Below are 258169 nucleotides of genomic sequence, written 5' to 3' on the forward strand. Positions count from 1 at the left end.
TATATGACATTAAAATGATGCCAGGCGCTTTGTGTGAAGTCCATCAGTTCTGGTAAGCTTTCTATTCCACTGAAGATGAAGGGGTGAAGGAGTGAGAGTTAGATGCTTACCTACAGGACCAGAGCTGTTCCTTTTCAGGTGGATACTCAACTAAAACTACCAAAGTTGAAGGTGTCATTCAGAAGTACAATAAAAAGAATCCACACATATTATTTTAAGTTTTTTATTTGCTTATAAAAAAGAATAAAAACAAGTCTTCAAAAACATATCTGCATTTACAAAGCAATCCCTGTAGTCAAGGGGAGGCAAGCCCCGAAACACACTGCTGGACAAATTATTCATTTAATAAAAAGAGTCTCTTTTGCATTGGAGTTGGTAGGAAGTCATTATTTTACATGGATCAAAAACTATTGGAAAACAATCTATTTTTTTAATTATCAAATCCAAAAAGGCTATATTCTAGCTTTTATTTCTGAATACCCGTGAAACCAGTTACTGAGTGATCTAAGAATTGAACAGATTATTTTAAACAAAAAAAGAGGTAGTTTCCTCAATGATGGTGGTATTTTAATTATCAGCCAGGTCATTGCCCTGGGTATGGGGTAAGTGACATTAACCATGAATCTCCATAGTCACACTTCCACTACTGGGGCCCCAATTCCCTCCAATGTAACCACACATCTCTTATATATTTTGTAAATTGAAATGATCTAACAGAGAAGAGATTCTGGGGTTCAACTTATCCTTTTCAATTTTTCTTTCAGCACTCTTCTTTGGGAAAAGACCAAATTATCTGGCATGCAATTAAAACAGCAAAGGGACAAAATTTCAACAGTGTCACAAAAAGGGAATGGTTTAAAAATACAGTTTTTTAAAACAATAATTAACGATATCCATAGAGGAAATACCGGCTGATGACATGAGCCTTGCCTCCCCCTGCAAAGTAGCATACAAACCACACGACAACATTTTGTAAGTAAAGCTCCAGAAGAGGGCCTGCCACTGCTCTTCAAGTGTCTCCTGAGGCCATCAGATGCTCGAGCTCCACAGATCCATGGCCTCCTGCTCGTCCTGGACCGGTGTGAACTCAGGCTGATCCGGATGGGACACTAAAGAGGAAAAGTGAGGGTGGGGGCCTGATGGGACCCAGGAACCAGAAATGGATAATCTCTCCTGAGTCCTTAGAGACACAGATTTGGTCCATAAACCACAAAGGTGCCTTGTGTGAGGAGAAAGCACTCACTGCCTAGCCCACTATACTGCTTCCCCGTGAGGCTTCACAGTTAGTAAAAGGAAGAAAGGAAAGACAAACTAGAAAAAAAATAACATTGGAAAACTAGAATCGTGGCCAATTGCTTAAAATGTTGTATGTTTTATTTATAAAAGAAACCCTGAAATGAAGTAGAATCATAAGAGAAAGTATAAAATTAAAAACCCAATTTTGTGTTACAAGTCCATCACCAGGGGAGAGTGGGAAGAGGGTGATCAAGAGAAGGAGAGGCAGAAGGGTCAGGAGGGAAGGTGCCCATCATCTTGTGTGGGATAGGAAAGAAAGACATAGAGTTAAGGAACTGTTAGAGACCCTTGGCATAGAGGAGGTTGGGATCAAGTCTTGGCACACACACAACTCCATTCAGACTGACTCGGGAAGTCAGTTTCTATCACAGTTGACCTATATTTCTTTGCTATGTTTTGATGCTATCACTACAACATGTTTGGTGCAGGGGAGGCAGAGGACTTGATCATGGTAAGGTGGGGAAGCAGTTGAGGCAAGAAAGAGGTGACAGGGTTACAGGCAGGAGCTTAGTAGTGGTGGTGAACTGGTTCTGTATCCATAGCCAGATGCCCAGGTCAATGCAACCAAAGTGCAAGATCGGCATCTCAGTGTTGGTAATCATTGTATGGGATGAGATCTTAGGGGACAGGGGACAAATTTGAGAGGACGGGGACAAGGAGGGAAAAGATGAACAGAGAAAAATACATCAACACAACTTTGACCAATTCCTTGGGCAACTAAGGTTAAATTTCTCTAAAAGCAGAAAAATTTCATTCACTGACTAATCTATGGACCTCTCCCATTGTGGCTCAAAAAGGCCCTAGGGTGAGCAGGAAGATTGTTTCATCTCTCAGATTCTCAGTCTAGCCCTTATTGTTTTTATTCTTAAGATCTCCCTTGTCATCTGGTGGGCAGGATGTCCTCTAAAAGAATCATGGTAGCCTTACTCATTATGGGGAAGGTCTAAAGCGAAAAGTGAAATTTCACAGGATGTCATGGCCACACCATGACAGGAACAGCATGGAGGATACTAAAATGTTCAACTATATGTGACAAATGACCCAGTAGGAGGCCAAGTCTAGGTGGGTCACCATTTGGCAAATATTTTACCACTATGCTATATCCCCAGCCCTAGAGGATTTACATAGACTGGACAGAAAATTGCAGTCTACAGAAGATAACGTAAGGGAGTGAGGAGTCCAGGCTACTACCCTCTCCTAACTGCTGATTTTCAACCCCTCCACAGGTTAGTAGTAACCACCGTATAACTCTGCAAAGCCCACAAGAGGCTGGCACTTACCTCCAACACCATAGGCAGAACATGATGAGGGATCACAATATCCAGGCTGGCCAGAAGGACCCTGTGGTCCAGGTACTCCCAGGTGGCCTGGGGGACCCCTTGGTCCAGGAGAGCCAGGTGGCCCTGGACTGCCAGGACGACTTTCTCCTGAAGGTCCTACGAAGCAAGCAATGATGAAGAGTTTGTCATTTACAACAGCAGAGTGAGTTTTGAGACCACCATGAAGTAAATTAACTTTAAAAGATGTAACAATGAGGGGACCGCCATTCTACTCATTGTGTACTCTTTCCTGAAGTTGAGTCCCTGAACAAAGGATCATATCATAATCACATGTTCTCCTCAAAGACAATGCTTGCAATCGGCTCCAACACTGGGGAGCAAAATGTATTCTTCTCTGTGTCCTCTTGGGCATTCAAGGGAAAGGAGTAGGCCATTCTCAAAAACCTCATTTTCTCAATGGAGCTCTTGTTTTCCAATACAGCCCCTCATGAATCCAATGTGTAGGCACGCACATATGTACACACATGAATACATTCAAATCACAGTCTCATAAAGCTAAAATTGTTGTGTAAATTAGTACTGGCTTACATTTTCAGCTAATTAAATTAGTCTAGGTCTAAAAACATCATCCTGGAAAAGACAAATGGAAAGTAGTTTAAAATTGGACCTAGTACATTAGTCTAAATTTCCTTAGGCCATCTTACATCAATTAAGAACTTTGAATGGAAATAAGGGATGATTAAAAAAAAATTTTTTTTTTTGAGTTCAAGAAATTTGTTGGGTTTGGTCATTTGGTTTTTCATGCCTATTGAATTTTAGGCCTGGCTTTTCTTAGTTTAAAAAGCATTCTCCAACTAGAAATAAAACCATTCAACTACATAGAGAGAGGAAGGGGCTTTAGAAGTCCCACCCCTAGCTGAGGAGCTGTTGGAAATTGAAGGCTGCTGTGAGATCAGTCAGTTTTCTTCCAGGAAGTGATGCCTAAGAGGCTAGCCACACTCTAGTAGGTTGTCTGTACACATGTAGGCAGTACTCAGTGGACTCGGTGAGTTTTTTTTTTAAGAGCACATGAAGTTGGAAGGAAAAATGATGTATAAGGCATATAGGGCAGGAATCTGAGAGGGAATGGAGATGGATTTACTCAAAACAAATTATGTGTATATATGAAATATTAAAGCTATGAAAATTAAGATCCCACTCAACTAACATTGAAATGAGATATAGACACAAGTACAGCTTGCTGTTCGAAGGATGAGAAGGTCTACAAGTACATTCAGTTTCAGTCCACCAGTTCTCATAAACCACCGAAACTGTGGGACACATGACATCAGTTCCTCACACAACCTCTGGTACTAAAAGTACTTACAATTAAGAGGGACCTATTGATTTTGTGCTATCACTTAAAGACATGTTCCAAAACCACTGTTACACTGAAAAGGAAAATCTGTACTCGTTTGACTCAATATGGCTAAGACTAGGGTTGTAAATACAATAGAACACAAGCTCATGTTTCCGGCGACAAGTCAGCTCATCTGGAGATAATTTGGAAAGCATGATATTGTACTCAACTCAAAACTTCCACAAAGCTCATTTGGCAAGACAACCACAGCAGGAACCACCAGTGTTCTCCAAATTCCCTTGTGTTTCTCTAGATTTCATGCCTCCCTTACAGTTCAGCTGAGGCTGTGTGACTAGTTCCAGCCAGAGGTGTGTGAATGTGTAGGAGATTGATGGGCCTTCTTCACCTTTTTCTTGGAGAGTGCATAACTCATGATGGACATCACATGGTTCAACACAGGGGAGTATTTACCTCAAACACACGAAAGTATGCAAATGTGAAGTAAAGTTTCATCATATCACCAAGCTCCTAGGATGTATGTGTTCCTGTAGCCTTATCTAACTCATTCAACCAAAATGAACCCAAATGTGCTGTCACTTTTTAGACTGACATCATGGGTGAACTGTGACCAGTGCATTAGCCTTGCAATAAAATAAATGAGAAACACAGTTATTCCTGTTGACACCAGGGTGAAATATGGCTATTTTCTTCACCTAGGAAGTGACCATAAAGAGTTACATCTTATAATTTCTGTTAGGGAGAAAGATTTACCTGCTGGACCAGGGGGACCTCTTGGGCCTTGAGTTCCAATGCCTGGATTTCCTTTTTCTCCTTTGAGACCAGTTAGACCTGTTTCAGGAAAAAGGGGCGGGGGATGACAGAAGTTCTCTTCAGAATTAAGTCTTGGAAGTTCCATTTTTATGTGTTACAACAGTTCTTTTCTAGGGAGGGCAGTGAAGTTGGGTTAGGGTTACAGGTATCATGGGATTTTTGGTTAGATTCTGACATGGTGAGCTTATGCAAAGCCACGTTATAGAAGATCTGTACTGTAATCTGCTCTATTGCTCTTTCTCCTTCCCACCAAAGTGGCTCAGCCTGCCAGGAACTGCCCTGTCATTGCATATACCAGACCACTCAGTGTACGCACTTGGCAATCCACAAATAGCACAATAGAAATCACAAGTGGACATGTCTAACATTTTCCTTTTGGTCCACCTCATAATATAATCTGCAAAAGGCATGAATTATAATTGAACAACAAACTTCTGAAGAGTGTGACTTTCCAGTAAGAAGTTGGAAGCCTCAGGAAAGCCTGTGTTTGATTTGGCTGGTTCAGTCCCATAAAAAAATCTAAATGCATTTGAGCTTCTTTTCCACTGGGTAGACCTCTTATTCCAAATAATTTACACGCTTTTTCTACCCCCCCCCTTTGAGTTAGGTTCTCACTATGTACCCCTGACTGGCCTGGAACTTACTCTGTAGACCAGGCTGGCCTTGAACTCACAGAGATCTGCTTGTTTCTGCCTCCTGAGTGCTGGTGTTAAAGGTGTACACCACAGCACCTGGTTCAATTTTCAGTATTCTTCACATTTTTACAGGTTAAAAAAAAACACAGAGACATATACTCTGACACATCATTATGCAATCATATTCTACAGCAAGACCACTGGATGGGTGATAGCTCCTTTAGGTGTCCCAGCCTCAAACCAAGACAGGTTAGTATTACGTTAGAATTAGGGCCCACGGCTCACATGACTCTGTGTCTCAGCCTCACAGTGTTCAGGAACAACAATGCTTTGAAAGATTGGAGTGCAGAATAGCATCTCCCATGAACCAAATTTACTGAGAAATAATGTCTAATTGACTGAGAGTGGAAGAAAATGTCAAAAAATTAGAATGGTAAGCTTGATAGGTAGTAGTAATATAAAGAATTTATTAAGTTCAAATTACAATAACTTTCCTGAGCATAAATACAATACATATTCACTGTAGACAAATTTGAAATCATAATAATCAAGAATTCTGACAGCTGAAAATAATGTTTTCACATGTTAGTTTCTAAGTTTTAAAAAGAAAGGTGTCAGTCTAGTATTTGTTCTAGAAATAATGAGGGAGGATGAAGGTAGTTAATGATGAAGTTTTTAAACAATGCATATAGAATGACTAGCTATGCAGTCTGGATAGACTCTGTAATCCTAGTCATTATCTCCTGGGGTCAAAATATCATGGCATCTCTGAAATAAAAATCTCTTCTTTCTGGGCAACAGTCATCCAATGAGCCAACTATGCCAGCACTTCCCAACACCCATTCCTGCTGCCCATGACCTTGGTGGTGCTAAGTGAACCCAATAAAGGTCAGTCCTTCTATCACCAACCCGGGTAGAACCACCATGCGCTATCTGTCTACATCCAGTTGAGATCAGACTAGCCTTTTGGAAGCCTACAGGGAGGTAAAGATTTCTCAAAGGTAAACCTGTCGTCTCTGAGTTTCAGTAGTCTTCATTTCGTACTCAGATGCTAACCAAGTTGGCAGACAGGAAGCCACCCTAGACAAGTGTGTTTAGTTCCTTTTGTGTCACAGTGACCAAAATATCGGACAGAAGCATGTTGAAGGAGAGAAGGATCATTGAGGCTCATGGTTTCGGGAGTGTGGGACTTTCAAGGTGGAAAGGTATGACAGAATTCAAGGTGGCAGCAGTATGGAGCAGGGTCTGCTCACACTGTGATGAACCAGGAAGCAAAGTGGGGTGGCCAGAACCCGGGGTAGACATAACCTCCAAAGCCCTACTTGACTCCTAAAGTCTCTACTGTCTTCAAAACTGCACTCTAAGTGGCGGCCAAGCACAGAAACCATGAGCCTCTCAGGACATTTCAGATCCAACCCACTTGTAGACCATCTACTGCATATTAGTTTAGAAGCTAACTACAGTTAGTTCTTTCTATTGGATGGGGGTCCCCACTTGTCAATGCCTGCGTCCTAAAGTGCATTTTGGGATTTAGTGACAATCCCTCTTCTTCTCTCAGAAGTTACACGACTTTCCCTACAGGGAACCTGAATTGTGAAGGAATTAAAACACAACAAAACACTGATGACTAAATGCTAAGCTGCTCCTCATTATCATCTCGCATGACTCAGAGACCTCTCATGACCTTATGCCACAAGCGCAACTTGACTTGCTCGCAGCAGAAGACAGATTAGCTTGAAGGGACCTCCAGGGAAGTGCCCTCGGGAGCAGCTCCCCAATTCCCTGACTTATTCATTAGAAAGAAAAGGGCAAAGGGGTTAAAAGCAACAAATCTGGTTGTTTTGATTTTGTAAATCTACAGAGAAAAGGAGATATAATTCAGTGCAATCTGTAATGCAAATAACAGCAACTGATAGAAAACCTCACAAAAATATTCAGCCCATTGAAATGTCCCAGAAAAGATGAAGACTGTGGAGATACAAGTCCATATTGTTAGGGAAATTTGGGTTTTATTGTCCTTGAAGTTATTGTATAATCCATACTCAAATTTTCTGTGTACATATGTGATTCCCATAATGGAGATTATTCATGCCCACCATACCTGTGCTTGACTGTAGGTCTCTCATTCATTCATTCATTCATTCTCTCTCTCTCTCTCTCTCTCTCTCTCTCTCTCTCTCTCTCTCTCTCTCTCTCTCCCTCTCTTTCTCTCCCTCCCCTCTCTAGGATTGAGATCAAAGTGCAAGTTTACACAGATCTGCAGTTGGACCTGGAGATGCTTTTGTACACCTTGTTGACCTGGTTAAAAAGCAAGAGAACCAAGTGTCCTAAAACATGTGTCCACAGCTGCTCATAAGTTGGTTAAGTCCCCAGAGCTGGGTGTGAAGAAATTCTTTACAGAAAAAAAAAAAAAACACAGTCACAGTCCATAACAAAGATTTTTGCAAGAACCCAAGGTGAGGTCACTTGATAATGAGATGGGGCCACCCAGTCTAGGTGCCAGTGCCCTTTCTAGGGAGATGCTGGGATTCCTTAGTACAGGAGATATTCCCTCCTCAGTACCCATTCCCCTTATTTGCCTCTATTACCATTTATTCCTCACTCTTTTTCCCTTTGTTGAGACAGGGTCTTGCTGTATAGCATTGGCTGGCCTGAAATTCACTCTGTAGACCAGGCTGGCCTCAAACTCACAGAGATCTACATGTCTCTACTTCCCAAGTGCTGGGATTAAAGGTGTGTATCAGCATGCCTAAATAGTCCTCTTTCTTAAAGTCTCAACTCAACCCTTCTTCATAATTGTAATAAACAGAGCCACCATGAGTCCAAGAGATCAAGGGTTACCTATCTTATTTGTGGTTACATTTTATTGGTGTCTTCCGTACAATATGTAAATTAAGAAAAGTTTGTTGCATGAACTAACAAATGAATGGATGAATGTTCTGCCCTCATGGCTTCCCCACAGCCTTTGCTATCTCTGACCCATCATATTGTTTAATCTCATTTCCACCTTGCCTCCAAATGAGAGCCTTTTGACTGTTGGCATCAGACCTTATTGAGCTCTCTTGAGTCAGACCAAACGAGAGTCTCACTATGAATAGGTGGTCCAGCGTATACAGGATGAAACCTAAGTGAATGCATGTCCAGATCAACACTTAAATGTATGTAACAAGCAAGCATGATCTCTGAAGGATAGATAGTCAAAATTCCTCAGGTTGAGGGTTTAATTTAGCTCTGATCTTCTCACTCTTAAATTTTGTAAAACTGATTTTTAAAAATTTAGTGCCTCATGGGTGATGGTGGCACATGCCTTTAATCCCTGCACTTGGGAGGCAGAGGAAGGCGGATCTCTGTGAGTTCAAGACAACCTGGTCTACAAAGTGAGTTCTAGGACAGCCAGGACTGTTATACAGAGAAGCCCTGTCTTCAAAAAAATATCTAGTGCCCTATGTCCCTGTAATCCTAGCACTCAGTGTTATAGGCAGTGGTCATAATTCAAGGGCAGCCTCAGTGACACAGTCTCAAAAGAAAATTATTCTGGGTAATTAATATCCATCATATTTTTAGATGATTGTTGAACTACTGAGTGAATGGTTGACATGCCAAGTCCCATTATAGGCTTTGTAAAGGAAAAAATGTGGCTGGCAGTTTATCAGGTATTCTTCTAGACTATTTTACTAGGTCATAAATGCCAGGTAGTTTATGTATGTAAGCTCACTTTTAGTCTTCACAAGAACCAATAAGGCTGTTGCTACTACTGTCCCTGAAAAGGGGCTGTAAAACCGAGGCCAAGTTACCTGTCCTTGTAGGTAGGGCAACAGAACACAAAAGCAATGGTTACCGCCTCTCCAATGGATGCTGGTCCTGTAGCCGATGTCTGTTCTTGATAGGTTTGCTTTCTCAAGCCTGCCAGATGGTCTGCATGTTCCCTCTCCCATCAACTCAGCAATCAGCCTTGAGTTTATTAGCATGTTTCCTCTTGCTCACTTGCCCTCTGCTCTGAGTGAGACTCAGGGCCGAATTTAAAAGGATTTCTCTTACTTACGCTGACTACATGTCCTGTGTCTGGCCTTTGTTGTCTGTTTCCTATTTTCTTTGGCCCATTGGCCTTCAGCTTGGAACGTTTTATTCAGTTCTGTGCCCTTGGCCACCCCAAGCACTCCAGGCAGGAATCTCATGCGACTCTAAGGAGCAGAATCACTTCTTCCTGAGCCGAGACATTCGGAGAAACTCCTGGGATTGCTGCCTGGGCAGATATGCAAGGCCTGGGGAATGCTTTCCATGTCATTATACTAAAAGCCAGAGACTGTGAAGCAAGGCTTCAGCTGTGTTATATTTGTCTGTTGCCTGGGAAATGTTGGCAATGAGATCTAAGTATAGTCTGCTTCATGTGATGTGGGTTCCAGTGCCTGAAAGGTACAAGGTACTTAGTACCACTTTCAAGAGGGCAGTGTGACTGATCAGTTCCCTGAGTGTCTGATGCGTTTTCCTAAGCTCTCACACTTCTATGTGTTTGGTTGACAGGACTAGTTAAGATCATACAGAGCTCTATACTTGGTGTGAAAGTGGCCAAGGATAAAAAAAAAAAGAATATGGAGTTGTTTTAGGTGTAAATAAGCCCAGCAAAAGTTCTTCCTGTTGAATTTTGATGTTAGCTGGCTAGTTACAATGCTGTTATAATTCAGAACCCTGCCAGGGACATACAAACCACTCTAGACCTTTTTGGGAAAGCGAATTTTACAGAGACAGAATTTCAAAGATGAGATGATATTAGAAGGTCTTCAAAGCTACATAGAGATGCAGCCTATAAATGAACAAGAGAAGGAAGTCACTATCAACCCTTGAAGTGCAGGGACAATAGGAGAAGCTGATGTGAGGGGAGATGGAGCAAGAGGAGGAGACAAAGAGAAAGGTCAGGTTGACAGTGGTTACCACACACCCGTCTACTACAGCACTGTAGAGTACCTGGTCACAGTTACAGCTACATTGCCGGCTAAAGGGAACACAGGTCATGTCAGGCACCAGGAATCCCAGTTTTTTTGTTCATGACTTTTTGTTACTCACACTGTGACCCCCACAGTACATATGAATGTCAGTACAAAGGTCATTTTGTCACTTTCATCTCCAAAACATCAACATCCTTCCTTAAACGATATTACATCAACTACAGCACAAATCATTAAGAACTCATGTTATTTATAATTAGTGGGAAAAATTGAACCAAATATGAAAGCTTAAAAAAATGAATATTTTAGGCTCAGCATGAATATTGAACCAATCAGTGACATTAAAATGATAGTTTGGTCTCCATGCCTTATAATATTGAACTGAAAAATGATGCAATGGTCTCTAGCCCTGTGATTGAAGGGAACTGGGATAAGATCAAAGTCTGCAGAATTTTGAATAAAAGTGCTTTTAAAATCAACAGAACTCCTTTTTGAATAAGCATACTTTGTGTATAAGGACTCTCATTATGTTTTCCATTTCCAACGAACTTCAGAAACGTCAAGCTCTTTGCTGTATTTACCTAGTAATCCCATGCCAATATGAAATCTAAAACCAAGTAAAATTGCAACAGCGAATGCATGTGCCTTCTCTATGTATGTTTTACCCCATTTTTAAAAAGTACATTTTGTAATGCACTTATTTCATCATTATTGTATTTATTTTTGAGACCCCATATTCAAAAACCCACAAAAATAGTTGATTATAGATAAATAACCTTGGTTATATCATATAAGTTTGGATTTGTTATATTTCTAGTACACTTATTTATTATGTTCAAGCCCTGAAAATCTAGAAGATGGAAAGGTATAGCTTAATAAAAAGGAATTCTGTTTTCCCTGCCTCTGTTCCTCCTTCTTTCCTTCCCTCCCTCCTGTTGTACACGCCACTGCTACCATCCAGTGTAATAAAATCTCCTTTAAAACTATAACAACCAGAGATGTGATGCTCATATCACTCACTTATAATAATGTTCTATTAACATGGTGTCTCAGACATACACACACACACACACACACACACACACACACACACACACACACTGATGTGAGATATTTGTATACTAAAAAAAAATGTGAAGGTGTATTGCTGTGATTGATGTAATAAAAAGTCAAACAGCCAATAGCTAGGCAGGAGGTATAGGCAAGATTTCTGAGTAGAGAAAGGAAGACGAAGAGGAATCTGGGTGCAAAGGAGAAGCCAAGAGACAGAGAAGAAACAGGAGGTACAAGATGGAAGAGAGGTAACACCACGTGATAGAATGTAGATTAATATAAATGGGTTAATTTAAGTTATAAGAGATAGTTAGGAACAAGCCTAAGCTATAGGCTGAGCTTTCATAATTAATTAGAAATCTCCATGTCATTATTTGGGATCTGAGTGGCGGGTCAGAAAAATACTCATTACATATAACAACATGGGCTTCCCCTTTTGTCATGATGCTAGAATGATTGAGAAATGGCCATCACAAAGCTAGCCAACAGGCAGTCAACGCCATACATTATTTATGATTAGTGAAAGAACTATTGTATTTCAGGTAGTATGAGGAACTGAAACAAACATTCTATTTGGTCTATTTGGTGAGACAGAATTAACAAAAGTGAAATCACTAAAATCCAATTCAAGAGAGAGTATCCCACCAGGGTGCTAAACGGTGCGTACCACACATTAATGAGATAAGCATCAGTCTGTTGATTTATTAAATATTTGTTTGGAGCTGCTCTGTAGATGTGAAGGTTTTTAAATTTTTGTTTGAATAAAGAAATAATTATATTGGCTTCCATGGGGAAAAAAAGAGATGCTTTTATATATACTGTTTCATAGCTTTGGTTCTGGTAGTAAAGACGTAAGTTAATCTGGTTTCAGTTCGACAGTGGTTTTGTTTAACCTTCTTGTGTTTGGAGAATGGTTTTGTCTTGATTACAATGTATCTCAGGAACAGGATTATAAAAGATGGCGATATCTATAAAAAATGTTTTTCTATCCTGTCATACATATACTTCCTTGAGGTGCTTAAACCTACATATCCTATCTGCTTCTAAAAAGCTACATCAACTATTACATGATTTGAAAGGCCACAAGAGAGAGAAACACACATGAAGGGTGAAAGTTGGCACCCTGGACAGACCTTTCGCAGCCCATTCATTCCTAAGTGTCCAGAAGTCACACCCGGTGGGGGAGAGGGGACTCGGTCACACTACTGGGTAGAAGCCTTTTGCCTAGGTTTGATCTGGGAGGGTGAGGAACTAAATCATGGCTCATCATTTGGTTACTTGCCTTGCTCCAAAGCAGACTGCATATTCTCCCTGCTCTTGAACATGAACTGTGTTTTCTGACTCCCACCACTGGTATTGACCAATTGAGGATGGTAGAAACAAAAGCTTGGATTTCTGAGGTTAAGTCCAGAAAGACACTGTGAACTTCCTTGTTTTCTACTGTTCACCACTGGCTCTGAGGAAAGGAAGAGTCCATGGAGAGTCCCATGGTGAGGAACTGAGCTCCCGTAGCCATCCTAGGCCCCAGATGCCTGCCTACTGCCCTGTGAGGATGTTGTCTTGAGCGAGTCTCCCAGCTCAGTTGAGCCTCTGGTTGCCTACAAGCCTGGATGACATCATAACTTCCACTTCAAAAGGCACTGTGGGCTCAATTCTGAACCCCAATCCCTTGGAGAAAAAAAAAGTGAAAAAAAAATCCCTTGCCAAAAAAAAGGAAGGAAGGAAGGAGGGGATGGGAGGGAAGAGAGGGAGGGAGGGAGAGAGGGAGAGAGAGAGAGAGAGAGAGAGAGAGAGAGAGAGAGAGAGAGAGAGAGAGAGAAAGAGAGAGAGAGAGAGAGAGGGAGGGAGGGAGGGAGGGGGGGAGGAAGAAGGAAGGAAAGAAAGAAAGAGAGAAAAAGAAAATGGAAAGAACAACCATTGGCAACACTTGGAGATCATAATGAGGAAACTGATCTGTCAGACTTGAAGAGAGAGACCTTGTTCTAAAGGGAGTCCCAGTTAGACTTCCTTTGATCATTGTATGAGAAGAGGATACCTGTATTCACCTCTCAAGAAATATGAAGTGGGAAAAGAAAGAAAAATATATTTCAGTTGATTCTTTTCTTTTTTTGCAGTTTTTATTTCTTTTTATTTTTTAAATTAATAAATGTATTTGTTCTTCTCTCATACATTACATCTTGATGACAGTTTCCCCTCCTTCCTCTCCTTCTAGTCCCTCCCTACCCCACCTCCCTTCTCTCCCAGATCCACTTCTCCTCCATGTCCCTTCACAAAAGAGCAGGCCTCCCAGGGATATCAGCCAAACAAGATATAACAAGTTACAATAAGACTAGGCACATCCTCTCATATCAAGGCTGAACAAGGCAACCCAAAAAGGGTTCTAAAAGCAGGCAAAAGTATCAAAGGCACCTCCACTCCCACTGTTAGGAGTCCCACAATTACACCAAGCCACACAAGCATAACATCTGTGTAGAGGAAACTAGGTCAGACACATACAGGCGCTCTGATTATCACTTCAATCTCTGTGCGCCCCTGTGAGCCTGGATTAATTGATTATGTGGGCCATGTTTTTGTGGTGTCCTTGACCCCTCTGGCTCCACAATCCTTCCTCCCCTCTTCCTCAGGATTCCCTGAGCTCTGCCTAATGTTTGGCTATGGCAGAGGAGACACCATGATCAGTTGATTCTTAATAGCAATGGAAATAAATAACACGTGCCATGCAACTGAATATCAATAGTAACGCAAAAAATAACCACGGTAAGATATAAATATTCAACTGCCAAACAGCAGTTTGGCAAATCATAGTGAAAATTGTTTACTCACTTTCTCTAATCAAGTTGATTTGTCCCATAAAAGTCCTCTTTTTTTCCAGACCCAAACCAGGATACATGGGACATTAAGAATTTTCACAATGATCCTTCCCATTGCTACAGTCTTGGCTGGGAGTTACTGCTATGCTTTCATTCAGACTAATAATCAGACCATCTGTCAAATTTATCTGCAGCTCTCACGGCTATCTGTTAAATTATAGGAATACTGAACACAAGAAACCTCCCTAGCATCAGATCTAGGACTCTATTTTCTAAGTTTATCGAATATGTTATGGATGTAGCTATCTTACTATGGGGCAGCAATCCCTGCTTTCATGCCATTTCTTGATCTCTTGGACAGACTGCCATTTATTTATGGTATCTGAGCAAGGTCAGGTCAAATTTGTGTTTGATTAGGGGCATTCTCTTGGTTGGATCACTGATGTTCACATGCATGGCAATCTCGTATTTGGAGTCTTAGCAGATCTTCACTATGAACAAATGCACAATAATGATATCCTGAAGAGGAACTTTAGAAAGTTTCCATTGTTCCTAGGATGTAGTTCAGATTCCTCCTCCAAACCCAGCGAACAAGTGTTGATCATATAACTCCCGTCCCACCCACCCTTTCTTTCAGCTGGCTTCTGTCTCTTCACTCAGAGTGCCACCTATGCTAATCACCAGAAGCAGTGAGTCTCAGTAGTGCCACCCTTAGGAGATGGCCCTGGTATTTTAGGGAAATTTCTGTTTGATGAGATGATATAAGTACAGGGTATACTTGCATTTAGGAAAAAAATTATTTCAGTGAAATATAGCCCCCAGGTTCTGGTACCCTGTTTTTCTTCCTAGTGACTTTGAACAATTAGTAATTAATATTTGCTGCAGTTTCATCATCTAAGATAGAGCTTGGCTAGGTGTAGTGATGTACACCTATAATTTCAGCACTTAGGAAGATCAAGAGTTCAAAACTAGCCCTAGCTAAATAGCAAGTTAAAGCCAACCAAGGCAACATGAGACCCTGTCTCAAAAAAAAAAAAATGGCCTGGAGAACAGCTCATTCAGTAGAGTGCTTGCTTTGTAAACACAAAGATCTCAGTTGGATTCACAGAAGTCATGGAAGAACAAGGAAGAGGAAGAAGGAGGACAAGAAAGAGGAAGAGAAGGAGGAGGAGGAAGATGAGGAGGAGGAGAGGAGAAGGAGAAGGAGAAAGAGGAGAAAGAGAGGAGGAGGAGGAGGAGGAGGAGGAGAAAGTAGCAGCAGCAGTAGTAGTAAGTGGTGTTGTGTACTTATAGTCCTAGTACTGGAGAGGCAGAAACAGGAAGATCCCTGGAGTTCACTGATCAGCCAGCTTAGATTAATCGGTAAGGCCAGTGAGATGTCTCAAAGGTGATGGAGGTGGCACCTGATTAGCACATGCAAACACATATGCACACACAAAAGGAGGATCTAATCCAGGGCTAGAATGCACACACATGAAGGTACACACACACACACACACACACACACAGAGTAAGGGCTAATCCAGGGCTAAAATGTACTTTGTGGTTAAACATCTTTCTAGTATATGGAAGACCCTGGATTTGACCTTCAGCATCACAAAAATAATGGGGCTAATTCAGATCTCAAAGTTTTTATTTTTAATGAAAATCATGCTAGCAAATAACACATGGTATTTGCTCCATGTACACCAGCCCTCTTTCTTATCAGAGTCCACAGTTACGTCGTCCTCTAAATTCTGCAACTGTTTACTTTCTACAATCTCAAGGCACCTGACATCCGCAGCCTATACACTCAGTAGTAGGCTCACCCTCTCCCCTCTCTGGACCATTTCCCAACCTTTTGAATGAGGTAGTGTGCGTGCTGGTCTATGTCAATAGTTGGTAGAGGTATTCGATGCTGAATAAGTTATAGCCACAAATAATAGTATTATCTCTCACATGGAGAAGCCTCAAAACCTTACACAATCCTTGTCCTGAATAAAATTTTGCTGATTTATTGTGGAAAACATACCAAATATGAAATTCAGCTGTCACTGATGGAAAATAAAAAAATGAAACTATTGAGTTGGACGGTGCCTCTGATCCAACTATTTTTGAAGAGTCATAGGAATTGGAGGAATTATCAAGAAGACAGAAGTTGGGAGATTTTTATTAATTCTTTCTGAGTAAATTAAAAACATCCCATTCCAAGTAAATAACTCATTTCAAGTAAATGAAGAAACTCATTGTTAACTAAGATCCCAGTGTGGATATGAACATTTCAACAACTAGAGAAAGTAAATGAATGATGAATGAAAGTAAATGGTAGATGAATGTATGATCCAGGGGATCTAGTCAAGATCTCCCAAGCCAATGACCAGAGAGGCAGAGGAAGGTCAGAAGAGCCAGCACACGAGTGTGGCAGTTCAGGGAATCAAGGAAGAAGGTGAAGGTTGATCCTGATATAAAGAGCCCTGTACCCCAGGGCAGTGTAGACTGTAATGAAAGGAACTAAGCAAGCAAAGGAAATGTTGGTTCACAGAAAAAGAGTTTTCTTTGTAATAAGGTAAGAAAAGGCAGGTGAGAAAGCAGGCTAGATAACAAAAGCATGATGTTGTGCCGAATGGAGGCCCTGAAGTTCTGAGAGCCAGCAAGTGGGGAACTCAGCAGTGGAGTGGGTGAAGGAAACAGCAGGTGTATGGTCTCTTTGAGTCCTCCCGTTCTGAGGAGTCTCTGTACATTACAATCTAAGACAGAAGGGAGCTGACGGGATACTGTTCCTCGTAAGTTCCGAGTGTGACTTTCCGAAGTGAAATGAGACAAAGAGTCTAGGAGGAGGGAGACAGACAAGCAGAATGAGCAAAAATCACCTGAGGGAATGAGAGCTGCAGAAGAAGGTTTGGCCAGTTCTCAAAGGAAGGAGTTAAGCAAAGATGCCATTTCTAAGACAGTACTTTTCAAACTGAGATAATCAAATCCAAGATCCCCTGCCATGGTTAGTGTGTGAATTGGACACAACCCATAATCACCTGAGAAGAGAATGTCAACAAGACATTGTCTAGATCAGCTCAGCCTATGAGGCATGTCTATGGGGGACTGTCTAGAGCAGTTCCACCTATGGGCATGCCTATGGGGACTGCCTTGATTGTCTTGACTGACATGGGAAGACTCAGCCTGAAAGTGGGCCGTCCCTGTTCCCTGGTTTAGATTCTTGACTATACAACAGTGTAGAAAGCTAGCTGAGCACCAAGCATGGTGTGTGTGTGTGTATGTGTGTGTGTGTGTGTGTGTGTGTGTGTGTGTGTGTGTGTGTGTGCATTCTTTTCTCTTTGCTCTTGGCTGTGGATGTGGAGTGACTAGCTGTTTTAATTTCCCATTTCTTTGACTTCCCCACAAGTGTGAGCTAAAATAAGAAGCCTTTCTTCACTAAATGACTCAGTGATAGAATATTTTATCACACCATCAGAAATGAGACTAAATCACCCCCCAGGGAGGGGATGCTTTTAATGAAAGTGGAAAACAGAGTTAGGGTGCTGCTCCACTTACCCCAGCATCATCTATTTGCAAGGTTACTGGACCAGCATTCCACATTACACCTCTCCCACCCTGGCTGTCCTAGAGCTCAGAGATTCACCTGCCTCTACCTCCAAGTTCTTGGATTAAAAGTGTATGCTACCACACCCCATCCACTCACATATATTTCTGTGTATTTTCCTGTACACTGTGTTTTTCAGAAGCTTGAAAAACTTCAACAGAGAAACCAAATGAAGGACTTCTGCTGAAAAACTGGCCAGATGAAGAAAGCCTAAGTCTTCAGACTCAGCAGAGTGGGCTACATTTGAGTCCTAAATAGCCAGAAACTATTTGTCAGCCACGTTTCCTTTTATCTTGCTTTCATGGTTTATTATATTGCCGACTGACAATATTTATTGTTCCTCATTATGAAATGGTGTTGTCTTAAGCATCATGATAATCACAATTGATGCAACAGTGAAAAAAATGCCTCTTCTGTTTCTTATTACCAGTCCTGATGTTGGCTGACTTTGAACACTGTTTGGCCTTAGTGCCTTCACATGCTTCCTTTTATATAAAACTGGAGGGCCAGAGAACAGATGAATGAGGGCTTCAATTTCAATCCCATCACACACACACACACACACACACACACACACACACACACACACACACACACACACACACAGAGAGAGAGAGGAATGATGATGTGGAAATTCATATACCCAACAGTTGTCTAGCTACCCTTTGAGAACTCCTGGGTAATTTTTCTTTCATCTAATCACTCAGTTATCTTGCCATATAGGAAAGACTCGGTTTGGCAAGAGCAGAGTAAGGATTTCCATACAGAGCAAAGACAACTTGGAGCTTGCTGGGAGTGACTCAGGCACTGGCTCTACACTCTGTGAGTCACTGTTTCTCTATCCCCAACACCACTGAAGGGCACCCTGCTGCCAGAAGTAGACTCCCTCAGGGTGTCCAGATCTTTGGTGCATTGGAAGGGCATTAAGAACTTCGTTCTGATTTTGTGTCCTGCACAATAATCACCATCAGATCATAATCGATGTGACAGCCTTGTAGGAAGTGAGGTTAAAAGCATTGTGCACTGCCAATCACAACATGCAGACTATTACTCCCAGGAGTCTAGCTGTCAACTGATGTCAGAGGAACACAAAACCAGGAGGAAGAGTCAGTAAATGTACCAAGTGTCCATGGGTGGCTCTACTTCTGGTCTGGGGTAATGAGGATGAGGTCATGCACAGGACAGGATTAACCTGAACCTTGCACTAAGAATAAGATGCATAACACAAGGGAAAGTGGATTTTTCTAAAGGTAGACAAATAAGTAATATATGTAAGTCCAAAAGCAGAAATGCATCTATTCAGGTGGCCATGTGCTTTTTGTTTTTAAGCCCTTTTATATGATGCCACAACCCCTACAGGTAAAGCTCAGGGACCATCACAAAAAAGCCTGAGGACTGAGACAACTGTTGCAAGATAGTCTCCTCTGGACACTGTAAGGATGTTGCACCCATGAAATCTCAACAATATGGTTGCCTGCACAAGACCACACCAGCTAACGTACCAATATGGATGAGGGAAAAGTTGACAAGGCCCTACCCCTAAATGAAAGCTACAAGAAGTAAGTGGCTGCCGAGAGAGGGAAAATCAGGATTTTCACTGATGAGCCCCGTGGTAGGTGCTCCAATCCTAGACTGTCAGCCCTAAACATATGTCCACATGGTCAAACCTAACTGGACTCAGTAAGGTGGATGTATCTGTGCATCTGCATGCAGATATAAGAGTAGTCATGAATTTGAGAGGGCATAATGGGGGGACAAGGAAGAAGGCGGTATAGAAAAGACATAAACAGTGTATTCACATATACAATTCTCAAATAATTAAACAAAAGCCTCTTAGCGGTAAGTTGGGGCTCCTGGTCCTACTCTGTCATACAAGTAGATATACTCTGATTAACAGGTATGTTGCTTAATTTTCTCAATTTTTGTCCTGTTGTTTCAGTCTCTGTCACTGTATAAGCACCCCAGTCACATTCTGATTCTCTGTCCTCTTCCCTGGGGATAGCCTTTGAAAGAAGTGGCCCAGCTTACCTCGTTCTCCTGGGGTCCCTGGCACACCTGCATTTCCTGGGAAGCCTGGAGCGCCTGGAGGTCCTTGGTCTCCCGGGGTCCCAGGTGAACCTGGTCTCCCAGGCTCCCCAGGTGGGCCCTGGATGGTCCGGATGGATGTGGAATGGCTCGGAATCTGGTTGAGGATGGCTGTGTACCTGGCCATATGACCTGAGCAACAATAAATCAATGAACTGTCACACATTTAAAGGAGAAACTGGGGGGGGGGGTGTCATTCTTCAAACCTCCAAATAACTCTGTCAGATGTCCACTGAGGAAAAGGCACACCCTTCTGAAATGGGCTCATTTGTAACTTAGGATTTTTTGCATTTTATCCTGGATGATATTAACAGCTGGACTGCATTCAAATCATATCTCATGTGTTTGGAATTCCACAGCTCACATCAGCATTGCCATAAACATCATTGAACAGAAGTCATAAATTTTCTACTCACCCCAACATTTATCTGACCCCTGAACCCTCACCCGGCTGCCTTTCTCCCCAGCAATTTCCCTCCATGTTAGTTACTTGTCTTTGTTCCAACCCACAAAGCCTGCTCCACCCTCCTGCTCTCAAATCCCCAGACAAGTCCCATGTCTGTGCTCAACTCTGGTTGCCAAGATAGTTTTTTCAAGAACTTGTGCTATGTCCTAGCTGCAAGCTGCCCCTGCCCTGGGTTAAAAACAAAAGAGAAAACAAAACAAAAACCTGTTGCTCTCTCTTGTAACCTCTTAACTTAGCTATGTTTGGAAGAACACATTTTAATAATGACATATAAAGCCTTAATACCATAAATACTTCATTTTCCAGCATCTTTAAGGGTGAGATTTCCCCACCTAGGTGATTGTTATTCATCTTCTTTTAAGAAATGAGCAGTTCATTTATTATTATTTCAGTGTATAGGGGCACCCACTCTTTTTCGTGGCTTTTTGGGGCTTCTTTGTTTCTGAGACGTCTCACATCTCTCATGCTGGCCTTCACTAGCTATGTAGTTGAAGATGACCTTGAACTTGTCATCTTCCTGCCTCCACATCCACAGTGCTAGGATTCAGGCATGCATCACTAAGCCTCCTTCATGTAGTTCTGGGGATCAAACCTAGGATCTCACACATGTAAGGCCAGCACTCTACCAACTGGTCTATATCCTCAGACATATTTATTTCCTCTTAAATACTTAAATCTAAATAAAAACAGTAATCGTATTTTAGGAAGCACATATAAATACATCCAATGCATTCTTTCCTTGAACTATGACTGTGATCCAGGATGCTCTTCTGATTCAATCAGCAGGCATGTCCACTGCCGTTTGGGCAGGTGAGGCATCTGTCTTCTCCACTTCCCACTCTGACAGGAGCTGTCATTCATCACTTCCGCAGCTGGTGTCACTCTGCCCTCCCTCCATTTCCCACCTAACTCTTCTTAGCATAATTCTTGCCATCAAGTAGGAACTAAAACCCAGATGGCTGGGCTTGTGTGGAAGTATATGCAACCCCCAAAACAGGGTTCTGGGTGAGCGTTTAAGTAACACAGAGGAAAGGAGAGCTGTGTTTAGGGAGACGGCCAGGGTGTGGCAGATGATACCATTTATTGCAGATTCTTGTCAGCTCTTGTCTCATTTCTGACTCTATTCCTAGAAGTCATTTATCAAAGTCTGGGGACTTCTAAGGGAAGAAACTATATTGGGCCCTCACTTTTAGTTTTAAGTCGTCACATAGCCAAAGTTTTCATGCTATAGCAAAACCAGGCAGCAAACACTGTGAATCCCTCTTCCTGCTGTGTGTAGGAAGCCATATGAAGATTCAGCCCAGTGAATTTTCATACAAGCTTTATCTCCAACTCATTTACATTGTCCATTAGAGATTAAGAAACCCATGAAATAACACAGAGCTTATGTGAACTCTGGTGCATCCTACTCTAAAAGAGACTAAAGACTACTTCCCTTGTAGAATGTACCGTTTCTAAAGACCTTGTTTTGTCACTAATTGGAACTGTTTAGTTTCATTTGTAAATTTTCTCTTCCACACACACTGGCTGTGGGCACTCTAGGACTGAATAGAATTGAATTCCAGTTGAATACAACACACAGTGAAAACAAGTGAGCTTGAAAATAACAGCTTTGTTCTCCTCCTGCTACTGATCATTTTGCCTGAGAGAAAACCTCATTCCTCCATCCACACATCCCCAGAGCAGGACCTGGGTTTATCCCCAAGGAACAGGTGGAATGTTGGATCTTGCCCACAGACCTTGGCACTTACTGGACTCCACTGGCCTGATGCCTACACCTCTCTGGCTTAAAGTAAATATAACCCTGAGACAGATAAGGCAACTATCCTGAAAATGCCATGCCTGGAGGAGGAGGTTGCCATCAGTGTGGGGAGTGTGGGCATGAGTACTCGGCTCGAGTTGGGTGGGTCTGACAAGAATTTTTGTTTTTACTTGGCCTCAAATATTCCGAAATGAAACACATTCATGGCAAAGAGAAGGGCCCACCCTAGTAACCTTGTGGTTAGATTTTTGAGACAAAATATATAAAATAAGTGGGCATGTGTACAAAATGGGTGAGTACAGGAATCAGTTGTTGAAATGAATGCTGTTGAAACATTCAGGTTTGAAAATAAATAAATGGAATAAATATTATAACAAGTATGTTCTGGTGTGATTTTAGGAATGATGCCCAACTGTCATATCAGATGTCGCATCAACCCTATGAATATATGTATATTTTGGCATACAGCCTAAGGAATCAAAGGAGGGGCCTTGGGCTAACCAAAGGTAATGGATATAACCCGGATAAGGAAGGGAAAATGATTAAAATCTGTGAGCCAGTAGAAACCAACACCATGGTCATTTTGATTCTGACCGAGTCAGGTCTTAACGCTTGAGAAAGTACCTATCCACTTCGTGGGAGAAGGAGGAATGGAAGATCCCATCAGAGCAGTTAAATTAAATATTCATTTGCAAATGGCTCTTGGAGGGAGGACATGGGAGTCTGGCTCCTGGGCCACGATTGGAGAGCTCTAGAGCAATCCGTTAGGATGTAGGTGGTTCGGAGGCGGGGCCTGTAAAGCTATATGTATTCAGCAGTACAGAGCTTCAGAGGGGTCTTCCTTGGTCTCCCTGTCCTGGGAATGGAGGCTTTTCCTGTGAACAGGACTGAGACATGGCCTGGGTGACCAGCACGTGCACTTACTCTGGATGAGCTGCTCACATACTTGACGCGCCACCGCCCTCACCATGGCTTGGGACTGCAGGTCTCCCTGGATGGGAAGAAAGTGTATTCCTCAAGCATGGCCATAGCCGACCTGACCCATTGTTCCCAGCAAGACTCTAGGATCCTAGCGGCAAGGAGGGCTAACTACTGTGGTTAATGCAGAAGAGGCATATTGCACCCAAGATTCAGGGTTTCTGAAAGACTTTGCTGATTAGATGCATAGGCTCAAGTAAATATTTTTGGATCCCAGATTCTAAAAAATTATTAACAATATGTAAACATGCTCATAAACAGTTAATGCCTTCTCAAGTGGTGGCTCATTTAATGCTAATAACAACTCATAGGAAAACTATTAAGCCCGTGCTACGGCTAACTAGCATTAAATCCATTGCCAAAGTTTTCACAGAAATAACCTGTTGAACCTGAGATCAGGTTATTTCTACCCCAGCCAAGAATGCAACTACATTAGGAGCCTCACAATTTCCACAAAGAGAGAGTGGGCACTGAAATTGAAGTAATTTGAATTTCAGGGCCTTTTCGTTGAGTCTATCCAACCACTGTCTTGCTTCGTGCCAAAACTATGCCATCAGGAAAATGGGAGTCCTGTGCCACTGGCTGGCATTAGTAAAAAACCATCTACATTCATTAGGACACCCTTCTACATCTATTGTGTTATTTCCATCTCAGCTCCACTTTGTGGGTTAGGTGAGTGTGGTTCTCCCTGTGTTTATCTTTAAGGAGTGGAGCCCAAGTTCAAGGAGCCAGATGACAGCAGCACACAACTGGAAATCTTCTCCTGGACCCCAACCCAGCCAGATGTTTTCCCTGGGAAATGTGCTTCTAAGTGAAAGACTGCTGGGACCGCATTGAACACCACAGTTGGCAATGACAATTGTTCATCCGGCTTAGGCAAGGGCTGCAAGCAACCACCTATAGCCAGAAGCATCCTCGGGACACTTACTCGTTCACCTCGCTCTCCCTTTGGTCCAGGGACACCCTGTAAATGTGAAGAATAAATTTCAAGTTACTTGGGATGCTGTGCTGAACTATGAGTCAACTTTTCATAGTTGACAAAGGCATTTTCCCCCAAAACTTGGGTGAAAACGGGCATCAGGAATAAAACAGGTAGCAACCTGTAGTCCCACCGAGCAAAACAGCTTATTTATGAAGTTTAGTCCTCTGGATCTTTCATATAGAAATGTGGCCGTTTGGAGCCACGGAAGTGGAATGGTACAGCAGTACCGTGGAGTAATCTATGTTTTCATCAATGGTACCATCACAGCTTCCTACACCAAACTCCACGCAGTGTGCTGAACTGTATAGAGTACATCATAATGATTCCACAAACCCCTTCTGAAAAGTTTCTTTCTATAAGAAAGGCAAAGAACTCCTCTTAATCTAGCAGTTAAAGGAATTGATGAGATCTATGAAACCCCACAGCCTCAGCCTGCTTCCTCTCCAATGATAGCAAGAGTCTCTACAACATCAGAGCTCATGTGTGCCTGCTTTCTCAGCTGAATTCTTATTTAAAACCACAGCTTGGCTACTTTTGACAATAAGAAACCTTACTATTACTGTAAAATATTTACTGAAAAAAAATACAATGTTTTCAGTGTTTCTGTAATGAAATTATGCTTATAATGGGAAACAGGTGTCCTCAGAAGGCTGTCATATTTCTGTGTCAACTCACAGGCAATATGGATGCAACATTTCCATAATTACTCCTAGGTGGGTGAACAGAATCCATGAATGGAATATGCCACATTGTCAAATTGTTTCCTCTTGTTTCTTCAATCTCATCAGGTCTCAAAACAAATGCAGTGTAGAGTCCAAACTCTGATTTGTTAGTTACCCAAGCTCAAAATTCTCCGTTTACTTCATAGGGCCCAGGGAAAGAGAACACCATGACGCACAGTGTGTGTAGATGTTGGCAGCAGAAAGACTTCTTCCCGGGTTGATTTCCAGCTACACACATACAGTCATAGTTGGGGTGGGCAGGGGAAGGGAAACAACAGGGACCCCTCCTAAGTAGGTGGCAGCAACCCACTATTTTTTCGTCTCTTTTCCATTTGTGCCATTCCTAATGTATTCAAAACACACACACACACACACACACACACACACACACACACACACACACACACACATCTTAAAATATCTTTTTAAATAAAAAGAGGAAGGTAGGTGGGCACAAAGTCACATCCCTAGCCAAGGAGCTATTGGCAGCGGCTAGCTCCTGAGAGAGAAAGAGTCAATTTTCTTTAAAAGTGTAGCCTCTGGTAAGTTGGCTGCACTCCAGCAGAAGGCCCCATATCTAACCATATATGGGTGATGCAAATTGATGGGTTTATTGTTTTTAAAGACACAAAGTTGGGTGGGTAGGAAAGCGAGAGTGGATCCGGGAAGAGTTGGAGGAGGAGGGAAATATGATCAAAACACATATGAAATTCTCAAAAAAAAAAAAAACCCTAATAAAATTAAATAAATAAAAAGTTTTAAGAAGAACAAATATTTTGGGGAAAATGCAAGTCTTTGGCTCTTTAATCCATTTAAAGTCTCTGCATTTCTTCATAAGGCAGGGCCTTCAATGAAGGGATTCTCGAGAGTAGAAGACCCATAGCTTAGAATCTAAGGGCATGCTGATGATTTGGAAATAAGTGGCCAAAGAGCTTGTAAGAGGATCCCAGATTCCAGAAAGAAAGCAGCTCCTGCTTGGCATGTGAGCTCCACAAGGCTGGGTCTGCATCTAGCTAAGGGATTTCCATATGCCCATCTCCAGAGAGTGCCTGGGACATGGCAGGCACTCACACATATGTGTTAACTAGATGATTGAGTGGTTAGGTTTCATTTCAAGTCTGCATTACTAGCCAATCTACACTTTGCCTCAACAGCCTGAATAGGAAAGAGACAGAAGAAAAATACTTAAGACACACTACAGTGCATTGTTAGAGGCTTAGAGAAAGTGTCAGTTCTGTTTAAAAATACCCAACTTCCACAAGAAAAACTTGTTTGCAAAAATAAAATGTATGCAATTGTCTCTCTCCCTCCCACCCTCCTTTCCTCTGCCTCCTCTCTCTCTCTCTCTCTCTCTCTCTCTCTCTCTCTCTCTCTCTCTCTCTCTCTCTCACACACACACACACACACACACACACACACATTCATTTTTTCTCTTTGTGTCTGTGTAACAGCCTAAATTCATTTTGTAAATAAATTCATAAGCTATTCCTTCTTCCCTTAGCACCTGTCACCCCTGATTTCAAGAGCACAAAACCCCAGAGAAGGCAGTGTCCAGTGACAGCTCCTAATAGAGACAAGAGATACTTATGACACCATTGGGTAAAAAAAAAATGGGGGCATTAGATACAAATAAAAAACCAGCAGTAAAAAAGAAAGGAAGGAAGGAAGGAAGGAAGGAAGAAAGGAAGGAAGGAAGGAAGGAAGAAAGGAAGGAAGGAAGAAAGAAAGAGAAAAACCCTGACATTTTAATATATTCAGAATTATAAATTTTAATAATGAATATTTGGGCTACTTTTACCAGCCACTGTTCTGGGTACTTCTTATATATTCTCTCAGTTAGCCTTTCCAAAGGTTTGTAAGGTAGCTCTTTTTATCCCTATAATAAATATTTCTATAAGATTTAATTCATGCAGTCCTTGTAACAACTGCAAGCTACAGTCCCAGTTTACAGATTAGGAAGATCACACACGGAGAGTTCAACTCCCATTTGCCCAAGATCACACAATAAGGGACATAGAAGAGCTGGAACCTGAGGTCAGCTTGTGGACTTCTGGACCCGGTCCTCTCTGTTGCTTGGCTAGAAGAGGATGCTGCTCACAACAACCATGATCCAGAATCCTCAATTCCAATTAAGAAAACATTTTTCCCAATACAAACAAAAGCAAGCAGGCATACCACTCCCCTCCCGACACACTTCGTTTTAGGAATGCAGAATGAAGTCCTAACTTGAGCCATTTAAAAAATTGATCGTGATCCAGGCGCGGTCACTCACACATTTGTAATCAATAGTGTTACATAGTGTCGAGGCAGAAGTATCGCACTGAGTTCAAGCCCAACCTGGCTCCACAGTGAGGTCTTGCATTTAAAAAAAAATGATTTTGTCTTGAACAGTTTGATTTCGACACCAACATGGCTTTCCCCATGTCCTTTGTTGCCATTTGTTCTATTAGCACATTTGAAAATATTTCATATTTAGGGAAAGGAATTAGAGAGCAAACTTGATTAGTGAGGGAAATAGACAGCATTTAGCTATTGGCACTTTCTGGTCTAAAGAGATGGATGTGTTTAATTAGGTCTGAAACTCCCTAAACTCGGTCTCATGATGCTTGTTATTAAGTAGTTAAAAGGCACAGCTACGCAGTCTCAATGCAGACTCAATGAAAGATCTTTTCAGTGAAATATTAGTACAGCAAGTAATTATTTTGGATTCCAACTTCTCTGACATATTCCCTTTGATTTTTGCAAAGCAAAACAAAAACACAAAATAAAAATTCCTGAGCACATGAAGGCCCATAACTCCACCAAAGTATGCTTTGAGGGAAAACACATAGCCCCTGTAGATGGAGGCAGGAAAAAGTCGTGAATTTTTCCTTTAACTTTAGGAACCCTTGAAATGTAAAGAACCACAGTAGCTACATTCATAGATTCACAGAAGTTTGGGGCTGAAAGGGAGAGAATGATCTCACGGTCCAAGTCCCACATGTTGAAGAAGCCTATTATACAAATCCAACCCTCATCAGGCTTCACAGATCTTCAATGACCTGACCTCGCACCAGTAACAGTAACTTAGTCTCCCTGAACAGCAGTGCCCCCTCCCCAGTACCTGAATACCTGGTTGTCTCTTTTCCTACCTCCATCCCCACCTTATCCTTTTCTCTTTTCCTCTCTTTCTCCTTCCCTTCTTACAAATATGTAGAAAGTACGCTATGTCTCAGATGATAAAGTGGTATATGAGCACAACAATAAAATCTCCAGACATCAGGAGCCAGAAGATACAGCTGACTGTCTGAGATGGTGGGTGGGTGGGTGGGTGGGGGACTTACCTAAGATATAAGCTAAAAGATTTAGTTCAATTTGTGGCTCCTATAGAGAAGCTGGTTTGTGCCAGAGCCCCACCTAGACACGGGGAATTTGGACATTTTATACAGGGCTCTTTAAATAATGGGCTTACCTACTGGCCTCAGCAGCAAGAAGCCCCCTCACGAGCTTCATTATGCATGTGACCCATGGCAGGGAGGTACTACATTTAAGCCACCGCCTAGGGAGGAATTAGAAGCTTGGCAACAGCCATGCTCATCTGCCTGGAAGAGTCGGTGCAGAAGCTAGACTGCAGGAGAGTAAGCATTGCTGGCATCAACTGTAGGAAACACAGAGCCATTTTCTGCGGCACAGTCTGTCCTTCTCGGTTCCCTCATTTTCCTAGACAGTTATCTATGGGAAATCAATCAAGGCCTTAACAGCACCACATGGAGCCTGCTTTAATAATCATACCAGCCCGGCAGCCAGCAGGCATGTGGGAGCTGGCAGCCTGGACACAGGGAAAATATTGGACTCTAGTGCAGAGAACAACTTGCTTTGGATGGGGAAATAGACGAGCTGACTGTTGCATCCCTACCCAGCAGCTACAGACCGATTTCTACTTCTGATAAAAGTGTCCATGGCATGAGGCCTCTCTCGCTGCCACTAAACGCGATCCTCTGCTGATGGATGATAAAACTAACATGAAGTGATCTATTAGTATGTCCCAGATGCACACTAGGCAAGGCGGGTAAGTGAAAAAGTATGGTCCTGACCAATACATTCTAGCCTTACTCTGGCCCTCTCTACCCCATTTAAATTCTCCAGAGACCTTAGTGCCTCCTTCTTCTATCCTTTTTCATCCCACCCCTCTTAGCTCAGGACCAACCATGGCTTATATTTTCATAGCCTGGGCAAAAAAAAATTAATTCTGGGAGATGTCAGCAGGAAAAAGGCCTGCTTCTCCTCCTACACACACATAGATTTGCTTAGTGTATGCAACCACGGTAAAGTAACTTCCTCCTGTTTTCTTACTGTATTTGGGATGCTGCAATGTCTTTGATGCCTGAAGTGCTGCCAGGGTTCTGCTGCATGGAGCATGCACTACCTCTGAGACTTCTTTGACCACAGGCCTTTGCGCCCTAAGTCTCAATGATGAATTCTGGGATTCCAGTCCCTTACACCACATCTTGAGAAACAGACTGAAACTTCGTAGCAGAAGGTTTCTAAGGCTATCTGCTATGGAATGGATGAGTAGATGAGTAGATAAGACTGACAGGAAGAGAGAGGGAGGGAGAGAGAGAGAGGAAAGAGAAACAAACAGTCTGTGTGCTTACTTGTAAGAACTCCTGTGTGTGTGTGTGTGTGTGTGTGTGTGTGTGTGTGTGTGTGTGTGTGTGTGTTTCCACACACAGGATCAAATGTGGCAATGTCTTTTTGATATATGTCTGAAGACAAAGTCATTCAGTTTTCTTCTGTGACCCAATACTAAGTTGATTTGAAAGCAGGAGAGTCAAGAGTGTTTGGCACAATGAGAAGGTGGTTAGGTTAAGTACATAGCTTTGTAAAGTAACTACTAATGATAGTTTATGAGGATGTGCATCCCACATGTGTTTGCTGAACCCCATGTTCATTTTTCTGGGCACGTCCCAGGTACACCTAGGTATGTGTCGTGTGCACCACAGTGTCCTTTCTAATCTGCCCCAGTATTCTGTTGTGCCTTTTCCCTATGACAAGTGGAAAAGGCTCCCCACTTTCCCTACATGTCCAAGTCTTATCCCAGAAAGTGTGAGTGTGTCACTTTGTGAAGCCAAAGGGATTTTGCAAAGAGAATTTAGTTAAGGACTTGGGAATTATCTAGGGAGGGAGGTCCTTAAAGAAAAAAATCTTTCCCACCTATGGAAGAGACACAGCCATGGAAAATGGGACCAAAAGAAGGCACATTACTGGAACTGAAGATGGAAGCGGCCACAAACCAAGGCATGTGGCCAACACTTAGAAGCTAGAAAAGTCAAGGAACTAGATTCTTCCCAAGAGCCTCCAGAAAGGAAATTCCGGAACCTTGGTCTTTTCTTTTCTTTCTTTTTTTCTTTTAATTTTATTTAAATAACTTTTTTTTCATTTATTTTACAAACCAACTGCAGTTTCCCCTCTCTCCTCCTCTCTCGTTGCCCCCACTTCCCATCTACCCCCCTCCCCATCCACACTTCCTCTGTCTCCACTCAGAAAGGGGCAAGCCTCCCAGGGTTAGAACAAAGAAAGACACAGTCAGGTTGAGGTAGGACCAAGCTCCTCCCCTTGAAAGGGAAATAGATGAGATCTCCTGGGTAAACTGGGGGCAGCAGCGTGGGGGGATGAAGGGATCGGAACTTGAGAGAGCGGTTGGGCAGGCTGGGTGCGGAGGTGCGTGAGGTGCGTTGGTTCGGGACCGTAGGGGAGAGTAACCAAAAAAGTGATGTCTTGATGGGGGGACGCATTTTGGGGTTGGAGAGAAACCTGGCGCCAGGGAAACCCCCAGGAATCCCTAAGGTTGACGCAGAACCTTGCCATTAACCCAGTGAGATCAGCAGCAGCCTTCCATCCTGCAGAACTGTAGGATGATAGCGGTGTACTGCGCTAAGCCACTGAGGCAGTGGTAATTTTTTAGGCAGCTGTAGAATTCTAATTCATACCCGCCTCTGCACCCTTCCATCACACATCACACGCCGCAGGTTTGCAGCAGGATAGACTTTTCAACAGTGCACCTCCTTGAGCTTACTGGTGGCTCAGTCTAGCACAGATGCTGTCAGAGTGCTGATATCTAAGCCTACAGTGAGCATCCTGCAAGTCACAGACATGAAGTATGGCTTTGGTGAGAGTGGCATTGCATCCCTCGGTTCCTTACCCTCTCCCACTGGTCACATTTAGATGCCAGTGAATAGATTAGGAATGCAAAAAAAAAAAAAAAAGGAAACAGGGAAAAACGCACGCTGTTTGCTTATGTGTGCATGTGCTTTCTGATGGAGTGTAAGGTATAAAAATATATTCCCGTTTTCATTAAAACTTTGAATTTCTCCAATTTTGTATTTTCCCTTCCTGCAAGTCCAGCTTGATTGACACTTAGCTGTTGCCCCCAACCTTGCCGGGTGGTGCTGAGCTCACTTAGGCAAATCCAGAGCAAGCCATGGGGACACATTTGAGCATCAACAAGGCTGGCTATTCCAGTAGGGACCATTTCACCTTTACCGTGGCATATGGACAACCTGATCTTAAAACCCCGTCCACTGTCATTCATGGAATCCTGTAAAGTCCAATCCTGAATAAACATTTTTGATATAATTTTTTGAGGCAGAGTCTCTCTATGCAGCCCTTGATATCCTGGAACTTGCTATGGTAGGGTAGACCAGACTGGCTTAGCCTCACTGAGATCTGCCTGCCTCTGTCTCCTAAGTGCTGGGATTAAAGTTGTGTGTCACCCTGCTTGGCATCTGAATAAGCATTTCTGATCCACGGGGATGCTGGTAAATTCAGACATATAAATGATGACAGGACATAGATCCTGAGCAGCTATCACTGAGTACTCACAGGTGGCCCCAAGGATCCTTGTGGTCCCATGCTGCCTGTGATCCCTGGGACACCAGGGGCTCCAGGAATGCCCTAAAAATAGAAATAAGAAATAGGACTGAGGTGAAGATTCATATATATGATGGATCACAGCCTTGAGCAAGGATAATAATGCATGCCTCAAGAGCTTCCATCCCCAATGATGTTTCAAGAGTCATTGCTCATTCCTGTGCCCAATGACCAACTATAAAGCTGTTTTGAAATTTTCACAGGATTAGTCTTATTTACCGATAATAACAACTACATGAATGCAGAGGATCTTACAGAAACTGACTCAGTGAATCAAACCCTCTGGATTTGTCATTTTTAAAGGGTGTTACAGGTCTGTACCAACAGACCAACTATTGTTACGCAATAGCAAAGAATAGCAGCTAGAAATAGAAAATAGAAATAGAAAACCCAGCAGAAGAAAATCTCTACAAAGAAAATAATACTTTAAAGCAGAATGGCTCTCAGAAGTTTCTAGAAATACTCACGATTGGACCAGGTGGCCCTGGAGGACCAGCGGAACCGTCCTTTCCAGGAAATCCCTGAGGAAAAGAAATGGCGTGTCACCCAAGTGTTTGCTACATGGCTTTCAGAAGAGGCTCATCCAATTCCTTTCAGCATCTAAGGCGCAAATCCCGCCACCTGCTCTGGACTACCAAGGATGCGCTGCTGTGAGACTCTCGTGGGACTTGCTCTTGGCAGGTGTTTTGTGTCTGTTGGCCCCAAGAAGTGCCCCAAGTGCAAGGATTGTAGGTGTGAGAAATGCCACTTACAAACGAAAATAGGAACTTGTTTTCAGAAAGTTTATTAGACTAAACCTAACAAATAAATAAGTTCAATTCTTTTTAATTAATGTCCAGACCGAAAAAGTGGATTAGTGTCTTTTGGGACCCACAAATCTTGGGTGAGGAGTATCCCCTATAGGGAGTCTATATTGCAGTAAGAGAAGTGCAATTTTTTGCAATTCTTAGCTCTTGAGAAGCAGATTGGAGGAGAATGTGAGCAGGACAGCCCGCTGTGGTGACAGTTTTGATCTGGGGAAGTTTCGCTGAGTGTAGCAGGCTCATCACTGGGTACATACTGGCTTCCCATTCCAGGTCTTAAGTGTACAAAACAAACAAACAAAAAAAACTAAAACAGTCCCCCCAAAAACAAATGAAATCCCTTGAAAAATCCTCCCTCCAAGACACTGGATAAGTGTATGTGTGATATTTTTATGCGTGTAAAAAATATGTAACAACTAGTTGGGATGGCTTACTCAGCACAGCTGTGAATGCTGGCCTTTCTGATACAGTTGGCATGAGAGGGAATCTTCAATCTAAATTTTATAAGTTCATAAAAGTTTTCAAAATATCACCTTCTGCTTCGGGGACAAATAAACTTTTCACCATGAGATTTTTATATGGAACCCTCAGTCCCAGCCCAAGCCACCGTATCCCACAACGCCCTGACAGTTCCCACCACTGCTGCAGTAGGCTGTCCTCCCCCTCGCCTAGCTCACAAGCATCTGTCTTATCAGCACAAGGAATCTTCTTCAGCATCACCTCTCCCACCACAAAGTACCAAATACTGCTGTGGATCGGTGTGAAGAGGGAGTCCAGTCGGCCACAAAGAAACGGCGTAGGGCGAGCATGTAGGAGATCCGTAGGTGAGCCAGGCCCTTTCAGCATGCTCTCAACCCAGGCCCTTTCAGCATGCTCTCAACCCAGGCCCTTTCAGCATGCTCTCAACCCAGGCCCTTTCAGCATGCTCTCAACCCGCACCATGCCAATGAGTCTTCGCACAGAAGGCGGCCAGCGAGGTGAAGGCTCACCTCTATTTCTATTTTCCCTTTTCTGCCTGGCACATGGCTTGGCTTCATTTTGCAGCCTCCTTCCTCACAATCCAGTTGGAGCCTCCTGCCTGAGTACTGGCCAGGAAAGGGGGCCAGTTCCAGCCTTGGCTCATGAACATTTCCTGCGAGTGATCCTCCACTTTCTAGCCCCTCCCCTACCACAACTTTGGAACTTTAGAGGCTGAATGTTAATGAGTCCTCCAAGGCATAAAGACTATGAAATGATTATGTGAGGCAAAGACTCCTTCTGCTCCTCCACCTACCCTTGCTGGTTGCTCTGGGTTGTGGACAAGAAATAGTCATTATTTATTTTATTGTGCTGCACTGTATAAGGCCACTTATACATTAGGGTCATTATGGCCACTATCCAAGACTGATACATATGGTATTCTTGTTGTCATTTTATAATATTTCTGGTTTTTCACTTTAGTGAAAAATTGTTAGAACTGGGCATGATCGTCTGCATCTACAATCTCTGCACTTAGAGGGCATTATGAGTTTGAGGCTAGCCTGGGCTATATGGTGAGGTTTTGTTTTGGGGGAAAAGTCTGGGAAAGCTCTAAGGGTAAGTCCTGACACAGACAAGTTTTACACACACACACACACACACACACACACACACACACACACACACACCCCTTCATTGGATCTGATAGTAAACAACAAAAACTCATTGTGATATAGGGGTAACAAATAACTTATTTTAGCAGCATGTGATATCGTTCCTGCCTCTCTCAGTACTCAGGAGGAGAGGCAGGAAGACTGCATGAAAATGTGAGACCAAGCCGGGTGGTGGTGGCGGCGGCGGCGGCGGCAGCGGCGGCGCACGCCTTTAATCCCAGCACTCGGAAGGCAGAGGCAGGCGGATCTCTGTGAGTTTGAGGCCTGCCTAGGCTACCAAGTGAGCTCCAGGAAAGGCGCAAAGCTATGCAGAGAAACCCTGTCTCGAAAAAACAAAAAAGAAAAAAAAAGAAAAAGAAAGTATGAGACCAGTCTTAGATACATGGTTGCCCAATGAGGCCTTGTCATGAATGAATTACCTTAAATGGGTTTTAAATGCAGCATTTCCTGGGAAAAGGACATACATAAATCAGAATAGGTGAGAGATAAGTATGGCCTTGCAACCCAATAGCCTCATTTCATAAGTGAGAAAGCTTGAATATAAGAAAGGACAGAAAAAAAAAATCTTCATGTAAAAAAGTTAAAATATATTTTTTATTTTAATTTTATTTATGTGAATGTGCACGTGCATGCATGCGTGCGTGCGTGTGTGTGTGTGTGTGTGTGTGTGTGTGTGTGTGTTCACACGCGCGCAAGATCTGTGTGGCAGTGCCCTTGGAGGGCCAGAGGATATCACCAGACCTCCTGGAGCTGGAATAACAGCATGGATGGGGGAGGGGCTTATGAAGTCCCGCCCCTAACTGAGATGGCTGCCTGGGCAGGGAGAGTACATTTCCTCAGGGATGTAACCCCTGAGAGGCTACCCGTCCTCCATGCCATTCACAAAAAGCAACAGTTAAGGGTACCCAGCGGGGGGGGGGGGGGGGGGGGGGGGCAGAGAACAGAGGGAGGTCATGAAGTTGGAAGAGAAAAACTGTAGGGGATGTAGAGGAACTGGAGGGGCAAAGGGGAGAGATTTGATCAAAACACAAAACACACGCCGTGGTAGCACATGCCTTTAATCCCAGCACTCGGGAGGCAGAGGCAGGCGGATCTCTGTGAGTTCGAGGCCAGCTTGGGCCACCAAGTGAGCTCCAGGAAAGGCGCAATGCTATGCAGAGAAACCCTGTCTCAAAAAAACCAAAAAATAAAAATAAAATAAAATAAAAACACAAAACACGTTGTTTGGATATGTGAAGTTCTCAGTAAAAAGTAAAATGTTAAAGAGAATTTGAAAATACATACTTTTTTTCTTAGATGAAATTTTCATAGGGCCAAGGTGGACTCTGGGCACATATGAAAACATTTTTTTAAAGGATTCCTCTTAGTTCCTGCCTGCAATGTCTTCTACAAAAAGGAGAAACAGCCTGGGCCAGAACATGCGCCTTGCTGCGAGAACCTTCCCAGCCTCAGCTCTAACAATGCCCAGAAGAAGAAGACTTCTAATTCAAACAGAGACAGGCTTATTCAAAAGGAGAGTTGAGCCATGACATATTTTCTAAGAGGGAAACAACATAAAATTGCATTATTCCCCCAGAAGATTGGCAGGAAATAATGCATTTACACCCGGCTTAGCTTCTCACCACAGAGAGAGAGTGTGAAAAAGCAGTGGTCTGCCTGTGTTCTGCTCCCTGCTGACACGAGTTTGCATTTGCCTGATTTATGAACACAACAGGCTCCATCTGGGAGAGAACACATTGAAACGTGGTTCTTACTCAGGGGCTTAGCTGGGTACGCAGTGAGTGAGAAAGATGCTTGTCAGCTTCACGTTCTATGCCTAGACAACATGTTCAGGGGCAGGCGTAACTGAGTCCTATGTTTAGGGGGCAGTTTCTCAGAAGTAGACCTGCATCTGTGTGTGGCTTTTTCACATTCTCTCCCTGTGGTGAGGAGCTGAGCTGGATGTAAATGCATTATTTCCTGCCAATCTTCTGGGGGAATAATGCAATTTTATGTTGTTTCCCTCTTAGAAAATATGTCATGGTTCAACTCTCCTTTTGAATAAGCCTGTCTCTGTTTGAATTAGAAGTCTTCTTCTTCTGGGCATTGTTAGAAGTGAGGTATATGCTGTTTGGTGTCATATTGCTTATACCTTTCTGATGCACAGAACAGCCACTGATAAATACTTCCAAAAGTGCTCTGCTCATGTTCATTCAACAAGTAAATGTTAATAGGAGTTACTCTGAGTCTGGCAACATATAGGGTAGAAGGAAATGCTAGTGTCATTCCTTCATAGTCTGGTTTTTCTTTTTTCTTTTTTTCTTTTTTTTTTTTTTTTATGGTGCTGGGGGTCAACTCAGGGCTTTGCACATGCTCAGTCATCCAATGACTGAGCTGCCTTTCCAGTCCTTATCATTCTCAGATATGGACTCGTCTAACTTCAGAAGCCAAAATTCCATTTCACCAAGTTCTTGGGGGCAGTTTCTTAGAAGTAGACCTGCATCTGTGTGTGGCTGATTTCTTCCTAAATCGACCTTGGGGAAAATCTGAAAAGTCGGGGAGAGAGGGAAGTAGAACAGGGGGGACAGGTAGAAAAGTAGGTCATCTTAAGTTTGGTCTGTCTGAGCCAATGGGGGAGCTCTGGAGTGTGAGGTACACATCAGAGTCAACCCAGGCTAAGATTTTTACATACCCATATTAGTCAACTATGGCCCAGGGGCTAACATGCCATTTCCAAGGATAAATTTCTAGGGAAATGAACAACTTTGGGCAGCTATGGGATGTAGCACATTTGCCAGGTGAAGCGGATCTGGCCAGAGTATCCATAATACCCAATACAGCGGATTTTATATCTGATGTTAGAATCTTAGACTTAAGGCCAAGAGGTAGTCACAGTGGATTTCAGTCTGACATTTTCTTTCATGGACTACAACATTTGAACAAATGAACAATTGACCATTCATTCTTAAGGCTCCTGTGAATTTCCTATTTCCATCACCACCCCCATTAAATTTTACATATGAGATGAAAGAATGTTAGCCTTATCATATTAGAGACAAAGTCAAAGGCATTTCCTCAAACATCTTCTTAGTCCTAGATAGAAAATAAAAAGTATTCACAATTTTGATTTCATAATTAAAAATATATAATCATCACCAGTAAATTTATCTCTACAATAGTTTTGTTTTTGGTAAGCTTCCAACTTACCACACATTTAAAAATACTTGCACAGTTATGATGTGCTAGACATTCTACGAGGTTTAGATTGTCAACAGAGAGAATAAGTTCAAAGTTTTGTGAATTATCAAATAATTGAATGATATCAGCGGCATCTATGCTAATACACAAAGGAGTTCCAAGGGGACATGCAGAACAAGCCACTGACCCTGGCTCAAAGGGACAAAGAGCAGCATTTACAGAAGAGCAAACATCTAGGCCAACAAACTCAAAATGGTTGGACCTTGCTCTGGTTTGAATGTGTCCCCAAAACACAGGTCTTAGAAACAAAATTCCCTTCACAGCCCTATTGAAAGGTAGGACCTATCAGGATAGTTAGGTCATGGGAGGTCTGCTAGTGTGAATGATACACATGGTCATTATGGAAGTAGTCTTGTGATAACAATGAGTCACTCTTTCTCTATCACTCCTGTTCACTGTTCAGTGACTTCTGCCATGTTATGCCTCAGGCAAGAAGGCCTCATGAAATGTGATCCTCTAGATCTTGGATTTCCAAGCCTTGAGATCCATGACACAATAAATCTGTTTTTATAAAGTATCTAGCCTTAAATTCTGTTACAGTACCTTCAAAATCAACAGATATACTCAGTGCATCAGTTTCCCTGTCTAGGTACCACTATATTCCCAGATGTAGCCCACACTGAGAAAATCTATTCATTCTTTCTTACTAGGACAGAACTCAGGCCCCCTTTCTCACCTCTCTATCTCAGGAAAGCAAGAAACTCGGTGAAATGAAATTTTGAAAAATGTGTACTCTTTATAAGATGTATTTTTTAAAGTATGTGAAGTCAGCCATCCATAAACAGACATGTTTGTTGACATAGCTTCAAGTATTTTTGCCTTTTTGATATGACTACCACAAAATACTAATACACACCCACAGCCCACATTCAAATAATTCTTGCTATTAAAAACTTAAAAAGATTTTTGTAATTTATTTGGGAAATATTTGGCTATGAGTAAATTACTGAGTTATGATTGGCTTTGATTTGTCAGCAACAAAAAAATGTAATTTACAATTTACTTTCATCGTCACTAATATTCCAATGAACATTAAATGCACTTTTGCATAAACATTGCAGGCAACTCATTGGATATTTATGCATTTCCATTATACTTTTCTTTTGCATACATTAGAGCAAATGTAGATGTCTAATAGGTTTATAGTTTCTAGGCCAGAGCCTGCAGTACCTGTAGGATGAAACACACCTACCCACACCTAGATTTATAGCTGATGTTAAAGTCAGACTCTAAGGTATATGTGTTTATGAATCTCTCAGAAACATCTTTCAGACCTACTGACTCACTAGTGATACTTGCATCGCTTTCCTGAAGTCTGCAATGGCAGATCACCAACATAAGTGTAAGATTCTGTAATATGGGTGATTGTTAAGGTCTCTTGATTGCTCAAGTGGGATCTGTGAGCCACCTGGATTTAATGAGTTAGTTGTCAAGAAGCGAGGGCTAGACAACCCTGTGATACATTATTTCAATCCTGTGCTCTGGTTCTGGATTGCCAAGACTAGTGCTGGCCACTAGAAATAAGGCTGCTACTTGCCGCAAAGGATTACTAGTAACTACCAGACACAAAAGCCAAGCGGCCAAAAGCTACAGGCTATGCAAACACTGGCTTGGGGTAGAGATTAAAGACCAGTCCTTACACATGGTACCATGCTAGGTCTCATTGGAGAGTTTTCAGTAGCACCCACACATTAAAATTATGTGTGTATGCATAGTATATGTCTGTGTATTGATAAATGTACACATATACACTATTTAATATAATATGTAATGCAATTTAGAAAAATGTAATTATATAGATTTTTAATATCTTATACTTACAGCTTGAGATAATTAAAAAATAACACATCAGCAATATTGTGCCAAAGAACTGAATTGTGCATACAATAGACCTTGTATAATAGACTATTCAGTGCTTCCAAAACTTCGGTATAGAATCATTAAACTGTCTAAATTTAAACATTCCTAAGTCTTGCCTAAAGAGCTTTCTGCATCTGAATGTCTGAGGTTAAAGAGCAGGATCTGTTCCTTAAACAAAACAAACAAACACCACCTGATGAGTGAGGTGGTAGATCTGTTGTTTTACAAAAATTTAAACATCTGGTCCTTCCCCGAATGACAACACTCCAAGAGGAAGGCAAAGTCCATGTCCAAAAATGGGCTTCATCAGAGTAGCTAAGAGCAGGAAACTAAATACCCCAGAAGCTCCTCCCTCTCAGATGTGAACAGATGAACTGCCATCCAAGTAAAAGGCTAAGAGGTTAGAATCACAGCTTTATGAATGATCAATTCCTACTTTATTAGGACAATAACCCAAATAGGATTCCTGCCCCCAAAGTACAGGGTATGACATCTTCATTGTTAAGAGTCCTACTACTTAAATGTCTTCTTGGAAGATTTTCTCAGTCACGAAACTCCACAGTAATCTTTACTTTCATAATTTCGTAGAAAGATAAAGAACAATGCTGGAGCCAGAGAGATGAGCTAAACTCTTGGCTCCAGCACGGTCTAGTTCTGACCATTGTTTAGCTCCTCCAACTTTTAGACCTTCTGCTTCTCTGTCTAGAACAATGGAGGTGGCATTGCCTAGCATACATAGATATCCTGGAGTTAAAGAATCGAACACAGACATCTGCATATGATCCATACTTGATGGTGTAGCTTATTGACATTTTAATTAAAATAAACAGCCAAGTCCCGATTGCATAAACTGTCCTCACTGTGGCTGACTGTGCAAATGTTTTCCTGAGACTTTATAAAAATCCATCTAGAGTTGGACCCACAAAGAAGAAAATCCAATCATTCTGGCTACCAGTTTTGTGGTAATAGCTTACTTTGCTTTTTCTGAGGGAGGAAGATGCCCAAGGGGCTCATTATCATGAACCTAGTATTTTCCAAAGTATTTTTTAGATGACTCTCTCATCACTGCCTAATATTCATGACAGGAATGAAATCCATCCAAATAGTTGACTCAAGTTCAATGTCTCAAGTTCAATGTTTCATTTTTGATGAAATGGAACATTCCATACAATACGGTCTTTGTGTACATCAAAACCACAAAATCAAGAAGCATGCTTCAAGGGTCCTTTCAAGGTAGAATCTAAGTATTAAAAAAATACATTTTCTTGACTTTTTGTATTTCTTCACCATTTACTAAGACATCTTAATTTACTAAGCACAGGCATTACAAAAAGTCCTTACTCATTAGGCCAGCCTGACAAACAGTGGATGCCAATAATATTACCTTAAAATCCTATCATTAGAAATGCTTCATATGAATGAATCTCCACGACAACTCCATATAGTGCAAGATTATGTCTTTAACTGACAGATGATAAAGGTGGGTCATGGTGACATGGAGTAACTGGGCCCACACCATACAGCCTGGGTTTAAACCTGGTTACCAATGGTTGTGTGTGCCCTTCCCCAAAGACCTTTTCATCAACACCCAAGTTCACCAGGTTCCAGGGGCAGAGCACACTCCACAATAGTTCATCTATTGATAAGGAAGGGCAGCTACTGCTGAACCATGAGGATGAGGGGAGCAGTGGAGAAAAAGGACTCCCACATGGGTTTGCCCTCATTAAAAAACTAACACACCCTGCACATTGAGGAACTGCTTCCCAATGGGCCATAAAAGCGTTTCCTCATCATCTGTATTTTTTCCTCTCAATTTTTGGTAAAAACAAGTTGAGCCGGGCGGTGGTGGCGCACGCCTTTAATCCCAGCACTCGGGAGGCAGAGCCAGGCGGATCTCTGTGAGTTCGAGGCCAGCCTGGGCTACCAAGTGAGTTCCAGGAAAGGCGCAAAGCTATACAAGAGAAACCCTGTCTCGAAAAAACCAAAAAAAAAAAAAAAAAAAAAAAAAAAAAAAAAAAAAAAAAAAAAAAAAAAAAAACAAGTTGAAAGATAGGCATAATTCTAAAATTTTTCTTTGGGTGCTGGCCGGAAAAATTGAACTTGGAAGAAATGGAACGCAGAAGTAGAAAAAAGGTTGTCTTTCATTTTTCTTTTCTCTGTAGTATTTTTAATTCTTCCATGACCTATCTATCTGTCATCAACTTACCTAGCTCTCATTTATCAATAATCTATCTCTCTATATATGTCTATCTTTATCATCAGTCTCTATATCTTTATTCTCTACTGATCTTTCTAAATTTCTATAATTTTCTTTCTAATATTCTATATTTTCTCTCTATAATCTATCTCTTTCTATCCTTGTATTTATCTACCCCTGTAACTCTAAGTATGTATGTATATAAGTATGTTATCTAGCTAGCTAGCTAGCTATCTACCTACCTACCCACCTACCTGCCTTATCTATCTGATTTCCTAAGGACCATATAAATGTGTAGGGTGGAGACTGAGAAATCTACCGCACACCAGAGGAATTTGAAGATCTCATGAAAGGCTATGTACTCAGATACCAAGAAAAGAAGAAAGTAGGCAGGAGGTGGAGGGGATGATGGGCAGGGGTGCAAGATTTATAGGAAAAGGGAGGAAAGGCCCAGAATATTTTAGTTGGAATGGCTTAGAGTGAAACCTGGATGCCTGACTGAATTAACTGCAAATGTAAGCTTGAACCACCATTTTCAACAAGCTAGTGTGTTGGCTCCCAAGGTTGAGGCGGAAACTTACTCTGGGAAGTCTAGCTAGACTTGCTTATGGCCTCTGGCCCAGAGTTGAATAAGAGTTGTCTCCAAGAGTCCAAGATTCCCCTTGGGAAAAGCCAGAATAAGCTGGAAATATGAGGAGAGGTTATATTTTCTTTTTTATTTCTCAAGACCTCCTACCCTCTCAGTAAATTCAGAAGTAACATTGGCACCAGATTCACGAAAGAGGTCACCCTTTTCCTAAGCTACCCACCAGGTGGTAGTGTGAGGTTTGGACTGTCAAGACAAGAACTGCAGAATGCTCTAACCAGTTACTCTGGTTGTGAATCCCAACCTTCTGTTCACTCTCAGTCAGCAGAGCGCCACGATTATTGCCATTGTTGATAGCATCCTATAGCAGAACAGGGATAATTGTAAAGTATTTGTTCTCAGTATTCTTTAAGTATCCCCATATCTACCACTGCCTAGCCAGATGGACCTGGTACTCCATGTCTCCTGAGAGGGTTCTCAACCTATGTCTGTCTACTTCTTTCAAAACTAGTCCCTGCAAAGTAATTCTTTTAGACCTTGACCATTCTCCAGCCTTCAGATCACCTGACTAAATATATCAGAGTCCCCCAAGTGGCTCTTCTTTAACCAATCCTTCTTCCTGCCTCCTCCGCTGCCTCTAAAAGATTCATTGTTTTCCGTGCCCAAGAGAGTAGGCATGAGATCCTGTCCTGCTTTTTCCTCCTGTAGGTGGTCTGCAGATTGCGCTCTTTAGCAACTAAAAGTATTCCTGCTTTCATAATCTTCTCTGCAGATGGTAATGGGAAACTCTTTTCATGCTGAGGGTAGTAAATGGCATGGTGCAGGTGCTCAGTTATGGCTGATTGAGAAAAGTGTGACTTGTTCTTCCTTCATGCAGAGCAGCTACGTCACAGATCCATGGCACCTCTGTTTTCTTTCATGTGAATGGTATCTCCTTAATTTTGTGCCAGATGATACTATCTTCAAATACCTCTCCTAAGGTAATAATCACAGGATCCACTTCTTTAAAGGACATGTGGTTTCATACTGAATGGATATTCCTGACCATCAGATTTTTAAAAGAACTCCATCCCCAGCCAAGAGGATTTCATAATCAGCATCAGATACATCCTCCAAACTTTATTTCCAAATGGAGGGAGAGGAAGAAACAAAAGCCAAGTATAGATAGCTTATCATTTTATGACAGCTCTAAACTTTTATTGTCAAAGATGAACACATGTGAATAGAAAAAATTTATTAAAAGTCTGACTTCAGATATGGATTGTAAGAGAAATAATTATAAAACCAAAGGACTCTTGCCTACCAGGTTTGGTTCCGAGCTCTTCGCCAAGACTGAGCTCTATGTGTAGATAAATCAAATAAACTCACCCAACCAAATCTTCAGACATGCTGCTTTCAGGGCTTCCTGAAGGAATCTAGCTGTGTAACCACACAGGATCTTAGCCTATGCACTTGGCCAAAACATATAAATACTTCTAGACACTCCTCCCACATGCACAAGAACCCTACATAAATCTAACTCTCAGAAAAGGCCTTCTTCAGTTGCACTAGCCTAAACATGTTCTATAGCCTAGTCCATTTGGTAAACAGAAACTGCACCAAGATTTTAAACAAATCTAAACATGTTAAGAAGACATTTCAAATCCCATACCTATGGACCCAAAGAAAAATTAATTTTTCTTTTTCTTTTCTTTTTCCAGTATTGGGGAAAGTGGGGCTCCATGCATACCAGCCAAGTACTCTACCACTGGAATGTACTTTTATTCTCCATTTTGTGAGAAGGAATCACTAAGTTGTCCAGATTGGCCTTGAGCTCACTATAGCACAGTCCAAGCAGGACTTCAACTTGCAGTCCCCCTGTTTCAACCTCCTAGGATTGCAGACCTGTTTCCCCATTTCCATATCCTTGAGCAGCCTAGTGAGAGGAAGCCACCCATAGTCAGGCCTGACAGAGGAGAGAAGAAGGGTACTAACCCAGTGTTAGCCCCCTAAAGTGTATCAACTCCCAGGGGATGCTATGCATGTTGAGCTTCATTGGACAAGATGTAAGTGTTTGCCATTGCTCTAATTCAGGGATTAGAGAAATGTAGGGTTCCTCCCAAGCCCAAACCAGCGATCATTTAGGAAAATAGACCCTGAAGAGACACACGCTTAGGTCACAAGACATGGAGAAATCAAGCTGGTACAGACTTAGAAGCTCCCTCCCTAGTGTCTAGCTTTCAGAGTGCTAAAAAGGTACTGTGTGAGCTCTAGGGAAGAAAAGTCATCAACAGTCTGATCCAGCTGTGAACTCTGCAAGCTACATTAAAGACTGGCCTGAAAAATACACCCATTCATGCAATAGTAGCATGAATGTTATTAGGGTAACCAACTATTTTCTGTTTGGATTTAAGCCCACTCAACAGGATGGGACTCATGCCTGGTTTTGTAAACTGGACCAAGAACCCATGGTGGGTAGGTCATAGACTCTAGGGGAGAACCTACTACTATATATTTAGACTAGGTATCAAAGTGTTTTATAAATATTAACCTCTATGGCCATAAATTACTTCAGCTTTTAACACTCACCAGACAAGTTTCATTTTGCAGTAAATATCAATTAATACAGATGTACAACTGGTCAAAATGCAGAGAATAAATGATTGTAGTGTTCAGATCTAAACTGAACATCTGTATCACACTCCTTCCCCCTCAAGGCTCCGGGGACATCATGGAAGAGGGAACAGAAAGATTGGGATAGCCAGACATTGGGGAAGACTGTTATAAAATAATGTTTTCTTGACATGCCAGGGCTGTGGTACATATTAACTCACAGCAGCTGTAGTTGCATGCATAAGACTTACACATTATCAAGCCAGTCAGAATGCCAACATGTTTGGTGGAGGGGCTTACAGAGCCCCACTCCTAGCTGAGGGGCTACTGGGAGTTGATGGATGCTGGGGAAGAGACAGTTTTCTTTAGGGATGTGGCCTCTGTTGCCCATGATCCAGTGAATGGTCCTATACCCATGCATATCCCGGCCACACTAATTGAACTCAGTGGATTCAAACAGGAGGCTATGAAGTTGGGATGGAGAATTGGTGGTGAGTATCTGGGAGGAGTTGAAGGGGGTGAAGTGGGGAAATGATACAACCAAAATATATTGTGTACGCATATGAAATTACCAAAGAATAAAAACATTTTTTAAAATAAAGACATTTTAAAAAATCAGATAGCTTTTCTTTCCCTTGAAAACATAGTGAGTGAATTTTTATTTCCTTCATGTTAAAGTTCAAAATTTTAGGTAAAAAAAAATTAATATTGTGAGTAAATCTGACTGCATTTCACAATAAACTTGCATTCCTATACATTACACAGGCATGTAGTCACTGATTGCAACAGTTTTCTTCTCCTCATCCACCTGGTCACCTCTGTCTTTCAATCAAGTAGCAGCCTAAATGGCCCCTCCTCAGAGAATCCTCAGGTCCTGCCAGCCTGGTTTGATTTTCCATTCTTTTGTCCTAACAGAACTCTGACCCCATCATAACACATGACAAAGTTTTAATTTTCAATTTCCCCCAATAAATTATAATCCTCCAAACCTGCCTTAGTGAAAATTTGTCAATGAAACAAATGCCATTATTTCAACGTACACCTTGCTTGATGATTTTTGTATGTTACTTTGCGGCTGTCTATTTGAGCTGGTAAAAAGAACAGATAACTGAGACATACTAAACCAATGGAGAGTCCTTTATAAGCCACACTACTTAAATTTCCACTTACGTGGCTGTTACTTTCTTTTAGGTCTATACTTCAAGGATGAAACAACGACAACAAAAACTAGAAAAACCTACTAAGCCACTAGATCCAGTTCAGCGCAAATAAGAATCAGGCTTGGGAGCACTCGGAGCTGAATGCTGCCAACTGGGGTAAGTTTGATGAAAGAAATGGAGATAGAAGACATGGCTGAATGGAAATAACTACGTAATAGACAGAAATTAGACTGACAAAAGAAAATACACAACCCCTAACTTGGTGCCCATATATAACAACCTGTCTGCAGCAAAGTGACTAGGCAGGAAGTCTACCTTGCCAACAACCAATATTTGGCAAATTCTTACCCTCTGGCCTGGAGAGCCATCACGTCCTGGTGAACCCACACCTCCAGGGACACCCTAGAGTGGACAAGAACAGAAAAGAGTCAGAGTTACAGAAACAGCTGGTCTGCTTCCCTGGGACAGACCACAGCCTCCGAACAAAGCCATTGGCACAATGGGAACCCCCTTGGGACACAAAACTGCAACCCAGAAGTTCCTACTGAGAAATAAATGTTCCCAGTCTCCATCAGTGTGACTTCCAGACCAGTCAACGAACATGGGCAAATGTCATTAACAGAAACCCCTGGCAAGGTCACAGCTGATGTCAGAAGCTTCAAGCTTCTGTCCTTGGCAAAAGACTAACAGCAAAAATAATACCTGTGGACCAGGAAGGCCAGCATCTCCTTTATCTCCTTTGTCACCTGGCATTCCCTGAGTGTCCAAAAGTACAGAGTTAGTTCACAGACATAAGTTCTCAGTTCATCCATCCGCTGACAAAATACTGTCAGTGTTGCAACAGTAAACTGCCTTGGCACTAACACCCACATATCATATTTCACTTCTCACATATGCTAAGCCATCCATGTAAACATTCCTACGGAGCTGGATGTCTATGTCCAAGAACAATTCCAACCCATCATGTGCAGTCCCAGATGGCCAAGCTGATAATGCTAACACATGTGGGGATGAGTTGAATATTAAAATGTTATTTATAGTTTACAATTTAAAAATCACATACATTTCAATGAATTAAATTACATTTCTTTTCAAAGATATCCAATATTTCAGAATAGTCGTTTAGTGACCACAATCTAAACTCTAAAATCCACTCAGTGAACTATATTCTAGTGGAAAGTAGAAATAGGGAATCATAGGGTGGCTTTTATTCTTCTGTGTTCAGAATGGCTACACATCAATAATAAATTGGTATAACAGTTGTTACCTTCTAGATGTTAAAAGTTTAGTCAAGGGCTGGGGATGTAGGTCAGTGGGTAAAGCACATGAGGACTTTCAAAGTTTGATCCCCAGTGCCCATATGAAAAATAAAAATCTGAGCATGGTATCACATGCTTGTAATCCCCGCACTGGGGTGGGGCACTGGAGACAGGTGGGGGTCCCTGGGGATCCCTGGACAGGCAGCCTAGCCTATTCACCACATTTTAGGCCAATAAAAGCACTGTCTTTCAAAACCAAGGTAGATGACTCCTAAAGATGACACTCAAGATTGACCCTTGCCTCCACTTGCATACATGCACACGTGCACCTGCATTCAGTACACCCACGAAAACACATGCCCTTGTGCACAGTACACACACACACACACACACACACACACACACACACACACACACACACACAATGATTTTATGAAAGAATTTAGATGGACAAGCAAAGGCTGTCCATGTTGGCCCTGCCATCCTCCTTAGGTGCAATCCTGTGGGCATGCTTACGCCCTTTCCATTTACCTGTCTGCTGAAAGACCACCATCACTGAGCAAATAATGGATTGTGGGTTGAGTTAATGAATGATCAGCCAGTCATGATTTCCTCATGAACTGAGACTCATTGGTAAGACACAGAATATAAAAGCTCATTCTATATGCCTTCATGGAGAACAGATAACAATAAAAACCCATCTGAATATGTGCATACAACTCACAGGCATGCCTTGAATGGACAGACCACTGGGTCCTTGAGGTCCAGGGGGGCCCTGGGGTCCTGCAGGACCTGTTTCCCCCCGAGGGCCTTCTGGTCCCTAGAAGCAAGAGAGAAATGTTACTCTAGAAGTTAGATCCTCTAGAATCCGAAAGACATCTTTGCGTACAACACTTATTTCTTAATACAACTTCTAAATTATGAAATGCTCAGAGGGTAGCAAGGCACCAAAAGCTTCAACTGATTTACCTCCCAGGTAAAATGTCATCAGTAAGCCATCAGAACAAACACACCAGGATTTCATCAACTATATTTATTTTGTTTCTGCAAATAAGAATGCTATGCCAATTATGTGAGCAAGTAATCCGCCACAACTGCCCAACACTTCCCCAAGAGGAAGCACTGCAGGACCACCCTCCTGGTTTAGGAAGGAATCTGGATGAACAGGCTCTTCCCCATCCTCCCTGCTGCCAGTTCCCACCTTGGTGGGGAGCCTCAGCCTCTCTCTGAGAACTTCCCCCCATGCCTGTTTCCTTTCCCCACCTCCCTGCAACACCACAGTGCAGTTCTGCAGCCACCAAGCACCTCAGCTCCCAAACAATCTTCCCTTTATCCAGGCCAGGGTCAGACATCCCTCTCACATCAGTAGCTCCCACTTCTTTCAGACCCTATTGGGTTTTAAACAACTCAACGAATAATCTTAGACTCCAAATATCTATTTTTGCTCAATGTCTTCATCCTTGTCAAATTTCTTGATGACAACAAAAGCTATCCCTATATTAAATTATGATCTGCTGTGCCTGGGTAGTGTCCTATTCTGTGTAGTGGACATGCTACAACTGTACATATTAATGCAGTACCACACGGTACTTCTTCTCCACACATGCATGTGCAATGTATCAATCCATGGTAAGAACATCTAACTCCTCAAATGTGTGTGTGTGTGTGTGTGTGTGTGTGTGTGTGTGTGTGTGTGTGTGTTGAAAACATTGAAAATCCTTTCTGCTAGCTTTTTGAAATAGAAAGTATGTTATTGTTACCTACAGACCTTATTATGCAGTGGAATATTAGAAGTTATTTCCCCTGTAATTTACATATTTGCTAATTCTGTCTCATTCTTCATCCCCACTCTTGAGCCTTGGGTAACCACTATTTTACTCTTAATTTTTTACAAAATGTTTAGATTCCGTATATGAATAAAATCATTCATGACTTTCTCTGCCTGATTTATTTCATTTAATATAATTATCTCTAGGTCCATCCATGTTTTACAATTGACCAGATTTGACCTTCTTAAATGGTTAATTAGTACAGGCATCACTTTTTCTTACCCACTCATCTTTTGATGGACAGTTGGGTTGTTTCCACTTTTTATCTATAGTGAGTTCTATTGCAATAAACACAAGAGTACAGATATCTCTTCAACATACTGATTTCTTTTTTCTTTTCTTTTTTTCTTTCTTTCTTTTTTTTTTTTTTTTTTGTGGTTTTTCGAGACAGGGTTTCTCTGTGTAGCTTTGCGCCTTTCCTGGAACTCACTTTGCAGACCAGGCTAGCCTCGAACTCACAGAGATCCACCTTGCTCTGCCTCCTGGGTGCTGGGATTAAAGGTGTGTGCCACCACCACCCGGCCTGATTTCTTTTGTATTTATAATTTCAAGTGTTTAATTTGTAAATCGTCTCAAATATGAAATTGTTCAGTGGATTTCTTGAGACAAAGAATATGGAAAAAATGCTAATGGGGTACACTGTAGATAGGTGATCAAGACAGACTAAGTTTCCTCAAGATTTAGTGTACAGGTAAAAATCACATGGAAAAGTCCAGAAGCTGAGGATGCTGGCAAAGTCTGACCTGTCCAGACCACAGAGTGCTGATGACATGCTTGTAAATGAGGTCGTAAAGATCATGTTGAAAGAGGCTGGAAAGACAGCTCAGTGCTGAAGGCCCTGTATACTCTTTCAGTGAATTCAAGCGTGGTTCCCTCTCCCCACATAGTAGCGCACAACTGTCTGTAACTCTAGTTCCAGAGGACCTAATGGCCTCTTCTGCTGTCCATCAGGGTAAGACATGCACATGGTGCATAGATGTGTATGTAGGCAAAACACCCATATACAAACCAATACAATAAAATTAAAATGAAATACTTTTTAAACTCTACATTGAAAGTAGAAATTGATTAAAATTACATGACAATTAGAATGGAGAGGGAGAGAGCCTGGGAAAGAATCTGAAAAAAGTCAGAAAGTTAGTGCCAGAACAAAGAGAGAATGGCAAAGAGGAAACAAATTCCAACAGAGAGCTAGCCAAATGAGTCAACTACTGCAGAGATCGCAAGGAAGATAAACATTAAACAATAGCCCGTGGAACTAGTCACATGTGGTGACTTTAGTGAGGACAGCCGCACAGGACTTGAAGGGGAATGAGAAATCACATGTGATTTGAGAAGTGTGTAGAAAATGAGACTGTAGAACACCAAATGATAACTCTCCTTATAAGGAGCATGCAAGGTTTATGTGGAAGAGGCCTAGAGCATTAAAATTGCAATGTGCTTGAGGAAGGGCAACTTACAAACACCACTTAGAATGCTGAACAGTAATAGTCTAGTACTATATCATTTATGTATTATTGGTGAGTAGGGCAGAAGGTAAGTGGCTCATTTTATTCTTTACAATATAAAACAAATAGACTAGAAGAGACCAGTGACCACTGCTTTTTGATCCAAAATCTTATCATCTACTTGGTGTTAGAAATGAAAAAAGATTACATGTTGGGAATTTCCCTACATGTATATATGCGTGTGTGTGTGTGTGTGTGTGTGTGTGTGTGTGTGTGTGTGTGTGTGTTATAGTTTATCTGCTCTCATACTGTTCACAAAGGTGATACTCTGCTGTCCAAAATCTACTGCATAGCAGTATCCTTTGTTTGTCAAAACTGCCACACAGAAATAACCATACTGGTGACAATCCTGTGGGAGTGGATAATTAGAGAAAACGGGTTGCCTTACAGTCACCAAATATCAGAATTTGTTCAGAGTCATCATTAGAACCGTTGTCCACTGAGAATGTTGGGGAAATTATTGGGGTCTTGCTGAGGGAGGCCCTGAGAAACAGAAGCCAGAAAGCATGGGAGCTCCTGGGCTCCGCCATGGGTGACGGAGAGAAAGAGCCAGAGCAGCCCTGTTGAGAGGGGGCATTCGGTTCTAGCCTTTCTTACAACATGGTAAGAGATGGAGCCACGTAAGGAACAGTGAGCCTCTCTCAGAAAATGGAACAGATAAACCACAAAGCATACATCCCATGGTCTTTGAATTGGATAATACTTGATTGATTGTCTTCGGCTTTCTTTCATTTACTTCTTTTTCACGCTCACATCTTGTCCTACCTTGTATCATCTGTTTCCAATTCTAAAGTGAAACTCCTCTTTAGTGCAATGGTCTCTTCTATATGAATTAATAGTATGTGGAGCTAATGTATTTGAAGCACTAAATCAGTAAGACAGGTGCTATGGAAACCATGAGAAGTGATGTCACAAGAATGAGATGGAGAATTGAATTAGAAAGGACCTGGAGGGGCTGGAAAGATGAGTCAGTGGTTAAGAGCACTGGTTGCTCTTGCAGAGGACCTGGATTCGATTCCCAGTACTCACATGATGGCTCACAACCACCTATAACTCCAGTTCTAGGGGATTCGATGGACTTCTATTCTGGACTATTCTGGACTTCACAGGGACCGCACACAAGTGGTGCACAGACATACATGCAAAACACCCAGATACATAAAATAAATCTTTTAGGAAGGAAGGAATGAAGAGCCATGAATATGATGCCAACAATGGCCAAGCCATGGTCCATGGCTGAAAGTTTTAAATAAGCATAAATCCAGCTCAGGAAATTAATCTCAGAACAGATGTGTAGAATCAATCAGAAAGTCAAGGCACTGCACATAGATCAGTTAAAGATTTTCCAGGATCCAGAGGGGAGAGGATGAGGTCTGAACTCAATTAGTAGCTGGGCTTCTGCCAGTCCTTAGGATGCCTTTGTGTGAAGGAGAAAAATGTGTGTTTTGATGTGGGCTGCATGGCCTGGTCAGTTTGGCTGACCGATGCCTCTGCAATGCATGACCTGAAGCATCATACTTGGTGGCCTTGGGTACTGAGAATAGAACTCAAAGCTAGGTGTTTGATTATATATAGTGCAAAACTGGAAAAGGAATCCAAAATGTGGGAAATTTCCTGGGAGGGACTGAGGCTGAATTGTGATTGTGTGATCCTGCTTAAGATATTTCTGTTACAGATGCAGACAGAGAAGCACCTTACAGACCTGTAGGGCCACCTTGTAGACTAAGCCACACAGGACACTGGCATTCTTGTCTGTCCCAAAAGTCTTTCATTTGACTGAGTTATTAAATACTTAATAACACATCTGCATTAGAAGTCAAAATTGTAGACATGAGTGTCACAAATGCATAAGATGCTCTAAGTCACAAGGTAGCCACATCTAACTCCAAAGTGATAACTAGTGGAGACAAAGAGGGAACACATTACCTTCGGCCCCTGTTCACCTTGTTGGCCTTTGGGTCCTCGGAGGCCTGGACCACCCTGGCAAACAGATGTTAAGTATTAGCTCAAGAACAAATCTCAAAACAGCATACTTTATTCATCTGTCTTCATAATATGGGATTAGGTCACTGCTATTTTATATGAAGCCCACACATTGTGTACCAGTAAATGTTCATCACGATCTTCAGCTGGAAACTCCCCACCCAGTTCTGGCCCTTCCTGCAGATCATTTCATAGCCTCAGAAAAACCTTTGCTGCCAGGTCCTTTTAAACCTTAAAAATCCTTATATGATTTGTTTATTTAGAGCTTTCTATAACGCTACTTTGGTTCACATATAAAAAAATAAAATACTCAGTTGGCATGGGATTATGTGTGTTTTATACCATAACTTCATAAAAGGCCAATGAAAAATCAGCAATTCAACTCCAACTATTTATATAGAAATAAAAGTAATTTACTGTTTCTGAAATTATAATCATTTGTTTTTCTTCCCAAGATGTTCTGACATATCAATGCACCAACTGTGCCATTATTAGTGGAAATTTCCTTTATTAGACATATCTATTTACACAACAAACATGTGGATATATTCTTTATGTATTTGTTCACATTTGTAAACACACATCTACATACAATACATGTATCCTCTGAATATTTTAATTGGCTAACACATTTAAATAAATCTGTTTGTCAAAGCAAATAAAGAATTAAAATAAATGGAAAAGAGTATCACTAGATCACCTTAAAAATGAGTGCAGTGTAGATGGTGTCATTCAATTTACCTAGGTTTTGCTCCTACTAAAGTCTGTACAGACAACCTTGCTCTATAAATGGAGAGGTGAACAGTGTGAGTGTGGGTGACACCAGACAACTTCCTCATTTGAACAAAAGGACTGAAGAGCACTGAAACTGACTTAACACTCCCCCTGTGTAATTCCAATTTATTTCAAGAGGTGCACCAGTTTACTTGAAAATGGCTCAATAGCATCAACAGAACGCATATACATCTTTATACAGAGTGGGCAGCAGGAAGATATGCCAATCTTGTTGTTGTTGTTTTGGTTTTTTTGAGACAGGGTTTCTCTGTGTAGTTTTGGTGCCTGTCTTGGATCTTACTATGTAGACCAGGCTGGCCTTGAACTCACAGAGATCCACCTGGTTCTGCTGGGGTTAAAGGCATGTGCCACCATCGCCAGGCCGATATGCTAATCTTATAAGCAGGGGGCCAATGACTGACACTCACACTGAAGATAAACCACGGTGGCTTAAAGGGAGGACTTTGCACATAAAGCAATGGAAGGTTGATGGCATGGTCAGAAGAGGATCATCTTGTAGATGTGTCTAAGTTTACTTAAGAGTAAGTGGGTAACAGCCCCTTAATTCAGTAGGCAGCACATGTGAGACCCAAGGTGATGGCATTAACACTATTGAAGAACATTCAAGGTTGAGCTAGCAAGACTTACTGGGGGGCCAGCTGGTCCTAGAGCCACTTCATTAGTTTCTGAGCAAGAGCAGGAACGTGGAAGGTCTGGGCAGGACTCTTCATCCCTCTGAGTAGGAAAATAAAGGGTAGTTGTGAACAAGACGGTTAATGGCTCTATTAACTCTAAGAAAATACTTTAAGAGGTGTCTTAAAATTTTAAGTGAACATTATACTATAAGGTTCCCAACTGCACCATGTCTTCCGTAAGAAGGCAGCATGGACCATAGGTATCATCGATTATCCTAGCTTTAGAGGGATTTGCTGAAACTGGCTTAGAAATCCAAATGAAGAAACAAAGAAAAAAGAGAGCAGAGGATACTTTGGTTTCTATCTAATTCATCTAGAATAGCAATGCTCTTTGAACTAAAGGCCTTAAAGACTTTCATTATGCGACATCATTTTTCTGTTTTAAATAATGAAAGAAACCTTGTTGAAAGGCTCAGTCAAAACTACTGTTTTAAAAGAGTAAGAACATTAAAACAAAGAACTACAACTGTTGAAGCACATCTGTGTCCTGTGACAATTCTACCAGGGTTTGTAGCTGAAACTAAGAAAACACTGTGGGCCTGAAGCTTTAGGGTAGGGGCCCTTCTTCTCCTCTCTTAGGATATTTACTGACAGGTGATGTTAGAAAATGATTGGTAATGTCAGGCTGAATAAACCCAAGTGAGTTACTCCAATGTAGAGCAAGGCAGCCCTCCTGGTAACCACCTTGTACAGTTTTTAAATATCCTGTTTGGAGCAGATGCCAAAAGGACCTCGGCACTATAGGACTTAGCGTCCACCAGTCCCATTGAGTAGATGGAAAGGGGCTTCATCATTTGAGACCTCACAGGACAGTGAGATGAGATGGAACAGAGCACAGACAATAAATTACCAAGATGAAAGTAAGTCTCTCAAATATTCAAACTAAAACCCCCCAAAAACAGCTGAACCAATGACCTAAACGGTCTTCACATCCTTTTCTTTAAATGATGGACAATAAGGGAAGATTTCCATTCAAATCTCCTGCTAACATATTTCATCTGCTCTAACATTTTGTAGGCTACATTAAAACATAAATTTAAGTATTCCAAAAGACCCCCCCCCAATGAATTTGGCACCAGGTTTCCTGTTTCAAAGACTCAGGGGTGTTTTTGCTACTGCTGATGATATGTGGTCCAGGTATGGAATTATACGCCTTCAGTGAATAAAACAAGGAGAAAAGTACTGAAAAGGACCTAGGTCCTTCCTAGGGGCACTAGGGACCACATTTTTGCTTGATGCAACGTTAGATTCTGTTTCTTCTTCCATTTCCCAACCTATCTTCCTTTATGGCTAACACAAAGATGTCTTGTTTAATTCACCACTAGTTTAGAAACTTATCTGGATGAAGAAAGAATGAGTTACTTGCTTCCCCAAACAGGCCTCCAGGAATTTATTGCCTATAATAAATGTTTTAATCTGGTTCTAGCATCAAATCCTCTGGACTTCATAAAGACTTGACTGTTCTTATCATGCGGGTTTAATTATTAAGATATGCTAACTGCCTGGCTACAGCAGAGCCTCCTACATTAGCTTGCTTTCCATGAGGATCCTAAGATATGGATCTCTCTTTCTGCTTACATGTAGACTTATAGATACTTTATGAGAGAATAGTGGGAAATGCTTAGTTTTCTAATAGTGTCAAATTATACAGATGATGACTACAGTTCCAAATCTGTGGGACAAGATAGCCCGGGGCAGTCTATTAAATTCCTATTGACACTGTGAATGTTTTAAAAAAAATGAAGGAAAATAAAGCAACATTTGGTATCCATTGGACTTCATGTATATAACTAGCTCAAGACAGTTCAGAGCTTCATTCTGGGCATGGGGATGCTACCTTGAAATCCCAGGACTTGGGAGGTAAAGGCAGGAAGGTCAGAGTTCGAAGTCATCCTTGTTTTAGTCAAATCCACTCTGCTGTTGTGATAAAACATTCTGAAGAAATCAACTTAGAGGAGGAGAGGGTCTATGTCAGCTGACTTTGAGAGAAGTCAGAGCAGGAACCTGACTCAGAAACCACACATTGAGTCTGTTCATTGGTTCATTCACAAACCCACACTCACCTGGAGTTAAGGTAACCTAACTTACAGTGTTAAGGACTTGCTGACTAGTGATAGTACTTCCTTTAGTGAGCTTGGTTCTCCCACAATGAACATTCAAGATAACTCCCTATAGATAGGTCCTCAGGCTAATATTAACCAGATGATTCCTCTCAGGTGACTGTAGGCTGTGTCAAACTGACAATCAAATCTAAGTAGAACACTAGGCTAGATAGTTAATTTGAGTACAGCCTGGATGACATGACACCCTCCTCACAGAACAAAATGGATAAACAAAAGCAGTCTACAATTTCAACAGCGTATTTTGAAACATCTTTTTGGTGTCCTGTCTTTACAAGCCTAGTTTTTCAGTAGTTGCTATGATGAAAAACAAGACCATGGGGCAAATCTGTATGTAAAAGGAAGTGAGGAACAGGCATAATCTAACCTCAAGACATGGAAACATTGCCACGTTCAGTAGACACACACTGCTCACTAATAATCATCATTAATCAAGAGTCAAACAGAAATGTCATATTTTCCTTTCAGTGCCTGCATAGTATTTTCCTATGGCTACTGAGTGGTTAGGATAAGCAGGAGGCTTACAGCTAAACATTTCATAAGTGGAACTTTTAAGTATTTCCTTTGGCCGAGGAAGCTTTGTGAAGCAGGAAGTTTGAAAGCATCTGGACTGTGTGTCGATAACATCTGTGATACCAAACCACGTAAGATCATATGTAATGGCTTTATTGATTTCTTCTTTTCTGTCTATTTATTAAAACTTACTGATTTTAGTTATCAACACAAAAGGAATTGCCTATGGTTTGAATATTGATAAACAGCCCCTCACTTCCAAAGAAATCATAGATTTTAATTCTGATAGAGGTGAAAGAATTCTTACCAGGCCGGGAAGTTCACAGCATCTGTCTTTACTGGCCCATGATGTAGAGCAAATGATATCAAACATCTGTAACTGGAACTGATTAAAAAAGATAGTCATCATTCAATAAGGGGGATACAGATAAAAGGTGTTCATAGTTATAATTATTTCATCTGAGATAAAATACAAAAGCATTTCTAACATAAGATTCCAGTACATAAATCTAAAAATAAACTCAAGCTAATTTTGTTCCTGAAATGCACTTTCTGTCTACAGTTGCTCTGTCTACTATCCAAATCCTCCCTGAATCATAACTCCCCCTTCTCAGATCTACTACAGTAAGTTTAGTTCTGTGGTCAAAGCCTTCCTTGGAAGCCCCTCATGATTCTCAAATGCTCTGTAATCATAGAGCACTCTAGATGGCTTCATAGATCACTTCCCATCTACAGTTCAGTTATTTGTATTATCAGTTCCTTAAATTCTTCAAGGTAAGGAGAGAAATGTTCATCTCTGAGTCACTTAGCATAGTATGTAACACATAATAAACAGGTAGACTATCAGATGAACTAATTCTTAGTTCATCCCTTTGTGCAGTTATTGTTCTGTAAGCAAGATACTGTATAGCCTTTTCTGAGATAATAGTAAAATTAGAAAACAAAACATTCCTCTGCTGGAAAAACTTATAGGGAATATTAATAGTAATATAAACTTATACTATTGTTATATAATTAATATCATATTAATTTTAATTATATTTCATTTAATTGATTTGATTAATTATATTAGCATACGATAAAATCAATAAAGTATATTAATATTAATATTCTATATAAATATTGTACTCAAAGAGGTGCTGTGAGAGATTCACAGTGAGTACATGGACTTGGTGTATTTTTATTTAAGCCACTTGTCACACTGTAAATATTTAGTCTTGTTTCACCTACATGTGTTAGTATAACTCAAGGTACAAGGTGAAACATACATAAATATCTCTGTAACAATAGTGAGGGCGAACACTAACTTAATGTCCTGATTACTTCTACTTATTTCTTTCTACATTATTTTAAAATATTTAAGCATGCCATTAATAGCAGAACTTAGAGATGATAGTATTTCCATTTTAATGTTCAACCTTCCTTCAGCAAGTAATGTTTTCAAGAAGGGCCATAAATATGTTGTCCAAAGAATGCTACTCATCCTTGGCCAAGAGCCTCCAGGGTGCAAATGACAGCGCTCAAGTAGCTACTACTATTGAAACCGGCTACTGGAAGTTTGGGAAGCATCACCAAAGAGCCACTTCTAACAGAAAGGAAATGAAACCAAGTTTTCTGTCCTCATGCTAAGAATAACTGTGTGCATTATTGGAACATTTATTCTAACAAGTCAACAGAATAACCTTGGGTTTTGAAGAGACTCATTATTCAAAACATCTTACTTTCTTGAACTTATGCATAGCAACATATTATTTGCTGAAATACCAGCAGAGCACATAACTTTTGTTCTCCTAGATATTTTAACACTCAGGCCCCAAATGTACAATATATGAACCAGAACAGGGAAGCCATACAACAAATAATGAGCAATCTTAAAAAAAACTGAAAAATGAAAACATTTCCAAAAGCATGCTACAGCAGACTTTTGTAAATATAGATAGCAAGAATTCGTTCAGAGAGTACAAATATTAGCGCCTATGGAGCCAGACTGCTGTGGTGAGGGTCCTGACTCCAACCCTAGTGAATTGAATTATTTGAAGACATTTGTCCCTATCTTAAACTCTCATTTTTCTCATCTGCAAAAGTTTGCCCTGACACAGGTTGAACACCCTTAATCTGAATGTACGAAGCTTATTAAATGTTGAAATGATGCCGTGAATGAGAAATTCTACATCTGGCCTTGTTGGGTGGGTTGCATATAAAATGCAAGCACATTAAAGATATCTAAGGTTCCTGCTGAGTGTATGTAAAGAGTATACATGAAACATAAATAGATCTAGTGTGTAGACTCGGATTCCATCCACAAAATATCTCATTGTGTATATTTGAATACTCCAAAATTACAAATTCTTTGATTCCAAGTACTGCAGATAAGGGACTGTCCATTCTATGAGCTAGTCATATGTTTGTTGTGAAGACCAAATGAGTTATTATGGAGATAATATTGAGAACAGTGCTTGAAACACAACTGCAATAAAAAATAAATATCATTTTAAAGTTCTACACACAACTCTCTCATGATTTACTTTTCAAGTATGGAAACTGAAACTGTAAAAATCAAAATAAAAGTGATAGTAGCAAGGGCAGAGAAAGAATAGTTTTCTTCTAAATTATTATTGACTTTTAACATTTTGTTTGAAAAAAAAAATCTTAGCAACAAGCAATATCAACCAACAGGTTTTGGAAATTTGCTCTGTACCAGGTACTATTCTAAGCACTCTATGTCTATCACTTTCCTCAGGTCATCACCGTGGAGCACAGTGATGGGAATGTCCATTCTGTAGTCCAGGTCTGTAGGTCCTGGAATGAGGAAAGCCTAAGTAATTGAAGTACATTGTGAAAGTTCCATTCCAGTTGAGATTTGAACAGTACAACCAATGTGTGGTCTAAGCCAGTGTGGTTTATTTTGTAATAAATGGATCTTTGGGTAAACGCTTAAAACAAAGATAGTGCGGCCTGACTTTTTAATGTCATTGCATCTGAAAATATTTATTCAATGGGTCTCACGATGGCAGCATCAGCTACAGTCAGGTATGTCTGGAAATCATTCGTGCATTAAGAAATTTAACATTCCTGGATAAAGTCTTTATGTCAAAATATTTCAGTGAATGGAAAGATTTACTTAAAGCAAAAGCCCTTCACCACCCCTAGTATGCATCAAGCTTTCTTGAAGTTTTTCCAATAAACATTCAACACCCAACCACTGGAGCTGCATAATGTCTACCTATAAACCTTTGCCTAGCTCTCTGCCCTGTGGAGTAATTAGGATTTGTATGAGCTCAATTTATCTCCTGAAGGGATCAAACATCCACTAAGTACTTAATGAAGCCAATACAATCATTTGCGGAATGCTACTACGTGGGCTGCCTTTTCTTTCGCAAGTCAGATGGAATCAGCAGCTTTTTCTTTGAGTACAGCCAATTTATTCATAGTCGTTTTGCGTTTGTGATAGCTTAGATTCCTGAGCCTGTACTTAGGACTTCTTTCCCAAGGCACATTTCTGCAGACAGATTAAACGACCACAACAAAATAAAAAAGGCTTCTGGCTTTTATTCCAAAAGCAATGGTATGCAGAATTGTACAACTTACACAGGAGATCACACAGCAATGCTATGTTAAAGCATCTCACACTTGAGTGCCTTAGAATGCAAAAGGACATGGTTCAAAAGAAGTCATACCTCAGGCAGTTAATACAAGAGACAGCTCCCCTTTACTTAAATAACTCACCCCCAAAACATAAAAGATCGATTTTAAAAACACAAGGAAGGACACATAACCTTCCACATTTATACTTCGTAATTTCTCTAAGTGGAATACTTAGCCAATTACAAATGCTCATTTTCCATCACTGGACACTTTGTCTGGGTGTAACTCAAAAGACAAGTCATTTGGGGTCAAATGTTGGCAAGAAAATAAGATTAAAATATTTCTTGCCCTTTGAGTCATTTTGATCTATGAATGGGAATTTCAAAGTTCTCTTGGCTCCACTTTCCACTGAGTACCAAATTTTCTCCTCCAATTTTTCTTGAATAATGCAAGTACATTTATGTATTTGTACAAATAGAAAGAGTTCTGTGTATAAGAATGTTCCATATGTAGAGCTGCAGAGACCTAAGCCATCTTCCACTTCTCATTGGGTGTCCAACTTTTCATTGACCTCATCAACAAAGCAAGAAATACTTAGCACTTGTCATGGTAGAGCTTGGAGGTTTGACTTGCTTTTAATTTATTAAACTTTAGAAAAACCATGAGCATTCTAATTAAATTCAGAAATAAAAGTTAACAACTTTTATTTAAATTTGTGAGAAATTTAAACGCTGAAGTATATAAGCATTTTGAAAACAAGATTTGACCACAGTTATTTGCAAGCTTGTAACTCAAATGACGAGTCTTCGAAGCTGTGAAAGAAGAGATGGGGTACATGGTCACTGGATCAGACTCACTCCTTTGCCTTACGATGTATAGAATCAAAGTGTGCGCTAGTGGAAGACAGCCCTGGAAAAGAAGGCACACAGTCCTGGGGAAGGCAGACAGAGTCTCAAATCTCAAGTTCATTCTATGAAAGAAGAACTCTCAGTAACTTCTTCAAGCCTCAGTTTTTGCATCAATGGAGTCAAGGCAGCATGAATATCTCTTTTTATGATTATAGAAGATTAAATTGATATTTCAGGGTAATACATGCTTCCTAGACCACAACAGGCATATGTATTAGCTACTGTTACATCATATGGATTTTAAAAAGCAACGCATGGAAAGCTCCTTTTAAAAATTTAGCACTTATTCTCTTTTTTTTTTTTTTTTTTTTTTTTTGTTTTTCGAGACAGGGTTTCTCTGTGTAGCTTTGCGCCTTTCCTGGAGCTCACTTGGTAGCCCAGGCTGGCCTCGAACTCACAAAGATTCACCTGGCTCTGCCTCCCGAGTGCTGGGATTAAAGGCGTGCGCCACCAACGCCCGGCATCTCTTTTTTAATACATAATTTATTTTTATTTAATGTGCATTCATGTTTTGCCTACATGTATGTCTATGTGAAAGTGTCAGATCCCCTGGATATGGAGTTACAGACAGGTATGAGCTGTCCTGTGGGTGCTGGGAATTGGTCCTCTAGAAGAACAGTCAGGGATTTTAACCTCTGAGCCATCTCTCCAGCGCAGCCCTTGTTTTCTAAAGATTTATTTATTTATTATGTACACAGAAGAGGGTGCCAGATCTCATTACAGATGGTTGTGAGCCACCATGTGGGTTCTGGGAATTGAACTCAGGACCTCTGGAAGAGCAGTCAGTGCTCTTAACCTCTGAGCCATCTCTTCAGTCCCAGCACTTGTTTTCTTAATGTCCTGCTTTTTCACTATTTATAAGTTTTAGATATTGGCCCTCTATTGAATGTGTAGCTGGTTAAAAAAATATTTTCCCATTCTGTACCTTGCCATTTTGCTCAAATAATGGTTTGCTTATAAATAATGGTTTTTTATTTTGTTTTTATGGTTTTTCTTTGTGTGTGTGTGTGTGTGTGTGTGTGTGTGTGTGTGTGTGTGTGTGTGTGTGTGCGTGTGCGCACATCTGTATCTGTTTCTTGAGTCTTTGGCTCTTTTTATTTTTATTTTTTGGTTTATCCTATTATAGCTTGTTTGCTTTGCTTATTTTGTCTTATTTTGTTATTGTTTTTGGATACCTGTTTGTATTCTAATGGGTAAGAGAAAGAAAGGATGTGGATATGGGTGGGTGAAGAAGTAGAGAAGATCTGGGGGGAGTTGGGAGAGAGGAAACTGTGATCAGAATATATAATGTGAAGGGAAGCCTGTTTTCCATACAGAAAAAAATTAACACTTGGCTATTGAAGAATCAACAATTAGTCTACTGTTGAATTCTACACCAAAAACGTCTACTCGGTGAATAAAATTATAGGTGGCTCCCTGACATGTTTCTCTTTTATTTCAATAGCAGGAGCCTGAATACATGCCAATTGAATAACTGCCTAAGTGTTAGATTCAAAAAAGTAGAAGAGAAACTTTAAGAAACATAATTCCATGCCAGAAGCTCAAACTTTCTCTAGAATCATCCAAAAAGAAAAAAGGTAACAAACCTCTTAGAGGAAAGACTGGAAGGGAGAGGCAGTTACTTTCTTTCCACATGTGTTTTGACAGCTAAGTGAGGCCTGCTTATTTAGTTTAGTCTCCCCGGGGGCTGCCGCTGCCTGCAGAATCTTGCATTTCTGAGCACGAGTTGTTTTTGTTAAGCATGTGAGCAATTTCTATACAGTAGTTACTATGTCCCTAATTTCTTTCTCCTTCTCTCAGCTATGATTTGAAAGGATACGTTTCCTTCAGAGATAGAGTCTTTACACTCCGCTAACATTTTGAATTACTGCTAGATTTGGCAGGTGATGCTGACCTGGGAGATACTATTATAATGATTCCTCCTGAATTATCTGAACCACAAGCCTTTACACATCCCCCCTCCTGGAATTAACTGAACCATGCCCATTGCTCACACCCCCTCCTGGGATTATCTGAACTGTACCCCTTACACATCCCCTTTTGCTGGTTATCAGAGGAAGACCAATGTTGAGATGGATGTTTTTGAAAATGAAACCCAAAGGCCAGGACTTCTCTTGTGAGGCAATGGTACCAGTAGGCAATGCCTCCCAAAGCAAGACTAGGACTACTCAATCACATTTTTACGATCTAACCTAATATTATCCAATTCAGCGTAAGCAAATTCTTTAGTAAGTGGGAAGACTGAAAATCTATTTAGTAGCCCTACGTAGACTCCTAGATTATAAGGGAAGCCATGGCTTTTTTTCTTAGTAGCCTTACAAAGAACTCTTTAGTTATTGACATCTGTAAATTCCCCTTTGTCTACTTCTGGCTACAAGTTGCCACAAAGGGCCCTCTGTTTAACTGCATTTCTTTGGTGTCCCAAAGTGAAAAGTTACCATCAGTGCACCTGAAATGTACAGGTACTTTTAGGTTTAGAAATCAATTTTTTGATATTTCATTAGTTATGTACATAGAGCACCCATGGTCTAATTCGAAACATAATGACTGTAAAATTATAATTATAAAATACAAGTAGGGGAGAGTAGGATTATGTTTAAGAGATTGCAGTTGATGCCACATATGGGTCTACTACCTTTTAAGGAAAGAGATTATGTGAGTCAAATAGTCTAGTACTAGGCATGTAGTTCAGTTGGAGGCCTTTGCCTGATAGTCACAAGGTCCTATGATCAAGCCTCTGAACCACAAACAAAACCCCATGTATGAGAAATAGTCCATTTCTGTTCACATTCTAGCAAATGTTTCTTGGGCACTAATTCTGCTTGTAGAAATACGTTAGACACTGTGATGGTTTTTAAAGGAAGCCCACGCTATTGTTTTATTTTAGGGAATTTATATTGTCTAGAGAGGTAAAAATATAAATAAGTGAAAAAGCAAAAAGCTGTGACTGTCAATAATCAGGTTGTAAATAGTATTTAGTTGTCTGTGAAATGTGGGGTGGAAGACAGAAAATTCATTGTTGTAAAAAATTTCATTTCTCCAGTAACACAGCTGATCACCTTTGAGTACTACGCTGTCAGGGTTATTAGATGCACCATGCCTAAAATTAAGACAATCACAGTAGTACTAAATGATTTGGGCCTCGAGTCCCACCCCAAGCCTCCCACCCCCACCTCTCTTCAATGAGTCCATCTATTCATCCTTGAATGTGTTGATCCAGCATATTCTTAGTTTGTTAATTCTGTATTTTTATACTCTGGCAAACCATTTCTGGTGTTATATAAAGAAGAAATATAGATAAGAATAGTCAGAGTTCTTTTTTTAAAAAGTTACTAGTTCTAGAATGACCCAAATCAGAGTGTGCTACTAATTAGCTGTGAATGCATGCAGGCTGTTAAAAGGAAACCCTTTATACACTATTCTGTTTTTGTGGGTAGTGAGTGAAAGGAATGTGATTTCTGTGCCAATTGAAAGTCTCCCAGACTTAAATTTCATTTAGTGCTGTAAAAGTTATTTTAGAAGGATTTTTACATAAGCAAAGACTAATAAAGGGTAAATCTCACATTAGTGATAGCACAGTTTTAAAATAAACAAATCTAACCCAAATCAGAGGCAAATGCCACTTCCCTAGATATAATATTGAGAAACTTTGCATGGATTTGTATTTTCTTGCATAAATTTGTACATGTAGAGTTTTGAATTCCAATAATAAACTACTTATGTCACAAATTAACTGCTGAATATTATAATATTAAATTTTTTTCATTTTTCTTTATTAAGAAATTTTCTACTCACTCTACATACCACCCACAGATCCCACCTCCTCCCTCCTCCCATCCCCTAGCCCTCCTTCCTAAGCCTCCCAACATCCCCACATCCCCCTAATCTTCAAATCTTAAAGTTCATTTAGATAATTAACTAGCCTAGTTCCTGAAGCATTCTCTTTATCATATACCAGCAGCCTACTGCCTTGAACATCCAGGTTTGTTTAAAGAGTCACCATCTATCTGTCTGTCTGTCTGTCTATTTATCAATCCATCCATCCGTCTGTCCATTTATCTCATTACCAAATTCCCTCCCTTGAAAACAGCTAACTGTATATTAAATGGGTTTTTCCTGTAAGAGACACACAGCTTCACTTCCTTATCTACTTACTGGTGCAGAGTTTCCATTGGGTCCTCTTGATCTGACCATTCTCCCCAGGACTTCCACACCATCCGATGTGATATTCGCCGACGCATTGATTGCCTTCTGGCCCACTTCCTTACAGTCAACAACCACTTTGGCCAAAGTCTTGCTGATAACAACATGGAGCTAAATAAAAGAAAGGATGTTTTAGGAAGTGCTATGCATGGAGAACTGTCAACCAATGTGTGTAATTGTATAACTCATCATTAAAAAGTACCGAGAGAGGAGGGAATTCTGTCTCTATGTACTTCGCTAGACCTTTTCTGTGACTGTTCAACATTCAAAAATAAGCTCTATAAAATACCTCTCTCTGACATGAGTTTAAAATGAGTCACTTTTTACTAGAAATTTTAGTTTACTTTTACTGGTGTTTTAAGTTAGCATGCTATTTTGTGATAGTTTGTGTTCTGACAAATAAAGCTTGCCTGGAGACCAGAGGGCAGAGCTGGCCACTAGTTAGCCATAGAAGCCAGGAAGTGGTGGTACACTCTTTAATCCCAGTACTTGAGAGGAGGAAGCAGATCCCTGGGCTACATAAGATTGAACCAGTCTAAAAGAGAAACAGCCAGGCAGTGGTGGTGCACACCTTTAGTTCCAGCACTTGGGATCTCATGCCTTTGATTCCAGTACCTGGGAGGCTCACACCATTGATCCCAGCACATGGGAGGCTTATGCCTTTAATCCCAGCACTGGGGAGGTAGAGATAGGGATATAAGGCAGGTGGAGACAGGATCTCAGCCCCCCATTTGATCTGAGGATTCGTAGAGTTTGGAAGTTTCTAGTGGCTGCTGCTCTGCTTCTCTGACCTTTCAGCTTTCACCCTCAATGTCTGACTCCGGGTTTTTATTGTTAATACTAATTAGGAACAAGCTTCAGCACACAAAGTATTGTGTGCTATTATAGAATTCTATATGTGTCATTACAGTTAGTTCTAATTTGTTCCCTTCCCCCATTGTCTTCCCCCTCCTTCCTCACCTCCCTAAAGCTGAAAGGAGTCATAAGAGTGAAGGGCATGTTCTTAAGGGAGGGGAAGGGAAGCAGTGGAATACATATGAGAAGAAGCCCTTCAGCTTAGATAGTGTCTGATGCAGTTTTCTCAAACCATAAGACACGGAGGACACTGTTTCAGCAGTCACCAGTTCTTCGTGAGGATTTGGAAATGGCAGATATTTCTATCCTCTAAGTAACCATCAAGGGTAAGTATATTGTAGGTAAACCAGGTAACTATACTGTAACCAAGTTCTCAAATAAAAATTTCTGTGCCCACTACACATTTTGATTTGGACTGTTTGTTTCATGAATGCTAGTTCTTCGTGGCAGACTAGTGAAAGTAAAATCCATACTCCAATAATGATTGCACTCCCAAAGTAAGATAACCATGGCAACTCCATGAAGAGGATTAGGCAATGTGAATCAAGCTTATAAGAGCTAAATCAGCTAACACTGTGCTCAAATCACGAACAGACTCAGAACATCAATAATGTAACATCTTTTATGTTAAGATAGTTTAATTTTCCAGATTTTGTTCAATATTGTTTTGTCCCAAGGTTGTATAAAGATGAAAGCACATGGGTTCCTGCCTATTTTTATTTAATGTTTTATTTAAGATACATCAAGGTAAAAGAAATTCCAGTCAGCAGGGCAGTTCATTAGAAATTTTTCTCTCAAAAAAAACTAACCATTACTCAAACAGTGACCATCCCTGGGGAAATCCCACCACATCGCTTGCTTCTTGCTAACATTGTCATTTATAAGAGTAGAAATTGACTTCTGTGAGTTCTGGGGAGATTGTTCGTTCTCATGTTTAAAACAGTATTTTTTCTTTACAAAGGACATTAAAACATTTTTTAAAAATATTTTGCTTCTTTGGTTACACATACAAGTGGTTATTCTACTTATATAGTTGCTAACATGTTGGAAAAGGTTTGGGGACTGTATTTTATATCCAAAATGTAAAAGATGGAGCTAACTCATAATCAATAAAGAGTGAGGATATTTATTCAATGTTAATGCTTTGAACAGATAAAATCTGGTCTGTGAGAATTGGACTTTCATTGGCATCTTCCATCAATAGTCATATGCTGCATCCGTTCATTACACAGTAGGCCTCTCCTTTTATTTTGTTTCTTGTTTAGCTTTACTAACACATAAGCTAGAGGGAAGTATTTCATTATTCAGCTTTAACTAATTTAAAGGTTTATGCATATGAAGCCAATCATTAACCGCACTTCTAGCTCCTTGAGTTCTGGTAAGGTAAATCAAGCCTTACACCGCCTAAGACACATGAAGAGTTCCTTGAAGGGAGGACATGAGCCCATACCTAAGCCACAGGCTGTGATGGCAATGACTCTTTCGACACAGATGGATATGCTTTTCATCTCCCCTAAAGTTTTCCCTGGTGGCCTTGCAATACACCCTGCACAACCAGGAAAAGTATCCCACCACGATTCTAATGAAATTCAAAGAGCTGTCGATGGAACTTCTAATTAGTAAACCTCCACTTGTACCCCCACACACACCCACACACCCCCACACACACTTTTAAGATAGGTATGTAATCCTATCAAACATGAAAAGTAAGTTTTCATATATGATCATTCTTAATTATACAGTGTGCAGTAAAGATACCAAAAAAAAAGAAGAAAAGAAAGAAAGAAAAAAAGAAAGAAAGAAAATTCCAATTGGCTAGGAAGACCTGTAATCCTTTCTAAGTGTGTGTGTGTGTGTGTGTGTGTGTGTGTGTGTGTGTGTGTGTGTGTGTGTGTGTGTGTGTGAGTACATGCTCCATAACATGTGTAATGTCAGAGAACAACTTTGTAGAGTTGGTTTTTTCCTTCCATCTTTCACATGGATTGCAGGGATCAAAATCAGGTCATTCAGCCTGTACTATCTGGTGCTAAGTGCATTTTTCCACTAAGTTATGTCACCAACACAGCCAGCAATCTTTACTACATTACACATAATGCAGCAAATGGGCATTGGCTAATTAGTAATGCAGAATTTTCTCCTCAAAGGGGGAACCCGGACCAAATCTGTCAATGTCTCCTGGAGTGCCTGCAATGAATGCACATTTCAATGTCCCACCTCAGAACCTTGAGTGTCATTGTCAAGTCCTGAAGGAAATAATTCTTACTCAAGTTAAATTCTGAAATCCAAAGCTCTATGAATTTTAAGAAATATATTTCTGAGCTGGGAATAGTGGGAATAGCATTCCTTGAATCCCAGGAGGATTAGGATGATTAGGAGGCAGAGCCTGTTGGATCTGAGTGCTTGATTTCCAGGACAGCCAGGGCTATGTAGAGAGACCCTGTCTCAAAACCAGAGCAAAACAAACAAACAAACAAAACAAGCAAACAACAACAATTACACACACATATTTCTGTTCCTCCTAACAGAAAATGGAATTAATCAGTACATTTTACAGAGATCCTCACTAACCTTGTGAAAGCTTCCGTAGAACATTTTCCTGATGTCAGGTCCTTCAAAAGTGACCGTTTGAAAATCTCCAGTATAGTCATAGTTAAAATAAGTTAGAGTTTTCCCACCATCTAGTCAAATAAAAAAAAAAGGCAAAATATTTCAGAAATAACTTAAATTGGTGAATAACTTTTTTCTAAGATTCAGCTTGACAGAAAACATTGAATCCATCATTTTGAAACCATGTCTAAAACAAAATGAGTGGGATGAGACACCGATCACTCCTCAGGTTTTTAGTGCCTTTCAGGGTTAAAGTACTTGACTTAACGACATGTAATGATGGAGAGACCAGGAACCTACATGTCCCTTCCCTTATACCTCTCTACCTAAACTCTTATCTACATCATCTCTGGAGAGAGGTCATCAAAGCTTAGAGTAAAAGAAGATAATGAGAGAGGACATTATCAATAAATATTAGGAAAGAAAAAGTAGGCACTTTGACTACTAGCCCACTACAGACATCAACTTTTCCAGGACATGATGCATTCATTACCACATGGATGTCTCCTTTGTTATGAACTGACAAACATAGGCTTTTTAATCTTTGATCTTTTGTCTTGCAATGAATTTTCATTATTAAAAATAAAAATTCTCCCCCCCAATAGTGCTTTGTTACATGAAAATTTAATTTTCACTTTACTCCTAAGTGAACATTCTGAACAAAAGCAATCTATGGGAAGAAAGAGTTTGTTTAAGCTTGCAGTCCATCATGTCAACTCAAGGCAAGAACCTACAGCCGAGCCTGTCTGCTATTCCACACAACCAAAGAGACACAAGAGGAACCGTGGAAGGTGCTGCTTGGTGATTCATTAGCAGACTCATGCTTACCTATCCTTCTTATGTAGCATAGGACCATCTGCCAGCAAGGTGCCGCCCACAGTGGGCTGGACCTTCCTACATCAATTAACAGTCAAGACACTCCCCTATAGGCATACCCACAGGCCAATCCAATCTGGGAAGACCCTTATTGGAGATTCCCTTCCCATGTGACTCTATGCTATGTCAAACTGACTGTTAAAGCTAACTAGAAAAAGGATCAAATTCATTTTAGTCATTTGAAGATTTCTTTCTCTTTAAGCCCAGAGTGCATATGGAGTTAATGATTTAATCCCTTTCAGTCTGTAGATGCTCCTTAGTTTCAATGTCAATGCAAAAGGATTTTCTCTATACTATACTATGTGTGATTGTTGATTGACTCCCATACATTTTTCCATGACTTGGAAATAAGACCAAACTAATCTCCTTACTCAAATGTTTGAGTCAGTTAAGTAGAAATACCTTTCATGTCTTCATTGTAATTACGGGACTCACTAAACTCCACGACATGAATCAAGAACTGCGCATCGTGTGCTACACTTCCAAGCAGGACAGAGGAAAGTTTCCCTGGCTGGTTCCTCCTCAGTTTCCAGCCTCAGAGCATTGTAGATTCCCAGCATCTGAACATTTGCACTTCTCTTCACTTTCTCAAGGATAGGATTTGGTAGCACACACACAACTTACAAATTTATATCTATTCCAGAATTCTTTCCAAATACAAATTGGCATCCTCTATGGAATATCAAATAGACATATGTATTTATCGTATCCATGTACAATCAATGAACTTCTGATCCCATTTCTCCAAGCAACCCTGACCCCCTAATTTTGCTCTGCCTGTAGTCTTCACTCTCTAGTAGAAACTGCTTGTCTTGCTTCACCTTGCTTTACCATCCATCTGAGCCTAATGCTGGCACAAAGCAGGAGTTCAATGAGCATTTCTTGAAAGAATTGGTTAACAAGTGAATGAATCAATGATTTCATAATCCACTGCTTGTTGTTTATACACTGCATAAGTTACATTGCAACAGGAAATGGCAAGATGGGATGCCACATGCATTATCATCTATATAGCAAATGCTATACACATAAATATACTTACTGTCTAAAATGATGCCAACCAGTGGGTCAGAATTTTTATTTAAAATCTCCCAAAGAGCAAATGGCTCCTGTGGAGTGTCAGGAAGAATCCGGAACAGGAAACTCATTGTATAGTCAGAAGGCAGTCCTTCTGGATGCAGATATCTGATGATGGAATAAAATAATGCCTTATTGTATCTTTCTTGAGAAAGTCATCCTGTGACCATAAGTAATACATTTTCATTATAGAAGCTTTGAAAAAACAAAAGGAGATTGCCATGAACCCCCATTAGTTCACTGTTTTAGGCTGTCCTCTCCAGCTTTGGGAGGTTTCCCCTGTTTCCTCCTTCCAATTCACTTTGGGAGTGATTGGATTGCAGACATACACCCCTGCATCCATTGCATCCATTTTTTTTTCACATAGGTTCCAAGTTCCTGCTCATCAGGTTTGCATAACAAACACATTTATCAGCTGAATCATCTCCCTGGCCCTATCTGTGGATTTTACCTCAAGTCGTTGGTTTCTCTGAGTTTTTCTTTTAGCGTTTCAGAGTTGTTTAGAAGCTTGAGACTTAGCATACATCAGAATTTAGAGTACATATGGTCCACTGGGTTACTATGTACACATCCATTTTTTTACATGTTTTCACAGATGAAACTATGCCAAACTTCACCCAGTATGAGGCTGATGTCTTAATGTTAATTTTTCAAAAATTTCATGTTCTATGTATGAATGTTTTGTCTGCATGTAGGTCTGTGCAACAGGTACACGCCTATTGCCCAGAGGGGCCAGAAGAGGATACCAGATGCTCAGGAAGTGGAGTTGCAGATGGTTGTGATCTGTTCAGTGGGTGCTGGAAGTTGAACCCAGGTCCTCTGGAAGAGCAGCTGCTGCCCTTGACTGTTGGCTGACCTATATTTCCAGCCCCAGGGTTGTTTTTAAATAAAGAACTATAAACATCATTCGCTCTAAACATCATAGAAAATCTTACCACAAGCTATTACAGTAAATTACAAATTGACACTTTTCTTCTTTTTTTATTTAATTTTTGTTTTCATTTTATATACCAACCACAGTTCCCCCTCCCTCTCCTCCTCCCTTTACCACCTTCACCTCCCCTTCCCCACCCCCTCCTCAGAGAGGGTAAGGCCTCCCAAGGGGAGTCAACAAAGTCTGGCACATTAAGCTGAGGCAGGGCCAAGCCCCTCCCTCCTGCATCAAGGCTGAGCAAAGTATCCCACTATAGGGAACAGGCTCTACAAAACCAGTTCATGCCCCAGGGACAAATCCTTGTCCCACTGCCATGGGACAAATTGACATCATTTTTATATTGAGATATGATTAACTTTAGCATCTTGCAAGGAAAACCTACTTGGTTGGCTGGGAAACCAGGGCATCTTTGTGGATTTGGTAACACGGGAACAAATTGAAGGTGCCAGGTTCCATAGAAACTCCTTCCACTGCAGAAAAATCCTTTTCAACCAAACCAAACATTTCCATCATCTTAAATCCTAAGGTGGTGAGAGAGAGATAGGAGCAAACAGGAAATTAAATTATTTTTAATTTTCTACTAAGTATTTAAACAGTGACAGCTGGACCCCAAACAAGTATTAATCGATGTTTGTAATTAAAATGTTGTGGTAATGATGGGGATTGTATTGAATCTGTAGATTGCTTTTGGTAGGATGGCAATTTTTACTGCATTAATCCTTCTGATCCATGAGCACGGGAGATCATTCCATCTTCTGATATCTTCTTTAGTTTCATTTCTTCAAATTTTTATCTTATAAAAAAAAATCTTCACTTGCTTGATCAGAGTTACCCCCAAGATACTTTTATAGGCTATTGTGAAAGGTATTGTTCTCCTGATTTCTTTCTTAGTACATTTGTCATTTGTCTAGACGAAAGCTACTGATTGTTTGAGTTAATTTTGTATCCAATTACTTTGATAAAAGTGTTTAACATCTGCAGGAATTTCCTGGTGGAATTTTTTGGGCCACTTATATATACAATGATATCATCTACAAATAAAGATACTTTGACTTCGTCCCATCCAAGTTACAATCCTTCTAACAACAGAGGTTAGGTATAGAGCAAGGGACTGTGGGATAGAAATGGATCTCCCTAAGAAGAGAAAATAAGATAGGTGGATGGATGAGGAGGAGAACAGAAATGGGAGCACTGAATGGGGATGAGGAGGGAAGAAGGGAGCAAGGGAGTGAATACAGAGAGGAACATAAAAGTAAGGACCATCAGAGGAGTCATGTGGAAACTTAATGCAGTAGAAGCTTCCTATGTGTATGAAGGTGATCTAAATAAAAGCACTAAATAACACGAGAGATGGAGTCCCAATTGGGCATCTCTTATCACTGAATAAAGCTTCCAGTATCAGGAATAGGTCTAACATCTAATTGAGCTGTTGGCCAAAGAGGCCCTATGGAAAACTCCAAAACAACCTAGACTATTGTCAAGACTGTTGGTTGCTCTGTACAAACTGACAATAAGATTGTATTGTTGAAGACAACACCTACACAGATCACTGAACACGGAGCTGGTGCCTACCTAGAGCCTTCACTCCTATGGGCTAATGTTCATGGTCCTGGAACATACTCTGCATGCTACCAAAGAAGAAAGGTAAACACCAACCCAGCTATAAAACCTTAGGTCGACAAGGATGACCTGCCTGAAAGATGTGTTAGTGCAATAGTGGTACAAGGCTTGTGGGAGTCACCAACCAATATATGCTTGGATTTAAGACTTACTACCTGACATTGCCTGGGTAGCCAAGAACCTGAAACTAGATAGGTCAGGGACTTAGGATAAAACAAAATACTACTGCTCTGCTAAAGGAATACAGCCATAAAATGACTCCTAGCAACATTCTGCTATACTCATAGCTCCATGCGTTGTTCAACCATTACCAGAGAAGCTTCCTCTTAGAGTAGATGGGAACAGATGCAGAGACCCACAGTCAGACAATGTACAGAAGGTGAGAGACCTTAGGACTCAGTCCTAAATGGGATATCTCTATCAAATACCTCCCAGGCTCAGGGAACCCTGTAGGAAAGGAGGAGGAGAGATTCTAAGAGCCAGAGGGGATGGAGGACATCAAGGAAATAAGGCCTTCTAAACACAGCAGGACCAAGGCACATATGAACTCACAGAGACTGTGGCACCAAACACAAGGCCCAAATGGGTCTTCACCAGATGGGGTCCCAGCACTAAGAGAAATGGGCACAAGCCTCTATCCCTAACCCAGAAGCTATCTCCAATTTATAACCACTCGCAAGTGGAAAATTCAATTTCTCCAATGGAGTCTCACTGGGGACACTCCGAAAGCCAGGCCCAGTGCTCATCAGTAGATGCTGACACAAAACTAACTCAAAGGCATCACTGGAGGTTCTTCATCTCATAATGCCTTGTCGGGGTTGAACACCATACAAGTCATTTGCATAGACATTAAGGCTTCTGTTTTTATGGGATTCCTGTGTGTGCTAACGTGTGTGTCTTGGCATCTGTATGTTTCTTGTGCCTTTTCTTTGGCTCTTTTTCTCGTGTTTGTTTGCTTGTTTTGTCCTATTTGTCCTTATTTCTTTGTTTTTGTTGTATCTTATTTTATTATCATTCTTTAGATGCCTATTTGTTTTCTGGCAAGAGACAGAAATAGTGTGGATTTCGGATGGGAAGGGAGGAGGAAGGATCTCTTGAAGTTGAGGGACGGGAAACCATAATCAGAATATATCATATGAAAAAATGTATTTCAATAAAAGAAAACAGGAAAAAAATGTGACAACACATACCTGCAAGATCGACTCCATCCTTGTGCACCATTGGGCAGGCTGAAAAACAAGGCAAGTGATGTAAAAGCCCATCTTATGTATCTCCAAAATGTATGGTTTCATTGTTGTGGGCACAGGCAATTAACACAACCTTCCCTAAGCTTCCCACACCTGAACTGTGGAGTAACTCTGAGACGATATGGCTGTGGTTATCTAATGTTCCATCTAGGATGAACTAAAGGGCCATAGCTTCTAACCATTCTCCTGGATCCATTAAATCAATGGTTGTTACTTGAAAGCCCAAGTTGAGATGTTTTGATTAAGACATCTTTGAAAACTATTTCCTACATTTGTTTATTTTTGGTTTTAAGACAGGGTCTTCCTATGTAGCCTTGTCTGATACTAAGCATTCCAAGCTGGCCTCAACCTTGGTTCCATCATCCTGTGTCACACTCCTGTGTTTAATACAAATTGTCATCAACTTGGGACGATCTTCATCAACTTCAACTGTAACAGGAGGAGAGAAGACGTTTACCTCATATGCTCAAAACCATAGGACTTAACACCTGCACAATAAATACCCCATGGGAATCAACAGTTCTTCCTTAGTTCTAGATGGGACTCTGTACTTAACCAGTATTCAATATTTCAGGTTTTAAACAATGCTCAGGAATGCAAGTTCTGAGGAACTAACTTGCTGATGCGGTTTCGCAGACAAAAGTAATCAGTTCATCCTCAATTTTCTTGAAGGCATCGAAGTCATCCACAAAAAAGACGTGACGTGAGCTGGGTTTGCTGCCGATCCGAACCAACTCTGAGTAATCGGCGTCGGCCACACCAATGGCAAAGATGTTGTATCCTATGACGACACACAGTAGGCGTTCGATTACTTAAGCTTCACAAAATACAAACAATGCAAGATACTGAGTGCCCAGATGTTTAAAATGTACTCATTTAGGAAGTCCAGTAGGATTGGCTAATTCATTTCTTACCATTCATCAGAATTCTTCATGTGCATATTACATTATGTGAGAATTACTCCATCATACCCTGAAGAAATTTTCCATTTTAAAATAGACTTAACAAAACCAAAGCCCCAGTTGGTGCATAAGCCAGAAATGTTTCTCATTTGAGTAACATATTCACAGTTGCATATTCTTTTTTTTTTTTTTTTTTTTGGTTTTCGAGACAAGGTTTCTCTGTGTAGCTTTGCGCCTTTCCTGGGACTCACTTGGTAGCCCAGGCTGGCCTCGAACTCACAGAGATCCGCCTGGCTCTGCCTCCTGAGTGCTGGGATTAAAGGCATGCTCCACCACCACCCGGCACAGTTGCATATTCTTAATAGTTACTTTGACATCTGTGGCATGAGGTACTATTTAAACAGTAATGATTTCTTTTCCCCCGTTCTGAAGCACAACTTAAGGCCTAGCAGCCTAAAATGGGTCACCATGTTAAAACATGCTAAGCATGTCATCTTAGTTTCTTTCCTATGGCAAAACACCCTGACAAAATCAACTTCAGGGAGAAGGGGTTTGCTTTGGCTCACAGTTTCAGGTCACAGTCCATCCCAGCAGGGATGTCACAGCAGCAGGGGCTTGAGGCAACGGGTCACATATCGTCCTTCATCAGTAATGGAGAGTAAAGAATACACACAAACTAGTGCTCAGTCCACCCTCTCCTCTTTCAGTTCAGGGCTCAGCCCATGAAATGGCATCACCCATATGCAGCATGGGCCTTCCCACCTCCATTAATATAACTAAGAAAACCCCTCACAGGCATGCCCACATGCCAACCGGATCTCTACCTTCTCTCATTGAGTCTAAATTATGTCAAGTTCACAAAGAACACAAATCGTCATACATATTTCATATAGCTGAATCTTCACAGCCATCCTGAGAGAATCATTATTTTATCGATCAGGAGACAGGACAGTTTCTATGAGCATCTTCCTCTCCCTGACCCTTTAGAGTGGTCTTCTCAGTATTATTGTACACCATTGCTGGCATTCCTTAGACAGGAAACCCTGGTGTAACAAATCATATATTTGTCTCTAATAAAAACATATAATCACAGAATTATGAATGTATGCGATTTTTAAAACCGATATTATCCACTGGGGGATATTTAATTAAGCTGATAGGAATATGTGCTTGGTGCCAACCTTGTTCTCAGTAGCCATGATGGTGCACATAAGGGAACCTTACCATCGGCCTGCATCTCCCTGGAGATTTTGTTGACGTCATCTTGTGATCTCCCATCAGTTATAACCACGATAACTTTCGGGATGCCTCTCCTCGTGCCTGACTCTACAGTGAATAAGGTGTCGCGAACGTGCTTGATAGCTTTCCCTGAAACAGAGAATCAACAGTTCCGTTTCACTCCTCCGCATGCTTTCACAGACAGCAAAGGGAAGGACAGAGATGTTACATCGGTGAAAAATTATTGTGTCCTGGGAGCTGAGGCAGCCGCGGAAGGGGAAAATACCTGTGAGGTACATGTAAGGCCCTGGATTCCATACACAGCACCAAAACAAACCAACAAGTCACATAACAAAAGTCATCCCGGAGTTTCTAACGATTACAGCGAGCTTTCACTGGGCATCATTTGTCTGTTTAGGTCTTAACCTGTTTTAGTATTTCCTCCTTTGTAGGAAATGTGTCTGATTGCATCAAGAAGTGTCTCCTTGGTTTTGTAAGCATCGAGTTTGAATTCTGTTCTGGGGTCATCAGTGAACTGGACCATCGCCACCTGGAGAGAGAGGGTACATCCACTTTTACACAGGTAGGGACTTTCCACAGAAAACGTGACCCAGTAGCTCAGTATCACCCGTCATTTACATTTCTTCCTTAACCCAATCCTCACATTAAATTTTTGTAACGGTTACATATCAAATTTGAAGACAAACAAAGTCTCAAGTTCTAGATACATATTAAGAACTAGGATTTTTAAAAGATCTTTCTAATGGTTATAATACTTTTGCCACTTCATTTAACAAGTCAAAATTGACCTAAATCTGGTAAATGGATGTGGCACAGAGTCAGGGTTGTATTCTCTATAAGAGCTTCCTATGACACAAATATAAAGTAGCCACTATGATTCCACCCACTGTACAAAGGAGGAAACTGAGGCACATGAAATCCAGTAATAGGGTCAAGATCAAAAGCAAACAGCTGAAGCCAAGTACATTCTATTTCAAAATCTGTGATCTTGTTCATTGCTGCCCAAATCTTTCTACCTTAATTTCCTACAATTTACTTCTATTCCTGTGGCACCATGGGACAGTTTTGAGTTGATTTTTTGTTGTTGTTGTTTTTTTAACAATGAACTATGGGTATCTGTTGGATAAATGAAATAGTTTCATATTCTGCATGATCCTCAGAAATGTGTGACTGCCAGCCAGTGGTGGTGCATACGTTGAATCCCAGCACTTGGGAGGCAGATGCAGGTGGATCTCTGTGAGTTCGATGCTGACCTGGTATACAGAGGGAGTTCCAGAACAGCCAAGGCTACACAGAGGAACCCTGTCTTGAAAAACAAAAAAGGAAAAAATAAAAAGAAATGTGTGACCGTGGCCTGGCCTCTGATTTTCAAGGCTTCCATGTACATTACGTCAGGAACAATAGTATGTGTAAAGGAAATACTCTGCCTTGATATAAAATAAATACTCCCTAATGTCCTTTGTATTGTCTTAATATGCTAATCTCAATAGCTTTTGCAGGGATGTCCAACCTTTTGAAGTTACAGTATGAGGCTATCATTTGCAATATCATAGCAATCCTGGATGCATATATCCATTAGCAACAGGTTGGACATGCCTATAAGGATTAGCATTCCTTCATCACATTTCTTTGATTACATTCCCTGACAAGTGGAAACAGTAAGAGACTAAGAAATAATTCCTGGATGCATAGTATAGTATAATGATTGGCTAGTTAACCTTACCTGATAGGATAATGTAATGACTGGCTGGTTTACCTTACCTGATAGGATAGTGTAATGACTGGCTGGTTAACCTTACCTGATAAGATAGTGTAATGACTGGCTGGCTTACCTTACCTGATAGGATAATGTAATTATTGGCTGGTTAACCTTACCTGAGTTCCATCTGCACCAATCTTGTCCAGGGCTCCCACGGTGCTATACAGAAAATTGATGATCTTATTGAAATTGTCATCTCCAATACTCCAGGATCCATCCACCATGAATACTAGGTCTGCCTTGGCAGCTTTACATACTAAAGACAAAGAATACATTTTGAGTCAGAGGCAAGAGGAAAATAACATCTTTATTAAGAGAGAAGACAGGTAGCAGATGCCTTCTGGTAACTAAAGCTCTTTGCAAAAGGAAAAGCTTCAACTATTAAGAATCACCATCCCATGCTCCTAAAAGTTTACCACCACTATTTCCCTTTCATGCCCATTTATGACTGAAAAGCTTCTACTGAACATGTGAGAACAGGGAGGAGAATAAATCCAACAATCACCACAGAGAATGAAAATGAGGAATAGGAAGGAGAAATGGAGGTGGATGCGATGTAGAGTCAGAAGCAAACAGCAAGCACTATCTAATGGCCACTGACAGGGAAAAAGTCTATGCAGTCGCACTGTGCACCCAGTCATCTGCTTGGTGAGTCTGAAGTAATAACAAGGAGTCGAGCTCGGGAGGAAGATGTGTGATGTGATGGAATCTGATGAACTATGATTGGGGTGGAGATGGGTGCCAGAGCCAGAGTGCCCACCCAGCATGCTCAAAACCTTTGAGCTGTTTGATCCCTAGCACGGCATAAAACTGAGAAGGTGACCCATGCCTATATACCTGGCATTGGCAAAGTAGAGAAGGAGGTTTACAGGTTCATGGTCATTCTTGGCTAATGACAAGTTTGATGCCAGTCTATTTTACATGAGACCCTGTCTTTAAAAAAAAATCTACAATTCACTGGGAATAAGCAGAAGCAAACTTTAATTACTGCATTGCTCATCACTAACATAGCCCCCCAAAAAAGTACAATAATACTAGGAGAAGGAAGTCATCATCAGTAGTTACTATGGATACCAACAAAATAAAAAGGCCATACAATTATATAACCAAAAAGCCCTTCTCCAATGAAAGCCCCCTTTCAAAGTCCTCTAAGCTGTTTCTCAGGATGCAACCCTCTGTTAGTGTGGATCATTGAGATTAACTGTGTTGTATGATGATGCACACAATTTGTTCTTCAGTTATCTCAATTTTTTCATCTTAGTTCGGTCGCATACAAGCACTCTAGGAGATAATCAGCATTTCTCCCTTAGAAACAACAGTCTAGTTACTGTTATAGTAACTTCGTTCCTGTCAGCTGCCCATAAGGTAAGACAAATTGTCTTCAAGTGAAGTTACACTCGGGGGCAGTGGGGATCTGGAAAGCTTGCTTTTGAACTCTGTGACTTGCATAATTTCATAGATTCATAGTCTGACTCTATAGTTGAAAAAGATTATAACAAGCCTCCTAATGATAAACAGGAAAGGAAATCATGTCCTCTGTTTCCAAAGAAAGATGAAACAAACATTAAGTTTCATCTTCAAAATGAAAGCAAAAATTATTTTAAATTTTACTAATGAAACATTTGCTTAGAATAAAAGAAAATTTATCAACATGCATGAAAAACTTACATTAAAGATATAAAATTGTGTTTTTAATTTCCTTCTTTAAGTCTTTTATTCTAATTTTAAATACTTGCCTAATAAGTATCCAGTATAACTTTGATAATTAAAAAACATTGTATATTCTAGGCTTTCAAATAAAAAGCCCAGTGCCAGATGTGGAATACCTCTCCTCAAGCTGTTGGTCAAGGGTGTCCTAGATATTTCCAAAACAATACAGGGCATTCCTATTGCTCTCGGCTGCCCTCCAGAACTAGATGGTAAGACCCTGTTGCTAAGGACACCACACACTTTGCCACATGTTATGGAGAAATCATATCTGTACTGCCAGGAAGCTTCCTTCCTGCTGGCTTGCTTTCATAGATCCAGAAGACACTATGTAGACTGCATCTGGGGAAAACCACCCACATTTTTACCCAGCTGTGAATACTATGAACCATAACGTTTGTGTATACATGTGTTCATGCGTGTATATGTGCATGCATGCATAATGGAGGCCTAAGGTTGATGCCGGGTGTTTTTCCTACAGGGTATCTCACTGAATCTGGAACTTGAGCTTGCCATTTTTGCTAGACTGCCTGGGCCATAAGCTCCAATAATCTGCCCAAGGTTACATATATTTTACCCAACATTTATGTTGATGGTAAGGTGAGAACCCAGGTTTTCCATGCTTGTGCAGTGAGAACTTTACCAACTGAGCCATCTCCCTGGCCCAGAGTTACCTTTCCTAAGCAGAGATTTTATTAGGTCATCCTCACCTTAAGGGAACTTCTTGTGCACCATATTTTTGAAGGACAAGTCCTTGATGTTGGCACACAATTCCCTTCATCACTCTCTTTACTGTCTTCTGTGTGTCTCATTAAAGCATTGATAGTTCCCCAAAACACATTACGGACCTAGACCACTCTATGACACTGAGCATTATTATTCTGTTATTTCTCTCTCAAGCTGGTTCAGAGATAGACGAAATTTCCCCCATTTATCAGTCACTAGTCAACTGAGGCATTGATTATTCTTACTCTTGGGTAACCATAACCCAATTTCTCTTTCATAACTCCTACCAGTGACATTGCTATCTGCATTAGTACATATTTCTCTTACAATACTGAAAGTAAGCAAAAGGTAGCAGTTGGGTACTATTATGGCATTCCTTGTGCCTAACCTAAGAACTTTGAAAATAATAAATGTTTGTTAATAGGATGAAAAATTAATGAGCACTACATTGTTTAGAGGCTTAACCTCTAATAATTACCTTGGCAGCTCCAGGTGTTGAGATGAGATTAGAACCTGGAGAGGCATTTAGGGGGAAAACTGGAGACCATTCCCCTTGAATTCAAAATTATATGCTAGCTTTTCACTTTCACTATGTAGGGCAACAAATATTTTGTATTAATACCTTGGTTTTCTTCTAAAATTTTTATTTTTATTATTCTTTTAATGATGTGTATTTGTACAGTTGAGTTTGCATAGGTAAGTGCAATACCCAAGAAAGCCAGGGGCTTTGGATCACCGTGGAGCTGGAGATACAGGGTTGTGAGATGCTTGATGGAGGTGCTGGGAACCCAACTCAGGTCCTCTGCAAAAGCAGTAAGTGCTCTTTACTGCTGAGCTGTCTCTCCAGCAGCCATTCGGGTTTTCACTGGATGGACAAACAAAAGCAATGGAAATCTTGACTGTAGAATCACACTGTCCTCACTGTTCTCTTACCTTCCTTTGCTGGTGGAATGGTTGGAGGGAATGTCGGTGGTTCAGTGGGAGGTGGTTCTGGGAAGGAAAAGGACAAAGAGCCCCCATTAGTGATCTCATTATAGGGAACAGAGGGAAGCGATATAGTAAATCTTTATTCAAGGTTATCAAGGATGTTGATAACTGGCTTCTTTGAGAATTTAATGACTGCTATAAACTAGCCGCTGCCTGTGAAAACTGGTTTGATCCATCCTTTCATTGCACACCAAAGGCTTGAAATGCCATTCTGCCCCCATTCAGTCTGCACAACAGGAGTTGGTATAATCAAACTGCCAACTACAAAGTGGTTCTGATGTTGATTTAAGGCAGAAAGCTTAGCCTTCTATTGAGATGTAGGTTCTGGCTGTTTTCACATACACAGTGAACTTCATTTCCATTCTGCCTAAGTACTGACCATCAATCCTTGGTCCCTGACACTTCTAACCCTTCCCACCCTGTGTCCCCAAGGATACCAGTTGCGAATGAAATGTGATTCACTGTCTGTTCTGTTCAGTGTGCATCTGGAAAAAGTCTTTCGGTTCTGAGGATCAAGAATAAATACTTAGTGTGTTCAGATACTTTCAACCTGCCATGAAGATGACCCTGGGAAAGTTAGAAAGAGGAGTGATTCTCATGCCAACTCACATGGTAAAGCACCAAGGAGCTGCAGTATCATTAGGTAAAGATAAAGTAATATTTTATTTTTCATTTTTAGTAAGACCTGACACTGAAGATTTAGGGGAAAAAATACCCAGAAAATCTGACCATCTCAGTTTAATATTTGGGAAGTCCCTCTACTAATAATGGCCATTCACAAAGGGGAAGTCCAGCTTCAAGCAGCCAACAGCTGGAAGAGTTCAAGCTCTGACAGATGTTATAAAGAGAATTCCTTCATTAGAAGAGATGAATTTTGTAGTCTCTTCTAATCTGCGATTCAATGAAATGAAATGATCTAGGTGGCATGAGTCAATAAGAAAGAATGAGGTAACTGTATATTACTGATAAAGAAAAAAATGTCCATGAACTAATTATTATGTGAAACAAAGCAAGTCATGGAACACCATGACAGGATCCCATTTGTGGGTAAAATAAAAAGCTTTTTGTTGAAGAAACCACAATGGTAGAAATATGTCTTTCTGGAAGAAAGCATGAGGGAAGAGACACTTTGTGCATTACTGCTGTTCTGTTGTGGATACATGAATCACTGTTTTTTTTTTAAGGTTTTTGTTGCTTATTTGAGAATTCTAAAATTAAAAAGGAGAGAGAGAGAAGAGAAAGGGAGTTTTTAATACTAAAACTATGATTGCAAACTTTCATTAGATCACTAAACATGCTTCGAAAGCCTGGCTTCTGCACTTTAAATAACTTGGGAATAATGGGTCATCTTTACTGTTAAGCATTTTCTTTAACATAGAAGATTGGGACATATCCTCAGTTTCATCAATACACTCAGAATCAAATCAAGGGCAGTATGTTTGAGCAGAACATCTGGCCAAAGAATCTCTTGGGTATGAAGAGCACACACGCTGGTGCCACATGTTTATCCTCTTTACGTGGCACACAGATGGTCTCTATCTTCAACCATATGAGGGGCTGCCCCAGAGCAGACAAACAGTCCTGATCTGCATTGCTTCAGAAAGTTGAACTTGAGCCAATGGATGGAAGCTACAAGAAGACAGATGTCTTCCACATCAGGGAAATATTTACATCAAACTAAGAGATCCCAATTGGAATTAACCCTGGGATGGTAGCTAACAGTTGTTGAGATTAAGGTTAGGGAATACTAAAATAGACCAGAGGTTCCAAGATCAATTGTTTTTAACAGTCAAATACTGAGTGTGAAGAAAGAACTTAGCCTATAAACCTGAGAGCATAGCAATTAACAGCTTCCAGCAGATTGGCACCAGGAGGGTGCATGGACTGTATTTGAAAGATGTCCAAAGTGTTCAAAATATATTTTAATTTCTTTTAAAGTAAAGGTATAGAGAAAATACATGTTTGTGAAATCTAGCTCTTTGGCTATAGGTGTGACTCCCAAGAAAATAAGGGAGAAGATGAAAGTATGTCCAATAAAACATAAGTTGAAAAGCTCAACAGATGCTCAAAGATGTTGAATCTCTCCTCCCAACATTGGTGGTAAAAAAAAGAGATAGTTCTACTGAAGAGCAAAAAGAATCTCAGAGGCATTGAGCTGCCCAAGACCATGATAGTAGAAAGTGGCCTCACAGAGATCCAATAATACATGCTTGACTCCAAGACCTGTGAACTTCAAAAATTATATGATGCATATCCGTAAAACAGAATTATAATCAACAATAAGAGAAATAAACACTGGATACATTTTATGGCTTTGGCAAATTTCAAAGACATGCTAATCAAAATGTGACAGATACAGAGAATTGTCTGTTATATATTTTTATTCATATGAAGTGTCCACAAAAGGAAAATGAAAAATAAAGGGCTTACATATAGACGGAAATGGGAGAAAGATGGATAAGATTTCTTTCAGTTGATGGAATGGTAGTGATGTCTATATGATTCTTCAAATGTACTGACAATAACTGAGTTGCCACATAAAATGACTATTATGTTTTATGATACATAAATTATATGTCAAAACACGTATAAAATGTTAAATATATTTATTGTGAAATAAATTTTCTATATAAAAATTTTAGATAATTCCACTTATTATATTTTAACCAACTTTTTTTTGAGACCATCTCATTGTGTAGCACTGGACAGCCTGGAACTCACAGAGATCCCCCTGCCTCTTCCTCCTGAGTGCTGCAATTAAAAGCATGAGCTATTTCACATCAGCTCATCCAATGTGTTTTACGGGAATGTGCTGATTATGATTTCTTTCTCCATGGTCCTGGAGGCTGAAAGATCTATACAAGGTGGGAGTTCTTTCTAAATACCATGCAGAAAAAGAAGGAAATCCTACCACCCATTACCTGTTCTGATGCTCATCCTCAGGAATTTGAACTTAAATTAAGGATGTTGAGTTAGGCATACAAACACCACTGCCCTCAGCCTGTTACTATTAAATCTATTTTATCCATTTTAACAGCTGTAGTCTGCAGGTCAGAACTTCAGATTAAAGGCCATCCCAAGAAACTGATACCCTCCATTCTTCAGAACATGCAAAAAGTGTTTGTTTTAATTTTATACTTTGCTTTTCCATTCCATGCATCAGATCTGGGTTCCAACTTGAAAAAGAGGACAAGGACCTCTAAAAGAGGCAATGACTCCAGGGTCATCCAGTTGGAACATGTTGGCTTTGAGCCTACCCTCATCACTGTGGTAAGACGGTATTGTCCTCCAATTCAATTTCACACACCACATACCATGAATGCTTCTTATGTATTTGGATCATAATGTAAATCATTGTTTCAAGCCTTTTGCCATTAGATGACCTTGTGTTCTCTTGTGCAATGTATAGAGAATGGAAACGAAGACATACTGATGACGGTATAGGGGCATTGCAAAGACTTTGGGGGTGGATAAAAGAAAGAAAGGGAAATTGCCCATACTCCTGGGCAGCAATAGCTATTACTTTTCCCAACAGAGCAAAGATGTGGAGCCATGTCAATATGCTAGTCACTCCTAATGAGGGGGATCAGCAGAAGACATTTGACTTACGTGTTCTTTGCAGAATGCTCACACTTGGTCCCTCAATCTCCTGGAGCTTTGTGTAAACACTGATTTTATATTCTGAATCTGGCTGAAGTCCATAGAAGCAATGTCTGTTTACACCTCCTCCCAAGGTGGATTCTTGTGTTTGTGTATCTACAATTAAAGCAAAGCAAAACATACATATAATTGCTAAAAAAGGAAATAGTCATTATTTCAATTATTAGTTTCTAAAATGCATAATAGGGATTGCCTTTATCATTCAACCTAGCATTTATGTTCACTGGTAGTATTGTATCTCCAGGTAAAGATTTTATATATCCAGCTGGGCAGTGGTGGCACACGCCTTTAATCCCAGCACTCGGGAGGCAGGGGCAGGCGGATCTCTGTGAGTTCGAGGCCAGCCTAGTCTACAGAGCAAGTTCCAAGACAGACTCCAAAAAGCTACACAGAGAAACCCTGTCTCATAAAACCAAAAAGAAAAAAAAACAAGATTTTATATATCCACTGAATTTTTTTCCTGTTAAACTTTACATTATAAAATGTAAGGACAAAATAAGGCTTATTATTTTAAAAACTGGCAAGTTCAAGCCTTTAATAAATGAAGAACTATTGCTGCACATAATTATATGCATGCATCTTAGCCCATCTGTTGCACTAAACTTCCTTTTATTCAGCTTGATTCACCAGAACATAGTCACATGGTCACAAAATGACATAGAAGGACAGATTTTTAACTCCTTACAATCTAGCATCATACAAGACACTGTAATTGGAATTTGTTCTCAAGAAAAAATGCACAAAAGCTTGAGAAATTGCCAGAATAATGTAGGAGTTCAGAGGGCCCAGTTTCTTCTCTGTCACTCATACTTTTTCAATTAGTATTTAAATGATGGGTTTCGTCACAGCATTTTCATGCATATGTGTGATTATACTTTGTTTTAAATCATTCCCCTTCCATACTGTCCTTCCATGTTCTCCTCGTGGTCCCCTTTGTCTCCTCAAATAGACCTCCCCTTTCCTTTCATGTCACATGTATTTCATCACCCTCTTTTCCCCCTTTATCCCACTGAAGACTTCTCTTCCTCCTCTCTCATTACCCCCTACCCATACTCCAAGCTTAGTTTGATTTTGAACTCATTATGTAGCTAAAAGCAACCTTGAATTTCTGATCCTGATAACAGATGTGTGCAACCATGCGCAGTTTTATTGGGTGCTAGGGATTGAACCCTGGGCCTTGTGCAGACTAGGGGGGCATTCTATCCCCAAGCAACATCCCCATCTCCAGTCATGATTTTTAGCTGACATCTGTGTCATGTCTATCATGTCATGTCATATCTAGCTTGTCATGTCTATCATGAAGAAGACTCAGCAAACTTAAACTTCTCCTAAACCCCCTGACTGCACTATGAACCCCTTTCTATTAAGTGGTTTAAGGCCACAGAGCCAGGAGTATTGTCTCCCAGTCACTGGTAATCAGGCCCTTTCAGTTCTACCAAGGAGTTGTGTTGCATACACCAGCTGCACATCATCATATCTGTCTTTACCATGTTGAAGGCATAAAGAATGGTGGAAGAGTAACTGCTGGTCCCCTTCTCTTTGCCCATATCCACAGTAAAATTGCTATACTTCTCTGGAAGAATTAGTGCTGGCCCTGAGGTCCAGAACCAGAGGAGTTGGATTATCAGATGCATCATTTATTGACAGCCTATTTTATTCCAGGTTCCATGATTGCTCTTCAGTGATGACCACCAACACAAATGACAAATGGTCCAATAAATTGAATGAAATGTTTACCATGTGCCAAGAACTATCATAAAGATTTTTATGTATATTAGTCCACTCTATTCTTATACCACTTGTAGTTATCATCAATCTAAAGATAAGAAACTGGAGGCCACAAACATTGACAAGTTACTACAGTCCCTAGCTCAGCCATAGAACTGAAATTTGAATTCAAACTCTAAATTCGGGTCTCAGAAGGAGTCACTCAACCATCCACTACTACATCATAAAACAATGTGAATTAAGGACTCCATTCTTCAAAATGAACAGTCTGAGAGCTGTGTGGTCCTCACTAGCTAGAGACCAGGTAAGAGGTCCTCATAAGTCCATGCTGGCTTTTGTTGGTTTTAAATTACTGAAAAGTTTCAGAATTAGTCATAATATTCATTTTTTGCCATAATGGATAACAGGCTGGAAGAAAGACCCACCATTACTTAAAAAACAACAATTATTAAAATTCCCATCTAGGGACCAGCACAATGGCTCAGTGGGTAAAGGTGTTTACCACCAAGTCCAAGGACTTGAGTTTGGTCCTTGGAACCCACATGATAGAAGAGTGGAGCCAGCTCCCACAAACGGTCCTCCACACTTGCTGTGGCATGCATGTGCCCCCCTACTCCCCTGCCACCAAATATACAAATAAAATGTAGCTTTCAAAACTTCCCTTAGGATTAATTCTTGATTCCATTCCATAAATCGTGTCTTTGTTTTTTCCTAAAGATTTTTTTTTATTTATATGTATGAGTGTATGTCTGTGGGAGAGTATGTCTTGTGTGTGTGGGTGCTTGAAGAGGCCAGAAGAAGGTGTTGAAACCCTTTAGAGCTAGAGCGATAAGAAGTTGTGAGCCATGCTCACAAATGTTCTGGGAACTAGCTCAGGTCCTCTGCAAGAGCAGCAAGTGCTCTTAACTGCTGAGCCATCTCTCCAACTCAAAATTGTATTTGTTTAGTCAAAGTCTTACAACAGCTTATTGCTAGGAATTTAGAAACTATTGTCAAAGTCTTCATGGATTCAATTTACTACATATTTTGTTTAATGGTTAATAAGAGCCATCTACTTCTCCAAATATATCATTTTAGAAGTTTATTTTTTAATAACATATACAAAATATATGTACAAAATATATCTATTTTGATGAATTAATTACTAATTCAAAACATCAGAGAACTTTTGTCTTTTAGAAAGTATGACATCTAGATGAACTTTGATCTTATATTTTAATCTGTGTCAATATTTATGTATCATAATAAACATTATTTTGAATTTTGGCTATGGACAAATCTTGACTGGAAATTAAAGTCATTTGGTAAATGACTTTGTAAATTCATTTTTGTATATTGTGAATATTAAAGAATTTCAGAATTGAACTTTATAAAGTAATATTTATTAATATACTTGCACTGGACTGAGAGTATAGCTCAGGGCTTCTCTAGCATGAGTGAGGCCTAGGGTTGATCCTCAGCATTACAAGAAAGAAAGCCAAATATATTTGTTCACAATTAAATACTGCCTACCTTAGTTATTTCTCATACATCACATGTAATGATGAAGTAAAAAGCATGGTTACTGAGCCAGCGAGATGGCTCAGCTGGAAGATGCTGGCCCAGCACACCAGCTGACCTGAGTTTGATCCCTAGAACTCACTTAAACGTGGAGAGAACCAACTCCACAAAGCTGCCCTCTGACCTCCACACAGCCTCCTTCTGTGATAATAACACTAAATTTAAAAATCGTTACCATTTTATCAGATTATATTTCACTGTGAACGAAACAGACTTAGGAAACCCAGTGCTTGGCCTTGCTAATATTCAAGTTCACTTTGTGGTTCCAAGGTTCAGAAACCCCCAATACCTATTTCTTTCTGAGCTCCTAGCATCCTTCCCAACTGCCTGGAGGTCTCTGTAAGCTGCCCCAAATACAATCAGTTCCTGAATCTTATTCGTGGAATATAAAGATCTATGACCACAAAAGTTTTCCATGGATTCTCCAGGGAATCATCTCTAGAAATGCTCTATTTCTGCCATTTCCTATTTATCATGGATATCTATGTAGTTTAAAGACTCTTGAAAATAGAATATTAATGGGCTTTACTGCAAAAAAAATAATAAATCTATAATCTCCTGGAAAATTTGAATGGGCACATTAAAATTAATGGCAAATAGTATTAGTTTGACTCCCAACACTAACAAAGAGGGGTTCCATAAGTTGGGGTGTACACATATTGCTTTTGGCATGTGCCATTCAAGCCTAATGGCTGTGTCTTAAAGGAAAACAAAATCTAAACCAATTGGATGATGACTAATCCTCTTGATCCTTCTGCCCAAAGTAGAAAGTTAACTTGGTTTACTTTTTGGAACAGGGTAAAACGTTCAGGTTTTGTATATTTATTTCTAAGAAGCAAGGTAATCTAAATTCTCTGGATTGTTATCACATTGGTAACGACATCACCACCTTGACTCCCCAACCCCACACCCAAAATGCCTTGAGTGGCTGCTGAGAGCTCTATGCAGAGGCTACTAAGGACTGGGACAAGGATCAGGTGAGAATTTTATGACATAAATACTTCCTTTCCCTGAGTCTCTCAAATACCTGACCTCCAATCACCATGCCTCTGCCTTTGACAATTTGATTTTGAAGTAGGTTCTGTATACATTTCTTTAGAACCTTGGTCTTTGGTAAGGTAGATACTCCAATACTCTGCCATCCTCTATCCCAGAGAACAGACACTCCCACAAAGTTGGCATCTGAGTACCTAAAGGGAGAAAAGAGGGGATGTGCCCTCTGAACTCTTTCCTAAGCAGTCTAGAGGAATTCACCAAGTTATACAAATTAGCAAGAAGACACAGCATTGGGGCCTCCATGGCCAGAACTCAAAAAAAGAAATGGTGCATCCAACCTTAGCTGCCATGACAACTTGTAAACAAATGGAAAAGGAGAGAGACTGTGGATGTAATGGTGCTCTCACAGGGGTCTGAGGTACCAACTACAAGTCTCTTACTTTGATCTATGCCAGAATTAACCAAAGCCTATTCCTGAATTCAGCAAATGGATAACTGGCAACTTTTCTTTCAGTGTTTTCCTGGAGGGGCCTTGTCCTTCTGGTGATCTTTTCCCACCTCCTAGCCATAAAAATGACATAATGTTTACCCAAGCAGATGTATTGTGTTTGCCAACCTTGAATGGCATTCTTCCTTCTCTCGATCCATCCCTCCCCCTCTTCATACTTATAATCTGGACAGCATTAAATACCACCCTGCTACTCCTGGGCATTGCCACCAGACACAGTCAGGGAAAGCAACCAGGTCCAACCAGTCTGTTTATTTCATCTCTGTGCACTCAATGACAGATTTAGGGGCATGTGATCACACCAGACCAGTATGACTCAGTTTCTGGACTTCTGTTGGAAATATTGAGAAAGAAATTTCTCTTTTCGCCACGCCTGTGAAGCTAGAAGCTGGAAGGATGTCACTCTGGATGTGACTGGAGCCCACTCACAGAGCCTGGCTGAGAATGAAAAGCAGTCTGAGGGAGCAGGACTCCAGCTCAAGGACACGGTTCAAACACCTGATCCAGATGTGCCTGAAGCTAAACTCATCCAAGCCTCTCAATGCATAAGCTAATGAACGGATCCTTTGCTTAACTCCCTTTATTTAGGTTTCTGTAAATGTAATAAACAAGTTTGAATGGTCCAGCCTGTAAGTTTGCTTACAGATCCTTGGGAATGTGTGTGGGTAACTGTCACAGTTAATAATTTCAAATGAGGTGATTTTGGAAAAACTGAAGCTGGGAGAAGAAAGCTGACGAGAATCTGAGGTCCCAGCAGAGACATCTCTACTGATGTCACATAGAATGAAGGTGTACATGATCAGAACATGGGGAATATATGAGGGAAAAATATTATTTACTCATGCAACACTAGAAACGTGATTGAGGCGTTCAGCAATAAGTGGGCCAACCACAGAACTCCTCTCTACCACAGAACTCCTCTCTACCACAGAACTCTTCTCTACCACAGAACTCCTCTCCACCACAGAACTCCTCTCTACCACAGAACTCCTCTCTCTCTACCACAGAACTCCTCTCTACCACAGAACTCCTCCTCTCTACCACAGAACTCCTCTCTACCACAGAACTCCTCCTCTCTACCACAGAACTCCTCTCTACCACAGGACTCCTCTCTACCACAGAACTCCTCTCTCTCTACCACAGAACTCCTGTCTCTCTACCACAGAACTCCTCTCTCTCTACCACAGAACTCCTGTCTCTCTACCACAGAACTCCTCTCTCTCTACCACAGAACTCCTCCTCTCTACCACAGAACTCCTCTCTCTCTACCACAGAACTCCTCTCTACCACAGAACTCCTCTCTACCACAGAACTCCTCTCTCTCTACCACAGAACTCCTCTCTACCACAGAACTCTTCCCTACCACAGGACTCCTCTCTACCACAGAACTCCTCTCTCTCTACCACAGAACTCCTCTCTACCACAGAACTCCTCTCTACCACAGAACTCTTCTCTACCACAGGACTCCTCTCTACCACAGAACTCCTCCTCTCTACCACAGAACTCCTCTCTACCACAGAACTCCTCTCTACCACAGGACTCCTCTCTACCACAGAACTCCTCCTCTCTACCACAGAACTCCTCTCTACCACAGAACTCCTCTCTACCACAGAACTCTCTACCACAGAACTCCTCCTCTCTACCACAGAACTCCTCCTCTCTACCACAGAACTCCTCCTCTCTACCACAGAACTCCTCCTCTCTACCACAGAACTCCTCTCTACCACAGAACTCCTCTCTACCACAGAACTCCTCCTCTCTACCACAGAACTCCTCTCTACCACAGAACTCCTCTCTCTCTACCACAGAACTCCTCTCTCTCTACCACAGAACTCCTCTCTACCACAGAACTCCTCTCTACCACAGAACTCCTCTCTACCACAGAACTCCTCTCTCTCTACCACAGAACTCCTCTCTACCACAGAACTCCTCTCTCTCTACCACAGAACTCCTCTCTACCACAGAACTCCTCTCTACCACAGAACTCCTCTCTACCACAGAACTCCTCTCTACCACAGAACTCCTCTCTCTCTACCACAGAACTCCTCTCTACCACAGAACTCCTCCTCTCTACCACAGAACTCCTCCTCTCTACCACAGAACTCCTCTCTACCACAGAACTCCTCCTCTCTACCACAGAACTCCTCTCTACCACAGGACTCCTCTCTACCACAGAACTCCTCTCTCTCTACCACAGAACTCCTGTCTCTCTACCACAGAACTCCTCTCTCTCTACCACAGAACTCCTGTCTCTCTACCACAGAACTCCTCTCTCTCTACCACAGAACTCCTCCTCTCTACCACAGAACTCCTCTCTCTCTACCACAGAACTCCTCTCTACCACAGAACTCCTCTCTCTCTACTCCTCTCTACCACAGAACTCCTCCTCTCTACCACAGAACTCCTCTCTACCACAGGACTCCTCTCTACCACAGAACTCTCTACCACAGAACTCCTCTCTACCACAGGAGGTATCGGGCCCCTTTTCTCCCTGCTAGCTCCTCTGGCTGGGGCAGAGCAAGAGAAGGTTCTGCAGAGGCAATCTATGTAGCCAATAAAATATGTTTCATGGTCAGAACTTGGGATTCATTCTCCCACTGGAATGAAGGGTATCTTCCCACAAGTCCTTCACAGACAATGAGCCAGGGCAACATTTCTCTGTAAGATGAAGATGCTCCACCCTATTTTCTCCCCCTCCAAAGAAGAAACCCAATTCTTTGAACTAAGTTCTATCAGTTAAAACATCAGACTTGCATTCCCTCCAGCTACCCCCACACTCACCTCACCAAACATCTTTTCGGCAGCTCTTGATTGAAATCTGCTGTGATAAATGCCATTGGATGAGCGGCAACTGAGCTAATTCAGCTCCCAAATCCCTCAGCTACAAACATTGATGGAAAGTAAAAGAACCACTTCTGTACATTCTGACAGCTACAGTGATTCAGCCCGAAAATAATTCTGAGGGAGTGTGGAAGACTTATGCATTATGACTCATTTTGTGGCCACCAAAGGCCTTAGCTTCAGCAAAAAGTCACCAGATCAGTAGCTACACACACTAATCATACCTTCTGATAAAAAACCCCAGTGCTTCTCTGCAAATACATTGTCCTAAAATCTTGAACAAAATTACCTCTAAATGGTATTAATTCCAGTGATTAAGCTAATTTTCATCAACCCAACTGATAAAGTATTTTTTATAAAATATAATGACTATCTACAAGAATTCACAATCTGTATGGGAGGATGGCTATTAAGCTTTTATTTAATCATAATAAATGCCAGTAAATATCAACCTTGCTATATTAAATATGGTTATTACAAAGAGATAGGAAATATAACTCAAATTTTGCAGCTGTTCCTTCACTCACATCTTTCATATCCTTTGGCTTAAGCATACATAATTCATATTTCACACAACCACAAAATTTATCTTTTTTCAAAGTTTTCCTTGCCTTCACTGTTTATTGTATTTTAAACCACTCCTGTATAAGAAGACAATGTCAGGCTTCTATTACATAGAGAGAATCAAGGACACAGTGGCATAAGTCTATAGAGACACTATCTTGACTGGAGCTGACAAAAAATTGTTCTAGAACGTTCCTTCTACTGCAGCTCATAATCTACAGGAGACATGTTTCCAATGGTCCCACCAGACTATTAAACCACATTTCTACCTTATGGATTGAGACAAAAGTGGTATTTCTTTATTTTGAATGTTTTTATTTTATTTTATTTTGAATGAACTGAAAAACAAAGGTTCCTTCAGCTTTCTGTTTCTTTCTTTCTTATCTTAATAAATGGGGGGAAACACTTGTTCAGAAAAAAAGGTTACATTTTTTAATAACTTTTGTTTCAAGTTTGGAACCTGAAACTTTTCATTTGTGATTTTCCATTGTCTCTTGTAATCCCCAGGATTTTATACTTTTTTATAAGCTTAATCATAGTAATTCTATTTTTGATTTCATTTGCCGAATAGTGTCCATGCTGATACTGAAATGACCACTGATCCTGGGAATGATTGGCTTCTTGTTGTCTTTGATGTTTTTAAAGGAGAGGTTTTTAGTGTTAAAATTTAAGAGCAAAGTTTCAAATCATAGATGTTCTGAAGAAATTTCTACAACTTCCTCAGGGTGAAAGAGATAGATGATGCCTCCTCCTGAATTAAGATGAACCAAGATGAAGAAACGCTCAGGAAAATATGCCTTTTGAAGCTGGTCATCATGGAGCAGACAACACGATGCTAAACAGCATGAAACTTGAATGTATGCTAGCTGTGGTTCCTTGGCTCCTGAGACCAATGGCAGTTCACACCATTTACAAACTTGCTGGGTGCAGAGCATTAATGGATAAGCTTCTACATGCATTTTTTCAGGTTATACCTCACAACAACCCACACACAAAAAAAAAAAAAAAAAAACATTGCTGTGGTAATATTTGTTAACAGATGAGGAAAAAGTTCAAGAATTAGAGTCAATTGGTCTGACGTCACATGCTGCATCTCTGAGCCCTGAACATGAAGCTTCCAAAAGAAGGCTCTGCTCTGATGTGACTTGTCCACCATGGTTTGCATAGAACCAAGCACCCAAGTACTTCACAAAATTGCACTTACCCTGAAGGGATTCTAGCACTATCCTATAGGCTGTGGCATGGCGATGTATTTGCCAATGAGCACACAAGCTTGTTGTTTCAACCTGATTGGCTTGGAGATCTGTCACACCCAGGAACACTGTAACAAAACAGAAACAAAACTTTGTCACATTGCAGATAGTGGCACATATGATACCCAGTTCTGGAAGTCATTTATGATAAAATTCTCATTCAGAGCACTAGACTCAGAAGTGGGAAATTCATCAACTCATAAAAAAATTGAAGATGAGAAGATAATTATTTTATCATTTAAATAAATGTGTGCAAAACAAGACCTATGAAGCAGAATGTCTGATATTCATAATGAAAAGGACACATATATTTATAGGAAAAGGTAAGAGCAATGGGTATTGAAGGAACGGGGGATACCTAAGCTTCCCCTTTAGGAGGTGTACCTTTGCCGGTTCCACAATGACCATATAACCCAGAGTAATACAGGATGGACTCACAGGGGAATGAGAACAGCCGTGGCTTAAATCAAAAGGAAGAGCCGGTAGACATGGGCCTGCTATACAATCAAAGGTGGCTTTGCAAAGCCTGGGCACTGTGTGGATGGTTTTGTGACACTGGTCCTTTTGTGTCTGGTATTGGCCCAATGTCTTCTAGGCTCATACGCTTTGTTGAAAATGACAGGATTCATTATTTTAAATGTCAATCGATTCGCCATTTATTGTGACCTCATAGAAATAGAGACAGAGGGTTGCTACCAGCCACCAGGGACAGTGAGGAGGCTGGGAAATGAGAGAGAGAGGCTCCTTAGCTGTTCTGAGTCACTGAGAGGGGTTGGGGATTTAGCTCAGTGGTAGAGCACTTGCCTAGCAAGCACAAGGCCCTGGGTTCGGTCCTCAGCTCCAGAAAATTAAAAAAAAAAAATAGACGCCAGACGGTGGTGGTGCACACCTTTAATCCCAGCACTTGGGAGGCAGAGGCAGGCAGATCTTTGTGAGTTCGAGGCCAGCCTGGGCTACAGAGCGAGATCCAGGAAAGGTGCAAAGCTACACAGAGAAACCTTGTCTCAAAAAACAAAAAAAAACAAAAAACAAACAAAAAAAAACTGAGTCACTGAGAGAGGAATGAAGCCAAGTGTCCCATCACACAGTAGGGCTAGCACACAGTGGGGCTGCTATAGCTTCTACCAACGCACTACAGGTTTGGGAATCAAGAGAACAGCAGATTTTGAGTAGTCTCACCAAGAAAGAAATGATCAACATTTAAGGTGGCATCTGCTAGTGATCCCAATTAGATCTTGTGATGTATGCAAGTATTAAAAAGCCACAACATACCCTACAAATATGAGCAGTAATTAATGTTCAATCAAAATAAAAAAAATTGAATAAAAATGAACTTTTTTGATACTTTCAAATGTAGAATATGCACATGTAAGAAATAATTTAACTCCCGTGGATTCCTTTTCATCTTAGAATGCTGGGCTACAGGGAAGATAATTTGAAGAAGCCATGGAAAGATTTCTCCAGGATAATATAAAAATAAGCATTTGGTGTTTATCATTTAAAAGCAAAAGCAAAAAATTCACATTTGTTTCCCAAATGGTCTCTTCCTTCCATATGATTTTTCTCTTATGTCACCCTGTCTCTTAGCTAGCTCATAAAAAAGATACTTCATAATTAATGTTTTTAAGATAGTAAAATAGCTGGGCGGCGGTGGCACACGCCTTTAATCCCAGCACTCGGGAGGCAGAGCCAGGTGGATCTCTGTGAGTTCGAGGCCAGCCTGGACTACCAAGTGAGTCCCAGGAAAGGCGCAAAGCTACACAGAGAAACCCTGTCTCGAAAAACAAACAAAAAAAAAAGATAGTAAAATAATCTTGCCTAAGCATGATTTACATCCTTATATGGCTCCTATCTGTTGGAGCAGAGAGAGAAGTCTCACTTCCTACAGTCAATTGAAATACCCTTCTCCACACAAGAAGAGGATAAGAATAATTATAACAACCATGCTAAAAACTGAATTATCTGCCATTGTGTGAGATTGTATTTTGCTTGGGAGAAAGAGAACAAGCAAAAACTTTAATTTTTACTTAATAGGTAGGAGTATAAAATAATTTGATGTTCTCTGTTTCCAAAAATATGTTTGGAATGTTCAACATACTTACTAATGGAGAGAAATGGAAAAGAAAAAAAAAGAAGTACAGAGGGGGGGAAATAAGTACACAAAAAAGATGGCAATAAAAGTTATTCTGGAGACACAACGAGTGCCAGAGACATAAGGGTGAACCAAAGGGGTAAACAGAAGACAGAGGGGCAGAAGATGTGACGTGCACAGGGGACTCGGGTGTGATAACGGGACAGGTTGTGGGTCACTGTCACAACAAGGCAGGGGAACATACTGAGCGACCGTGCTAGTACCCAAAACAGGGTTGCCCCAATAGTTAAGGGAGAGACAAGAGCTAAAGGCATCCTAGAGTACTCCAATACAGAGAACACATTTGTGTGGTGTGTGTGTGTGTGTGTGTGTGTGTGTGTGTGTGTGTGTGTGTGTGTGTGTGTGTTGTGGGTGTTTTATTTTGTTTTTGAGACAGGATCCTTGTATTATGTAGCTGTGGCTGTCCTGGAACTCCCAGAGATCTGCCTACCCCGACCTCCTGAGTGCTGGGATTAAAGATGTGTAATCACTCTGTATAAAAAGTACCAATCTTGTGTGTATCACAGTCATATGCATTTGTTTGGCTTTTTTTTTAAGTATTTGGATCTAAAAATGTAATTTGACCTAAAGAAATGCATGCAACAGATGGTGTGGAAGTATATAACAAATTTCAGAACAATAGAGAGAACACATCTATTGAAAGTTGGAAAGCAAGGCCTCCATAATTCCATATGTGTTTAGGAGTTCTGATGCCAATGAGAAATCCCAACTTGAAAATCCATAAAAGAATGTGAAGTCCTTAGAGTGGTGTGACATGTACTTTCAGTAGATGGTGTGGTGTGTGTGTGTGTGTGTGTGTGTGAGAGAGAGAGAGAGAGAGAGAGAGAGAGAGAGAGAGAGAGAGAGAGAGAGAGAGAGAGAGATATCGTGTGTGGGTGGTGAGCGGCAATACTTTGAGAAGAGGCAAACTTCTCCTTGGCCCAACTTTGACCGGCATTGGCCATGTCAGAATATAGGCTGCTTGGAAAAATTCACCTAATTTGAAAAGTGCCAACAGACTTTCCAGAGGGAAATCCTATCTGCAACCATCAAGCTGACTGGAAAAAGCAGTTGCTGGCATCTGTTTGCCAACTAGGTCTCTGGACAGCCCTGAGAAACTACCACACCTTTCTTTCCACAAAGTGCCCTCCAGAAAGGATAATGAGGAAGGAAGAAAAGCCAATGGTTGCACTAAAAATGAAATCGAGAGATGAGTTACAGGAAAAACCAAGCACAAAGCCATGGATGGGGCTGAGGTGAGCAGACATCAATCAGGCTTACGTGTTCTCACGAGGCCAGTCAGAGCATCGCTGAAGCCTGTGGCCTGGGAAGCAAATATCTTCACGTTGTAGTCCATTCCACTGAGGAGGTTCGTGATAACAATGGTGTTAATGTCCGCACCCACAAAAGTCTCCAGAGTTTGACCGTGAACTAAAAGAGACATACTACAGTCACAACATGCATGCATCCTCAGAGAAAACTACTCAACCAACTCTTGGCAGTTGCCCAGGATGACCCAGCATCAAACAACTAGGCTGAGGCTAGTATCTCTAAAACTACATTTTCGTCCTTCTTCCAGCAATGTTTTGTCCCACATACTTAATCCAAAAGTTGGTGCACCTCACTAATCCACCCATCGCCTTATTCTGACATCTATATTTTTAAAAGCAATCAGCACTTGCCTAGTTAATTCCCAACTGCCTCTATTTACATAGCTGCTTTGTTCACAGCATGTGTCAAGGACAGAAAGCTCTATCTTGGACACCAGACCACATCTTGTCACACAAAGATCTATGTAGAGGTCACCACTATAGTTCCATCTACTCCTATACCATGGCCTTAGATCAACTGGATTTTGAGGCATTTGTGTCTTTGACTGGATTCAACTGCTGGAGTCTTATATATTTAAGAGCATTCTGTGCTGAGTCCTATTCTAATTTTTTTACCTAGCTGTCTTTTATGTGTCTACTCTTTTTTTTTTTTTTTTTTTTTTTTTTTTTTTTTGGTTTTTCGAGACAGGGTTTCTCTGTGTAGCTTTGCGCCTTTCCTGGAACTCGCTTTGGAGACCAGGCTGGCCTCGAACTCACAGAGATCCGCCTGCCTCTGCCTCCCGAGTGCTGGGATTAAAGGCGTGCGCCACCACCGCCTGGCTATGTGTCTACTCTTTTAAGAGCTTTGAGTTAGTGATAATTTCTAAACACTCATCACTTTCTTCCAGAAACCTCCTTCTAAAGCATATTTATGTGTTTCCGGATGCATGCAACAGTATTTTCCCATGCTGCAAAGATCCCATGTAGCTGCCTGTCCAGGACAACCACAAGACTAATGACATGCTGGACACTGTAGACAATTATTCTATGGCAGAAGAGTAAGCCACCATGTGGTTGCTGGGAATTGAACTCCGTACCTCTAAAAGAGCAGCCAGTGCTCTTATCCTCTGAGCCATCTTTCCAGCACCCCTCCCCCTTTTTTTCTTTTTTGGTTTTTCGAGACAGAGTTTCTCTGTGTTAACAGTCTTGGCTGTCCTGGAACTTGCTTTGTAGACCAGGCTGGCCTCGAACTCACAAAGATCCACCTGCCTCTGCCTCTCAAGTGTTGGGATTAAAGGCCTGAGGCAGGGAGGGGGGGAGGTGGTGGCAGCGGCGGAATCCCAGCACTCGAGAGGCAGAGGCAGGTGGATCTTTGTGAGTTCGAGGCCAGCCTGATCTACAGAGCGAGATCCAGGAAAGGTGCAAAGCTACACAGAGAAACCCTGTCTCAGAAAACCAAAAATAATAATAAGGCCAAAGAGTACTGGGAATTGGACAATAGTTACCAGTGTCTACTAGATGGAAAGCTCCAGACCCCAGGGTATGGAAGTCAAACCTGTCTCTACTGAGGGCAAACTATAGCAGTTGACAAGTTTAATATAAGACATATATTTGTATTCAGATAATATGATACATATTTTTCCATAGATCCATAAAACATCTAGAAGGATTTCTACAAACTCATATACACCTTAGACCTACAACAAAGAGACACAAAATTTAAATCAGTGATGAGTCTAAAGAAGTTAATGTGGAGCAGGACACCTACTATGTCCCCAATTTTATTTTCTTGGTTCATAAAGATAATTTTTTGGAGAAATTGGAGTGGAGCACTGTAGTCATGTGGGATGGATAATTATTAGAAGAGTAAAAATGAAGATTGAAACAAGGACATTAGCAATGCCTAAGATGACAGACTGGGACCATTGAAGTTTTTGAGAGAAAAAAAATAGTTTTTCATAGCCCTCCAAATAGCGTTTAACTGTTTTTTCCTGCCAAATTAAGAAAAACTGATTTTCTGATCTCTGCTGAAGAGCCGGAGTTCTGAAGGTCAGGTCTAGAAAATTGGAAAGGTATTTATAATATATGTCTTTTCTGTTTAAACTCCCACAAGAGTGTGAAGCTGTCAGAGAGGCGGGATTGTAACGGGCGCTGCTACCAAAGTTCCCCTTCACAGCCTATAGACTAGGGTAAAGGCACTCCCGATTTTAACTGCTCATCTGCCTTTAAAATATGATGATGTAGGGGACATACATGGGGGCGGGCAAAGAGAGTGGGAAGAGGGAGCTAAGTGTAGATATGGTCAAGATGCACTGCATACATATATTGTCAGAGAATAAAGACACAGAGTATACAGTGATCTGGAGGTAGAAAACAGAGTCTCTCATGAAGCAGTCTTTTACTTTGATGGGTTTTACCCCACAACATACTTTTAAAATGAAGACAAAGAAAAGTTTATTGATGAAATGTATCCAGCTTATGCAAGAAGAAACAAAAGAAAAAGTCCAAAGTACAAATTTTAAATGTCTAGAGTTTGCATATCTGTTGAGCTACAAACCCTCTTACTCCTGGGGAGCCCAGCTTTCCTTGAACTTGTTCCTGGCCTAGGGTGAGATTAGGTCAGGGGGATGCAGACCAAGTAGATATTCTATTCTGTTAGTTGGTATGCCTGCTAGTTTGCTATATGAGGTCATCATTTCATCCTTCTAATGATGTCTACCCAACAAGGACCATACTAAAAACCTCTTCTCCTCAGAAAAGACAGGAAGCAAATCTTAGCTGTTTAATCTATAAGATCAAACACTAATGGAAACAGTGCCCAAAATGATCTTAAAATATACTTAGTGTCAGTGATTTGCTGTCAAGCCTGGCCACTTGACTTGGACATCAAGTACCCACATGATGGAAGGAGAGAACTGACTCCAAGTTGTCCTCTGATCTCCAGTTGCATGCTCTGGCAAAGGAAACCACACACACACACACACACACACACACACACACACACACACACAATTTTTTGAAATGTAATTAAATTTTTAAAATATATATATACTTGAGATATCTACTCGTGGTTCTGAGAGGAACTTACCGCTCACAGGTTTGTAGACAATCCTATAGCCCTTCACGGGGGCAGATGGTGGGTCCCATGTAATGCGCAATCGGTTATACCATTCTTCTGAGACCTGTAAGTTCTGAGGACCAGAGGATGGCACTGTGCAAACACAATAGGGAAAGCAAGAGGTTCAGTGTAGTTTCCTTCTTCGGGACCTTCTCTTGTTGCCAATGAAATTTAAGTTCTTTTCCTACAGAGTTAAACATGTATGCAAGTGAAAAGGCAATAATGCTCACAGTGGGGGGTCTGTGTGTGTGTTTTTAAAAATACATTATGTGAAAAATTGCTCTTGTGGTGAATGAGTTTCATCTGAGATCTAGAGGTTCATTCAAACTATGATAGTTCTCTTTTCAATTAATTTTAACCAAAAATAAAATTGAATGGTGCTTATTAAAAACTCTATCTTTGCACCAATGTGGTCCACATACATCAAGATGCACATGTCTGTTCATATTGAGGATGCTACTCACACAATGTGACTGATGATTATCCTTGCTGGTGAGAGTCAGAGGAATTTCTGCTTCCTCCTTTATATTGACTTAGGTGAAAACCCACATACAAGAGTAAGGCACAGAACTTAAATCACTGACATTATTCTGCACTCGATCCCATGTAAGTATTTGTCAATTATGATGGACTAAAATGGTCACAGATTTTTTTAGACACTCTTTCCCTTAAGAATTGGAAGCAATCAGTCTCTGTTTGAATGTGGATGGATTCTCTGACTACTATGTTAGCCACAGACTATGTGGCAGTGGCATCTCTTGGAAATCCTCCTCTTACAGTGCAGGATCACCCTGTGATAAATATGGAGAGCCTCTGAGGTGAATGGATAGAGACAGCTGGACCCTATAGCTGTCCTCAGGCATATAGACCAACCCACCAACAATGTCAATACCAGTAAGTAATGATAATTTATATCATTATATATATATATATATTATATGTGTGTATGCATATGTAATATATATGTATATACATAATTTATTTCATTATTTGGTGCAAAAGAATTTCCTAGCAAGGCCTGATTTCCTGACCCACAGTGTCAAAAAATATAATATAATAAGTATAGTCACTGTTTGAAGCCACTAAATTCTGGGGTGGTCTATGTAAGAATAGGCATTAATAATGGCAAAAAAGACAGAAAAGAGTTAGTGGTGCTGATTCCTCATTTAACTATGGTCAGTGCATCTTAACTGTTTTAGGATGCCTCCTGGGACCACATGGTACTGTCAGAGGTTAGCATATTAAAGTGAAGTGTATAGATGGGCTCCCAGAAATTAGAACCTCTGAAACTGTGGAAGGAAATAAACCTTCCCTCTTTTTAGTTGATTGTCTCAGTTAGCGTGCTACAAAAACAAAAAGCTGAGTAATTTGAAACAACAGAGGTTGCTAGGGGGTGGGTCTATGGGCAAGACAGTACTACAGAGTATTAGCAGCATAAGAAGCTTTGGGGAATTATATAATTGCTTTCTGTTTTTCTACTGTAGTAGTGATGGTTACATGAACCCATCCCATCCATGTGTTAAAACTCACAGAAGTGTAATCAAAAGAAAGCACATTTGCGTATGCTTATTTAAAAAATAAAACTATGCCTACAAAAGGAAAAGAAGAGGAGGAGGAGGACGAGGGCACCACCAAGAGACTTAGATTGTTGTGGTCCCACAAAACATGGAGAAAGTTCAAGGGCCTGAAGATTCTACCTTGGTGAATCTCCAGGACTTGTGATGAGTTATGAGATGTCGCCAAAAGATAAATTCTGTTGAGCATTTCAGCTTTTACAGAAAATAAAACTGGAGCCTATTCATGCTAAATAGCTTGCCCAAATTCACTGTTTCTGGGTGTGGAGTCAAGATTCAGACAGATTTTCTGGTCCCTAATCTTACATTGCCCTTACATTGCACTATACTTTACCCATCATAGGTGAAGGAGATAAAGATTCACTTACAAGTTCTCCCAGGGGCAGAGACGCTGACACCTTCTCCCGTGGTGTAGATGGGAGTCACTGTGACTTTGTATTCAGTGTCTGGAATTAGAGTCTTCAGCAGGATATTGTTCTGCATTCCAGGCACCATAATCTGAGCAGAAAGTAAAGTACCATGACCTTGTAAGACCTCCTGTTCCCCCTGAACTATCAAAGAAGTGAGACTATAGACACTGAAAACTTCAGGGGTGAGACAGTCTTTGAGAGTGCAGAGAAAGGGAAAGGCATTCATGCAAGAGCATTTCCCCATCATGCGCCTCACCAAAACATTAGTCTGTAATCTCTAATATGGGAGGATTAACTCCACAGGATATCTCCTCTCGGTGTCCTCTCAACAGTTATGGAGGAGACTGCATGACCATCTGCACAGCCAGCAGGTGCTTATGGTTAACATACTCATTCTACAACACAGACTGTTGCTTATCTGTTCTGAAATGACTTGAGCATCCTCTTGTGAATCCACCCTCCCTGATTTTCCTTCCTCAGTGATAACCTGACCCCAACATTTTATTCTTTCAATTAGAAGGGATGCATGGCAGCCAAGAGCAACAGAGTCAAGCACTGTGAGCCAAGTTTTTTGAGTTTAAACATATTTAGCAGCAACACTAAAAACTGCGGCAGCTTTCTTACATCTGAAAGGAGATGTCCTTGCTCCATCTGGATCCACTATCCTCCTGTCACTAAAGATGCCAGAAAAAGAAATCCAGAGGCGAGGCGGACCCCGCACCAGCTGGTGCGCCATGTGCCACGTGGCATACAGTACGATTTTGGTGTTTCTAAGAGACTGTTTCAGACCACATCTCCACTACAAAATATTGTGCTTGTGCTCCAGTAGTTAAATTCTGGCACTTCTCTGGGCTGTTGGGAACTTAATAATCACTGGGAAAAAATGTGAGGATGTAGGAACTGACCCAAGGGGGCTTAAAAGAGTCACAAGACCAGGACAGCCAGAGAGGTTTTCCATTCCACGGCTGGGTGAGATGCCAGCAGGCTGAGGCCATGCTGTCTCCTTCTGAGTGAAGGAAGGAACCCATCCATCATGGAATAAGTCCTAGAGAACCATGTGGTGAACCCAGGAGCAGCTATTGCCACGATACCGTTAAGTTTCAACATGCCATAGTCTTGTATACAATCAAGGAAGTCTGCCTTGGGTGAGCTACTTCTGCTCAGCATTGAAGGGGACACTAGAATGTGCAGGTTGCATCGTGTGGGATCTTGGGAAGCAATTATAAAAACAGCTCCGTTTTAATCTAGAATGAGTTAGTCGACCCCAGCATGAAGGATGCCCCAACATGTATGGCCCCATCAGGGTAGCTTCCTTAGGGGTGTCTCTCTTCAGCAGAATGCTGGAGCAGAGCCCAGGCTTTCATTCCAAGCTGCCGAGCAAACCACCCATGTAGATACTCTTTAAGTAAGGTCAGGTCTCACACTGAGAAGCATGTGGCCTTGTTGCCAATCAAATTTAGCCTGTCAAATACTGTAAAGCAGTGTGAGCACTCTGGAGGATTCCCACTGCTTGCCAGAAAGTAGTTGCTGCAGTTTACAACAACAGCCCTCATTAAGCACCAAAGAGCTCGTGCCAGGTGCTACTAGAAGAATCTGAATCCATTAAGTTACTTCGTGGTAGCCAAAACTTTTTAAAGTAGGGCTATCACACTCATTTTGTAGATGTGGAAACAGACCCACATGGCCCAGTACAGGAGCCATACTGAAACCTCAGAGATCTGACCTAGGCCTTGCTTAAACCTTGGGGTTCATGCCACACAAGTAGGAAGAACGAAACTTTTTCACCCTGATATTCATTCCCAAGAGTGAAACAGAAATTCCCTCTAGGGTATGCAAATTTCATTTAGTTCAGTCTCCGCTTGTTTAAGTAGAGGGGAATAAAATTATGTTTATTAATAGAAGCTCCTACTTGAAAACAAATGCTGCAGTCCTAGCACATGGTGCTTTTCATTTTTAAGACACATCTATCTATAAAAGATGTCCGTGATTAAATGGGATGCAAACACCCCTAGGAAGCGTCATGTTTTTAATTTTTTCTGGCATGTAACTCTTCTGTCTGGGTCTAGCAGAGCTGTCTGGATCACACACAAGAAGCTGTGACCTGTAGAAGGAACTAGAGTCCCTGCATTTTGCTGTGTTTCCCCGCTTACAAAATTCTATTTTTAGACCATGATCTCCATCCAGTCATGAAGAATGATGCAGAGTGGTGTTGGTGGCACTATTTTAATTCCAATCCATTGCTGGATATATATAGTAAATACACTAAAGCTTGGCTTATGCTGTGGATGATTGATTGATAAATAAAGTGCTGATTGGCCAGTAGCCAGGCAGGAAGTATAGGCAGGACAAGGAAAGAGGAGAATTCTGGGAAGTGGAAGGCTGAGGCAGAGAGATGCTGCCAGCCTCCGCCGTGAGCAGCAGGATGTAAAGTACCGGTAAGCCATGAGCCATGAGGCAAGGTATAGATTTATAGAAATGGGTTAATTTTTTAAATCTAAATTTCTTTTATACATGTATTTATTTTTCTTCATTTTTTAAGATTTATTTATTTATTACACATACAGTGTTCTGTCTACATGCCAGAAGAGGGCACCAGCTCTCATTATAGATGGTTGGGAGCTACCATGTGGTTGCTGGGGATTGAACTCTGGACCTCTGGAAGAACAGCCAGTGCTCTTAACCTCTGAGCCACCTCTCCAGCCCAAAATGGGTTAATTTAAGATATAAGAACAGATAGCAAGAAGCCTGCCATGGCCATACAGTTTATAAATAATATAAGTCTCTCTGTGTTTACTTGGTTGGGTCTGAAAAGCTGCAGGACTGGCGGGTGAGAGAGATTTGTCCTGACTGTGGGCCAGGCAGGACCAGGAAAACTTTAGCACCGAGCTTATTGCAGCAACAGCAAATGGATGTCAGTCTTAATATCTGGACCCACCCTGTAGGAGACTAAGGCACACTTTAAATAGCCCCTCTTTGGACAATGTTCACCAATCAGAATTCAGTTTGTGGTTAACAATGACACGTGGGCTATAGGATGCTGGAACCCCAACCAGCCTTTCACAGAGAGACACCTCTACTCTAACAACAGCCTTGAGGTCACTGCCATTGTTGCCTCTTCATGGCTGAGAGCACTGTGAAAGTCAATCCTTGTGAAATATTGACAGCTACTTTTACATGTTAGAGTTCAGTTTATTTTTTTCTTTGAAGTACTTGTTAGACTTGATTATGCCTAAAAGTGCGGAAGTAATTCACATACCCTAACTGGTAAATTCAGCCCCTCTTTGGTTTACAAATGTTATATGGGGTTCACAGTTCTCCAACCTGAGTATTGTCTCATCCTTTGCCCATGCAACTACAATCAGTAACAGTGAAAGAAAACTTGGAAACATGGTAAAAGAAAATATGTCTATTATCAGGTTACATTTTCTTCTTTGCTTTCATAGTATATCTTAGCCATCCATCTTTCCTGGGAAAGCATAGAGCGTGTGTGTGTGTGTGTGTGTGTGTGTGTGTCTGTGTGTCTGTGTGTCTGTGTGTGTGTCTCACTCACACACAATTATCTAATTAGCTAAAGAATTAAAATAATACGTCACTGGATTTATACTGCAGTAGCATTTGATAAAATACATCTATAAATTCTCAATCCTCAAGCCAGCCTATTAATTCATAAAGTGCCTGTAAGTTGCATGCAGGAGTCTAATTTAATTAGAATTCACGGAAGGAGCTTGGGATTTGAAGACTCCCACTAGGATTCCTTTTACATGGTAGGAAACAAGCAGTCCACTGCACAGTAAACTTGTCAATATTTTCTCATTTTCTTTAAAGCTTTGTTTAGCTGGGACAGACTAAGACTCTTTATCTGTTTCCCTTCACTTGGGTATCCAAGTGTTTCAAATATAAATAGCCCTAAATAAAAGAAATTCTCGGAGGGACCACAATCTAGAAGCCACCCAAAGTAAATGTTATTATTATTTCACTTTGCAGAGTTTACAAGTGCACATGTGAGATTAAATTGTTACTTTTTCCAAATCAGCAGGAATTAGCACCAAGAAGCTAAATGAGCTTCCTGAAAACTCAAAGAAAAGCGTCTCATACTGAGAGGTCTCTGTGGGTCCTTATTTTTAGGAATAAAATTATAGTAGTGGGATAATAGCAGGGAAAATGAAATGCCCAAATATCATATTTAATTGCCACACCTAAGCATAACTTTTTAAATTTGCCAATCATGAATCATTTGGAATGTATTTGTTGTCAGAGGGAAATTACAATGCAATCTGAACCAAGTGTCCATTAGCTCTCCAGAAACACTCTCAGATCAATGGCATGAACCTGCTGGTGATCCATTATGTACAAGGCCTTGGAGGCCATCACTCTGCCTTGCAATGTTTCTCCCATTGCCTGGAAATAAATAATGTTGGGCTCAAACAATTGCTTTTCCTCAAAAAAGTCTTCATAAGTTAAAAAGCCAAGGGGCGGGCAATGTTATTCTGGAGCAATGATGAGTTTTGGAGACTTCCTCCGTAGAGCATTAAAAATGACACAGTACCAGAAAAAAGTTTAGTAATGATATATTGTAGTAATAAATAGAGCAGATGCTGTGAGTAAGAAGTCAAACACCTTCCACTGATAACTGGGGTGCTCTCCTTGGTCTGAACACATGTATAAGAAATAATTCCTAAGGGGACAATATGTTATAAACTAAGGAAACCTGGGGAAGTCATGATTAAGAGTGTACCAGGTTTGCCACATAGAAATGTACGCAAAACAACTTGAAGAAAATGTGTCACACATCCCTGAGAAGAGATGCCCATGATTAAGAATAAATGAAAAATATTTAAGAATATGCTCAAAATGAATTGACATCAGTGGAAAAAAATGGTAAACTGTTAGACTACTCTTGTGTGCTTTGCTTAAAAGCTTTAGAGTTGACTTCCAAAAAAAAAAAAGTTTAATCCCTGCCTTGAAATTTTACATATGCATCTACATATCTACATTCGTGTATACAAATATAAGTGTGCAATGGTTCTTTGTCTTATCTTGATTTCATTTGCTTTTGAAATAGACAGGGTCATGCTGTGTTGCCAGCTGGTCTCCAACTCCTGGTTTCGAGTGATCCTCCTGCATCAGCCTCCCTAGGCACTACAGGCACATGTCACCATGCCTGGCCTAATGGCTCTATTATAACCCTATTTATGTTAGCAAAGGCAATACTAGGAGAAAGCTGCAGAGGCTTGATTAGCTTGAAGCAAATCATGTGAGGCAGGTTTTCGAGTTAGAAAGGATGTGACGGAACCAACAGTGAAGTTTGGGTTAAGCAAAAACATTAGTTTCTGCAGACATGGAGTCAGCAAGCAATGAGTAAGAAAGCTTGTTCATCTCCACAGACAGCCGTGGTAGATGCACCAACAAAGGCTGTGGGACTCCTGGTCAGGCATAGTTTATACAGACCGTTCCTACCACTTCTTCCATAGGGTCCCCTTGGGCTGTCAGGTAGGTCACCCTAAACTCCTCCACATTGCTGTCAGAAATGTCCCACGTGACCCGCAGGCTAGTAGCAGTTTCATCATCTACAACCAGGTTTCTGATTCCTGTCTGGAGAACTGGAATAAATACAACCACATATTAAAGAACTTGTAGCCCATCATAACCCAAAAGGAGACACAGATACTATCTGTGGGGTAGCACATCCAGCATCATTCAGTGCAGCCCTCTGAGGGACGCCCACGTGAAGCAGGCGCTCCATGTTTGTGGCTGGCAGAGAACTGAAGGAAAGTCACTGGACTAAACTCAAGAGGGACCATGGTTCTGGGGACCTCATACTAGCTATCTCTTAGAGAAGTGGGTTTGGGGTACCAGATCTCACCACTCTCCAGTGTGATGCAACAGCCAACAAACATCCACCACCACCCTCCACCCCATCTATTTTAACCCTACTTGCTCTACAGCAGCTCCCCAACACAGGCTGCCTTTATCTTTTTGGCCAACACAAGTTATCTTTTCACACACATGTTATTTTTTTTCTGGGATATTTGCCCAAAGTTCTTCACCTGTGTTCACTGGAACATTTATCTTCATCTGCCAAGGTATCTATCTCTTCCCTGATATGTTCCATTTTTTTAATTCTCCCTTCTACACTGACTTCCTCCCCTCCTGTCCATCTCGACTTTATGTTTCCTTTCTTCTCATTCATTCACTCATAAAAACATTCATGGGACCTGTCTTTAATGCCATATTAGGTAGATCTTTGACACATGCATGATTAAGTCTTGAGAAAAAAATTCAAAAAGGACACAGAGTCGCTAAGAGTCTTAACTGGTATAACCCTGGTATACTACCTGACAGGGGGATTATGGGAAATTCTCAGTTCAAGGCAGAGTTCCAGAACTCGAGTGCCAAGAATGAAAACAGAAACTATCAAGAGAGAACTTGTGTGTTCCAACAAAGAGAGCTTAAGTTCCAAATAAAGATTAGCTGAAGAATAAATAAATGAATGAGTGGGTGAAGGGTAATGAAGAGCCACTGAAGTGTTTTAGATGTGGAGATAAAGGTGTGTTTCACTTATTTAACTCAGGCAGATAGCTGGGAGGTGTACTGCAGTAGAGAGAAAAGCTTAGAGGAGAAGAGAACCTACTGGTTAGGGACTAACACTACGAAAGCCAAGTCTCAGATCCCAACAGAAATGAGTAAAAGTGGTGTGAATAGTTCTCCACAGAGAGCAACAGCAGCTAAGGAGATGAAGACCCCCGTGGGTGTTGCAGGGTTAACAGCCTCAGGAAGGTGAATGAGAATCGAAGATGGAAGAGGAAAAGGCAGAGCACTTTAATGACGGTGAACTAGGAGACTGAGTGGCGCTCTGTGGAAGAGAAGATGTAAAGCTCCAAGGTTGGTGACACATGAACTGTCTGCAAGAAAACAAGGGAAGAACATCTCTTTTCTAATCAATAACAAAACCTAAATAAAACCCGGAAACATAACTTCTGTTTAAATCAAGCTTATTAAGGATAAACAGGCCCCTGTGGGTCCTCACCTGAAGTCACAGGACTGGTAGGTTCTACAGTTGAGGGTATTTCTGTCCAAAAATCATCAACTGAAAGAAAATTCATTACTTACAAATTATGTAAAGACAATATTCTCCACATTTGTATAAACTATTGAATAGCTTCTGAAGGGACTTGCACCAATGTTACCTTACTTTCTTCTCACAACAAACTTGACTTCTTGTGAGGAAGAAAAGGTGAGCTGTAAGGCAATTGTATCTGTTGTTTCAACGGATAAGGACGATGAACTGAAAAGACATTATTGTCTCATCTAGAGACCTCAGATAAGTGCTTGAATTACATCCACAAAATTATGAAACCTCACAATTATTTTTAAAATAGGGGCATAACCATGATAATTAAAGACAATTAAATTGCAGACCAAGTTGTAAAAAGGGTTACCCCAAAAAAGACCACCCAAGAGGGTAACATGCTCAAGCAGGCAGTGTATCGTCTGTGTCCTGAATCTACCATGGGTGGATGCTGGAATGGAGTGGCTGTGATATGCTGCGTTCACTTGCCAATCAACACATCCATCTAGCAGGTCATCAAATACTAGCTTTGGGAATTGCCTTCTCTGAAGACACAGCCTCTTTAATGGAGAGTCTTTCCCTACCAACTGAAGACACAGGGGTACTGGGCCCAGTCTCTCTGTCTCACTAACAGTGCTCTTTCAAATTCCCCTGTGCGGGACCACGCTTTCTTCAGTTTATAAGAGTCTCCCAACTGCACTCACCAATAAGTTTTCCGAATACCATTTAACAAAATGTAATGTGTAGTTATACTTCACTTTTTAAAAAGAAAGATGTAGTTAATATATGATTTCAAAAAGGGAAAAGAAGGGAATATTAATCAGTGAGTAAATTTTGCAAAAATTTCTTACAACTTGGAAAATTCCAGAAACTCTTAGCTATAATAATATCTGGCTTATTCTCCAATTTGATCATTTATAATTATATCCATCTATTCATCTATCTTTCCATTCAGTGAGTGCATGTGGTACAGCTAAGGTATGTCAAATACAGTGGTCAGTGCTGGAGAATAAAATAATGGACAGGACAGAAATGCTCGGTGCCTTCACTGCGATGACAGTCTGAGAAGTTATGATGCTTCTCACATGAATGTCACTAACTATAAGACATAAAACAAATTCTGGAGGATCAAAGAAAAGTTGAAGCCTAATAGGGGAAGACAGACTGGCTGTGTGGATGATGGACACGGGAACTTAACATGGGCAAACCAGGACTTACGTGTGGTCCCAACAGCAGTCACCACCTCACTCTCACTTCCGTCATCGAGGACAGCTAACAGTGAGACTTCATACTCAGTTCCAGGATCCAGGCCTTCAATCACGTAGGAGTCCTGCTCTTCCTTTAGGGCAACCTGAAAAGCACTTGATGCTTAGTAACTAGGGTTACTTAAGAAAGGGGGAGATTGACCACTTGATATTGGAAAAACAAATGGGTGTGCTCTTCCCTGGGGAAGATTATTTCTCTTGAACCCAGCAATCCTTAGTTGCCTATAGTTCTTTGTATAGGGCTGACAACTCACTGTCCTTCCTCTGTCTACTCTGGTATGTCTATTTATTGTCTTCCTTATTCTGCTCATGTTTAGGTAGTCATGTTGGTGAGACTTTCTGGGTGTAGCCGCTAACATTTCTAGGAGACACAAGCTTATAGAAAACTCCCTGATCTTCTTCTCAAGATCTTTCCATTCCATCTCCTGCAATATCCCTTAGCCTTAGGTACAACATATATGCATGTACATATATGTATGTAACAACAATTAATGAAAAAAGAGGCCATGAATTTGCAAAATAGCAAGAAGGGGTATATGGGAGGGTTTGGAAAGGGGAGAGAGAGAGAGAGAGAAGGGAAATTATGTAACTATATTTAAACTCAAAAAAAAATTTTTAAAGGGGGAAATGAAAGTTAAAAGAAAAACATGTAGGAGAAAATCTGTATGTAAGCAAGAACTAACAATAAAATAGTGAAATACTGAAATCATTTTCAAAAGCAAACTATGGACCTTATTGCCTTCACTTCCCTCAACAAATTTATTATTAATGTTGTAAAAGTAGCATTGCAAAGTTTTATTAGATTTTATTTGTGAGGGTCAAGGAATCTGAGATTTATTATTAAATCCCTGGTACTGATACATTTTTAATCTTTGAACTATAGTATTATTTGAGGCTTATGAAATGCCTAATGCCATGCCCTGCAAGATGAAGACCAACCTGGGTGGAGCCGTAGGCATTCACTCCCAGGGAACATGCTCGGATCAATTTTTGCTCCTGGGTCAACTCACCTCCTGGGTCTTCCCACCATAGACTGGAATCCACATCAGCTTGTGCTGCCCTTCCTCAGCCGAGAGAGGATGCCAGGTCACTCGAAAACTGTCTGTCTTCACCTCATCAATTTCCAAGTATTGCTGGGCGGGAACTTCCTCTGTGAACCATGGAGGAGATCGAGTTTGAGAAATGAGAAGGCAAGAAACCAAAATTCAAGGAGTTCCCGGGGGGGGGGGGGGGGGGCATAGGATAGGAAGACTGAGAGAGCTTTTGGTTTTGGAAAACCATAGAAGATTGGGGACCAGCCTCGATCCATCAGTGTGGCTTGAATGTCTGTTTCCAGTGCCTTCCAACAGCATAAATTCGGGAAACCACAGAAATAATGTTCTCTAAAACGTTTCCAGTAACTCCAGAACTCTTACATTGTTTATATTGGGCCATTTTTATAAAGTATAAAAAAAAATAAAAATGGTGCTGAGAAGATAGTTCGTGAAGCGCTTGTTTCAAAAACACGAGGACCTGAGTTCTCAGGCCACCCCCACCGACCCCAGAACCCTTGTAAAAGCGCTGTGTGCAGTGGCCGGTGACTGTAAACAACAGCTCTGGAGAGACAGAAACCGAAGATTCTGAAGTTTGCCGGTCAGCTAGTCTAGTCTAATAAGTGAGTTCCGGGCCAATGAAAGCCACGGGTCTCAAAGAAAGTGGATGATCCTCTTGAGGCTGACACGCAAGACTGTCCTCTGCCCTACACACACACACACACACACACACACACACACACACACACACACACACACACACACACACACTCACCCACTCACTCACATGCATGAGCACACACGTGGACACACACAAACATTATTTTAAAGTAAAAATGTCATATTCATTATTTTGGAGAGACCTTATATTCCAAGTATTTTGAGGAAAGGGCACCTTAAAGCCTAGAGAAACCATCTCTACATTTTGTATCAAATCGCTCTGCAGTCATGAGTGGAGTCCTGGAGAAGAACCTCCACCTTTTTAACATGGAGGTGTAGGCAGCACCAGAGACAAAATATCACTGATTGTTCATTCCACCTTCTCACACCATACACACTTTGGGAGTTTACCTCAGAAAGCATAACATCCAATGTACCCAAAATAACTACTCAAGTCATTGATGTTTATTTGAAGTCAGTGATTTTAAAACTGTTAGAATACCAAGAGAAATCCAAGTAGAGTCCCCATAAGGAGATTTGGGTTTATTTTCATTTTATATCTTAAACATTAATATGGACTCAAAGTCACAGTTGAGGAGGTTGCCCCAGTTTCGCTAACCAGTTGCGTCTGAAACCCTCTCCATCCAAAATGGGGCTTACCTGTAGTAAACTCTCCAACCAGAGGCAGGGACTGCCCCTCCTCATAGATGGAGAAAATGGCAATAGAGTAGTCCGTGAGGGGGGTCAAGCCTTTCAGAGGGAACGTAGTGATGGGATCAACTTCGACCTGTAAAACAGAGTAGCCAGAGTCTATACCCAATGCTCTCACCCTACACAAGTCATCTTAGTATCTGCAGCTTGGCTGCCAGAAGGGCGGTCCCTACTGTAAAGCACAGCACTGAATCACAGAGCCAGAGAGGGGCCAAAGCGCATGCGTTCTAACCTTCCTTGCATTGCTTATCAGCTGTTTCTCGGGCAGTATGTAAAGTGTGTGCAACTTAGGAGGTTGATGGAACACTGTACAGAGATTCTAGCTAAGTCCGCTAAGAGCAGACAGTTTGAGCTTCATGGCCTGGGCTCTTCCAACTAACTCCACAAGCTTTATCATAATTGCACGGTAACTACCATGCAGAGAAATATTATCACAAGAGGAAAGAGTAAACATTCCAATGTTCCTTTATATTTCACAGAAAGATGTAATTATGGGAGTGTGTGTGTGTGTGTGTGTGTGTGTGTGTGTGCATGGGAGTGTATGTATGAATACAATCAAGTCCTGAAGAAAGAGACAAGGGGCATATTAGATAAAAAGGCTTTGAAGAAAGAAAGTACAAAGAGGAGATAAGGGCAGGATCTAGACCACAAATTTCCATACAGATGACCCTGAAGGTAAGACAAAGGATGGACATGACTTTATCATTGAGGTTGGTGCTGGGCTACCAAGCTGCATAGTTTGGAGATCAAATTATAGATTGTGGTTATGGTACCCACAGCTATGAGCTTAACGTATGTCTTAACTAATCCTCATGACAATACAGTGTCATAAAGTAAAATGCCTTAGTCCTGGTGGTAGTCTAGAAAACTGAAGAAATAACCATATTTACCTGAAATCCGGCTTTCTCAAATTAGAGGCCACTTAGAGTAATTTCAAGAGGCGTTTTAAAGCAATACAATACAATCCCTTATTTTAAGTATTATCTTGATGCCTAATGTAAAGGTAAATAACGCCATGTCTGCTCATAATAGCCAATGTGACCTTTACCAAAATAGGAAATGTCCCTTTCCCACTTAACTGTTCATTAGCTGTCAACGGGCCTTCAACTCCGTGCATTCCATCTCTCTTCTGCATTCACTGTGAGCCCCTGCGGGAAGGACCCTCCCCTTACCCTCTCGCCACTCTAATTGTGGGGTGGACTTGGTTCCCTTTTTGCTTTTATTAAGTGGACTGAGACACCCAGCAGCAGTGAGGTCATTTTGGCAGCTCGGCCCCAGCCAAGTTCCTGGAGGGATGCACTGTACGCTGACACCACATGACAGAGAAGCAGGGCCAGCCGCACTGCATAACAACAGGCTGCTGTGTTGCATGGCAAGAGTCACTGAAAATAAGGATTATAGCCTCCTGAAGGATCAGCAATATTCTAGATGATTCTTAGAGCTTAGTGTTTAGTATTGCCTGGCCATTATCTACATCCACTGTATTAAGTAATCATTTGATCCTCCCCAAATCTCCAAGGATATGAATTTCTCTGCTCAATTTGAAGATGGAAAAATTAGTTAAAGATCTTGCCCAAAAATGTACAAACTAGACCCTATGACTTCAACCCAGATGTTCAGATTCTGAACCCTATTGTCTTAAATGCATTTTTACCATATGTTTCATTATTTAAGTGCACAAAACCCACAAATTCATATTTAAAATATTAATTCAATATAAATCTTCCAAAATGGTGTCTATGAATTGTTTCCTGGTGTTGTGAACTGTTGTGGGTAAATCTGGGGATCAACACATATTATTCATTCAGAGCCCCTGCCCTGACTTCCCTGACCACACTCTAGGTACTTATAAAAATGACTTTCCAAAGAAGAACCTCAGGCCCAGGAGTCTGTCTAATTTGTTTTGAGCCATAGAACTTTTAAATGGTAGGTTGGCGTCACCTTAACTTTCTTTTTAAGTCTCAGATCTGTGACAAATGGTAATCTTGTACGGATATCAAAGCTACAAAGAAACAAAATCCAATTTGTTAGGTTCACTGACAAGCTCAAAAGCTCAAAGCTTTTCATTCTCAAGAACTCAGTAGGCCCATTTCCTCCATGTATCCTAAGTTACATATAATTCTATATTACTGAAGATTCTATGGTTCCATCCCAAATGTATCCAGTTGGCTCAGGGGCTGTGGTCTGTGGGCTTTCTGGAGAGCAGGAATAATTTCCTAGATCTCTACAGTCCAGCTGACTACAAAGACCTCTAAACAATATACTTCAATTTTTAACTTGATGAATTACATGTAAAAATAGGGATTATGAGTGTCTTCTCAGAAGTCCCACAATCTGACAAAAACCCTTTCTCCCTCTGTCTCTTCTGCTGGGACAGAAGGTGTCTTAGGTGGCCACACATCCCCATCATGGGAGGTGACTTAGGTGGCCACACATCCCTACACTTTAATTGCCATACTTCTCTTGTCTATATTATCTGCCTGATCCTCTTATACAGCTAAGAGTGCAACTCATGGGAGAATAACTTATCATTAGCAATAACAAAACACCTACAGCTCAGGGATTTTTATTTTAATTGCTTTACTGCTCTGGGCTATTATCTTCAAAAACAAAGCAACTTTCAACCAATGACCCCAGACTCATCAGAATTATTTACTCTTCAGATTTATGAATGTTGAAGAGAAGGGTTGAACGTTATTTATCCAGGTTAGAAAATCTGCTCTTGATGACATTCCATTTCACAATGATTCTGATGAGAGTGTGCACGCTGCAGAATATTGCTTGAGTTTAATTGTAGGAAAAAAGTTTGTCCCAACATATGAAAATACTTATTTTATTTGGTCAGAAAATAGAAATGATGTAATCCAACATATTTCCCTCTTTTTCTTGGCTTCCTGGACCAAGATAAGGAAAAATAAAACAAAAAATAACCTTGCTATCTTGCTAAAACATATTTCTAAGGAAAGAATTCCTAAAAGTATTAGTCACCTCATGCAAGACACTATATTTTCTTGAGTGTTAGCAAGTTCCAGTATTTGAGTATCTGTCTACAAAAGCTGAATTCTTTTCTAAATCAGAACTGAGTTTTAAATTCATCTACCTGGAGTCTTTGAAGTGTCCATTTACTCAAGAACAGAGAAAGAAACCAAATTTTGGGTCAGTTTGTTAAGACGTGAAGACTCACACATCCTCACTCCCATTCACCTGGACATATTGTCTTCTTCAGAGATAACTAGACTGTAGAACACGTCCCATCCACAGGCTCCCCGTACATGACTGCCAAACTGCCCAGAGCAGCTGAAACCTGTTTCTCCCCACAATCAACTGAATTGGGGCAGAAACTTCTGACAGTTTCTATCAATGGAATGTGGCAGCAATGACATCAAATGTCTCTTCTTAAAAAAAAACTTTAAGATGTGGGCTTCTTATGAAGTCCATACTGTATCTCCTGCCTCAGTTTCTTGAGGGCTGTGATCATGTGTGTGTGTGAGCATGCCTGACTTTAAATGACTTCTGAGTCTAAATTACTAAAGTGATATCATTCCATTTAGCACTTTCTCTCTCCTTTGGACATGTGTCATGGGACTCTTGAGCCAACCCTCCCGAAGCTGTGTGCTGGAAATCTCACATGAAGAGGAAACTCAGAGATGTAGACATCAGCGTTAGCTGTCAACTACACCAACCTCTCTAGACCATGCACTGGACATGTAAAAAGTCACTGAGATCATGCCAGCTCAGGCCATTTACATGTCTGGCCAAAAGTATATACAATTCCCACCTCCTGAGCCCCACAAGCTATGAAAGGAAAGAAGTATTATATGTAATAATTAAATATTATGTCGTGAGTATTGTTTGTTTGCCTAAAGCTCAAGGACAATTTTATTAGTTTAAAAGAAAAAACCTCCAAGGCAGACAAGGTGTACATCTCAGCAGCTGCTTGGAGGAAGTGGGGGAGGAGAGAAGATTGAAAAAAGAAAAAACCATTTGGGCTACCCACATGGAGGTCAGCAATATGACAGGCAGCAGGCACCCACACGGCAGGGAGTCGGCGTTAGACAAAGAGTAAGAGAACCCAAAGTAGCAGACAAGAGCATACTTACATCCCAGCCAGCATCCACAAGAAAGAGACAGAAAGAAGGAAAAGGAAAAGTTGGGCCTTTCGGAGTCAGAAAGGGGGCAGACCCAGTGGACCTTCGAGATGGCTAAGCTTGTATGAATTACACCAGGAAAAGGAACATTAACATGGTCTCAAACCATGAGGCTGTGACTATGAGGTCATAATCAGCAACTCCACAACAACCCCAAAAATAGCATGTCCCACAACTTACCTCATTGATTTCTGTCCCATCTGCACTGGTATACACAATTCTGTAACCGTTGATCTTTCTTGACGTGGGATCCCAGGTTAACCGAGCACTATTGGAGCCAACATTGGAGATTCTCAAATTTCTTGGTGGGGTTAAGGGTACTAAGGGAATAGAGCATAATTAAAATCTGAAATGACTAAAATCATTTAAAATACATGAAAACATAAGAAACGGCACTCTTGATCTTCAAAGACTTGTTATGGGTGAAAAAGCCATTTAGATAATATAATCTCGAAATACTCAGTAAATTGTTTCATAAAGATCAATAAAGTTGCCTAATTAAAAGGGAATTTTTCCTTGTAGAGAATGAATAGCAGCAGAAAGTTACGCATGCTTAGAAAGAAGCAGGGTTTGGATAAACTCCCTGTGCCTTTTTTTAACACTAGAAAATGATATTAATAAGAAACCAGTGACTCAAAAACAAGACACCTAAAACCAAGTCTGAGCCAGGCCACTCAGCTGTCACATGACTCTAGAAAAGCCACAAGTCGCCGTGTGTAAAAGGAGGAAGATGCTGTCTTCTATCTACATGTGATTGTAGCTTTTGAGACTTTCTCAAGCTCTCACCCATCCACAGCAGCAATAACTGTCATCGATTAGGTGAGTTGAACAAGGACCGTGCTATCTCATTAAACCACAATGTTAGACTGCAAGAATGGCAGTTATCCCTACTGTACCGGTGACAAGACGGAATTAACTTAGCCAAAGTCACTGTTGCACTGTTACAAGGCACTGGGTGCGTAGCTCAGTTAAAATGACTGCAGAAACAGCAGTATTAACCTGTATGCAACTTACACACACCCACACACAGGCACATGTGCCCATGCACACACACAACAAGAACTCAGCTGTTGCTCTGCTGGAATCAACAGAATAAAAGCCTTGGGGACAAATTCTGCCACTTTTCTCAGCCATGAGGGATAACGCTTCGTACTCCAGCGGTCAAGGATTTCACTGTCTTCATGCCTACTGCTTTTTGACATTACGGAGCTCTCGGGAGCGAGTGATCATTTTAATACTTAAGGGGCTATAAACAAGGTGTAGGAAGTAAAATAAAGTGATAGAATCAGGCACGATGCGTGCTTAGGTTTACGTCATTCCAGAATCCAATTATATGTTGGTGACATGGCAGCAAAAAGTCCGTTTTCCTTAGGACATAGAAATGTCACTTGGGGACATTTTAAATTGATCTTGCCTCCTTCCTTCCCTCCTCCAGCTACTAATCACAGGAAAGAGCTATATATAGTTTAAGCACACAGATAAATAAGCATTCTTCCTCCCAGACAGTTGGGTTTTTTTTAACAGATAGCTTCCCCCAAACCCCTCAAGTTATATAGAGATACTTTCCAATGAGATTTATTTTTTTCTTCTTGTCCAGAGTTGACGTTTTAATTACTATTCTGAAGAGCAAGAACAGTATGCCTCGAACTAACAAGGAGTGGACGTGCAAAACGTCTTTATCATTAAACTTCTATTATGTTGTTGCCTCAAGTCAAATCGTAATGACAAAGAACTATTGATATTGTGCTACTCATCTCTTTCCAAGGAGCAGAGTGGTGCCTCCTGCACTTTCATGAAATTCAAAAGATCACGAACGGAGCCATGTTTATTATGGCCTGTGGTAAACTTTGTTAGCACACGATCATACTTAATCTACTATCATATTTTCAGAACAGTTAAATACATACATTTTCGTAAAACATTAAGAGTAATTTAGTCAAAACTAGCTCATAGATAGGGGCATATCTCACCAGTAGACCACTTGTCTGGCATACATGAGGTATTACACCAGAAAAGTCAAAGTTAGCCTTCTTAATAAAATTTCAATTAAAAATCAAGCCCAATAATGAGGGGCTCATGTAAGAAGGACAACAAACATTTTTAGAAAAAAATATTAATTTCAATGAGCATAAAACAGATATTGAGTAATTATACATTTTCACATGGATTTATCTTTTATCAACCACATGATAGATAAGAAATTGTTCCTTCCTTTACAGACAGAAGAATTGATAAAAATTGTCATTGTCACCCAGTCAGACCTGAGGTGAGCTCCCTGCCTCAGCTGCTATGATTCCAGAACTTTCCAAAGCTCTCCCTTTCTGTTCGGCTCTAGTACCCAGCACACTTAGATTCAGAGACAGAGATGGGTGGACTACACGGAAGGATGCTAAAGTTCAGTGCTAACACCCATGCTTCTCTTGTCGGCTCAAGATAAAAAGAAATACATTTCTCTTCCTAACTAAAATACATATTTTTCCTAAGTCCCAGTGGCCTCTTGAGAGGTTTTAATCAAAACTGGTAGTTTGGATTGAGAATCTCAAACATGGGTCTGGGCTTTGGGGATAGTACTTCATGGGAATCTGCTGCCCCACTCACAGGTTGTCTCTTGTCCTGTAGCGGGATCGCTGGCCTCTTCTCCAAACATGGCATACACAGTGACCGTGTATTCTGTATTGGGGAACAGCCCACTCAGTTCAATGTCTGTGTGGGTCTCTCCGATTTTCATCTGAAAAGAACACATGTCATTAGATCATGTCCCAATGTGTGGTATCCCTGCTCATCGGAGTGGGACTGAATACAGACGACACTTCCTAGAATGAGATTGTGTGACCTCTCACAGCACCTACATTGAGCAAGCCTTAGTTGGAGATTTGTGGCCATCTCAAGTTGTTTTACATTAGAAGCTGATAATATAGATCCACATAAAACTGAGTGTCCCCCAGCCCCAGGCACAGGCTGTGATGGGATAATGCTTTACAGCTGGACAAACAGCAACCACAGCCAGAACAACACTGCTGTCTGGTCCCCAGGAAGGTGGGGGTGGGAGTGAATTAGACATATTCTCTAGATGTGCGCCTCAGAGCAGCAAGCTGGAGGCAAGGCCAAGTGGGCATTTGTCACTGCTTGCTAATTCTAACCAGGCCTCTGGCCAGATGCCCAGATTCTGCTTCGAGCTCTGTTGCCCCAGGCCAGTTTTGTCACCCCATTTAGCAAGAAGGCCATCTGGAAGAACCACACGTCCCTTCAGGTACTCAGAAGAGAGAGGCTCGGCATGACACCCAACTTGTCAATTTGTCTCTCGATGCAGGGGGTAATTTTTTTGACCTTTGGAGTTTGTCAAACGACTTGTATGACAACTGGACGTCAAACATGTGACAGGGCAGTTTTAAATTTTAGGAGGAAAAAAAATCTCTATAACCTCCAGTCACACAATTCAAGTTAAGCTTCTAAATGCTAAACCATCTGAACACACGCAACAAATGTACATAAATAACAATAAACCTGATGGAAGTCTTACTCAATTTCAATAACTATTAAAAAGTTGTCCTATAGAGTCCAGATTCTATTTTTTGATAGGTCTAATATACACCAAGAATAGAGAAGTTTCTCTGTAGTCTCCCCGCTGCCTGCCACCTCTGTCCTAATACTACTGTGTAACTAACTGTTCTTGCTTAGCTTCTGTGTTAATATTTATCCATCTGTGCTGGGTTTTGTCAACTTGACACAAACCTATCCAAATCTGGGAAGTGGGAATCTCAACTGAGAAAATGTCCTTCACCAGACTGGCCTGTAGGCAAATCTGTGGGGCATTTTCTTAATTAATGATTGATGTTGGAGGGTCCATCCCACCATGGGCTGTGCTACTCTGGGGCAGGCGGCCCAGGTTGTAAAAGAAAACAGAGTAGATAAGTCATGGGGAGTAAGCCATTAAGCAGCACTTTTTCATGGCTTCTACTTCAGGTCCTGCCTCGAGGGACCTGCCTTAAGATACTGTCCTGACTTGCTTTTATGATGTGCTATGATGTGGAAACATGAGCCACATAAACCCTTTTCTCTACAAGTTGCTTCTGGTCATGGTGTTTATCACAGCAATAGAGACTTAACTAAGACACAATCTCTTATCAAGGTTTAGTTTTATACCATCTAGCAATAGACATAAACAAATCCACAATAATATAATTTTTTTCCTCTATCAATATGTTTCAAGATTTATCATGCTGATACATGGGGACATCAATTCCTTTATGGTATTCTTTAATATAAATATACCACCTCTAGGAATGACCATGGTTGTTGCTGGCAGTATTCTATTACAACAAGCAAAATTTCATTGAATATTCTTACAAGCTGTGTTTGGTGACACATATTTGAGGGGTAGAGGCAGGAAGATCAGGAGTTCAAGGTCATTCATGGCTATACAGCCTACTGGAGGCCAGCGTGGACTACCTTACATTCTGCCTCAATAAAGAAGACCATGTGAGTTTGTGTGTGTGTGTGTGTGTGTGTGTGTGTGTGTGTGTGTGTGTGTGAGAGAGAGAGAGAGAGAGAGAGAGAGAGAGAGAGAGAGAGAGAGAGAGAACACTTGCAAGACGCTACCCTCTCATCGCACATCTAACATACTACATATATTCAACATCTCAAAATATTATCGAAAGCGGTTTATTATCTAGAAAAATGGCATGCCTGAACAGTTGATTACTGGTCATGTTCTCACATGCTCACTATGCTTGATGTTATCATACTTTTTTTTTCTGATCTGTTGGTTCTGAGAAAGTTTTCTTTCATTTTTATTTTCTCTTGAGTTAGCATCTTTCCAGCACCAAATTTCAATCATTCTTCTGCCAAAATAAAACTTGGAGCAACATGAAATGCAAGTGGAGAGAAACAGCCTAAACTATAAAAACAGGAGAACACATGTCCACCACTGCTTGATACTCAGAGTTGCCCCACTTTGGCTTTTAGGGAGCTCAGTTATCTGAGGGAATCTCTGAGGGTGTCAGAGAATCAAGTTCCAAACTGCCTCTCTTATCCACACACAGAAGCAAGGCACCTCTGAGTGGCATAGGGAGAATATTCTCTTTTCGCTTCGATGGCTGCATTACAGCAGTTGCTCCCTGTAAAGTAGAATGGAATCGAGCAAAAATCCTGTTGGGGTGGAGAGGTGCCTTAGACAGTAAAGTGCCGCCTGCTGCATAAACAAGACGACCTGATTTCGGACCCCCAGCACCCATGTGAGAACTGAATGGAATGGCACACACATGTAACCCTAGCTCTGGAGAGGCCACAATAAGAGGATCCCTGGCATGCACTAGCCAGCCAATCTAGCCTAGTTTGGAAGCTCTGCTCCAAGTTCAATGCGAAACACTGTCTCAAAAAAGCAAGATGGGTGGTGAATGAAGAAGTCATGCAAAGTCAACCTCTGGCCACACACACACACACACACACACACACACACACACGCATGCACATATACACATACACACATGCATGCAAACATACACATACATACATACACATGGACACACACACACACATACACACACAAGCGCGCGTGCGCGCGTGCACACATGGACACACACACATTCTTATCAAGGAAGTATGTTTCTCTACCTCTGAAACCATAAAGACAAAAATTTAATTCAGTACATAGCACATAGTCACTTATGAACTATATGTGGTAAAATATATAAATTTTCTCTAGAGCCATCTGGTAATCATCTAGTATTTAAAAAAACAAAACCACTTTTCAGAATAAGGAAATTGTGGGGCAGTCATGCAAAAACACAAGGTAGGAATGTTAATCTCAAACACTGCATACCAGATAAGTTATCTCTATGTCCTCTAACATGAAGTTAATTAAAAACAACTTGTTCGAACCAATAATAAAATGCTATGTATAAAATTACTGTGAAAAATATTTCTTAATAATATGGAAAGATATTCACAAAAAATTAAATTAAAATGATGGGCTGAAAAAAATTTCTTCACTTGGCAGATTAAAATGCACTGAAGGAAGCCTGGAGAGGTTGCTCAGTGGTTAGAGCACATCCTATTCTTACAGAGGAACTGGTTGGGTCCCAGCACCCACACAGGGAGGGTTTACAACCACCTCTACCTCCAGCTCCAGAGGATCTGACACCCTCTTCTAACTTCTTCAGTCATCTACACACATGTACGTATACACATATACACATACATATATGCAATTAAAAATATAAAACAATCCTTTAAAATTATCCTAAAGGGATGAGAGGATGTAGCTCTATGGTGGGATGCTTGCCTACTGTGTGTAACATCCTGAATTTGATTCCCAGAACCATAAAAGAAGGAAGGAAAAGGGGAGGGAAGCAGGCAAAGAGAATGGAAGGGAAATCAAAGGAAAAAGAACACATTAAAACGACTGTCAATAAAACCTCATCAAAAGGGATGCGGGTATGTCTCAGCAGTCCAACTTGGCCAGTGTGTGTGAGATCCAGAGATTAGTCCTTAGCATTACAAAATAACGAATAGCTGTTTTTGAAACTATGGCTATGTATCAGTAGTAAGATTACACCTATGTCTTTATGTTGAGAGTTTGAATCTTCTGAATTTTACACAATCAATTTTTACAATAAAAATTTTTATCTGGACGTCCAAGGTCCTGGGGGCTGCAATTGAGAGCAGGGAGTTACCTCTTTCTCATCTCCCGCCAGACCTTCTGTGAGAGGGGCGTAGAGGATCAGATATCCCGTGGCGCCAGGCACGGCATCCCACCTGACGCGCATGCTGTTCTCAGTCACATCGTACAGCTCCAGGTCGGAAGCCATGGGCAGGGCCACTGCAAGAAGAGACTCTGTGTAAGATTCATTTACAACTGCCCTCGAGAAAAAATGGAGTGATAAAGAAACAAGAGGCTGGGCCTGCTGGGCCATGCTCATGATCCGGCACTCAGAAGAAGGCGGGAAGATTGCTTCGAGTTCAAGACCAGCCTGGGCTACTGAGTGACACCTTTCTTAAAAAGAAAAAGGAAGGGAAGGTAATAAAAACAACAATGCCAACCATATTTCAAGAGATGGGAGAAAGAAATTGGGATAAACATCTACAAGGCTTGAACAACACTAGTGAAAGCATAACTTTATTCTTTCCAAGCGTAACTGGAGATCCCTCATATATGATCACACAACTGGAGATCCCTCACATATGACCGTACAACTGGAGATCCCTCATTTATGACCGTACAACTGGAGATCCCTCACATATGACCACACACAACTGGAGATCCCTCACATATGACCGTACAACTAACTGGAGATCCCTCATTTATGACGGTACTTGCTTCTCTAACCACATTGTCAAGTTCGGCACTTTGCTTACACTTGCGACCATCTGCACAGGTTTCTTTTGGAGTGCCTGCAACACTTCACGGGACTAACATATACAAATCTCCCTGGTTTGCAGACTCAGCTTGCACTAGACTGGAAACATCGATGAGAGGAAAAGCGGCCCTCAGACTATCTCTGCAAAGGGAGACTACTTGCGGGAGTGGGAGGAAAGCAGCTGGGGCTGGCAGGATGGGGAAAGCCATCGGAGGAAGGGGATGATTTAGGACAAAATGTGATGCATATGTCTGAAATACCACAATGGAAACCACGGCTTTGTATGCTAACTTAAAACTCATTTAGAGAAGAGAAAACGTATTTCTGCAAAGCAGAAGCATCAACACCAGCTTTATGGGTTACTGTCATTCAAAAGCCCATCACTGCACGGGGGGGGGGGGGGGGGGGGGGACCAGGGTCCGGGAACATTCTTTTTAATGTTGCTTACATGTTTTAATATTGTTCTATAAGATGCAAGTTACTTAGGCCAGCTTGGCACAGTGCCCAGCATGTATTAAGAACAAAATCTTTAAAATGACTTAAAAAAATGATTGTTTGAAGATTATATCTTTTTATGATCCTCTGAGTGTGTACCGGTAATGTATGCATATATGTATGTGTGTGCATGTAGTATGCATATATGTAGTTGTGACCATGGCCAATGAAGGGACTATCACGATTCAGCAGTTCCTTTTAATTATGATGAGATGAATAGTGAGGGAAATGTGATGTCATTCCCTCAATACTCCCCTGGGGAAAAGAAGTCCTGAACTTCTTCTCGATTCTAACGAACAAATTTTGGCACCGTTCTTGGCTCACAGTAGACGTTTACTGAAAATGTGTTTGGTGAATGAATGAATGAGTCTGCCTCCTTCACCACCTGCTGTCCTCTCTAAAACATGCTAGAGATTGGTCAAATCCATTCCATACACATGACTGTGAAGCTGAAGCCTCAGCACCGTCCTCTCCCACACGCATGGTGACAGCCCCTTCCTGTGACTTTCAATCAGAGTGTCTAGCCACCCTGAACAGCCCAGCTTAGGAACAAGCCACCTAAGCATAGCTGTGCATGTTGAAAGTAGAGGGGAATTAAATACACACGTGTGGTTTCTGTTCCCCGCAGGCCTTCACTAGCTGTGTGCGCAGAAACCGCAAACACTGCAATCTGGTATTCAGTTGAAGACATCAAGTTTTTCAACACTATCGAAGATACACTTCCGTCCACCACCACCTGTTGAAAGAACAGTGTGAAGAAAAGATGAACTACCTTATATGCAGAATTGAGACCAAAAAGAAAAAAAAATATTTCCAGCAAGAGCATCTCATTAAATATTTTATTATTGGTGCTGTGTCTTCATTTTTACTATAGAGATCAATTCTCCTTGTCTTTGTACATAAATGGATGCACTTTTGTGGAATGCATCCAAAGTCATTTTTTAATTCATATGTAATGCTAATTGTGTCATTCCTGGGCTAATTATTGTCCTAGTCATATCCACACGATAACAGTAGATATAATTTCCCGCCCCCTCGGAACTTTGGGAAGCATTTCAAAGGTTTGTTAGTCATGAGAAAAGCGGAGCCACTGGAAGGATTTGGGTTTATTTTTCTCTTTGGAACAGAGGACTTGAAACTCCGGGATCAATTTCTCTAACTCTTGAAAGTAAAAAGGAGCCACAGATCCTGCCTTGGTACAGAAGAATATTGTGAAACATTCTGAGGTCAATTAGAGGTTAGAACAACAAAAGGAAGCAGAGATTTCATCATGTCTTAACTTGGGAAGGGAATCACTGCATCCAGGCAGGGAAGGAAATCACTGCATCCAGGGAGGGAAGGGAATCACTGCATCCAGGGAGGGAAGGGAATCACTGCATCCAGGCAGGGAAGGGAAGGAGCCCAGCCATTGGCAATAGGTTTTCTCCTCAAGCTACAACTAGCCATGATGGGAAAACACTGGCCACAGCTGCTTCATGATGGCTTCCCATTGTCCTAATGTCTACAAACGCTCAGGAAATTCCAAATCCCAGAAGACTAGCTCATCACATTACCACATAATTTGAAATATACTGTCTTCACTATCACAGAAACACTTGACCACTCTCAGATAGAAAAAGATGGATTTAAATCTTAGTCAATTTAGAACTTGCTAATTTGGAAAAGGAAAGCAAACTAAGTTATAAGTGCATAATTGATCCATTCTGAGGATGACTGAACAATGGGATGAGAGAAGGTATGGGTTCCACAACTTGAAGAGATGGAGAAATATTACAGACATGTAGAGATCCATTTCAAATCACTCACAATATTTAAGTAGATAATGTCCTACACATACAATTGTATTTTGTGCCCACTATCGAGACATCGGGGATCGAGAAGTTTAAAAAGACTGCCACAGTACCTCCTCTGGTTTTCCACCTCGGGTGGGGTAATACACAACCCGGTATTTTTGCACTTTTCCTGGAGTATGAGTCCAGTTAACCATAAAGCTCCTGGCAGTGACTTCGGAAGTAATCAGCTCGGTAGGTGGCCCAATAGTGGCAAGGGCTGAGGCTAAATAAAAGAAATACACCAGATAAATCTGATTTCCCAAGTCATTCCTATAAGCCTAAGAAATGCCATAGTTAAAAGTGACTACCAATGCTATGGGGCCCCTCAGAGCCACTGTAGACAAGTTGGCTTCATTATTAAGTCTTGTATTCATTCATTCAAACATTTTAGTGTCCATTAGAAACTGTTTGAAGGCATATTCTTAGGACACAAACTGAAATAAAACTGTTTTTAATTCTCAGAGACTTTGACAAGAACTGTTAATAAACAATGAAAACAAGCATTTAAATGAACACGCACATATCTGAAGGCACTCTCCTGAGTTTATTATAGAGTTGTGTCGTTGAATTCTCAACTGTTACTATTGCTGCCCATGTTTTGTAGATGAGAAAATCAAGGCACAGGCAACGAACAGACCGATATTAACAAGTAGTAGCTCTCAGAGTTGAGACTGTATCTGGCTTCTCACAGATACAAGGTCATAGCATTTATACTGAAGATGTCAAGTCAGCAAGTGGTCGATACTGAAACATTAAAAATAGAAGAAATCTGACATACTGAACACCCATTCTGTGTCATACATGTACGTGACTTGTACATGTTAAATAAAGAAAATGATTTTTATAAAGCTTTGGGGCATGTAAAATCTCAGGAGAGAGGAACACAACTTGTAAATGAGAATAAAGAAATTGATTGCTAGGATTACTCAAACTTCTAGGGAACTCAAAAGAACTTTAATAACCACAGCAATGGGAAAACCATTTTGCATTGTTTTGAACAATTAAGTATTACATGCTTTCTTATCAAGTACATATACAAGATTCTGTGTATATGTCTGTGTGTCTGTGTATCTGCCTGTTTGTCTGTGTGTCTGTGTCTGTGTGTGTGTATTGATCTGTCTGTCTGTGTGTGTGTGTCTGTCTGTGTGTCTGTGTATCTGTCTGCCTGTGTGTGTGTGTCTGTGTGTATGTCTGTGTGTGTGCCTGTGTGTGTCTGTGTATCGGTGTCTGTGTGTTTGTGTGTGTGTCTGTGTATCTGTCTGTGTGTGTGTCTGTGTATCTGTCTGTGTGTGTGTGTATGTCTGTGTGTGTATCTGTATCTGTGTGTCTGTGTCTGTGTGTGTCTATCTGTGTGTGTATCTGTGTCTGTGTGTCTGTGTCTGTGTGTCTATGTGTGTCTATCTGTGTGTGTGTCTGTGTGTCAGTGTCTGTGTGTCTGTCTGTCTGTCTATCTGCCTGTGTGTGTATGTCTGTGTGTGTATGTCTGTGTGTGTGTGTGTGTGTGTGCATGTGTGTGTGTGTCCTGTCTGTGTAGACAGGGATATGTGGGAAAAGCTCAGATGTAAAATAGCCTCCCTCTGAAGGTCAGAAAAATTTGTTCACAGTCCTACAGCTTGGGTACCCAACTCATCCCCAAGAGCTCTGGTCCGTGGAAAGTTGAATGATAGAAAGAGATAAGAAAATGAGCCAAACATAACAATGAAACTCTCCTTGATACAACAAAGTCAAGAAATAAAAAACAAACTCCTTATTTTTTCAAAATGAAGACCTTGATCCTGCCCCTCTTCCTAGATCTTATGAACCAGGTGTTACCTGCTGACCAGTAATATAGTGAGAGGCAAGGATTGAACAACAATGATGAATTTATTCCCAAGAAGACAAAGTATGTGTACTTTCCTCTACCCTCCTTTAAGTATAACTAAAAATTCTGGACATCATGTACAAGACAAGCATAAAAAGACACTGAAGTCAGAGAGAAAAAGGTAGAGGCCAGAAGCACTGCAGGACCCAAGGAACATCACAGAAGCAGTTTTCCTTTCTCTTTAGCACTCAAATGTCCCTAACAGAAAGGTAAAAGCATCAGGCAACACAGAAACATCAATGTATCCAGACAAAAGCCATGCCAACAAAGACTGTTCTCTATTACCAAAGGACCAGGAAAAAGCTAGCGCACAAAGACAGAAGCTTTCAGACAGTAACTCCAGGCATGCAGTAAGGAAAATAGCTGTACTCTACCTCTCTGATACTGTTACCATGGCAGCCAAAGGCTGAACAGGCCCCCAAATTCACCTCTGATTTGGTTTTCATAGTGTATCACAACATCCATCCCCATCCCTCCATCCAAGCCAGGCTGGGAGGGAGAGTAAGGAAACTCTTCCTACCCCATCCTCCCTATCTGTGACAGCAGTGTTGACCACAGAAAGGGCCTGCTTAAGCTCCACCCAGCCTGTCAATCATGATATAACCCTCCTTCACGTGGGGAGATACAGCAGTGTGTCAGGTCTTTCACAACTTTCCTACAATGTGGAGGCCACTCCCCCACTCTACCGTCAGTAGAGGCCACCTCAGGAACAAAAGAGAGAGATTTCTGCTGCTCTCGTAAGGTGTAGATTAACAGCAGGCCAGCAAGTAGCCCTTTTCTCCTAAGAAACTAAAGTATGTAAAAGAAGTAACCCAGACTTCTAATCTGACTAGCAAAAATGCAGTATCACTCTCCACTCTTGGCAGGGCACTATCAGAGAAAGTGCAGCCACCGTGGAATGCTTTCGTGCAAACGGACAATGAAAAACACGCTTAAAACCAGTAACACAAAACTCCCAGAAAATAAAAAAAAATCGTTAGTAAAATTAATGAGTGGGCTCAATAGCATCAATGTGGACTGAGGGAAGAATCAGCAAGCTTATTTGCTAGAACAGACACAGCATGGTCAAAACGAGAAAGAACCATCAGACTCAAAACTCAGCAGAACTGGGTGTTGAGGTCCACCACTCCCAGCACATTAGGAGGTGGATACAGCAGATTAGGAATTCAAGGCCCTTAGATCCTGGTTGCAGGATGAGTTCAAAGCCAAAGTGAGCTACAGTTAGTTCAAAGCCAGTGTGTGCTATATAACCTGTCTCAGAATATTTTTTTAAAGAGCTACAAGTGATAATAACAGAGACTCAACTACACGTGGGAATACAACAAAATATCTTTAATTCATAACATCAGAATCTTAAAAGAGGATGAAAAAGAAGTTAGGACCCAAGCAGTATGTGAAGAAACAAAATTTACTCTGTACAAGATAGAGACACAAGGATTCACACTAAGCCAACCACACTCAAACTTCTGAACATTAAATATGATAGGGGAAAAATCTTTAAAATAATGAGAGAAATGTCCCTTACTTGGAGAAAGAAAACAATTTATAAAGCCCTGGAAACCAAGAGGAAAAGACACACTCTGAATGTTCAGAAATAAAATTGTTTAACAAGATCTCAACATCCAGCAAAGACATGTGCCAGCAATGTAGGGAAAACCAAGATATTCTCAGAAAAAAAAGAAGAAACTTTGTCACCAAAAGACTATCCTTTTAAAGGGGCTAAAGTGACGTTGCTCTCTCCCTAGAAATAAAATTATTTAAAAAGAAGGATCAGAAAACATACAATAAAGAAAACATAATAAAATGTATTCTCTTAAATTTTCCAAATTAATATGAGCTGCAGAGGCCTGCCGTTTTCCGAATAGAAATGGAGGAGGAGTGGATCAGGGAGTAGAAGGGAGGTTGGGGGAGGGACTGGAAGGAGAGGAGGGGGGGAAACTGCAGACAGGATATGAAATAAAAGAAGGGAGAGAGGAAAGGAGGGAGAAAGGGAGAAAAGGAGGGAGGGAAGAAGGGAGAGAGATGATCTGGGGACATAGCCCAGTTGACAGAGTACTTGTCTATCATGCATGAAGTCCTGAGTCTAACTAATCTCCAGAACCCCATAAACTGGGCATACTGGCATACACCCGTAATCCCAGCACTGCAAAGTGGAAGCAGAAGGGTCAGAAGTTCAAGGTCATCCTCAGATACACAGCAAGTGCAAAAAGTACCCCGAGCAATAGGAGACATTGTTCCAGGATGACTGAAGTAGAAGTTATAAATTTTCTAGTATGATTCTACCATATACAGAGAAATAGGGAATACCACAGTTTATGACACACAGTTGTAGCAAAGAAAAAAATGGCTGAAGGTAAGAGAATTTTGTACATGTCACTCACCAATATCAGAGAGAAATTTGAAGCCATTACTATAGACCCTACAGATATCAAAAGAGTGTATATAATAGTAGAGTGTGAAGAACTCTACACAATTCTCCAACATTTATAAAATGGGCCAATTCTCCAAAAACCAAAATGTTCTTTCTACAGCAGAGAATTAGGCAACAATATCCCTATGCAATAGTTACATGCAACTTTGTGTGGAAAATTATAGCAAATGCAATAAGGTAAGAATGTGAAATAAAAGTTGAAGAAATAAAAAAAAGAAAAAAACAAATGATTTGCATTTGTAAATTAAATGATTTTCTATATAAAAAAGGTATTTTAAATCCAGAAGAAAATTCCTAACCTAATAAGTAATTTCAAGTCATATATATGGTACACATGATAAATATGCAAAAATCAAATTTATTTCTGTTTGCAAGAAATAAACATGTGGACACTGAAATTAAAAATTCAATCAAAATCATTCATATAAAGATAAATAATTTGTACAATTTTAACAAAGCCTTTATAGTAAATAAGCGATAGGACTCATAAGTCCTGAAAACTATAAAATGCTAATGAAAGAAATAAAATCATATCTAACCATATGGACAGGTGTACTATATTCATGGAACAGATACCAAAAATTGATTCTTTCACCCAAGTGGATATTTGGTAACTGATAACTTATGTGATGCATTTCTTATCAAAAATCCAAGTACAGTTTTTATGTAATAAAAATATCCTAGTATTTAGTAGATTAATAAAGAAATGGGATGGGGTGGGTCGGAGGAGAAGGCTGCAGAGGAACAGGAGGAGAGATGAGAGGGGGATGTGTGGTTGGTATGCAAAATTAATTTAAAATTTTTAAATAAAAAAATCATTGGAAAGAGTTTTTAAGAACTTAAAAAGAGTAATCAAGGGCAGAGAAGACGGCCCAATGGGTAAAAGCATGAGCAAGTCACATCCTAGGTTAGATCCCCAGAACCCAAGGGTGTGGTGGTCTGCATCTGCACCCCCACCATTCCTGCAGGGGCATGGGAGAGAGAGAGAGCAGGCTAGGCTGGAATGTCTTGCCCAGCCGGCCTCAAATAGCACAGCAGCAGAAACAAGAGAGACACTGTCTCTATAAAGTGGGAGGAGAGGAGAGAATCAACTCCCAAAGGCTGTAACCTGATGTCTACATAGAAGTCACGGAAATCTGTAAATAAATAAATAATAATGAAATAGAAGTACTCAAGTCTACACAATTTAAAGACTTATTATATAGCTACAGTAAATTAAAAATTATTACTGTAAGAAAATTTGACAAGATGACCTAAAGGAACAGGCCAAAGAGCCTGAAATAAAACTACAGAATTATACCAAATTGATGGTGGTACACAACGTTCAACTAGGAAATGCCTCATGTCTTTGTAATGAATGTGTCTTTAGAGGTGTTTCACCTCAGAGGACAAACAGAAGAGAAAACCAAAAAGAACATGAATATAGGTGTCAATACATAGCAACTGGATCACTCACATGTTGCCACTGGAAAATAAATTATAGACTCTACAAATAGTCTGACAGTTTCCTAATGAGAACCAAACTGAACTAAACATGCACTCAAGATACTGTTCAGTCACTGCATTCCTGGGCATTATTCCAGAGAAATTCAAATATATATTTATACAAAAATTAATAAACAAATATTCACAGCAGCTTTATCATAGTACCCTCAAACTGGAAAGCATCCAGAACATGCAGATGCTTAAACAAATGGCGGCACATCCATCCTACAGAAGATAGCCCTACAATGAAAACAAAGAGCTATTGATACACATACACTGTGGATAAATCTCCAGGGAATTATTCTGCATGAAAAAAAAATCCAATCCCCAAAGGCTGAATATTCAATAATTTCATTTGTATCATAGGTTTGAAATGAAAACAAAAAAGAATAGAAATGGAGACCACTCTATTGACTGTCAAGAATTAGCAAGAGGGTGCTAAAAGGATGTGAGACTGGGAACAGCTGCAGGAGTATTCCTGTGATGGAAATGTTTTCCATGCCGAATCTATCGCTACTCATCGCACACCGAAGCTATGGTGGTGCTACAAGGTGCTGCCATAGGGGAAAGCTGGAAAAGAAGATGCTAGCTCTTTGTGTGCTGTTCAACTTATGTGATCATATAATTATCTCAAAATTGAGCATTTTATTTAAAGAACAGAATTTTTAAATGTTAACAATTCAGAGAAAAGCCCCTACTGGTCAAAGCAGGTGTCCCTTACCCTCACAAGACTGCCAATGAGTATGTCTCCTTTTGACTGATGACTCAGGCACCAGAAAGAAATGGAGTATTAAGAAGGTCAACTTGGCCGGGCAGTGGTGGCACACGCCTTTAATCCCAGCACTCGGGAGGCAGAGCCAGGCGAATTTCTGTGAGTTCGAGGCCAGCCTGGGCTACCAAGTGAGCTCCAGGAAAGGCGCAAAGCTATGCAGAGAAACCCTGTCTCGAAAAAACAAACAAAAAAAAAAAGAAAGAAAGAAAGAAAAGAAAAGAAAAGAAAAAAGAAAGTCAACTTAAAAAACAAAATAGGAGTTTTTATAGTCCATGTGCCCTCCATGATTGACGTATGTGCATGGTGATCGACCTATGTGCACAGTAACAGACCCATGAGCATGATAAACCTGTGGACGTGTTTTCTCTCATGTGCGGCTCAGTGTCCACAGTGATAGGGCTGCATGCACAGTTCCAGATACAGGTGTGTGCTTAGAGACCTGTGAAGACGATGGCAAACCTGTGCACATTGTGCTGCCCATGTCCACAGGCCCTCTCTGAGTTCCTTACCTTTAATCTCCTTGTCTTGCTCTTCTACTCTGGAGCACACAGTCCTGGTCAGACTCTCCACCACCGTGTGCATCAGGTCGAATTCAGCAACATTGTACACATGAGTGCTGTCCGGCTCAGAGGCGATCTCCTGCAGCTCATTCAGGTCAGCATTTTTAACCCCTGCCATTGAGAATGAGAGGGAGGAGGATGATCTCGATGCCTCATTAGAAAGAGCAACTAGAGTGGAGTTTACCCAATCGGCCTTTACCACAACCAAAGCATCTTCTACTTGGATGGTTGGATCGAATTATGGGTCCAATAACATTGAAGTGAATAAAGAAAATGTGGCATATATACATGACAATATTTTTCAGCCACAGGGAGGAATTATGTCATTTACAGGAAAGTGGATGTAAATGGAGATAATCATTTAATTAAGCCAGTCTCTGAAAGGCATATACTGTATTTTTCTCATTTATTGTCCTAGATTTTAGGTACATATATAAAATCTTGTTCATAAACATGACATGAAAATACAAACCAAACTTTTTAGGGGAAGAAGGGGGACTCTCAAAATGGGGAGGTGAAAGAAAAGGCAGAGTGGGAGGGTTGCGGGGGATATACTGAATGCACGGTATTTATTCATTCGAGTGTTTTGTTTTAATTCCAGAAGGAAGCATATGGTGGAGTGTGATGGCACACACCTTGACTCCCAGCACTTGGGAGGCAAAGGCAGGCAGATATCTGTGAATCCATAGCCAGCTTGGTCTACAGAGCAAATCCTAGACCAAATAGTACTACATAGTGAGACTCCATTTCAAAAACCAAAGGAAATGAAAAAGGGAATGTTTCATGTGAGTCGTGTCCTAAGTAATTAGGTAGTGATTTTGCTCAATGCACCCCAACAGGAAGATATCTGGTATAACTTCTATCTTCCACAAGTATTGCAGTATCAAGAGTAACTAAACTAGTACCAAAACTATCCATCTTCAGGTTTAAACTTCTGCAAAATAAGTTTATTTACATTCGGAAGCATGCTTATAATCTCAGCACTCTGGAGGCAGGAGGACTGTCATGAGTTCAAGGCTAGCTTGGGCTACATTGTGAGTTCCAGGCAATTCTGATCTATAATGTGAGATGCTGCACCTCAAAAAAAAAAAATAAAACTGGGAACTACTGCTAGAATGAAAACTTTATATGCATAATTATTTTATACAGTACTAAACCACAGTGAAATATGGGTGAAGATATTTTTTAATGGACTCAAACACAATTTACTGCCCAGTGATCTCTACAAATTTTGATGGATCACATAAGGAAGTTCTGTTCCTTCTACTGTCTCCATTGAATTGCATCACCACAGGTAAAGCAGAATGCTGAGTGTCTGGAAGAAAGTGCAAAATCATAGGACAAAAGGTAGTGGCTGGAGATGCTTGCAGTACGTTTACTCTGCCCCCAGCACTGCACTGTCCATGTCATCCATGCACTCAAGCCTCACAACAACCACTGTTGTTTCTGCTGCTCTACACACGCACAGCTCACGAACTTGTCTGAAGGACACGCGACTGGAAAGCGTACGGTGGCTCCACGACACCGCGCTGCCTCTCCAACGGTACATCACAAAGAGCAAAGGAACTTGGAGATGGAAAAGGAGAGGCACATGATTAGGTTTCATGGCTGTGAGGGGAGATTTCTCCAAGAGTCAGCAAACAAGGAGGATTTCTTTAGAAATTCCTGCAGTGCCAACCATCTGAGGGTGTTAAAGAGGGGCATTTCAGATGTCCGCTGGAGATGCCTGGAGCAGCACGGGTGAGTTCTTATATGCCTGGCTGGGCCAAGGACACTTCTTTCGCACTCAGCATGCTAAGTAAGAAAGCTTTAGTAGTCACTGAATTATGTGATTAGGAGGCTGCATGAGCAAGAATGTTGCTCATTTCCAGGAAGTTTCCAGAGAAGTTCAAACAACATCTAGATGAATTCACTAAGTTTTGTTTAAACACTCCTCTAAGGATTAGTAACAAAAGCATAAAATTCAGGATAAACACACAAAATAATCCTCCATTTGCTTTGCTCTTCTGCAGAGGCTTTCTTTACGGGATGACAGACTTACAGAAATGTGTATCAGAAGTTTCTTGCCAAAGGACTTCTAGAATACACAACAGAGTCAATATAACATCGATTGTGGGCTAAAACTTAGTGGAGAGAATGTTTTCTCATGTCGTGCAAGTCTACACTTGATAGAAAAGATTTAGTCTCTCCCCCTTCCCATATTTTTGCTTCCCTGTCTTCATGAATAAAATAGTTTGACTGTTGCAACTGCATGGAAAATAAAGGAAATCATGGTGATGACTTGGAAGGAATTTGTGCAGTCAGGAGTTTTGCGCCACTCATCTTTGCGTCCCAGAGTTCACCACAATGCCTGGCACACAGTGAAGCAAGTGAGTCTTGAATAAAGCATTCTATAACCCACAATCTGAACAGCAAGTCTAAGAATGGATTATAGGCATTTTTTCTCTCATTGGCAGCTCTGAAAGATGCACTGTTCAACTTCAGAGTAATAAATGTTAATGCCTAGTAAAAGCAACTGAATCAGTTCCCAAGACAAAAATGATAGCATGGCTTATTGCCCTTCTGTGTCCCAGGAGTATGCTGCTAAATACTCAACAGTCATCTGTCTGCCCTCATTTCCAGTATCTACCATGTTCTATAATATAGATACCTACGCCTTATGTCAAGCACCTATGCGAGGTCAAAAGATGCAGATGAGGGCTGCAGTATACACAGCTGGACAGCTGGCTCTCGAAAACTGGTATGAGATGGCTCCTCCATACTGCTAGGATACAATACTCACCTTGTCTTCCACAACCACATGCAAGCAAAATAACAGGGATATAAAAATAACTAAGGCAAAGCTTGAATATGATCCATTCTTAATTTTTTTCCCTTGGACCTCTTTTATTCCCTCTTCTATGAATGATGCAGCAGTAACAGTTGTATAGTGCAAAACAATATCCCCTGCTTACTTGAACAAAATAATAAACAAACAAAAATAAACAAAATAAACAAAAAATAAATAAATAAATAAATAAACAAAAATAATATACTTTGCTTAGATGCACCATTTATGAGCATCTTGATTTTCAATGCTAAGAGTAATAGTGATATCTCTGAAATATTTGAGACCACCAGGTCCTTTACAGAGCACTTGGCAAGTGTCGACACTGGGTGGGGTATGGGAAGGAGAGATGAAGGTACCGTCTTACCCTCCAGTGACTCAGTGTTTAGAGAGGGTGCAGGGAGTTGGAAAAGAAGGGAAGAAGAATACAATGTCATTGGTTTCTGCAACTATTGTCAGACATGTCAAACACTGTAGGAAATAAGTCCTATGCCGGCAGTGGTGGTGCACACCTTTAGTGTCAATACTCAGAGACAGGCGGATCGCTGAGTTCAAGGCCAGCCTGGTCTACAGAGTGCGTTCCAGAACTACACAGAGAAAGCCTGTCTCATAAAAACAAAACAAACAAAAGATCTCTCTTCTTTCTGCCTGCTGATCCAGATGTAGAACTCTCAGCTCTTTCTCCTGCACCATGTCTACCATGCTTCCCACCATGATGACAATGGACTAAACCTCTGAACCTGTAAGCCAGCCCCAATTAAACATTTTCCTTTCTTTAAAAAAAAAAGTCCTGCTGGGCGGTGGTGGCGCACGCCTTTAATCCCAGCACTCGGGAGGCAGAGCCAGGCGGATCTCTGTGAGTTCGAGGCCAGCCTGGGCTACCAAGTGAGCTCCAGGAAAGGCGCAAAGCTACACAGAGAAACCCTGTCTCGAAAAACCAAAAAAAAAAAAAAAAAAAAAAAAAAGTCCTAAAAAATAGTGACCAAGCAGCAATATGCTCTGCTATAAAAAATAAGAATAAAATAAAATGTGTAAACAGGAATCTTTTAAGATCTTTCTCTAAGAAGAAAAACAAACCAGCCATCATGGAGAGGGTACTCCAATGGGTCTGTCAGTAGTTCTCAACCCTGAAGAGCGTTTTCAAAGTACTAAGTCTCACAGATAGCCCTGGCTGGTGTAGAACTCTCTATGTGGACCAGGAACTTAGAGAGACCTGCCTACCTTTACCTCCCACATGTTGTAATTAAAGGCATACACCACTATATGTAGCCTGATCTGGGTATTTTTTAAAGCATAGCTTGCCAGACACCATCTCCCTCGCTATTTCAATTTCATAGTGTGGTAGTTTGAAAGAAGTGGAAGCCATATACCAATAAGAGGTGGTATTATTAGGAGGTATGGTCTTGTTGGAGTAGGTGTGGCATTGTGGGAGGAAGTGTGTCACTGGAAGTGGGCTTGGAGGTCTCAGAAGTTCAACCTAGGCCTGGAGGCTCACTCCACATTCCTGCTGCCTAAGGATCCAGATGTAGAACTCTCAGCATCCTCTCCAGCACCACGTCTGCCTGCATGCTGCCATGCTTCCCACCATGCTGATGATGGACTAAACTGCTGAACTGTAAACCAGCTCCAATTAAACATCATAAGAGTTGCCATGGAGCCGGGCGTTGGTGGCGCACGCCTTTAATCCCAGCACTCGGGAGGCAGAGCCAGGTGGATCTCTGTGAGTTCGAGGCCAGCCTGGGCTACCAAGTGAGCTCCAGGAAAGGCACAAAGCTTCACAGAGAAACCCTGTCTCGAAAAACCAAAAAAAAAAAAAAAAAAAAAAAAAGAGTTGCCATGGTTACAGTGTCTCTTCATAGCAATAGAAACCTGCTGTGGGATGGTCTGTATGTCAAATTACTCTGATTGGTCAATAAATAAAACACTGATTGGCCAGTGGCTAGGCAGGAAGTATAGGCGGGACTAACAGAGAGGAAGGCGGAAGGAGGCACTGCCAGGACAAGCAGCATGTGAAGATGCCGGTAAGCCACGAGCCACGTGGCAAGGTATAGATTTATGGAAATGGATTAATTTAAGCAATAAGAACAGTTAGCAAGAAGCCTGCCACAGCCATACAGTTTGTAAGCAATATAAGTCTCTGTGTTTACTTGGTTGGGTCTGAGTGGCTGTGGGACTGGTGGGTGACAGAGATTTGTCCTGACTGTGGGCAAGGCAGGAAAACTCTAGTTACAGAAACCCTAACTAAGTAAGTAGGATTGGAACAGAAGCCTGGAGTCCATTTCAGTACTGTATCCACTGATACCTTTTCTGACCTCTGCAGAACCTAAAAGTATTCTCTGCTGATGAAGAATACAGAAAGTCCATGAAAAGACAAGCAGGTTCTTGATAAGAACATCCTAATGAGACTAAAGATTGACACCAGAATAATTAACTGGGTAAATATAACTAAGTGGGTCATTCATAACAAGAGACTGTAAGTGTCTTCAGAGCCCTGGTGAGGGATTTGCTACACCATTTTGATTAATGTTTCGGTGTCCTTGGGAATCAGGCTGTTGTTTTGTTTTGTTTTCTGCCAGAGTTTATTGGTCTCTGCTAAACAGAAGACCTTCCTCTTGCCAGAGAAATTGTAAACATTTTAATTGAAGGCAAAGCTTATCATGTAAATATTTTGTAATTATTCTGGATCTGTTGTATATATCCTGTTTCATGAAATGATAGCTTTGAGAGTGCTTGATGCAAGTCGGCAACACCACATGTCTTCAATAGCTTCAGGCCTCTTAATTCCTTGAGTATGTGGGAAGTGATTTCTTCTAGTACAACTAGCAGACAGCTATAAACTGACCCTGAAGAGCAAATCCTGACTGATTAAATGGAAACAAATGTGAATCTAACTTTAGCACATCACTATATGCCTTTTCAAAAGTTTGGTGCTCAGTGTTTGTCTTAAAAGTTCCAAACACTGTGGTGTGCGTGACAGAATCACTCTTATTTTAAATGCAAGGAAGCTGGACTCAGATGGAAAGCCTGATACAGAAAGTGCTCTGGCCTCTGGCTTTCGAAGTGGTGCATGTTGCACTAATGTTATGTACCTATATCCACAACGGAAGCTGGACCATTCGAGACACATAGCAACATCCTGCGGTTGGGTGTGTTGGCACCTGTAATCCCAACACTCAAACAGAAAGAGGATCCCAAGTTCAAGAGCAATGTCAGCTACTAGCCAGAACTGTCTTAAAAACAAACAATTGGTTAGATGGCTTGGAGGGGAAAGGCACTTCCTGCCAAGCCCAGTGAATTCCATTCTTGAGACTCACACGGTGGAAGCAGAGAACCAACCATCACAAGTTATCCTCTGAACACACACACACACACACACACACACACACACACACACACACACACACACACACACACTTCCACTGATACATGCTAAATAAAAAAGCAGTAAACACATACATAACAAAATGAGATTTTAAAAAGAAAGCATACCTATGGCAAACAGCTCTACACCAGATTCACGGAGGTTTCTAGAGGGTGGGATAATATCATCTTGGGATTTTCCATCTGTGATTAAAATGCCGATCTTGGAAACCCCACTCCTCGATCCTGCTTCTGGTTTAAAGCTATTCTCAAAAATGAAGTTCAGAGCAAGACCTAGGAGAAATAAACACAAACCAAACATTTCTAATTAGAGTATTCTAGTTTGGAAATCGTATCCCCGTGATGAGTAGAGCTAAAAGGGTTTTTATTAGATGTGAGCCTTCATTTTCACAACAATTCGATAGAAGCTAATGAAAAGCCCAAATCCACTAGAGTAAAGGTAATAAAAAAATAACCTGCTATTACATCAGAGTATACAACATAGATGATAACATGGTCTGGATTCTTCCTTAGACTTCTTTTTTTCAGAGAATGGAAAACATTGCAATAACAGCCAAGTTACTGCAGAATAATGCATTTCATCCATCTTAATAATATACTTCTCATGGATGAATCTTTAATAAGGATTTTTGTCTCTCACACAGCTATTTAAGAAATATGTTCTTTTTATTCTTTCTAAATTAATATATAAAACAACAACCTTCTTTATTACAAGAAATCTTTTAGACCACCAAATCACTCAACAAACATTTACTATAGTCTTGTTAAGTATCAAGAATTAGGTTAGATGATAAAACCTCTCCCTTTTTCTGTATCATAGATCTTACTTATTCGTTTCCTTTATTTGGGGACAAGACTAAAGATTGACTCTAGAGCCTCACACATGCTTCACTGAACTAACCATGAATCTAGATGCCCAAGTGAAGTCTAAACTCATGCTACTACATTCTGGGGCAATTTTCACCTGGAAAGGAATAAGAAAACATGCAATATTGTATCTGTGTTTAATAATTCTTCACAGATATTAAAAATTCCACTAGAGTATGCTTCCAATTGGCAAGGAGATTACTTATCAAGTTGCCAACCGTTTGCCTAAAAGTCCATACTAAGATCTTCATGACTAAAGCTGAGCATCCAAACCATATGCTAGTGGAAGGCAACAGCTATTCTAAGGTTAAAATCTGTTCAAATGGTGCTGGAGATGCGGCTCTGTGTTAGAGCCCATGTCTAACCTGTACAAAGTCCTGGGTTCAATCCCGAGAATCAAAAGAAAGAAAGGAAGGAAGAAAGGGAGGGAGAAACAGAGGGAGGGAGGGAGGGAGGGAGGGGAAGGGAGGGAGGGGAAGGGAGAGAGGGAGGGAGGGGGGGCGGAGAGAGAGAAAGAAAGAAAGAAAGAAAGAAAGAAAGAAAGAAAGAAAGAAAGAAAGAAAGAAAGAAAGAAAGAAAGAAAGAAAGAGAATCTAGAATTTGGTGCTAATTTGGGGAATATTATTATCTCAAATATATCTCAAATATTATTCATCCTTCTCCCTTCTCTTCTGGAATTCCTGTTATCCGTGTATCTATGCAGCTGTTCTATAGTCCTTGGATTTCTAGTTTGGGTTTTTTTTTTTTCTTCTTTTCTGTTACAGAGCTCGTCAAGCTTAGAGATTCTTCATGAGTCATGGCCAGTCTACTAAACCCATCAAATATGTTCTTCATTTGTTTTATAGTGGATGTTTATTTGGTTTTTGTTCCCCTCCTACAGCTAGTATTTCTTTTGGATCTTTTAATTGAATTTCCATCTTTCTCCTTGTACTGTTCCTTTGTTATTGTATGTCATCTACTTTATCCATTAAACTCATTAGTGCACTAAAAAACTAAAATAATCCTAAAGAAATCACATCTACCCAAACCACTTATGCTCAGGCCACATATAATTTTAATATTAATATAGCTGTATTAATCACTTATTAAAAATACTAGTGGGTTAAAAGTCTTCAAATATTTTCATGGTAATTAGTAATTGAAGTTTCAAATAAGAATAAAAAATCATTAATTAAAAATAAGATAACATTGAGTGTGAAGATGCACACTCAGAATCCCACCACTCAGGAGGCAGAGGCAAGGGATGGCTGAGTTCCAACCCTGCCTGTTCTACATAGCTAAGCTGTCTCAAGAAAGAGAAAGGAGAGACTACCAAGATGGTAAACACCAGGAAGCTGCTGACAGCTATTGACTTCCATGATGGCTTCATTTTCTTCTAGAGCCTAGTTTCCTAAACTGTGGGGCACATGAACCCCTATATATCTGGGGTAATGAGGCTGACCAAAAAAAAAATCCACCAACAGTTAAGATTTCCGAATACACTGGACCACAAATTAACTCAAAATCAAATATGCAATGAGTCAGGCAAGAGGACACAGGTCTTAAATCCCAGCACTGGGGAGGCAGAGGCAGGATGATCTCTGTGAGTCTGAGGTCAGCCTGGTCTACACAAAGAGTTCCTGGTCAGCCAGGGCTACATAGTGAGACACTGTCTCAAGTAAATACAAATAACTAGGTATATAGATAGATGGATAAATAAATCATATGTAATGAATCTGAGGTGTTTCTGGCTGCACTCACCCATATCACATCACACAGTGCAGCGCTGCAGCCTTACTTCTGGGTGCGTAATATGCACACAGCACTGTGTGTACCATCATGTCCCACCATGCCAATGAACACTGCCAACACCTGGGTCCAGATTCAAGGCTATTGTGTGCTATGAACTGCAGTCTTTTACTGAAGATAGCAAGTTTCCTAAATGTATAGAAAATATAGTTGTGGGGCTAGAGAGATGGCTCAGAGGTTAGGAGAACTGGCTATTCTTCCAGAGGTCCTGAGTTCAATTCCCAGCAACCACATGGTGGATCACAACTATCTGTAATGAGATCTGGAGCCCTCTTCTGGAGTGCAGGCAGAACACTGTATACATAATAAATAAATAAATAAATAAATAAATAAATAAATAAATAAATAAATAAATAAATAAATAATAAATAGATCTTAAGGAAAATGTACTTGTTTAACTGTGGAAAACCAACATTTTTAATATTTTTCTGTCATCACACCTCAGAATCTAAGTATAAAATCAGTATATCTTGAATTGGATTATATTAAGTCTTAATAATCTGTCTGATTAAAAAAAAGGCCATCTAAGAGCTTTTGATGTTACATGGTTTAAAAAAACACTATGCCACCTCTTTAAAAAGAGCAAAATAAAGTAATATAATTGCTCTTCAGCAAAATATTTAGCTAAGAATGAGCATTAAAGAAAACATACCTGTTAGAGTGTTCCCTCCTTTGTAGGGAAGGCTTCGGACAGCATCAATCACTTCATCTTTGGTGTTAAAGGCATTCAAGTGCCACTCTATTCTGGGGTCCCCACTGTACTGTGCCAGTCCTGGAGAGAAGGAAGAGAAAACTGGAAGTTACATGCTGCTCAGGATCACATGACCACTCTCCAAAGCGTGATGACTCAAGGCATAATCTGTCTGCCGTCCTTTTCTTTGCCTGGCAATGTGCTTTCAAAGAGAAGTCCTGGCATCAGCTAAAGGAGTCTAGATGGATGTATCTAGGAGTGGAGGAGTTCACATATTTTCTAGTTATTTAGAAGTTATCAAATAACAAGGTATTTGGCACTTAAATGCAAAAAGGCCGGTCATGTGTAGATGAAAGGTCCATATTTATTTCCTTTCATTCTCAAAGAAATGATATTCCTCAATAATTACTTAAAAGTTATGAGTTTTTATAGAAAATGTATTATTTTATTGCTTAGAATATGACACAAAGATTTACAAGAGTTTTTTTTCTTTTTATCTTAACTAGAATTTCCTTGACAAAGATTATAATGCCAAGATATTATTTCCAGCTTTTCAATGCAACATTTCCCTGGACTTGGCTGCTTCTTTTAAACACAGATGGTTGTGTGATGAATTCTTATGCAAGCTATGTTCTAAAGCTTCATTATTATTAATAGTAAAAGGAGGAGTAAACACAGAATTAATGTTTTCAATAGTCAAGTGAATGGTAGCATAAATTGGAAATTTTGTAGAGATAATATAAAATTGTTAGGAATAAATATTTATTGATCTGAATATGTGTGTTCAGGAACAACAGCGTAGTTGATCCTTCAATAACTTTGAAAGTAGCTTCATCTACACAAGAGAAACCCTGTCTCGAAAAAAACCAAAAAAAAAAAAAAAGAAAAAAGAAAGTAGCTTCATAAAGGCTTTCTGAATTTCTTAAAAATCTTCCCAGAAATTTTGCAACAGCAACTAGCTCCTATGGTCCATAAGGTATACCAATTCGTGTCTTCTCGGAGCCCACGTTGAATGCTGTGACCAGGTTTTCCAAGAAATTCCGCACCAGCCTGAAGTTGAATCTCCCAATGCTCCATGACCCATCCACCAGGATGACAATGTCAGCAATGGCTGGAGTCTCACAGAAGAATTTTATTTCTGCAAAGTGCAAACCACAAAAGCACATGTGTTACTGTCAGAACTTTTAGAAGTGGGAGTCAATTTCAATGTCACTCAGATAACTTAGTGCTAAGAACACAATAAATTTCCCATCAACGCTGCCATCTTTTCTGTAACTCTTCCCTTAAATTCACTCTTCCAAGGAAAAATTTGTAGTAATGGTTGGCAGCAGACTGGAGGGTTCTGGAAAGCATTAGCAAAGTGCTGTCAGGTTCGGGCCAACCTGGCAACTCACCCTGCTGTGTGCTTTAGAAAGGGGTGTCTGTACAAAGTCTTCCAGCCTTGGGCTTCAGCCTGTAGATTCTTTCCAGGAAAGGTCTCAACAGTGTCAGGTAGGGCCATCCTCCCACGTTGGGCGAATGGCCAGGGAGCGCAAAGGCCCTGAAGAGCCTAACTAGATAAACCAAGTCTAGGTGTTTAGTCTAAAAAATGGCACAGCGACCTTTGAAGAAGTAAGATGCTCCTTTGGAAAAAAGAAAATGGAGGAAGGGCTCAAGGACTTCCCAAGTCTATTTTGTGTTTTGTTGCTATTGTTGTAGATTTTCATATTGCTTCGATGTGACAATAAGATTTTACCCATATAGACAGGCTAGGTAACTGGTGTTTTCAATAGCTCAGTGAGTACTTCACATAATGATCCATAAGGAAAATAGGTTGTTGGCATGGTACCACCAGTGTCTGACCATCAGGGATGGTGCCCATCCACTGCAGGAATGCTGGGAAAGAGGAAAAGAAAGCTCTTTTCACAACCATAGATGGCTGTCTAAGAAAGCAGAGGTCTGTGCTTGAAAAAGTGAAAGCCATCTCCATTCACACAGAGCCGAGATGGTGGGATATTCCTAAAGTGGTTTTTAAATCCTTGAAAATATTAAGGCATTTTTAGTGTCTTATCTGGCATTGTTTCATACTATGGATTATCCTACCCATAACTGCTCATCCTTGCTGGATTTTCATACTAAAATAGAAGTAATTATGTATGTGTGCCCATGCGAGCATGCAGATACATGCTCTTATTAATCTTAATTTTTGCCAGTCCAGAAAATCCCTACTTGGTTTATGCCTTAATATTAAAATGACAACATAACAATATTTGAAATATAATTTGCATATTGAAAAGAAAAAATGTAGAAAATCACAATCAGAAAGAACATGAGCCATAGGCAAGATTGTGCTCACTGGCACCACAGTGACAAGACCATGTGGGGGGTGTGGGGGGGAACTGCTATCTTGATTGAATTTTTCAAGTCTGCTACAAAGGAAGGAATTCATATGTGGTACTGTGAGCATGGTCAAAACCCATGGTTAGGAAAGTCATCAGCCCTGGGAGAGAACCTTTTGCTATTTTGCTAAACAATCATGGTGTCAAACTGCCTTCTAAACATTCATGTTTATATCCCCAGATTTGTGCTCTCTCAAACTTGGTCAGAGATGCTCTTTAAGGCAGTGGGGAATGGCTAATGCAAAACTCTTTTTTTTTTTTTTTTTTTTTGGCTTTTTTGAGATTTTGGTGCCTGTCCTGGATCTCACTTTGTAGACCAGGCTGGCCTCGTACTCACAGAGATCCACCTGGCTCTGCCTCCCGGGTGCTGGGATTAAAGGAGTATGCCACCACCACCCAGAAACTCTTAACAGTTCAAAGTGCTGAAAAATAAATGTCTCTGAGTACATGGCCACAGATGGAACATCTATATCAACCACCCTCTCCAAGACTCAGGGAAGATCATGGAAGAGGAGGCAGAAAGAATGTAAGAGCCAAAAGATGGGGGTATATGCTGTGAATGCTTTCTTCTGGAGATGGCGAGGCAGTTATGCACATAAACTAACAGCAGTTATGATGGCCTGCTCAAGATCAAGCCAGTAAAAAATCCCAGCATTAAGTGAGGAGGGGCTCCTGATACCCACCACTAGCTGGGGAACTCCTGGCAGTTTGTTGGTGACTGTTGAGGAAGGTAGAGTCACCTTGAATGGGTGGGTAGGCCGCTGCTCCAAGTGGGTGACAATACATCCACGTGCAGATGGGCAGCACCAATTGGATTCAGTGGGTCATGACAAAAAAAAAATGAATTTGGAAGAGAGATGTGTTGGGGAAAATGGGGGCTGAAGAGGGAGGGAGGTGGATATGACCAAGATAGATCATATATGTGCATGGAATTTTCAAAAACTGAAAAAACAAAATGCTTCTTCCATCATAAAAAGGCAGCCGAACTACTATGGCTGGCAAAAGAGACAGGCAGCTTAACAAATTTGTCTTTGCATCTACCATACCACATTTACTTAAAGGAGCTTGATTTCTTTTTTCCAGACATAAATATGCATGGAAGACCCAGATCCTTTTACCAGATGCTGGGAAATGTGCTTGCCAAGGGAATACTCCAGTCTTCATTGTGGAAGCTCAATAGTATAACTCAATCCAGAGCGATTACTTATATTTTTGGCCCTAAATTCCCCTTATTTAATAGAAGAAAGACACCAGCTTTGCACTGGACTCAGCCCTACTGTAACTTTAAACAGTCTAAACCAGATACTGCCACAGTCCATGGGACAGAAATTCCTTAGCTTTTTGGTCATAATCTGGGGAAGTCGTTATCTTATTATGCTTCAAGAACTCATTTTGTATTAGTTTTTAAATGAAAAACACCTACTCACAAATGGTGTGGTTTTGTTTTTTTTTTCAAAATGTCTAGAAATATTATTAGATAATTGGAAAATGTACAGAATATTTTTTTAGAATTTTTCTTTTGGCTTACACTCTCTTGGGTTTCATGGCTGCCTGTTTTTGCTGAGCTAGGGATTGAACCAGGAGCCACACTCATCTGAGGCAAGCACTCTCTCACTGAACTATCTTCTCAGGCTTAGGAAAGATGATAGAGTAAAAAAAATCCCTTCTTCTTATCCAGAAGAGTGAGGAAGCTTAACTTTTCTATTTTCAAAATGATTTCCAATAAAAAAAAATATGCTCTTGATTAAGCTCACTCATAAACAAATTATATCTAGGCCCAAAGTATAATACAAAATTAATTGACTGTAAGTCAAAATATTGGTAACTTTAATGATACTCAAGCTTGAAAAGTTGTTCACATAAACAAAAACACTTTAAAGAAATTCTTTAAAGCCATGCATGGTGGTTGACACCTATAACTATATCACTAGAAAGTCTGAGGCAAGAGGATCACCAAGATTTGGGGCTGTATGGGGAGACTATCTCAAACAAACAAACAGAATAAGAAGAAAAATGATAGATTACACCAAGAAGAAACATTATACAATCAGGAAAACTGAAAAGCATTCCTTTCAAGAGTAAAGAATCAGGAGCAGACACTCTAGAGGTCAAGAAATAATGGTCAATGAGTGAACAAAGAAATATTTAATTATTTTAGTGGCCAAAACAGGATCATAGTAAAATATAATATATATTCATTCAGCTGGCAAAAATTAATAGATGCATTGCCACTTACTAACGCTCTAAAGATGAAAAATTCTTAAGAATATATTTACCAAAACATACATAGAAACAGTGGTTCAAGTCAGAAAACACTGAAGGAAAACTGCCACTCACATACGTATAGAGACTCCTGTGTTCGTAAGTTAGAAAACTCAACATAATAATGATATGAATTATGCTGAAGTTGATCTGAAGATTCAATTTTATCCCTAATAAAATCCAGTTAATACACATCCTGGTTTGCTTATTGGTCTGGAGGTGAAACACTGACCAGAACCAACTTGAGGGGGAAAAGGTTTATTTCAGATAATCGGTTCCAGTCCATCATTGAAGGAAGGCAAGGCATAAACTTGGGCCAGGAACCTGAAGCAGAAACCAGGGAAGAACACTGTTTACTGGCTTTCTGCCTTGGCTTGCTCAACTACCTTTCTTCTATAGCCCAGGCCCACCTGCCCAGGGACAGCACTGCCAACAGAGAACTTGGCCCTCCCACAGCAGTCAGGAATCAAGAAAACAAATGACCAGCAAAAATGACACACAAAGAAGCAATTCCTCTATTGAGATTCCTTCTTCCCAGGTATGTCAAGTTTACAAAAATTAGGTATGACAAGACAAATAGTAACAAGTATTATTAATTAGTCATGATTACAATAAATATAAAATAGTAGGTCCAATATAAACAATGTGAGCCCTCAGGGCTTCTTATGTAACCCTAATGAAAATATAAATTGCTGAAAGCTCTTTGAAGAACATCTCTTCCAGTTCCATCCACAGAGAGACAGTTGCTGATTTTGATGCTCCGTCACCACATTGGCAAGTCTGTCATTCTTGCACAGTTCTTCCACAATTGAGACAGGAGGCAAGAGTCAACCAGTAATGTGGTTCAGAAAAGCAAACTTCTGGGAATTACACAAACACCCATTAAGCCATAGGAAGAGTACCTGACACATAGTGGAACGGTAGACAGCAAAACTAAGTGAGCTACTTCACAGAAAGGCAGAGGTCTGGATGAACCTCAATGGGTACTGCTGGCTGGTGATACTATCGTCTGGTACAAGTACAATAAGCCACAAGAAATTCCATTTAGCATGCTATCATAAAAGTATGCCTCAATGAGGTGCAATGAGGCTAAAAACCCTGAACAAAAGAAGCTATAGCAATAGAGCCAGGATGATGAAATCCTGGGAGAAGGGACAGCTGTGATTGGGATGGCGGCAGTGCCATATATCATGGTTGAGGCTGTAGGTGTAAGACTTTGGGAGACAAGGGGGTAGACATTAAAAATAATGAATCACTCAGCGGCTTGAAGAAAAAAGAAATAATTCTAGCTAGCATGTAGAACATACCATGAGGAAGAACAATTTCAGTGTCTATGCCATACAAGCGTGTGGTACAAGCCTCCAGACTCTAACTCAGCACATTTTGAATTTCATACTTATGTCCTGTTTTCTAGAAACTCATGTCTGTGTGTGCGACCTAGAAATAATTAATAAGTAGAAAAAGAAGTAAAATAATCTTGGGTAAATTGACCACAGAATAACCAAGCATGAAGATGTTTAGAAGATCCTGGTGATTTCATAATCCTTTCATAAAGGATAACAATATTCCTTTTGTTCTGATTGTCTTTAAATTAAAAGTCTAATTATAGTTTAAACAGAAATGTTTATGTGCTTATGAAGACAAGTATTGATCAACACAAGTTGATCAAAATAGAAACAAGAAATCTGCCAGGAGACATTTTGCTAGGTAAACCCCTGTTCACCCTTCAAAATCCAAGCAGCAGCCATACCAACTCTGCAAAAGTTTCCCCACAACCCTTAGGTGAGACTCATCTCCTCCCTCTTCGGGTCCTCTGCATTTGTTCACCGGACTCTTAACAATGAACTGCTATATCCTCTCACGTTCCCATCTGCCTGTCTGCACTGTCAATAATACCTCAAAGGAGGAGAAATTTAACAGTTCTCTCTTTAAATCCCTCAGCCTGATCAGTTCTGGGCCTATATTCCTGAATGACTGTGAACAGTATGAAATCTTGTTCCTAAACCTCACTGCTTTGCTAGGCTTCAGGGTAGACATCTATAACACCAGCACTCAGAAGACTAAGATGAGAAAAATCATGAGTTCAAGGCTAACTGGTGTGCATTGTGAGACCCTGTTTCAAACAACAACAACAGCAATAAAGGACTCTGTTTTTACAAAACCTATACTTTCAGCACTAGAGACACTAGGAAACTGGGCTGCAGTCACTCAGCGATCTGGGAGGCTGTTGCAGAATTACTTCCACATAAAAGGGGAGTGTGTACTATTCTTACTCACCCTGACTTACTAGAGAGCCAGAAAAAAACCTCATAATCATTTCATCAGGATCCAGGATTAATTTAGTGGCTTTGAATTATTTTCTTTTACTCCACTAGAAAAATATCTAGCTAGGTCATTCAGTATCTGAGGCATCCAAAGAAAAGCTGTGGCTACAGAATTTTTTTTTTTTTTTACTTAAGTCTCCTGTGAGATGATGTTCAAATTTCCCAGGACAATGGGAAAGAAAATCCTTACCAAATGGATAAGGAACTCTTAAAAACTGTCACCAAGCAGACACTGGCTCTAGCTGTATCATGGAAGAGACATCTTTCGAAACGAATAAAAACATCTTATATTTCCCCAAAGCTCAATAAGTTTTTTTGAACATGGCCCATTTTGATTCTTACATTATTCCCAAAAGGAAGGATTATCATCACTGTTCAAAAATCCAAGCTGGTGTTCATAAAAAACAAGTGACTGGCTCCATGATCATTATCAGAAGCAGGACTGGATTCCAGAATTTCTAATTGACCTTTTCCAATGCACAAGGCTACGGGTTCCATAGACATTGTGTTTGTGGATGCACAGGAGACAACTTTGGAAATTGCCCATGCTTGGGGATGGAGCAAGGATGTTTCAGCTCTAGCTGGCATTCATTTGAGCCAGAGTAAAGTCAGTTCTCATTTTCTCTGGTCTTGGTGGAGGTGTCCCTTTTAAGGCATCTGCACTAGTTACTTTTCTCATTGTTTGGACAAAATATCTGACATACATGGTTTTAACAGTCTCAGTGGACTGTGTGGGGAGGACATGGCAAGGCCAAGTCATTCACATCACAGAGGCCAGAATAGGAGTGTAGGAAAGAGTCAACACATGACATAACCCAGAACAAGATGGCGCCAGTGGCCTGCATCCTTGAAGGCCACACTGTCTCTACTTTCTACCTTCCATCTCCTCCCAACCATGCTGTCATACTGCAAATCTATCAAGGAATGTATCTATTGATGAAGTCAGAGCCCTCTCCTTATCTAATCTCCTCTGAAATCACTGTCATAGACATCCTCAATAATGTGCTGTAGTAAGCTCTTAGGCACTCTTCCATTCAATCAATAGACAATTAAGTTGGCCACCACAGCATCCCTGATGGGTGGTCTAGCACAGCACACCCCAATATTCTCTTCCTAACCTGGTCTTAGTTCTTCCTGGACTGTCTTACTTTTTAGAAAAACTGTGCAGAAATGAGAAGTGATTGCTTTATGTCCATTATGTTTTACATCATTAGTTCTGACTGAGCTATGTGGGCCTATACATTTAATCAAACATTAGTCTCAACATGTCTATGAAAGTGTTTCTCAGTGAGACACTAAAGCGGATTGCTCTGTCTACTGAGGGTGACCTCACCTGAACATCAACTGATTGTCAGTACCTGAATAAAGCCAGAGACAGCAGAAGAGGGAATTCCTGCCAGCTGCTTAGACCCCCAGGACAGCAGTTTTTCTTACCTTGAGCTTGCTGGGCTTGGGTCTGGATTTGACACCACAAGTTCGAGTCTTCCAGTTGAACTAAATCTACACCGTTCTTGTCTCCTGTGTTCCCAGCTTGCTGATTGCCTCCATGATTTGGTATGCCCATTCCTTATAAACCCCTTACAAACGTCTTTTCAATTAAAGACCAATATCAATCCTATATGAGAAGTGTTCTTCCCACTTCATGGAAAAGAGATTGAGTAACTAGAGAGGGTAGGAACTCTGCCTGCTCCCCATACACTGAGAAAATGCAAAGTCTAAATTCAAAGGTGGGACTGACTACAAAGCCTGGGCTGCTTAGCCAAATGCACTTCAAACACTACCACAAAAGAAAAAAAAAATGGAGGGAGACAGAGAGGGAGGGAGGGAGGGGAAGAGGCAATGATTGCCAAGCTGTGGAATTACACATAGCAGGAGATCAAATCCATAGGCGTTTGTCCTACAGTCGACCTGAAGTGCAGAATACCACAACAGCTTCCAGGAATGTGAAGCCCAGTCGCTGCACACCAGCCAAGAGAACATTTCAGCTGTCACTCAGAGCTCTGAATCATAACAATAACTGACAGACCTATAAACAGCACCGTCGTCACATTTCTCCTCTGCTCCAAGGGCCTGGGAGAAGACAGCTGCTTCCATGTTTAAAGGGCTGTCAACCTGGAAGGGGGATTAGAAGTTTCTGTATGCCCACAGGGGACTATGGGTGACGGATTTCAACTCAATTATAGACAGGATGTCTGCTTAGGGGAGCAGCAATATCTCTGTGAACTAAAGCAGATGAACTAGGCATGGTGATACTTAGCTGTCACCACAGAATGTAAGAAACTGAAGCAGGAGTAGTCTCATCAGTTGAAGACCAGCCTGGGTTACATATTAAATCGTGTCTAAAAATTTTTTCTAGAAAAGAAAACAGATGGAATATGTGAGGAGCCTCAACCACCTTCTCTATGGCCTAACTACCTGGCTGTCCAATAATTTCCAGTGATAAATTCTAAGATTACTGCTCCCTCTCCAGCCCACAAAACTGAGCTGAACTGTTCACTGTGATTTTTCAAAGCTTTACTTAACTCTACTACTCTTGACCTGTCCATATTTAGTCCTCACTTGATGCCAATACACTTATTATTCTTCCCCTCAACAACTTCCATATTTTACCCACTCACTTTTCACACACACACACACACACACACACACACACACACACACACACACACACACACGCCTTATCTACCTTCTCAAAAGTAAACCTGTCAAAAATCAAGATATCTAAAATAGGTTAGAATTCCTGTGAAAACACATGGCGCTTCCTAACAACTTTTGTACAAAGTCAGTTTTAAAGTTTTGTTTGTATAGATCCCTGGTTACTTCCTGGTTTTCTCAACAGTGACTCAAGAAAGGCTATTTTGTCTTATCAGCTCTGTTTGCAGATAAAATTTTCTCTTTAGAGCCAATGTATAACAGTCATATTTGTTTTCATCTCTTCCTAAAGTATGTAACTGTACAGATTATTTTGCTGAATATCTGGCTGTAGGCTTACCTTAGTTGTTCTAAGTGAATGTTTATGAACTCAGCAGCTCAGCCACCTCTGTGACTAATTCACTAATAAAAAAAATAGAACCCAACAACTCTAAGTCCAAAGCACCTGCTCCTTTTGATAGCAACAATTAAACTCTGCAGGGACAGAGACAAGGAGTTCTAAAATATTCTTAGACAAGTGTTGTGTGATATTTTGTGTTCTGACAAACAAAGCTTGCTTGGAGTCAGAGGGCGGAACTAGCTACTAGTTAACCACAGAATTCTGGAGGTCTGTATAGAGAGGAAACAGGAAGTGATAAGGCAGGGCGGAGACAGATCTTGGCCCTTTTGGACTGGAGGATCAGAAGAGGAAGGAAGTGACTGTGGCTGCTATCCTGTTTCTCTGATCTTTCAGGTTTTTATCCCGATATCCGGTTCCTGGTTTTTATTGAGAAGATTAATTAGATTCACACTTCAGACAAGAATTTAGGTACTGATCAGAGGGGTCCCCCCATTCTGGAGAGAGACGGACACTGCCAGCGTCACTAACTGTACTCATAGCAACAAAGCAGCTGATTTATTTAAATATTACAACTCACTTTTCAAATGTGGAAATTTGAAACTTTACTTGGGATGCAGCTAAGAATTCTTACGACTGTAGAAGTCACAGGTTGAAAATGGTAACTTTCACTGGAGAACAAAAGGGGAAAAAAGGTGTCTAGAATTTGTTAGATTATCAAGGGCAGTAAAGGAGGAATGAGAAAACTGGAGGTCTAACACTAGAAGAAGTCCAGTCCCATGTGGTCTTGATGCATTAGGATCCATCTAAGGAACAGCTAAACAGAGTGTGCTTTGTGAGGGATCGGTGATTACTTTCTGACTGGTGTATTGTGCCTCCTGTTTTTCAAAAGCTTAAAATCTATAACCCCTGGCATCAATGGGGAAAGGAATTTTTTTTTTCTTTCTGCTACATTTAAAGATCTTTTAATAAGCGTGGTCTCTTTCAATCTTCTTCCAGGGATTCAGAACCTCTTTCCTAAGTCCAAAACAAGACAATTATGCCACAGATAGTTCTTGAAGATCCATGAGACACTAATACAGTCAGTGTTGCCGATATGCTCAGCCTCCTAAAGAAACAAATCTGCAGCTACAGGTTCAACCAACCGTGCATTGAAAGTACTTTAAAAATTGCATCTGTACTAACATGGACACCTTTCTCCTTTTCCCTTGATTGTACAGTATAACAACTGTTTCTATTACTTTAGTCCATTGGGTACTGTGACCAGTTCAGAGATGAGCTGAAGAACATGAGAGGAGGTATGTATTATATGCCCATGCAAGATCGTTTTTAAAAACTTATTTATGGGGATTGGGGATTTAGCTCAGTGGTAGAGTGCTTGCCTAGCAAGCACAAGGCCCTGGGTTCGGTCCTCAGCTCTGGAAAAAAAAAAAAAAGAAAAAGAAAAAAGATAAAAACTTATTTATGTAAGGGACTTTAGCACCCTCAAGTTTGGGTATTCATAAGGGCTCTTAAGAGTCTGTCTTCTGACCACACTAGTGGAAGCCCATGAACTGTGGACTGGTGGCTGTGGAGCCCCCATGGGATGGGACTAGGCCCTCTGGATACAGAAGACAGTTGTTTAGCTCAAACTGTTTGGGGGGCACCCAGGCAGGGGGATCAGGATCTGTCCCTGGTCTATGGGCAGGCTTCTGGAACCCGGTGCCTGTGGTATGACACCTTGGACAGCCTTGGTGCAATGGGAAGGGGCTTGGACCTGCCTAGGCTCAGTGTGCTGGGCTTTGCATGGGAGACCTCGATTTGGGGGGGGATGTGGGGATGTGGGGTGGCTTGAGAAAGAGGCCTGGGGGTAGGAGGAGGGAGAAGGGGCAATCTGTGGATAGTATGTGGAGTGAGTAGAAAATTTCTTAATAAAGAAAAATGAAAGAAAAAAGAGTCTGTCTTCATGGATACTGAGGGATGACTATATTTTCTTTTGAAAAAGAACATGCACACAAACAGAGGGGGAGTGGAGAGAGGAGACGGGGCAGGAATGGAAACACAGTTCCCTTTAGAGCCTAATATGAGGCAGACATGACAGGCATGATAGAACGGGCTGTCCTCTGCAGCCCTACATGCTAGTAGTGAGTATTGTGCTCCTTTGTGAAACGGGGAAGTTGGAGCTCAGCGGGTTAGTCTAAGACTGCACAACTAGGAAGCAGGGGAGGCTGATATTTCAGGGACTATGACCTCAAGCCTTGCATGCTATCTGAGCCATACTGGCGCCAATAACAAAGACAGTGAGAAAAAAAAAGAAATTAAATTTTAAGAAAACTACCGATGCAATAATGTGCCTGTTTCCTCTCCCAGAGTTCAGGCTGGCAAGCTGCTGGTCGTCTGATGTCTTGCTGAGCCTGGCTACTCAGACTCCAGGAAGTGTGAGAAGCATTGACTGCCTTGTGTTGGACTCACATGCTTTGCGGTTGCTCTGTATTTCAACAGCATGTTGTGGAGAGCGCAGAGAGCAAACGGGAGACAGAGGGGCTGACATGACAGGGGAGCCTCTCTATGGCACACTGGTTTTACTAGGTCAGTGTCTCCTAACCCTTTAAAATTATCTTCCCATAAGAAGACCTTCCAGACACACTTTCGCCTAATTGACTCCTCATGAAATGTTGATGTCATGCCCTGTGTATCTGTTTGTATGCTTATGTAGATCTAAGCTAAGGACATAAAAGGAATAAAACATATCTTCAACCTCTACCCCAAAAATCAATTTTGCCCCTTTGGAGACTACCCCATTCCCACTGAAGATGCACGTGTTAATCCACTGTTTTGCAAAGAAAATGTCACTCCCCTGAAGCCAGGGGCATCTAAGGCAAAAGCATCTCTAAGTGGGCAACTTAACACCTTGTAGGAGTTTACACTGTTGTTTTTAATCTTCAATTCTTCCATGAGGTGATTGTTAAGATTGCATATGAAATGTCTGCCAAAGACTTGTTTGACTTTGATTCCTTGGTCCCCGACTATCATTGCAGTTTGGGGACATTTCAGGAACTTTAGGAGGCAGAAATGGAGAAAGGGAGTCACTGGGAGTGAGTTTGGAGGACCAGAGCTTGGTCTTGCTTCCTCTCCTCTCTCGGTGTCCAGATCCACTACAGTGTGAGAAGTAAACTTCTGCATATTCTCACTGCCATAAAGTCACTTACTCCAATGGCATCCCCACCACGATGGCCTGTGTCCCCTCAGACAGTGAGTCAAGATAGTCCTCCTTCCTCAGACAGTGAGTCAAGATAGTCCTCCTTCCTCAGACAGTGAGTCAAGATAGTCCTCCTTCCTCAGACAGTGAGTCAAGATAGTCCTCCTTCCTCAAACAGTGAGTCAAGATAGTCCTCCTTCCTTAAGTTTCTGCTTGTCAAGTATTTAGTCACGACAAGAAAAAGCAACTAACACAGTGAAAGAAGCAATTTACTTTAAGAGGGCACACTTATGAGACAATCATAGAATACAACTTTCTGTAGTGAACGTGTGTGTGTGTGTGTGTGTGTGTGTGTGTGTGTGTGTGTGTGTGTTCCCAAGTCCATTCTGAGGCCATTTATTTCAGTTATTTTTTTTTTAGATAGAGTCTTGTGTAACAGTCTGGCCTTGAACTCACAAAGATAGGAATAGCCTCAAAGTTCTAATCACCCTGTCTCTGAAGTGCCAGGATAACAGACATGACTCCCATGCCCAGTTTTATGAGGTGCTAAGGATTGAACCATGGGCTTCATGAATCCTAAGCAAGCACTCTACCTACTAGGCTACATCTGCATCTCCTTTTCAGTTCACCTTGAGCCAATCTTTGTATATCCCGATGGGGCCAATCAGATTCTCATGTCTCCTTGCTCATGGCACTCCATTCAGGAATGAACATATGAATTAAGCAGACCATAACAACTCCTCTTGAGACAGCTTCTCAAATAACTAGAGCTAAAGGTGTAGTTCAGTAAAGAGTGTTTGTCTAGTGTCCCTGTGTCTGGTCCTTAGTAATAAAAAGAATGAATGAATGAATGAATGAATGAACGAGAGTGAGTGAGTGAATAAAGCATTAACCAGGCCTTCTCCCATATGACACTGGAATGTCTTGCTACCATGTAACTCTTTTTTTTTTTTAAAGATTCATTTATTTATTACGTATATAGTGTTCTGTTTGCATGTGTCCCTGCAGGCCAGAAGAGGGCACCAGATCTCATTACAGACGGTTGTGAGCCACCATGTAGGTGCTGGGAATTGAACTCAGAATGTCTGGAAGAACAGCCAGCGTTCTTAACCTCTGAGCCATCTCTCCAGCCCTCCATGTAACTCTTTTGAAGAGCACCCTCAAGGCCCTTTGTTATTACCTCAGGAAGCTTGCCCATGAATAAATCCATCCCAGAAAAAAAAAAAGCGAAGTCAGATGAGGAAGCAAGAGAAGGGCAACTAATGCTGGACTGAGATGTCACAGTGACCGAAACACAGGCATGCACTGCACGGTCACAATTCAGTCCACACTTGACCATATATGCAACAATGGCCCCATATCTCTGATGGTGCCGAAGCATTCCTGTCACCTGGTAAGGTGACAACCATCAGAATGTGAGTGCCATGCATGAATCGTCTGTTGGTGATGATGTCGGCGGATGCAAACCTACTACATGGCCAGTCTTATAAAATACAGCACATACTTAAGTCCTGGACATAATATTTGAAAGTGCTGATTGATGATGATGTTGCTGGTTTGTGTTTACTATGAAAGGTGTGAGTAACTGGCAGCATATTCCTCCTATTCATATACGTTTTACTATAAAACATTATTAACTGCACTCATCAATTGTATCAAGAACCAGGGTGGGCAACAGACCTCTGCCTCCAAAGTTTGTATAAGCAGTAGTGGGGAAGCAGCCCAGAGGGTATAGCATGGCCACACAAGCAAGAGAACCTGAGTTCAAATCCCTAGAACCCAGGTCAAGCCACCATGGTAGACAGCACACATCTGTTACCCCAGCTCTCACATACCAAGATAAGAGACAGAGACAGAATGACCCATGGAAGCTCACTGACTGCATACACGGACATGAACAAGAAACCCTGTCTTAAACAAGGTGAAAAGTGGTGCACAGGACTGTCCTCTAATGTCCATATGTAATCTGTGGAGGTTATGCTCATACATATATGTACATACACATACACCATACAAATACATACACATACAAAGATATTTAAGAGCTGTGTGAGAATATTTTATCCTGTTCAAAAAGTGATGAAATTGCCCACTGAAGAATTTCTGAAGATATTTGCTGCTACTGCTGCATGTGATGGTCTGGTCCACATCTAAACCCCAATACTTCACTTTTGACCAGCCCCAAACTTTTCCCCTCACTTATAGGAATGGAGTCAGGATTTAGCCAGAACTGGCCTAAAAATCCACCTATATCCCTGTGTTTTAACTGGTCCTCTGACCTCTGTCTGACGTTTCAATCCCAAATAGTCCCACTGTTTCCAACATGAATCCACGATCTTGAATTTGGCACGTGTAAGTCCTGGAAAACTAGTGGGAAAGGTTGTAATTTTTAAATCAGTCTCTTCGTTATAAGTTAAGAACCATAAAGGTGTCAAAAGTGATGCTAAGAAATGAAAATATGGCAGGGTGCTAGTGGTACATGCCTTTAATCCCAGCACTCGGGAGACAGAGGCAGGTGGATCTCTGATTTCGAGGTCAGCCTGGTTTACAAAGTGAGTTCCAAGACAGCCAGAGCTACACAGAAACCCTGTCTCAAAAAAAAATGAAGGAAGAAGAGGAAGAAAATGAAGACAGAGGAGAAAGAGGAAGAAGATGAAGGAGGAGGAGGAGGAAGATGGAGGAGGAGAAGGAGGAGGAGGGAAAATATGCCCTGAGTACCATCATAGAGATGCCATTGGATACCTGTGCTGAGCTGCACTGAGCTACATAGGCTCCATGAGGGTAGACAGCTACCAACCATGTTCATCAGTTCATCCCAGTAGCTAACTCAGTGCTTGCCCCACTAGAGGATAAATATCAAATCTTATCTGTGCAGTCACTGTCAAATCAACATAAAAGAGAGGCCTCTTAGTCAAATATGAAACACTTATAATCCCAGCCCCAGGGAGTTAGAGGTAGGAAGATCAGGAGTTCAAGACCAGCTTCAGCAAGTTTGAGACTAGCCTCAAGTGTACAAGACTTTGTCAGAGATAGACAGACAGACAGGCAGGCAGGCAGGCAGACAGACTGACTAACTGACTGATTGATTGATTGATTGATTTATCTATAAGTATACTTTCTAGTATTGGGAGGGTCTTGTTTATTTTATTTTATTATTGTGTTTGTTTGTTTGTTTGTTTCTTTAAACAAGACATCTCAACTTATAGTCCAGGTTGCCCTGGAATTCACTATGTAAACCAGACTGGCCTCAAATTTATCCTTTCTGTGTGTTGGGATTACAGGCTTGTACCACCAAGCTCAGCTTCAAGCATTCAAATATTTATAATAAATGCTTAAGTAGTACTCACTGTGTTCTAAGTATTTAACTTACTTTAATTCATTCAGTCTTCACAGCTAACACAGGAGTTCTCACATTTCCAGTTTAAAAGAAAAGAAAATGTGGACATAGAAGAAATGGGATCTTTTGCAGATTCATAAAGGAGATTACATCCTAAGCAGTTCTGATTGGAAATAATAGAACAGGCCAAATGTCCTCAGAAAAGGAACCAATTTATTGGGGGATTCAGTCCCAACACATCTGAGAATTTTAAACATTCTAAGGCAAAAATCAACAACTGTATTCTGAAGAGGCCAAAATACTTGAGTCTTTGCCGGCCATATGATCTCTTCTGGAACACTTCAACTCTGATATTGTGGGAGAGCAGCCACAGACAATATGTCAGGAATGAGCAAAGCTGTTCCCCAATAAAACATTGAAGAAAAATAGCAGAGGACTGAGTTGAGTATTGTTATTTTGGAAAGAAGAACAACCCCATCTTATGTTTTTAGGGTTTTTTTCCTTGGAAAATCAGAGCTCTGTTATATGGAAGAAAAAAATAATAAATGTCTAGTCTCCTTACAGCAGAGAACAAGAAAAATGGAGGGCTGTCTAAGGCAATTCCGTGTGAAAGTACTTGACCTCACCTGATACCAGAAGCTAACAGGGTCAAGTCCCATTAGTACATGGGTAGAAAAAGAGAGGCTGGATGGGCTTAATTGAAAAAAATCCATTAGCAGAAAAGAAAGAAACCTTATGCTTCTTTTCCTATCTGGCCCATAATCTTTTCCAATCTGGTTCTGTGCTTTTATGCAAAAATGCCAAAAATAACTAGAGAAAGCTGTTTGGACAGCCAGTAGGGAAATAACCATTCATGTCAACGTGCCAACGCTGTGCTCAAAGGCAAATACCACTTTTGTTTGCAAGCTAGCTTTTGGGTATTGAAGAAACATGTACAGTGTATTAAAAATAAGTAACTATTTTACAGCACAGAAGTTTCAGCTAAACATTCGAGCTCCTCTCATTTAAGTTAAAATTTTGAAATATGTGAAGTAGGACTGACTGTTTCTATGCTACTCACAGTATAAACACTCATAGCAGAAGACTATAGATTGTTGTTGCTAGAGTTTTCCGCCTTGCCCACAGTCAGGACAAATCTTTGTCACCCGCCAGTCCCACAGCCGCTCAGACCCAACCAAGTAAACACAGAGACTTATATTGCTTACAAACTGTATGGCCGTGGCAGGCTTCTTGCTAACTGTGCTTATAGTTTAAATTAATCCATTTCCATAAATCTATACCTTGCCACGTGGCTGGTGGCTTACCGGCATCTTCACATGCTGCTGGTCATGGCGGCGGCTGCAGTGTCTCTCCGCCTCAGCCTTCCGCTTCCCAGAATTCTCCTCTCTCCTTGTCCCACCTACTTCCTGCCTGGCCACTGGCCAACCAGTGTTTTATTTATTGACCAATCAGAGCAATTCGACATACAGACCGTCCCACAGCAGATTGTAGGGGAAAACAATGAACAACATAGTTTGATGTGAATCATAGGACTATCTCATCCTGGGAGGGGTGTATGCTAAGGCCTGGGAGGGACGCTGAGTGGCTAGTGGCCTACCCTCACATTTTTCCTCCTGGGAGCCCTAAAGCTGGCCTGCATTGTTATAACCTACTTCCTTTTCTTCTTCTTCATAAGCCCCACTTTTATTTTTCTCACCCCCTAAGCCCACACTGACCTGGAACTCATTATGTAACCTAAGGTGGTCTCAGACTTTCAGCTCTTTCTGCCTCCACCTCCCTGAAGCACTGGGACCTCTAGGGTCTCTGGCATCCCTTCCACACCCAGCCGGAGTTCATAAGACAGTTTCTCTCCTATAGTCTGTGCCTGCAGAGAGTCCTCACATCCCCTGTACACACCTCACTTGAAAATAATTCCATTTCCCCCCTCTGAGTCTCCTGTGAGTCCTAGCCCCCACATAGGTCCTGATCACAGCAACAAAGCTCTCTGACCATGGATTCAGGAAAGTCCCCCATGGATATATCCCCAAGGGAATACACACAGTGTGGACTATACAGCCTCAGAACATATGACCTTATCACCTTCAATTCTGTATTATTTTCTTCTTTGTTTTTCATTCACGTCACTCAGTCCTGGGTTTTTGAAGGTCAAGAGGAAGGTATTTAAGGCAAAGAATAGAGAAGGTAGGACTATTTAGTAATATACAGCTAAAACTAATAAATTCTGAAGCCACATGAATCCATAGATTTTTTATCATATATATTCTCTAAGCATAAACAGGCAAAGAATGCTGATCCAAATATTAACTGAGAACTTAAAAAATACCACATTAAAATGCTAATGAATGTACTTTAACAAAAAGAAACAGAAACGAGTAATTCAGAAACTGATGGACTAGGAGTTCAGGATGTCACATAGTAGTAAAATATACACCAGGCATGCTCAAGGTCCTGGGTGGGTTCAATTCCCAGCACTGTCCCCACCCCATCCCAAAAAACACAAGGAAAAGAAAGACTTTGGTTCTTTAGGTCCTTAGCCTGAGTAAAGAAGGAAGGAAGAATACTTTTTTATTGCCCTTTATTTAACTTTTGGCTTTTAATAATGAATCACATCAATATTTTTCATACTCAAGTTAACCTATGTTAAAAATGAATGACAAAACATAGCAAATAGTGAATAAAAGCACTAATCCAAGCTTAACCTCATCCTGGGCAAGTACGCTGTCCCTGAGCTACATCCCACCCACCCCCGCTTTGTGTTATAGCTCTTTATTTTGAGACAATGTCTCACTACATTACCCAGGTTTGCCTTTACTCATGATGCAACCTAGGCAAGTTTGAGCTTGCAATCCTCCTGCCTCAGCTTCCAGAGTATGTGGAATTACCGATCTGTGAAATCAGGCCTGGTTCCTAGATCTTTTTGAATCTCCATTTCTATATCATACACTAAAAGCAAATATCAAATGTTAGTGAACAGACTGTGTGTCTACTCTGCCCGTCTTGTAGTATGCACAGATGAGCAACTCTGAAATGATTTCTAAGGCTGCACACATAAACAGAAAAACTTAGGATACTGAGACTCATGTTTCTCACTTGGAAGTGATAGACATAAAAACGCAGGTTTAAAAGAGCTATGTGAAACTGGCATGAGATAAAATACAAGATGTAACAAAGCAAAGGAGGAGATATAGTTGGTAGACAGAAGACAGTGTGCTGCTACCCTGAACTCATTATAAGGATTGTTGAGATATGCTAAAACTATCATATACTTGTAGATGTTGTTAAGTTTCATATGCGTGGTAAATCTTAATACAATCGTATCAAAGAAATACAAAAGAATGAACACTTTCCAGACCAGTAGAAGGGTAAAACAATTATAAAGAGAACAGAAACTGTAAATAGAGGGAAAAGAACATGAGCAATGTGAAGTAATACAAAGCAAAGAAATAAGTGATGAGTCCAAAATTGTCAGTAATTTCAGCAAATTTATGTCGTCACAGTTGTAAATACATATAACGGTTGTAAGATAGGATAGTCAAATGCCACTCAATCCTCTCCATAAGATTCCTCAGTATAAACCTGGGAACACAAATACAGTGACAGCAAGAATGGATTGTTTTGTGAACACTACACCCAATAAAGAGGGTATAACTACATTGTTTTAGACACTTGGGCTTTGAGACAAATATTGAATGACTAGTGATAAAAGGGGTCATTATGAATAACAAAAGTAAATTTCCCCTAGAAAATGTAACTCTCATTTATATGTCACCAGAATTACAAATATTTAAAATAACCAGTTTCAAACAGAAGTGGACAAAAATTAGTGAGGGAAATTAAAACACATTTTTCTCAAGGACATGTGGAATGAATCTAACCAATGGCCATATTTAAGTAATAAAATATCTCAACAGATTTTTAAAAATATCCCTGCATCCCACATGCTCTGAACATAGTGCAATAAAGTCAGACACTAATAATAAATGACTATGTTTAAGATCACCACATGTTTAAAATTAATAACTTATTTGAAGTAAGTCATGGATTAAAGAAGACAACCCAGTGGAAATTATAAACTATTAATGCTATACATCAAAATATGGGCTACAGCGTAAGCAGTATTTGGATAGTTTTAAAAATACATAACACAGTGGAGGAAGGGCCCAAATGAGAACAAAGCGGAATAGACAGTTTACTATGGACTCCTGCCTGCTCTAAGGATCCACAAAGGAAGCCCCTAACGTGAAGACACGACAGATACAAGGAATATGACAGGACAGCTTTCATGTGTATGCTTGTTTAGTTGTAGAAAGGTGAACGGAAGAACCCCAATCAACTGCTGACAGCCACTGGGAAGGGGGGAAGAAAGGAGCCAATGGCAATTTTCATAACAGATTGTATGGCTCTGCTGATATGCCCAAAACTATGTATGTTTTTCTGTACAATTAAGCCAGCCACGCCCAAAGTGAGTTCAACACATAAATATCTAACCTTCTGGTGAGGTTGGTTTACTTCCATTTACTTTGTCCACAGCCTTCACTCTGGGCTTTGTTGGATCCTTTCTTTTCTCTAAATCTTTAACTGGAAGAAAAAGAAAGACAGTTGTGTTAATGTTTTAATTTGAAAAGAAAAGAAAATGTGGTGCATTTACACAATGGAGTGCTACTCAGCTATTAAAAACAATGACATCGTGAACTTTGCTGGCAAATGGATGGAACTATCATCTTCAGTGAGGTAACCCAGACCCAGAAAGACTAATGTCCTCACTCATAAGCGACTGTTAGCTGTAAAGTAAAGGAAAACCATGCTGCAATCCACAGACTCAGAAGCAGAGTAACAGGAGGGCTCAAGGGGGAACACATGGGGATGTCCTTGGGAAGGGAAAACAGAATAGGCATCCCTGGTGGACTTGGGGAGGAGTGTGAATGTGGGGTGAGGATGGGAACAGGAGGGATCAGGGGAGGGAAGGATGGAGGGAGAGAGTACTGCGAGAGACAACTGGAATCTAGGGACAGCTCTTGGATGAGCTAGAAACCTAGAGCAATGGAAACTCCCAGGAACCTATGAGGACTAAGACTCCTAGCAATAGGGGATATGGAGCCTGAACTGGCCATCTTCTGTACCCCGACAAGACTTCCAGTGGAGACATTGGGAGACACCAACCCTCCACCAACCCTTAGACCTACAATTTGTCTTGCCTATAAGATGTCCTGGAGTAAAGATGGTAAAGAAATTATGGGAGTAATCAACCCATGACTGGCCCAGCTTGAGACCCAGAGAGAGTCTCACCCATGAGGGCCAGGACCCAGAAGCAGAATACTCCAGAGACCTAGGATAGAACCAAACACTACTGCAAAAAAAAAGTCAACGAAGTGATTCCTGATGATATTCTGCTTTACTCATAGATTGGTGTCTATCCCAACTGCCATCAGAGAGGTTTTACCCAGAAACTGATGGAAACAGATGCAGAGACCCACAGCCAAACATTAGGCAGAGTTTGAGGAATCCTGTGGAAGAGGGGAATAAAAGCTTGTAGGAGCCAATGGGGTCAAGGTCACCTCAAGAAAACCCATAGAGCTGCCCTAGCTGCACCACCAGCTGCAACACTTGGGATAGCAGGCCCTGCACCTCAATAGAGTCAACCCCATTGGTAGAGGTGTGGGTGAGCCAGCCCGATGGTGTGGGCATGGGAGAGCTGTCCCCATTACTCATCTGTCATGTGGGGGGATGGGCGGGGGAGAGCTGCCCTCCCCACTCCATCAATGCCATAGACAGGTGGGAGAGCCGCTCTGAGGTCATAAGAGAGGGAGAGCTGGTCCTGCCCCTCATCAGCTGCAGCACTTGGGAAAGTGGCGCCTACACTAGCCTGGGCAACACAGTAGAGCTGGCCCTGAAGGTGTAGGGATGGGAGCGCCTACCTTGAGGACATGAAAGGAAAACGGGCCATGTCCTGTGCTCATGGCTGCAAGGGGTGAACTCATCAAGGCAATGCAGAAGAACTCACCCTTGTGGTGAGGACAAGGGACGGGTGGCAGGCTGACCAACCCTGCACGAACGCAGGTCCAGAACTGGGGTTATTTGTTAGCCCACCCCAACATCCACCCCATCTGTGATCTGCTGGAGCATGTGAAGGGACCTGTCCTGCAGATGCAAAGTTGCAGGATTTCCACACCACACCAGGCAACAGCAGGATAATCAAGGGGAGTTCCAGTGAGGGCACAGCATCAATAGTGGAGCAGAAACCAGAGGCCCTGAACCAGACCAATGACTCTTTGCAATGAACACTCGCAAGTAAAGAAGAAAAAGAAGAGAAGACATAAAAGTAGAAGGGGTCTAGGAGGTATAAGGAAGGCAATCACTGGGAGTAGGGTGGGAAATTAAAAGGGAATGGAATGAGAATATGACAAAAATTGTGATCATGTATGAAAATGTCATAATGAAACTCACTATGTATAATCAATCTTTATGAATAAAAATGACACAAAATAGTTTTGATAGTTGTAGAGGCCCAAATTACTCAGGGTCAGAGCATCTGAGCTTGCTTTACCCAGCAGGGCTGCATAATGATTTAGCCACGGGCGTGGTTACCAGGTGTTTGGAAGGGTCTACACTTGGTTGTACGGTGTGCTTTGATCTTGCAAGGAAGAGGTCTTTCGCCTTGCCCCTTGGCATATTACAAAAAGCCCTTTTCAGTAAAGGGTGAGGTTGTTGGGTATTGATCCAGGCCCTCCCGAAGCTATCCTACCTATGTTTCTGTCTTTCTTCTTGTCCGCTAGGATTCTCTTTCTATCTGGTATTTTCTTATTACTCTCTCCTCCTCCTAAGAACCCTAGAAAATGTGGGAAAGGTGGGAGCTGGGCTCTATTCATAGTCTCCCACAGACAGTTAGATGGTAGCTCTTGTCACTTTAATGAGGCAACATTCAGAGGCTAAAAACTACTCCTTCGGTACACTCATGGCCAGCCATGTGCATCATTAGCTTAATTTCCCACTGTACTCTATGTTTGACACTCTGCCTGCCATTGCTTGGCTTCTAAAGTTTCCAAAGATTTCAAGGTCATCACCAAATGTCAAACTTCTGTACATATAAAATTCCCTGTGAAAATGCAAAAAAAAAAGTCAATGGCAAGATATGTCATTTAATTGTTTCATTTGCTTGAAGGAAGTGAGCAGACGTATTGGCAGGTCAGCTCCATAGGGGAGATGATTTCTCCAGCCATTCTTGCCGTCCTGCCCAGGAGATGGTCACATCAGTCCTGTCTCCGTAGCCACCCCTCCTCTGTCTGTCCACTGGCTTGGAAGCCTTTGCTAAAAGGATTCTGGATTTGTTATCTGCCCAGAGCTTATCACCTCAATTCTAGCAATCCTGTCTTTAAAACCCTCCTTGTCTTTCTGATACCAAGAAATTTCATTCTGAGCTAGGAATAATAATTAAAATTTTAAGATATTTTCTTCTTACTAGGTTTAATAATCGAATTTTATATCCCATCTTTAGACCCCATTCTCTAAATTCTTAATCAGCATTCTGTCTCTTTAAAAATCTTTGTTCTCAGTCTTTGCAGATGTAATTGCAATTTTTTCCTATTCCACTACCCTATCTTTTATATTCTCATCTTTGGATTCCTCTTCTCCTTCCATTCCTGAAATATGACCTATACTAAAATTGCCTTGCATCTCTGCCTATAATTTTGTCATCCAACAATTTAAAATCTTATCCTTTATGGATTATTTCCAAATCTACATCTTTTACTCCACCCACACTTGGGCTATGACCCAGGCCACTTACATTTTCTAAAACAAAATGCATCTGTTGGTTTAATATAAGGAAAAAAAACGTGTTAAGAAATGCTAGAGGTATAAAGCATTCCAGGAAATAATGAGAATAGTTCAAACATGGGCATCTGCAGGTCTGTTCCTGGAAGGGGAACACTTCTGTACCCCTGTTAAGATGGGCAGGCTGATTCAAGCAGAGGCCAGCGGAACACACTTCCAAGGAGAAAAGTTGGTGGCTTAGAAGTGTTCCAAAACAGACAACAGCACCAGCTTACATTTGAATTTTGAAAAACAAGTCTCAGTGGAAGTTGGGCCCAAAGGTCACACAGAAAGTATAATGAATGATGCTACCTTCATGTAGGAACAAAATCAGTTAGAAACAAACTGTCCTGCCTGGTGTAGTGGCACACAGTCTCCTGCCTCCTAAATCGTTAAAGAAGTACCGGAAATGAGTCTCTTAAGGTCAGTGAGAAACAGGAAATGAGAAAAGGAGAAGCAGGCCATTTCTTTTGAGTGTCAATCCCAGGATTGGAGATTTAAAAAAAAAAAAAAAAAAAAAAAAAAAGCAGGAGGCTCACAAGTTCCAAGACAGCCTAGGCTACATTTTGGTTTCCAAGCTAGCCTGATCTACAACACAAGACCCTGTCTCAAAAGAAGAAAAAAATAGGGAGGGAAGAGGAAAGAGATGGAGGAGAGGGAAGGAGGAAAGGAAAGGGGAACGGGGCAGAAAGGATAAAGGCCCCACAACAAAGCGGTACTGTAGTAATCAATTTACCAGCACAAGGGTTTCTCGCTGCTCTTAAAGTCCAAAAAAAATTGTTTATGTATCAAAAGATTTTGTTCAAAAAAAAATCCAGATCTCCCAAGACTTTATCATGACCACCACCTTCCAGCGTGTAACCATGGAAGTTTTCAAGGGAGGAAAACCAAACTAAATTTAGCTCCATCGCATAAGGGAGCAAGAATATCAGCGAAATACAAAAGGGGAAAGAAGGTCCTGCAAACAAATTTATTTCTACATGAGCAGAACAAATGCCCCCATATCTCACCCGTAACAGTAAGAGCTAAGTCACAGAATGCACTCCCATAGTTTGTCTACAAGAAGGCTGGCCGGCCACAGCGACTGGCCCACAGAGAGGAGCAAGCGGAACATAAACAGCTTTTCTTCACGTGCTCTGAGGGAGAAGCCAATGGGGAAGCTCCCCACGGCCCCGGGGTTTCCGCTACTGTTCAGCAGGAGCAATTCTTGAAATGATCAATCACAAAGCTTTGACACTCAAAAGCAATGGACTGCTTCTGCTCCTCTCATTTCCTGTTTCTCATCAACCTTAAGAGACATCATTTCCGGTACTTCTGTAACAATTTAGGATGCGGGAGGCTGGAGTGCCATCAATCACGAGGGAGGCAGGAATGACTTAAACTGAAAACTTCTTAATAAACTGAAAACCTCTTAATAGCTTTTGGACTATGGGAGAATCTCAAACAGTTTAACGTGTCATCTGAACCTGAGGACAGGTTGACTCACTAAATGTCTGTTCGTAAGTCAAAAAGGCAAAATATCTCAAAAGCCTCCCTCACACATCTAGTATTTTAAGCCAAGAGCCCCCCAGTGGTACTTAAAAACTGTCAATACACACTTCTGAACTGGCCTTGAGCCGGCTTGCTTTCTTTGTCTTTATTGTAGGCAATAAGTTGAACTGTGTAATTCTGCTCTGGCAGAAGGCCTTGAATGATCGCTTTTGTTGCAGCGTTCTGCAGGTTCAGCTGGTTGGTTTTTCCCCCTGTAGTAAAACAGAAAGGTAAGTCCACTCGAAGCTGTAAGGAACTGCATGCTCTGAGAACTTTTATTAACCACAATTCAAGAATTTTAAAAGGCAAAGGCATTACATTTTTTAAAAATTTTGGTTGTATATATTTACAATGCACAACACACTTTGATAGTTATCAGACGGTAGGTAACGCCCCTTGAAATACACACACCTAATGTATGTGTGCCCAGAGCTTAACTGGAATGTAATTTTTATTCTCATGTTCAGCATATCCTTTCTGCTTCAGATAACAAATGGTTGCCCAGGTTAGATAAAGAAAAAAAAACCCAGTTACAAAAGACTTTCATCATAACACTCTATCACATTGATTATCTAAGGGAAACCGCAGTATAAGATTAGAAAGCAGATGCTCAAAATCAGATAGTCTTCAAAGAGAAGAGGAACTGCTGTGGGATGTTCTGTATGGCAAATGTGTTGCTCTGATTGGTCAATAAATAAAATACTGACTGGCCAGTGACTAGACAGGAAGTATAGGCTGGACTAACACAGAGGAGAAAAGAGAGAACAGGAAGGCAGAAAGAGTCACTGCCAGCCGCCGCCATGACAAGCAGCATGTGAAGATGCCAGTAAGCCACGAGCCACCTGGCAAGGTATAGATTTATGGAAATGGATTAATTTAAGCTATAAGAACAGTTAGCAAGAAGCCTGCCATGGCCATACAGTTTGACTGTGGGCCAGGCAGGAAAACTCTAGCTACAAGGAACGCCTCTTGAAAGTGTGGGGGATGGACATGGACAGGGCACAAGGAGCTGGCTGGATGCTGTTAGCCATGCTGATATTGTTTGCCTCTGCTCCCTGGAGTAATACAAAGCATCCTTGAATCATAAACAACTTAACTATCTTAAATCTGGCCATCACTGCCTCAAGGTGCTGAAGGAAGTACTTATTGCCTGGCTACTTAAGTCAGATTGATTCATTAAAAAAAATTTCAAAATCCCCATCAAACTATACAGACATCTAATGCTTTCTTTAAAATGCTTTTGGTTAAATACCACGTGTCTATACAAAGCTTCAAAACACCTTTTTTCCCCCTAGAATTTCTGGCAGAAATTAATCTGAAATGAAGGGGAAATTAATTCAAAACTTCTGTCCCTCTAACAGCCCTCAGAAAGGTATAAATTAATCAAATGTAGCATATACTATTTTTAAATTTTAATTGAATTCCAATAAAATTAATATCTGGATCTGAAATGGTTTTTGCTATTATCCATGCTGCCTGCTGCTGAAGGACAAAACTGAGTTTTCTCTTACCAAAGCCAATTTCTTAAGTGTTCCAGATGTTAAGTTGTTTTGTTTCATAAACCCTTATCATTTGAAACTCATTAGTTAAAGAATATTATTTTAAGGTGTGTTACTTTTGTTCATGGTATACTGTTTCACTCTGTGAAGCTGTGTTACTGTGCCTGTCTAAAACACCTGATAGTCTAAAAAAGAACTGAATGGCCAATAGCAAGGCAAGAGAAAGGATAGGCAAGGCTGGCAGGCAGAGAGGATAAATAGAAGGAGAAATCTGGGAAGAAAAAGGATCAAAGAAGAAACTAGGAAGGAGGAGGACTTCAGGGTCCAGCCACCCAGCTACACAGCCAGACACAGAGTAATAAGGAGAGAAATGGTATGCAGGAATAGAGAAAGAACATCATGGAGCATTCTTTGGAAAAGATTGACATAAAAAGACTTGGACAGTGGTTCACAGTGCTAAAATGTCCGTGAATGTTTTGTAGTTAAATGTATTTATTAAACTTCTTTATTTGCTGTGTTTAATCAAATAGATTTTTGTATATCTAAATGGACTGGTTGGGTTTGGCCGCTGTAATAAGAACAGTGGATAAGTAAACCTAATATTCATTAAGAAATATTTTATCTCACAATTTTTATCATTAGAGATATTTAAACAGAAGTTAGGCATCTAGCTTTTGAGCACACTGTCTGGGGGCGCAGGGGTGGGGGGGATTGGAGGATTTTGTTGAGGTTTGGCTCACAAGGCACTTGAGTCATTTCTAAGAACTGTGATTCCTCAGTGATGTATGTTTGGTTGGGGTGCTTAACAAGTTAGTATAATTAGCAATTAATCTATAAAAATTAAAGTACTGACTAAGAATGTATTTTCAAGACCTGACATAGGGAATCCCTCAGTTCTTTAAGTTAATGACTTGGAATGAGTCTGTAATGCTTAATATTAGTGATCAAGCTAGAAACTAGGTGTTTAATGTACCTATATGTTTTTGAGGATTCTAAATCAAATAATGGGTAAAAGATTACATACTTGTGAACACAAAATCAGTTGAGAAATAGTCCTTAACAGAAAGAAGTCCAGCTTTGAAAACCCATCTTCATCACCTATTTGAATTCTATTTATAAAAACATGTATTAGCTGGGCAGTGGTGGCACATGCATTTAATCCCAGTACTCAGGAGGCAGAGCCAGGCAGATCTCTGTGAGTTCAGGGCCAGCCTGATCTATAGCATGAGATCCAGGACAGGCACCAAAGCTACACAGAGAAACCCTGTCTTGAAGGAAAAAAAATATAGGTGTTGAGGGTTCAGCTTAGTGGTAGAGCACTTGCCTAGCAAGTGCAAGGCCCTGGGTTTGGTCCTCAGCTCAAAAAAAAAAAAAATGAATTACAGGTGTCATGGTTAATCATTGTCACGATTACTAGATCACAAAAGAGCTAGGTGAGGTGCAGCTCTGTAGACATCTGTGCAGTTGTATCTCTAGACAATTAACTGAGTAGGGAAAAAAATCTTTAAATATGGGCAGCAGCATTCTATGAGCTGGAGATCCAGGTCAGAATAAAAGGAGAAAAAGAGAAAGCAGCTGAGTGGCAACATTGCCTTTCTCTCCCACTCTGCTTCCAGGTCAGCTGTGAAGCCAACAGTTCTCCTTTGCCGCATATGCCCACTGCCGGGATGGACAAAGTAACCACGGACTCAACCTCCGAAACCAGGAGACAAAACAAACCTTTTCTCCCTTGAATTGCTTGTGTCTGGCATTCTATCACAGTAGCAAGTAACTGATCCATTGAGGTTACAATGTTACCAGATAGTTATTGTGTACTTGTGTGTGAGGATGGGAGCTGAGAGGCATCCTGAAGAGCATCCCTGTGGTAACAGTCCCTTAGCAACCACTCTATGGCACCCCTGCTGTACCTGTGTTCTTTTCTTCCTTTGGTCTTCACAATCAGTACTTCCCAAACTCCAATTTTACAGGAATTCTTCTGGGATGTTTTTACAGTTCAGATTGATTCGGAAGTTTAGGGCTGGGATCTCATAATCTGTATTTTAAATAAGCTCCTGGGAAATGCCATGTGCATGCTCAGGAAGCTTTCGTGGGGAGGGTGATAATGGTTTCATACATTCTACAGAAGAGAAACTGAGGCCCTAGGAGGCTAAATAACCTGCCCAGATCTCATTACTTGTAGCAGAAGTGGAATTAGTGCTCAAGAAATCCAATGCTGATTCTCTGTGTCTCCATGACAATCATTCAATTCCCCTACATGCCCTGCCTTGAATAACTTTATCTGTATAGTAGAAATATAAAGCATGAGAATGAAAATTTCACCTACAATTTTATACCACACCTTTATGTAATGACAAATAAATCTATTCAATTTATATTTATTTGTTATAGTTTATTTTCACAATGTCTAGTTGACATTTTGATGTGTAATTGCTAAGTATCATTTTATAAAGTTCATTAATTATAACTTATTCCAACAGGCACAAGTATTGTATACTCAAGCATATTGTATCTTTACAGGGTCCATGGATCAAAAGTATTTATTATATATCGAAACATGAGTGGTAGGGGTTTTTGATATTCTGGAAATTTTGGCATAAGGCAAATCAGTCATGATTGAGCCGAAGAGTCAGACCTTACACTTTGGGAAACATTATCTCCTCGATGAGAAGAGAATTTATCAAGTTCAAAAATTAAATTAAACCAAGTCTTTCACACAATCCTAAAGCAACATTCAGCACTACATATTTTTAACCATCCATGTGTAAAAAGTTCCTAAAGCTCCAGATAATATAGTAGATTGTCTTACCTGAAGCTGGAGTCACGAGCAGTTTGTAGCCACCAAATTTCCCTCTTGGAGCTTTCCATGAAATCTGTATACTGTCGTGGGATATTACATTGTATCTTAACCTTGTGGGTGGAGCCACTGAAAAGGAAAAACAAAATGGTTTAAACATGAAAACAATTAAATTAAAAAATCAAAGCAGCATGACCAAACTATACAAGAGTTCATCAGACTTGGAAGGTGTTCTTTCTACAACCCTAGTCATGAATCAATCAGTGTGCAAGACAAGACAGATTAGTGAGTATGTTCTTCTCCCAAGGGACACCCATTTGTCAGAGACAACCAGTCTTGCAAACTGACTTCATCATGTGTCAAGGATGCATTTTCCTACTTGGGACATGAAAACTTCTCTACCTTACTGGGATCATCGAATGTATGACTTCAAGTTTTCCACTGCAGCAATCAAATGTTTTTGATTATATAATTGAGGAAACTATTTTGGGCATATTACGGTAATACAATATTCATTCTGAAACATTTGAGAGGGGCTGGAGACATGGCTCAGTGGTTAAGAGTCAGCACTGCTTTTGCAGATGACCCAAGTTCAGTTCCCACCTGTGTCGGGTGGCTCACAACCACCTGTAACTCCAGCTCCAGGGGATCTGAAGGCAGCTTTTGACCTTGACAGGAACTTGCACTCATGTGTATACACACACACACACACACACACACACACACACACACACAATTTTAAAATAATAAATAAATAAAATATTAGAGATAGTGATCATAAATTCAGGGTCAATGCAAGGTAATTGTGTTTTTTAAGCTCTGATCTACTCTTCGGGAGAAGCTGGTTTATGCAGATCAGGTGTGTTGCACATGATAATGATTTGGGCCATAGTATTTGATCTTTTGAAACATCACAAAGGGGTTTAGATCCCTTAACTTTCATGTAAGTCATTAAAACTTCAAAATATGTTTCAGATTCTGCAAATGCCCCAAAGTTTCAAAAGAAGTCCTTTGGCATGGACATTTTTCCTATATAATATCTAAATAAAGTTATTCATTAGCAGAATTTCAGGACTCATCACCCACTTTGTGCCAGTCTTCTTTTCTCTACTTTGGGACCCAGCGTTGAGGAAGGAAACAGACATTCATAAAAGGCATGAGGCATAATACAAGCTCGGACATGAGTTTGATTTCCAGTTCTGCCATTGATCAGCTAAACAGCCTGAATCCCAAGGCCAATTCTTCCAAAGCCAGTTTCCTTATGCTTTCTCCAAAGCCTAGATTCATTGATACAATATAATAGATAGTCAATAAAAATTTCTTCCTCTTCCTCTCCCTTTAGCTAATGATGGAGTTTAAAAACTCATTTAAATGCTCACAAAAGTATGTCACTAGGCTGACTTTAGGATAAAGGAACCAAGGAATAGCTGCTGAAAGCCTTATTCAAGTTCACACACTGGGAAAGGACAATCTCTGGCCCAAGTGAAATCTATACACTGCTTCTTGGTTAAAAAAAAAAAAAGATCCATATTAACAAACCACCCTGCACTGAGCTAGATAAACAAAGAACTTACTACTTGTCTTGTCAGTTTTTTGGTCCACTTGATACAAGCTAGAGTCATTTAGGAAGTGGGGATTCTCAATTGAGAAAATGCCTCCAGGAGACTGACCTATAGGAAGGTCTATCAGGCATTTTCTTGATCAATGATTCATGTGAAAGGTCCCAACTCACTGTATACCACCTGTGAGCTGGTGGTTCTGAGTTCTACAAGAAAGCAGGCTGAGCAAGCCACAAGGAGCAAGCCAGTAAGCAGCATCCCTCCATGGCTTCTGCTTTAGTTCCTCTTCCAAGTTCCTGCCTGGGTGTGGTGATATATTGTTGTACTCCAATAAAATTTGCCTGAAGATCAGATGACAGAACCAGCCACTAGATTAAACATAGAGGTCAGGAAGCGGTGGCACACACCTTTATTTCTAGCACTCAGGAGGCAGAGAACCAACTGGATCTCTGTGAGTTCAAAGCCACCCTGGACTACATAAGATTAATCCAGTCTAGGAGAGAGACAGAGACAGGCAGTGGTAGCACACACCTTTAAGCCCAGTACTTTGGAGTCACACACCTTTAATCCCTGCACTTGAGATCTCATGCCTTTGCTACCAGTATTTGGAAAGCACACATGCCGTTAATCCCAGCACTAGGAAGGTTGAGATAGGAAGTGAAATGGCCGAGCAGAGAAAGGCATATAAGGTGTGAAAAGACAGGAACTAGAAAGCCTTCCAGCTGAGGACTCAGAGACATTCAGTCTAAGGATTCGTGCAGACAGGATTGGCTGAGAAACTGTCGAGGTGAGAAGTGGCTATGGCTTGTTTCCACTGATCTTTCAGCATTTACCCCAAGATCTGGCTCCAGGTTTTTATTATAACACCATTTAGGATTCGTGCAACACTTCTGGTACCTAACCTGACTTCCCTCAGTGATGGAGCCATGACCTGAGAGTTCTAAGCTGAAATGAACCCTTTCCTCCCCAAGTTGCTTTTGGCTGTGGTGTTTACCACAGCAACAGAAACCCAAACTGAGACACTTATCTTAACTATCCAAACATGTGAAATCAGTGAGCCCTGACGGGATACTGCTCAAAAACATTATCTCTTTAGACCTGCCTTTAACCATGAATAAGTAGAGAGGCCATTCCCAGCACAACAAAAGCATTAGTTTTATAGTTTCAACTTGATACAATGGGAAAAAAGAGTTTACATTTTTCTGGCTAATGGGAAAATACAAATTTCTCACAAGAACAACTATTTTAGTGCCCAGAATTTTAATGAACAAAGAAGGTGTTTTTTTCTAAGTCTTCAACTCAAAAGCAAAAATCTCTGTGTAGCTGCATTTTTATTACCTGTGGGAAACATTACAAATATGAATTAAAAGTCTGAGAAAGCCTTGCTGAGTTCAATCACATCAGTGGGTTGGCATTTATCACCGACAAGCTTTCGCATGAATGCACTGGTGAGGACAACCTGACCTACCTGGGACCCATGAAATAAGAAAGGACAGCCGCAGAAGGAGGCTTTGATCTAAACCAACTCTAAGCGGTACAGGGGACTCGGCTGGCATGCCAGGTGTGCTGAAATCTCAAGGAGAGCCAAGACGCTAACAGCACTCAGGATTGTTAGGCTAGACAGTAGACATCTGCAGAAGATTTCCTGCGTAGGCCACTGTTCTTTGAATGCTCTGTGAGTCCCTGGGCCTCAGCATCTCTTTAGACAACAGCTAACTTTCTAAGCTCCCAGCAGAAAACAATGGAAACAGTTATGAAATGCAGATGGTCATCTAGAACCCAAAGCGACTTGTCTTCCATTGACCTCAAGGGCACAAAATGTGAGGCAAGTAACACAGCGAAGTCCAGCCAAGGTCAAGTCTTTAACTTACAAATAGATCATATGACCACCACCCCATGATGACCGTGAAAAGCCAGATCACATCTAATGCCAACAGAAGCATAAATATTCTGACAATCACTAAGACAAAAATCCTTGGATAGACATGAAGCACACACTTTTGCCTTTGGGGAGAAACACGGTGCAAAGACTAAATGCTAACCAAGAAGCAGTTCTAGATTTCAAAGTCAGCTGCCTCCTACCCCCACCCCCTGCCTTTGGAAGGCACTGGGACTTGAGCCAAAGCAAGGGCAAGCAAAATTGACAGAAACTCTGTGAAGAGTCATAGAAAAATAATTGCTCTTATCTCACACAACAAGAATTTCTGTGTGGATTTTTTTCTTCCCTCTGCAAGCACAAAGGACGTGCTTTCTCTTTCATATATGCTGTCCTTACCAGCAAATGCTTGAATGAGCATCATTAAAAAGTTCATCTGTGTCAGTTCAAATACTAATCTTCCCAAAAAGACAAAATCAAGTGTAAAGTTTTGGTTGGGGCACACACTGGGAGCGCAGAGGAAGCCAACAAACTCTTCCATGGTGATATGAGATTAGGCTCAACAGAAAATATTTGTGTGTACATGAATGTCACCCCAAAGGGGAATGAGGAAAGCTATCCACTTTTATCTTCTCTTTACTGAGGCGTGTTACTAAAAGCATGGAGGGCTTTGTCTTGCTGTGTTGCTCTGTGCTTTGTTTAAAGGGAATAGTTTAGCAGTTTTTCCATGGGAATCTATGGGAGGAAAGTCATTTTTATATTATTCCATAATCTACCTGCTTATTCAATGGATAATTTTCTCCTGTTTCTTCTCTTCCTTCTCATAGGACTCTCCTTTCTCTGTCTCTCTCTCTGTCTCTGTCTCTGTTTCCATCTCTCTGTCTCTGTGTTTCTCTCTCTGTCTCTCTGCCTCTGTGTCTGTCTCTATCTCTGTCTGTCTCTGTCTCTCTGTCTCTTTTTCTCTCTCTGTCTCTGTCTCTCTCTCTCTGTGTATGTTTCTCTCTCTCTCTCTCTCTCTCTCTCTCTCTCTCTCTCTCTCTCCTCCCCTCTTTCTCAACTCAGTTGCAATATGGCTGTTTTGACAAATGATGATTTATGTAAAGATTTATGGCTAATGATATATTTTCATCAGTTGTTTCTAACACTGTATTTTACACTGGGAGGCAGCCACAGATATTTTGTGTATATGTGTGTGTCAATGCCCAGGACCACACCCCATCTTCTTACCTAACAGAACTCTGGTTTTCTTCCACAGAGCACCATCACCCCTCCCACTGAACAAGATAAACTATCAATCAGCCGCACTCTCCAGGCTTAGAAATGCAAGAGCACCTGAAGGCGGGTCAAGCAGGCTTCCCCCAGGAATCCAAAACTCAAGTCCAGTGAGGAAAGGAAGGACAGTAGCTGAGTGGTTTCATCTCAGTGGCATGCTTGATAGGAAAAGATAGCTGGTCCCTAGGTGAGAATGTCCTAGATTTCAGCAATTCTCTCTTCCAAACTTGAGAGTGGAACTTCTATTTTGCTTAAATGATCTGCCATGTTATCTACTAGTAAATACATTTTAAATTGGCCAAAGAAAAATTAATTTTTTGCAATCAAAAATATCTTCTGATAGAGATGCTGCAAGTAGAATTCATAAGTGAATAGTTTTCTCTTTAAAACATAGTTTAGAGACATTTGTGGTGACACGTGACTCAATTCCTAGCCCTTGTGAAGCTAAGGTGGGAGAATTATGGGGTGTAAGCCAACCTGGGCGACATAACAGGATCCTGTCTCAAAAACATAATTTATGATGCTAAATTGATGAGATAACATGATTTTTATTCTTTAAAAAAACTTTAAAAGTAGAGAAGTATTTTGGCTATTTTTCTAAAATATCTGAAAAAATTCAATTTTTTTATGTTATTTATTGCTTTCCATTAAATGTATCACCCATTACTATTGTTTTATGTATAGGAATAATTAAATTTTGAGGAACATTTCATTGTGGAACATGCTAGTAGTTCTTTTTTACCTCACTTATAATACAATATGTTATAATTTCATGATCCATTATAAAGATGATGAAGACAGCAATATGGCAAATATTTTCAATTCCCAAATATGTTAGACTACTCACAACACAAAAATGTATGTGCTCATGAGCTAATGTAGGGGTCTCCATAAAGATTTATCAAGCCTCCATGAGAAATCTTCCATTTAATGCCTTGAAGGATTTGTTTTGTTTTGTTTTTGAGATAGGATCTTATGTAGCACAAGACCGTAGGTCAAGATGATGAATTTTTGATCCTCCTGTCTCCACGTACCCTCCTATATCCCTTTTAATATCAACTGTATCAGTTCCCTGTTACTGCTGCAAACTTCATGAATGTATGGGCTAAAAATAGCAAGTGGGGGGGCTACAAATGCCACCGTGTCCAGCCTGGGAGCTTTATAAGTGGCAGTTAGTTGACCTCCATGAGTCTTTCTTTTAACCATCCTAAGAAAATATTGCTAGAAACCAGTGTATAATTACTGTGAAATTCTGACAAAGTGTGAATACCACCCTTCTATCATTACAAGGTGAGCAGACATCCTAATTCCCATTTGCATGTAACTCATCCATGAGTTCTGGAAATCAGGAAGTGAACACGTTTGTGGTATATTATTTCTGACCACAATGACTATCTCTCCTATTTTCAATTTTGTTCCAAGCCAGTTTCACAATGTCTACATGGCTTTTCAGGGTCATATCAAAAAAAAAAAAAAAATGACCAACTCATAGGAGCTAACTACAATACAGCTCATAAAAATATAAAATCAACACAGTAAAGCGATTTGGATGTTTTTCCCTTGCTCAAACTCAAGCATGCAACTGAGTGGAAATAATTCAAGCTTTCTGGAAGTTTTCGTGTATTCTCAGACACCAGAGCCAGTGACATCTAACGTTTTTCTTACTTGGACTGCTTAGCATGCGGCCACAGTCTTGCATCCCTCCCTTCCAGACACTGCAGCTCCCTGACTCTCCTTGTAGTTTCCTTGATCTCCTCCTCCCCCTCCTCTTCCTCTTCTTCTTCCTTCTTCTGCCTTGGACACTTTCGATCAGCCATTTTTCTTCTACTGAACTCTTGGCCATCCTTGCATGGAGCTAGCCTTCTCTAACGACACCTCTAGTGCCCCCAAAGGTCTCAAGTCCTAACTGCAAAGTACAACACAACTCAAGTACAAACTCCACTGTCCTAAACTTTTTCCTATAAACTCCATCGGCTGCACACTCCCAACCCCACCTGTACGTCTCCCCAAACCCTAAAACCCCACATATTTGTCTAAGGCTGAACTCAGTATCTTCCACTTACAATTCCTCCTTCGTCTATTCTGGCCAACCAATGCCCTCTAAGACTGAAACCTTCTCTCGTAGCAGAGACACAGAGCACTGCTTTTAGTGAGCTCCGGTGACAAAGCAGTTGGGATGCAAACATACAGAAGCAGAAACAACACAAGGGGCAGAGCCAGCTGTCCCCTCCTCTCAGGTCTCAGTAAAGGAGCCTCAGAGTCACCTCGTACATTCCCTCTCTTCTGCCTGCCTGCACACCTAATCGGCAAACATGCCCCATCTCTTCTCCCTCTCATTCCTGCAGCCACACTTTTCTCCCCAGTCACATTGCCTCCTTCAGTCATCAATGCTCAGTCTATGAACAATTTGGTATTTTAGCAGCCTGACAGCCCTGCCTGTGCCTGAAACATATGAAGCGCGAGCACAGGTCGTGTTGTTCTCAATACTACCATCTCTGCAAAATAAAATTATCTGAAAATCAGAAACAGTTCAAATGTCCATTTAGTCTCCAGCTTTTGCTCGTTGCCACAGCCCCATGGGATATGCACTGTGATTATCTGTTAGGACTTCTATCTACCTAGTGGCCAGTATACTTCTTGATGAGGGGGGTGGGATGGAAAGGCCTTACTCAGGTTCTCAGCTTAGTTCTTGAACCACAGACACACAAAATGTGCCCCTCAACTGTTCATTTGAGACAGAATCTGGCTGACAAGGTGAATCTGGTAGTGCACCTTTGAAGATATTGCATAGAGATGTCTGCAATCAGTTATTCCAATCCACAAATGAAGGTTCTAAATTAATCCAGACTGAGGTGGCATGGCTGAACATTTCAGTGACTTGTTCCATTCCTAAGGACCTGTGTCTTGCATCATGGAGTTCAGGGAGTAAGTTGCCTCTAAAAACATACTTTCACCAATGTAAATAAGACAAGCAGACCCTGCCTCCTTAACTGCTCACTATGTGTTCAATGAAGTGGTTGAAAATATGGCCATCAGTCCCAGGTGTACAACAACTATTTGAACATGCAAGAAGTCAAGTTCCATGCCTTTTTAAACAGGTAAGTCACTTTGAAAAAGCAGGGTATGGTGGTTCGTGCATTTTACTTTTGCAGTCCTCAGATCCACATATGAGACACTAACATTCCTAAAATACCTCGTCACGTCTGTACTTTCTGCTCTAGTGATATTTCAACAGCAGCAGTTAAGTTTCTGTATTACCATGCATTTGTCTAGTTATAGTGGTGTGTGTACACACTGTGTGTGATATGCACTGACTTCATGGACAGCACAATCCTGTGTAGAAGGCCAGACAGTAGATATGTTTGGCTTTGAAGAGCCATAGTCTCTGTCACGACTACTATCTTCTGCCACTGTGACATAAAAGCAGCCACCCACAATATGTAAACAAATCCGTGTGTAATAAAAGTTTATCCAAACAGACAGTGGGCCAGATTAAGCCCATGAATGGTAGTTTGTCAACTACAGACTTTTAAGAAAGGGGTTTTAAAACAGTGTAGATCTTGTTAATGCAAAGAGTAGTTTCACAAACTCTTTTTTCCAGAGTCAAAATAAAGTCACATATTACTGGCAACCTCAACTAGACACTTAACAATCTTAAACTATGCTCAGTTTTAAGAAAGGGACTTTTTTAAAAAAGGAACCAAGTTTAAAGTGATATAAATATACTATAGGTCCCAGGTAGGACAGCATACAACTTTAAGCCCCGCACTCAGAAGACAGAGGAAGGTGGGTCTTTGCAAGTTCTAGGCCAACATGGTCTACACAGAGAGCTCACAGCCAGACAAGGGTACACAGGGAGAACTAGGTCTCCAAAAAATAAAATAAAATAAATGTGTTATAGACTCTATGAGAAATAAGACAGGGATAAGATGCACATACGTATATGCCGTTGCTACTTATTAACATATCTGATCTGGCAACATGCAGACTTGGTTTTCACAGATTAAACTGATAGTTTTTCAGCACCCTCCTTAATCCACTCCTCCAAATGGCTCTGCCCAGTTTCTGGTGACATGGTAACCCTGTGAGCGCTGTGTTCCATTGCAACAGTTGATAAAGTAAATAAAAGCTAATGGAGTTCCTGCCTGGAAACACAGTTGTACCAACCGAAGATTGTGAGAATGAAGACCCCAAAAGTCTAGACTCCCGGGTTTTTCAATTACCTTGACTCCGGACGATGGTGCAGAAATAAGCAACCGCCAAAAAAGCCAGAATCAGCCAGTACCGCATCTCGCGCTGAAAAATCTTCATTTTTTTTTAATCTTCGAACTTTTACATGAGGTGCAACCGCTGTCTGGAAACAGAGAGAGGGTGGAAAATCAGCATATTCTGTCATCCAGGGGAAGCACAAGGACCATCGTGGCATAGCGCTATCAGGAAGAATTAACTCCCTACAGCGTTGGGGACTTCCTTCTCAAATACGAACTGCAGAAGAAAGTTCTTTTCCTCTGGAAAACTCTGTATTGTAGACAATTGGGAGAGCTGGGTGTGGTGACATACACCTTTAATTCCAGGACTCAGGAGGCAAAGGCAGGCGCATCTCTATAGGTTCAAGGATAGCCTGGTCTACATAGTGAGTTCTGGACCAAACAGAGATACATAGTGAGACCCTGCCTTAAAGAAAAAAAGAAAAAAAAAAGAGGAGGCATTAAGATTGTAAGTGCCAGAGGTGATGAGTGATGGATGACTCCAAGCAAATAATGTCTTCAAGACACAACATACTAAAGCACATATGAACTCTCACAGAGAATAAAGCAACATGTACAAGGCCTGCCCAGGTTCAAGCCAGATGGAATCACAGCTCTCAGAGGGGCTGGTGGACACAGAGTCCTTCCCATCACCAAGAAGCTATCTGTAATTAACACCTGCTGACTACGGAAAATCAGTTTTCTCCAGTGGAGTTTCAGGGCAGGTCCCATGCCCAGAAGTAGTCAGCCAACACAAAAAGAACCTCAAACTGCTAATTTTGTAGACATTTTGCTTCCTATTACTTTGGGTACTTCTTGTCTTTTCAGTCTTTTGCTTTTGTTTATTTTGATTTTTGTTTTTATGGAGGCATGTGTGTCTGTGTCTATGTGTCTATGAGTGTGTCTGTGTGTGTGTGTGTGTGTGTGTGTCTGTGTCTCTGTGTGTGTGTGTGTGTGTGTGTGTGTGTGTGTGTGTGTGTGTGTGTGTTGGCTTTTGTTGTTGTTCTGTCTTTGTCTGTTCTTTATAAAGAAAGAGGAAAAGAGCATAAAGTTTGGTAGGGAGGGAGGTGGGGAGGACCTGGGATGAATTGGGAGAAGGTAAAACATGATTAAAATATATTTTATGAACAAGAAAAAAACTTTTTTCAATAAAATAAAAAAGAAAGAGGATGGGGGCATTAGAACAGGGTGAGATATTCAGGCTAGACTGTGAGTCTCTTCTGTAAGGACGAATATAAACTGAATAGTCTGCATGAAACTGTCTTTTCCAGTTGTGTGTCTGTCCTCTGCCTATCACACTAAGGTGAAACCTTGCCTGCCGCCTTACGTTACCCACAGGACACGAATGAGTACAGCCTTTATACTGGTGATCAAAGAGAGCTTGCTAATGTGAAGTCATTGCTCAATTTTCTCCTCATAGGTTGAATAATCTCCAATCCTTTGATCTTTTCTCACGGCTCTTTTTGTTTCTAATATATATGAATCAAAAACTCTTCCAGATATATTTCTTTCAATGCTAGTGAAAGATGAGGAACAAGAACAGAGTGAGAAGGAATGTAGAGACAGGAAGACAACAGGAAAAATAAAGGGCAGGAAAAAATAGAGAGAAGGGATGGAGGGAGGGGAGAAAGGAACTATGCTTGGTATTAATTGAAAAGGTCAGTCTGCTGACCACAATCCTATTTTAAATTATTACACTAGAGAAATTCTGAGTTCTTAGAGATTAAGGTGACATTTCCATAGCCATTGGCAAGATGTCTATGCTCCTGAGTTAGCTGTTTGAAACCTGGGACTTATGCAGGGACGCTTGGCTCAATCTGGGAGGAGGAGACTGGACCTGTCTGGACTGAGTCTATCAGGTTGATCCCAGTCCTCGGGGGAGACCTTGATCTGGAGGAGGTGGAAATGGGGGGTGGCCTGGGGGGAAGGGGAGGGGGCCAGGAAGGGAGAGAACAAGGGAATCTGTGGCTATTACGTAGAACTGAATAGTATTGTAAAATAAATTTTAAAGAAAAGTTGAAAGAACCAAAAAAAAAAAGATGTCTATGCTTCTATAATAACCTCCCTATGCTCCCAGAAGTAGCCATAATTAAACTCATTGGTTAAATATTCATAAGACAGGAATGTAGAAGGGGACTGATTGGGTAGAAGGAGAAGATCAGTTAGAGTGTTGAAGGGATAAGAGAGTGTAATGGGGATATAAATGTGATGGAAATAGGTACAGTTATGGAAACATCCTAACAAAATCTTTTTATATGTTATTTAAATGTACTTTTAAAAACTGTAAGAAGATGTCAAAAGCCTTCTCCTACTGGACATCTTCAATCATCTATCCACTCACTTTATTCCCTCCTCCATTTATTATATAAAATTGTTCTTCATAAGAGCAAAGGTAACTTAACAATATCATAGAGTATCCGATATATGAATATATAGCTGGGCAGTGGTGTTGCACACCTTTAATCCCAGCACTTGGGAGACAGAGGTAGGTGGGTCTCCATGAGTTCAAGGCCAGGCTGGTCTACAGAGTGAATTCCAGAACAAGCTCCAAAGCTACAATGTGCTTATCCCTTAAAATATCCCTCCTTGCTGGTCCTGTTTTCTGGCTACATCTCTAATTTGGTGATAAAATACCCTGACCAAAAGCAGCTTAGGAAGAAAGGGTTTATTTAGCTTACAGTTCTGGGTTACAGTTGAGCATTTGGAGGCAGGTCTAGGCAGGAACTCAGGCAGCTAATTCACACCATTTCCTCACCTAAGAGCAGAGAGAAAAGGATGCTCTCTTGCTGCCTGCATACTCTTGTCTACCTTTCTCCTGCCCTGTCTAGCTCAGAACCTCTGTCTGCCTAGAGAACATTGATGCCCACAACAGGCTAGGTCTTCCAACATCCATTAGCAGTCAAGACATTCCCCAACAGATGGACCTGACCTAAATAATCCCTCAACTGAAGCTATCTTCTTAAGTGGTTCTACATTGTAGACACAGGCTCCCAGCCCTAACCAAGAAGCTATCTACAACTGATACCATTGGCAAAGGAAAATCAGTTTTCTCCAGTGGAGTCACATTGGGTATATTGATCACACTTTCAGAGCAGGTCCCAAGTTCAAGAGTGAATGAGCAACACAAAACAAACTCAATGGTATTTTTATGGACTTTTGTCTCCTTTTGCTTTGGATTTTTTTTAATCTTATTGGTCTTCTGTTTATATTTTTAATTTGTATAAGGGAGTGTATATGTATTTCTTTTGTTTTTGTCTGTTTGTTGTTTGTTTGCTTTTAAAGACAGAAAAAAGAACATGAGCTTTTGTGGATAGGGAAATGGGGATGATCTGAGAGGAACTGGGGTAGGAGAAAAACATCAAAACCTGTTATATGAAAATATTTTTTCAATAAAAATAAACAAATAAAAATCAGGATTTTAAGTACAAAAAAATAGCCATCATAGATCCTAAAAACAATGTTTTTACTATAAGAAAACCTAAGAATATAAACTATTTGTCAGTATTTGAAAATTTTAGGTTATTTCCAAAGTTCTTAATGTAAACACTGGAATAAACATCCTTACTGATACTTATGGACTTTCACTAGATACAAGATATGGAACTGCTGGGTAAAACAAGATATACATTTTGTTTTGTCTTTTGAGACAGGGTCTCAATAGGTCATCCAGACTGGCTTTGAACTAATAACCTTCCGGCTTTCGGGCCCCAAACAGTAGGATTGCCACCTTGCCCCTCTAAGATAAGAGGTTTTTTTTTTTAACTAATTACACAATGCAGTGTGGACAGTTACACTGATTTTTTTCCTCCCACCAGCACCTAAGTACCACGCTGTATCACTCCTACCATCAGAGGGGTTATATTTGAGAAGTAAATGTGATTATGAGTCTTGTTTTAATTTGATTTCCATAGCCAGTGGATTAGTCACTTTTGCACAGCTATAACCAAATCATCTGCCAGAATAACTTAGAGAAAGGAATTATTTATTTCTGCAAATATATACATATATATATAATGAATTCTTTTGATAACACTAACTTACCATTGCAGTCTAGACCTACAAAAGAGAGTTATTGTTTTTTAAATATCCACATAACTATAGTAGCCCTGGCTTTTGGACCAGGCCATTTTGAAATAGAAATAACAGATCCTGCCCCATCTTTGAAAAAGATTTCACCAACTTATACTTAGTGACTCCACATTTGATCTCTTAGTCATTTACGTTCTTGAGAATGAGAGCAGCTGAAATCTCCATCCCTCCAGGTCCTAGGAAACTAGTTAAATACAAGTCGGCTGCTATAATGCCAATGAATTGCTGAATGTCTTAAGCTTTAAAGTGCTTGCATGTCCTCTATTGTAGATGTATGTCCAAAAAAGACAAAAATAAGCCAGGCAGCAGTGGTGCACGCCTTTAATCCCAGCACTGGAGGCAGAGCCAGGCGGATCTCTGTGAGTTCCAGGCCAGCCTGGTCTACAGAGTGAGATCCAGGACAGGCACCAAAACTACACAGAGAAACCCTGTCTCAAAACAAACAAACAAAAAACAAAAACAAAAGGACAAAAATAACACCAAATCAATTAAAGTCACCTAATTGCAACTTATAAATTAAAAGATGGTTCATTAATAACAGTTGCTATAACTTTTCTTGAAGAGCAAAACTGCTGTTTTCTAAAATTTTTTAAAATATTATTTCTGTGTGTGTGTGTGTGTGTGTGTGTGTGTGTGTGTGTGTGTGTGTGTGTGTGTGTGCCATTGCCCTCAAAGACCAGAAGAGGGCATTGGATCCCCTGTAGCTGAAGTTACAGGTGGTTGGGAGAGGTCCCATGTGTGTGCTGGGTTCAGAAAGCTCCAAGAGCAGTAAGTAAGTGCACCTAACCTCTGAACCAAATCTCTAGCCCATCTAAAGTGTCCTCCGTCTTCAAACGAAGAGCATGAGTTTGGTTGCTTTTTTTTTTTTTAACATAGTTTTTTTTTTTAATTCCTTTTTCAATTCTCCTTATGAAGCCCAGGCTGACCTTAATCCTCTTTCTTCGACCTCCCGAATGCCAGGAACACAGGTTTACATAAATTTATATAAATTTCTCTGGTATTTCTACTTTGAGGTCCTTGATAGTGGGACGTCTGGATAAAATCCCTGGTGTAGTTGGAATATACAAAGAGTTGCCCTCTATGTCTCCTAGGTTACAAAGCTTGGCAAGAGACTCTGGCATGTGAGTGTTTAATCGAACACATGTTGCTTATTCAGTCGAAAATGTTTTAAATGGCTCTCATGATACTTCTTCCAGGCCTGAATGTTCTTATTTTATATTATTTATTTAATTTTTTTGAGACAGTTTCTCTGTGTAGCTTTGGAGCCTGTCCTGGAACTCAGTCTGTAGACCAGGCTGGCCTCAAACTCACAGAGATCCACCCCGCTCTGCCTCCCGAGTGCTGGGATTAAAGGCATGTGCCACTGCTGTCCAGCCTGAATGTTCTTCTGAAAGATGCGAGCTCAGTCTTTGGAACAGATCTAATCTAGCAAGGCACGTAACAACCAAGCTTTAGGTTAGAGGCAGGGATGGAAGATAATCTTTCATCAATTCTGGAAAAACTTCATTAAGTGAGAGAGAAGGTCCCTAGAAGTCTTAGCCCTCTCCAAGTCTATAAATGCCATAGATAGGTAAGAGATCGGTGGCGCCATCAGGTAGTGACTATTGACACTAAAGCCCCATGACCTCCTTAGAGGAGCTTCCTAAGGTTAGACTCTTGCCTCATTTGTGGGGACACCTGGGACACGGCCTTGTTAGTGGCAGCCACAAATGGTCTCAAGGCTCTGCTGAGTTTTGCTGGATAAGGAACGTCAGGGTCAATTGGATCTGAGTCAGGACTAACCTAGGGATTTTCTTCCCATTTTTGAGGCATAGATCTCATCTTGCTTTTCTGGCTCCTTCCAGACCCTCCAGGGTCATTCTCCTTTGTGATCTACTCCAGAACCTTACAGATGAATGCCTTTTCATCATGGGACTGAAGATAAAGGAGGAGACATCCTGCTTGCAGCACTGTCTCAGAAGAGCCTTAGAGTGAACCTCCGCTTCTCCAGTTAGACAGGGGGAGAGATAGGCTGCGATGCAAATATTGGGGTCCTTATCCCATTGAGAATGCCGCTGGGGGAGGCAACTGCTTTTTGCACACTTCCCACAATGAATGAATACTTTAGCGATCACACATCCCAAGGGCCTTCTGCTCTCCTGAAGCAGTGGCACATGCTGCCAGAGTGGCTTCTCTTAAGATTGCACAACACACAAAAGGAGATCCAGGAGAAGGTCTCAGCTTGCACCGCCACTCGGGAACTAGCCCTTTGCTTACTAATTGCTCTATCCAAATTCCCATAACAGTGACTTAGCATCCAAGGTTTTGAAGACAAAACCACGTCTGCATGAGGCAAGACTTGGGCAACGATTCATCTCCAGGATCCCAAGATTCTGTCCATCTGGGTGAGCCTCCTGCACAGAGTTCTGGCGCCAGAGTCTAGTCCTGGACTGAATTTGTGCTGCCCATCGGTGCATTGGCTTACCACAGGACCTTTTTCAACAGCTGCCAATCAGCGCGCCCCCCCCCCCTGCCCAGTGCAAAGCCTCCTCTGAGGAGCTTCCTTCCAGACTCACGTATCTTCTTGCACTAGCATAGGATCATTTTTACACTAAAATTCCAATGTGTGCAGCTAAATTTTCAAGTTATGTCAATAGCTAAGGTTGACATAGTTTTCTTGAGAAATCTTGGTGTCAAGATTATTCCAGCTTCTTAAGGAAAACTGGAGAGCGTCTATTGTCATCTTTGTCCTGTCCAGTGACTTGCTTCCCTTCTTGAGGCTGTTTCATGCACAACCTTTTCCTTGTTCTCCTTTTCTTTTGTTTTCTATCTAGTTAAATTTTACACTTCTTGGCTCTGATCTGGATATCTCCCCGGATTTTTTTTCTTCTTATATGGATTTTCATGTTTGCTCATACACTGTCACATTATCTCAGCTCCAACTGTTTCTTTTCTGTTTATAAGCTCTAAATCAGTATGTTTCTGACAAAAAAATACACAGGCTAAGGATATGTCCAATTTGCAATTTTTAAGAACAAGAGTCTGATAAATTGTCAAGTCTATTGCTTTTTTTTTTCCTTTTTCAGTTTATTTCTGCATTTATCAGTAATGGTTGTTTTCTGTTTCAACTTCTGGTTGATAGCAAAATGTTCTTTTTTGATGTTCATTTATTGTTTTGTTTAATCCTCCATTGATGCACCATTATTCTTTCTTTGACAGCATCACGCAAGCTTTCCTTTCCCTTTTAACCCGAGAGTTACTTTGGTGAATGCAATAAAATATAAATCTTCCTTGGAGTGGTGGTGCAAGCCTACAATCCCATCACTTGGGGAGCAGAGGCTGGAGAATCGAGTGTTCAAGACTGACCTCTGCTAGAGAGCAGGTTTGAGGCTAGTCTGAGCTATACGAGGCTTTGTCTTCAGAATTAATAAAATACCATAATTCTATAAACTGTTAGAGTAGTATAACTCATCTACACTTCAGCCTCACTATTCTGGTTTTATGTCAGAATGATATAAATATATCTCCCAGATATAGTGTATCTGGAAGAATATATAACTATTTTCTTTGTGCAATTCATTCATAAAGAAACCATAGAAGAGGTGGAATATTCAATATCTGTACAGCATTTGAGCTTGAATTAATTTATTACAGGTTAGCTAACTAATCCAAAGGGATTGAGCAGCCCTTGTGTGAAAAGATTCCAGTAGGCAACCTCAGCCTACTCAGATTAATATATCCTCAAAGAAAACTATAGATGAAATATTCATTCTAATAATTCCTTCCCCGAGCATGGTAACTCTAGGTTTCAAGTGAACAAGTCAAGGAAAGAGACCACATCTGTCCCATAGGCTCTTTCACACTAGGTTATGCGCATCAGGTTATGTGAGACTGTTCTAACCCAGGAAGAAAAGGTCCCTTCTCCAGCCATATCAGGGCAAGAGCCTTTTGTCTGTTTTTATCAAAGCATTGCAGTTCCTGTGTCTTGGTGCTGACTGACAATAATTAACATGTGGCATTGGAAGTGAATATTTTTCAAACTGTTTAGCTAATTAAGTACCTACTGCACTCCTTTTATCAGTTTGGGGGTAAATGGTTTTATTTATAAGAGTGGAAATAAAGCTTGTATGCAGAGCCTATCTTTAAATTCTTTTTGTTGTTTACTTTAAGTTAGGGATTAGCAAGAGCATCTTAATTTTCCCAAGCTTTTCTGCCAAGTTGCCAAACTTCTGGACAGAGAAGTAGAGCAAGAAAAGTCTCAATTTCTGTTTAAATGCCATGAGAAATTTTTACATCTTCAAAAATGTCAAATCTTCATTTGTTGAAACTTTGCCCAAGAGTCTGAATAAACAAGTAACTCTACTTTTATTTTTTTCTTTTTCTTCTTCTTCTTCTTCTTCTTAAATACACCATGTCAGAAATGGCTACTTAATTCTGAAAGCAGAAGGTACAGATCAAATTGGGGGAGAGCTGATATTGCGTAGCATAAGTGTGGTCAAAACATTGTCATAACCTTACAAACAGCCTTAAATTAGCCCGATCAGTGCTAATTCAGCATGCTTCTTCTAGTTTGTGTATTTGTTTTATCAGATCTCATTTGTGTAGTCAGGTTTAATAAAGAGCAAAGACCCAAGTGAAGCCATTAACCAGTGCTTACAGACTCTCAAAGAATTCTCAGCTTAGCATACAGCCGGTTTTATCAAAAGTCCTTCAAATGTTTATTCAACAGTTATATCTCTTGCCACTTATACATATATACAATCAAATCTTGAAGAGCATTCCCACCAGTCATTGTTTATAAACCCTACAAACTTAAACAGAATTGCTCTTAGCCACCTGGTATACACAGATGCTGGTGACCCAGGCTCTGAGAGAGACAGCTATTTATGGCACTGAAATTATCATTCCGACACTTATTGAGAGCCCTCTATATAACCAAAGTGGAATTCTTGGTACTAAAGAAGGTACAAAACATTATACCATGTGTTGCCCTTAGGGAGCTCACTTACAATTCCATTAAAAAGCAAGATTGAAAGCTAAATGCAAAGCTAACAGAAGCATGAATTGGGATGAAAGGAACGTTAGCACAAGATGGACGGCATGTCAGCCATTCCTTGTTTCTTTGTCAATGATATATGTAAGACAATGTCTGTCTCTGAAAATGAAATCATGACATTTGCAGGAAAATCAAAGGACTTGGAAAATACTCCATCCAGTAAGACTCAGAAAGACAGATACTGCATAATTACATGTGAAGAGTAGATTTTAATTTTCATATATGTGTGTGGAGGGTGGAGTATGGATCATAAAACCAGAGAGAGAACCATGAAATGGGAAATAATGTCTTAAGAATGGTAGGTAAGAGCCAGGCAGTGGTGGCTCATGTGTTAATCCCAGCACTCAGGAGGCAGAGGCAGGCGGATCTCTGAGTTTGAAGACAGCCAGGTTGACAAAGTGAGATCCAGGACAGTCAAGGCTACACAGAGACACCCTGTCTCAGAAAAAAGAAAAAAAAAAGGAAAAGGAAATGAGAACATTCGGGCTGAAGAGTTGGCTCAGTGGTTAAGAGCCCTTGTTCTTGGGAAGAACCAGACTCAGTTCCTAGCACCCACACATGGTATAGACATCCTCGAAGGCAAAGCACTCATCTGAATAAAATAAATCTTTAGAAAAAGGGTAAGTAAGAGGAGAGAGAAATGGTAATAGAACATATATGACTTGAAGGCAGGAGGGGACGGGGGGAAGAAGGGGACCAGCAGGAGTATGGGGTGGGGGAGGGGGACTGCAAAAGGGGACGAAAATGCCGGGCTGAAAACCATTGCCTGGTACACTCCTTTTTAAAATCTAATGTCAAAAGAAAGATGATCACCCTACTACACAGAGAGCACTCAGAGAGTTCTCATTCTGGCCCCTGGGCAGCAGGTTAACGGAGAGGAAACGGAAGTGGTGATAAGCAGTGATTTTGCTACCTCGGCAGACGCTAAAGGAAGAAGGCAAACAAAGAACCTTCTATCTCCCTCAGACTAAGGGTGTAAGGCCAACTTGGCAGACAGGTTGAAGCCAAAACTGAGGATGCAGATAATTACAAAGGCAGCCATTACCGCTCGTGTCAACTACTGTAGATGATTCGGAACACATTCCTATCCATTTTTTTTTTTTAATCTCTCTCTGGATAGAGCTCTATGCAGGTTAAAATGATCAGCTTTCTGATGATGTGGCCACCTGACCCGAGAGCCATTCACAGGTTTCTTAAGAAAAAAAAGGGGGGCTGGAGAGATGGCTCAGTGGTTAAGAGCAGCACTGTCTGTTCTTGCAGAGGTCCTGAGTTCAATTCCCAGCAACCACATGGTGGCTCCCAACCATCTGTAGTGAAATCTGGCGCCCTCTTCTGGCATGCAGGCAGAACACTGTATACATAATAAATAAATCGAAGAAGAAGAAGAAGAAGAAGAAGAAGAAGAAGAAGAAGAAGAAGAAGAAGAAGAAGAAGAAGAAGAAGAAGAAGAAGAAGAAGAAGAAAAGAAAAAGAAAAAAGGCTTTGCAGTTGTGGACAAGTTTGTGCAAAGAAGCCTTGAAGGAATAGACATATTCACGTGAGCATGTTTCAGGCCCAAGAGAGCTAAGAATAAGAGGTGTGTAACAGATGTCTTCATGTGTTATATTTAAAGAGCCTTCATGCAGAAGCTAAAACTGGATTCTTGGGCGCACCTTCTAAAAAGAGAAGGTTTGAACTGATGCAAATCCAAAGTCTAACAATGAGACTAGTTTACTTTCCTCCCTTAGAAGACTGGGATCACAATCCGAGTGAGTTTTCCAACTTGGGGGAGCGTGACAAAATGGTTTCTAAGATGTCTGCCTCAACTCCACTTTTCCAATATTGTTTGTCCATCATTTTCTGCTTGATTGTTGTAAGGGTTCCTTTGTGGTTTGTGTGGTATTGTTTGTTTGTTTGTTTGTTTAAGACATGGACCTCAAGCTGAGGAGATGGCTTGTAGGGCAAAGCATTGCCGAGTATAGGGACTACAGTTCGGGCGCCCACATAAGGGCTCAGAGGGTATGACAGTGGCCTTCAATCCCATCTTGGGGAGAAGGAGAGATAGTGGAACCCCAGAGTAAGATGAAAAGATTGAGTAGCTAAAGCCACAAGATCTGTGTTCAATATATCAGGTACAGAATGATCAAGAAAATGCCTAAAGTCAACGTTAGACCTGTATACACACATGCATGCATGTGAACATACACACAGGTGCCCACATATATACAAACATGGATACACACATGAACAGGCATGATATACAATTATACACATTAAAAGAAGAAGAAGACAAATCCTCACATGCACACAGGCCGACCTGATCCGGGAATCCTGGGGTAAGTCCCTCTGACTCTAGGCTGTGTTGAGTTGACAATTAAAGCTAACCTTCACAATGCTGCTTCCAAAATGTCAAAGAACTGCCCTGATTTCTTCATGAGGGATGCTTTACCAAGAAAAACTAATCTCATCTGGGGCTGACAACACTTTTGTGGATGGCACCATCAACCAGCTCACCAGAAACAGCAGCTCCTCAACTAATTTGGTGGCCTTAGAAATTCTTTACCTTTCTGGATGTTGGAACAGGGAGACCTCTGGATGACATTTTAAAACATAATTTAACAAAATCAATACATACAATAAGCAATCAATAAATACTGATTAATTATCAATGAGTGATTAGGGATAATGCATGTACAGTTCAAAGGTGAATATGTTTCACAATTTACAATTGGCTTCGGGAAAACAGTGCTTAAAACTAGCAGGCACCTGCCAATTGTGAGCCTCAGGGCCAGATAACCCTGAAAAAAGCTCAGTTTTCTTCTCCAATCACATAGGACTTCCCAGAGGTGTCACTTTTTGCTAATTCGTCCTATGAGGTTAGTAACAGCTTTGTGAGAGAGTCAGTTGTACAAGAGCCGATACAAATCAGAAGTGCAGCCATTCTGTGGGTTGGAGAAATAGCTAATTAGGTAAAGGATCTCAGTTCCTGCCCCAGAAACCACATAAGAAAGTCAAGCATGGTAGCATGTGCTTGTAATCGCAGTGCTGGGGAGGCAGAGGCTGGAGGATGTCTAGCCAGCCAAACTAATGTAATTGATGAGCACTGGGCCAATGAGAGACTTCATCTCAAACAAAAGTAAATGTAGAAGGCTCCAGAGGAATAACATCTAAGGTTGACCTCTGATCTCCATGCTCATTCACTCCTGAGCATATACTCATTCATACAAGCACATCAGAGAGAGAGAGAGAGAGAGAGACAGACAGAGACAGAGACAGAGACAGAGACAGAGACAGAGACAGAGAGAAACTACAGCTGCCTTGACATTCTTAAACTAGATGTGTAAATTTTGAGATAGAAGCCAGAGCCATTCCAGAAGCACAGCAAATTAGTGACAGCTACTTGACACAAGAATGTCCCATCATCTGGCTTTTGTCTTTTCTCACATCTTGCTTTTTTAAGGACTGACAGAGCTCCCCCACCAAAGAAAAGGGAGCTTACCTTCATCAAAGCCTATGACTATCCTCAGCAGATTAGCTCACTCCACACCTCAGACATCTCCATTCAGAAGGGCTTCCCTGGTCCTCCCGCTGAGAGCCAGAAGGCTTTCCCCTGGTGCCTGCGATGCTAACCTTTGTTTTCCTGCTCTATATGCTTGTCATTGAACTGTAGTTATCTGCTGCATTTCTCTTTTCAAAAATGCATTATGCAATGATGTATTTTGAATATTTAGCATGGTGACTATACACAGCAAGATGGTGAGCTGAAGAGGAAGACAATCAAATTCTTTTTTTTTTTTTAACCTCAATTCAGTGTGCTCCTCACCCCAAAGCAGAGACAGAAAGCCATCCAGGAGCATCTCTTTATTCAATAAAGTGTCTCCTGACTGCCCACACAGACCTGCCCTAAGTCATTCTGATGGACTTAGCAACGGCTAGCAGTAATTCCCACAAGCAGCTCAAGTAAAACCTGGGAGAAGAATGAGATGCAACTCCCTAAACATTTCAAGTTAGGGACATCTGCCAGGGTAATTTCAGCAGCCACTAACAGAAAGAAAAAAAAAATGCGAGATGACAACTGATTTAGAACCAGGCATGGTGGCTTATGCCTGTATGGCCAGCCCACAGGAGGCTGAGACGAGAGGGCTGCTGTGAGTTCGAGGCTAGCAATAGCTGCATAGGCAGCAGCAGAGGGGTTACACAGTCTTAAAAGGAGGCAGGCAGGGGGAAGAAGATTGCTCAACAGGTAAAAATGTGTGTTGTGTGTTGTGCCAACCTGGTGACCTGAGATCAAGCCCCAGCACCAACGGTAAACGGAGAGGTCTAACTCCAGAAAGTTGTCCTCTCACCTCCACATGGGTACATGACAGATGTACACACACACACTCCTACATACACAATATACATGCATACAAGCCCATACATACACAACACATAGGGAAAAGAGAGGAAGCCTGGAAGGGGTGCTGTGGATTTACATTTTTCAACCTTGATGGAATTTGGGTCTCTAAGCGCCACACTATGGCTTGTACTCTTGGCTCTCATAACGCCCCACAGATGTTCCTTTCTTGTCGCATTCCCACAAAATAAAGGAGCCAAAAAAAGAAAAAGGAAAAGAAAACCATAGAACATTTAAGAGGAGAAAAAAAAAATGAAGCAGGAGATAAAAGAAACTGTTTTTGTCAACCAGACTCTTGGAAGTCAGCGTGGTCCTAAGCTTTCCCTAGATCCCTCTGCCTCAGCAACCACGTGACCTCGGCTTACACCATACACTCCAGTTCCAGACCCATTCCCTACTGCCTCCCTCAGCAGAGAAACTGGTAGATAAAGTGCCCAAAGCTGTGTGGACCCGTCAGACTCCACACATCTCCCTATCTAATCATCTCCCTGTCGCTTGCTAGATTTGTGACCCCAGAGGAGGCACCATATTTCCCTGGAGTTCGGTGGCTTTATCGGGAAGTAGTATTTATGTCCCAAAGTAATGAGAAGATAGTGTATTTTTTACAGAGAAAGGAATAAACACTCGGAATGTGCCAGTATTTCTACTCCAGTTTGGGTTATGAATGTCACCCACAAGACCAATGTATTATAGGCTTGACCCTCTGGGAGGGGGTAGAATGTTAGAGGGATCTCCAGAAGGCTGTCTCAGGCAGGACCTTTCCCCTTCCCTCCCTTCACTCCCTGGGTCACAATGTACATGGTTATGTTCCACTGTGCACTTCAACTTGATGTACTGCCCTGCCACAGGCCCAGAGCATCATCAGAGCCAACTCATCACAGACAAGACTTCCTCAACCATGAGCCAGAGCACATCTTTGCTCATTATAATTATCTCAAGTATTTTGTTATGGTGACAGAAAGCTGAGTAGCACAGCTTCTAACACAGACAGACAAACAGCAGACAGACAGACAGACAGACAGACAGACAGACAGACACACACACACACACACACACACACACACATACACACACACGGATAAGTATCCCCATGAGAACAGGAAACAGCCTACCCTCAACGTTTAATGTATAAAAGAGGAACAGGACCCCCTGCCACTGTTTATTTACTTATGAGGAGTAAAAGAGAATGATTGCTTTCTGGACATCCAACACTATCAAGGACATATTTTCTAAGACGAAAGTAAACTTTTGTCACTTCCCTTTACACTCTCTTCCTGCCTCCCTCCCCCGCCCTCCACGGCCAGTCCCTGGAGTGATCATCTCGTGTGTCCTGCACGCATGCCACAGTCGCAGATGGTTTGTTAGCTCGGTGATGCTCACACAGCACAGCCCCAGTGTGCAGCGATTCAAGAAGACTTAAAGAAGTTGTCGATGATTATACTCTGTGGTCCAGGAAAACAGAGGCCATTTGGCTGAATTTAACTGAGAGTGAGTGCAAAGCAGTGGAAGTCCATCTCTACAGACAATGTCAACTACAACCAGGCAAGAAGAAAAAAGACAACGGATCTTTGTGTCTTCATAGGGAGCAGTGGGAAGTAAGATCTGAAGAGACCGTGCCCTGTGGGGTCTTTCTAGTAAGTTAGGGGCTTCCCTGACTCCCACATTAGTCCCTCTAGTTTGCTCAGCCTGTCCTGGAGACCAGCCCCCAATGGTTCTGAACAGCATGGAAGGCTAGAGACTTCTTTCAAATCTTCAGCTGGACTGCTGGAGCACCAGGATCAGGGCCAAAGAGCTCCTCCCATCCATCCTGAAGCCTGGGAGGCATCCAAAACTACTCCAGGAACACTGACAGGTTCCAAGGAACCCTGCCCAGAGAATTAATTATTAAGAGGCCTCACAAGGGTGGCTCCTGTCCCTTCCAAGGGACCTGTAGGAGGTCAGGGCTGCAATGGAGGTTCAGGATTGTTCTGGTTCAGGGCTCCTCAAGCAGAAAGAGAGGGTGTCCCATGTTTATTAAAAGACAAAAAAAGATACCCTGTGTACCACGGATAAAACCTAAAGATATCTTAGTAGGCGAAAAAAAATCAATCACAAAGGGCCATATGTAGTACAGTTCCATTTATATGAAATCCCCAGAGACTGAGTGACAGGCCAGAAAGAATTGGGAATTTGCTGTCTATATGTGAAGGTTTTCTTTTAGAAATATTAAAAACATTTATTTCTTTTTTAGAATTTTTAAAATATGTGTATGTGGTATGTGGGGATGTGGGGATGTGTAGAGGAATGTATGTGTATGTGAGTGTGTGCGTATATGTGATTGTATATGTGGTATGTTGGGAATGTGTGTGTGTGGATGTAAGGGGATTGTGTGGAGATGTGTGTGTGTTTGAGTGTGTGTGAGTGTGTATTGGTGTGCGAGTGTGTGTGAGGATGTGTGTATGGATGTCTGTGGGGGAATGTGTGAGTGTGTATGTTGGGGATGTGAGAGAGAGAGAGAGACCGAGACCGAGAGAGAGAGACAGAGACAGAGACAGAGAGGGAGAGACAGACAGACAGAGACAGAGAGGGGGAGAGAGAGAGGGAAGAGAGAGAGAGAGAGAGAGAGAGAGAGAGAGAGAGAGAGAGAGAGGCTGTCTGATCTCCTGAAGTAGGAGTTACATGTGGTTGTGAGCCACCAGATGCCCCTGTTAGGAGCATTCTTAATTTGTGATGTTGACTGCCCACTCTAATATACTAAAAGCCTTTGAATTATACATTCTGAATGTGTGGGTTGTATCCGGTGTGGAATGATTGTCAAGTAAACTGTTTAAAATACAAACAAGGAACCAGACATGGTGGTGTAAGCCTGTAATTCCAGCACTTAGGGAGCTAAGGCAAGACGGTCCTGGAATTCCTAGTTAATCAGGGCTACATGATGAGTTTCAGGCCAGCCAGAGCCACAAAGTGGCAACCTGTCCCAATAAAACAAATAACAAAACAAACAAACAAAAACCCAGCAAAGAAAGTCTGGAATATGGCATTGAGCCTAGGTTCAACCAAAGCCCATTCACATTATTCTCTTAACCGCCAATCTAAATCTCATTCATCCATCCATCGGTCCATCCGTCCACCCACCCACGCATCTCCAATGTGCGGAGCTGGAATCCCTCATCAGCGACGGAACACCCAGTCTCCTCATTCCAACTGCCCTGAGCCTGCTTGCTACCTCACCCAATCAAGAAGTGCCCTCTTGGCCCTTGGTAGAAGCTGCGTTCCAGGGCCTCCAGCAAATGAGGATGGAGAAAACTCATTTTTGTTTCTCCTTACTGTGATGCAACGGGAGGATGACTCCTACTTCCCTTCCTCCTGTTCCCACGCCACCTCTCCAGCCGCTACCAGCCAGGAACTTCCCAAACCTTCCGGCAGAGTCTAAAGGCAGGTGTTGGCACACACCTGTCATCCCAGCTCTTGAGAGATGGAGACAGGCAGATTGGGAGCTCAAGGCCTCCCTCACTCACGAAGAAAGTTTTAGACCAGCCTAGACTACATACAACCCTGCCTAAATAAACAAATCTTTCTTGGGACTTCAGGCAGTTCTAGAAGCCATTTTTGGACTGATGGGGAGGGGTAAGGGTGTGAGGGTGGGGATCCAGGCTACTGTGAGAATTGCATGCAAGGGTCTTCAGGGGTGCTCTTTTGGGCAAGGTGAAAGCTCTCCTCGGCCTAGGCTAAGCATCCTTGAGCTCTCCAGCGCAAGACTAGCTTCCCACAGAGCACCCAGGAACTCAGCACCAAGTCTGCAGAACTCCAAACCTTGCCACTCAGTAACTAAGGCTCCTCTACTGACCTCACCTCGCCCGGCCCCTGCCTGCCTGTGCACACTGTATGACAAAGCCCAGCTTCTGCAGACGCCTCGGATGCCCAGAGGCTGAGTGTGAGGAGACTCAGAGAGGAGTTCGGAAAGATAAAAGGGAAATTAAGTGAAGAGGGTCCCGGCAGCGTCTTAGCACGGTGGCTCCTTTCAAAGCAGCAACAGGCGGAGCGTGGTAGCACTCTACACTCTATGCGCTCTGCCTAGCTGCTCCTCTTTCCGCTCAGAGCCTGGTCCACAGCTGCTAGGATGTGCAGCAGTACAATGAATGTCTGGATGAATTGTCTCCATGGACAAGTCTCCCAAGCCACCAGCAAAGAGAATCTAAACAGCGTTGTGCTCTATGCGTCCACAGCGCTTCCACACAAATCCCTAAGTCCCTGCCAAAAGAACACTCCGGAGCCACCACTGTAGGACAGCCAAAGGCAGCCAGTTCCTGCCCGGCGCCCACCGCACCCAGACACCATGGAGAAGTCCCCAGAGAGAAACGGAGGGCTGCTTTGCTCTCCCCATATCGGTCACTCAGCGCCTGCAATCTCTCTGCCCTGTGGTCCCCCAGAGAGGCATCTGTGTGCACGATCTACTATCTCACCCCTAAGGTCCCCAGGCCATCCTGCAGGCACACGTGCTGTGGACGATCCTGGAAATCGCTTTCGTCTGCAGGTGGCTCACTCTCTCCAGCTTTCTTTCTTCACCTATACATTATGCAAAGCCGAACCAAAGAACAGTAGAGAAAGACGGACTGACCTGTGCAGGGCAACTTTCCAGCCCAGGCTGGGGACCGCCTGGCGCCTAGGGAAGGTTTGCCGCCCGTTGGTTCTTAGCGTACCACTGCCCTAGCTCGCGTCCCTCGGAGCACCCTTTCTTAATTAGCTTCTCTTCCCTGTCGTCCACTCTGTCCTCTCCTTGTCCCTCTCCCGCCGCCTCCTCCCTTGCAGAGCTTCCCCTCGGCGCCTCTCGCCCAGGATCAGATAAGAGGAAAGGAACCGCTGAGCGAGCCAATTATAAAGCCCAAGGTGGCCTCGGGGGCGGGAGGTGGCGGGGGGGGGGGGGGGGACAGACCCCACTTTCCCTCCTCCTCTCCAGCATCCCCGCCCTCTCCGAGTTGCAGAGGAGCCCGCCCCACGCCTCCCAAGTCCCCCCCAAGGCCTGGCAGCCGACCCAGGTGCGCGTGGCAGCCGGGTGCAGAGCGTGGATGACCAGCCGCTTGGTCCCCTGAAAGTGGCCCCCAGACCCTAAACCAGAGCCCAGGTCCCTTGGAGAGATCTCCAGCACTCCTAATTTCATCCCAAGCTCCAAAAGGTCCCATCCCCAAAGATGAGCCTTGTCGTCCCACAGGGTCTCCTTTCCCTTGTCCCTTAAGTCCAAGAGTGCCAGCACCGCAAGGACGCCGCGGGTAGACTTTTATGTGCAGGGGAATCAACTGAAGGGATGCTAAATTGGAGGGTTTTCTTCCTCGTAAAAACTACATGTGGGCAGTTTCGTGCGGTTGGACTTGCAGATTTCCTTTCTCCATGCACAGACTATAGTCAGTAGATTTGGGCGGATCCCAGGGACTCAGCCTCTATCAACACCCCCCCCGGGGGGGGGGGGACCCTGATCCATGCAGGCCACGCCGTTTGAGAAGTCCTGCCCTGGGACAAGAACTCCAGAGCCCTGGGTGTCTGGGGACCTGAGTTCTCGCCTTCTGAGTGCTCTTTAAAAGGTCATCTTCCCATTTTTTGTGTGAGGCTAGAAAAAGCCAGGTATTCATTCACCTTCATACTAGAAGTTGTTGGCTCAAATGGGGGAGCGGGAGCTGCATACGTGCCGACCATTTAGCAATACCATACTTTGTGAGAAAAGACCAAAACGAGTGTGATTTCATCAGTTGCCGGCGCAGGAGGTAGAGAAAAGTAAGAAGTCTTCTCTTAAGTTCCCGAACTGCTTCCGAAACGTCTTGCTGGGAGCACACGCAGGGATGCTCCACACCTTTCAAGGTGGTTTCTGAGACATTCCAGCCTTCCGAGGTGCTGTGAGTCACCTATGCTTTCTTCAAATTTGCGTGCTGTTGGCCTCTCTGCCTAGTTCTGAACTTCACCTGAGACCCTGGGTGAGGATCGGCCTTGGCTTCAGTTCACGCCTCAGGGTGAGGCGGCTGCTGAGCGAAGTTGCTTCTGCGCTTCAGGGAGCGTAATTCTCCCGGGTCCCGCGGCTACAACTTTCAATGGACCCGCATCAACGCCAAGGACCTGCTCGCGGGACTGCTGGGGTCAGAGCGCCACCTGGTGTCTGAACCGGGTTTGGGACCTGGAAACTGACCTAAGACGGACAAGTGGGATCCTGAATCCAAGACGTATTTGTTCCTTGGTTTGATCTCCTTTCCTCAGCCTTACTCCCCAAATGTCTATTGCAATCCCATTTTAACAACGTATCAAGGTGCCGATGACCACTGTAAACCTTTTTACTTATTCCCCTGGGGGAGGTCGTTGCGAGTTGGCACAGACTTGTAGGTAAGAGACCAGAGAGGCAGTGGATTATTTAATTATGAAACGTTGAGGATGGAAGACTCTCTGAAGATCACAAGCTATGAAATGTGTGTATAAATATCAATATAAAAGAAGTATGCATAACAGGTTTTTATTAAACTTTTTATATGCAGAGCTGGAGGGGTGTCTATGAGGTAGGTGCTTGCTGATGGTTTGAATTTCCAGAGCCCTCATAAAACCAAGGAAAGTTGTTGGTTCTGACTATTAGTAGAGAGGTGGATTGACAGGAGGACCAGCTTGCTTGCTGACCAGTCTAGCATAATCAATAAGCTCCAGGTTCAGTGAGAGACTGTCTCATAAAATAAGGTGGAGAATCAATTGAAAGAGATACCAGACAATAACCTCTGGCCTACAGAGAGAGAGAGAGAGAGAGAGAGAGAGAGAGAGAGAGAGAGAGAGAGAGAGAGAGAGAGAGAGAGAGAGAGAGAACAGACATAGGCACATTAGGGTTTTTGTTATTTTTTTACTTTTAGAGACAGGATCCCACTCAGCAGCCCATGTGGGCAAGAAACCTGCTCCAATCCTTTGGCCTCCAAGGGCTAGAATTACAGAATTGTCCCAATAGACTAGGTTTTAACATTTGGATTATCACCTATTACTTTCCATTGAGATAACCGTCAGTTAATGCTGAAACAGAAGGGCTGGCCTCAATCCGTGTTTCATTTAGCTGTGGTTGTGAATGAATTTCCAGCTTTTTCAAAACTATTCATTCAGTGTGTATCTTAAGGCCAGAAGTCAGATTCTGATGGACCATTGAGAGCTGAGTCATGGCAACAAGCCAAGAAGACCCCACTTCAAATCGCCTCCGCTCTAGAAACACACACACACACACACACACACACACACACACACACACACACACTTACACACACATGTGCACCCACAGAGTGGCCCTCCTCCTGAAGCCTTTCACTTTGCAAGAAGACTTTGATTTTAAACCTGAATTGAAAAGCCCTGTCCCTACAGCCTTGGTAAATCTCTTACTTCTGAGCTTACTACTCCTGTGTAAGAAAAGAGTCTTTATATAGTTTAGGGTATTGTCATGTAATTAAGTGACATGCACTTGTGGATCTAACCTATAATCAATAGAAGTTACGTTTCCACACTGGGATCGTCATTTCCTTTTTTAAGATTTATTTTTATTCTTCTGTGTACTGATGCTTTGTCTCGAGTATGTCTGTGCCTGTGGAGGCCAGGAAAGAGTGCTGGATCCCCTGGAACTGGAGTTATAGACCATTGCTAGCCACCATGTGGGTGCCAGGAATCCAAATCCAGTCCCCTGGAAAAGCAGCCAATGCTCCTAACTGCTGAGCCATCGCTCAAGTCCCAGAGATTGTCATTTCCATGTGTCTCCATAGAAATGTTACTGGCATTTGGGGCAGGACAGACTGGCGTCAACCATATTCCAGCATCACCCACCTCATCTCCTTGTTGTGAGATAATCTTTTTTTCCACTGTGAAGATGTGTCTCTGCCAAGGTATCTTCTGATTGGTTTAATAAGGAGCTGAACGGCCATAGGTGGGACTTCCCAGGACAGAACAGAACCTGGGAAGCGGGTTTAAAAGGCAGTGAATTTACTAGACACAGAGGAAGTAGGAGGCATGGACTGAGCAGAGGTAACAAACAGAATGTAGATTAATATAAACAGGTTAATTTAAGTTATAAGAGCTAGCTGGGAACAAAGCCATGCTTTCATAATTTAATAAGAGGTCTCTGTGTCATTATTTCAGAGCTGGTGGTCCAAAGAAAATCCTGCTATGTAGCTGGAGTTTTCCTGTGTCCACCCAGCTCCTGCAGCTGCTCAGACCCAAGTAAACACACAGAGGCTTATATTACTTATAAACTGTATGGCCACGGCAGGTTTCTTGCTATCTAGTTCTTATATCTTAAATTAACCCATCCCTATTAATCTGTAAGTTGCCACATGGCTTGTGGCTTACCGGTACTTTTACATCTTGCTTCTCATGGCGGTGGCTGGCAGCGTCTCCTGACTCAGCCTTCCTGTTACCAGAATTCTCCTCTCTCTTTGTTCTGCCTATACTTCCTGCCTAGCTACTGGCCAATCAGCACTTTATTTATCAGTCAATCAAAACAACACATTCACAGCATACAGAAAGACATGTCCAGCACTGCTATATCTCCTAGTCATTATGAAGGCCAATAATACCAACACCACACCTCCTGCATGCTGCATAAAACCTGTTCCTGGCTGAATGAATCGCTTGTGTTCTACCATAGCCCATCTATGACAGCCAGTTATAACTCTTCTCCTAGGCCCAGCCTCCACTTTCCCTTCATATGCAAGCAGTAGACAGGCACCAGCTGGTAATAACATGCCACCTGCCATAAATAGCCATGGCACAAGTCCCCAGTCCCTGCTTCCATATCCACTCTCCATACTGACTAGCTCATTCCTTCTCCAGAGCCTCTGGCATTCGCTGAAATCTTGCATGGGCGCAGTTGCTAATAGATAGCTAACGATAGCATATTTCCAGACCCTGCCCACAACCAAGGGACCATGTTCCTTCTAATTGACTCATGCTTTACCAGCTGTTGAATACTGATATTTTAAATTAATTGTTTGTATCTCACCCTAGAATAATGGAGTCCTGAGCCTCTTTAGTAGATTGCTTCAACTGCCTTGGATGCAATTAGAGTGCACACTGTTATTCAGGGATCCTTGTTTTCCCTTAGCCAAAGGTGGATATGAGCTCCAAATAAAACCAAATGAGTAGTCTTTGCCTCAAATGTGATTAATATACTGTCTTAGTAAGGGTTTCTATTGCTGTGATGAAACACCACAACCAAAAAGGAAGTTGAAAAGCAAAGAGTTTATTTGACTTACACTTTCATATTGCTGTTCACCATCAAAGGAAGTCAGGACAGGAACTCAAACAAAACCCTGGAAGCAGAAGCTGATGTAGAGGCCATGGAGGGGTGCTGCTTACTGACTTGCTTCCTGTGGCTTGCTCAGCCTGCTTTCTTATAGAACCCAGGACCACCAGCCCAGGGATGGTACCACCCACAATGGGCAGTGCCCTCCCCCATCAATCACTAGCTAAGGAAATGCCTTGCAGTTGGATCTTATGGAGGCATCTTTTTAACTGAGGTTCCCTCCTTTCAGATAACTCTAGTTTGTGTATCAAGCTAACATAAGACTAGCCAGCACATTTATGATGGGATACAAAAATGAGAAGAAAATGCTGATATTTTAAATTAAGTGTTTGGTTAGCATAGAAAGAGATGTGACATTTTCATGTGTACTTATCATCAATTGTACTTTGTTTTTATTCACTTACACACAATGCTCTCTCTTGCCCCCGCCCCCTGCTGTTCCACTTCCTCACCTCAATAGCTGCTCCTTCTGTTTTCATGAGTGCCCTCCATATTCCATGACCCACTTGTTCCCCTTCCCTTCCTTTAGAGCTCTCCTTCCCTCCCACATTACCCTTCCTACTTTTATGTTGTGTGTGTGTGTGTGTGTGTGTGTGTGTGTGTGTGTGTGTGTGCGCGCGCGCGCGCGCGCGCGTGCGTGCATGTATGGGAATCTACATTCTTCACAGGAGAGGAAATATGCTCTGTTTCTTCTGAGTCAGGCTTATTTCACTTAACATTATGAACTCCAGCTCTATCTGTTTTCCTAGGTATGGTTTTCCTTTACAGTTGTTTAAAATTCTATTGTATAAATGTACCACATTTTCTTTTTATTTTTGCTTTTTTGAGACAGGGTTTCTCTGTGTGTAGCCCTGGCTGTCCTGGAACTCACTCTGTAAGCCAGGCTGGCCTCAAACTCAGAGATCCACCTGCATATGCCTCCTGAGTGCTGGGATTAAAAGCATGCACCACCACCCGGCATACACATTTTCTTTATCCATTCATCTGTTGATGAATGTTTTACTGTTTGCTCATTTTTTTTTATCTCATTAAATCCAAACTTTGAGGCCTGAAGGAACAATAACTTCATACCCTGATGTACCTCCATCTTCCTGTAGGAGTTTACCAATGCAACTTCCTGCATGTTGAGATAGTATAATGTTGCTATGTGGTTGCTGAGTAACTGCTGCTCCAGAGCCAGGAATGGCCTCTCCACCACCTTCCTGGAATCATGATCATGTTCTCCCCTTGACCCAGCAACTGAGCCAAAGGCCTCCAGATACCTACTCAAGTTGAGTTTCCGGCATCCATTCTGATTAAATTGTCCCTATGGTGTGATGGTTGTTCAATGCCTTGAATAACACCCTTGCCCAGCTCTCCCAAACACCTGTCCCTCTCTTTCTGGAGATCCTGTCTCTGCTATGAGCCACCCTCTGTATGCTGGATTGGATTTCTTTCCCTGCTAATAGAGGGCTTCAAAGAAGGCTGCTTTTAGTTGAGCAATCCTGAGGAGCACCAAGAGTATAAGAAAGCTTGCCCAGGTTCACCCAGAGTGTCAACAGAAAGTTAACACCAAACTTTAACTGTCTTAAATCCTGGGTCTGAGCTTTCATTATTGCGATGTGCTGACCCCTTCCAAATAACATGAATGATACCTTCCATGTTTTTACTTTGCAATACAAAATGCATTCAAGTTCAAGTTCATTAGCCTAGTTTAATACATGAGCTCTGCAAGATTAAAATCACTCCCGAGGTTCGAGTGATGCTGACTCCTTCTGTCCTGTGGTCCTACAGTCCTCTGCTCACAATCACCATTCATACTCTTGAGCAAGTGATTAAGACATTCCTCATCTTTTCAACCCCGTGGCCCAGATCAAAGTCATGACGTTAATAGCAGCCAAGCTTTTCATGTGTGACAGCATGCTGTCAGGGCGTGCATGTTACATAAAAGGTTCTATTCATAGCACAATTGTGCTAGAGCAGGCCTGCAATTATGCATGTGCCAACCCCTCTTCATTTTACAGTGAATTATTTACCCTGTCCACATCCTCCAAAAGAGCCGGTGACAGATATTGCTAGATCGATGCCATATAACAAAAAGTAAGGCTCTGTGCAATTATAACAATATTATCATAAAAAGAAGGGCCTTGCTTAGTGCCTTTGACTTTAGCCATGATAGAAGAGCTCATTTGGCTTATTTTTGCTTATTTAATCATTATTTTATTAAAATAATTCAGGACTGGGGATGTTGCTCAGTTGGTAGAATATTTACGTTGCAGGTACAAAGACCTGAGTCCAATCCTTAACACCAAATAACTCGGGCAAGCTGGCATGCATTTGTAATCCAAGCCTTTGGGAGACAGAAACGGGATCACTTCAAATTAGTCTTGACTACACAGCAAGTTTGAAGCCAGTCTGGGCTACATGAGACCCTGTCTCCAAGTGTTCAATTCATGTGTTCAACTTTTAAAGTCAGTAATACTGAAAATGTGTAAAGTGTAAATAATACTTCCTTACTCTACTGAAGCAACATCTTTTACTCTCCCATTTCATCTGACCTTTTCAAGTCTCTATATTTCTAAATAACATGCATGTAATTGCCCCGCCTGCAGGGCTTCAACGGGTTCTCGACCACCCTAAGGAGGGAATGTAGAGACAGGAGATACAAAGGAAGGACACCAAGTCTGGATTCTGATCAAGGTGCACTCTATTTCTCTTCCACAAAGGTTTATATAGCTCCACAGGGTGGGGGGAGCAAGAAGCTGTCATCTGCATAAGGTGGGGCAAGCTAACAGGATGTTTGTATAGGATGTTTACAGGGTGAGAGGGTCAAGGGCTCTGACTCAATGTCCTGTTGCTAGGCAACCTGACTGTAAGATGATCTAGTTCCCCGTCTTATTGGGGGTCTGTATTTTTCCACTAACTAGAGATTCTGTCCTTGTCCCTGATATGTAATGACTAGGTTTTGCTTTTGTTTTTGTTTTTTGTCAACTTGACACAAGCTAGGGTCATTTTGGTAGAGGGAACCTCAATGAAGAAAATGTCCCCACCAAATTGGCCTGTGGGCAAGCATATAGGGCACTTTTCACAGGGCACAGTTCCATCATGGCAGAGGGTCTAGTGTTGTATAAAAGAGCAGGAAGACTACAGAATGGGAAAAGATGTTTAGCAATTACACATCACAGAAGGTCAATATCCAAAATATATAGAGAACTCGGGAAACTAGATATCAAGAAAACAAACAACCCAGTTATACAATGGAATACAGATCTAAACAGTTAATTCTCAATAGAAGAAACTCAAATGGCTGACAAGCACTTAACAAAATGTTCAACATCCTTGGCATCAGGGAAATGCCAATCAAAACTACTTTGAGATTTTTATCTTACACCTGTCAGAATGGCTAAGATCAACAGAACAAGTGACAGCTCCTGCAAGCAAATGGAAGGAACTAGAAAAATGTCATCCTGAGTGATAGATAAATCTCAGACCTACAAAGACAAATGTGATCAATACCTTGTTCAGCCATCATCAGAGAAGCTTCCTCCTGCAGAAGATGGGAACCAATTCAGAGACCCACAGCCAGATATTATGCAGAGAGAAGAGAGAGGTCTTGGGACACCCAGCCCTAAATGGGATGTCTCCATCAAATTCCTCTCCTCAGAGCTCAGTGAACACTACACAAAAGGAGGTGGAAAGAATGTAAGAGCCAGAGGGGATGGGAGAGACCAAGAGAACAAGGTCCTCTAAATCAACATGAGCAAAGCTCGTTTGAACTCAGAACCTGAAGCAGCATGCACAGGGCTTTCATGGGTCTGCACCAGGTCTTTGTGTGTATATGTTATGGCTTCCAGTTTAGTGTTTTTATGGGGTTCGTGAATGTGTAAATGAGTGGGTCTTTGATTCTGTGCCTCCTTGAGGACTCTGTTACTCCTTTTGCTTTGTCTTGTCACACTTCAATGAGATAGTTTTTATTTTATCTCATTATATTGTATTTTGTTATGTTTTTAGAAAAATGAATGAATGAGTAAATAAATATAAACCTAGCCACTAGGGTGAAGATTAACAACAGAACTGTCATTTACACCTGCTAGGAGAAGGCAAATCAGTTTTCTCCACTGGAATGATACTGGTATATCAACTACTCCAGAGCAGATCTCATGTTCAGGAGGGGTTGACCAACATAGAATGAACTCCACAGGATTTTTTTATTATGTGCTTTTATTTGTTTACAGTTTGGTGGTTTGGTTTATTGTTTGTTTGGTTTTTTTGTTTTGTTTTGTTTTGTTTTTGTTTTGTTTTGTTTTTGTTTTTGTTTGTTTGTTTTTGGTTTTTTGAGACAGGGTTTCTCTGTGTAATTTTGTGCCTTTCCTGGATCTTGCCCTGTAGACCAGGCTGGCCTCGAACTCACAAAGATCCGCCTGCCTCTGCCTCCTGAGCGCTGTGATTAAAGGCGGCGTGCACCGCCGCCACCACCGCCACCGCCACCACCGCCCAGCTGGTTTGTTTTGTTTTATTTGTTTGTTTTTATTTGGGGGGTGATGTATTTTATTTCTAGGTTTGAGGCACTTTGTTGTATATTGGGGTTTTGGTTTCTTTTTTGAGAAAGAACTTAGAGTTGAGTGGGTAGGGCGGAGGAGACGATCTGGATGAACTTTGGGCAGGGGAAAATATGATCAAAATATATTTAAATTTAAGTTTTGTTTTAAATCATAAAAGAATAAATTTTAAAAATATCAAGCAAGGAAATAGGCAGACTGAGCAAGCCATGAGGAGCAAGCCAGTAAGCAGCATTCCTTGTGGTCTCTGCTCCCGTTCCTGCCTGCAGGTTCCTGTCTTAAATTCTTTCCTGGCTTTCCTTCATAATGGACTGTGATCAGGACATGTAAGCCAAAATAAACCCTTTCCTCCCAAGTTGCCTTTTTTCCTGTGTATTAGATTTGTCATTCTTTAAAGGTAGAAGATAGACACTGTAATGAAGCATGTCAACAGAGATCACCAGCGACACAGCACATGACTCATAGTAGTCACTCATAGTTCACAAAAGACTTGTCAACTTCAGTTTATTTCAACAGGAACCAGAAGAGAAAGTGCCAGTTGGATGAGAAGGTCGATCTGCTTTGTCTTTTTCCAAATACCATCAATTATAAGCCTCCTTCAAGGAAGCAGATGTGGCAATATCAACTCCAGCATAAGGCCTTCTTCACAAACTGTTTGCCGCATTGATTTGAATAAATTCAATCAGTTGTGCCCCACATGATTGTCTTCATGTATCAGCCATCTACCATATGTGTGGCACACATTTGTCTGTCTAAAAATGCAGGTGGCCCAAGGTTCAAGAACCGAGTGCTTATTGAGATACTCATTCAACCAACAAATACTCATTTACCACCTCAGTCCTACCAATTGAGATTCTGGCTATCAGGGACAAGAAGTGAGGAAGCCTCTCCTACTTGTAATTTAGCCATGGTGAAGGCAAACAGAAAACAATAGAGAAATAACAGTTTAGCTGGAAAGGAGAATAACACCAAGGATTGGAGACAAACACAAGCTGTTGTTGTCCAGGATGGTCCAGGGAAGCACATGGCAAGAAGCAAGGAACCTGGCTGAGCAAAGAGAATCACAAATGCAAACCTCTTTGGAGTGAGGGAGCAGCAGCAAGGGCTGGGATGCATCAGAATAGAGGACACAACCAACGGGTACAGTCCTAGAGGAAGTCAAGGGAAAAGGCCAGAGACTCTGCTGGCTCCACTCACTTCCAATACTGTAGCTAGCTGCAGATACTAGAGAGGTCTTGGGGTTTTGTTTGTGTAAGAAGGTGAGCTCTCAGCTGGGCTTTAATCCCAGCACTCAGGAGGCAGAGGCAGGTGGGTCTCTGTGAGTTTGAGGTGAGCCTGGGCTACAGAGTGAGTTCCAGGACAGGCTCCAAATGCTAGTTAGTTATCTTACCCTGTGAGGAAATGTCACGAAACACAACAGAATCCACTAACAAGAGTTTTATTAAGATAAAAGGGACAGACGAGTGCTCAGGCCTGCAGAGAGACACGTGTGTAGAGAAGAAGAAGAGGAAGCCGGAAATATGGCGCCGGCTTATAAGGGCTGGGTAGCACACGGATCCACAGGTCTACGTAACTACTCCATGCATGTGCAGATCACATGGTTGTGTTGTGTGCTCTTACGCAGCCATGCAAAGGCACAGGTTCTGGTCACACAAGACGCCTTGACCCGGAAATGGTTATTTTGACCTGGAACTGGCTAGGCGGAAGTGTCTAGGTCTGCCAGGCGTGCGCAAACATGCCCAACCGTGGGGGCGTGTTGTGAATCCATCACCAAAGCTACACAGAGAAACCCTGTCTCAAAAAAAAAAAAAAAAAAAAAAACAAAAAAAGGTGAGCTCCCAAAAGAACAAGGACATGGTCAGCTGTCACTCTCAATATGACTTCTCAAGCATGCTGATCAGATCTTCTTGGGTGCTCCCTATGGAAACCTTATTTCTCAGAGTGATACTGAGAGTGTTTTTATAAGATGACTGTTTTGCTCTCAAAGCTTCATGAAATAAACTCTAGAGAATGATCCTATCCATAAACATGTGCGTATAAGAAGGCTGGGGGAAATGGAAGCATAAAGAAATTAAATGGGTCTGGTGATGAATTCCAGCAATCCCAGTTACTTGGGAGGCAGGGGGGTAAGAGGGTCACAAGTGTGAGGCCATCATGAGGAACATGGTGAGACCTCATTTCAAAAATTAAATTTAAATTTAAAGAAAGAAAAAATGGGATTTCATGACCACGTGGCAGACTCCCAAAAAGTAAGACCTCAACAATTATACAGTCAACTTTCAAGATAATTAATCTGAGTCCTCAAAAAAGACAAACACTTCATTTAGAATTCAGAGGAGGACCCAGGTCCTTTAAGGGTTGAATGTGTTCCTTGCCCAAAAGCATCTTGTCCAGGGACCCAGCCCTAAACTAAGGAAGAAATGCTTGCAATCCTCTATCCCTTTCCAAGCCTCCTAGGAAGCACCCTTGCCAAGTCTGATCCATCAGCACTTGAGATAATGAAGTAATTTATGACAGCTTGTGGTGATGGAATTGAACAAGACTGGAAAATCTTTTCCTTCTACACAGATCAAAAATGCAGTTTAACCAAGAGAGTTCAGGTCCGTGATTGAAAAGGGCACATATAGCGAGCCATGTAGCTACCGGGTGCAATTAACGGCCATTAGCAAGGCCACAGAACTTCCAACTGCTTTATTCAGAATCAAGCCCGACCCACGTCTTGGAAAAGTAAGTAACTCTGTTGCCACGGTTGTGAATTTTACCAAACCTATATCTGAAGGAAGACGGTTTACATATTTACGTGATTGAACTGCACAATTAAAATGGCTGCCAGTTATCACCACTGTGGGTTATCGCAGCAAAAGCAATTGTCTTGGATGACCTTACACATTCTTTCCTTCTTATTTTTTAAATACAAATTGATGATGTATACAAATGGAATTTCCCTGGAGTCTCAGACATATTCTGTTTTCCCAAACTTCCTTGTCTTACAGTGGCTGCTTTTACATACAGTTCATCAGGCAAAAATGTTCCTCACCGCCATTCCCACATCTACGTAGGAAAGGGACTGTGTGTCCTCCGATCTTTATTTCCACACTAAATTTCAGTTTCCTGACCAATTCTTGAAAAACCCACTGACAAGATAAATTTTGAGAAGGCTGTAAAATTATTTTTTATCTGGAATTAAATTCCCTATAAAGAAGTAAGTGAGGAGAGAGCCAGGTTTTTGAGCCAGGGGACACACCCATACCATGACAGGACCATCCTCTGCAAAACCCTGGGGAGATTATCAGCTCTATTTCCTGCCTCCAGGCAAGATGTCATCTAAAGCATTTCAACTCCTCAGACTAAAGGATCCCAGGAGAGCTACAGCCTTTGTTCACACTCACAGCCTCCTTACTGGCGAAAGCTTCTCATTTCCAGAAATCAAATGGCTCTACAGAAAACTAAGTCTCTACCCAGTTGAATTTTCTCAAAGGCCAAAACCAACATACAAGCAAACTAATGCTTTTCTATGCACACAAAGTGGATTTTATGTCAAAGCTGATAAATTACAAAGAAATAGTATTGAGACTCCCTATTTCTGTGAAATATTTAAATGCTTCATTTCAAATATACAACATTTCAATAGATTTTAATATTTTAGCCAATAATATGTTTATTATGGGAAATTATAAAAGGAGAAATAAAAGAATCACACAGAATTCAACCCCCAAAGCAGATATTAGTAGTCTTACATAAAGCTATTTCCTCTGCATATAAGAAGTTCAAAATATTTTATGATGATGAACTCACACTTTAATAATTGTATGACTCTTTATTACCAGTGACTATTTTTTGGGGGGGTTTTGTTTTGTTTTGTTTGTTTGTTTGTTTGTTTGTTTGTTTTCGAGACAAGGTTTCTCTGCGTAGCTTTGCGCCTTTCCTGGAGCTCACTTGGTAGCCCAAGCTGGCCTCGAACTCACAGAGATCCTCCTAGCTCTGCCTCCCGAGTGCTGGGATTAAAGGCGTGCGCCACCCGGCTGCCAGTGACTATTATGGAATCATTTTATCTGTTTATAAATAGATGTCTATATCATAATTTAAATTCAGCATATACTAATTGTACAAGATGATGGCTTTCATTATGACATCTTCAAATATATAATATACTTTCTATAATTTTTTTTCTAACTTAAAATATATTTTAGGGGCTGGAGAGATGGTTCAGTGGTTAAGAGCACTGATTACTCTTCCCAGGACCTGGGTTCAATTCCCAGCACCCACATGGCAGCTCACAACTGGTCTGTAATTCCAGTTCCAGGGGACCCAACACCCATGGCAAAATACCAATGCACATAAAATAAAAATAAATAAATTAAAATATATTTTAATTAATTTTGCTGTTATTATTTTTTAAATAGGTCCTCAGAGGTTGATGATGTGGTGGCAGAACACTTGCCTGGCCTTCACAGAGTTCTGGATTTAATGCCAAGGACCACCAAAAAATGAAAGAAAAAGAGAGGGGGAAAGAAGAAGGAGGAGGAAGGGAGGAAGGAGGGAGGGAGGGAGCGAGGGAAGGAGGGAAGGAAGGAAGGAAGGAAGGAAGGAAAGAAGGAAAGAAGGAAGGAGGAAAAAAGGAAGGAGAATAAAATGGAATGAGAGATTCTTGTTTAGCCCAGGCTGGCCTTGTCAAACTGACTGTATAGCTGAGGCTGGCCTTGAACTCCTGATCTACAAGCTTCCTCGTCCTGAGCATGTGCTACCATGCCATCTTTAAAATGTACTAGACTTTGAAATAACCAAGGTAGGATAATGTGGGTATTAACAACTTTCCCATTGAAAACAACCCAAAATCTATAAATAGATTTTAAAAGACCTCAAGATTTTATTACACATACAGTGTTCTGCCTGCATACCAGAAGAGGGCGCCAGATCTCATTACAGAGGGTTGTGAGCCACCATGTGGTTGCTGGGAATTGAACTCAGAACCTCTGGAAGAACAGCCAGTGCTCTTAAGCTCTGAGCCATCTCTCTAGCCCCAACCTCAACATTTTTTTAAACTGGTAAGAAAAAAAAAAATCCTTGGGCATAATAAAAATCAAGAGTCATAAAAGGGACATCAACACTCAAGCACTTTGGTCTTGAGCCACCTGCCAAACCCTGGAGAGTAAGCAGTCTTTGTTGGGCAGCCTTTCAAGTTCAAGGCTGGGGACCCCCATGAAAGAATTCTAGGAGACCTTCACTGAGTGCAGATGGCCTGAGAAGCTCCACCCATGAAAGGCAGATGCTGCACAGGGTTGCTCTAGTTCATAAGGACTGAACGAGTGATGGGAGATCCCCCCCAGGAAATGTACAACCATTAGAGGCTGGGGTAATCGGTTTTAAAAAATAAACGGCGCTTTTAGCATTGGAGAAAGGTCACGAGGCACGACAAAACCCAGTATCAGAGCTTTATTAGGAGGAGGGGGGAGGGGACAGAAGAGAGTGGCCAGGCCTGTGGAAGGCAGTGCAGAGGGGGAAGGAGGAGAGAGTGTGGAGGAGAGGGGAGGAGTCTGTGTCCGGCATTTTTAGGGCTTACAGAGCTGATTCAGTGACCTCACTGCATGCCTTTGTACAATCACACAGTGCACTGATGACTGTAAGACCCCTTACTTAGCTACTGAACTGCGCATGTGTGGTCATATAACTAGGATGGCAGAATCCTCACAGTAATGGCTCAGTCAATAAAGTGTGAGCATGAGGACCTGAGTTCAATCTTTAGGTCCATATACAAGAGCTGGCCATGGCCTGGTAAGGGTGTCTGTGGTCGCAGCACTGAACAGGTGAAGTTGGGAGGACCTCTGGGGTGTGCTGGCCTGAGTGCAATAAGAAACACTACCTCGGGGCTGGAGAGGTGGTTCAGAGGTTGAGAGCACTGACTGCTCTTCCAGAGGTCCTGAGTTCAATTCCCAGCAACCACATGGTGGCTCACAGCCATCTGTAATGATATCTGGTGCCCTCTTCTGGCCTGCAGGGATACATGCTGTATACATAATAAATAAATAAATCTTAAAAAAAAAAAAAAAAAGAAACACTACCTCAGCTAATACAGTAAAGAGCAAACGAGGAAGGTGCCTGACGCTGATCTGTAACCTCCACATGTGTGTGCTCACAAGGCGTGCACACCTCCCCATATACAAGGCACTCAGACATGAAAGGCTGAGTTCTGTTAAACTGGTCTCTGGCTGCATGATGGCGACCCTCAACACCTAGCAGAAGTAAACGGCCTTTCTGGGGGAACTTACTTTTAAAATGCAGGCTTCAGATACTTTCGGGGTTGTAAAGTCTATGAAATACACAGTTTAAAAGAATTATGTACCATATAAGGACACAAAAGACTGTGAACAATGGTCAAGAGAGGGCTGAGGCTGCAGCTCAATAGTAGCATGCTTGTCTAGCACGGTCAAGGCTGAGTTCAATCTCCATAGGGGAAAAAAGGAGGAAGAGATGAAGCCAGCAGAAATAAAACAAGAGGACAATAGCATTACATCTGCAAAGACTTTGCACAGTAAGATTAATGAGCATACAAAGTGAACTAAAACGTTAATAAAATATGAGCAAGTAAAGCGATAATAAAAATATTGAAGTAACTTTGGAAGGAAAAAAAATGGAGCTTCCAGAAAAGAAAAGTCTGACGCTTTAAAAAAGATACCCTTCCAGTGTAGTGCTCCAGGCCTGAGATCCCCGCACTGGGAAGGTAGAAGCAGGAAGGCTGGTGTTTCTGCCCAGCCTGGGCTACGGAGAAAAATCTTGATGCTGAAGAGATGACAGCTCTCGCAGAAGACCCAGTTCAATTCCTAGCATCCTCAAGGTGGCTCACAACCATTTACAATGCCAGTTCCAGGGATCTGATGCCCCATTAGAGGCACCAGGCCTGTAGTTCACAGACACCCACACAGACAAAACACCCATGTTCATAAAAGAGATTCGTTTCTTTAAAGGAAAGAAATGGGGGGGGGGACCTTCATTAGCTAAATGAAATGGACTTTTAGAACAAACAAATTGAATGATGATGCATACATACACTATCTTTAAAGTTATAAATGATGAGTGTCCCTCAAGGGTTCATAGATATAGATATAGATAGATAGATTTGGACACAGATGGGGATACTAGGAATTGCCACAGACCTTTCAGAAGTGAGGACTCCTGGCAAAGCAGCAGATCTTTGTGGATGTCACTCAAAGGAAATTGTGAAACCCAATCTGGGTCTCTGGGTCTCTGGATCTCTAGGTCTCTGGGTCTCTGGATCTCTAGGTCTCTGGGTCTCTGAGTCTCTGAATCTCTGGGTCTGGGTCTCTGGATCTCTGGGTCTCTACATCTCTAGGTCTCTGGGTCTCTGGGTCTGGGTCTCTAGGTCTCTGGGTCTCTGGATCTCTGGGTCTCTATATTTCTGGGTCTCTGAGTCTCTGAGTCTCCCACACCCGACCACTACCATGGCATTGAGGTGAGTGTTCACTACAACACACACTGCCATCATAATATGCTGCTGTCACAAGTGGCCAAAAACTATGAGGCTGCATTTCCCCAAACTCGAACCTCCAAAACCTCAACTAAATCTGCTTTTTTTCTTTATAAGTTATGTATCTTGGGTATTTTGTCACAAGACTATGAAGTTGTTCAATACAGAAAAATAGTAGGATATAAAATTAGCATGTAAAATCAATATCCTTCATGTGCACACATTTATGGAAAAGAAAGTGTCATTTTACTATAGACACAGAAAAAAGATCAGATTGCTAGAAACAAACCACATGAAACTTTTCAAATTTACATGAAGGAAATATTAATAAATAATTCTAGAGAATTTAACTTGTGAACCTAAACTAACATCCTTGTTGCACAGTTCTCCTCCTTCAGCTAATTTATATCTTAAAATAAGACAATGATAAAAATCACATAAAGCTGGGTGGTGGTGGCACATGCCTTTAATCCCAGCACTTGGGAGGCAAAGGCAGGTGAATCTGAGTCCAATGCCAGCATGGTATACAGAGTGAGTTCCGGGAAACCCTGTATCAAAAAACAAAATAGATAGATAGATAGATAGATAGATAGATAGATAGATAGATAGATAGATAGATGGATGGATGGATGGATGGATGGATGGATGGATGGATGGATGGATGGATGGATAGATAGATGATGGATAGATAGATAGATAGATAGATAGATAGATAGATAGATAGATGAACGAACGAATAAAAATCACATAAAACCTAGCATGGTGGTACACACCTTTAATCCCAGTACTCTGGAGGCAGAGGCAGGCCAGTCTCTGAGTTCAGGTTCAGCCTAGTATACTAGTGAGTTCCAGGACAGCAAGGACTATGTTGAGAGACCCTGTCTCAAAAACCAAAACAAAGTCACATTAAAATGTGGGGTTTTTTTTATATGTGGTGAAGAAGCTACGTGTGATGGCACACACTTACAATCCCGACACTCAGGAAATAGAGGTTAGAGAGAGGATCAGGAGTTCAAGGCTAGTACTGACTGTAACAGGAGTTTGACACCAACCTAGCCTACATGAATCCTTGTCTTAAAACAACAACAAAATGAGAAAATACTCAGGGAAATATTGAAAATAAGGCCATGCAGAAATGGGCATGGTGGTGCATTCAGGAATCTGAGACAGAGGGATTGTGAGTTCCAAGCTAGTATGGACTACATCTGTCTGCCTGTCTGTCTGTCTGTCTGTCTGTCTGTCTGTCTGTCTGTCTCTCTCTCTCTCTCTCTCTCACACACACACACACACACACACACACACACACACACACACACACACACATTGAAGAGATGAAGGAGATAGATATTTCTATTAGATCCTCAAATATGCAGAAACACCATTATAACTTTTTAAAAAATTATCCACTATTTATGAACACACAAGTACATTATCACCCCCACACTAAACAAACAAATGAAAAAATTATTACAAATGCAAGGCAAAATGATGATAGACTCTAACACACACACACACACGCGCACACACACACACACACCACACACACACACACACACACACACACACACACACACCATTCTCTCTGCCAGACTACTCAAAGCTGGACTCTTCCTTCGAACCCTTGTGGAGAGGCCCTGGCTGCCAAGTCTGTGATGACACGTTCTCTTCCCCCACCCCACCATGTGGGTTCCAGGAATTGAACTCAGTTATTCATGCTTGTCAACAGTTGCCTTTACCCACTGAGCCATCCCATCAGCCAAATTAGTTTTACAACTTCTTGTTTTGATTTGTGTTGTTTCCGAGTTTAAAAGCAGTTTCAAATTTTCTCTGCTCCACAAGGAAATGTTGAAGTTCCAGGAAACAAGAGTCTAGTTGCAAACGAAAGGGTTGGAGAAACGGTGAATAGCAGTTTCTCTCCACCCTCCCCCTCTCTGTTCTGATACTGAGCCAGCCTGTTCCCCGGCCATGAGATGATTCCCTCCAAGAGACACGGACACCTGCAAGGGGCAGGCTCATTCTATGTTTGGGCAGCAAGCCTGGAAAAGTGGAAGATCCTTGCCAGAGGGAGTTGATACTACATTCTTTCGGGGTTTAATCTTTTTCCATTGCACAGTGACCAGATGACACCATTGTCTTCTTCCCTAGAGTCTCCCTGATACATGGATCCTTTGTCACATGTCAAGTATAAACCATATGGGGGGGAAATGGCATCTTTTACACACTCCAAGTGTCACAACGACAAGTCAAGCACATTTGTTCTCTTTCCACAAGAGCTCTCCCATTTCCCAGGTATGGAGAGATGAGAAAGGCGCCATAATGGGTAGTATGTGAGAACTGGCTGAGCAGGTCAGCAGAGACCACTCTACTGTGGGAGGGAGCAGCTGAAATGCACAGGTCTAAGGTTTAGGAGACACAAACTTTCTCCTAACAGAAATTAGGAGATTCATTCACATGATTCTCTGAGCTTTCCTGGGTCTTCCTTCCCACTAGAGAGCAGCAAATGAGCAAGCCAACATGCTCAGGACTCTCACAAGAATCACGACTTGGCAAGGAACTTAGCTGTCTCAGTCTCCAAAAATATGTCTTTCCTTGCTTATGTTTTAAAAAATGTGCTCTTGTCAACAAATATATCAGTGTTTTTTACATCTTTTGTGAAACACATGCACACACACACATACACACATACACCATTTCTGACATTGCTTCCTGTGCTCACACATAAACTCTAAAACACATTTAAGAAAACCTTCCCCAAACAATTCACACTTTTCCTCTTGGTGATTTGAATAAGAATGCCCCCCACCTACCCACCCACCCACAGCTTCATATGTTTGAAAACTTGGTCCTCCGTTGTTGGAACTGTTTGGGAAGGATTAGGAGGTGTGGCCTTGTTGGAGGAGGTGTGTCACTGGGAGTGGGCTTGAGGTTTCAAAAGTCACTTGCCACTCCTTGTGTGCTCTGTGTCTCTTGCTGGTGGGTCAAAATGTGAACTGTTAGCCGCTCTTCCAGCTGCCTTCCACTATGCCTTAGCTCTTCCTTTCACTCTATACTCAAACTCTCTAGAATGGTAAGCCAAATTAAACTCTTGGTTTTAGGAACTGCTGAGGTCTTGATGTTTTATCACAGCAATACAAACCCTAAGACATCTTCTGTGGCCAGGCGGTGGTGGTGCATGCCTTTAATCCCAGCACTTGGGAGGCAGAGGCAGGCGGATCTCTGTGAGTTCGAGGCCAGCCTGGGCTACAGAGTGAGTTCTAGGAAAGGCTAGACAGAAACACAGAAACCCTGTCTCAAAAAACAAACAAACAAAAGCAACAACAACAACAAAAGACATCTTCTGTGCACACAGATGTTTGCTGGTCTGTCCTTCTGTTTTTATGATGCTTTTCTGGGCCCTCTGTGTTTTCACAACCCAATAGTAGGTCACAACCTACCGTCATTTACATAAGTTGCTTCAGGCATTTTTTTTCCTAAAATTGAGTTTGAATTCTCCATGAGTGTATCATCCACACAGCTATTTTTTTCTCTTTTACTAATTTCTTCAACAGTACCCATATCATAGAAGAAAAAGCCAGAGGGTTCACTCTATTTTTGTGCATTATTAATAAGGGCTTCCGTTCACACAAAACCTACTTAACGTTTTTAAAGATTGAATTTAATTATTTAAAAAATACTTTTATTCCTCATGAATTTCTTACAAGGTATTTTGATCATATTTACCCCCACTTTATTCCCTAACTTCTCTCAGAACCACCCCCACCTCCTTACTCCCCGAAACTTCCTGTCTTTGGTTTGTTGTCTGTGTTCAATATTCCAGTTGTGTTCAAAACTCCAGTCCGTGCTGTCCATGTACTACTGGGTGTGGGGCCATCCACTGGATGAGGGTCCACACCCTTAAAGGAAATGAACTCTCCTTACCCCAGAAGGCATTAAGTGTTCACGGCTACTTAGTTAGGGGCTCATGAACCCCTTCTCACTCCATGCCAGGACACTGATTGGCTTTATCTTGTCCAGCTCTTATGCGACCACAGCCCTGTGAGTTCACGTGTCCAGCAGTCATATTCAGAAAGCACCGTAACCTCTGACTCTTACAATAGTGCTCCCGTATTCCTCAATGGTCCCTGAGGCCCGGGGAGGTGGTATACTTTAGATGCCCCATTTGTGGCTAAGCAATCAACAGTTATTCGTTGTCAAAACCAGCTGTGAGTTTCTCTGTGAGCCATCCACTACACAAAGAAAGTTCTCTGATGGGGTCTGAGAGCGGCATTAATCCCGGCTCCAGACTGGTTGGTCCCCTGGGTCTACAGCAAGCGCTTTTCAGCATTCGATCATGAAGTTTGGTCTTTAGCAGCTTGTGTAGGATCCTGATTATGCAGCTATTCCAGACATTTTACATCGAAGTCGTTAATATTTGTGCCTCCGAGAGGACGTGAGGTCAGTAAAAGGCTAATTAATTGCTCCAAGCTTCCTGGCTGTGGTTATCTAAGGCTTGGCAGCCAGTAAGGAAGTCATTTTATAGTGTCTTGATATCTGGGTCAAAATGAAAGGCCGGCTAGCTCAGGGGAGGTACCCCTCAGAGAGAGGAAAACAGAGGCAACGGACCTCGGTATCTGAGAAGGCATGGAAGGTCCGGTGCTCACTGTGCCTGAAGCAATCCTCTTCATTCTTCGTTCATGGCGTGCCGTCACTATCCTACGCATGCCTGTGTTTTCGATATGACAAGATGACATCTGTGACGGTTCATGTTCATTATCAGCTTGACACAAGGTAGAATCACCTGGGAAAAGAGGCTCAGGGAGGGCGGATCCAGATCCGGTTGGCCGGCCTCTGGACATGCCTGTGGAAGAGTGTCTCAATACTTTAATTAGTGTGGGAAGCCCTTGGGTAAAAGTAGGTGTACCATTCCCTGGTTTGTAGAGGTGTAGAGAAAAGTGCCTGAACAATAAACATCCATGCATTTATTGCTCTCTGCTCTTATCTGTGTATGTGATGTGACTAGATACTTCCCTGCAACAAACTGTCATCTGAAACTTTGAGTTAAAATAAACCCATTCTCCCTTAAGTTGTTTTCTGTCGCCAAGCAAAGAAGACAACTTGACTGAGAATATTCACTGTATGCTCACATGCTTGTATACTTAGTTCCCAGTTAGTGAACTTTTTAGGAAGGATTAGGAGGTGTGGCCTTGCTGGAGTAGGTCTGACATCACTTGGGGTGGGCTTTGAGGTTTCAAAAGCCCACACTAAGCCTGTCTGCTTCTCTCCATGATGTTCATAGACAACCATCTCAAACTGTAAGCAAGTCCCCAATTAAAAGCTTCCTTTCAGAAGTTTGCTTGGTCGTGGTGTCTCCTCACAGCAGTACAACAGTAACTAAGACAGAAGTCAGTACCACACACAGGAGAGGAGGAGCACCCAAACTCCTGAGTCTCTTGGGATGAGAAAATCTGGGTTTTTAGGGATGCTTCCACCCCTTCGTAACTCCAGGCCAGCCCCACAGATGCGAAAAGGAAAAGATGCTTCAGCAGCAAAGGACACCATCAAAAAGGAAAAGCTCACACAAATTCAAATCAAGGAGGGATTCCAGCCCCAGCGAGCTGAAGAACTTCGCAGTTAAGGCCATGCAGCTCTGGATTTAGGGATACTGTAGTAAAGCAACTGTGGAATCTTTCTTCATGCTTAAGGAAAGCCAAGTTTGCAGCTGGGAAGTCCCTGCAAGGAGGCCCAGAGAGGCCAATTGTGTGAAACAGTGAAAGTGAAGCCTAAATTTCGTTAGAGATCCCAAGACATTGGAGATGCCGTAGCTATGGGATACTAGCTGAGGAGAGCTGCTAACAGGATGTGGAAGCAACCCGAGGAGAGAACTGTGTTGCCGTCAACAAAGCTGGAAGATGGGAGCCAGCTTTAACATCAGACCTGGAGTTGCAGAATGTGGAGTTTGTCCCGCTGTGTTTCATTCTTGCTTTGGTCCGGTATTTCCTCACTATGCTCCTTTCCTCCGTTTTGGATGGTAATGCACATCTGTGCCGTTCAACACTGGAATGTTGAAAGTATATGATCTGTTGGGTTTTTGTTTTGTTTTGTTGTTTTACAGTTATGAGATTGCCTTGTGTGTCAGATGAGACTTTGGACTTTTAAACAGTCTTAACAGTGAGAGACTACAGGGGCTTTCGAAGTTAGACTAAATGCATTTTGCATTATCGTGTGGCTATAAGCCTACGGGGGGGGGGGGGGGGGGCAGGGAGTGGAGTATGGTGGTTTAAATGAGAAAGGCTGTTGGTTTTTAGCAGGGCTCTTACCCTGCGAGGGAAAGTCACGAAACACGACAGAATCCACTAACAAGAGTTTTATTAAGATGGGGAGGAAAGGATAGACGTGATCAGGCCTGCTGAAAGGACACATGTGTGAAGGGGATGGGAGAACATGGGGACCGGCTTTTAAAGGCCAAGCCGCACCTGCGCACACAGGCCCACATGGCTATTCCACGCATGTGCATAGATCACGTGGTTGCGCCGTGCACTTTACGCAACCACGCAGCCACAGGGTCATGGGTCACGCAGGATGTATGACCCAGAAATGACTAAGTGTCCCACTGGGCATGTGCGACCATGGGGGTGTGGTGGGAATTTCTATCATTGGCCCCCATAGACTCACATATATGTATGTATGTTTAGCCCCCAATTAGTGAGTTGTTGAGGAAGAATTAAGAGGTGTGGCCTTGTTGGAGTACTTGTGGTCTTGGAGGAGGTGTGTCACTGTAAGAGTGCTTTGAGGTTTCAAAAGTCTATGCAAGGCTTAGCATCTTTCTCTCTCTGCCTGCTGCCTGCAGATCATGATGTAAAGCTCTCACCTGCTACCTCAGCACCATGCCTGTCTGCTTCCCACCATGATGATCATGGACTAATCCTCTAAAACTGTAATCGAGCTCCCAATTAAATGCTTCCTTCTATAAGTTGCCTTGGTCATGGCATCTCCTCACAGCACTAGAAGAGTAGCTGAGACACTATTAATAAATTATGAGTGTGCATCTACGCACACAGATGCATATGTAATCACACATAGTAGACAGTTAGTTTTAGTTATGAATTTTATTTATTATTTTATTTTATTTTATTTTATTTATTTATTTATTTATTTATTTTTGGTTTTTTGAGACAGGGTTTCTCTGTGTAGCTTTGTGCCTTTCCTGGAACTCACTTGGTAGCCCAGGCTGGCCTCGAACTCACAGAGATCTGCCTGGCTCTGCCTCCCAAGTGCTGGGATTAAAGGCGTGCGCCACCACCGCCCAGCTAGTTATGAATTTTAAATATTAATCATGTAAGGATTCACTCAGATTTACATATGTTGTTGTATTCTGATTTTCTGTGACACATAAGCAATGAAATGTATGACTGAAATGTATCTGATCTCTGATCAGTGAGTTTTTATTGTTATTAAGGTACACAATATTTTGGGGAACACAATACCACCACATTTTCTCTCTTTTTGTGTAAAATTAAAGAATTTTAGAAAAAATTAAAAAATTCTCTTGTGAATAATAGTGTCAAGAGTACAGTTGGCAGGTCAGAGGACTGGGGAATATTCAGCTCAGACTGGGGCTAAAGTGCTTGTTTACTTTATCTTAGCTTTTAGTACAATAACCAAACCAAAATGCTGGTGCATCTTGAGTTGTAAGAAACAAGTGCCGTTCGTAAGGCATAAAAGACAAAAACACAAAACAAGCAAACAAACAAAAAACTCCAGTTTCACAGTTTGTCGTCTCTGGACACTGAGCATACTAGCGCCTAGGATGCTTCAAGGAAGTCCAAGCTGCTCTTCTTGGGTGGCCCCTCCAGCCTGGCTCCCCGTCAGCCTCCAGCAGCAGCTGCACCATCTGCTGCTGCACCCTGGCAGCCAGGCCTGACGGCTGAGATGGCAACCACTGTGTCCAATGTGGCCGTGGGCTCCACCGTGGAGCACACCCTGGGTCATGCCATCACTGGGGGCTTCAGTGACAGTTTGTGTTAAGCCCACAAAGCCTGACATCACTTGCCAGGGGCCTCAGGGAGCCCGGCAGCTGGACCAGCAGTCTTGTGGGCCTTGCTCTCTTAAGATCAAGTTGTTTTGGGAATGTGCCCAGAACCAGGGTGATGTGAAGCCCTACAAGGGCCTTAACAAGGTGCTTCGGCAGTGCAGAACTGCAAATGGGTTAGTCAAGAAATTCAAACTGGGCCGGAGAGATGGCTCAGAGGTTAAGAGCATTGGCTGCTCTTGCAGAGGTCCTGAATTCAATTCCCAGCAACCACATGGTGGCTCACAACCATCTGTTAACAGTATCTGGTGCCCTCTTCTGGCCTGCAGTCATATATGCTGTATACATAATAAATAAATCTTAAAATAAATAAATAAATAAATAAACCTTTAAAAAAAAAAAAAGAAAAGAAAAGACATTCAAACTGAAGAAATGGAAATCGGCTCTACGCAGTCAATAGTGTCAGTGTGGTCCCCGAGTAAGCCTCTTCTTAGTTCCATGGCTTCAGAATGGCCATGAAATAGGGTTCTAACTGAAGAGGTGTCCACCAAGAGTTGTAGTGTTGGGGCCTGGGCAAGGGTTTGGCCTCCTTTGAACCAACTATGTTATGTTTTGTGAGTTGATGAAAATTAAAGTGTTTTTATTCTGAAGAAAAAAAAAAAAACCAACTCAAGATCAGCCCAAAGATTCACCTAAGGTGATACCCAGTGTCTGCCCCACGCAATATGCAGTAGGGTCGTCGGCAACCAGAAGAGCCTATTGAGCATTCACATTATGACTAGGACACTATGGCACGGAGACGTACCTAATAGTATTTTAGCGATTACTAAATTCAAGCAGCCACATTTGGCTGGAGGCGATGTATCCTTCAGCATAGTCCTAGAGTTTTCTTTTTATGGTGATGGTGAATGCTGCTCCATCTAGCAGCTCCTCCATCACTCCTAGGATACGTGACTCACATCAGATTTTGCTCATAGACTAAGCTTTTGTTTTAAGCATTTTCATTTCCCCTTATAGTAAAACCATATTGGTTTTTTTTTTTCCTAAACAATAGTTCAGGAATCCAATTGGACTGATTTTGTTCAAGTCCATATTGGAGGGGCAGGGGGTCTTCTCTCAGGAGTCCCAATTGTGGTTGTAGCCTTTATCGTTTATAAAGGAAATCATTGCATTTTCTCCACGGGGTGTTATTTTTAAGAAAATACCTTTCAGAGTCATGTGCAGTAGCAGTTATAATGAATGCTACTTTCTTTCACTATAGAGAAAATAGGTAGGCCATTTAAAAAATTATCAAAGCAAAGTTTTAGTTAATCAGGGTGGCATACACTTGTAATCCCAGCACCTGGGAGGTACAGGCAGGAATATCAGTAGCTACAGGTCAGCCAGTGCATTTGGCATTCAAGACCAGCCTGAGCTACAGAAGACCCTGCCTCAGAAAGGCACAATTTGGGCATGGTGGTTCATGCCATTAATGCCCTTACTCCGGAGATAAGAGCAGGAAGATCTCCTGTGAGTTTGAGGTCAGCCTGGTCTATCTACATAGCAAGTTCTAGGACAGCCAGAACTACATAATAGAGAGACCCTGACTTTTTTTTTTTAAAGCAAAACAAAACAAGATAACAAGCACACCCAAAAAGAATTGTAAATGTTTTAGCTGCCAATACATTTAAAAATCAAAAATTCTTTTTACCGTAAAACATAACCAACCCTGGAAAACCACCAGGGGGCAGCATTTCACAACATTACAGGTGAAGAATGCTGAGCAAGCGTGTTTTCCTTTTGTACAGTGAATCAATTGGGAACGGATTTTTAAAGAGAGTATTTTATCTCAAAAAGACACTTACGTCTGAGAGGTTAGTCTCTGTGAGTCGTCCTGAGTCACCTTAAGTCCTGGGCCTCAAGAACAGCCAAACAAGGAGTGTGGCTAGGGCTCCCGACCTGTTGAGCTGCCAACCCTGTATTTATTTTCTCAGGACATCTTCCTGGGTGACCTGCCACACAGAGGAAATAATTGGCCTCTCACCAAAAGCTCCCCGGTAAGGGCTCCATTGTCTGCAGACACAGATTACAGGCAGAAGCACCTGACACCTTGTTCCTGGAGGTGAATCGTTCAATTAGAGTAAGACACGAATCAGCTACCAGAGCAATCTACTGTGGCTAGCTATCTAGTGTAGCAATCTAGCTACGGCGGCGTGTCTAGTGTGGTGTGTGCCGGTCCTCCACGTAGCAGAGGACTGCAGGGAACAGGCGGGCTATGACAGTTCTAACCATGCTTTGCAAATGGTACATCTGCGTGTTTTAATTTCTCCCTTTGAATCGCATGTTATTAAGATTTTTATTAATCACCTCTTTGAAGAAGAGCCATTCCAAAGATTCAGCGTGTTAGACATGGTGCGTTTGCCCTCTCTAGAAAGACAGTGAAATTAGGCCCTCTGGGAAGACAAAAGGAGGATTGGTTACAGCTTTTTATCTCCAGAGCCTGATATGACATCAAAGGCAGGCCTGATGGAGTGACTGGCAGAGTTCCTTGTGGATGCTTCCCTTTCATCCACGAAATGCGTTCAGCAAGGCTTGCTGCTCCAAGCTTAAAGGTGGTGTTGAAGTTGGAAGAGTAAGTAAAAATGCAAAGTGGGGACCAGCAAGAGGGCTCAGCAGGTAAAAGTATTTGCTGTGCAAGCCTGAAGAGCTGAATTTGTTTTTTTAGCCTACGTAAAAAGTTGGTGAGGGGCCTGCATCTGTAATCCCAGCAATCCTATGAGGAGATGGGAAGTGGAGACAGGTTCTTGACCAAAAGGTCTTGGGCCAAGCCAGCCTGGAGCATACAAGTAGAGCAGGAAACAGTGAGACAGACCCTGCCTCAACAACATGGAAGGAGAGAACTGGCTTCTGAAAGGTGTCCTCTGACAGCCATACAAGCATATTTGCTCCTGAATTCATTCTCTCTCTCTCTCTCTCTCTCTCTCTCTCTCTCTCTCACACACACACACACACACACACACACACACACACACACACACACACACATACACTCTAATGCATTAATAGACAAATAAACAATATTTAAAGAATAAAATCTTTTTTTAAAATCACAAGGAGATGCCAAGAGTTCACATCTTGGTGAGTGCAGAACCCAAAACAAGCATGGCTAAGGACTAAGAGGGAAGAAAGATTTATCACCTGTACTAAGTAGAGCATGGTATTTCCTTCCAAAGCAATATTCTTGAAATAAGAAAGCATGGGGGCCTGGCTCAGAGGCAAGAAGCACATGCCTGGTGGCACAAGTTTGATTCCTGGAGCCCATATCAAAGTGGAAAAATAAAATAAACAGTCTTCATAAAGCTGTTCTCTGACCTCCACACATCTGCCATGACACACCATGCACACACACACACACACACACACACACACACACACACACACACACACATTGAATGAGATGCCCCCAGAATCTTGGGGAATTGGAAAGCTTGGTCCCCAGTTGGTAGCACTGTTTGGGAAGGCTTCGGAGGTGTGGCCTTGTTGGAGGATGGCCCTAGAAGTTGGCTTTGAGAGTTTAAAGGCTCACACCATTTTTAGTTCACTATCTCTGCCTCATGCTTGTTCAAGTTGTGAGTCTTGAGCTTTCTGTTCCAACTACCCAGTCGGCCTCCATTCTAACATCATGGACTCAAACCCTCTGTAACTGTAGGCCCAAATAAACCCTTCCTTTTATATAATGCCTTTGACATAGTACTTTATCACAGCAATTGAAATGTAGCTAACACATACAACAATGCTATTTTTTGAGAGAAGGTATACTTTAAAGCATTAATTAAAGAGGTTCCTTCCTTAAAGGTATCTGCCTAATCAGTTCTGGCCAAAAGGAATTTTTTTCTCCCTAGGGTAAATCTTGCAACCCAGAAAAGAGGTCAATGGCAGGAAAGTATTTCCCACCCAATCAGGGGTCTGGAAGCAATAGTCAGTCCTCTGTCTGCCCACCTTGGCAATGGACAAAACAAAGGAAACCTAGAGGTTGATACCATGAATAGAGAGTAACTGACTTTGAGGTCCTCAGCCAAGTTTCTGTCCGGACCCAGTCATTTCTGAGGCCACAGGAGATGTCAGGGAAGCAGTCAGCAAAGTGGATAGGAAACACCTTCAGAAATGCCACACACCACTACAGCAAAGCATGAGTTGCTCCAGGCCAGGCCCTGTGCGTGGAAGACAGAGCCAGGCGGTGAGGTGGAAGGTGGAAGGGAAATCAGGTGACCTACATGGCTAGAAATAGCCAGAATGACAATAAGACAGCTCAGGAGGCACCCAGGCCCTGGCCAGGCAAAGAGAATGCAGACGACGAATAATAATCACCACAGCCTATTTAAAGGCTGAAGATGTAGAAATGTCCTCCCACTTAGACCAAACTCTTCCATTAAATCACAAGCTGGACAGTGTTGCTACCTCCCCTTCCCAAGGGTGCCTATTAATCTATCTCTTCTTCCCTGTTGAGTTCACTGATACTCTCTCTCTGTTTCCCTAGAGAAACAAGGCTTGATATCAAGCCCCCTTGGCAAGAGAAACAACAGATTTTGAATGCCTCAAAATAAAACCTTTTCTTGGTTATCTACTAGATGGTCTCCCAGATTTTTGCACCCACAAATATTTTCATCCTTCAACATACCCTATACATCTGCCATGCTGCCTGGATGGTCAAAAGGAAGGCACTGGTCCACATACCATAGGGACTCAGCCTTAGGGCACAGTCAGAGTTCTTCACTCATCTGTCCCGTGTGCAGCACATTGTCAAGGTCATGGGACTCCCATCTGTCTGCCCATGCATTGTTCCACATGTCCGGTGAGATTGAGTTTATAACATGCTGTTAGACCTTGACTCTGAACCCCCCAACAGTTGTTCCGAAGAATTTCACGAAAAGTAGTGATGCTAATTATGATGATGCTGCTAACAATGTGTGTCATCTCCATACTTGGGAGGCAGAGGCAGAGAGACTAAGTGTGTGGTCATCTTGGGCTACCTGATGAGACCATGTCTTAATATCCACTGTCTCTTCCACCTGCCTGCTGGAAAAAAAAAAAAAAAAAGTGAAGGAGGAGAGCAAACAAAAGAAAGAGAGTTTGTGAGATAACAGAGAACCCCACCCCTGACCCTCTGCCTGCCACACAGTAGGACTGGAGATACCTAATGTTAGTTTTATGCGGGGGCAATGTTATTCATTAAGTGACTCTGTTTACCATGCAAGAAAAGCCACAAGGCACAACAAAACCCACTTTAAAAGTTTATGAAGAGAAGGAACAGAGGGGAATGTGCTTAGGTCTATGGAAGATGGTACTGGGAGAGAGAGGAGGGAGAAGAGGAAGAGGGGGGAGGAGTCTGTGACATGCTTCTTATGGATTCCCCCCACGCATGCATATATGGGCTTACATAGCTACGCCACACATGCGCATAGATTACCTGATCACACAGTGCATGGATTAAATAGGATGTGAGGAATGACTAAGCCTCTTGCTTGGCCACTGGACAGCCCATATGCGGTCATGTAGCAACACCTAAGAGTCTCAGGCTCTGGGTAACTCCCTCCACTGGCCTGGGAAAGAACTCAGGAGTGCAGTCTTTTGGGGAAGAATAAGGAATTTGATGTCAGCATTATGTTTTGAGTGTGAAATATCTCCCACGGGCTCGTGCGTTTGGACCCTCGGTCCTGAACTTCTGGCACTATTTCATGAGGTTTGGGTACCTTTAGGATGTGGGGTCTAGCCAACAAAAACGGCTAGCAGAGGGGTGTGAGAGGGACTTCTGGGTTATAGCCTTGCCCTTCTTGAAGCTGGAGCTCACTCCTTGTTGGTCAGCACCATGTAAACAGCAGCTACCCGTGTGCTGTTGCTGACACGAACTGAGTCCTCCGCCGTGTCTTATCAGACCATCATGACAGCCTGCCTTCTGCTGCCGTGAACCACAGTAAACCCTTCTCCCGGAAGTTGCTTTTGGTCAAGTAGTTCATCACAGCAACTAGGAAGGAGATGGCGTTAGCGAGTTACTTAGACTTCTCGGTGGCAACTTGGCCACATTCCCGGGGTTCATCTCCGCCACTCTCTGAGCCACTTGGGAGATCCACTGAACCTTTCTATGCCTGAGGGTTCTCACCCATCTAGTGAAGATAAGCACAGTACCAACTTCCAAGGGCTGCCACCAGGATTACAGGAAACAGAATGAGATCGTCTGGGTAGACGATACCTGACAAAGAATAGTGAGTGCCAACCATTATCAGTGGCTTTAATGATGTTAACTTCCTTGAAGAGGAAAATTCAAATGTTTGTTTTTGAGGAGATTGAGTCCAGGGACTTCAGGATGCCAACTAAGTACATGTTCTATGGTTAAGCTACATCCCAGCCCTCTAGAAATAAATGCGTTTTCATTCCCAGATAGAATTGATCAGTACAAAATTACACTTTATATTTATGGGTGTCGATTCTATGCTCCCGCTTATTACGTGGATGAATCTATGTGGAGTTAGTGCAATTCGCTCCTTACCCTCATCTCTGGGAAGAATCCTCATAGCGTTCTTTGACAAACAGCACCTAGGAGAGCATGGCAAGGGAGAGGAGATTCCTGACCTTCAGAGGTGGAAAGGCAGGTTTGGCCAGTCTGTCAATCAGGGATTAGCGTGTGAACGGAGGGGAGGGCTGGGCCCGCAGAAGGGTTCTGTTTCACAAGGGTGGTGGATTCGGTCTATTTTAAAGAAACATTAACGTGAATTTGAATGTGTAGCAGCACACTCAGCACTCATGATGGCCAAGTCCCCGCCTCCTTCCACTCTTCTGTGGTCCCCTGCTTTTAAAACATTTGGATTTTTTAGTCTTCTAGGCATAATTTGCACCTATGGCCCAAGGCCGCCCCAGTCTCTAAACCAGTGTCCTCTGCAGACTCTTGTTCTCGTACAGACAGAAGTCATGTGGGACAGCCATCCTTTCCCAAACCTGCCCAGTTCGCTGTCTGCACCCCATGAGTGTGCAGGCTGGACTCAGTCAAGGGGTGCGGCTCCATTAATCTTTGCGTTTTCCTTGCCTCTCAGTCTTCAAACGGTGAGGATCAACAACTTGCTTCTTTGTTGCTAGAGTTTTCCTGCCTTGCCCACAGTCAGGACAAATCTTTGTCACCCGCCAGTCCCACAGCCGCTCAGACCCAACCAAGTAAACACAGAGACTTATATTGCATATAAACTGTATGGCCGTGGCAGGCTTCTTGCTAACTGTTCTTATAGCTTAAATTAATCCATTTCCATAAATCTATACCTTGCCACGTGGCTGGTGGCTTACCGGCGTCTTCACATGTTGCTGGTCATGGCAGCAGCTGGCAGTGTCTCTCTGACTCAGCCTTCTGCTTTCCAGAATTCTCCTCTCCCCTTGTCCCACCTACTTCCTGCCTGGCCACTGGCCAATCAGTGTTTTATTTATTGACCAATCAGAGCAACAGATTTGACATACAGACCGTCCCACAGCACTTCTTTCCCCAGTTCTGAAAGGAAGTGACGGGGCTTGGACTTGTCCTCAGTAAACAGTGTGGTGACAACGTGGCACCAAGCTCTTAGGTGTCTTCTGATTCACTGGGCAAAGACAACTCCAGCTCTGCACTGTGGTGATATTGTGTGCCCCAATATATTGTGCACCCTAATAAACTTATCTGGGGTCAGAGAACAGAACAGCCACTAAACAGACATAGAGGCCAAAGAATGGTGGCACTCACGCCTTTAATCCTAGCATTCCGGAGGCAGACATCTGTCTGGAGCTCTGTGAGTTCAAAGCCACACTGGAAATAGCCAGGCATGGTGACACATACCTTTAATCCCAGGAAGTGATGGCAGGAAGCAGAAAGGTATATAAGGCGTAAGGACCAGGAACTAGAGCCTTGTTAAGCTTTTAGCTTTTAACAGCAGTTCAGCTGAGATCCATTCGGATGAGGATTCAGAGGCTTCCAGTTTGAGGAAACGGAATCGGCTGAGGAATTGGTGAGGTGAGGTTGGATGTGGCTTGTTCTGTTTCTCTGATCATTCAGTGTTCACCCCAATCCCTGGCTCCAGGTTTGTTTTTATTACTAAGACCTTTTAAGATTTGTGCTACACTGCATGCTTGGGAGAAACTCTAGATTTATTTTTTTAATTTTTATTTATCTATTTATTATGCATATAGTATTCTGCATGTATGTATGCCTACAGGCCAGAAGAGGGCACCAAATCTCATTATAGATGATTGTGAGCTACCATGTGGTTGTTAGGAACTGACCTAGGAACCTCTGGAAGAGCAGCCAATGCTCTTAATTTGTGAGTCATCTCTCCAGCCCCAAAACTTTTAGATTTTTTTTTTCATTTTTTGATTTTTCGAGACAGGTTTTCTCTGTATAGCTTTCCTGAAACTTTTTCCTGTTTCAGCTTTCCTGAAACTCACTCTGGAGCCCAGCCTGGCCTCAAAGTCACAGGGATCCGCCAGCCTCTGTCTCCCAAGTGCTGAGATTAAAGGCGTGCGCCACCACCGCCCGGCGAACTAATAGAATAGATTTTTAAGACTCTTTGTGCTTACATTTTTTTTTTTTTTTGAGGCCAGCAATTTTTCTTTAGGGTTTTTTGTTTGCTTATTGGTTGGTTGGTTGGTTGGTTTTGGTTTGGTTTGGTTTGGTTTGGTTTGGTTTGGTTTGGTTTGAGACAAGGTCTCATTGTGTAGTTCAGACTAGACTCAATGTGACAGCCTCCTGAGTGTTAATGTTACAGATAGGTACCACCACACCCAGCTAAGTGATGCCAATTAAACAAATTTTTTTTACATTTAAGTGGTGTGTGTGTGTGTGTGTGTGTGTGTGTGTGTGTGTGTAAGACGTGTACCTGCTATAGCAAATGCATAGGACAACTTAAATGCCTCAGTTTTCTCCTTCCTCCGCGTGGATCAACTGCAGTCATCAGGCTTGGCAGCAGGTCCCTTTTAACCACTGGGCCACCTTGCAGGCCCTGACACCACGTTTAAGTTTCTGTGCGCACACATCCTAAGCTTTCGTCACATTCCCTAGGCCTGAATTGCTTAAGCCATTGAGAGTTTAGAAATGTCTTCTGTTTTAAACCTGGGTTCAGCTGTATGTCCCTAGTTTAAGAATGCCCATTTTTAAGTGGATGGGGAATTGAGCAATCAAGACTTCTACACCTTGCATTTCTGACATTTTTGAGCCATCATTATTGGGAGGGCTGATGCTTAGCTGCACCCCTGGTTTCTGCCTATTAGTTGCTAGAAGCAACCAACTGTAAAAACCAAATCCATTCTAAACATTAGCAAATGTTATTGGCAATAAGCTCAGTTCCTGACAGGGAAACCTGGGCTTTGAGGGGTTTTTTTAAATGATTTGTTCCTATTAAACGACAAAGGGGAGCAGAGCAGTGGTGGTGCACACCTTTAATCCCAGCACTCGGGAGGCATTCCTGGACAGCCTGGCTACATAGAGAAACCCTGTCTTAAAAAACCAAAACACACACACACACCACCACCACCACCACCACCACCACCACCATCTCTACCACCACCACCACCACCACCACCACAACAACAACAACAACAACAACAAAGAGAAGCACATAGGAAAACATAAGCCCACGGAAGGAAGGTATAGGTTTCCCTCGTTGCTACACTTCGTTGATGTTACCTGGTCCATATTGATCTGACACACTAACACAAAAGCTCCATGAAGGGCCTATGTCGCTGTTCGGTGCTGTGTCTCAGGGACACATCACCAAGCTCGTAGCAGATGCTTCATAAAAACAGATGACTGAATGTACTAGCTACTTGTCTTGTTACTGCCACCAAAATACTCGACCAAAACACATTTGAATGGAGGCTTGTTTGGAGAGGGCATACAGTCCATCACAGCAGGGAAGATATGGCAAAGGGAGTATAAAGTGGCTGTTCACATTATGTCTGCAGTCAGGAAACGGGGGTGGGGGGTGGGGTGGGAGGGTGGGGGTGGGGTGGAATACTTGTGCTCTGCTCACGTTGTTTTCCTTTTTATTCAGTCCTGAACACCAGCCCACAACATAGTGTCACCACATCTAGACTGTGTCTTCCTCTCTCCGTTCATCTATTGTGGAAATACCCACACAGATACATCAAGAGATGTGTCCCCTAGGTGTGTCTAAATCCTGCTAAGCTGACAGTGAAGACTAGCCGTCACGCTAAATAATAATAATTTATAGTAATAATAATAATTATTATAATAAATAATTTTGTTCCTAAAGTCTCTACTTTTCAACTAATAGACATATCCTTTTCCCCTCCATCTCTAAAATTAAGAAAAAAAATTCTCTCATGGCCTATTGCCGCAAAACAAGAAAGGCTTCATCCCTGTACAAGTCCTCGGATGGAGATCTGGAAGGATAACATGGGGTCCCGATTTCTCAGCTTAGCCAGGGGGGCCTGGGCGCCAACACGAAGACCCCTTGGTGGTCAAACTGGTGGAAAGCAGAGTCTAGATAGCTTCAAAATTCATCGAGACAGCTGAGGGCTGGTGCTGGGATGTGGGGAGGCCAGTGCATGGACAGGTAGACAGACAGCGGAGCCTGTGGAGGCCTGTGGAGGTGACTCCAGGGCCCTCCTGTGGCTCAAGGTTGTGGGCTGCTCTTCAGGAACGCAGCTGCCTGGATAATGATGTTTTTGTGTCCTGGGTCACTCTGCCCTTGTTATTTCTCGTAAGTGATTCTGAAAAAGGTCTGTCCCGCTGTGTTATCCGTTTTCTCAGCAGGCAACCCTGCTTGCATCCCAGCAACCACTGCTTTGTTTCCTTTTCTTCTCTTTTTTGGATGCTAGCCAGGAACATAGCCTTTTCTAACAATGCCGGCAATCATGGAAAACATCTTATGTGTGTGGAGTGTCATCAGCTAAGTGGATTCCTGGGATTCTTGCTGGCATCCACCCCCAACCACCACTGGCCTTTTCTAAGTGCAACAGCTGGACCTCATCTGTACCCTTAGATTTCTCTTCCCTTCTCCAACTTACCTTCCTCCACATGAGAGTTGTAGAATACTATTTTAACTAGGCAAAGGTGTGTTGCATTTGTTTAGGCTGCATTTGTTTAATTATGTAAGATGTGCTGCGTTTGTTCCACCTTGCCTGCCTAAGGCACCTAATTGGTCTATCAAAAAAGTCAAACAGCCAATAGCAAGGCAGGAGAAAGGATAGGTGGGGCTGGCAGGCAGAAAGAATAAATAGGAGGAGAAATCTAGGCTAGAGTGTTGTGGGATGGTCCTGTACGCTGTGGATATGTGTTGCTACTATTGGTTAATTAAAGAAGCTGTTTTGGCCTATGGCAACACAGGATATAGCCAGGCAGGAAATATACGAGAGATACAGGGAGAAAGAAGGCAGATTCTCAAAGAACACAGATAAAGCCACGAGACATTTGGTAAAACATAGATTAAAAGAAATGGGTTAATTTAAGATAAAACAGCCAGCTAACAATAAGCATGAGCCATAGACCAAACAGTCTGTAATTAATATAAGCCTCTGTGTATTTATTTGGAACTGAGTGGCTGTGGCACACAGGAAAACTTCCAGCCACACTAGAGAGAAGAGAAAATGCTGTGGGATGTTCTGTATGTCCTGTGGGAGCCCTTCTTGGGTTCTTTGTGGCGTTACCCAGCAGGTCCGCATAGAGGATGATTAGGACCATGGGCCTGAGTGCAGGTGTCTGAGATGGTCTGCACTTGGCTGTGCTGGGGGATGGTCTGTATGTCAAGTTGTTCTGATTGATCAATAAATAAAACCTGATCGGCTGTGGCTAGGCAGGAAGGATAGGCGGGACTAACAGGGAGGAGAAATAAAAGGACAGGAAGGCAGAAGGACTGACTGCCAGATGCCGCCATGACCAGCAGCATGTGAAGATGCCGGTGGGCCACCAGCCACGTGGCAAGGTATAGATTTATGGAAATGGACTAATTTAAGCTATAAGCACAGTTAGCAAGAAGCCTGCCACGGCCATACAGTTTGTAAGCAATATAAGTCTCTGTCTTTACTTGGTTGGGTCTGAGCGGCTGTGGGACTGGCGGGTGACAAAGATTTGTCCTGACTGTGGGCAAGGCAGGAAAACTCAAGCTACAAGAAAAAGGAATGAGAGAAGAGGGAGGAAGAGAGAAGAAGGAGACCCCCAGGGCCAGGAGCCAGGCAGCCGCCAGCCAGCAGACAGGAGAAGCAGTGACAGTACGATGTACAGAAGGAAAGAAAAGTAAAAAAGCCCTGACACAAAAGGTGGATAAAGAGAAACAGGTCAACCTAAGTTAAAAGAGCTAGTCTAAGCTAGGCAGAGCATTTAAAACTAATAAGTCTCCATGTCCTGATTTGGGGGCTAGTTGGTAGCCTAAAAGAAAAAAGCCTGAGGCCGGGGCGGTGGTGGCTCATGCTTTAAATCCCAGCACTCAGGAGGCAGAGGCAGGTGGATCTCTGTGAGTTCGAGGCCAGCCTGGACTACAGAGTGAGTTCCAGGAAAGGTGCAAAGCTACACAGAGAAACCCTGTCTCCAAAAACCAAAAAAAAAAAAAAAAAAAAGCCTGGTATACATGAATCCATGGCTTTGTTGCCATGGAATAAATCTCGTTTTACCTCACTTTTCCAGCAACTTTGACACAAGTGTCCAGCATCTACATACTCCCCCGAATTCTCTCTTTATTATGAACAAGTCCATTTCTCTGTCCTTGAACAAGCTCTTTTTTCTCTCTTAACTGAAGGTGGTCTTTGTAAGAGTTCCCAGCAGCCTTGACAAACTGAGAATGCTTCAGACAGCCGGGAATGGCTGCATGCGCCTCTCACTCCAGTGTTCAGGGCACAGAGGCCTAAGGATCAGGGCAGGGACACACACAGCCAGCCTGCTTTATATGGTGAGTTCCAAGAAGGCAGAGGGAGACCCTACATAAAACAAAAAAGAAAAGGCAAAGAGCAAAGACTCGAACTCTCCACACGGCCAATAAACATATAAAAGTGTGCTTTGTGTCGATGACGCCAGGAAAATGCAAATTAACACCACAATATAGAACCATTACACGTTTGCCACAGTGGCTGAGATTAAAAAAAATGGATAAAAACCAAATGTCAGTCTTAATGCTCATACTACAATACAATGAGCTCAACCACTTTGCAAACACTGGTAGTGCTGTACCGGATAGAACTAAACTATACAGATATCCTACAGCAAGGGATGCTAATGGGCATCCGAGGACATTTCCTAGAATATTCATTGTGGTGTTATTCATCATTGCTTCAAACAGGGCCTACTCAAATACCTGTCAACAAAAACATAAAACAACAAACTGAATTGGCTGTAGTGGCACGTTCCTTTAATCCCAACACTTGGGAGGCAGAAGCTGGTGGATCTCTGTGAGTTTGAGACCGGCCTGGTTTACACGGAGAGTTCCAGGACAGCCACGGCTACATAGAGAGACCCTGTCTCAAACAAAACAAACTGACTTAGATTCTCAGAGGGGCAAACCACATCTCAGTGGGTGTGGGTTGAACGGGACCTCTGATAACAGCATGTGCAAACCCCGTAAATAAACTGTTAAGGCCCAGTGTTAGAAGTAAGACTATAAGTTCTCCTTGGTGATGAGGAAATAATGTTTCTTGACACGGGTGCTGGTTGTTGTATAAGTGGGTTCATTTTGTTAAAACTCATTAAGTCGTGCAGTTATAAACAATGTGCTTTTCAGTGTTTGTGTTGTATAGCGTCAGGGGTCAGGTTGCCAGGGAGCAGACAGATGGCCAGCTGTGCACATGTTTGTTGGAACAGGTGCTCTTGAGAGTACTCTGCAGAGAGGAGGAAGCCTTGAATGGACAGAGAGGGCAAGTGAGCTATATGATAAAGACCTCAGACCATTGCCGCAGGAACAATTCAGGTGGGTTGGCTCTATAGGGTAACCCTAAATTGGGCTTTATACATTCTATCTATCTATCTATCTATCTATCTATCTATCTATCTATCTATCTATCTATCTATCTATCTATCTATCTATCTATGTGTCTGTCTATCTATCTATCTATCTATCTATCTATCTATCTATCTATCTATCTATCTATCTATCTGGATCTCTCTCTCTCTCTCTTAGATAGGGCTTTTTAAGATAAGGTTTCTCTATGTAGCCCTGGCTGTCCTGGAACTCTCTCTGTAGACCAGGCTGGCCTCGAACTCACAGAAATTCACTAGCCTCTGATTCCTGAGTGCTAGGGTTAAAGGTGCACCATCATCACCACACATTCTCTTTTAAGCAAGTAAGTCTGTTTGATTCTTTGCAATGTCTGTCGAATCAATCAGTCCATTGTTTTAAGTGTGGGCGCTCTGGGGAAGGAAACCGGACCTTGGATGTGGCATGTCTCTTCAGCGTAGGATGCATACTGGAAAGGGACCCAGCCTGGAGCCACAGGTACCACAGGAAAAAGATCTCTGCTTCAACAGGAAGGATCTGAGCAAAGATTCTGACTTGAATCATAAAGAGAGAAGTATTAGAAAAGAACAAAGGAACAAGACAGGACATGTCGTATGCATGCGGCCACACACTGCCATGGAATGAGCCTATCTTCTGCTCGGAGTGTCTCTTGTGTTCCTAATGCCAGGCTGAAGCACATTGGTACATTCTGTTAGCAACTTACCTCAAATCAAATGCGAACAGTTATGTGTTTATCCTGAGTTCCTAGAAACGTTTCTGTGGTTGGCTCAGCCCAACCTGATAAACTCTCCGTAGTCGAAGCCCATTGTGGAATCTCTCACATACGCTCTGAAACCGCAAAGAATGGTTAATGCTTTCAGTTTTATATTTCCAAAGAGCGGGGCCTGCTGTGGACAGTTCTCTTGTTCAGTGGTGTGGAGGGCTGCCGCTTATCTGCTCCAACAAGGCTTGGGCTGGAGCAGTTGGTTGTTTATTAGAGTTAAGGCTGCCGTTTTCTGGAAGGCACGGCGTTTTCTGGAGGCTGAGTTGCTTTCTGTGGCGAACACAACACTCCCAGTAGAAGCAAGGGGCCTATTGCAAAATCACAGGCCCAGATCTCCCTTTCCTCTCTGCCCCCGGGCTGAACTGCCTCTTGGAAGGGCAGAGGCTCCAGGAGCTTGGCCAATCTGGGTGGAAGTGGATTGTAGGACTCGGGGAGGGAAGACCACATCGTGTGTGAGGCCTGGGTTTGATCTCTAGTATCTCCCCATCCAAAGAAGAAAGGATTGCAAAAGGTACCCAGATCCACAGCAGTCGTGGATTTTATCCCTTTTCCCGGATAATCCCACAGTGTTCTGTGTAACAGTTCACGGTTTCCACACTGCCTGTGGATTTGGCGACAGGCACTCACTAAAACAGCTGTCTCAGTGGACAATTATGGTTTGGCTTCCCAGAACTGTCTTTCTGTTTGCTTCAAACTATTGGCACTATTGATTCACAGTATTCACGCGCCTTCAACACAGGAAGAACATATGAGTGAAAGATAAGCCATGTTCGGAATCCATCCTGTCATCACAGAGATTGCTCCAGTAGTGCTCAGTGGTGTTGGCCAGACTACTAGACGTTCATGGACAGGGTATTTCACACTCGGCTGATGGAACAGCATCTTTCCTTTACTGTGAGGAAGCTGAAAGAATTTGAGTGTTCTCTGGATGTGTTGTGTATACCTGATCTAACTAAAACCACCTCAAGACACATAGAAGGGAGAAAGATGAAGGGAGAGAAAATATACTTTTTAAGTGTATGTGTGGGAACTGGGAAGATATCTCAGCACTTAAGAGCAGCGCTCTTTCAGAGACCTGGGTTCAATTCCCCGTACCCACATGGTAACTCACAACCATCTATAACCTCAGTTCCAGGGAATCTGGTCCACTCTACTGACCTCTGCAGTTACTAGGCATGCCCGTGGTACACAGACATATGTGGAAGCAAAACACTCACAAAATATATGCAAATGTATTTTTTATAATAATCTTTTTTAAAATAAATTTATTTTGTATACAGTGTTCTGCCTGCATGTTTGCCTACAGGCCAGAAGAGGGCACCAGATCTCATAGTAGACGGTTGTGAGCCACCATGTGGTTGCTGGGAACCGCACTCAGGACCTCTGGAAGAGCAGCCAGTGCTCTTAACCTCTGAGCCATCTCTCCAGGCCCACAAATGTATTTTTTTTTTAAAGTTTATGTATGTTTCAGGTACATGCGTGTGGATACCGGAGGTCGACATCAGGTTTTTCTCTCAGTTGTTCTGTGCCTTATTTTTCCAGACAGGGTCTCCCACTGAACCGGGAGTTCTCTGAGTGAGCTAGACGAGCAAACTAAGGATCAGCTTGTCCCTGGCCCTCACTGTACTGCAGTTATAGGTAGCAGTCACAGCACACCCTGTGAGTGCTGAGGGTCTGACTTCCGGTCTTTATGCTTATTTGGCAAGTCATGGCCGAGTCACCTCAGCCTCGGGCTCTTTTTTTCCTTTTACTGAGTGTTAAAGATGACATATTTATTGTTTGTTTTGCAGTGCCGGTGATGAAATCCAGGGCTCCAGGGTTATGCCTTTTACTGAACCTCAGCCCCTCTGGCAGCTTCTATACTGTGACTACCCTTGTTTCCTCGGTTCCTAACACGTGATGAACAGACCTCCCAGCTTGCCCAGCCAACCCCAGCTTAATCAGTAACATTTCCCTCCTTCATTCTCAGAAATGTCCCAGGTGGATGACAAATCATTGGTTGGTTATGTATATTGCAACGTAACTAATAAAAACAATAAAATCTTTCTCCTTTTTTTCTTGCTTCTTTTTTTCTTTTATATTTATCATTTTTTTATTTTGGGAGTTTATGTTTAAAGTTTTCTATACATGTACCATATTCGGGGTAGGAGACCCAAATTGTATTCTGTGAAGTACATGTCCTAGATCAATTATATAACTAGCTATTTGTGTGTCTACCAACGAAGGCAGAATGAGCTCTGAGCACCTGTGAGCTGAGCGCTCAGGACTGAAGGTGAGGTAGCTGATCTCCCTAGAGTAAACAAGAGCCCCGTCTGACCAGTCAGAGTGATACTGGGGTTAGTCTTTATAAATCCAGTTCCTGTTCTGCGTAACAGCAACATAGAAGTTGAGCTAGAGCTCATAGGAATTATTTTGGGATTTTATGATGCTTTCATTTCTTGCCTGGCTTCCAAAACCCTCCCATGACTCAACATCCAGCTTGGTGACTCATTATCCAGCCTGGATTTCTTTTCTTCCTTTTCCTTTCAAAATTAATGTATATTGTAACACGAATCTTAAAAGGTTTTATTAAAAAAAAAAAAAAAAAAACAGAGCCAGATACTGGGGTGAAAGCTGAAAGACCAGAGAAGCAGAACAGCCAGCCACTAGCTTACCTCTATGAAATCCTCAGCCTCAAGAGAACGAGTCCGTTTCCTCACGCCTTATATACCTTTCTGTGTCCTGCTATATTACTTCCTGGGATTTAAGGCCTTTTGTCACCACTGCCTGGTTCTGTTTCTCTCATGTAGCCCGGTGTGGCCTTGAACTCACAGAGATCCAGACGAATCTCTGCCTTCCCAGTGGTAGATTAAAGGTGTGTGCCACCACTGCCTGACCTCTATGTCTAATTTAGTGGCTGGCTCTGTCCTCTGATCTCCAGGTAAGCTTTATTGGGGTACACAATGTATCACCACAGTATTGTAATTATTTAAAATAACAGATGCCCCCCCCCTCTCTCTCTGTGTGTGTGTGTGTGTGTGTGTGTACACATGTAGAGACCAGAGCTTACGCTGGGGATTGTCTTCAATCGCTCTCCACCTTACTTTTTGACACAGTCTCCCACTGAACCTGGAGCTCACTGATTTACCTAAGCTTTTGGCCAGTGAGTACCAAGGATCTGCCTGTTTTTGCCTTGCCACTATTGGGGTTACAATGAGTGCCACTGTGCCCAGATCTTTTTTATTTATTTTTATTATTGCATGCGTGCTGGATCTGAACTCAGGTCCTCATATCTGCATGGCAAGCACTTTTACTGACTACGCCATCTCCCTGGTTCCACAACAGTGGATTCTAGTATAACATTTTCACGTATGGGGGCAATGCACTTTGATCGTATTCACCTCCATTACCTTCTCTTGTTCTCCTACTCCCTCCTGCCAGTCCCTCCAGCCTCCAGCCACTTCCATGTCCTTTCCTAATCTAGACAGCACATGTGAGAGCCTTTTCTCAGTGTAGATCTCATGGCTCTATAATCTATCGATAATCTGCTTTGTTTCCCTCTTTTGGTTTCTGGGTGCATGGTTTGCTTCTGTAGTTCTGTGCAGGTCACCATTGTTCATTCAGCGCCTCTAGGGCGCTCCATCATCCTTCTCCCAAAAGTCCTCAGTTAATACACACTTCAGTCTGCTCCCCCCTCCCCCCCCCCACCCCGTGACCTTGTGACTCATCAGTGACCCTTGCCGATGTCTCCTTTGCTCTTTCTCTCAAACTGACAGAAAAGACGGCTCCTGCAGCAGGACACACCTGCTCTTGGCTCTGCCGTGGTCACTGTGTAAACCTGGGTTCACCTCTCAGCAGAGGGATGCTCTATAGCGTTCTAAACATTTCACACAGCTGTGCAGATTAGTTTCTTGTGTGACGCCTCTGCCTCACCGGGGGTGGGGCTCAGTGGTAGAATGAGCCACAGTCAATTTCCAGCACTGAACAGCAAACAAAAAAGAATTTACTGTCTTATTTGGTAAATCTTTCTCTCGAGATAGATAGATGATATAATAAAAAATTGGTTATATGTTGTACTAACCAGGATATGATAATATATGCTGCAATAACAAATAATGTCCCAACTCTCAGTGCCTTGATACATAAAAGCTTGTCTTCTGCTCATAGCATAGCCTAGTATAAGTCAGTCTCTTCTGATGACTCAGGCAGGGATCCAAACTCCACCCACAACGTAGCTCCTCTGCACAGAATCCTTCCCCTTACCCAGCCCGATGGCAGAAGAGAGGGGATGGATGAGGACTCACAGGATACTGTGTATGCATGTGTTCATGTGCGCCCAGATGCACATGTATGCATGTCTGTGTGGAGGTCAAAGATCAACCTCTGATGTCACTCCTCAAGAACCGTCTACCTAGTATTTCAAGATAGAATCTCTCGCTGGAACCTGGGCCCCATCAATTAGGCTAATCTGTCTGGCCAGGAGCCCTGCCTGGGATCCTTCTGTTTCTATCCCCCCAGTACTGGTGTGGTGATGCAGCCTTCGGGAGGCCTTGGACGGTTGAGCCAAGGTGCCCTTGTGGGTGAGGGAGACCCGCCATGCAGATGTGGCTGCGGGCTGCGTTGTGGAGTGGTGGGAAGTCGTTCACACCGTGCAGACACATGTCCACATGGAAAGTTTATTTTGGGGGGACAGAAGAGGGAGGGAAGGAGGGAGGGAGGGAGGGAGGGAGGGAGGGAGGGAGGGAGGGAGGGAGGAGAGAGAGAGAGAGAGAGAGAGAGAGAGAGAGAGAGAGAGAGAGAGAGGGAGAGAGAAGAGAGCGGAAGTGCACACCTTACACCTTGTGGGAACAGAGAGAAGGGGGAGGAGTTTTCTCTTAAAGTGGGCGTTACATAAGATGACGTCAGGACACTGGGCGGGCCCTAACAACTGGGATTGCAAGCAGCTGCCCCCACACTCAGCTTTTTCCATTGGAAACAAACTCAGGTCCTCATGCTTGTGAGGCAAGAGCTTATACAAGGGGCCATCTCCTCAGCCCTCACGGGGTATTCTTATGGGGAACTTCGTATGTGCATTTGTACACACACACCATTAGCCAGAACCGAATCTCACTTGTCCCACCTACTTGCAAAGGAAGCAGAGAAATGTATGCTAGTTCCTAAGCTGCCTGAAAGAGGAAACAGTACTGATGAGCAGATGTCTGGCCAGTCTATCACAGTTTCATTTCACAGTCAGTGTCCACTGAGAATAAAACTGCATAATGCTATTCATCTACTTACTTTTTTTAAAAAAATATAGATTTCCACTATGTAGCCAAGTCTAGCCTGAAACTCACTGTCTGCCTCCATCTACCTCCTGTGGCGGGATTACAAACATTTGCCACTTTGTCCAGTTTATAAACTTATTTTAACAAATAAAACGACACTGTATACGCCAAACACACTGTAAGTCTTTTGCATGGGTTACCTCATCTGATTTAATTTTGTAACAGCTCTGTGAAATTTTGTAAGGATGAAGCAAGACAAATATGAAAGTGGCTGGTACCAATAACTCATATCCTTTTTTTTTTTTCTGTATTTCACACTCCAGGGAGAAACTGCCAAAGTTAGGATATTAAAGGAGCATTTGGATGCTGTCTTTAACTCATATTTAACTCACACAAGATGAAGAACTTGTTATGGAGTTGTATGCTACAGACTGTAGTGTAGATACGTCATTTTTTTCCATCACAGTGACAAATAACTGAGGGAAAGGAGCGGGGAGGATTTACTTGGATTCATGGTTTCGGGATTTACGGTGTGTGGTCTTCAGGTTCCACCGACTCTGGGCCTGTGGTGAGGTGGACCGCCAGGTGGAGGGGTTCACGGAGCAGTTACCTAACTATGGCCAGGAAGGAGAGAGAGCCAGACGTGGCGGCTCATGCCTACCATCCCAGCCCTTGGGAGGCTGAAACAGAAGAATCACAATGAGTTTGTTTGACACTTGGACCACATAGTAAGTTCAAGGCCAGCCTCCCCTCTCTCGAGACCCTGTTTAAAAAGGAAAACAGCCATGGGTGGTAGTGTACACCTGTGACTTAAGCAGGTGGGAGGTAAAGGCAGGAGGGTCGGGAGTCCAAGACTGCCTGCTACAGAGCGAAGTTGAGGCCACCTTGGGCTACATGAAACGGCAAAACACGACAATAATAAAAGCAGACAGCAAGGGGGTGAGGCAAGCTATAGCCTTCAAAGACACAAAATGATTGGCTTCCCGGAACCAGACCCCTCCTCCTGTCGCCCACCTACCAATAATGCCATTAAATTATGACTCATCCGAGCCCTTAGGATCCAACCACTTCCACAAAGCTCTGGCAACCGGCAACCCATACCATACCAGCATATCAAGATGAGTTTGCCAGGCTCATTTAATTATAAGACCAAACAACCCTAACAACAGACTATTGGAAAGCATAAAGATAGGTAGGTGTGCCTACAATCTGTGACTTAACAGCTTGATATCATTTACCTAATACAGAATAGAAAGCAAATCTGGGTGATATTATGCTCTTTTCTATCCTTCCTCTCCCTGTAGAGCATTTTCCGCAGGTCTAGACTGCAGAGTTCGACTCCAAGTCCAGTTCAGGTTGATCACCAGCAGGGGGGCTTGCCTCTGCACAGCCTTCTGTTGCCTAGACGCTGACCTTTGCTCTGCTTCCCGTCTACCTTCCTACACGTTCTCAAACAGCCTCTGCACCCGGATTCTGCAGCGAAGCGGCCACTGCACACTTTCTCTCCTACCCTCATAGTTATGCTTGCCTGGTTACCCCCGGCCACCCAGATGATGAATGCTGAAGAGGCTGCTAGCAGCTGATAAGGAAACAACAGATTTTGACTGAAAATGGGGAAGGAAAGGATAAGAAAGGGGCCAAGTCAGTTGGCGGTCAAGGGCAGCAAAAGGCAAGGGGGGTGAAAAGGAAAAAACCTTGCATTCTAATTTCCAGTCTGCATAATTTTTTTTTTTTTAAGAAAAACATGTGCTTGACTTGAACTTGATCTTGAGTATAGACACTCTCATGGAGAAATGTCCTTACCAAGTTTTCTCCACCATTGCGGTGGGGATGCTCGATCCAGCTTCTTACCATGTCTTCCTGTAAGCCTTTCAGAGTCCAGTGACACCTGACCCAGAAATAGCACAATGGTCTCAATTCCCTAGAGCATTTGGGTGTAAACTGGTAATTCAGCCGGGTAAGACTCCAAGGGACGGCACCTTAGGAGAAATCACGTAAGATTCATACACCACGGCATGACAGTATTGATTCATGGGCAGTGAGTGAGTGAGTAGTCCACCTTAATGGGCTGGGAATGTTGACACTCTCTGCCCAGTAAGGCATGCTAATTTGGAATCTGGTTCTGCTTTGCATCTGGTTCAATAAGACACAGAACCTTTACAGAGAAAGATGGAAGAAATGTCCCACCAAAAAGGCGCCTATTGAAGGCGAAGCCCTGGGAGACGCTTTTCATCTTGCAGTAGAATTCCCTCTGGGCTCCGGGCCTTGGAGTGAGAGAAGACTCCAGCAGGCACATAAGGGGCCGTCTCTGTTCATGCAAGCTGTGGTCTCAGACCCTTACAGAGCCCACCCATTGTCTGGCCCTGGAGGGCTTGCTGGACAAACCAATGTGAGCTTTGTTTCTGGACTTGCTTGCTTTCATTTTAAGAAGTTTACGTCATCCCAAGTCACTCGTGGTGGAGCTGATGTGCAGAGGTATTTCCAAAGAGTGGGAAGAACACTTTAGCACACGCTTCAAACTGACTGACAATGTGTACATTCTCTGACCCTGTCATATAGTCTGGACTGGAGTCAGGGGGTCCTCTAACAACTGCATGCATTCTGTTGAGCACAAAAGTGTACAAAGACATTAAGAGTTTCTAATAAAGACTTCTTTTATAGCCAATTTCTCCCCCATCCCCTCTTTTTGAGACAGTGAATATCTGTTTGTCACCCTGGCTGTCCTAGAACTTGATATACAGACCATGCTGGCCTTGAACTCACAGAGATCCATCTGCTTTTGCCTCCTCAGTGCTGGGGTTAAAGGCATGCACCACCATACATGCTGCTTTCTTTCTTGAGACAACTTTGTCATAGTCAATAACAGCAAGAATAATAAAATAAACTTTTGAGAGGCCATGGACACATTCTACTTACCTAAATGAAAAGCAGGCATTCTTCATTGTGACTTCAAGTTCATGTAGAAAAAGCAAGGCCAAGTCAAGAATCAAGAACTTGTCAGGAATTAAAAGACAGTAGCAACACTCACAACTTAAATGAAGAATGCCTTGTTTTCTTTCCAGACATTGCAGGCATCCCTCAGTTTTTGTCTTGAAGGGATGAACTCAGTCAAGAGACAGACCATTTAATCGGAAGTTTATTTAACAAAACAGCAGTTTAATTAGTAAAGGTGAGCAGAGCAAGGCTGCATGTGGTGGTGTACACCTTTAATCCCAGCACTCCATAGCAGGTGGATCTCTGCGAGTTCGAGGCCAGCCTGGTCTATATAATGACTTCAGGATAGCCAGGTCTATGTAGAGGGGCCCTGCCTCAAAACAAAACAAAAACCAAACCAAGCTAAGCAGAGCACGCTGAAGAGGGGTTGGAGTGGCCTGTTCCTGGGTAGGAAGCAGTCTAGGGGGCTCTGCATGGTAGATTTTAAATAATTTTTATGAGGCATTCATGAGGTGAGTGTCAGAGCATCCAGAATCTCTAGATGCCCAAGTAAAGAACTCTGTAGGGAAGCCTGGGCCTCAGCTTTGCCATCCACAACAGAGCAAGATCTATTGTTCAGGGTCAAAACCAACTTGAATTATAGTCTCACTTTAATCAGCCCTACCCTTTCTCTTATCCGGTCACCTTGGCTATCTCCTGCCCTGCTGCAAGCCCTTTTATTGACCTTCCTTAATGTTGCCAGCCTCTTTGTCGCATTTTAACATTCATCTTACCTCAGCCATTTGCTTTGAGCACAACAGTTGTACCTGTCGGGGGCCACAAAGCAGGTAGGTGATGAAAGGGGGAGGTGAGGTGGAGTTGAAGATGCACTGAGAGAGGCATTGGAAGGTGGTCATCTTGGAACACACACACACACACACACACACACACACACACACACACACACACACACACAAGCACAGCACTGACGGATGCCACCTCAGCAAGCTTAGTTGCTGCTGCTTTCCAGGGAAAGGCTCTAACAACCTGGCAGCCTAAGGATTTGTCTCGGTTTTTATTTCGGGGTAAGCGTCTGTTTCAACAAAGCACTTTGCCCTTTACCTCTGCGTTCTTTGCTATGAGCTCACTTGATTTTCTCTGGCCACCAAGGTTCCTGTGGCTCCACCAGATGTCAGCCTGACCTTGCTGGTGCCTTCAGGAGGCCCTGGGGAGAGGAAAGACACAAAGACACACAAGCCTGCCTCAGGAATGAATAAAAGGGGAGTGGAGTCTCAAAGAGGGAACTTCCATTTCCGGAAAGGCTAGGGACCGCTACAAATTTGGAGACTTTCTTATAAACCCATACTTTTCTTTATCAAACATCTATCACATGGCTGCTGTGAGCTGAAATATAAGGATTTTGTTCATTCAGGTCCTAAATTTTGGAGTTTGGTAACAAGGCTAGCAAATATATATATATATATATAAATATATAAATATATATATATTATATATATATATATAAATATATAAATATATTATATATATATATATATATATATATATATATATATATATATATCTCTGGAGAGATACTTAGGTCTCCCGGCGTGTCTCTTAGACTGTTAAAACAATAGACCTCGAAGAAATGGAAATTTCCCAGGAATCTCATGCTGGGAAAAGGAAAAGACCCCTAGACAGACGATTTCCCACAAATCTAACAACTTGTCAGACCACCTTATAGAATACCATTGAAGCCCAGATAATGATGGGTCTTGACTGCTAAGATATGCATAACCTCAGCCCTCTATCTAAATTCCAATCTTATCTCTCTTCGGGATCCTGAAGAGTGTCAGTTTTTATGTAAGATGAGATGAAATGCATACGTGAGAAATAAGAGGATTGGGTGCGCTCAGAACAGTAACTATAAAGGAAGCTGATCAACGTTACTATAGTTCTAGTTTTGAGGCAAAGAAAACCCTAGCAATGGGCAAAATAAGCACGGTGGAATTGTGGTTTTGTGAGGCGTAAAGCATGAATGGAGCATCCGCCAGGTTAGAGAAATGAGCCCCAGCTCTTCACCTCATGGGAGGTGGGGATGGGTGTGGTCTCCAACTGTAAATGAACAGAACACAGAAAGTGTTGGGATGTAGCTAGGGAGTGGAGCATTCACCTAACATGCATGAAGTCCTGTGTTCAATCAGCAGGAGGAAGAGATGGGGGGAGGAGGAGGGGGCAGATGGGAAGGAGGAGGGAGAGCAGAAACAGCATCACTAAATCAGAGAACAGGGTCAATAGGTAAAGTGGCACACCCTGTAATCCCAGCACTCTGGAGGCTGAGGCCAGAGGGATTAGAGTTCAAGGCCAGTGTAGGACGCAGAGTAAGACTCTGTCTCTAAAAAATAAGTTTAAAAAAATTTAAAAAGTGATTTGTTCTCAAGGAAAAGCTTTTGTTCTAGATTTTTCTTCCCTATTAAGTGCATGCCCGTGACCTTGTACTCTTGGTCCTTGCCTATAAAACAGGAATTTTATGAGTATCTATGATGAAATTGTTATAATTTTTCCATAGGAAACATTTAGCAAAGCAGCTGGCTTATATTTAGAATGCAATAAATATTAACTATTGTTTTATGTGCCAGTGTGGTGCTGGGGGTTAACCTTGTGAGGCCTTGTGCAAGCTGAAAGCGTTTTCTACCACTAAACTATATCCATTGCCCTTATGTTCCCTACAATTGCTCATTTCTCCTTTCTTTTTTTTTCTTTTTTATTGACAGAGTCTAGCTGCGTATCCCATGCTTCTCTTAAATTCCTGATTCTCCTGCCTCAGCTTCCTGACGTTTAGGAGGGTATTATCATGCTTGGTTTCTATCAACTATTTCTAAGAATGTTTCTCCTTCCTCAAAATGGACCCACTTGAACCAGGAAATGTATAAGGTATCACAGAAGTTTTTTCTTTGTTTGTTTATAATATTCTAGCATGTTATGCTGTTTCTCCTTTCAGACTAAGCCAGGAAAGTATGCCTGACAAGAAACAGGCAAAGAAGCCACGGAGTGAATAGGGAAGAGGGAATGGATTGTAACGTACTAGGATAAGAAGAAACAAAACATTAATGAAGTAGGAGCAGCCCCTGCTTTCTAGAACCTTCTGCCACGTGAAGCATGGAAAGCACTAGCGTTTTTCACAGCAGATGCAGCTCATATTGGCGGTGAAAAAAAACAATCTGCAAAAACAAGGATTCTTTGTGTGCCACAACTGACAGGCATTCTCAGCTTCCCATGTGCCTCAGAGCTAGCTCTACTTGCTTGTTTTTCTTCTCTCTCTCTGCTGTTACCTATCGGTTCTGGGCGTTTCCCTGCTTAATATTTAGCTAGCCTTGATGTTCCCGTGTCCCACAGTTCATGGACTAGCAGGGTTGGGGTTCAGGCCGACCTGTCTGCTTCTTTAGCTTACCCAGCCGAAGAAGTGCACCGATCTTATATAATCTGCCCTCACTGTGTCTCAGAGACTTGTTCCGTGTTAAAAGTAACGCAAAATCAGACAGAGCCCCAGGCCAGCAGACTGGACCACAAGGTGTCACTCTCCACCTTCAGGAAGTCGTCGTCGTTAGGAATTAATTGGTCTTTGTGGACCCAAGCATGGCAGACTTCCAGAAATGGGTTTAATATTTAACCCCAAGGAAGCAAAGGACATAGAACAGGAAATACACAGTGCTAGGAAGTAAAGAGCGAGTCACACAGTGTGAAAGGCCAAGAAAAAAAGAGTTGTCAAGTTCTGAAAGGAAGGAAAGGGGACCCTCGAGCCAAGCTCTTTACCCAGCAATGTCTTCATTTTGCTGGGAGCCTTGTCAGATGTACCCGGCAAGCAGCAGCCTGCGCTTCCACTTTCTGACCACAGAAAGCGTGTGTGAACAGAAGCACCGGGAGCTGGTTGGATTACATCATCCCAGCGCGGATCTCCAACACCTCCAGACTTGGAGCCTCGTGGTCACCCCCCCACCCCCCCCCACCCCCCCCCCACCCCCCCCCCCCCCCCCCCCCCCGCTCCCTGCAAGAATGATGTCTCAACTAAGGTGTGTTCAGGACCAGAAACTTCCCTGTAATCGAGACTAAATCCCCAATATGTCCAGAGACTATACTGCAACTGTACATGTTAACTCTTTTATTTCTTTCTTTTTGTTTGTTTGTTTTTCGAGACAGGGTTTCTCTGTGTAGCTTTGGAGCCTGTCCTAGATCTCACTCTGTAGTAGACCAGGCTGGCCTCAAACTCATAGAGATCCGCCTGGCTCTGCCTTCCGAGTGCTAGGATTAAAGGCGTGTGCCACCACTGCCCGGCCTTTTATTGCTTTTCTAACAGGCTGTAAAAGTCCTTGGAGTCTGATAGAGCAGGACATAGATATTGCTATGTATTTTTTGTGAAATTATTTCACAAGGAATTCTAAAGTACTTGTTTAGTGTGTGCATGTGTGTGTGGGTGCACATGTGTCAATGCACGTGTGCATGGAGGTCAGAGGACAATTTAGGGCGGTTGGTTATCTTCTTCTGCCACGTGGGTTTTATGGAGGGATCAAACTCAGTTGCCAGGGTTGGCTGCAAGGCTCTTTCCCGGCTGAGCCATCTCACTAGCCCCACATTTTAAGTTTTAAAGGTTACATTTGGTTAGTTATCTCCCCATAATTTTTAATTTTACCTGATTAAGACTTGAATTCCGGCAGATGTGGTGGTGGCCCACCTGTAATCCCAGTATGTAGCACACAGAAGGAGCAGGAGGGTCACGAGTTCAAAGTCATCTTCAGCCTCATATCAAATTTGAGACCAGCCTGGGCTACATGAGACTTTATCTCAAAACAACAAACAAACAAACAAAAAACAAAAATCCCAACAGGGCCCAGAGAGATGACTCGGCCTTTTAGAGCACTTGTTGGCCCAGGCTCACTTCCCAGCGTCCACAGGGTGGCTCCCACTTGTCTCTAACTACAGTTGCAGGGAGATCCAAAGCCGCTTTTTGAGTTCTCCATGCACCAGGCATGCATGGGATGCATGGCATATGTGCAGGCAAAACATTTATACACATAATAAAATTTCAAAATCTGAAATAAATGAAAGCAACAATTCTAAAAAAAAATTCTACAGTTAAAAAAAATACCCAAAATACTAATATGATTGTCTAATATTTTTAACATTTTGAACAATGAAAATTCTACGGCCGTCAAAATCCTGTGTGTTGATTGTTAAGACACTTCAATACAACTCCCTCTAGACACGAACTTTGGGGTATATATTGCTGAATTTCTATTCTATGTCTTCTCTATTGATACCTGTGCTTAATCTGTACTAAAGCCTTTTCTTTGTGTGTGTATGTGTGTATATATGTGTATACAGGGGCTCAAAGAGGTCAGAGGTCAAGCTTGGGTGCTGTTCTTCAGGATCCACCCATCTTGGTTTTTTGAGATGGTCTCTCACTTGGTTGGAAGCCAGCCACATAAAGCAGGCTGGCAGGCCAGGGAGCCCCGGGCATCTGCCTGTCTCGGCTTCCTGGCAGTAAGATTACAAGCATGGGCTACTGTGCCCGGGGTTCAAGCTTAGGTGCTGATCCTTATAGGACAAAGAACTTTACAAATAAATAAATAAATAAATAAATAAATAACTCCAACTCTGTTTTGTACTGACTTATGCCAACATTCTTTTCTGTGTTCCAGAAACCCCAGCTTCCACCTCAGTTGAGATCTCTGAAAGACAAAATACAAACAATGACTAGGCAGCAGCTTAGGACTGCAGCTCTGTTCCCACCACACTTGGAAGGCCTGTTGACGGGAGAAGAGATCATTTGTGACTAGAAATTTATAAGTTTGTGGAAAAAAAAAAAATCTGGAAAAAAAATTGATGCTGGATAGAAATCTAGGAAACCCTGGAAAATTACACCAAACCCTATGATCTTAGAATAAATATCATTAAAAAAAAATTTAAGACTGAAGCAGCAAAAAGGCAAAAGAATGGCAAATTCCATATTGGCCACTGTGCGTTCTTTAGATGGTGGGGGCGGGGAGAATACAGTTAAATGTGGACTGCTAGAATAACACAACAAAATAAAACAAAAACGTAAAACAAAATCTGTACACTACTGTCAGCCTTCTTGAGCTGGGCAGTGCTTTACGGCACTCTGCGACTCTTCTACTTGTTTTTGACTCTTTGGATAGGCTCCTGCTGGCAACCCCTGCTGGCCTTAGCTCATGGCAAGCTTCCTGCTCAAACTCAGCTTCCTGGAATACAGGCACTAGCCAACACGCCCAGCCACAGAGTCTGTAATACCTGATCGGTGAAGGAAAGACTTCCAGGAGCCAGGCCCACAGGCGACCCTGGAAGGATGAGACAGTGGATGTAGGGACATACTGACAGTGTCCCTAGGGCCCATGTTCAGTGCCTAATACCCAAGTAACGTTTCTTGAATGAATGGATGAATGAATGAGTGAGTGAATGAATGAAGTAGATAAGGGACAGAAAAATCTGTCTTTTGGTTGACACTTCTCAATGCATCTGAAAGGCCACTCTCCCACACTTGTACTTAATTCCCCAACACAGAATTACATATTTATCAAATGAATGAAGAAATAGACATAATAAATTAGAAGCACATGGTAACACCTGCCAGCAATGACCTGCGCATTCTGAAGTTCCCTCAGACAGATTATGTGTTTTGAAGACTAAGTAGAACTTTATGATTGTGCAGTCGGAATATTGCAGATTCTGGATCGAAATTATCCTGGGCTTTCTCTATCCTTTTATTTTAAAAAAAAAATTGCCTATTTTGTATGTATGGGTGTTTCGTCTGCACACCCAGAAGACAGTGTCAGATCCCATGGGGCTATATTAATAGACGGTTGTGAGCCAATATGTGGATGCTGGAATCGAACTCAGGACCTCTGGAAGGGCAGCCAGTGCTCTTAACTCCTGAGCTCTCTCTCCAGCTCCTGACTGTAACTGTTAGTTAAAACCTTCGGAATGTACCCAACCCCAGAGCTAAGAATGTCATCGGATGGAATCTGAGATCCATAGCACTGTTCCCTGACTGACTGTAACCGGTAACTGCCTGCCTGATGTTCAGACCAAAGAACTGAGTAAAGGCACTGGCTTATGTCTTTAAGATTTATTTTGTGGCCCTGAGTATATATGCACGCGCGCGCGCACACACACACACACACACTCAGGTGTACGTGAGTGCTACACTTATGTAGGTACCTACAGAGGCCAGAAGAGGCCTTAGGATTCCTAGGACAGTTACAGATGCTTGTTGGCTGCCCAGTGTGGATGTTGGGACTGAATTAGGTTTTTCTGCAAGAACAGCAAGTGCATGGAGCCACTGAACTGTCTCTCCAGCTCTCTCTTTTGTTTTGTGACAACAAAAAATTCAGGTACGGCCGGGTGGTGGTGGTGCACGCCTTTAACCCCAGTACTCGGGAGGCAGAGGCAGGCGGGTCTCTGTGAGTTCGAGGCCAGCCTGGTCTCCAAAATGAGTTCCATGAAAGGCGCAAAGCTACACAGAGAAACCCTGTCTCAAAAAAAAAAAAAAAAAAAATTCAGGTACCCTCTCCACCTTCACCCCTCACCCCCCCCCCTTGTGAAACATTGGTGACTTGAATCCACGTCCTGGATAGCGTCACTCATCACTCAGATCAGGACAGTCTCTTATTCCCTCAGGAAAACAAAGAGCTGTGTAGCATCCCCTTATAGGGTGACAGCGAGTGGGCATCAGACAGGTAAGAGGAAAGGTTTTAAATGCACTTTTCTTGCAAAAGACCTTCAGAAAATATCTGTCACTGAGCACACTCACCAGGAGACTTTTGGTTACTTTGGCAAGTAAGAGGACCATGTGTCTTCTCTGCCAAGTCAGTAATTCAGCTTGAAGTGCAGCCCTTTCTTTAGGCAAAAAGTGGCCTATTTGTTTTTTGTTTTTTTGTTTTTTGTTTTTTGTTTTTTCTTTTTTCGAGACAGAGTTTCTCTGTGTAGTTTTGGTGCCTGTTCTGGATCTCACTCTGTAGACCAGGCTGGCCTCGAACTCACAGAGACCCACCTGGCTCTGCCTCCCGAGTGCTGGGATTAAAGGTGTGTGCCACCACCGCCCGGCAGACCAATTTGTTTTAAAAGACAGAAAGTCAAAGTCTTAAAGTCATTTTTATAATGTAATATTTATTTCATGCTATGCCCTTGTATTCTCATACAATCATTTTCAGAATTACAGTACAGATTTAATCAAGATAGCGAATCACTCTCACCAAATTTTAAAATAAAGCTATATATTAAGTACTTTTAAAAAACTCCTTTAAAGCCGGGCGGTGGTGGCGCACGCCTTTAATCCCAGCACTCGGGAGGCAGAGGCAGGCGGATCTCTGTGAGTTCGAGGCCAGCCTGGTCTACCAAGTGAGTTCCAGGAGAGGCGCAAAGCTACACAAGAGAAACCCTGTCTCGAAAAACCAAAAAAAAAAAAAAAAAAAAAAAAAAAAAAACTCCTTTAACAATACTATATGTGGCCGGGCGTTGGTGGCGCACGCCTTTAATCCCAGCACTCGGGAGGCAGAGCCATGTGGATCTCTGTGAGTTCGAGGCCAGCCTGGGCTACCAAGTGAGCTCTAGGAAAGGCGCAAAGCTACACAGAGAAACCCTGTCTCGAAAAACCAAAAAAAAAAAAAAAAAAAAAAAAAAAAAACAATACTATATGTGATCTCTGACGGGGAACTTCATTTTGGCACACAGCTCTTTCGTCCTTTTGGTACTGCAATGAAGAAATATACATCCCACCCGAAGTGCAGGTGGCAGAAGTCATGATGAATGTCAACAATCAATTTCCACCAGCCAGCAACACCAAAGCGCTCTAGAGTTATTCTCATCATTTATAGTCAAAGAAAAACAGAATTCTTGGCAGCC

General features: G+C 41.9%; 1 protein-coding gene and 1 long non-coding RNA gene across 7 annotated transcripts; one reads left to right on the forward strand and one right to left on the reverse strand.

Annotated features, from left to right (window-relative positions):
• Positions 1-209: 209 nt before the first annotated feature.
• Col14a1 (collagen type XIV alpha 1 chain) lies at positions 210-201846 on the reverse strand. 6 transcript variants are annotated; one of them, XM_076555764.1, is made up of 48 exons: positions 201680-201846; positions 183560-183686; positions 174642-174758; positions 170405-170548; positions 165486-165575; positions 145512-145667; positions 144491-144610; positions 141292-141456; positions 134925-135086; positions 127938-128089; positions 126641-126770; positions 124856-125001; positions 120780-120909; positions 118362-118501; positions 113983-114109; positions 112642-112781; positions 111585-111717; positions 110325-110384; positions 108755-108897; positions 103256-103385; positions 101284-101406; positions 98167-98316; positions 94706-94822; positions 85254-85400; positions 81591-81647; positions 78341-78480; positions 76871-76994; positions 76451-76594; positions 74941-75105; positions 74268-74306; positions 71840-71978; positions 70489-70631; positions 68532-68641; positions 65061-65219; positions 56720-56797; positions 53733-53819; positions 52254-52307; positions 47715-47810; positions 46434-46487; positions 46080-46133; positions 32133-32186; positions 31618-31689; positions 23981-24016; positions 22999-23065; positions 19790-19978; positions 4687-4764; positions 2577-2732; positions 210-1109 (listed from the first exon to the last, which is right to left on the reverse strand). In XM_076555764.1, exons 2-48 carry the CDS (start codon positions 183645-183647, stop codon positions 1030-1032), a joined length of 5385 nt encoding a protein of 1794 aa, XP_076411879.1. In that variant the 5' UTR covers positions 183648-183686; positions 201680-201846; the 3' UTR covers positions 210-1029. The 6 variants fall into 6 exon arrangements, with proteins under 6 accessions (XP_076411879.1, XP_006982447.2, XP_076411880.1 ...); XM_006982385.3 differs by having other exon boundaries at positions 183560-183690; positions 201680-201844; XM_076555765.1 differs by having other exon boundaries at positions 210-1913; positions 183560-183690; positions 201680-201844.
• Positions 147250-148337, forward strand: LOC143269659 (uncharacterized). Its single transcript, XR_013046239.1, has 2 exons — positions 147250-147433; positions 147991-148337. It is a non-coding gene; the product is annotated as an uncharacterized LOC143269659 (long non-coding RNA).
• Positions 201847-258169: the final 56323 nt, after the last annotated feature.

Source organism: Peromyscus maniculatus, chromosome 20 (assembly GCF_049852395.1).
Source record: "Peromyscus maniculatus bairdii isolate BWxNUB_F1_BW_parent chromosome 20, HU_Pman_BW_mat_3.1, whole genome shotgun sequence".
Classification (NCBI taxonomy): Eukaryota; Metazoa; Chordata; class Mammalia; order Rodentia; family Cricetidae; genus Peromyscus; species Peromyscus maniculatus.

Bases quoted from the DNA above. Each gene is read 5' to 3' on its own strand.
- Col14a1 (XM_016000928.3), bottom strand. From the start codon at position 183,647: ATGAAGATTTTTCAGCGCGAGATGCGGTACTGGCTGATTCTGGCTTTT. The intron at 85,401-94,705 runs GTAAGTGCAATT...CTTTAATTGTAG, and splicing joins AGTGCTAGAATCCCTTCAGG to ATACACAAACACAAGAATCC. The intron at 23,066-23,980 runs GTAAGTGTCCCG...CTTCCCATCCAG, and splicing joins AGGGAGAGCGAGGTGAACGA to GGAGACCTGCAGTCCCAAGC.